General features: G+C 40.8%; 2 protein-coding genes across 11 annotated transcripts; one reads left to right on the top strand and one right to left on the bottom strand.

Moving 5' to 3' along the window:
* The first annotated feature begins 8,767 nt into the window (after nucleotides 1-8,767).
* Nucleotides 8,768-151,979, top strand: BCAR3 (BCAR3 adaptor protein, NSP family member). 6 transcript variants are annotated; one of them, XM_089515717.1, is made up of 13 exons: nucleotides 8,768-8,872; nucleotides 17,197-17,311; nucleotides 53,315-53,645; nucleotides 79,541-79,580; nucleotides 118,248-118,376; nucleotides 124,820-125,262; nucleotides 128,377-128,477; nucleotides 131,568-132,187; nucleotides 141,240-141,355; nucleotides 143,173-143,344; nucleotides 144,397-144,508; nucleotides 149,479-149,691; nucleotides 151,023-151,979. In XM_089515717.1, the coding sequence occupies exons 1-13, from the start codon at nucleotides 8,783-8,785 to the stop codon at nucleotides 151,199-151,201; spliced, it is 2,661 nt and encodes an 886-aa protein (XP_089371843.1). In that variant the 5' UTR covers nucleotides 8,768-8,782; the 3' UTR covers nucleotides 151,202-151,979. The 6 variants fall into 6 exon arrangements, with proteins under 6 accessions (XP_089371843.1, XP_089371848.1, XP_089371844.1 ...); XM_089515718.1 differs by lacking the exons at nucleotides 8,768-8,872; nucleotides 17,197-17,311 and adding an exon at nucleotides 36,815-36,901; XM_089515720.1 differs by lacking the exons at nucleotides 8,768-8,872; nucleotides 17,197-17,311 and adding an exon at nucleotides 37,815-37,836.
* Nucleotides 151,980-155,791: 3,812 nt separating this feature from the next.
* Nucleotides 155,792-238,585, bottom strand: FNBP1L (formin binding protein 1 like). 5 transcript variants are annotated; one of them, XM_089515728.1, is made up of 16 exons: nucleotides 238,439-238,585; nucleotides 206,730-206,845; nucleotides 193,425-193,478; nucleotides 191,123-191,270; nucleotides 189,368-189,430; nucleotides 186,006-186,110; nucleotides 184,708-184,836; nucleotides 182,519-182,665; nucleotides 181,015-181,218; nucleotides 179,084-179,242; nucleotides 169,986-170,000; nucleotides 164,110-164,219; nucleotides 163,257-163,389; nucleotides 161,858-161,952; nucleotides 160,513-160,661; nucleotides 155,792-160,108 (listed from the first exon to the last, which is right to left on the bottom strand). In XM_089515728.1, exons 1-16 carry the CDS (start codon nucleotides 238,460-238,462, stop codon nucleotides 159,930-159,932), a joined length of 1,830 nt encoding a protein of 609 aa, XP_089371854.1. In that variant the 5' UTR covers nucleotides 238,463-238,585; the 3' UTR covers nucleotides 155,792-159,929. The 5 variants fall into 5 exon arrangements, with proteins under 5 accessions (XP_089371854.1, XP_089371851.1, XP_089371849.1 ...); XM_089515725.1 differs by lacking the exons at nucleotides 169,986-170,000; nucleotides 179,084-179,242 and having other exon boundaries at nucleotides 155,792-158,055; nucleotides 159,950-160,108; XM_089515723.1 differs by lacking the exons at nucleotides 169,986-170,000; nucleotides 179,084-179,242.
* Between the last annotated feature and the right edge of the window lie 16,882 nt (nucleotides 238,586-255,467).

Here is a 255,467-nt window from a genome sequence, read left to right on the forward strand (position 1 = left end):
GAAACATTAGAAAGAATTTCCTGATGGTAAGAACAGTTTGACAGTGGAATATGCTGTCTTAGAGAGTGGGGGAGTTTCCATATTTGTAGGTTTTTAAATAGAGGATGGATAGACTGGAGGTTGGACTGGATAGCCCTTGTAGTCTCTTCCAACTCTATGATTCTATTTTAAAAATTAACCTTTCCAAATTATGGGTTCCATACTCTTCAACATTTTGCAGGTGAAAACTAGGATGTATGTGAATGAGCAAGAACAGAATGTAGTCAAAATGTGTATTTTAAAAAAAATTGATACATAGATCTTGTAATTGTGCTGAATCCTGTATTGTTGGTTTGTTTTAGGTTCTTATTTTTTTTGGTTTTCCTTCTATAACTGTATTTAACCTATTTCTGTTTTGTTTTGTTTTGATTTGCTGTTAAATAAATGTAACTTTGTTTAAAATCGATTTAAAAAAATAGTTATACAGTGACCCTAGGGATAATTTCTTGAGAGCAAGATATGTTTGGGTGCTGGCTAATATTATTTTTGAATTGTTGGCTAGTAAATCCATCATAATTAAGGTGACTGTCTTTGCAGTAGCAGCCCAAACGATCCACTCCAAATCTCTAAAGGTAGGCATTGGACTGCAAAAGAAATCAGTGATCTTAATTGCCATTTTCCTCCTTAGCCCTCCCTACATGCCTTACAAACCTGCCAGACCCCTCACCCCTGAATCAGCCAATATTAAAACCAGATGTGAGCAACATGGAGACAAAAAAAATTGCCTGGATTAAAAAACATTTTTAGGAGATTTGTGTGACTGGCCACACTTTGCCCACTTCAGTCTAATACATCCAGTGTATTATACATTGTGATCAATACCATTTATTTATTTTGTCTCGTACAGTGTTTCTGCTATCTCAGTATTTTTCAGTGTTTTGCATGTCAAGATTTGAAATTATCATCCAGAGCAGTTCATTTAGTTACAAAAACAGGGACTTTTTATCCAGAAATTAGCCTTACAGGGAAGTCTGGGTAAAGGAAGAAATATTCCACAAAACATTGAGATTAAACAGTTAAATGTACAGAATGTACTGCTTTGTGAAGCCTGGTGATAAAGCTCTTGTATTAGATTTGCTCATGGGTTTTCTTCAACAAGTTAATAGTAGAGCAAATGCAGCTGGCCCTGGGAGATTAGATAGCTATTGTTTATTATTTTATTGTTCAGGATGCACTCTTTTCTCTGTCGCTCATGCAATTCATTTGGCATTTCTCTTCGTCTTTGAATTAGAAGTGCAGCAAAACTTCATTCAAATTGAAATAGATCTGTACTGAAAAAAGTGTGGCCATGTGTCATATGTTACAGAGGATAGTCCTTGCTTTGAGGGTGTCCTTTGTTTGAAGAGCTGTCCAGTCTAAGTCTGGTTTAATGATAAAGGCCCCCTGAAAACAGTGGTCTTAAAAAGTTGGCTATCAACATTTAGGACTGGTCAACAGATTGAGCCACCTGTGCGTGTGTGGTGTGTATTATGTCAACCTTAAGGCAACCATATCATGAGGTGTTCTTAGCAAGTTTTGTTCAGAGGAGGTTTACCCTTGCCTGCTCCTGAGGCTGAAAGCATGTAACGTGCCCAAGATCACCCAGTGGGTTTCCATGGCCAAGCTTGGAATCAAATCCTGGTCTCCAGAGTCATAGGACATTATCACACTGAGGGTAAGGATGAGAGCAAAGAACATTGCTCCCATCCTTATCCCATCCCATTCACACGATTGGGGCAAAGATTATCACACCCCACGTGCTTCTCCTGTTCTTCTCCCATCACTGAAGTATAATGGACCCATCATTTAATATTAATGGGAGTTTCTGTTAATACCAAATTATGGGTCCATTACACTTCACTGATGGGAGAAGAACAGGAGAAGCGCACAGGATGTGATAATCTTTGCTCCTATTGCGAGAATGAGATGGGATAAGGACAGGAGCAATGCGCTTGCTCCAGTCTTTACCATCAGTGTGATAATCTCCATAGTCCATCACTCAAACCACTGCACCATGCTGGCTCAGATCACCAAGTCTGCTATATACAAGTTATCACATGTACATTCTATGCAAATCTGCATCCTCTTTCTTTCTTGGGGAAGAGCAATACATTTTCTCTTTTTTGATAAAGTGTAAATGACTAATTACAAGCCATTTGGCAAGCATTAATGTGTGCTGCTGTCCACATCAACACTTCCTAGGCTGAATACAGTATGGCGTACATTAGAGTAGGTCTGCAGTCAGGCAACACAAGTAAGCTCTGAAATTGACCCAGGGATGTGACAGACATTTTAAAATGTATTTTATTCACAAATCCTAGAAGTTAACGTTCCTAATCCTAAAATTCAGCAATATTCATGAGTCCAAAAGATCTCTGACATTCAAACATTTATCTAAATGGGAGTGTTCTTTGCGTAAATCTGTACAAAGAACACATAGTGAGAGTCACTAATTTGTTTTTACAGACAGGCATGTCACTTGGGTAGTGTGTATATTAATTGTGTTCAACTGGCAAGTTTCTTTTACAGTTGACATTGTTTATAGTCTATGCGATATAGCAAGTTTGTCAATGCACACAGGCCAGAAACCTAGCTCATGTACAGTCATCCCTCTGTATCTATGGATTCTTCATTCATGGATTCAACCATCCATGGCTTGAAAACATTTATTTAAAAAAAATCCCAAAAAGCAAACTTTGATTTGGCTATTTTATACAAGGAGCACCATTTTACTACCCCATTGGGACTTGAGCATCCATGGATTTTGGTATCCATGGGGGGTTCTGGAACCAGTGGATGCCAAGGACCCAGTGTACTCACACATATCCTGATGAGGCCTGTAACTTTTCTCAGGGTAGTGGTTCCCACTGACTTTGGGGTCTAGATTTAATATTGTGGTCCTCCCATCCCTCTTGTTGCCAGGCCACTTTCACATATTTCAGACTCCTCTTCCCTGGGCACTGGAAACACCAGTAGAAGCTGAAGAACTTTGGGTTCATAGCTCCTGAGAGAGTGTGCCACACTGGGAGGCAGCCTCGGCTCTCAAATTACAAGCACTATAGTTCCCAGTTCTGTTTCTACCTAGAGGTGACCCTACCTGTCCAACTGCTCACTGTTCAGAATGTCACTTCACAATAGGGACGGGCCACTCACAGCCTATGGACTACATATATCTCCAAGGATGTTTCTGTACCACCCTTGCCCCCACCACCCATGCTATTGTTATAACCAGATTTGGTTTTAGATGAGCCTTTGAACCTTTTGACATCATCTTGGAAATATACTTTTGGTCAATGGAAATGGTATGTATATTTTTCAATAGCTGTTGATAATAGGGTGACAGAGTTGTGTGGGAGGACCTGGGAACTCCTAGAGCAGTGATGGTGAACCTTTTAGAAACCGAGTGCCCAAACTGCAACTCAAAACCCACTTATTTGTCACGAAGTGCCAAGTCCCTCTGACGTTCCAGTAACATACTCTGGCAAACTCTGTGCTGGGGTGACGGCACATGTGCCCACAGAGAGGGCTCTGAGTGCCACCTCTGGCAAACGTGCCATAGGTTCGCCACCACTGTCCTAGAGAGGTATTCTCCCAGGTAAAAAAATATGTTTTTTTAATTTGTGATTTTGCCACTTTCACAGGTGCCCTGCGCCCCTAACCCCAGCAAATGTGGAGGGCCCATTGTCCTGAACAAAGAAGCCACAAAACATTGCTTCTTCAGTGGTAGGAGATAAACCTAATCCAAGGAGTCTGCTAAACTCTGGTTTAGGAGATTATCACACACAGGAGGCAAGCATCCTTCTCCTGTTGTTAAATCATCTCATTCACATGATTGGGGGGAAGATGATCACACCCCTGCACAATTATCCCATTCTTTTCCCGTCTTAAACAGTAATGGACCTGCCATTTGGTATTAACAAGAGTTTCCGTTAATACCAAATGACAGGACCATTACTGTTTACCAACATGAGGAAAATGGGATAAGCACATGGGTGTGTGATAATCCTCCCCCCGATCATGCGAATGAGACGGTTTAATGATGGGAGAAGGATGCTTGCCTCCCATATGATAATCTCCTCAGTGTTCAAGGGTTCTAAATTGTATGGGTGTCTTACATGGATAGATGTGTTGGAGGTCAAAGTGGGGGATCAACTCTATCCATGTAAAAATCCCACACAATTAAAAACCCTTGAACACTAAGATGGAATTTAACAGACTCCATGGATTAGATGTATCTCCTACTTCTGAAGATTGCTGGCAGCAGAGGAGGCAGGGTTTGCATGCTCATCCTCACATAGTTCTAAATACATGATGGATAGGAATGGCCAAGTAGGGCATACTTACACCTAGCAATTCCTTAGATGTTAGATTTAAGCATTTTCACCTACTGCTTGCCAAATAACTGAGTCAGCAATACCCCACAAATACTTGATGAACTTCCAGCATGTCTTTTAAGTGTTTTGCTGGATCAAGGCCCAAATCCTTTAATGATTGGGATAGAGATATACTTTGCAACTTGCCTGGAAGGCTTAACTTCCTGAGCTGGGATGAAGCAAAACTATAAGAGAATTGTAAGGCTTGGGGGTAGCAGACTCTCATGATGTAATAATTTAATTTTTAAATTTGTCTTAATTAAGATGCTTAAGGGAAAAAGGGTATCTGAAGGTTGTGATTTTGGCATGCCCATGTTCCTCCGGTGGGAGGGCGCGGAGAGTGAATAGACAACAATTTAAGTGATATTGGAGACAGAATTAAGTTAATATGCCAGGAGTAAAATCTCACTAGTACTTTAGCTGCAACAGGATTTTAAATTTTAGTACTATCTGGGCTGGAATGTTTTGTTATTTGTGTTTGTTGGTTTTATTAATTTTGGCTGTTTTCTTGCAGCATGAGTTTTTACTGTATCACAGTGGTTCTCAACCTTCCTAATGCCGTGACCCTTTAATACAATTCCTCATGTTGTGGTGACCCCCAACCATTAAATTATTCCTAAAACCAGTGGAAATATATGGTTTCCTATGGTTTTAGGCGACCCCTGTGAAAGGGTCATTTGCCCTCCAAAGGGGTCATGACCCACAGGTTGAGAATTGCTGCTGTATCAGATACTGTCATGTAACCCATTTGAGATGTTCCGTTGTCCTTTAAGCAGTACATTTCACCATGCAAGGCAAGTGAAGGTGCATACCCAAATCCAGCCAAGTTATTTTTGGAACATGAGACAGAAAATCCTATAAATGCCTCTCCCTATAGTTAGTAATAAAAACAGAATAATAACAAATTAAAGCCCAATTTGCTACTCTTTCACACATCCAGAATCTACCGCCTGGGATGGTTGCCTCGCCATGACTAACAGTAGGGTCAACCCTACCTTCAAGGGAACCCAGAAAGCTTACAGACAGACACACAGACAGATAGACAGGTCTAGAGATAGGTTTGATAGGGTGGGGCTACACTTGTACCCCAGTCCTTTGTGGTTCAATTTGTTTTAGGAATTTTATACTTGGTGTCAGACTTATGCTAGAAACAGTCTGTTGTGTTCATCCATCTCAAGACTGGCAGTGATTCCTAAACTTTGGTCTTCCAGATGTTTTTAACTTCAACTCCCAGAATTCCTGGCTGTTGGCCAAGATGGCTGGGGCTTCTGGGAGTTGAAATCCAATACAGTTAGACGACCAAAACTTGGGAACCATTGCATAAGGTTAGAGCTGCTGCTTGCTTACTTGATGGCTGGCTGATCCATGAGGAAAGTAACCATGCAGTTGCTTCGCTATCTCTAGAAAAGGGCAGCTTGATTTGGAAGCTTTCTGAAGAATGATTGTGGGATTTGGACCATTTTTCTACTTTTAAGGGCTTTAGGAATAACATTAAAATAAAAATAATAAATAATAATAAAATAATTAAAATAATTAATTAAAAGTCCCATGTAACATGATGGTGGGGGAGAAACCACAAGGGAATGATTAATGGGTTAGGTGTTTAACATAATTTTTCAAGCTCTGAGTATAATATGAATTCGACAAGTGTCTGGTGCTTAATTTCCATAGTTAATCTGTTGACTCACACCTGCATACTGATCATTCACCTTGTGAGTGAACCATCATATTATTTTCAGGAAATGTCAGGAATAAATTCTTCCAGAACACGGCCACATAGCCCGAAAAACCCACCAAAAACTATGGATGCCGGCTCTGAAAGCCTCCAACTTCACAGTGGAAGAAGATAGTTTGGTCAGCCTCCAAACAGCCAAACCTGAAATAAGAGTGATGTGATGTTAGTTCTGGGTTGTCAGTGGTGTGCTGACAAAACAGGGTTGGAAATTCATTCTGGTCCTGGCACAGCTGTCCCATTAAAATGTACCTCTGAAGAGAAGAAAGCACTGGAAAAATAATGTGGACAAGACATGAGCTTCATCCAGTACACAAAACAATATTCTGCGGTCAATATTCTCCCCCCCCCCCCCGGCCCCCAAGTGTATGTCTCAGGTTGCAATAGGAAGATCATGAGGGTTTAGAAAAAACAAAACAAAGGAGGTCATGCAGTTGAAGTCTACTGATTCCTCCTCCAGTATGACTGAGAAACAGAAACCATAGTGTAGCTCCATTAATTTCTTCAGAACACAATGATTAGTCTATAAGTTTTTGGCAAAACTTAAAGCAGAGCTCTGCTTTTAATTCTTGACACGAAGGTCAGACTCAGAACAGACAGAGGGAGAATTTAGCTCCTCCACTTTCACATATGTGAATGAATGGCTACTTTTTACTTCTTGGGGAAAAATAAAGCACTTAACTTAATCACAGTGTTGTGAGATGTTGACAAACATTTCACATCATCCTGGTGGTGGGTTAATGCAGAATTGCTTAACAGTCTACTGTGATCTCTGCAGGATAGAGATTTTTTTCTGCTGCTGTACACACCCCAATCTTTGTACAGTGGACCCTTGTTATATGCTGGGGTTTGGTTCCAAGATCCCCCGTGGATAACAAAATCCATGTATGCTCAAGTCCCATTAAATACAATGGCATAGCAAAATGGTGTCCCTTATATAAAATGAAAAAATCAGGGTTTGATACTTGAAATGTATACTTTTTTTGAACATTTTCAAACCATGGATGCGTGAATCTGTGTATTAAAAATTCGTGTATAAGAAGGGCCGACTGTTTTAATGGATACTTGATTATTTAAAAAAAATATTTTTATTCAGTTGGTCAGATTAGAGATGTAGCTGCATGAACATAATCACTTTGAGACAAAAGTCTTCTGTGTGTGAATGTGTGTGTTGTGTGCCTTCAAGTCCAACTTACGGCGACTCTAAGGTATTTTCTTGGCAAGTTTCTTCAGAGGGGTTTTTGCCAGTGTCATCCTCAGAGGATGAGAGAGTGTGACTTACCCAGGATCACTCAGTGGGTTTCTGTGGCTAAGCCCAAATGTTGAATCGGTTGTTTTTCCTGCTTGAAGGCTTCTTTGGTATTTCCACTAATAAAGCATCCATGCACTTGGAGTAATCTTGAGCCTGAATTATGTCATGCTTTCCTTGAGCTTTCCCCATCAACAAAGATAGTTTAAAATATATAACCTCAGCAGTATGTGCTGCATCCATGTTCAGCAGCTCTCATTCTGACACATTGCTGACCATATGACATCAGCCTGTGGGCAATTGTGTGTGTAAATATTCAGCACATAGGCAGGTCAGAAAAAGCATTTTTATTGCTGAGATGTTAGAATTCCTCTGGCTTTTCTGTACGGCAGGCAAAAATCCTCTCATTTGAACAATATACAGAAGAGCAAAAGTCAGGTTCTTCATGCAAACCACATTTTCTCATGCAGGACATCTCAGCAAGTACAGTCAGCTCTCCACTGGGGTTAGGGGCACATGACTTCCGTGAAAGTGAGAAAACTGCAAATGAAAAAAAAAAAAAATCACTTTTTTCTTTTTACTTAATAGAACACCTCTCTAGGAATCTCTAGATTCTCCAGTATACCTCTGTGGTCAATATCAGCTGGAAACTGACCATAGAATTACACTGAAGAATCTGAAAATGCATAGAGAAGTGTTTTCTCTAGGAATTTCTCCAGTGTGAATTTCTCCAGTGTGATGGTCAACTTCTAGCCTAACCACACTGGAGGACCTACAGATTCCTAGAGAGAACATATCAATTAAATCAATGAATAATCAAATCTGCAAAAGTCGAAGCCGTGAATGTGGAGGGCCAATAAGTACACATTGTCCATGTGTGGATGCTGTAATTATTTGGTTTAGTCACTAGATGGTACTGGATTTATTAACTGAGTAGAATCAAGAGTTTCTTACATTCTTTTCTTGTTGATCAGAGAGAGAATATAGTTTTTGTCTACCTACTTAATCGGAGAGTATTCTTTTTATTCAACGACAGTCCAGAAAACCAGTTCTATATGTAAAAAATGATAGCTGTCTTGTGTACCTTATTCTGCACAATTGTTTTTTCAATCATCACTTGTACATCTCTTTGTGCATACATAGGAATAATCTCCTGTCTTGTGTATATGGCACTATGGTTTGTGATTTCTACATGCAATTCACATGTATTTTAGCAGAACAGAACAATGCAACTTGTTCCTCAGCAACCTTGTGAATTGATCAGTACTTAAAAATGTGTCTGCTTTTGCAGTATCACATCTATCAACTAACTCTTTAGATAACTTTTACAGTAATTTGAAGTTAACATGGTTTTTTTCTTTGCAGAAATAAAAGCATCTTGAGACCTTGCAAAGGCACAGCAAGAAGATTATGAAGCGCATCTCCATTTCTAGTTGGTTGTCTCAGCTGGGTCTCCCAGAGTACTGTACTCTTTTTGATCATCAATATGATGGGGTAGAGGTAAGAAACCAGATCTTCAAGAGAAAAAACCATCAGCCCCAGCAAGGCCTTGTTGTTGTGTGCCTTCAAATCATTTCCAACAATATGGCAGCCCTAAGGTAGACCTTTCATGGGGTTTCCTTAGCATGTTTCTTCAGAGGGGATTTGCCATTGCCATCCTTTGAGACTGAGAGAATGTGACTTGCCCAAGGGCACCAAATAGGGTTCCACAGCCGAGCTGGGATTTGAACTTTGGTGGCTCTCAGGAGGGCCTATATGAGCACGGTTAAGTTGAATATGATCCCAGATATTCAAACATACGTAATCCCTTTGCTATTGTTTATGCCTTCTCTCTTCCACTGTAACACCCAAAGAGATTCCCACCCCACATTATACTGCAGTATTTTCACCTACTGTTGAATGTTTGAAGGGTGGGAGTGTAAATCCATTGAGATCTGTGTTTCATTTAGACGAGAGGATATTTTGTGGTTAAATATCTCATTCCATGCTGTTTCTCTACCTTGATTTTCCCCACTTGTAACTGAATGTTTAAAAAGCCAGCTCTGTAATCACATTTTATACACGAAAACCAGACTCATAGCTAAGCATGAGTTTAGCTGGCAAAACTGGCAAAAGTTACTAATGAGTAGGAACACTTTAGCTGTGAGAGGCTGCAGCAATTTGCTTTTATCTGGGATGACTGGGAAGGGCAAGATTCTGCCTCTTCTTTCCTCATTCCTCTTTTTGTATTTCAAACTGAGTTTGCAGCAACTGAAGTACGCCGAGGATAAAGGGGCAAAATGGAAGGAATAGAGAAAAACTGGGACATTTTACATGCTGCTAAAAAAGTGGGATGACAGAAAATTAATCAGGGTGGTCCCTGCTATATCAGGACAGTTGGAGGGCATCCATGTGTAAGAAACATGTTATCCTCTCAGCTAAGTATTTACTTACTCAATTATGTAGGGTTTGTTGGTTTGTTTGTTTTGTTCCCTCCCAATAAACTAGAAAAAGTAGCCAAAAATAAATGATTGATTCTCTATGTAGTTTGTTGAGAGATAACAAAAGAGAATAGAGAAGATGTCTGATGCCAGACTCTGGTTTCTTTAGCTACATGTTACAGTTGTTATTAGGCTATGGGGGGGGGGGTGTCCCCAAGGATTTCTGCCCCATAAAGATTATTTTATAATTTTTCAGAATGTGGGATTCTTCCAGGCTTACTGGTACTCCCTCTTGCATATGAATGGTATTGGTTTAATTAGAAAGGACTGATACCTCTGAAACAGAGGAAATTATATGAATTCATACATATAAACTGTATGTGCAACTTTCAGGAACACAGACATTAGCAGCAGATACAAACACTTTACCTTATAAACATGTTTGTTGGAGATGAAGGATTTTATCACATGAGGCTAAAGAAGCAAAATTTTAACAGGATAGAAGCATCTTTAGCTGATACCTATCACACGACGTTGTTTCTGTTCTGCTGCTGCTTTGCATTTCATTAGTTACTGTTGTGCACCTTTTCACTGATGGGCAAAACATGTCAATAAGCTCTCACTCTCCCTGCTATTCCATTACTGCCATCCTGTAATAGGTCCCTTTCACTGCAGTTCTACTTCCCAGGCAGTCACATGCTTTGAGTGGGTGTGATTCCGCTCCTCTATCCTCCTCCTCCCCCTTGCAGCAATCATAGTTGCCAACTCCTTTCTGAAGCCAGCTAATGTGTGCATATTCAGATAGTAGCTGGCTTTGGGAAATGATTGGCAGCCATGATTGCTTGAACCCTCCCCCAAAGTATGGGTCTGCTGTATGAATATGCACACAGCAGCCCCACACTTTGGGAGTGTAGAGTAACAGTGATCGTGGCTGCCTATACTTTCTAGAAGCTGGCTTGGGAGATTTGGGAGGTGGTTGGCAGCTGCAATTGCTCATTCTCTCCCTTCCTCCAAGAAGATGGCATGTGTCAGTGTAGAAAACAGATCACATGGCCATGGGTTGCCAAAGCACTATTGTGGTGAAATGTGTGATAAGAAATGATGCCAAATAAATATATTTCCATTCTTAAACCAGTGCAGTTGTGGCAAGACAGCAGACTGGTGTGATAAAGTCCTTACAACAGTGACATTACGTGCACAAATATTTTGTTGTTAATTATCTTCCAAGTTGACTTCGTGTTATGGTGACCATTTGAATGAGAGGCCTCCAAGATCCTTGGTCTTCAGCTGCCCTAATCAGGTCTTGCAAACTCTGGACTGTGGCTTCTTTGACTGAGTCTATTCACCTGTAGTGTGGTTTCCCTCTTTTCCTACTGCCTTCCACTCTACATTCTCATCTTCTCCAAGGAATCATGCCATCTCATGATGGGTACAAAGTATGACAGCTTCACTTCCATCATTTTCTTTGCAACATTATTTCATTTCAAATTAGGCAGTTAGTTTACGGATATTCTGCCCTGTGATGATGATGACAATAGTGGTGGTGATGCCTCGGTGTTTTGATTTGATGGAGCAAATCTTTTCTGGTTTTCTTTTTGCATTTGCTCACTATTTCTGCTTAAACCCTAAGGCCAGACAAGACCATTCAGGATAAAAAGATGAGCTCATCATTAAGTGGCCATTTGAAACTCTTCCCAGAACTGGAGTTTTAGGGTGGAGTGCAGCAGACCCATGAATTCAATGAAAGTTTCATTGTTTGCTTGTGAGATGTGGATTGCCCTATAAGGCTGGAAACAAGTATTCTGTGTAATTTCTTTGAAATACTCGCAGTATATGCTCAAATCTGTTGAAAGACAAAATAATCAGGGCTTTATTTCCCCCAACCTCTCCAATATTATAAGCTAAGGTTATGATACTAGAAGGAGCTGTATGCCTAGAACTCCACTGCCTGTAACAGCATGCACATCTTAGCTGCCAAAGTCTTAGGGGAAAAAAATCTGTTTCAGATGTAAGTTTAAAGTTGCAAGATTAAAGGCAGCCTGGTTCTGCATATGAGATACTATAAACTCTTGCCCCCCACCTCTGTCCCAGTAGGTTTACCTCAGGTAGTGAGCAATCCGGCAATCATAAATTTCATTACATTCCTAACTGTAGATCACAATCCTGTGCATGTTTATTTGGAGGTATTCCCACCCCCTCATATTCAATGGGACTTACTTCCTATGGAGTAAACCAGGAGGGAGACAGTGTGACTTCCTACATTAGGGAATCTTGTTGTGGGATAACATTTGGGAGAGAGTTGCGAAGTTCTTGTTTGACCCATGGCTCTGTGGAAGCTCCAAACCCCCAAATGGATGGTAGAATGGTCTAAAAGTGACTAGAAGTAAGTTCTGATCAACCAAAACATCATTTTCAGTCACTATTGAACACATCAGTGGTGCCCACTGAGAGTTGGTAAGAAGGAAAAAATGATCCTCCAGTCCTTAGCATGTGCCAGTGACCCAATCCCTGCTCTAGATAGTGCTAGACTGAATCTCCCAGCATCCCTCACTATTGCCTTGGGTGGCTACTGATGATGGGAGCTGCTACATGCGACCCTCCTGTGAACATTGTTACACCTATGTGCTGGGTCAAAACTGGAGAGAAGCCAGCACATATTGTGTATCTGTGGTGTAAAAGGTGCCATAAAATGCAGCCTGTTTTTTAAAGTCTAAGATAAAACATCCCTATTAAGATAAATTGTGCAGTTTACTGTTTGCCCTGTTACGTACCTTCTGTGAGCAAGTACAGACTTGGCTTTTGGCAGCAAAGCAGCTAAAATAGATATTTACTAAGTTGAAGGGGGAAATATATCCCCCGCCACTTCCAAGTTTTGTCTTGTTTTAATCAATGGGAGGCATATGTCATATCTCACCCAGCATTTAAATCAAATGCTTGACTCTAATGAAAACATCACTAATTTTTTATTGGAAATGAAATTTTGGGAGGCTGGGGTATGCTATGGAAATTTGTCAGCTTCCAACAGCCCTCTATTCTTGCCTAGGCTTATCTCTGCATATTACAGTGCTTCCTTGTACCCTTATTTTACAGTATTTGCTGTTGCTGGTCACTGTTGCAGAAAGGGATAGGTAAACATTTATCCTAAATGAGGCTTCCTGGTCAATGTGCCCTCCAGGTATGTGGTTATACAACTCTGTTGTCCCTGGTTTGTATCATGTTTGGGGATAATATAACTCAACCCATCTGGGAGGTGCCTAGTCAAGGAAGGCCATTTTAATTATGATGGGAAGAAGGGCAAAGAATTCCAAAATATTTTCAATGTTCAAGGTCTAGTTCTTGTGTTATTAAAAATAATTAGCAGCTGTGTAACTTTTTGTGATCTGAACAATTTGTATACAATAACTAGTCCTTTCTGTGTTTATGAGAAAAAAGAACAAGATGTCTGGTGCTGAATGCAGTAAATTTAATAAAATAGCAAGCCCATTTCAGCGACTGATGTGCCTTCTCCTTGAGCTGAGACTGCACTTACACACAGGCCATTCCTGCTATCTTGAACTCTCTTGAGTTTCTTAAAGTTGGAGATAGTTTAATTACTAAGTAACTAGTAATTAGACTAACTTCAGTGCCAGCTCAGGAAGCAGGAACATCTGTTTCCAAAATACATGAGCTGTTTTGGAGAATTAAATTTATTATACCCAGCACCTGGCATCTTGTCCTTCTTTTCACACATTCTTGCTGCTGTATTTTTCTGTTGTCGGTGTTGCCAGTTATGTTTACACAGATGCTTTGGGCTTATTAGTAGGTTTGCAATTTTAACAGATACCTTTATCTGGATTAGTCAGGTCTTAGCAGACAGTTCTCAGGTTAGTGGTAGTAGTACCACATAATGGCTGAGGACTGGCATCATCCGATGTAGCTATGATGATGGCTTGGTGGCCATAGCTACTTCCACTTATGCTTCCTGCCCCAAACTTACCTCTTAAGCCAGGCAGTGCCCAACCGAAGGGTTTCTGAGGCTCTGCAGATTGGGGCTCTGAGAGATAACAACTGACATGCTCTTCTCATTCTGGGACACATTGAGATGAGCAGCTGGAGAGACCCCCTGGGGTCTTGCCACAGCTGCTTATCTCAGTGTCCTCCACAACTAGGAGAATGCTACAGTCTTCATTTTCCACCCTCACCCTGTCTGTAGTGACTTGGAAACTCTTTGCTGCCTGGTTTAAAGAGAGGTTTTGGGGTTCATGTTCATTAATGGCCATAATCGTGAAGCGCAAAGGTTATGAAATCATAAGCCCCTCTTAAGATCTCGTAAATACTGTGTGTGTATATATATATGCGTGTGTTTGTTTGTAAATTAAATAAACAAATAAATATCCCAGAATTAGGACTCAAGGCAATTTACAAAGTAATCCCAAATTCTGGGATATTTATTTGTTTATTTAATTTATATCTTGCTTTTCTCTCAGCAAAGGCCCTAAAGTGGTCATAAATAATCTGAGGAAGAAGTAGGACTATGGGGAATAATGAATCCCTGCTCGAGCATAAAAACCCACTGGGTGACCTTGGGCAAGTCACACTCTCTTGACCTCAGATGATGGCAATGGTAAAACCCTTCTGAAGAAACTTGCCAAGAAAATTTAGGATTGACACAAATAAAAAATGACTTGGAGGCACACAACAACAAACAACAATGAATAAAATTAGCCATCCTGATTGCTATCTTCAAGACATCAAGGATGAGAAAGGGGTTAGAGAATGGGGAAGGCACATCCAGAGAATCTATAGGACAGATCGGACAAATTTACCTGAAGAAGATAACATTGGGGACCCAGCCACTACATTACAAGGAAAGTTTGCTCTCCCTCTCCCTCCCTCTCTCTCTCTTTCTCTCTTTCTCTCTCTTTCTCTGTGTTGGAGGCCTCTGCTAAGCAATGTCACTAGACTAGGACAGATGTTTGTGGTATATTCAGGAACTTACTCATGGCAGTCTAGTCAATTTGTCCCAATGAATGAAAGCTTTAAAATTAAATAGAAGTGGATCCCTAAGTTAAATGACAACTCATTTGTCAAGTCCACAAATTCTGGAGGACAACAGTGAGGTTTTGCAGACTGTGGCACAATTTCAAAACAGAAATTATTCTCAGGTGGTCTTTGCTATCTACTAACAGTAATTAAATGCTGTCTCCTGTATTTTATGGTCCTGGAAGTGAGATGGCAGTTCTTGTAAAAGATGCCACAATAGATCTCTTATATGAAGAGAGCTTCCCTCAAAGTAAATTCCAAGGAATACTCCTTTGAATGATACTCTGACAATGCACAGAAAAACAAAAGGAAGAAGGAAATAGATAATTGATCTGAACAAGTTTCTCATCATACTTTCAGATTATTGGAAAAGTGAGAAAGCAATACACTAAAACAGTACTTTTTGACATTAATTCTCAACAGTACATACTGTAGTAATTTTAGGTTTGTTAAATATTTTTAACTCAATGATCCTTACAATGCATTTTGTCCAATTCACTATGCTGGCTAGTTGCCATAATAAATGTAATGTAATGTAATATAACTCACTATCCAATTTTCGACATTACTGAAGTAGAGCAGAACCATTTTGTTACTATAGATAGTGTAGGAACTAATTTCCCACAATTAGATTTTGACTGCAATGCCCAGAATCCCCTTGGTGGATTCTGGAAGTCATAGTAAACAATCTTAGATTTTCCATGCTTTCCCATGCTCTGTCATTTGTCATACTACCCAAGGGGAAACAAGTTATTTGGCACCTGAGGAAGAATATCCCACAAACCCACCATTCATAACACACAGAATCAGTGGCCTAATTGTGTTCTGCCCTCAATAGTCCCTAGGATGGGACTGGCTCAGCAGTACATGAACTAATCCCTTCCTACATTTTAGGATCAAAACAGGTTCATACCCTGTCTCATAATTACTAAGAAAGCTGTGTGTTTCACTGAGGATGGATGCTGGTCTGGGTAACTGAATAGCAGAAAATCAACCTTTTCTTTCTTTCATCCCAGCAGTACTAATGACCATCCTGGATGTATCTAGAAGCTATCACTGCAGTTAATACAGGCTACTGGAAATGCTTTTCATCTTAACATTGTGACTAAATGTAGAATCCTTGGCTTACATATCAGCCCCCTCTCCCCTGACAACTGTGCTTTTTTTTTCGTGGGACCCTTCCTACTGTGAACTGCAACTGCTATCAGTCCTAGCCAGCATCATCAATAGTGAGGGATGCTGGTAGCTGTAGTTCATCAATATCTGGAGGACAAGTCGCTTGATCTATTTTGATGCAGCTTTCTGGGTATTTCAAAAGCTTGAAATTTGATCTTTTTATAAGGCTTTCTAAAGATCAGGGCCAAATAAAGTGTCTCTCTGTCCTCTCAGTGGGGAGCCAAACAATGCAGGGCTCGATCCCAGAATCTGGTGTGAACAGTTTGGATGACATTCAGCCCATTCAGCATCAAAACCAGGGCTTTCTCCTGTAATTTGCAGTCTTTTATAACAATGGAAAAACCCGTTATTACCTGGATGGCTGAAAGCGCTTTCAGCTGGTGGCTGAAAGTGCTTTTCAGCCCGCTTTGATGTGAAAGTGATTTGTGCTATCACTTTCACTTGGGTGACAAATAGGATAAGGATTGGGGAGTGATCCTGTCCCGATCCTGTCCCTGTGTGATAATCTCCTCTGTCAGATTTATAGGTGTCTATTATGATTTCCTGATGAGTTAGAGCAGACCTCCTTTTTGCTTCGCTGCCATTTGGAATTTCAACTTTTCAGCTGAAACTATGCACTATAACTTGGATGACAACCAAAAACACTCTCTCAAATTTATAGGCATCTACAGCAATTTCTTGAAGTGTTATGGCTGGTTACTGAAAAGATCCTCATTTGAAATTTTGACTTGAAATGGGACGGTACAGCCTGGATGAAGATTTTGATATATTTAGCACGATATTTTGATGAGTTTGGGATGTTCCTGATTGACAAATATTAATTCTTATCATTTGTTAATTTGTTTATACACTGGCCAAATAACTCAGGTTACTAGAGGATCTAAAAGTGTAACAAATAAGTGCTGACAATATTCTGGATGAACTAATATTATATTTATGTGATTATTATTTGTTATAAAATTCTTCTATTCTATAAAATTCTGCAACCAGACATCTAAAATAAGACGTTAGATACCAATGGAAATATTTTATAACAATGCAGTCATCTGCTTGTGTTCAGTGTGACTTAATCCTGGGAAAGTATGCATAGGATTACAGTGTAAATTTATAATTTCTTTTAGGAACCAAATAATCGGTTGATGGTTGTTTTAGTAGACAAAGTTAAGATTTTCTAAGATAGCTTCATTTTCATTGTGTTTGTAATAGGATTTACTCCACCTGACGGAAGCTGAACTCAAGAAAATGGGAGTTGAGAATCAATTCCACCGTACACACATTATTTCCAACATCTTGCTTCTTCAAGAAGTAGGAAGAAAACAAGGTGAGAAGTCTATTATATGATGTTAACAAAATTAGGACTTGTAATCCAAACTGGAGTGATTGAAGCTATTTTAATGAAAGGAGGAAAGAGAAAGAAGCACATACCAGAACAGGGATGGCAAGCCTCCTCTGTCTACTTCAAGGAGGGTTTCCATTTGTCCCAGAAAAGCTGGAAAATTCTGGATTGAAGGGACTAAAAAATGTCCTGGACAGTTGAAGTAGTAAATCCTTAGTTTCTCCTTTATTGCAGGCTGATGGGTAGGTTGAAATGTGGCAGTGGCAAGAAAGCAGGAAACGGTGCAAGAAGACTGGGACTAGCAGGAGCCTCATCCTGCCCTGCAGACTGTGGTTGTTATTGCACAGGTGTAGCATTGCCACCTTATTCTTCCATTTCCTCCCCCCTTCACTTGACAGTCCCAAAAGGTGAAAAAATAAAGAAGGCAAGCAGAGTTGGTCTTGTGTTGTGTGCTGATTGTGTTGGTGGCTTTAGCCTAAGGCTAGGCAGCACACTGAAACTTTGGGCCAAGACAGATGGGCGGAGAAACACCGCCCCTGTTTGCTGCACAGCGTTACTGCAGCAACCAAACAGAGCAGTACTGCTGCACAGCGCTATGACGGCACTTCCTCTACAAGATGTGTGGGCGCTCAGATGCCCACATGTCATAGACATGCCCCCGTGTGGGTGCTGCTCGCACGTAGCAGGGCTCGGGAGCATGTGGTTGGTGCGCACTCCCGAGCCCTGCTATCGCCACAAAGACGTTGTTTCCTGGCGGTGTGTACCGGATCTTTGTTTCTGAACAGTCTCAAAAGAGTTACTCTCTGGGGCTGGTTGGAAGTCTCCTTCTCTTCATACCATAGTAGGGGGGAAAGAGGAAAAAAGAGCTCTTAGCTTGGTACTGGTACTAAATTTAAAACATAATGGTAGAAAAAGTGTAATGATTAATGTGTTGAATTTGCACAATTAGAATGCAAATTAATAATATAATTATAATAGTTTGCATAATACACAAATAAGATGCTCAGATATGAGGGACTAGAATATGGCAACCCTGACTTCAGTTGCAAAACCAATGCATCTATTCTTCTATCAATTTGTTTTGTAAAATATTGATAGACGATTCGTTTTGCAACTACCTGCCTCACTGATTGCAAGTAACTGCAAAATCAATGAATCTATCTTCTATCTTTTATCTTTTTTTTAAATCATGTACCCATAGGTCACACCACAAGCACAAAGGCAGTGCTGAGGGGGGGGGGGGGGGAATGGTGGTTCTAGCAAAAACTGAGAAGGGATGGTAAACACCCCTCTGCCATTAGTCCCTCCCCTCCAGAGTCATGCAATTCAGATTTGTCATTCCCACTTGAACTTCCAAAGAACTAATGTCAAGAAAGAGCCTTTTTTCCCTCGTTTGCCTTGCTTCATCGTGATTGAAACCGATCGTAGTAGGATCTGAACCGGTTTCAAATGGGAATGACAGTCATATAACCTGATCAGGAATTCACTTGAAATCATAGTGGGAACGCGGCCTAGATATGATAGACAGATGTTAGAATCCAGTTGGTATAGTAAAAATGCAACCAGCAGCTATACTTTTGCCAAGGTTGCACAACAATGGAGAAGGAAGACAGATCAAATCTGACAGCTCTGAGCAGTCTGTATCTCCAGTGTTTTATCTCTTTCACAGCCTTTCCTCTTCTACTGCCATTGCCTATGCTGGTCTTTACCAGCTGTGTCTTGACTGTACACAAATTTGGCTCAAGATTTCCTACTGGTAGTTTCACCTTCTCTTTGCACTACTCTTTGAACCTGTATTTATTATCTACATCTACTGTACTGAAAGGGACAATTTAGATGGGGGGGGGGGGGGGGAGGAGCTAAGACTCATTGTGCAAAAATGTACCAAACAAATGTGAATACTGACATCCTCTGTAACCTCAGTCCTAGCTTAGGATCAACAAACTTGAAAACTCTCCTTAGGAATGTAGAGGAGAACTGAAAAATAAAACATATAATCCAAGTCCTTGGAGATAAGTGAAGTATGAAATATGTGTGCCTTGGCAATTAGAGCCTTATCAAAAGTATTTCTGTATGCTCTGTAGAAAGTATAACATTCTTTTTCATTTATGTTTTATTTAATGCATTTTCCCCCTTGAACATTACACACACACAGCTTCAAATTCACATGCAATCACAATATTGTTTGTTCTTTTTGTCACTGTTACTACTAATAATTTTGCTGTCTGGGATGTCCCAAAAAGAAAACCGGATTTGTGAGGGATATTGTTCACTTATCTTTGAAAGTGCATTGGCTATCTCCACTGCAAATCTTAGCCCTTAGTGGCCATGCGACAGCAGGGTTTCTACCTACTTTGGGAAAAGCAGGATTGAGCCACTTTTTCCTGCTCATTTGCTCCGGTCCTCAAATTTCTGGACTTATACATGAGTATAATACCTACTATATACTAAGTGCTAGCCACTGCAGAAATCCAGAAGCGTTTCAGTTTGCTAGTAAAGCTGGGTGAGTTTAGCTCTTGATGAAAACAATAGAAATCATGTCAGGTTTAGTTTCTGCTCTTCTACTTTTTGAAATGATACAAGTGAATTATAGACTCTAGCTATAAGAACATAACTATTCCTTGTTTTACAGCATTGCTAGTAATGGAATCAAGCCATGATCAAGCCTGGGAATCTTGCTTCTAAATCAGTCTATTTTCTCAGTTACGTGTGACCACAGGCTGTTTTCACAGCAGGGACTAGTAGCTGTTATCTGGTCTCCAGCTCATAATGGCATGTTTTTGTTTTGTGTCTGTGTTGGATAAAGTGCTGTGTCTAGGAGCAAGAGTACATGATCAGTTACTCTGGGAACACTTTCTTTTCAATACTGGTAGCACTAACTTGGATCATCTTATTATTTTCTTGTAGCCTCTCATTTGCCAAAAGTGTGTATTAGTTGCTCACATAAAGTTCTACTGGTAATGCAAAAACAATGATTTAAAATGACTCTGAACTCCCTCTTCCTGCAATGGGAAGTGTATACCATCTACTCTTTTACCTCAGGCAGCAAAACATCTTGGGCCAGCCCTATAAGGTGGAAATGCTGTCTTCAGTGGCAACCTTGATTTGAACATGATGTACTGTTACATTCTTAGAACTCTGAAAACTGCAATATCTCCCTGCACTTTATTATTATTTTCTAATTGCAAATATTCATCTAGAAACAAGGAACAAATTAATAGGAAGTGCAGCTATATGATGAGTGGTAAAAATGATGCATGACTACTTGATTTGAGTAACTGCCATAGTTATAGAACACTCAGTTATTTGTCGGGGATAACTGAGTATTAATTTCCTTTCCCTTACTCATACTGTATCAGTATGAACACCTTAGATATCATATGATACTGATGTGTATATTTGTCATTTGGGTGTTTTGTATGCATTATTCAGTGTGCTCTTCGGATTAGCATATTTTTAGATATTCTTCATATATTACATTGCAGCATCTTCATCACTAGGTCATAATAACAAAACAAAAAAAAAATAAGGATGCTTTCAGGCTAGACATTTGCCTTAAAACAGCCAACATAGGATTGTCTACTCTTGACTACTCCAGAGTGTCATGCAGACGTGTATCCCATCACTGATAGTTTTTTCAAACTGGAGATGTCATGTATTGAATTTGGGCCTTTCTACACATAAAACATATCCACTTCCACTGAACTATAGTCCCTCTCTGTGGATTATCTACTTTCCCTGGGCATTAATTCTCACTGTTTTTTATTGACAGGTTGTCAAGCTAATCTCTAGATTCAAAATAATTTTTTCTCATTAGGCCATTGCTTCTCACTGAAAAGGGCTTTGCTAGGTAATGTTTATGCTTAATTCATGCCTTAAATCCTGAGTATAACTGACATATACAGGCTGCATCTGCACTGCAGAAATAATCCAGTTTGACATCATTTTAACTGCCATGGCTCAATGCTATGGAATTCTGAGAATTGTAGTTTTGTGAGATATTCCACCTTCTCTATCAGAGAACTCTGGTGCCACAACAAACTACAAATCCCAGAATTCAATAACACTGAGCCATGGCAGTTAAAGTGGTGCCAAATTAGATTATTCCTGCAGTGCAGATGCAGCCATAGACTTACATAAATTGCTGAGTTTGCCTGCAAAATCCACATGAGCCCCATCATTTGCAGGTTATAACCAGTGCCTACAAGTCACAATGGTTACAAGCTATCCTATGATGAGAGGCAGCATTTTGTGGGTACCAGTCACAGAGAAATGCCTTCATAGTCTGCTTCTGGGCTTCCATTAGCCATCTGGGTGGTCACTGTAGGAAACAGGATGCTGAATGTGATAGATTTTCATGTAATTTAGCAGACCTCTTCTTAAATTATTGGACTTGATTGTATACTTTTGTTATAGAATCATAGAATCATACTGCTTTATCACACTAGGGGGAAAACAACAGGCAACATCATAATGAGAGTTAAACAGGAAATGCCTGATGTTTAACATACAACATTTCCTGTTTAATTCTTGTTTAACTCTCGTTTAAATCCTGAGCTGAAAGAGACCTCATGGGCCATTGAGTCCAATCTACTGCTCAATGCAGGTTTCCAACTAAAGCATCCCCAGCAGATAGCTGTCCAATTTATTTTTGAGGACATTCAGAGAAGGAGACTCCACCACCTCTCTATGCAATTAATTGCTGAACCTGAAGGTACAGGAGAGTAGATTTCAATTGAACATTAAAAGGAATTTCTTGACAGTAAAAGTACTGTCAAGAAATTCCTTTTAATCTTCAATTGAAATCTACCCTCCTGTACCTTCAGACTATTAGAACTAGTCTCTGGAGCAACAGAGAACAGTCCTGCCCCCTTTTCTCTGTGACAACCATAAATAAAAGAGTTACTTAGAAAGCCATTAAACTAGAAGAAAGTAATAGTGTTTTGGGGAGCTGTGAATGATTACATAATTCAGGGCTTAATGTGTGAACTACTGTATCTTAATCAACTAGTATTTATTCATTATTTTTTGCAACTGTGGCTGTTTCTTATACATTTTGAAAGAGAGTCTGTCTGGTCACACCTGTTACAGTGAATCCTCTGAACAACACATCCACTGGTCCATACAGAAATCACCTTGAGGCTCATCCTGCTCTTGCAATATTAATAGCTACCTAAAGTACAGAACTGAATGGCAAGCTTTCCCCACCACTTTTAATCCCATATCAGGAAAAGTTTCATCTGCTGAAATTTTTGCATGTCAAGCAGACAGTTGTTAGCCATAGGAGTAGAGCTTATATCATTCATGGTGTTATTCAAGTGCAGAAGCACTTGAAAACAGACAGGACATTGAAATCATGCTCACATCACCCTGCTGTTTTTGTGGAAGAAGAGCATGGTGTTTGACGAGAGCTGGCTCTGACACTAAGCAGTGAGATGGTTGTTTCAGGCAGCAAATGCTGGGAGGAGGCAAGAAGATGTTGGAAAAGAGAGAGAGACCTGTGTCCTGCAGGCTAAAGGCTAGTACTCTTGAGTGTAGTGGTTTATAATGTCTTATTGTCGAAATGTTGAAGAAATTCTTGATTTGCAATCCAAAGGGCTCCCATGTGGAATGGGAAGGATACCATCTTCTTATTTTCCTCAGACAGCAAATGCTTTGGGCTGGCTCTCTGTATGATTTTGGCATTTTCGGTTTGCAGTTGTTGAGAAAGGCAAAACATTTACATTGGCTTTGGGTTTCTGTGTGTTGCTGGGATTTGTGTGCATGAGACTTTCTTTTTTAAATGGTATGCATGGTTATAACTTCTGTTATTTCACATAGCTTTGCCCCCAGTGCCTTAATCCCACTGTTAAGTTTCCTTAACAGCTTTTGAAACTGTGTGGTGATTTTTAATGGTTTTGTGTGATTTGGGGTGTATAGAGGGCTTTCACTAGTGTTTTTTTAGCATCCAGCAATGAATGTCCTGGTATGCTGTTGTTGCCTAGGAGACAGGAACCAGAGCCAAAAGCTCAGCTGATCATCAGCCCCAAGGAGTTGGGAGCTCAGCTGGTCATCTGCAATGAGTGGTCTTCAGGGAAACCCCATCTCAGGAATCTGGGAATCCCATTTTGTAAAGATGTGGACAAATGGCATTCATCTTGGGGACTTTCCTATAGGATTAACAGCACTCAGGACTGCCTTATAATTGGATAGATCAGCACACATCTGTTATGAAAAGGACAACAATGGGCTTATAGGTGGAGATTTTTGGTTGTGTTTGGATATCAGGAGCTGGTAAACTAGGCAGCAGGACCAGCCAGACCATAAGCAGTTGCCTCAGGTGGCAAAAGACAGGAGATGATAGGTTAGAAGAAAGTGGTGTATGCTATATGGTATCTCTTGCAACCCCTAAACTATCCTGCCTTCAGATGCAGTAAAAAAAATACTATCTCATTGCCATGGTGGAAGAAAAATTCAACTGCCCATCTAGTTGGCTTTTATACATGGAATGGGAGGGTCCACCATTTTGTTTTTCATTGTAGGCAATGAAATACTGTACCTTGGATTGGCCCTTGGCACCTGTGTGGTTGGAGGCTGTGTTTGAGATAGTAGTTAAATTTTGTTGGCCAAAATCCTACATCAAAGGCATAACGTTTTGATGTTGCGGCTATGCCCTTGACATGGCACACAACCCTTTTATGAATTGTCACAATGCATATTGGGGCATCCTGCATGGTGTCTTGTGCAATGGAGATTCCTGTTGTGCATCAAATCAACACTTGACATCACTATTTGACCTATTGGTCCTTCTTAATTCACTGAATTTTTTCTCTTTACATTCCTACTCGCACCCTCCGCTCTTGTAGTCAAGGTCTCCTGTCACAGTGTAGGACTACCATTGCCCCCTCCCGAATTCGTCCCTTCTCGCTTGCTGCCCCTTACTCCTGGAACCTTCTTCCCCCACATGCACACCTCATCACTTCTCTACCCAGTTTCAAAACTGAGTTTAAGACTATATTGTTTAGAGAAGCATTCCCAGAAGTGAGCCCCTCTCTGACCCAGGAAGCCTCCTTTTAACCATCCATTAAGAAGCCAAGCTCTTCCTCCAGTCGATCTGCCTTGGTCCAGGCCTCGGAGGTGGAGAAGAACTGCTGGACCTGATCCCATTCCCCACCACCACTCCCCTCTCCTTTTGTGTCATGTCTTCTTAGATTGTAAGCCTGAGGGCAGGGAACCGTCTAACTAAAAGATTGTATGTACAGCGCTGTGTAAATTTACAGCGCTTTATAAATAAAGGTTAATAATAATAATAATAATAATAATAATAATAATAATAATATACTTCAAATGAATGGTTTGTTGTTGTTGAAACCTCAGTACCACATTGTAGTGGTATTATGATTTTTTGTCATGGCAATTAGAATTAAACCCATTTGGGGGGGGGGGGGGAGAATGGAACTTTATGTAATCATTACTAATTCAGGTGAACACTTTACTATTCAGAGTCTTTGGATGTCTTATGGGAATATTGTCTTATGGGAATTTGATCCAATTCTGGATAACTTTTGAGGTAACAAAAGATACAGAGACTGGCATCTGTTCATGTCACATGCAGGCATATGCCCACCTTACACCTGTATTTTTGGGTCATTTCTCAGTTTGGTATTTTCTTTCATGCTCTACCACAACCAAAGCCCCTCCACTCCCAAGGCCTATTCACACTAATGAATTATAGTGCTATTATGTCTCAGTAACTGTGTGGTGTAGTCGCTGAGCGTCGGACTGCAACTCTGGAGTACAATTCCCCACTCAAGCATAAAGGGAGGGTTAGGTCAGGGTTTTGTGGATTTTATTGTTTTTATATTGTGTATCATATAAACTCTGTTGTTACCCTCCTTGATCCCCAAACGGAAGAGGCGGGATATAAATATATTATTATTATTATTATTATTATTATTATTATTATTATTGACACATGGGTGACCTTGGGCAACTCTCAGCCTTAGAGGATGGCAATGGCAAACCCTCTCTGAAGAAACATGCCAAGAAAATCCTATGATAGGTTCGCCTTAGGATCACTATAAGTCAAGAATGACTTGGAGGCACCCAACGGCAGCAACATCTGCCATGTTTCCATCTTATGGAATCCTGGGATTTGTAGTTTAGGAGAGGGGAATATAGAATTCTCAGGCAGAGTACTCCAGTGTCTCACCAAACTATATACCCCAGGATGCAGCCATTGCAATTAAAGTGGAATCATAGTGCTATAATTGTGTGGTATGAATGAACCCTTGTCTATATGGATTTACCCCAAGTACCCCAAGGCTCTCTGCATTCTGCTTAATAGGCACAGGGCCAAAACCTCAAACTGGGTCAAGACTGTCTTCACAGTGCCTGCCCTGGATTTGGGGCTTCTTCCCTTTAACTCACATTTAAATATCTCAACATTTGCTGCAAGGTTTCGGTGTGTTTGAAGTGACAACAGCAGCTGCCTTTTCACTTTCACTTGCAGTCCCTGCAAGTTGCCTGGTACCATCACTGAGAGTGTGAGACACTCTGAGATCAGAATGAGGTGCCCAGTGTCGATAGTGTGCCTGGGAACCTCATTTTGACCTCAGCAGTGGTGATGGGCAACAAACAGGGATTGTGCGGGAAGGCAGATGTTGCCTGTTGTTACTGGAGAAGAGAGCTGGAAATCTGCAAGGTAAGGGATGAATTTGACGCCAGAACACTCCAGGGGCAACCTGGAATATTCTAGCAAGTGTAGATGAGCCCTGGTTCCCAAGAGTCATCGTTTTGCTATGATAATCCCCTCTGAACTGGAGGAGAGTGGTGAGGACATGCGATCTCTGTGGATCCTGAAGAATTTAAGAGACAGATGCCATCAGCCTGCATCTTGCTATGCTCGGGGACTATTGCACAAAAACTGTGAGTCCTAAGGGTGGTGAATTTTTCCTTTTATGCAAAGCTGGGCATTATAAGATCTTAGCCAGAGAGACAATGCATATTTTAGATTAAGGTCTGAAGAAGACAAAAGAGTGGCGAGTACTTGACGTCAATTTAATCTACTGACCAGGATTTCACCTGTTTTATTGCCGGAGGAGTGAGTGACTGTATTTATAACAATCATATAGCAAGAGTCAACTGTCAGGGTCTTGCTGGTGTGAAATGATTGCTCTTGCCTCTCTGCTCTTCAATCTTCTGTGACAAGTTGGATGATGAGGCAGAGGCCTGTTAAAGTGAAAACAATCTACTGTTCAGTGACCCTAACTGTCTCAAAGAAAAAGTAGCAGAAGAAGTCTGAAATCAGCAAAAATTGAAGTACAGTATACTACACCAGCTGTGATACTGCTGAGGGAATTACTTACTTGGCTAGGAAATCAAAACCGAGATAAATAATATAAATGGCTTTTATACCAATGACATTGTGCTGTATTTGAGCAGATTTCTTCATTGTTAGTCTTTGCACACACAGCATTTTGAGATGAGACCTTTACTGGTTTTTGCTTTTAAAAATATATTCAGTATTTTCTGTGCAATTGCACTGTCTCATTCACAGAATTTTAGAGGGGTTCAGACATTTCCAGACAATTTGTAGCCTTCCCCTCTTTTCCCAGAGTTTTCCATCTTTTTTTCTTTCCAAGAAAAAAGTTGTTCAGGAAGAAAAGATTGAATAGCTTCATAATACCTTTTGGGTATTTATGATAGTAGCTCTCGGTCAGGAAACATCTTTTGTATTTTTATATTTGTCACTGATTTTTAGCTTGTAAATTTTAATAAGTTAACGTTGTTCTTGTTTTTAAATGTCTTTTTATTTTTGTAAGCTACTTTAAACATTTTCTTCTTTGGAATTATTATCTGTACCCAAGGTGGCAAGGTTATCAATGCTTACCTGGAGGTAAGTTTCACTGAACTCAAATTTATTTACGTCTGAGTAGACATATGTACAGTTGTTCTGTAGAAATTCACAGCATTCTTCTGTCAGATTTTAAAAACAACATTTCAGATTTTAAAAACAACACTGCCTCAAATATATTATGCTGTTTAAAGGCACGTGGTACCTTACTTCAGTCAGCTAGTATGGTATAGTGGTTTGAGTGTTGGACTACATCTCTGAAGACCAGGGTTTGATTCCCAGCTCAGCCATGAAACCCACTGGATGATCCTAGGCAAGTCACACACTCTCAGCCTCAGGGTAAGGCAGTGGCAAACCTTCTCTGAACAAATCTTGCCAAGGAAACCCCATGATAGATTTGCCTTAGGATCACCATAAGTTGGAAACGACTTGAAGGCGCGCGCGCGCGCACACGCACACACACACACACACACACCTCTTTCCTCAGTACCCTATCATGGTGCATAATACCAAAAGACCAACCAAGTTATTATGGTAGCAGAGGCTGAACATGCTATTGGTACCTCTCCTGAGAGGGTAAATTATAATATACAGGTTGAATCTCCCTTATCTAGAATTCTGAAATATTCCAAAATCCAAAACTGTACACATTGGTGGCTGAAACAGTGACACATTTGCTTTCTGATGATTCAGTGTACATAATCTTTGTTTCATGCACAAAATTATTAAGAATATTATGTATAAAATTACCTTCAGGCTATGTTTATAAGGTGTATATGAAACATAAATGAATTTCATGTTTAGACTTGGGTACCATCTCCAAGATATGTCCATAAATATATATATGCAAATATTGTAAAATATGAAAAAAATCCAAAATCCAAAACACTTCTGGTCTCAAGCATTTTGGATAAGAGAGCCTCAACATATAATAATCGTTTGCAGCCCTTTATAGTAGACACATAAGTGACCACAGGCAGCGTCTGCCTAATGGTAGGCTAGTTCTGCTGCTATAGACATAGTAATAATGTAGAGCGAGGAGGGAAAGGGTTGTTCCAGTAGCTTTCTGTAAGAAAAGTAAAAGATCAAAAGGAACATACTTTAGAATTTTTAAAAAAGGGGGAGGATTTTGTTGGGTTGTTATTGTTGTTAATGAAGTCAAAACTACTAACAAAACTCTGGAACTGATATTACTCAGCAAGATGTCATTGGTATTACTCAGAAAGATACTTTGCTGGACAAGGGAGGAATTATTATTAATGTAGACAGAGTAAAGCCCTTGGGCTTGTGGTTATTGACCCAAGACAAAAGGAAGTAATAGAACAATGTTAAGAACAAACTTTGGGGGGATTACAGATGAAAACACAGCTGCACAATAATGTCAACATTCAAGGAAAGAAAAGAACCACTCATAGAGACAACTATCAGTATGCAGAAGTTTAAAGAAAGTGGCAGTGAAAAGGCATTCCCCCCCTAATTAAATGTTTATTGATTTTTCACAATAAAACACATAATGATGAAAACAACAGCAATTAACTACAAGGGCCAAGGGTATGAATCTGATGAATAGGTATTCTGCAGCAGAATCAGAGAATCAGAGAATTAAATTTAATGAAGAAGGAGCAAATCTGGAAATATAAGTGCTGCATATGGATGGCCAAAAATAGAAAAAGGTGTGGAGTTACCCTTGACGTAAAGCTATAAACAAAATAGAAATACTCTGTTGATCAGCTAGTTCATATATTTATACTAGGTCAAAAACATTAATTTCTAGTTGAAGGCTTAAGAGACTGGCCTGCATTCTCTTCACATGAATGTAAGGTACCGTGTAAGCTACGGCTCAATAGTATATATCTTCTATCAAGCTTCATTTGCAGAAACTTCCTCTCCCTTTCAATTGACAAAACCATGAAAGATTAAGGACAGATGCTCGTGGTGATTATTAGGTCCTTGAAAGTGTGTTTCTCAAGAGCTTGGGGAAATTACTTATTTGGCCTACAAATCCTAGAATCCTCAGCCAATGTGATCATTATAGCTTTCGGTCCTGGGAGATATAATTCCAAAAAGTAAATTTCTGGGGAATTAATAGAAGTATCTGCGGATTCCACTACAGAAAATATCCCCAGCCACTTGACTGTGTTTATTAGTCAAGGACATTAAAGACAGAGGGCATAGCCATTTGAAGAGAATATATGGCCCCGTTTTGAGTAAGGACTTGAAAAATCTGGAGTTCAGGGCTAGGCCAGTGGAAGACAGATTTCAAATTGGTCGATTTATTTTGTTTTCTTATTAGAACAGCAGTCATACAGGAGTGGCTCAGGTGTGCATGGCTTCTGTGTACTTACATGGTGTCTTTGACCACATATTCAACCCAATAATTTATTTGCAGTAATATGAGTTAGATTACAACGCTTGCACATCCACTGATACATGCCTGGTTATTCCCACATAAAACCCACATGCTTTGATTATCACAATTGGGGAGCATCTAAGTTATTATTATTGTTGAACCATTAGGAGTGAAGAACTCAATGTGATCTAGTACAAATCACCCTTAATGATCAGGATGTGTTCTGATCACTTCTGGGCAAGATAGTAGGATTACATTTGGCGTCTGTAGTACATCTAATACAGGAGTGTACAAAGCCCACAGTTCCAAAAATACACTCCTAAATCTCTAGAGCCCCCTCCTCACAAAAGCTGATAGACCCTTGGTACTTGAAATAGCTAGCACCGCTTGTTGCGGCAACCAAGATGCTCCCACACCTTTCCACATTCATTCATTCCACCTCCTCACTGCAGTATCTGCTTAACTTAACTTTTTTGCTGCCTCAGTCCCTGGTAGCAATCTTACTGGGCCTTCCAAACTCTCCCATCCCTCATTCAACCCCCTCTTGCTTGAATCCCTGCTTTAAAACCTCTTACCTCAGGCCCCTTCAATAGATCCCTGTTATTTCAAATCTTTGCTCAACTTCCTTCAGAAATTGTATGAGTCCCTTTGAATGTGGCCTCCCAACCCCACTGCAGTTGCCCGCCCTAATATAATGTCTTTAACCTCCTGTGCTTTCTGTGTGCTGTAGCATCCTACCAAGAGTAAAGGAGGTATCTCCAGTAACTTTGACACATATCCTAAGAAAGCCACATGGAATATGCTGTTTATGGTGATTTTAAAGAAATTACTTTCTATGCTTTAACTGAGATTCTATTTTTGTTTCTGTTACTGTTGTTTGAGTGGCTATGGCCACCCTAAAGGACCCAATCACAGGGTTTTCTGAGGTGGAGAGAGAGTGACCTGCCCAAGGCCACCTAGTGAGTTTCCATGGCCAAATGGGGATTCAAACTCTGATCTTCAGAGTTGTAGGACTTTATCGCACCCGTTTTCCCCCCACCGTTACAGGTACAGAAAGAGGACGCTCGTGTGCGTGCGTGACCTGCCAAAAATGGATTGTACCGCACAGCAAAGCATCCCCCAAAAGGCCCTGTTCCGTTCCGTGGCACCAGGCTATCCCCGTTCAGTGCTGACGGGCACCATTTTGCTAGGTCAGAAGACTTCCAACCAGAACAATTTACACGCCACTGCTGTGGACCCTGTGAGAGTGAGAGTCATTGTTGTAGCGATAGGCGAGGAACAAAATGGCAGGTGTAAAGATGCACTGGAAGCCGCAGACCCAACCCTGCATGCAGGCGGTTCAGGACTTTGGTCAAACAAAGACAAAGAAACAAAAGCATACACCAGCCTCCAAAGGTGCAAATAGACTGAAGCTTGCATGCTGGAACATCAGAACCATGCAAGATTCTGCAGATAGTGGACGTCCTGAGTGTCATTCTGCTCTAATAGCCCATGAACTGTCACGACTTAAGATTGACATCGCTGCTCTTAGTAAAGTTCGTCTCCACGAGGAAGGCAGCCTTAAAGAACACGGTGCCGGCTACATACTCTACTGGTCTAGCAAACCGAAAACTGAAAAACATCTTTCAGGTGTAGGCTTTATGATCAAAAACTCCATTGCTTCCAAACTTGAAACCTTGCCAACAGGACACTCTGACCGCATTATCTCCTTATGCCTCCCACATGTTGTTCTTTTCGGTATATATGCCCCAACAATGCAAGCCATCCCTATGGAGAAAGACAAATTCTACTCAGACCTACACCACAAAAAGTCCTTGCAGAAGACAAAATCATTATCCTTGGTGACTTCAGTGTCAGAGTAGGAAAGAACTTCAAAGCCTGGAAAGGTGTTTTAGGCAAGCATGGTGTTGGAAACTGTAATGATAACGGTTGCCTTCTGCTAGTTGATAATCCTGCTACATGAAGGCCAGCACAGTCAAGTCAGATATGGCGATGCTCTTTCAGAGCCCTTTTTAATAACTAACGGACTGAAACAAGGTTGTGTTCTCGCTCCAACTCTATTTACAATCTTCTTCGGCATGATGCTTCAAAGGGCTATGGCAGATCTCGAAGAAGAAGGTGGCATTTATATATGTTACCGTACTGATGGTAGCTTGTTTAACTTAAGCCGTCTGAGGGCTCACACCAAGACTCTAAACTATCTAGTCCGTGAGCTGCTTTTTGCTGACGATGCTGCCCTCGTTGCCCATAAGGAAGCAGCTCTGCAGCGCCTAACATCTTGCGTTGCTACAGCTGCAGAGCTCTTTGAGCTGGAAGTCAGCCTGAAGAAATCAGAAGTTCTCTACCAGCCTGCACCGCAGGAAGAACACTACCATCCCCACATCACTGTAGGCAAATCTGTGCTTAAGTCTGTTCAACAGTTCAGCTACCTGGGAAGCATCATCTCCTCAGACGCCAAGATTGATAAAGAGATCGATCACAGACTAGCAAAGGCATATAGTGCATTTGGAAGGCTTCACAAAAGAGTCTGGAGTAACAAACACTTGAGGCGAAGCACAAAAATCAATGTGTATAATTGTACTGTCTATTCTCCTCTATGGGTCTGAAACATGGGTCACCTATCGCCAACACCTACCAGGCCTCGAATGCTTTCATCAGCACTGTTTACGCACAATTCTAAATATACACTGGACTGACTATGTGACAAATGTTGGTGCCCTTGAGCAAGCTGGGATCACCAGCATTGAGGCCATGCTATTGAGGACGCAGCTGCGCTGGGCAGGACACGTTTCTAGGATGAAGGACCATCGCCTCCCAAAAATAGTATTCTATGGTGAACTTGCCATGGGTCAGCATAAGAGGGGCGCTCCAAAGAAGAGATGCAAGGACTTCCTGAAATAACGCCTCAGGCTTGGCTAAATCGATCACCAACAATGGTCTGCCCTGGCCTCGCATCTGGAGGCATGGAGACGCACTATCCACGATGCTGCAGCCTTTTTTGAGAACTCACGCTGAACGAGTCTCGAAGAGAAACAACAACGCAGAAAGAACCACAACCCAGAAACATCACCCAAGGAGACTTTCCGCTGTGCTTTCTGCAACCGGACTTGTTTATCTCGTATTGGCCTTTTTAGTCATCAGTGCGCTTGTAGAAAGCGTGGGATGAGTCCTTCCTGAATCTTCGTTCACAAAGTAAAGCCAGAGAGAGACATACTCAAATCCACAGTGTAATTATGACCCAGATCCAAATTCAGTTGTTGTTCCACAGGACCACACAGATTAAGGCTGCAGAACTTTTCTTATCTGAAAGGGTTATCTTATATTAGTTTGTGCTACATATTTACAGTACACCTACCATGTAGTATACACTCTATCCTGTGTTAATCCTGTATAAATAGCATACTACCATATTTTCCGGTGTATAAGACGAGGGGGGGATATAAGACGACCCCCAACTTTTAAAAGAAAATTGTAGGCTTTAGCCTATACTCAGAGTATAAGGCTACCCCTCCTCCTGAGAGGCCGGCAGCCCCAAGAGCGCACATGCCAGCTTCTCAGGGGCCTCCGAAGGCCCCTCAAAAGCTGGCGCGGGGCTGCCGGCTTCTCAGGCCTCCGGGGGCTTGAGAGGCCGGCAGCCCCGAGAGCGTGCGCGCCGGCTTCTAAGAGGCCTCCGAAGGCCCCTCAGAAGCCGGCATGAGGCTGCAGGCTTCTCAGGCCTCCGGGGGCTTGAGAGGCTGGCAGCCCCGAGAGTGCACGCGCCGGCTTCTCAGGGGCCTCTGAAGGCCCCTCAGAAGCTGGCGCAGGGCTGCAGGCTTCCCAGGCCTCCAGAGACCTGAGAAGTTGGTGGCCGAGTGCGCTCACCCGGCATATAAGACGGCCCCCGACTTTTGACCCAATTTTCAAGGGTCAAAATGTTGTCTTATACGCCGGAAAATACGGTACTTTATCTGAATACATAGGTGTATGAAAGCTCATATCTTTCTCCAGTCTTAGAAATAAACAAGGCTGCAGCATAATTGCTAAAATTGTTTAAAAGACTATTTTTCTTTTTCCTTGTTAGACTGTCTGTGGCATTTCTTATCTCAAAATTAATGTTTTCTTTGGATGTTATTTTTAAAGTATTGTAAATATGCTGTATAATCACATAATTGTAAAATTTTGGAAGTTCTTATGAAAATGTATTTTGTAGTACATACCACTAACCTATATTTCATTGTCACAGACACAAACTTCAGAATTATATAGTCTTCCACATACCCCACTGCTATGAGATGATCAAAATAATTTTGTTTCCATTTTCAGTTAATTATGGTTTGTTGTTATGGCTGTTCCCACATCTAGTTTTAAACCATGGTTTAACTGTAGGTGCAAGCTGCAGAATTTATGTGTTCTCCATATCCCCATTCTTTCTCTGGATCAGCTTTTAGGTTGTACATTAGCTCCTATTTTCAGTTAATTATAGTTTATTATAATTGTTCATGTAGTGGAACCAGGGAGAGCCAACGCAGCATAGTAGTTTGAGTGTTGGACTGTGAATCTGGAGACTGGATTTTTCCAGACACAGTGTATGAGGATTAAGTGAACTATTCTGGGGTGGAGCATTCTTGATTGGGCAATTAAGAAGGATTGATTGTACAGAAGATCTGTTCTTGGAATTGGCTTGGAGCTGTATGCATTTGTAGACTCCGCTTGGGCAATTGCAGTTCAGATGTTACCACTAAAATACTATTATTTTGCACAAATTGTCATTCATTTTAATTATGGGTTAGGGAAATAGAAAAAGAACTGTAAGACATGAGGTGGAGTGTTGTTCTACAACATTGTTTACATGCACACATGCACACACCCAACAGTTCTGCATGCTTGCAACACCATAAACAACCATTGCTGGTTAAAACCGAAGCAAAAAGTTTCTAAGCTACCGCCTTGCAGTTGAACCGGAAGAGTGGAGAGGGAGAATTCATAAGCCTCTGACATTTTCAGGAATAGCTACATCAAGTTCACCATTGTGCCCAAACCTGAGCAAAATGTGGTTAACACAAAAAAGACTGCTTTAAAATTACTGATCTGGGAAACAAGAAAACTTCCAGATGCAGGCAAAGACCTACTACTACTTGAAACTGGAATAGAAATGCTGCCATATGCATCACCATTGAAGCCCCTTGTTGGTAATGCTAATGGTGAGCAACACAGAGCCAGCTACTTCACAGGTATCTGGCTCTGAGACGTGTTTCCTCACAACCATGCACAGTGGGCCCTTGGTATCCGCTAGGGTTTGGTTCCAGGATCCCCTGTGGATACCAAAATCTGTGGATGCTCAAGTCCCATTAAATATAATGGCATAGTAAAATGATATCCCTTATATAAAAAGGGGACAAAATCAAGGTTTGCTTTTGGGAATTTATATTTTTAAATAATATTTTCAAGCCATAAATAATTGAATCCGTGGATACAGAGGACTGACTATATTTGAAAACCATTGGCTCTCCTGTGGCCCCCCAGAGTGTCACTTCCTAATGCCTAACTTCGCCCTGCCTAATGATAGGGCTGGCCCTACTGCTTCAATTCTGGCATTAATATAGCAGGGGAAGGCAACCAGTCAGATATTGAGGATTGATGGGTGATCTAAATTGCCCTTTCCCTTAATCCCTTTTCCTTAATCCAATGATGGGAAAACACTCAAGTGAGAGCTGCTGTTTGTTTATTGGCTTTGTCACCTGCTGTTTTAATTAAGCAAGCTTATGTGCCCCTTTGGTTGGCAGAGTGGATGCTTTTTGAACATTAAGAGCCCCACACTGTCTCACAAAAGACTGGATGCCAATAAAAGAGAGACTCTCCAGCCTCTGTAAAATTAGCTTTCCTTACATTCTGGTTAGAATCAGTGGCAGAAATTTACACTTATCTTAAATTTGTTTGCAGAGTGAAGTGAAATTATTTTGGGGACTCTAGTGATATGACTCTGGAGACCAGGGTTCAATTCCCTGCTTGGCCATGAAATGCCCTGGATTTCTCCATCACCACATCTCAAATCAATTTATTTTCTTTCTATCAGTTTTCTTCACTGTGCATCTCTCACATCTGTACGTGGTGATAGGAAATACAACAGTTTGGATGGTCCTAACTTTGGTGTTCAGTTTTAATACTTTGCACCTGAAGATCTTGTCTAGTTCTTTCATAGCTGCCATTCCTATTCCTAGGTTTCTTCTGACTTAACTGCAGTCCCAAAGTATGGGAAATCTGAAAGAGAGCCAATGTGAGGTCGTGTTTTGAGTGTTAGTATGACTCTGGAGACCAAGGTTCGATTCCCTGCTTGGCCATGAAATCTACTTGATGACCCTTGGCAAGTACCACTCTCAAGGGCAATCCCCTCTCTGAAAAAACTTGCCAAGAAAAACCCATGATACACATCAAGAACAACAATGCCTTAAATCCCATCTCCCCTGGCCAGGCTGCATATGGGAGTCTTGGAGCAATGGTTCCCCAAATGGCAGAGCATGACAAAGAAGCATGAATTTATATTTATATGAGTGTTTTAGCATTTGTTTTGTCATGTCCTCCATTTTTCTTGTATGTCCTATATTTTGAGTGCCTTGTGATTAGGACATCTGGTCACCCTGGGCAGGGTGTGTGTGTGGTGAATTTAGGCTGGTGTTGTTGTTGTTGTTGTTACTGTATGCCTTCAGGTTGTGTCTGAGGGGATTTAGGCAGATGTCGTTGTTGTTGTGCCTTCAGGTTGTATGTTTGGTCTCAAATTTGTTCCACATTTTGTCCCTGGTAATAGTGAACAATTATGGCAACCCTATATCTGAGGGGATTTAGGCAGTTGTTATTGTGTGCCTTCAAGTTGTGTCTGAGGGGATTTAGGTAGGTGTCGTTGTTGTGTGCCTTCAGGTAGTATCTGAGGGGATTTAGGAAGGTGTTGTCAATGTTGTGTGCCTTCAGGTCTTGTCTGAGGGGATTTAGGGAGCTGTTGTTATGTGCCTTCAGACTGTGTCTGAGGGGATTTAGGCAGGTGCTGTTGTGGTTGTGTGCCTTCAGGACCTGTTTAAGGGGATTTAGGCAGATGTTGTCATTCTTGTGTGCCTTTCCCACTATATGATGTGTGATTGTAGAAGGGACCTCCTCCTCCTCTGAGGCATGGTGGAGGCGTTGTGGCAGCAGCAGCAGCAGCAATAGCGCCTGGTGGTGGCTGCGGCGGGGGCTCGGCCATGAATCAGCCATGGAGGCGGGGTGGGGCTGGACGGGGAGCCCTGCTCAGCCACTGGCCCAGCCTTCGCCTTCGCCTCCAGGGCCAAAAGGGCTGCTGAGGGGAACGAGGGAAGGGAAGGGTTGGGAGACATGGCCGCCCTGCACTCAGCAGCCCCTCTCTCCTGCTGCTGAATCAGAAAAGGTAATAACGGTGCTGGGCTTTTGGGAAAGATGAATTCCTTCAGAGATCGAGGATGAAGCCACACTGGAGCAATAACACGGTTTGGCAGCGCTTTAATTCTTTGTCTGGCTCTTTGCTATGGAATTCTGGGTGTTAGAGTTGGTTGTGGGGAGCGGCCCCACAACAAACTCCAACTCCCAGAATTCCATAGCAAAGAGCCAGACAAAGAATTAAAGCGCTGCCAAAACGGGGTATTACTATAGTTTGGATTCTGGATCTCCTTCCAAGTTGTCTGTGGCGACCCTCATGGAGTTTCCTTGCCAAATTTGTTTATAGAGGTTGCATCTACGTTGTAGAAACAGTGCAGTCTGACACTGCTTTTAAGTTTTCTTGGCTCCATACTATGGCATCCTGGGATTTGTAGTTTATAACAAGGTCATCTTTAGCCTTCTCTGCCCAGGAATGGCTGAGAAAGTGTGACTTGCCTTAAGGTCACTCAGTGGGTTTCCATGGCTGAGCTGGGACTTGAACCCTGGTCTTCAGAGTCCTAGTCCAGTGTTCTAACCATTATCCCACCCTGGTGCCTTGGCAAACTACAAATCCCAGGCTTTGTGTCGGATGGGATTTGTAGTTTCAAAAGGTCTGGTGCCTCACAAAACTACACATCTCCAGATTCTGTAGGATGGAGCCCTGGCAGTGAAAGTGGTGTCAAAGTGCACCCAAATGCATTCTCTGGATGCTGGGAAGACAGAAGGGGGGGATCAGGAGTAAGGTTCAGGATGTGCTGGTGGAGATGTTATGAACTTGTTGGGCTATGTAAACAAATCTGATAGGAGGCAGAGAAAGGGAGGGATGGCTGAGCCTTTCAATGCCCTGCCTGTGTGGTTTCCCCCCCTCCTTCAGCTGTGCCTTTCTTTCCCCAGATCTCCATCTCTGCAATTACAGTGAGTTATTAGGTAGGTGTGGAGTTTAGGACAGCTTCGTCAGGGAGGTATGGCTGTCATTCCCGCATAGGCAAGATTATTTATTGCAGAATATTTACTCTCTGGACATTTTGAACTACTAGGACTCCGGGGAGACCACAGTTCGATTCCCAGCTCAGCTATGAAACCCACTGGGTGACTCTGGGCAAGTCAGACTCTCTCAGCCTCAGGGGAAGAAGGCAGTGGCAAACCTTCTCTGAACAAATCTGGCTAAGAAACCCCCATTCTCTCAGCTTCGGGGAATGGCCATGGCAAAACCCCTCTGAAGAAACTTGGCAAGAAAACCCCTTAGGGTTGCCATAAGTTGGAAATGAGTAGAAGGCACACAGCAACTACAAAAGCCGGGCTCTTGTACAGTGTGGAGTTCACTCCCAGGTAAACGCATGCATATCGGGTTGCACACCACTTCAGCCTTCTCATCTCAGTTGGCTTTGGGCAAAAGTGGATTATTTGTAACTCTTTCAAGGCACTTTGATGGGGTGTAAATATATTTACCACTGCCTTCCAGTGTGGTTTGAGATTTGTACATAGATTGAATATTCTTATTTTCCTCCCAAATTAACATGAACACCAAAATAGGATACTAGGTGACTCACAAAATAGAATCACTTTTAAAGTCCGTGATTATTTTACGGAGATTTGGACCTTGCCAGATATTATAAATTATGTTAGAGTTGGAGATGATCAGTGGTCATCCGATAAAATTTATAGTGAACTGTGCATTTTTTTTGCTCATTATCACGATTGTTGCTGTTGGTCATTTTTTGCCTTGAAGTCATTTCCAACTTAAGGCTGTGCTAAGGCAAACCTATGCTGGGTTTTTCTTTTTGGATTTCTTCAGAGGGACTTTGCCATTGCCATCCTCTGAGGCTGAGAGAATGTGATATGATACCCTGGGCCCTTGTAGTTAATTGTTGTTTTTGTCATTGTTCTACAGACTTTATGTGTTTTATTGTAAAAGCTCAATACAAAATTAATTAGAAAAAAAGAGAATGTGATATGATGAGTTATAAAATATTCCAAATTGAACATTTTTTCTTTCCTTACTTAGTGTTGCTGTGTTTTCATGATCATTCTGACTGGTTGAGTTAATCACTAGGGGTTCAAGTGTTTGCAATTCTTTGCATGGGGGGCAGAGTAGATTGATTTCTATGGCTTATCAATATATTGATCCTATAATTTATTGGCAGAAACGCCTGGTTCCCATTCCATACTGTAACTGATCTTGAGTACATGTAACTGCAACAGACATACTTCATTTCCTTGCCTTGTCTATGGATCCTCGTCTCTTTCATGTACTGACATAATGCTATGGCAAACTAATAATGCTGTAGCAATAACAATAAGACTATTAGCTTGACTATGTTCTTTAGTGACAAGTGCCTTCTACCATTCCTGTCGTGCTTGCCTTTCCAATAATGCACACAACTGGTTGTAATTATTATGCAAGGAACAAACAATTCACTTTTAGACATCTTTAAAGCACCCCCATATGTTGCACATTGTGTTGGTGCTCTTCCTGTCAGTTGTGATTAATTTGGGTAAGGGTGCTTTTCGTTTCAGAAGAGATTAATAATGGGGAGGTTTGCTGACTAAATTGTCAGCCATGGTGTGTGCTGAGTCCTAAGAATGCATTAAAAACAACATCACTACATTACTCTCATGGCTGAGATGTGATGGAATTTCCCCATTAAACATCCCGGCTGATTCTCTCTGTGCAGAGGCAAACTGGCATGGATATCTGAATCAACAAAGCTTTCCTCTGTGAAGTAAGATTTCTTTAAAATGCAGTTTTGAGAAACCTTGAAAGCAGCTGATTTATTCTTGTCCTAAGGCATTGTAAGTCAAATAATATATGTTGCTTCTTGTCCCCAACCCATATTTGTTTACTCTGATGGATCCAGATTACCTTATTGTCAAATGAGCTAGGTAGCCTTGACAGTGTTTTGGATAAGGCTCAGCTTTGGAAGGCAGGGGCTTTGGGAAGGGGACAGGCTTCCCACCTAATCTTCTTGGAAAGTTAGTAAACAGCGAGCGAGTGAGAGAGAAGTGGGTTGCCTTGTAGCTGTGCTGACAACATTGTTCACTTGCTTTGTTTAGCGAAAGAATGAATAGCTGGTTGTGTTTGTCCCTGAGAGGAGGAAGGGAGAGGAGAAGAGACCCACTTCTCTGGACATGACTCACCCCCGATGAACTCTCCATTTGTGAGGAACTGATGTGAATCTAAAGCTGCTAGACAACAGAGGGGGGAAACAGTGGAGCCAGTGGGAGCTGTTGATAATAAAAGAAATCCCTTAGGGCTGGTAGATAGGAGACAAAAATAAGATTAGGTCCAATGTATAATTATTTAATAGCAAAATTGTAAGTTGTATCAAGAACAGAACTCTTTCAGTATTTCTCTGCCTAACCTTCATTGCAGTGTCAATGTGAAGAGGATAAACAGGTTTTTTATTCCATGTGCAACAACTTGGGCAATTTTTGAAGAGGAGCTAGATTAATTAACAGTTAATTAACAACTACAACAACATGTCAGGCCCAATTCAGCCAAAGTTAAGCATATCTTAGTCCAAAGGAAACTAGTGAGCTGCAACTTTTCCATTGAAATTGCTTGGGTAGATAGTATCCTAAGTGCATTTCTGTGTTCTTACTTACATATTTATGCTTTTTTTTTAAATGAATGAATAATGCACACATGGTTCATATACAACAGCAAGCCACTTTGGGATCCACACTTTCTGTCTCTCTTGTTGTTGTTGTTCCTTTTCCCAGTAATTCATTATTTCAAAAGGTATTTAGGTTTCCTGGAAGTTAGTTGGCTGGAAAAGTTCACATGCGTATCCATGACAACTCCCAGAATTCATGGTGACTGAATGATGGGAGAACAATGAATAGACTTGCCATGCAGAAGGAAAGAAGGAAGTCTGTCTAGAGGTGCAGAAGAAGAAAGGGGGCTTTCCTTTGTCATTTTCTTTTCTTATATAACGCTTCCATTAGACACGAATATGGTTTATCCTTAGGATAATTTGGAAGTAAAAACAACTAAATGTGGAGGACTAACACATTGCTTTTGGCACAAAGTTTAATGAATGAGAGTGGCCATCTTTTATGCTCCCAGGCATTTTTATTTTTGGCACCCAGATCCCCTGCTGCTGCTGCTGTTAAATTTTCTGTGACAATGGTGGGAAAAAAGGCTTTCCCTTTAAAACCAAGCACATGCTCCCCATGCGCCTTGTTTAAAAATGGAGTCATGCTCATGCAAATACAACACTGCTTCTAAACATGGCATGCGTTTGCTGTGCAACTTGTTTACAAGTGGAATTTTGTTCTCAGTTTCTACATGTCAACAAGTAGTATGAGGGATACCTATGCACTTTTTTGCTCTCACCATCATGGCATTGATAATATTGACCTTGGTAAGTTTGCAGGCTGCTCATGTAGCCTCTTGAAAGCTGTTTTCTCTTTCAGTGGAGCTTATCTGTTTTGTCTTCTTACTCCAAAGTCAAGGGAAGGTCCTCACATGGCTGAATGTCTCTTCATTTAAAACATCAAATCAAATCTTTCTGCATTAGGCATGAAGCTTCAAGACCAGCCTTCTTTCTGACACGTGTTCCTTGATTCGTGTTTGAACACTGTGTTTGGTGATCCCTATGTAGACTTGTCCTCACTGCACGGTATGTGGTAAATTTCTGCAGCTGTGAGAGGTTCTCCCCTGTCCTTAGCTGAGCGCAGTGTTTGCTGAATTTTCTTGGTCAATCTATCTACAGCTCATTTGGAGGTTGTGGTTCCTCATTAATTTCCCTGTTCTGTCTGTGACTCCTTTGATGTATGGTAAAAATAACTTCCATTTGTGTGGTTTTTTCTTCTTCACTTCTGTGGGTTTTTCTGGGTCTGGCAGCTCTTATGATGTCTGAGCCTGTAGAGCTCAGTTTAGGTGCTCCAGTTCCTCGCCCAGGAAGTGAGGTTCGCAGATCCTTTTTGTGCAATCTACCAGTGTTTTTACTGTGCTTCTTTTTTGTCCTGGTTGATGGTTGGAGTTCTTTTGTAGGTATCTGTTTGTGTGTGTAGGTGTTCTGTATACCGTGTGGCCCAATGTTGGTTCGGTTTGCGGGTGACCAGGATATCCAAGAATGGCAATGTCCCTTCCTTTTCTTCTTCCTTCATGAACGTTGCCTCACCACAAGCTACTTCCAGTGGGACAGTGGATCCTATGGGGCAGCCATAGGAGGTCCCCTGAGCCCCGTGATAGGAAGCTTTTACATGGAACACTTTGAAAAGCAAGCCCAACTCACTATGGAAAAGTGTGTGATGTCACCCACATGTGGCCAGAGTATTTGCTTGTGCAACAGTTTTATTGGCATGGGCAGGAATCCTGTATCCTTATACTTAACTAAGTAGTTAACTAAGTAGTTTTCTTGCTCACCCACTCACAAATCTGATGAAAAGATCATGCATTGATGCTCTTATCATTAGTAGAATGGTTCTCCTTCTCCCTATGCAGTTAATTCTCAGTAAAGTAGGTGTGTGTGTGTGAATTACAGTTGTGGCAATAGTATCAAAAGGAAAATAATCATTGTGAAATCGAAGGCTTTCAAGGCTGGCATCCATCTAAACTATGGATGTTGGCCATGAAACACTTCGATTTCACATTGGAAATCTCCACAGGGAGAAACGGTTCCAAAACACCCGGAGATTGGAAAAACTCTGGACCAGGAAAACACATCAACTCTGCTCACTAACCTTCCTGCTATATATACCCAACTCTCTTCCATGCCAGCATTCTCTGAAGATGCCAGCCACAGATGCAGGTGAAACGTCAGGAATAAATTCTTCCAGAACACAGCCTCATTGCCTGAAAAACCCATGAAAAACAATATATGCTGTGTTTGTCCTCAGTGTTAGCCCTTTTAGCTGGAGACCATTTTATGTATTACTTCAGTAAGCAAGTAGTTCATGTTGAAATAGGCTATAGGGTGCACGCTTAGACCTGCCCCTCTGTGCTTGACTACATTTTTGAAATGGGGCATCTCTTGCAGATGTTACCTTGCCCAGTTTAAAGCCCTGGTTATGCTCTAAAAGTTCTTTAGTGAGTAGGCAGCCTCCACAATTACTTGGTACTTTCCCTTCAGATGTTATGCCAACACTGACAACGTGGGCAGGTGGAGGAGCAGTGTGGCCTTGAGGTTGGACTAAAAGCATAGCTCAACTGCCTTTTTCACCATCATTAGTGACCATGTTGGCGAAGGGACTGTGGGAGCTGCAGTCCAAAAAATCAGGTTTCCATGCTCTGGGAAAAATACATCTTGGCTGGTTCACTCAACCAAGCAAGTGGGCTCACAAAAGCTGCAATAAACTGCTTCGTTTTTAAGGTGTTGTTTTTACTGCAGGAGGAGGTTAACACTGCTACCCTTCTGGAATTTGCATTTGCTTGACTAAAGTGTAGTTACAGGCAGCTGAGTAAGCATGTACTATCTGAATTGGTGTAATTGGCTACTTGTTAAACTGGGACGAACTATAGTATGATCATGCAAAGCCAGCAATATCCAATAAACATTAGAGTCCCTGTATGTTTAGCAGTTGTTGAAGATGGAGGTATTTTGGCAGGCTCTTGCTTTCAAGCTGTTCAGTACTGTGTCATGACCAAGTTACACCTGTCCCAATCCCTTTTTTGTGAGATTAAGGATATTGGGGCCCTAATGATGAAAGGTTGGCCAGTCCTGCTGTTGAAAGAGTCTGACTCATTACTGAATGACATGGTGTTTGAAACTATAGTTCCTTTGCCTCATAGGCAGGCAACTTTTTTCAGAGAGTCATATAATATGATCAAAAGAGCTAAAGCATGCATTGCATTCTTTTCTCAAATTTGCTTATTTGAGCTGTCAGCAAAATATATTAAGCCAGGGATCTATTTTTATGTGCACTGTTGATTTTAAAAAATGATAGTGTTTAGTTAAAAGTGGTAGAATATTGAAATAGTGTTAGGTTACTTTTGACTAAATTAGACAGTCAAACCTTATATTATTTGGAAGTGAATTTTAAATGTACTGTCAAGAGAGATATCATCAGTTATTGTATTTGACACTACTACAGGGACTGCTTTCACAGGGAACAGGTTAGGTGAGAACATGAAGGCCTCGTCAGTGACCTGGGACAGCCTTTGCTAGGTTGATGTCCTTCCTCCAAATGTGCTGGACTACAACATCCCATCATCACTAAAAGGGTCTCATGCTGATGGGATTTCTAGGCCAAACAGACTTTGGGAAGTTGCTTTTAGTCCAACCAAGTCACTCTTTGCTTGTCTGACATGTTGCTTGTCTGAGGACAAGATAATAGACCTCTATTCCATGTGCTCAAGCCAGCTGGACTGACCATAGAGTCTTGTTTCAGTGATAATGAAGAGGTATGGCCATGAAAACCCACTGGGTGACCCTGGCAAAGTCACACTCTCTCAGCCTTAGAGCTATTTGCCGCTTCTTTTTGGGCCAGCAAAAAGGCGGATTGGGGCTGCACTGTGCAATTGCTGTGGCCCCAATCTGGCTTTCTCAGGCTGCCCCATCTGTTTCACTCCAAATGCTTGGTTCTGACAATTGGGATTATTTTTTGATTTCGAGACACAAAACAAATGCTTGGACAGTTAAAACTACCACAAAAATGTGTTCAGTTTTAAACTGAAGGGGGAAATGAATCTTGCCACCTTCCTTTCTACTGATTCAGAACAAAGCTCATGTCAGGAGTTTTCAAAGAAGAAGAATACCTGGTAAAGGCGGTGAGTTGTATAGAGAAAATGAGTCAGCCTTTTTTATTGTAAAAAGGAAGTGTAGTAGGAGAGCAGTCTGCTTCTGAAGGAACTACATGTAAAGGTGCTCTCTCTCTCTCTCTCTCTCTCTCTCAACATTAATGTTTTGACACTTGACAGGGGATAGTCACAAACTTATAAGTGATAGTTGAACAGCCTTTTTGCTGTCAGTGTGTTTTTTCCTCCTGGCTAATCTTTTGTCATTATTGGGTTTAGGCCAGCTGAGAGTTTAGAAGCTACAGCTCACAGAATCCATCACTTAACATGTCCACTAGTCATGTTGGCTATGGGACACTTAAAGCTGTGGTCTGAAAGAGTAACTTTACCAAGTGATAGGCTAGATCAGCTTCCTGGAATAGCTTTTATTGATGGAGATATATTTAGATAGTTTTACACAGACAGCCCCTCCTACACTTTTCAGATGATCTGGGACATTGTTGGCCAAACACCATCAGAGTATGATTAAAAAAAGGTTATTAATGAGGAATAACACAGAGAGTAGGAGAGGCTGTAGCAGTTTGCTTTTTCTGAGCTTACAGGGAAGTGCAAGATTCCACCTTTTCTCTCCCTTCCTTTCCAGTTAACTGACTTAGAGCTCACTTTGCAGCAACTGAAGTAACCTGAAGACAAAAAGGAAAGTGGGAGGGAGGAGAAAGAAATGGGGACATTTTAAAAGCAGCTGAAAAAGTGGAATGACAGTGGGTTAATCAAAGGTTCTTGACAAATCTGAACAGTTGAAGGGCATGAGAAGGCAAGTTGATTTATGGTTGAAAACAAGGATATTTACAAAATGTGGTGAGCAACTATTGCGCAGTTAGTCTACCTCTGAAGGTTATACCATTGAAATAGAAAACACAAAAAGCAAACTAGGGACTAAATACTGTTAGAATGGCCAAGGAAACCCAGAGTCTTTATCTGCAGGGAGCTGAGATTGTAAACATTTTAACTTGAACATTTTGATGAACTCAGTGGGACACTGAAATAAATGTGTTTAGTGGATAAGTATGGAAGGGCATTTGGCTTTACTCTGATAATAGCCTTATTGAAGTAGATTAGATGAGATAGTAGGGCCTATTGATATCTGAGGGTATATGGTGGTCATAGATTGCTAAAACTAAGCAGGTTTTAACTTGGTGACAGCATAGGTGGAAAAGTACCTGTGAGTTACATGTAAGCTGCTATGAGTTTTTTACAGGATGACTGGGCATAAATGTAATAAATACATTGCATCAGTACATTGTGTCAGGAATTTTGAAACTTTACACAGCAGATATATGTGTTTGGCTGCCAAAATGGAAATAATGAGAGTAATGAAGGCTAGTGAAAGAAAAAAAAAAGATCATGGATTTTGGAAACAGCCTTCAGGTGGTTTACAGAAAGTTCAAAATACTTTTGCTTACTTACAAAAGGCTTATCAGGCCTGGTTATTTCATTTTGTGTGTGCATATGGATAGTTTTGAATAAAAAAATCTTCTTTTCTATGGTGTAGGAACCTATCCCCATTCTTTGCCTCTGCTTCAAAATTTTCTGTTAAAGCAATCATGTCTAAGAACACATCTACTTTGTTAAATGGGTTATTCCTTAATGAGATGTGGAGAGGGCAGTGTGATAGTTTGTGCAAACAGAATTTAATTTTGTTTCAAAGCAAGGATGCAAACAGCATTTTTTGCAAGTGGTAGAAGCTGTGCTGGCAGAATGTCATTTTAGGATAGACCTGAAGGATTTCTTTTGAGGAGGAGGTGAACAATCTAATACAGTAATGTGATTTGTACCATCTGCATTCTCTACTAGTCCATTCCCAAGGGATCTACACAATATGCGTGTTTTGAAAGAATGGATTAGCCTACAGATGAATGTGTGATGATAGTCATTTTCAATTCCTTGTCTCTTAGAATCCAGTGTAGCTTTCTACTTGCAGACTCTAATTAATTGTGGGTGGATAAACTTGTTTCTCTGTGCATTTTTGAGGTTTAACATACTCTTCTCACTTTGTAATTTTAATTCAGCACATTAGCTTAAAGATTAATGACCATATCCTAGATTTAATACTACTGTGACATGTTGAAAGAAAAGATACAAGAGAAGCTCCCTAAAATAATAATTTTTGTTGTTTTTGGAATCTGTTTTTGTTATGGTTTAAGCCATCCCTTGCTAATAAGAAAAGATAAACATGTGTCCAAATATGCATTTTAAGTAGCTTCAAATTCTCTTTACATTTCCCAGTGCAAAATCCCACTTTTGTTTGATCTGGATTCCAGTATTATCAAACTCTGTGACCCAGCTACAGTAAAAGACAAGGCTGAAATAATAAAGATTTAGGTCAGAACAACAACAAAACATGTGTACTTAAGAGCTTAATTAAGTCAGGACTATCAAAGCACATCAGCAATTTAACAGATTTGTAGATCAGGCCAAAGTGATATTTTCAGTGCCACTTGTTCCAATACAGATGTGCTTATTCAAGTTCAGATATGTGCACATTGCATTTGTGTGTGTATATATAGCACTCTTTCTTTGAATTTTTTAAAAAGTAGCAACTAAGAGCTGCTTACATGAGGCTTGAAGTCATGATCTTTGCTTTGATCAAGTTAGTTTTGTTTACACTTGCTTAATTTCAACAATACTGCTTCATTTGCAGTCCAATTCATTCCGCTGGCCAACTATATATTTTGTTTATTGATTTTTGTTCCCTCTTTTAGTCTACGTAAACCAGACTAAAAGGAAGCCAGGCAAAGGCAGAGATGCAGAAAAAAGAAGCATATAGAATCATAGAATTCTAGTGCAAGAATCCACCCCTAGAAATAACGTCTTTCATTTGCTAGTTGGCTTCTCAAGTTGTACTTGCCTTCATGTTGCTCGTACAAGCTTTATGTGACCAGATGCAACCAGTAAAGTAATTTGATCTGCCTCGGACAGAGTTAAAAGTTTGTCCACAGCATCACCTTAAAGAAAACATGGAAGCTATCATACTTTGGACCTATCATATGACATGACTCATTAGAAGAAGACAATAATGCCTGGCAGAGTGGGGGGGGGGGGGGGGGGAAGAAGGCAGTAAGAAAAGAAGTAAACTGTATTAAAGGTTTATATTGTTGTCAGGTACCTTTGAGTTGACTTCAATTCATGGTGACCCCATGAATGAGACACCTCAAAGCCTCTCTGTCCTCAACCACTCTGATTAAGTTCTGCAGGCTCAGGGCCATAGCCTCCTTTATTGAGTCTGTCCATCTGGTGTGAAATCAACCTCTCTTTCTACTGCCCTCCACCTTTCCTAGAATTATTGTCGTTTTTTAGTAAGTCCTGTTTTCTCAAGATGGTTCCAAAGTACGACGGCCTTAATTTGGTCTTCTTGGCTTCCAGGGCAAGTTCAGATTTGATCTGTTCTAAGATCTATTTGTTTGTCTTTTTTGGCTGTCCATGGTGGAATCATAAAATCATAGGGTTGGAAGAGCACTCTTCAACATCTCAAATAAATTGATTCTCTTTCTATTGGTTTTTCCCCCCCTGTCCACCTCTCACATCCATACTTGGTGATGAGAAATACAATGGCTTGGATGATCCTAAATTTGGTGTCCAGTTTTAATACTTTGCATTTGGAGATCTTGTCTAGTTTTTTCATAGCTCCCATTCCCATTCCCAGTTTTTTTCTGATTTCTTGACTGCAATCCCAGTTTTGATCAATGTTTGAGTCAAGGTATGGGAAAGCCCATTAGAGCCTGTGTGGCATAGTGGTTTGAGTGTTGGACTATGACTTTGGAGACCAAGGTTTGAATCTGCACTGAACCATGAAACCCACTGGATGACCTTTGGCAACTCATACTCCCTCAGCTTCAGAGAATAGCAGTGATAAACCCCTTCTGAAGCAACCTGCCCAAAAAACGCCTGTGGTAGGGTCACGATCAGTTGGAAATGACTTGAAGGCACACAACAGAAACAATGGGAAATCCTAAACTATTTCAATTCCTTTGTTGTCTAGATCAAATTTGTGTAATTCCTCTGTGATAATTATTTTTGTTTTCTTAATGTTCAACAGTAAGCCTGCCATGGCACTTTCCTCTCTGCTTGTCTTTAGTAATTGTTTCAAGTCTTTGATGGTTTTTGGTGGATGGACTCAATCAAGGAAGTCTCCATGATCTTAATAACACAATGTCTAGCAACCACACTGCAAAAATAACCTAGTTTGACACCACTTTAACTGCCATGCGTCAATGCCATGGAAATCTGCGGAATGTAACTTGTTGTGGCACCAGAGCTCTGACAGAGAAGGCTAAATGTCTCACAAAACTACAATTCCCATAATTTCATAGCAATGAGACATTGCAGTTAAAGTTAAATAATCAAATTGGATTATTTCTACAGTGTGGATGCAGCCTTGGAGGTCTCTTCTTCATGGGGTTGCCAGTTTGTGGCCCCTTGAAGTGGCTGCTCTAGTTCCCCCAAAGTCACCCAACCCTTTAAAAAAATTATGCCAATTTACAGATTGTTTCCCCCCCAAACCTCATGAAATGAGCTCACAACCAGCTGCTCCCCCATCTCTCAGCACCCCATAAACCACTCTGTCCAAAAGATAGCCGAAATGACACCTGGAAGTTAAGAGACATCACTTCCAGCATGGCAAAACCCAACAACGTGGCTTACTGGGGGTGTGGAGCACAAGTGGAAACCTACCCCCTAATCCCTATGCAGTTGTTCACAGGCCTCCTGTACAACATGGAGCCAGAGTGGGAGGCGTGGTGGTGTAATCAAAGTGGGTTCCCCACGCCCACAGCAGTGGATCCACTGGTTTCACCATTGAATCTAACAGCATATGGAGGACCATGTGATTCCTGCCCCTCTGGTATGGCAAATTGGAGTTACTTGTGGAAAACAGAGGCAACTGACAAATTAGCTGTTACAGTGAATAATAACAAGAAACATACCTGTAGAACCATATGTACTTCTTTATAAAGGACAAGTGTTTAAAACAAAGGTACCCCCAGATAAGCATGTGAATCTTCTATAAAGTATGATGGTACTTGCACTTTGTTTTAAGCAACTTTGCCTTGTAGTCTTCTGTAATCAGTGGAATTGCTTATGTCTCCCAGAAGTGCCAAATCAGAGATGATAAGGAGGACAAGACTTCTAGTAATCTCATCTTACTTTGCAAACTCCTAGTGAACTTAGATTGAACTGTAGTACTGGTACAATTTCTAAATCGCATTCAAGGAAGTTTCAAAACACATCACATTCAGTACTTGGATAAGGATATCAATATCTTCCATCCATGTGGGTGTGCTCTGTTCCCTTTGCTTTGATGTCCATCATGAGTCTGCAGTCCACCTACATACTTTGTGAATATATCCACATGTTTTAATAAGGACATGTATCCATTGACAGAATCTATTGATCTATTATTTTTTCCTCTTTACTTTATAATATTCTGAGGCAAACAGGAAAAGCCTTTTTAATTATTTAATTCATGATTTATTTTAATAAAAATATGTGAAAAAAGAAAGAAAATAGAAAAAGCCTATTATTTTTATTGCACCAAAATCTATAAAGACTTATTCTTTTGTGTCTGTCTGTCTCTTTCATGATACGGTTGGTGCTCAAACACAAAATTTGAATCATTCTGGAAAAATAAAATGGTGGTCACCAGGAGACAGCAGCAGAAACCTACTCTGTTGCCACTGGGGAAAACAAATGCCTCACAACCTTGAAAGGCTGATAAATGGGTAGAGAGGGGTCATAAAGTGAAACCCACTTCTATCCATGACTACATTGATGATGATGATGATGATTGATTATCAATTATCATCATCATGACTATCCATGATTACATTGTTTTTCTAAGAAATGTCACTTAAGCCCATCGATTTTTCATTTATGGACAGCCATACTTGGAAGATGGGAACTTGTCAAAAATAGGAAACCTATACACGTTCTGTATTTAGTATGATGTGAAGTAGTGCAAGGTGGTGCTTCCCTCCTCTGTCCTATTCTGAGTAGAAATAAGGGTTGCTTTTCTTTGTAAGTATATGAAGAATATATGGTCATGTCTTCTTAGCAGATATGGATATTTTAGGCAACATCTACACATCATCATGTTGCCAGATAACCAAGAAGCAGGGTTAGGTGAACTCTGCCTGCCTTTCTTTTGTGACTTTTAGTAGCTTGGCATGCAGAAATCAGAAAATAACCTTTTTTTAACAGATCTAACGATTTTTTCTATTTGCTGCTGCTGCTGCCCAAGGCACAGCTATAGGGCCCAGTTCAAAAGCTGGCACTTGTAATGGTCCATAGTATGATTTTTAAAAAAATTTTGGTCATGTAAGGAGCTTACCAATGAGACCTGCACAGAGGAAAGTGACCTTATGCTACATGGTTCCCAGAAGAGCTTGCATCCATATAGTTGATTGTGCTTCAGCAACTATGTAGCTTTCAGAGCGTCTTTTCATTTCTCTCTGTAGTAAAAGCCCTCCAGCAGCTCAAACATCCTTTGAAGTTGTTTGGCTGAACTGGCACTGGCAGGGGAAGGAGGAAAGGATATGTCCTAATAAATGCATTTACCCCCAGCAGTTGTTCTTCTCTGAATTGAATACTACATCCTTTAAGTCATTTCAAGGTCTCACAGCTGTTTAGGAGAGGGTAGCTTCTGTAAGTTCTTGGATTCAGCCAAAAACAAAAACAGTATTTGTAGACTTCTGGTTACTTGTATTAGCAAGCAGGTGCTCAGTGTTGTTGTTTTGGGATGTTGCATTAGGAAATTCCACTGCAAAAAAAAAAAAAAAAAAAAAGCTAATTCCATTTGTATCTCCTACAGTGGTTATATAGGACAAAACTGATGCAGATGTTTATTCTTTTGATGGAATAATATACAGGGTGCCCTTCCCTTACGCAGGGGATCTGTTCCAACCCCCCCATATAAGGGAAATTCCGCGGATGCTCAAGCCCCATTTAAAACAATGGGATTCGTGCCTGCAGTGCGGCATTGCCTTTTATAGAGAGTGACTTTCAGCATAAACTGAAAGCTGCGTAAAGCACGCCCGCGTATGACGCAGACACACTATATAAAGAGTCAAATCCACTGTTAGTACCAACTAAAGTAGAGTCACTGAAAAGAATGGAACTTGGTCACATCTTACAATGAGTGCACCCTCATCAGTGCTATCATTCTATTTAGTCAGGTATCAGCAACTGTCTTTAGGGTGTGTAGTAACTATGGCTGTTAACTTGCAGCATGGTCTTTCATTCATAGAAGACATATCAGTCCAATGGAGATTTCTGCTTGCAGAAGGGGGATATCCAATTTTTACCAATCTCCCATTCCTGAGCAGACCCAATTCCATCAATACAGTGCTCTGGAAGGTCCCACCAGAGCCCTCATCCTTCTTTTGCTGGCTGCATCATCCCATATGGGAATTCAAGCTCTATGTCATAAAGATCTAATCAATAAAGATCTAAGCCATAAATAATGCTACTGTGAATAATGTACTAGCATATCCTTGGCTGAATTTGTATCAACAGGTTTGTTTGTCCTTGAAACAGGTTTTCCAGTTATTTCCTTTCTCTAGAGATTTGTTTGCTTGTAGGCATTTAGAAACATGCAAGCTATGCCCAAACAATTTTAAACCCCTTTCCCCTCTGCAGCAGTGAATATTTTAAAGTATTACCTTTTGATGAGCTTCAACTGGTGATCTTTAAAACTGAGGATTGCTTATGTAATATCAGTCCTATCTGACAATTTAGTTATATTTAATGATTTCTGGTTGATGGATGTCCTGTGCAAGAACATGGGCCTTAAACAACAATTAGAAAGATAAATGCCACTTCTAATTGCAACCTCCCATCCCCAAATCTCTCTAAACATTTTCACGTGTGTCTTTTGAGTCTGCAGACCTGGGTTTCACAACACAGATTGACCTAATCCAACAAGACATTATCCTAGTAAAACAGTCCACAGTGGATGAAGCTACAACCTATACCTGTGGGACAGTACCCATTGAAAGGCTTGCTGGAGCTTTTCAGCTAGTTCTGCAAATTCCAGCAAATTTAATAAATCACCATCAGAGTGGCTATAAAATGTAGTGACCTTCCAGGGGTCATTTCTCCCCCAAACAATTTTTTTACCCCCGCACCCTCCTAGTGGATATTTGAGGGCAAAAATAATTTATTTGGGGGGAGGGTTGACATGGGGGGGTTAACTCAAAGGCTGTACTTTACTCGCTCCTGCTCTAGCGGGTGAGTGTGTCATTTTAGTTCATTTAATATCAGATTTACCAAATTTTGTAAAATATTATAGTGACATACTGTGAAAGCAACAGATGACACCATCCCCTGAGGATGAGTGATAATTTTATCAGAATTTTACCAAAATTTGCGAAGAAAAATTTAAAATGGAGGGAAATGAAACTGACAGATTTGGTGATTTCTAAAGATGGCAGCCAGGAATTTTATTTGTGGTGGCCTTTTTTGGACTTCTCTTGGCCTTCAGTCTGGCAGATATCAAGTCTTAATGTTGGGTTATGTTGCTGCTTCTTTTTGTCTTTTCCTTGCTCTTTCTCTAATGTAGGCTCACAGAGCAATCTAAATGGGATCTATTAATTTCCTCTATCTTGATCATAGAAGGTAATTTATACTGTTTCCTAACTTCTGTCATGTTCAACTTTTGTTTCCTAGAGTTAAGGATGATTGCAGCTGGGAAGTTTGCAAGTCTCCCAAGGAATATGCAGATGAGCCATGAATTCTCCTTGGCCTCTTCTATGGACCTTTTGACCAGCAAACCATCTCTGGTGGCTGATCATCGCTCAGGTATATGTCAAGATATTTCTATCCATGGCACCCTCCCAAGGAAGAAAAGAGGAACTGTTCCTGTTGGATCTTCTGAACCCTTTCACCATATGGGAACTTTGCCATACTGCAAAGCACATCAACCTCAAGGACCTTTAATTCAAGATATCATAGAGGAGTATCCCCAGAAAAGCAAGAAGAAGGACAGCTTCTTTCGCAGGTAAATCCTTTAAAATTTAAACCTGCCTAAGTTTATTTCCAGCAAAGCTCAAGAGAAACTGCACATTTATCTTTAATTGCAAAAACAAAGAAGCAGTCTGATATCCACTTCACTAGTGGATAAAAGAAGTAAGACCCATTCATGTCAATGAAGCTTACATCTGAGTAATTCTACTTAGGTTTATGCTGTTAAATATACCATCATCCCGTCTCTCTTTTTCTGTTCCTTATTTTTACCTCTGTGATATAAATGATATGAAAATTCAGGCATTTTCGTTTGTGTGTGATTTTTTTTTTACGTCTATTCAGATTTCATTTTTTTATCTGAAATTCTAGCTTTTGTCTAGGTGCTCTGTGTTCACTTGTTAACTGCTTCTTTTCTTTTCTTTTCTTTTCTTCTCTTTGTGTGTTTTCACATATGTAGAAATGTCCACCATAAATGGATAAATATGCTTTTGTGTTATAGCATCCTTTTCTAGTTCAGTGTCCTCCCAATGTACTGGACTGTAGCTTTCATCATCCACAACCAGGGGCTGTAAACTAAAATGTGGAGGTCACTAATTAGAGAAAATTGTCTTGCAGGTCTTTAACTTGTTTGCTTTTTTACAATATAGTCGGCCCTTAGTATCTGTGGGGGTTTAGTTCTGGACTTAAAAAACCACGGGGCTGCAAGTCCCATGGCTCTCAATGGCGGTGTGTGCACACATGGCCACTCTGCCTCAGCCGCATACACACATACCTATTAGGGGCAATGTGGCTTGCCCTCCACATATACTTAAATCCATGGATAGCAAGCCTATGATTGCGGCAGGTGGGCTGTACTCACTTTTTCAGTATATATGTTGCCTTTAAAAAAAGAGTACTGGGCTGAGTAGGTAATTGGCACTTAAAGCAAACTTTGCACTTAAATTCCATCACTGCCTTCAAGAAACATGAATGTATGTGCAAGCCCTGTTTGGAACAAAGACAACAGACATGTTTGTCTTTCACAATACAAACAAAAATAGCAATGCATTTTTGTCAATTTTGGCCTTCATTTGGCTCAGCCTTCATGTCTATCTATCTCTATCATCACAATTTGAATCTTGACACATTGAATGTTCTGTCTTATTGCAGACCCTAGGTTGTGCTTGCTTTCTTTTGTGAAAGTGAAGCTATGCTTTGGCATAAAAATAAGGGGAGCAAAACAATTTACTCCAGATAATTTGCATCAACATATTACATGCCATTTTATTTGAATTAACTTTGTACAAAAACTGAGAGGCAAGGGCATGGTCCATGCAACTTTCTCATGGTTTCACTGAGATTGCTCTCTTCCCTCCCACACACCATCACAAGCAAACCCCTGGCATAGCTGGCATGAAGGTGGGGGTGAGGGAAACTGTTGCTATGTGAGAGCTGCCATCCTGCTGTGATTGGTGGGAGAAGCTGCCACTTTTCTTCTGCAGAAGCAAAGATATTCTGGAGTTGGGAATCTTGGCTGGCAGAAGTTCACAGCATGTGACTTGGATGAGCAGTCTCTCCATATCAAAAATTTGCAGAGGACTGAGAAGTCTATGGGTGTCAGCATAGTCCTGCACAGTGGAGTACGGACATGGTAGAGGAAAAGGGATGGAATTTACTGGTGTGTGCCATGTGTATGCTGTAGGTCCTTTATAGAGAAGAAAACAATTAGATTAAATTGTAAATCCTATTTGATGTTGGTTTTTGCAGAATTTATGTGGTATGTCTGTTTTGTTATTTTTTCATTTATTTTCTTTACCATATATTCGCTGTCTTGCCGTTTGTGCCCCTCAGTCTTCCACAGCTGGCAAGCCGGGAGGGACATAATGGTGCATGTGGTTGAGAAGCGCGTGCAGCACTACGTGCGAAAACACACATCCATTGTAATCAATCCAATATTGGTGATTTTCTTATTTCATGGGGGGAGGGTCCAGAATCGATCCCCCATGAATCGTAAGGGACAACTGTATACTCAGCTATAAGTTGACCTCATGTATAAGTCGAGAGCAGGTTTTGGGGTCAAATTAAAGAATTTTGATATGACCTGTGGCTAAGTTGAAGGTAAAACTTAGGGGCATGGAACAAAGGATCTAAAGGATGTAACAAAGGAAAACTATGTCAAAGAACTTAAAAAATTCCAGCAGGCATAACTGTTTGTGCTCATCCTAAAGGTCTGAGCGAATAGAGAGGGGTCAGTGCTTCCAGTGCAGATTACATTCTTGGCTTTCACCAGGGGATGGTTCCTTTTTAAATAAGACTGAAAGTACAGCACTTACATTGACCCATGGTTCAGGTTTTTGGGGTCAATTTTTTAACCTAAATTTCTAGACTTATACATGAATATATACAGTATATCTCATCTTTCCTCAAGGTAAGACTACACAATTGTCCTCCTATCCATTTTCATCCTCACAATGACTGTGGGAGGTACATCAGACTTCATGTGTTTGCATTGAATGAGAGCACATTATTTTGAAATCTAATTCTTACTGAATTTTTTTTGTACCCAGTTTCATTTGCAAGGGGTCTCCATGATTGGAGGAACATTCATATCAAATAATAATAATAATAATAATAATAATAATAAATCCTCATATGTAGAAAGTTGATGGGGAGGACGTTACTTTGTAAAATCTGACTTTCTTTGTGGAGTGATGTTTTGATTGTGGGGCTGGAATTAATCAGTGATACAATTTCCACTGTCAGGAACAGAGGCAAAGATGCAGAGAGCAGAAAATCACTGTAAAAGAAGTTTCTGATTTCATAGGTAATTACATAAGTTCCAACTGATGCATTTTAATTAGAAAATACACATGGAGTTTACCAAACAGGCAATTTAAAATATAGTATTTTCCACTTGGAAAATAAATAACAGTGACTGGGACTTAACTATGCTTCAAACAAGTAAGCCTCATATAATATTCTGAATTATAAAGTGTAATATGCAGTTATTTCTCTCCAAACTTGTGGAGAAACTCTTCCCTTGAAATTACTTCTAATATTTTCAAAAGCCAAGATTACTAAATTTTATTTTCTCGAATGAAGTACTGAATACCTGTATGGTGTCAGTACATGTACCAAAGTTGAAAATTAGATGCACTAAAGATGACCCCTGCTACATATAAACTGCACATGTATAGAAAGGCCTCCTTGTACATTTACAATGTTTTGGTAAATTCATAAAGTGTTACCCTTGGGGATTTGCAGGATTCTGCCATATCCTTTTCTTTTGATGCCTAAAATACTCAACCAGAGTTTTAAGCTACTGTTGTGCTAAAAATTTTGGGACTGAAGAAAAATGTCATGGGAGACAGAATTCATAATGGGTGGGCAATGCCCTCACTTCCCCTCATGCCAACACTACAGGCACATCCATGCCAGCTGCTTAATCCAGGGCTTAGACTGGCCCTGAACCAACCATGGTGATGACCACATACACTAGGCCAAAACTGATGTGATGCTGTTGTGCACATTAGCCATTCGTGCTGACACATCGGCCCCACTGTTGCTGCTACAGCTACTGCTACATGGGGCTCCTGCCTGTTGTGAAGCTGTTTTTGGGGGGTGGGGGGTGGTTTGGAGCCATTGCCACCACTTCTTTGTGGCAGGAGCTCTGTGTAAAGCCAGCCTGGCATGCTGCTGCTTCTGCTGAAGACAGAAACAAGTGCTCAGACTATTTGTTGATTACATGTCTAGGAGTGGCGGTTTCTGTCTTCAGGCTTTACAGTAGTCATTTGGGCTTTACATGGGAGCTCCTGTCCATGAAGAAGCAGTGGCAGCAGTTGTGAAAACAAGCCATCCTCTTTCCCTGCACTTTTCAGTGTGGAGAAGGGATGTGTATGTAGGTCTGGGCATGTGGACAGTGGATCGGGCTGAATTGGACCCAGTTCAGGTGTCCACATACGAAAAGAACCTGAGACAACTCCAGGGCTTTTGAGAAACACTGGGCTTTCTCCCAACTTTACTTAGTTTGGAGCAAAGATGGGTTAAGGGCCAAAAACCATGGTATCTCCCTGAAAGTAGCTGTATGCCATGAGGACTGGCAGCACTGGCTTCAGGTTGAGTTCAACATTTTCCCCTGATGTAGACAAGCCCTACACTGCTACACTACCATTTTGAAGTGGTATAGTCCAGGTACAGATTGAGGACTACCTTGCTGAGAACTAGGCCTTAAACTAAGCATTAGTATAGCATTTAGAACAAGTGGTGATTAAACCCATATTCAGTCAGCTATTGCCTCCCCAGAGGGAGGTGGTAGATCAGGGGTAGGCAACCTTTTTGAGCCGGGGGCCGGGTTGCTGTCCCTCAGACAACTGGGGGGCCGAAGCCAAAAAATAAATAATTTTAAAATTTTTTAAAAATTAAATAAATAAATAAACCAGGACAAATGTAGGACATTTTTCAAATGGTGGACACTTTTTTTAAAAAAAGTGGAGGACACATGAAAAAAATTGCCGATTTTTAAAAAAATGTTAAGATAAATGCATGTTTCTGAGGTGTCTATAGACAATTGCCCCCCTTGCCCCTGCGCGCAAGAGGCCAAAGTCCCCAGCGGCAATCAGCGGCAGGACTGGGCTGGGGCCGGTCCCAAGGCCTCGCCAGGCCACATCCGGCCCGCGGGCCGCAGGTTGCCTACCCCTGTGGTAGATGATATAAACATTCCTGGTTATCAGAAAGTCCCAGAATTCTGATTTTGCAACCCCTGTTTCACTGTTACACTGATTTCGATCAACAACCACTGATTTTGGGGACTAAGTAATTATTTGTTCTCAATCTAAAAATCTTTGATTTGTTCATCTTGGGGATTTAGATTGTTGACAGTATATGTGTGTTCAGCGTGGAATTTAATATCTGACTTTTCCTAAAATCTTGAAACAAACCACTGCTATTTAAGTCATTTTAGCCACAAAGTGTTTTAATGTCAAAAAGAAGAGTAAGCAATGCATTATGTGGTGATATCATTTACTACTGGCCCACAGCTATTGAATCACAAAGGGAGGCAGTGGAATCCTTAGCTCTAGAAACACTTAAAAAGAAGCTGCACATAATCATCTCTCAGGGTGGTTCACGTTAATCCCATTTCCATGCAAGCCACAGATGATTAATGCTGCCTTGGGAAAAGAGAAAGAAGGGTGTGTGGGAAAAGGATGACTTCTTGAGACCCTTCTGAACAATACTTCTGTGAAATTGTTTCGGTGCTTTTCAAAATCCTTTGCACTAAATGAACACTGCAAAGAAGAATGAAAGGGTTGTTATTGTAAATGAGGTGTGCTGTTCCTTCCTAAGTGATAAAATCTGACTTTGGAAAGGGCTGGAACAGTCTTCCTCAACTTGGTGCCCTTCAGCATGTAAGCGACTATAATTCCAGTTGTCTGTAATGAACATAGGCCATGATGGTTTGTGGTGATGGGAGATGCAGTCTGTGGATCCTTGACAAAATTCATAATATTACAGTGGCTGCATAAAACTGGTTACTGTTAACATTTCTGTCTGAATGTTGATAATTTTAGGCACATATGGAAATGTTCCAAAGCTCCAAGATACTCTAGTCACTCTGAATCCTCTGAATCTAGTGTATGTTGATACTTGCCTAAATGTGATTACCAGGATTCAGAGGTCTATGCAGAAAACAGAAGCCAAGAGCAGAGAAAGGAAAGCATATAGTATATAATCTGTTTTTGGACCTTCACAAAATTCATTTTATGTTTTTGGCATTCACATGCAAATGTTGAATATTCAAAGCTTAACTACCTATGACATTTATTATTATTATTATATGAGGGCTGTGCACTAGGGTTGGTGTCACCTGGTACAGTCATTCATGGCGTCACCCCGTAACCCTCCCTCCCATTGATCTCCTCCCATCCCACACATCCTTAGTAATGCCTTTTGTGCTAATGTTACTCATAAATCATAATTCCCATATATGACTGAACATAAAGCAACTAGCAAAATTTAAAGTATACCTTTAAATTACAATATCATACACCTAGCCTAAATGTATTTAGTTGGCATAAACATTTTCAGAGGATTAACAAACAGAAGGGCACCTACTGTACAAACAACACTTTTCCCTCTGTAGGTTAATGGAACATATGGTGGAAGTCAGACTTCAGAACATAGTTTGCATGTCAGCCATAATTCACTAAAAACCTAAAATTTTGGAAAGGTGTGTCTATCCCTGGGAGAAATCAGAGGAAATCAGTGTCTGTACATCTCCTCTGAAGGTAGGGAAATCCAGAGCAAGGCCTCTCTGAAAGGTCTTATTAACCAAGTGGGTTTTTATGGAAACAGGCAGCCTCTCACATCGTTTTAGGGATCTTATCAGAGGGACACTGCTTGTCTGAGCTGGTTTATGAGCCTAAGACCTTGTCTAACTTGGCTTTTTATTTGGTACTGCAAGCAGGCTGAGATACTATCAGAAGAAGAATGCTCTCTTTGCTTTCTCACAGGTCCTACTTTGCCTAAGGAATTTACTGTGGTAGGAATCATGTGGCCCTCCAGATGTTGTTGGACTGCAGCTCTCAATATTTCTTGCTATTTTTTTGGAATTGCATTTGAGCAGCATCTGGAACACCACACAATTCCACCCTTGCTGTTTTGGTATAATTGTGTAAAGAATGAACATGGTGTCCCCAAGAAAACAGAAATATGGGCTGGTAGCTGTACTATTTATGATGGATTCAGAAACTGATATTTCCTGTACCCGCATCTGCTAATAGAAATTGGGAAGAAGACTGACACACAAACTTTTCCCAGGGGCCAAGTGTGTTTAGTTGGCTTGGTACAATCTTTGCAAAACTGAGTTCCTGAGCACACAATTGGGAGAATTACACTTGCCTACTGGGATCTGATTAAGAGGAAGCCAGATCAGAGCAGTGGCTCAAACAGAGACACAGTAGAAAGTCTTCCATCCAAAGTGCTGAACCTCATCCCCTTTATAGTTCAGATAAAAACCCAGAGAAAATGCACTGCCTCATTGACTTGACAAGCTACCACTGTATGTCATACAGTATAATTCACAAGCTCCCATTAGCCCTAAAAGACCAGCCTGCTGTGTGTCTTCTGTATCTCTGTTGGAGTCACTGTCCTGATTTCCTGTTCATCAGGCATCATTAGGTGTCTGTTATAGTTCTTACATGAGTCTGACTTATTAGGCCATTCAGTTGCCTCCTGATGCAACAGAAGAGGGTCCCTGTGGAATCCTTGGGTGCTATAGACTCAGTGCTGGTGGGCTTATGCAAGGTGCCCCCAGTAGATACATCTCTACACCACTGTTGCCGTTGCCCAGTCACTAGCTCTTCTCTCTGTGGCCTGGTCTGATGGCCCAGTCAGAAGGAAAAGGCATAGTGAGGAAGGCTCCTAATATACAGTATTTGGAAAGGGCAACTGAACAAGTAACAAGAGCAAAGAAGTTGTTGTCTAGAATGTGCTGCTCAGCCCATATCCATTGATCCCAGCTCCTGATGCAGATTCTGTTCAGGCTTCCCTCCTTCCAAGAAATACATATGAAGATGTATGTACTATGAAGATGTTTATGCCAACTAAATACATTTAGGCTATGTGTAGTCTTAGCAACTACACATTTCTGTCTTTATTAAATAAATAGATACATAATATTGCAAGGAAGATTCCCTATGAGCTTGTGCATAGTGCTATCCCTTAGCCAATCAGTAAAGTCAAACTGTTCCTAAAAGTTAAGGTACGGAGCATGCATTAGGGCAAATTACATGATTACCTATTACAATAAAAATGTCTTTGAAACTATTTACAACTCATGGTTGTGGTAAATTATATCCTGCTGTCCCAGTTCCATCTCTTTGATGAACAGTTGGGCTGTAACTCCCCTAAACCCTGAAAGCACTGACTGTGTTGCTGGGGTTTATAGGAGTTATAGTCCAAAACATCTGAATGACACCATTCAAAGACATAGCTGTGTTAGTCTGGAAAATCAGTATGCAAAGGGATCTTGCAGTACCTTTGAGACTAACTGAAAGGTAGACATTGGTAGCATGAGCTTTTGAAGACTTGTGTTTACTTCTTCAGATTAATGCCACCAGGTTGCCTAACCATTACATTCTCTTCCTCTTTGCATTCAGCATCTATGCAGGCAAAACAGTCTTGTAACATGTTGTATAAAAACGACACTATGCCTTCCTTGACTAATGGATAGACTGGGCTGATTCTGACTTTCTTTCTGATATGTATACCTGACATATGTACACATAATATAAGTAGTATAGCCATGTATGTATTTTAACAGTTGCTTATATAAGAATATAGCTGAACTGGAGGCAAAAAAACCCTTTCCTGATTGCCACTCTTAATATATTTTAGAGAGAAAACCACTGAAGAGTAAATTTGTATGTCTGATGCATCATTAGTGTATTCATATTCCAGCATCTATCCTTTGATGTAAAATATACAGTCAAACCTCAGGGATGATTTAATGTTGGCAAATCTAATAACATGCAGTCTATATATTGGGTTTTTTTTCAGAAGGTTTGTTGAAGGAGAGTCCTCTGTTTAAGAACTCCACTGGAGAAGGAGGAGGTCCAGTCTAGGTAAAGGGTCATAAGAAACAAGAGCTGCATGGGTCTTTTAAGTTACTATCAGTAGTTAGTACAATAGACAATAGAATGAGCAGGCACACTGTTCATCTGGTTACCGTCTTCTCCACTAGGATTAAATACACTGTTGTTGTCGTGTGCCTTCAAGTAATTTCAGATCATAAGGTGATCCTAGCACAGGGTTTTCTTAACAAGATTTGTTCAGAAAGCATTTACCTGTCTTTCTCTGAGGCTGAGAGAGTGTAACTTGCCCAAGGTCATCCAGCAGGTTTCCATGGCTGAGCAGGAATTTGAACCCTGGTCTCCCAGAGTCCTAGTGCAACAGTCAAGCCACTACACCATGCTGACTCTTGGGGTACATTATATTTCTTTTTTTAATTTAGAAGATTTTTTAAAAACTGACTCTTTAAAGACTTAAATGAACATTTGCAAATGTTATGCAAACCTGTACTCTTTTTTATGGTGGTACATTTGCTCTTTCTTGGTAAATGGCCACTCTATTTTTGAGCTGTAGAAGAGCACTGATGACATTTCAGTTGTGTAGGGTGCTGTATGTTATGTTTTACTTCAGTCTACCTCTGAGTGTGTTGTTGGGGAGATTTGTCCAGTCCTGATTAAATTGCTCTTGTAAAACAGCAACATTCAGTATATACTGGAGGGAGGAAAGATATTTAGTTATGATTTGAAGTAACAGCTCACACACAGTTCTTTCAAAATCAACCTTTAATATTCTGTTTTGTTTACTGAGGTGCTTTTTTAAAAAAACCACTCTGCCTCTTTAGAGTGAAGAGGTGAATGCCAATGCGAAAAACAAAACAAAAAATAAACCAAAATACCCTGATGACAGAGATTAACTAGTATTACAAGAACGTGGAACAGGAGGAGAAGCAGAGTAGAAAAATGCAAGTGGGTTTCTGGAATGCACAATGCCCTGTAGGGAATGTTTTGTGTACTGATTTCAATTTTTTATTTATTTTAAAATTCCTTTCTTATCTCTCAAAGCTTGGTCAGCTCATCATTCATTATCAGCTACTTAAATGAAGGTATTTCAGAAATCAGAGTGCATAGAGAGGAATTGCAGTTGAGACACACATTTATTGAGATAGTGATCTAGAAAGCTCTATTGGTTCTTAATACAAGGGGTATGTGCTTGCACATGTGGAGGAGGGGGCCTAGTTGTAGGTTGAATGCTGTGAATGTAGAAGTGTCACTGAGCAGATGATTTGTTTGTTTAATTATTTAGTTGAAACATTCTTAGACTGCCCTAAAGCCTTTTCTGGTTAATTCCAAAATTAAAAACACAATTCCATATGTCAAGCAAATGAGCACAGTTTATCACAGAGATTTTGTTTAGATATTACCTGAGAGTAAGGTTTGATTTGACTTGTGTAGATGTGACGAGGCTTCGGAGGACATTCTAGAGAGCTTTGTGGTCCCTTTGCAGCAGTCAGATGCTACAGAGCAGAGGAAATGGTCCCCAGTGTCACCTTCAGGGATTTGTCCCTCCTGGAAGGCCTGGAGCCATGGTAATAGTGTGCTCCCTAAAGCCAATCCCTCTATGCAACCCAGAAGGACACCTGTAGTTGATGGTACTGAATGCTGTTGAGAGATCCAGGAGAACCAGTAGGGTCAGGTTCTTCCCCATGGATGACCAGGATAGCTCATCCACTAGAGTTAAATGTAGTGAGAGATGATGGACGTTGCAGCTTCTGGAGGATCACAAATTAACCACTCTTGTGCTATGGTGCAGAAGGGGAAAATGCAGCATGGCCCTAGGCCTATTTTGGTGGCCTCCCACAAAATTTATTAATAACATTGAAATAAAAGTCCGAAAATGAGGTAACTTGCAAGATCACTTAGGTTGGAAACGCCACTGCTCACTTGAAGAACTTGGAATTGGACGTTAGAGACCAGTGATATTTACTGCATCCACAATATCAAGGTTTGTTTTATCCAAAAGAACTTTCACCAGTATAGGGGCAGCAAGGAGTATAACCTCTGAATTCCATCAGGTATCAACAGACAAGAAGGACAAGAGTCTAGAGTCCATGTACTAGTAGGCTGTTTATCCATCTCCCTCCTGATAGTGTTCTATCTCCATCTATCTTCAACTTTTGTCACCCTTATGCATCTACTTTGGCAAGGATGCATGCCATTTTTATCTGAAGAATATAATAGAAATTAGTTGCAGTAGACTAGGTATGGAAATCTACATTAGCATCTCTATGTAGACATGGAAAATCCACAACTATTCATTTTTGCCCCACCTCTTTAAAGCCTCTGGAGTAGACTTTTGAGAGTTGTAGTACCTGTGCCTTGAGGGCCCACACTAAGTAGATACTTTATCATCCCAAATCAACCACCCCAGTTGATTTTATATGAGAGCAATGTAGGACTTCTTTGGGACCATTGCTGTCACCGGATAATCCTTCAGATAGGTTCTTACCTGTTTTAAGTCTGGTTTGTTGTATGTTTTCTGCTACTTGCACTCTAGCCATCATCACTTCAGAATACCCAGGAACTGAGGTGCTGGACAGACGGGGGGAAAGGGGTGGACAGAGGCCGGCCCTATATCCCCCGCATCGTTGCTATGATGACCACACATCATGGCAAAGATGTGCTCAGAAAAAGGAGCCGTGAAACATGGCTCCTTTTTCTGCTGTTGCCAAGGCGCCATTAGCACCCTGGAGGGGTATGGTGGCATCCATTGTCCGCTGCGCTGTTTGGGCGTGGCTCACAATGTACATCAACAGCATGCACGCCATCTGAAGGTGTGCATGTCAAAATGGCGCCAGGAGAGCGCAGTAAGGCTTGGGAGCGTGGGAATGCTCCGTTCTCCCGAACCCTTAAATCGGCCCCAGGCTGGCGCATAGCATCCATCTGTACTGGGCCTGATATAACATAGCTGAAAGCAATTGTATCTGCAGTCTAGATTGTCCCCTTCTGGGTAGCATGACTTCATGGGCGAAATAACATCCTTCCTCGGTCCTCATCACAATCAATCCTGACTACATAGTGCCTAATCCCTGATTCTGTTGTGAACTGTCCTGATGATGTACATAACTTGTGTAAACCGCCCTGATCTGAGGAAGGTGCGGTATATAAATAAAAACTTTATTTATTTATTATTACTGAACCAACATAATGCCACACTTAACACAGATTTGAAAAACTCACCTAATGCTTTGGATCTTCCTAAAAAATCTAGAACCCTCCAGAGCAATGCTGGGTGGCTGTTCATATGCGTTCTGTGCCCACTGCTGCCATCACTTGTGTAAGTCATCCCCTCTGAGGTCACAACGAGGCACTCAGCCATGTGATCCATGCTGGATACCTTCTTTTTGGCCTCTTAGAAAGTGACTCACACCAGCAGTGGCAGCGATGGGCACAGCGGGACGTGCTGTGATTCTGGCCCATGGAAAAATGGCTATAGTCTCTGCCAGGCAGGTTGGTGTCATCGCAATGGATGTTGTAGGCAAGCTGGATTTCTTTTCTTTTTACAAGTTTACTAGTATTTATGATTCGATCTCCAAAGATCTTGGTACAGGTTACACAGGTTTCTGCAACTAGGCCACAAAACCCCTGAGATTTCCCTATTAAACCAATGGTTCTCAAACTTTTTACACTTGTGACCCCCCTTTACATTTTATGTGGATGTTGTGCCCCCTCACTGTAGTGTATGAACGAACATATTTTGTTTGTTTAGTGTGCATATTTTCATTTGAACATTCATGTATATTCATATTTTAACATTTTTAAAGGAAATAACATTGTTCAAATTAGAACAGATTTACACTGAGGTCTCTGTATCCAGGGATTTTTTTTTAATCCATGGATTTAAGCATCCATGATTTGAAAATATTTTTAAATGTATAAATTCCAAAAAGTAGACCTTCATCTTACCATTTTATGTAAGAGATACCCTTTTATTATGCCATTGTATTTAATGGGACTTGAGTATCTATGGATTTTGTTATCCACAAGGGGTCCTGAAACTAACCAAACTCCAGCGGATACCAAGGGCCCACTGTATTTAAATATTTTATTTAATTCAATACATGTGTAAATTTTATATGTAAAAAAGTTTGGAAAGAAGAGGAGGAGAATGGATAAGGTCCCCCCTCCTGGGGGGTCACACCTCGCCATTTGAGAACCACTGTATTAAACCAGTTCACTTTTTACTCCCTGTTGATCAGTTGTGTTCCTCGTCTGCTCCTGTTGTATCTGCCTTTGCTGTCCTAATTCCAACATGGTCTTACATGCACTGACACCAAGGAGGATGTAACCTTTATCCTCCTACACACAGAGACACACACATCTGATCCCTTGCACAATACAGAGCAGTGTGCCAATTAAATTAAAGTTCCCTTATCTCTCCTTCTCAGGCCAATAAGTCTGAACAATAAAACTCAAAGCAGAGTGCTACCTATGTATGTAAAATAATTTAAAGAAATTAAATAAATATATGGGTTAGAAAGCTCAACTTTTTCCTCGTTCCAGAACGGTACATCAGATGTTGAGTCCAGCTGGGGTTATTCTCTCAACAGAGGACGAAGGAGGCTCATCATAACAGGCCCACAAACGCCTGATGGGCTCATACTTCTAGGCTATGTTGCTTGGCTCTGTTCCAGATTCCTCTTGAGCCTTGAGTCTTCTGCCCCTCTGTCCATCATTACAGGTTTAAAATGAGAGAAGGGAGATCATTGGTTAGATGCAATGAATAATTTCCATCTTAGCCTTTTGGTATCTGTGATGACCATTTTCCCCCCTTGCAGTACAGAAAAATGCAGATTATTTTGAGGGTAAACCACAAAATAGTTTCCTTTATGCTTAGTTCAGATTACGACTCTTGCATGGTTGGTATATGGAGTCACCAGCATTCCTGTTAGGTGGCCAAAGAAGATATCCTTTTGACCTCTTTTGGTTTAGTGCTTTAGTTTGATTCCACATCAGTGACACTGCCAGGGTTCAGGGAGTCCTGCCTTTCTCCTTGTTGTCCCACTTAGGGTGTCCCCTCCCCTTCCTCAACACATTGTTTTCCCTGTTTCTCTTCTCTCTATGTGCTTTTCTCTCCACCAGTACACACCTGTCTAATCCTCTTTATTCCCTTCTCCCCATTGCTTTTTCTCCCGTTCGTTCCTCCCTACTGCTTGTCGTCTTTGTCCTTTTCCACAACTCACTGCTCAGCAACCACCTCACTGGATAGCAGAACAGCTCCCTTATCTCTCTTCACCTCAGCCCCCCTTTCTAATTTGTAGAGACTCAGTTGCACTCCAAAGCAGTCGCACCTGGTATTTTTTATTTTGGCTGTGGCCCATCTGGCCACTAAGAGGCCATCTGGATAAATGAGATGCCAGGTGTTACTGGAGGAACAGTAAACAGGAAGAATGTGTGGCAGCGCAGTGGCAAAGCAGAGTAGGGGTGGGGAAGGGGAGAATGAGGGAGGCACCTATGGGAAGGAGGATGATTTCAAGGCCCTGGACCTCCACCTAGTAGGGCTATAGCCCCTATAACACCTCTGATCTTCGTGTATTCTGGTGAGGTTTAGAAGTGCCAAACCTTTCTCCAGCCTGCTGTCCAAATTCCTGTTTGAGAAGGGTGTTGGGGATTGCGTTGCAGCAAAACCTAAACTATCAGTACATGCCACAAGTGGGTAAGGCCCACACTTGAATAATGTGTGCTTTAGTTAATTGTTCTAGAAATACTTAGGCATCAAAGAATACATTCTGATCTCAAGAGAGCTGGACATCGAAGTATTTAAAATAAACACAAATAATTACTTGGCGTTCAGTTGTGAAGTCCCTGGATGATGAGAGAAGGATTGACTGCAGCAATCTAAGGGAAATGGCTTTTTTGTTTTCTGCGCTTCCCCGCTCCTCCTTTCTAAACAGTGCAGTTTTGAGATGCTGTGCTAAAATGTGGGATTAGTAAAGCAAAGTTAAAATCTGAAATAAATATAACAACTAAGTGCGAAATGCAAAGGCCTGCAGGCCACATGCAACCTCAGAGAGCCTAAGTGTGGGTCTCCAGAAGACCCAGATGTTTTTTTTAAATTGGGGCAAATTTTGCCCCAACTATTTTGCCCCAAAACTGCCCAATATGTGTACCCACTCCACAGTGGGTACTTCCCCTAATCCTCAAAGCTCTACAGAATACAAAAGAAATGGGGAAAATACACAAAATGGTGGTGCATCACTCAGGACAGACACACTGAAACATTCCAGTGCAGCTCTCTGAGCAGGTGCAGGGAGTTAAAATGGCCCTGGCTTCCCCTGCAGTTACCTCCCCTGCCCACCCTAGGCAGTCAGCTTGTGAGAAATCTTAACTCGCTAAATCCAGGCTGTTCTTTATACACTTACATGGGAGCAAATCACACTGCCCTCAGTGGGCCTTCCTTTTAGTTGGTAGATGGTGTGATTACACTGTTTAGTCTATTTTTAAAAGAAGTTCCTACATCTGCTATAAGAGCAGTTGTTGTTCTTTCACAGAATGGGTTTTCAAAATTATTTTTATTACATTTTAACAAGACAGAATAACAAACAACTAAAGAACATAATCTGAGTTGTACACTGTTGCAGAGGATAGCTCAGAAAGCCATACAAGCCATTCACAGCACTGATATTCAGCAACTTGCAGACAAAATATTGTACCATAAATTCATGTCTTTCACGTATTATTGGAAACACGTTTTTAAATTAAAAACACAATTGGCTCACAATTAAGCTAATATTTAAGTTTTGCCCCCAAAGTTTTTGTGTTTGTAAATAATTGTGCCTTCAGTAGGCAGAATTTAGTTTAGCTTGGTTTTTGCATTCTGTGTTACTGAGATTTTTTAGTTATTTCATTTTGTAAGCAAGAGGGTACCCCTTTGTTGACTCAGTTCATGTTTAAGAATGTGAGAAATGGATGTTCAGATGACGTAGGACTCTTTGGTTAGGTGTAGATGTTTATGGCAAAGCCTATGTTGCTAACGTAATTGAATCTTCAACATCAAGGCTGAGGCTCATATTATCTGGAAGATGATACACTGACATCTCTCTGCTCAAGCAGTTTAATATAAGCCTAAACACTTTTTTAAATTTAAAATTTATCTGTATGTATGTACACTTGACAAGGAGTACCATATAACTTGTTTCTACTATACAGTTATCCCATTGTGAGTTTGTAAAAATTAATTTTTTTGGATTGGTGATTCTTGCATGCTTTGAGAATCTAGGAGTTGTAGTCCATACTGAGCAAGTGTGGAATCTGAGCCAATGTTATATATTGGTAAACAGTAGTAAACAGTAAGTGCTGGACTAGGACTTTGGGAAGACCAGGTTTTGATTCCCCTCCCATAGAAACCCAGTGCTACCTTTCTCTAAGAAAAATATGACTTGCCACTTTCACCCACTGCAAAGAAAATCTGGTGATAAGTTCACCTTAGAGTCATTATACGTTAGAAATGACTTGAAAGTACACAACAACAACAAAACTGTGAACAAATATTGTTAAGAAAATCCTATGATGAGGTGGTCCCCATAAGAAAGAGTCAACTTTAATGCACATAACAACAACAAAGTTTGAGGGCCTGTGTGTCCTTTTTTCCCCTCATGAGAGCCACAATGTTACATTGATTTGAGTATTGCACTGCGGCCATGGGAGACCAGGCTTTGAATCACTGCTCAGTCATGGGAACCTACTAGGTGACCTTGGACAACTAACACTCTCCCATTCTTAGGTTTGAGTGTTGGACTACAACTCTGGAGACTAGGGTTTGATTCCTCGCTCAGCCATGAAACCCAGTGGGTAACCTTGGGCAAATCACATTCTCTCAGGCTCAGTCAGGGGAAGGCAATGGCAAACCTCCTCTGAACAAATCTTGCCAAGATAACCCTATGATAGGTTCTCCTAACAGTCGATGTAAGCTGGAAATGACTGGAAGGCACACAACAGTAACCAGAATTTGAAACCTCAGTTTTTAAGACTTTGTGTTTGTGTTTATGTGTGTTTATGTGAGATGTGCTAAAATGGGAAAATAAATGTAAATGTCTTGAGAAATTTAGCTCCTAAAGGCAAGAAACATTTACTGTAAGGTTGTTTCCCCTCCACAGTGTTGTGTCTATGATGTCATCTGAATAAGTTTGTAATGCTATTCTTTAGATGGGAAGCTGCTTTTTGTCACAATTGTTCTCTTATCTTCTACAGAAAGAAACAGCCTTTCCTTTCCAATGCTAATGAGTTGCTCTCCACATCAAATGCTCCTTTGTTGACATGGAAATAAGCTTATCTGATCACTGGGAAGCCAAACATACAGTGCAAACTCAGCACTTGTGAATCCCATACAAGTAGAAAATAAAGTCTAAAAAACTCAGATCCTATAAACAAAAAACCGAAACAAAACGTGTGTGCTTCAGAAAGTTAAACATCTTTTAACTAGGGGCTTTATAATGCCAGATGAAAGACAGCTTATTAAGGCCATCAAACAAGCTTTCAACTGCAGTGGATTATGAAAGGACTCATAAGCAGTTGTGTTTGACCACAGTTGTAATCCTGTTGGTTTATTGTTGGTGGCCCTATAAACATGTCTAATTACAACTGGTGATAACAGACTAACACAGGTAGTTTGTTTCTTTGTTTGGTTGTGTGAGGAGCCAGCTGAGGAATAAAGTGAGGCGATGACAATTATGAGAGACATGATTGGAAGACATTTTCTCATCCAGAAGTCAGTCTGTTACCAAAAATCTGAGAGGGAAGTGACAAGATGGGGTAGCTGTTGCAAGTCAGTGTCAAATTTAATATTTCTTTGGAACTGTTTTCAAAAGAAAAAGGAAAAAGCTCAGTGTACTATGCAAACTACAGACAAAACAATTCACTAAATGGGTACTTCTGTAAATCAACAACCAAAGTTGCCGTACCATGGCATCTCTTGTTACTTGTTACTGCTTTGCATGAGAAACAACATTGGCTGGAATTCGCTCTTCAGCACAGCTATTAAGTATAGGAGCCATCTTCCATTTTCAGTCTGGCAATGGCAGTGCTGTGTTTTCTACCACTTAGTTCAAAATGTGGCCTATTGACTTACAGCTCCGATGTGGCATTCTGCTACCCTTTGACTGTGATTTTTTATTCAAGAAATCCAATTGCACTCAATAGGGCATTAGAGAGAGTGTTGTTTGCCATTTAGAAGCTGTATTTTGCTATCTCTCAACCTGTTTCAAGCCTGAAGTAGTCATCAACTTCCTCCTCCTCCTCCTCCTCCTCCTCCTCCTCCTCCAAACCAGAAGTGACCACCTGGTTATTTCCTTTTCTGGTCTAAAACATGACCAGGTTCATTTTGCCCCTTTAAAATCTGTTTTCAGTGTTGGAAAGTCTAGGAGGAATCCACCCACCAAGATCCTGGGCTGGGTCCACAGGTGAAATCTGAAGTCACCACCTTCTCTCTCTTATGAAGAATGGTTCTGTCCATGGTTCCAGATAGCCATTTTTTTTCAGGCAAGGCATTCTACTCCTCTCTTCTCCCCTTTCTTGGGCGAGGGGTTTGGTTCTCTTCTGCAATGTTAAAAAGTTTTATTATACCTCTGCAAATCTTGGGGTTCCTCTAAACTTGCTGGTATTTCCCTCGTTTTTCCCCATTCCCCTGCTGAATGGCACATAAACCCCTTTGAAACTTGCGAACAAGATGGATAGATCAGAATTACCTGGGACACACAGTCCCTTTGTGTGTCCTGGTCCATCAGCTGTCGGAAGCATGCAGGCCAGAGCCTTTCTTTTCCACAGCTGTCCGATCTACTCCTGAGGGACCTTTGGCCTGGTGCCTCTGAGCCTGGGGGTGACAGCATGAGTTACCTCACTGGGACAACAGCAACCCTAGTGATCTACTGTCCTTTGGTGCTTGTCACCTGAGTTTGCTATTAGAATGTGGGATTCCATAGAATGGAAGCAGGCTCGGCTCTGCAGATTTCACATCCCACATGCAATAAAGGTTCGCCTGGTGTCTTAATATGAGACAAGGTTTTCGCTATGAAAGGAGTTATTGCCAGAGCTGCTATATTGCCAGCAGTGCTTATTCATATGTTGCTCTTCAACACTAGCATATAACAGCCTCTGATGTGCCATATTTACTATTAATGGTTCTGCTGCTTGAGTATGTTTTAATTCCCTGCCACAGTAAAGAATACCAACAGTATAGCTATTTTTCACCTATAAACTATGAACTGCAAACTCGTGAGACTGTTTCACTTTTATTTGAATCTTTCCAGACTCTGAAGTTTTAATGTCACCTGTAACATGGGACTCACTTTTTAAAATTATCTACCTTTATATCGCATTACCACTTTCTTTATTGGCCTAGTGAAGTATAAACATTATTAGGGTTAACTGCGTGATTAAGGCTGCATTTGCACTGCAGACCTAATGCGGTTTGACACCACTTTAATTGCTGTGGCTCAGTGCTGCTGAGTCCTGGGATTTGTTGTTTGTTATGGTACCAGAGCTCTCTGACAGAGAAGACTAACAAAACTACAAATTTCAGGATTCCATAGCATTGAACCATGGCAGTTAAAGCAGTATCAAACTGCATTATTTCTGCAGTGCAGATGCAGCCTAAGATTCCAAATTTTTAGTGGCTGGTTTCTCAATGCTGCAACTGGCTCACTAAGACACAGTGTGGAAAAGGGTTTTTTTCTCTTGCAAATCTGGGCCCTGTCCCTAGAGAATAATAAGAGTTAAAAATATTATTATTTGAACAAGTGTTGTCTGTCGCCTCTCTGACCACCATGGCTCCTGAGGGAATGCACAACAGATAAAAAACATTCTTGTAAAATATTCCCAAAAGCCAACCCTGATTTTAAAGACCAAAGACCATATGAAACAATGTTGTGTTAGCTGCCTGCCAGAAACTCATTAGGGAGAAAGATCCAAAATAAAGCTTCTGCTTGAAGATCTCAGAGTCCAAGCCACTTGATAAGGGAGGGCCCAGTCTTATGCATATCCTGTCCCTAAGCTATTTAGAGTTTTGTAAGCCAAAACTAGCACCTTGAATCAAGCTCATAACCAAGTTGGAAGCCAGGGCAGTTGATACAAAAGCAATGGTATGTGATCTCTAAAGTGCCTATCAGACAACAGTCTGATGCCACATTTTGCACTGGCTATAGCTCTGAATGTTTTTCAAGTGCAGCCCCACATAGAGTTAATCACAGGATTAAGGTATGTACCACTCTGGCCAAATCCTCCTTCACTAGGAAGAGGTCCATTTGGTGTGCCAGCCAAAACTAGACAGAGGTCCTCAGGGTCACTGTAGCAACATGATCTTCCAGGACCAAGTGAGTCCAAGTAGCAAAAGTGGTTTTTTTTTAAGGGGAGTGCAACCCTACCCAGAACAGTTTGCAATTTCTGACCAACAGAGTCCCAGTTTTAAATTTCTGACCAACAGAGTCTCAATTTATTCTCCCATATCCAGTCTTTCGCTTCATATAAACAATGATTCAAAACGTCCATAGCCTTCTTTGCTTCACTTGTGGAAGAGAAACATAGCTGGGTAGCATCAGCACAATGGTGAGACCCACCCTCCCCAAGCTCTAAATGGGCCCTTCAAATAGTTGTCAAAAAGTCTTGAAGAACCCTACAAGCTATTGTATATTAGGTTGAACAGCAGCCCACCAACACCACTTTCTGTTCAGCCAAATGTGACCAGTGCTCAGTAACATCTGAGTCCCATATATGTGGGATACTCCTAAGTGTGTGTGGAATACTCCAGGGGACAGTTACAGGCTTGCCTCCTCCTCCTGCTTTGGGGAAGTCCCCCTTATAGCCATGGAATAGGTAGATCTCCCAGAAATATTAGATATATCTAGTACTCCTAGCAATTGTAGTTTCAACTAAACAGGTCAGCACAAGGTGTAAAACTCTGGTGGCTGTTTAATTTTGCATGAAGGCTTTTGTATATGAAACCATTCCAGTCTGTGATAAGATGGATGCTTTCACTACTGTACAATACAGCATAGCTCCTCCCTTCTTTTAAACAAGGCTTTTGCTGATTTTGTTTCTAAAGCAGTTTGTTTTGCTATATATTCATAAACCATGTCCACTATGGACCTTACAAGAGGCACATAAATGATGAATGCAATATTGTACTTCAGATTGCCACTTAGAAGATGAAAGATGCTTGTTCTTTCTGTTTAATAATTATACTCTTCTGTATTCCATTCATTTGAATTAGATGTACTATGAAAACGTTCCTTCTAATTATTTTAAATACATATTTGAACATAAAGAAACCTGTTCACTCAATCCATTTTGGTGAGGAATGACTCTAAAGGGGGAACAGAGTTGGATGTCCATTAGCTTAGGGAAACAAGCCATCTTTTTCTTCTAAATGTGGCAATGTACCATAATTCATTATAATGTTTATGAGTTTTCTTTGGCTCTTATAAGTGTGTTTTGGAGGTATCAATGGAAGAAATATGGCAGTATCCTCATTTCTGCTTGTCAGAATGATATAGACAACTAAGCTGCCTTGTAATGAGGTAGGTAGAAAGCTTACCTCAAGATATTTTAATAAACCATGGTCCTATGCACATGTACAAGCTACTCTTAAATATCTGTCTGCCAAATATTGAGTATTCTTTTGCTCATCACATATACATATAGCTAATTGGGTGGTTTAAAATGCTGGTCATTCCCATGCTATTAATTTCTAGTTCTCAGCGTTCTGGACAAGAAAAGATAGAATTCTTTAGAATTCTAAATTATTTTAAATTATTAAATTTATAGAATTTAAATTATTTTACATTATAAATTCTAATTATTTAGGTAGAATTTAGAAAAGTTACTTCTTTCAACCCAGCATCCTCAGCCATTGTGGTAAACCTTTTGACCATGCTGGCTTGAGGAGTTGTGGGGTTGTACTTCAAAAAGGAATCTTTACCAAGCTGTGCGCAGTCCAGATCTAATTATTTTTGGCAAAGAGCTAATTTACTTTAGTGGAGCAAAATCACTTTGGTTGTTTTTTTAAAAAACGATAGTCTTCAAGGTCAGCAAAAAAAACAAATATAGGAGTCATAATGGTTTTTCAAATGGCATGATGTCTAATCCTACCTCATGGTACAGAGAGTTGACCTAGAGTGTCATATTTGGGGTTCATAATATTTAGAAAGGGCTTCATTTACTTGCTGAACTTGTTTTCATTGTGTGCTGAGCTGCTGACATCTTGATAGTGCAAACTGAATATGTACCCATACTGGCATAATTTGGAGGATTTCGAAATTTAAAGGGCAATTGTTAGATATTTTCAAGGTTTTTGGTGCACTCTGCATATCTACTCAGAAGTAAGCCCTGTTACATTCTAGTGCATGCGATAGGCTAGTTCCAAGGTTATTTCCTCTCTTTATGCCACAGTTATAAATACTATGGAGATTATCACACCAGGGCCAATTCGACAACAATCACGGTAGTGCAAGATAGTGGAATAATAGCACTATAGCGATCTATATTTTCGTGCAGTTGTATTGTAATGACAACATAAAAATGGAAGAATAATGGTATTGCATTCCACATACCGTAGATCCATTAGTGTATTGTTATTACACTGTGATTGAATGCATGCACCATTTTGGCGCTACTACGCATGTCTGAAAATCATGTTTCTATCCTAAACAGAATAAAACAAAGTTTCTATAGTTTACAACATTGCTTTTATCCAGTGCAAACAAAATTGTGCTCTCCACCTCAAAACAAGACTGAAATCCACTACAAAATGAGAACAGATTGCCTGTAGTGGGTTGCTTCACAAATAACGCAAATGAAATGTTATTAACTTATGCACCTTTATGATTGTATCTCATTTACGCTATTCGCAAGCTATTCATGGCACTTCCCCACAAATGAGAAGTTGTGAGAGCATTCCAGTGTGTGCACAGGAGAAGTACTGGATGAGTGCGACACTGTCTGAAAATCTTTGTGCGATTGCATGATTATGTCAGGAGCATTCCTTTTCCTCCCAGTTGTTTCCCCCATTGATAATCTCCTATGTTTTCAATACAGAATGTGTGTGTGTGTAAATAAATGAAGGGACTTGTACCTTTGATATGCCTAGCTAGTCCATTGTTGTTGTGAGCACTCCTGCGTCGACCTAGACACATGGCAACCCTTTATTTGAGCCATCTCCAAGCCTCCCTGTCCTCCACTGCTCTACTTAGGTACTATAAATTCATACTTGTGACCTCCCTAATAGAGTGTGTGGTCTTCCGCTCTTTACCCTTCCCAGCATTATTGTCTTTTCCAATGAGTCATGCCTTTTCATGATGTGGCCAAAGTATGACAGTCTTAATTTAATCATCTTGGTTTCCAGGGAGAGTTCAGGCTTGATCTGTTCAAGGACCCATTTGTTTGGCTGTCCGTGATATTCTTAGCACTCTTCTCCAGTACCACATCTTAAATAAGTTGACTTTCCTTTTATTGACTTTCTTCACTGTCCAGCTCTCACATCCATACATAGTGATGGGGGAGTCAGTGGATTGGATGGTTCTAACATTAGTGCTATATGGCATATCTTTATTTTTTAGATCTTGTCTAGTTCTTTCATCATTCATCTTCTCATTCCTAGTCTTCTTATCTCTTGACTGCAGTGTCCATTCTGATCAGTGTTTGACCAAGGTATGGGAAATATTTAACTACTGTATATACTTATGTATAAGTCTAGAAATTTAGGTAAAAATTGAATGCAAAAAGCTGAGTCGACTTATCCATGGATCAGTGTAGGTACTGGACTTTAACTCTCATTTAAAAAGGGAACCATACCCTGGAAAAGGTAAGAGTGTAATTTGTCCTGGAAGCATTGACCCCCTTCTATTCTCTCATCCATACATCCTTTAGTGTGAGCCCAAACAGTTATGCCTGCTGGAATTTTCTAAGTTCCTTGGTATTGTTTTCCTTTGCTTCGTCCTTCAGATTCTTTGTTACGTGCCTCTAAGTTTTACCCTGAAGTTATCTATGGGTCATATCAAAATCCATAGTTTTGGCTCCCAAACATGCCGTGACTTATACATGAAGTCGACTTACATACGATATTTCAATTTCCTCATTGTCTTGGTTGAATTTATGTGGATCCTCCTTGGTCATCATTTTTGTTTTCTTTAGCAATATGTAATCAAAGGAAGAAACTGGCAAAACCACCCCAAGTATTTCTTGACTAAGAAAACACTATGAAATTAATGGGGTCTTTATATGTCAACAGGTTTGAAGGTACATAAACATACAATAGTAGGTACTTTGAGGCTGGGATCCAACAAGATCTACTTGATTTACTGGTCCATGAGTAATTGCCAGGAGTGGCAATTCCACATGTGCCCCCACATGTGTCCTAGGAGACCCTTTAGGGTAGTATAAACAGCTGCATTGGGAAGGTAAAGAAAGTCCTGTCACACAGGTAGATGTCTGCTAATAAACTGTTAGATTTAAGCCTCTATATATAACTGTTGCATTGGCCATTTTGAATAACTAATCCATTGTTTTGAAGAGATTGGAACACTCTACTCCTCTACAATGATATTCAGATTCTGATTTGCTATACTGCATATACACAATGAGGGTTAATCAGACATAGGGAATCCATGGTTGGATTGTTTGTTTCTTTTTTTAAAAAATGCTACAGTGAGGAGCAGGGCAAGAATTTTTTAAGGATCCCACTGTTGGGGAATGTGGGAGTGGGTGGGTGGGGGAGTTAACTCTTCTTTCTTCATAGATTCTCCTGATGTCAGTCAATTTCCTCCCACTATTGTTTGACTTGTTAGGAAAAACATGAAATAGGTCAAGTACTAGCTTGGGTAGAATGATTTATTTTGAGAAGAATGTTAGAGAAAAAGATCTTTGGGATGGTTGATGTCTCTTGTTACCGGTGGTTCTGGACTGGTACCACCTGGAACAGATGCAGTCTTCTCAGCTACTCAATATCAAAGTAACTTCCACACAGATTTTCACTCAAATGAGGGTTTATTAACTTTGTTGCTATTTACACAATCACAGCATGCTATTATACATCTATTCTCTTTCAGAGTCCATGCTAGAAGCTTGAATGTGACATCAGTCTTTGTTCTCTCAAAAGATCAACCTTCCCACCAAGTGGACACACCTCTTTCCCATGAAGTCACCACACTACATACACAAAAGCATAACAATAATGCATTTTGTTTATATTATGTCTCAGGCAATGTCCTTGAAGACTTGTTCTTCCAGGCCTAGGCTTTCTGGCCTGCAGCAGGAACCATTTTAAACCTTAGTTAACCATTGACACATCTGAACATTTTCAATACAAATTAGAAATATATTTTAACAAAGAAATCTCTCTTTTCCCAGTACTATAGCCCAAAGCAGCCTGCCATTCCTGCCTGCTTGTCACCACCACTCTGAACTGGTTTTGAAAGAAGTTTAATGAGACAAGAGATCCAAACTTCAGGGTCTCTGCTAGGCCAGGTCTGCACTGGCCAGGGTACTTAAGAGGCAGCTCAGAATATTCTGGCTCTGCAACTGCCCCATTTCCCCCTGTTACCTTGGTCTCCATCCCTGTGCTGCAGTGACAGTCTGTGCAGGTATCCTGAGGGGCCGCTGGGTGTGTCTATTCCTGCATTGAGTATCTTGCTTCTGAGGTCAGAACAGGGTGCCCAGTGACAGTCACATGCTGGACATCTCATTCTGACCTCAGAACGAGTTACCTGCAGTGGTGATGGATGTGCAGCAGCCAGCAGGACACCTGTGCAGACAGTTGCTGTGATGTGGGGATGGAGGATTCTGGATCTTCCTGGAAGATCTAGAGCAACAGGTAAAGTTTTTTTTTTTTTTTTACTCTGCTGTAAGTCTGTTATGCCCCGGATTTAGCGTGGGACATACCAGATGTGGTCTGGACTGCGTGCACCAGAACCCAGGTTTGGGCTGTGCACACCAGAATATGGGGGAAATGAGCCCAGGTAGGGCCCAGGTTTGATTTTGAGATTTTTCCATCTTCAGGAAGTGAATATGAATTGAAAATCAGTCCAAAAAGGAGTTGTTTAAATGGGTTCTGACTTTGTTTCAGAATGAAGGCAATGAACTTAACACGTTCATGGATGCCATTATGTTAATGATAGCAATAACAGCTAAATGGAAGTTTCTTAACTTTGCAATAAAAATTTGTTGACACTAAATTCAGAAAGGAGCAGTGCTTGGAAAAATGACTATCCATACTGGCTGAGAGATTCCAGGATTTGTAATCCCCCTCCAAGCTCTAGAGAGGAGCAGTAATAACACATTGCCCCTGTCCCTTGAAATCAGATTAATTCATGATATTTATTCATATGTTTCTTCCTTGCAGAGGTCAGAATGCTGTGGACCCAGCTATGGAGTATGTCAAGGTAAGAAATATCATTTCACTACTTTCAGCCACCCACAAAAAGCTAAAAAACGCTGTCTTATTTCTAAATGCCAGTCGTTCCAAATAATTTATCTGTTCTCTTGTTCATTGTAGCATACAGTTCTATGGTGCTTTGACTATTTAGAAAGAAAAGAGTCACTAATTAGATTTCTTGAATCACGCAAGTAGAAAGTAAGGTCGGTTTGTGACCTTGGTAATTAATCATCACTGTCACTAAAGGCTTTTCCATTTCCCCCTGATTATATTCCTGGATTCAGACAGTTCTATCAGAACTAGAACAAAGCAAATGTGTAATGTGATCTTTTGCCTGTTCCTTCACCACAGACTGCATTGATGTGAATGAAGCTTTGAACACTGATTCCCAAATGCTAACCTGTATTAGAAAAAGAAGTGTTTAGAAGAACTAGTAGAATCTTTGAGGCAGAGCCAGTAAAATATGCTTCCCCCCCCCCCAGGACACTGGGGGTTATTATATGGAAGAATCAGAGCTTGGAAAAGTTAGTTTTGGGACTATAATTCATGAAGTAACTTTAGCAAGTTCTGAAAAGAACACACACACATACACTGTCTTCTAGGTGCAACATTTAGTACTTAGAGAGAGCATTTTTAAAGCTATCAATAGCTGGAATCCTATATGACCGGTTACTTTTTGTGACTTTATATGTACCTAGTTATGTAGCAGAGGCTCTAAAAAACCCTTTCTTAATTGCAAAGATACGTAATAGGACACTGGCGAGATGCCTAAGGTGCATTGGTGCCTGATACTTTTACTTCAGAAAACCTTACATTAATGATGTTTTGATCTTATTAGTGATGATAAATTCAAGTGCAATTGAGACAGTCATTTTGACTATTTAGCGAGCTCATCATGTGGTAGATTTTCTGTATAGCAAGCTCTGATTTTTCAGCATAGGCTAACATGTTGCAATAGTGTTGGAAACTGCTGTAAAGGGATGGCAATACCCCTTATTAAAAAATTTGATGCTGAGTATTTGTTTAAGCAATCACATCTAGCTGTGTTTTCATTTTAAAGCTAAAATATATGTTTCTTCCTTGCACAGAAGTGGTAAGTGCAGCTCTTATCGGATTGTACATGTTTAGGCTGTAAAATTGAGGCCAGTTATAATTAAATTGTTATGGAGGGAAAAAAATGGTAGAGGAGGAAGAAAGTAAGTCTAGAACAGGGTTGGACAAAATGTGATCCATGAGCACATACAGGAGTCAAATTTATTTTGTTCTGAAATGCCCAAAATGATGTCTAGGGGACATAGAAGGTAATTTTCGTTACATTTGGAGCCCTCTGGGGCTGGGCCCTCTCAGGATTAAAACTTTTTTTGTGATTGTTTTCAAAAAGAAAGGATTTTTTGGCCTTAAAATGTCCATGAGGGGCCCAGGAAGCCCCCAAAACATGCTGTTTTTGTGATATTAGATGTAGTTGTAGTGCAGCCCTCCAAGGTCTTCCTGGAAGTCCCCCTAGTCTTCCACAGTTTCCCACTCCAGTTTAGAACCTCTCTCAGTGGCAAATACGGGTTGACCATGAATTTGTGCCATATTAATGTGCGCACAGTATGATCACTTTTGCTTCACTTGCTAGAATAAACAGCTTTCCATTATTGCTTGCTAGAATAAAAACAGATTAGAAGTGGATTGTTTATTGTGTCATCTGAACTGGGGATAGTTGTTGGTTCCTTTCTTTATATTCCAAATTCATAAAACATTGTTTGATCTTGGTTTATTTGCAAGCAACAAATCATGGCCTCAGGTTACAATGAAATAAACAAATCATTTCTGGTTGGTTGGCTTTCTGCACTAGTGGGAGAGGAGTGAATGGGTTTTGTGGACCAGGATGGAAGTCCCTTAGTCAGGGTAAGCCAGAGTTCTGCAGAATCTTGGTTAATCGTTGCATATGAACATTACCATTGTTTCACTCTGCTTTCACAGAACTGTGTCAATCGATTGCTATTCAAAATTAAAAACACACCACTGTTTTATTGAAATTACTCTCTAAATTGTTAACCACAAACAACTGAGCAGTAACCATGCAAATCCATGCATAATGAGATTTGTCGAGCAACCAGTTAAATTTCTGGCTCATCTCCTGTTTTCATTTTAGACTTCTATAACAAATGTATGAAGGCGCAAAGTCTGCTTGTTCTCCTTGAACTCATAGAATTAAACTACACTTGGCAGTATCCCTTAGTGATCTCACCCCTTCAGTTCAGATAATCTTTGACAGGTGTCTGTTTGTTAGACAAGGAAATGATCATGATAAGCAGGAAGCCATAAAAATAACCCTTAAGCTGCAATTCAGTGCATACTTACTTGGAAGTAATCCCCACTGAAATCAATGGCGTTTCCCAAAAATCATAAATAGAGCACGTCATTACATGGTAATCATGCTTACTTGGGTTTATTCCTCTGCAGAGATTGAGATTTGGACATACAACAAAATACCTTTTGTGGATATAGAAGCATGTATCTTTAAATTATTCCAAATGCACTGAGAAGCCTAATGATGTTCAAGAAATGTTTTGTAGAGTTTCCTGTGGCAAGAACCGTATCTGACCTGAATAATGTCTCAGTAAGATATCAGGATATGAGAGGATGTGCGAGGGTTTATAGCTGCATATGTGCAATCAGTGGATTTCACAGACGTCTGGGTAAACTATTTATTTGCTTTAGGCTGTAGGTCAGAAGTTCTCAGACTTTGATCCAGCAAACTAAACCCAAAGGAAACCTGACTATTAAAGGATTGTCAAGTATAAGTAATGGGGTGCTGGTGCCATGGTTTACCCTGATTTTGGCCAATCTGGGGAAGCACCCTTTACACAGTATCTCGCACATCATCCAGGAAAACTCTTCTGATGCCATACCATGGGGTTAATAAGCAAACCACACAAGATCTGCTCTGTGTGGTTGTTGTACCTGCAAGGATGAAAGTGCAGTTATGAGAACTGGAGGCAGTAGCAGCATTCCCAGTATTTCACCTTCATTTTATTTTACTTTTTAAGAGAAGGCTTCTCAGCTCTTACATGAGTTATAGTAATCTTGGAAATCTGCGAGCAATGGCTAGTACACAACTGAGCAGGATTTCCAGTGGCCATAGCTTTGTCTTGCAATTATGAAAAAGTCCTCTTCTGTGTCCTAAATATTAGGGTGGAAGCTTGATTGGTGACGTCAAGTGAAAGGGCCTTTCTATGGCTCCTTGCAGAATTAACAGCCGCCTCCCTAAAAGATCTCCTCTCTTCTCTTGTGATGAAAACTTTTCTGTTTTTACAAGCTTTTCTTTTACTTCATTCATTTCCCCATCTGATGCACTTGTTTTCTGCTAAACTTGTTATTGTCATTCTATTGAATGTCCTTGCATTTTAGAGTTGGTTTTGTTGTTAGAAACTTGAGTGTTGCAGATGCATTACACTGGTGGGATATAAATCCATATATCCATATATCCATATACGTGCATGGATACATGTACAAGTTGTGTCTCCCATATTTGGAATTCCAAAATCCAAAATATTCCAAAATTGTCTACATGAGTGGCTGAGGTGGTGACACCTTTCCTTTCTGATAGTTTAATTACACAAACTTTGTTTCATGCACAAAATTATTAAAAATATTCTGTATAAAATTAGCTTCAGTCTTTATATGTAAGGTTTATATGAAACATAAATGAATTTCATGTTTAGACTTGGTTCCATCCTCAAGATATCTCATTATGTATATGCAGATAAAATCCAAATCACTTCAGGTCTTGAGCATTTCGGATAAAGGAGACTCAGCCTGTATATGTAAATTAATTTTGGATTTGTGTAGGCTACAATAACTCATGTTGTACTTGAGAATCAATTAGTTCAAATATTACATTAACCAGCACTGATTCAAATAACAAATAAAATACATTAGTACTACAGATTCTCTAAGTGCCAGGTAATTTTAATATTATATTAACAAGCTCCAGTTTTTCTGAAATATTTTGTTGGTTGTTTTTATCCCTTCTTCCCAAAGATGCTTGTAGTTCTTCAGTATCTATAGGCATGGGCTGGGAAAGATCCCTGTCTGAAATCCTGGAGAGCTGCCACGAGTCCATGTGGAGACTACACTGAGTTAGATGTACTAGTTGTGTAAATTAGTACAGCAGTTTTACTTGTTCTACATTTCATGTTTCTTAAATTATTTGGATTCCCTTGTTAAAGCAGTGTGGAAGACTGGAAATAAATGTGATATAAAAGGTGGGTCTGATATCCAAAGTAGCAGCCAAAACTAAAATGGCATTTTGAATTCTCTCTCCTCCGTTCAGCAACTAGTAGTAACAGAAACCCATGACAGAACATGGTATGTTATTGGTTTTCCCCAATTTCATTCTACATTGGCTCTGTGTGTGTTTCTATGAGAGGAAATACACAGTGCACAATGTGCTGATGCCATATCTCAAGGTTGTGACAGGAGACTAAAGAGGAACAGAAACTCAGTACAAATTTGCTGTTTTCAGTGTCCTATGTTCTTTACAACTCGCTTCATGTCCCATTGCTGCAACAAGATTTATTAAGCAGATAGTAGTTCTTACTGAGAGCCAACGTGGCATAATGGTTTGAGCGTTGGACTATGACTCTGCAGAGGGTTCAAATCCCTGCTCAGCCATGGAAACCCTCTGCGTGATCTTGGGCAAGTCACACTCTCTAAGTCTCAGAGGATGGCAATGGCAACCCCCCTCTGAGGAAATTTGCCAAGAAGACTCTGCGATTGGTTCACCTTGGGAGCGCCATAAGTCAGCCATGACTTGAAGGCACACAAGACACACACAGAGTCCTTGCTACTGTTAGGATAAAAGGGTCCTGAATGTTTTTACTGGAAGAAGGCTCTCAGACTGACCGAAGTCCCTGGATTCCTGATTGAGCTAACTATAACATCATGCTGCTTTATATCAAGGGAAGACACATGCCAGTTGTGGTTAGGAACAGGCATATGTTAATTCTGCTCTTGCAATGCATATATAGATCTATTGCAGTCTCTTTGTTAGTTCTACACATGGCTTTATCCAGTATTTGGCCCTGCTTGGAAGTGTTAATGTGAGAAACTGAATGTAGGCATCTGCCAGTGATAAATTATTCTGGTTTGGAAGTTACCACTTCGCAAGCTGATTTTGTCCTGTTAAGTGGAAAGAGGAATTTTACCACTACTGCCACCTATGCTTTCCCCTTCACACCTTGCCAAGTAGTTACACACGCCATGCTAATTCACCACTTGGTAAATGGTAATCTATACCCATCCTTAGATTAGAATAAAGGAAATTTGTTGGGTCTTGCCTGATCAATTTATAGATTAAACACATTTTGTGCACACCATGTGGACACACACACAAAAAGAGAGCCTAGTGGTATCAGCCATTTAAACCCTATTCATACTCTGCTTTTGAATAATATATTTGTTGTAGGTTTGATATATTATTTTAACATCCATCTTCTGTACTTGCCTTTCATTTGACGAGCACTTCTGTATGACTCAGAAGCAAATGATTTGTTGCACTTTAGATGTAAATTAAGAGATCTGTCTATAGATGCTACGCTGGAGAATGAAAGCAGAAGGAATGGATTTTACTTCCTATTAATGTTGCTCAGAAACACACGAAAACCAGAGATATTTTTAGCCTGCTCAATTGTAACATAAATTCTTCAGGCGATTCTTTTTTAAAATTGCTCAATAAACAGATAGGGAATAGCTGAATGCAAATGAATGCTTTTTATAACATCTAAAGTATTGATGCATTAGGTCATTTGGCAGATTAAAAAGGAGGCTGCTAATTATACAAAAGCTGGTCTCGTGAACAAGCGAATGTACTGAGAAGTGGCCATATGATTAGAACTCCTCTTTTGTTCTGTTAGCGCTGCTGAAACTCTCTCTGGTCACAGTTAAATAGTTCTTTTAGAATCGGCTTTTATTTCTCGGTGAAAACAGACAAATCCACTTTGGGCTGGCTGTTCACATGGAAGCAATGAAAAGAATTTTGTATTCAGATTTTTATTTTTTTAAATTTGGGGGGAAATTAAGTACTGAAAGAGGGAAAGAGAGATGCTTTTTAATGTGGCAAAACAAATTCAATAGTTGAACAGAGCTTAAGATTTCTTTTTCTTTGCAGTGGGAGGGTTGGAAGCGTGAGACAAAGACAAACCAGACAGATAAATTGGCTGTTGAAGGATTTTTGGTTTGCCCAAGACTCCATGAGTAGCCTAACATGCCAGGTCCCTGTGGGAGAGATGACCAGAACTGCGAGTTGTGAGTGTGAATGAAGATGTCATTAAAGCATTTGCAATAAAATTTGATGACGTGCTCTTTAGCACTCCTTCCCTCCCTTTCTCAACTACAGACAATATTGAAAATGTGTTTTTATATAGAAAAGTGCTGTGTTTCTACTGTGCCTGGCTCTTAAGAAAGGAAGATGGAAAGAAGGGTTGAGTCTCTTCCTTAAAAGGAAGATTGTCTGTGGAATACTGATGGCTGAGCATAATCTTTCCAAAAAGTCAGCAGGGCACTCTCATTGAGCAGAATGAGGCAGCTGCCTCAGGCAGCTGATTTTGGCTGCTATAATGAGACACAGTGGTTAGTCATTTAATTCATTATTGATGAGGTTTTACTCCCAGGGAATGGTGCTTGTAGGATTTTCTATGGCCTTTTACAGACTGCCGGATAAGGGCAGTCTGGCGGCGCCTCCGCTTGCTCTGCATGAGAGCCACAGCTTACATACCGGGCGGCTCCCTGGCGGAGTAAAAAGAAGCCCCAATGACGCCACAATGTGTCAATGGTGCACTCGCAATGTCATTAGCGCTGTGCAACGTGCAGATGCTAGGCATCCGCGACGTCAAAATGGCGGCGCCCGTGTAGAATGGGCGCTGCCACTTTGTACGTCCCCAGGATGTACTAGGGTTAGGAAAGGGCGTCCGTTTACGCCCGTCTGTAACGGGCCCATCTCAGGTATCTGAGACAGAAAGTATCTTTGCCAATGAGAGTCTTAGGTACTAGGCTCCTGGACTAGTTGGGAGAGGTGACAGTTTGTTATTTTACCTCAAGCAGCATTGAAAGTAGTGCCTCAGACAAGGGTTGGGGAAGATCACCTGATAGGCATAATTATAGATTCATGATAGTTTTCTAGAAAGATTACAGCCAGAAGGTGCAGTCCCAGTTTTCCAGGGGTGACCATAGTGATATAACCATCCAGAAACATGAACAGAGTAAATGGAGCTTCACCACATTATAAAAATCCCATGTTTTACTTCTTGCTGGGAATCTTTATTTTCTGCTTCTTTATCTGGTTTACACAGTCATCCTGGAACCTTCATACTGATCACTACCTTTGAGCCTGAGGATGTTATCACAAGAAGACCTATGCCCCCCCATCTGCCCCAAGTGGCTGAGGTTGGGTGGCTGGAAGGCTTTTGCCAGCACTGGGCACTGGGAAGTCTGGAAAGGGCTGGTGATGGTGCCACTGGAGGGAGAGGAGGAAGAAGAGGAGGAGGCTTGGGAGGAACATGGGATCATGGGAATCGAAGGGAATCCATGGCCAATCAAGAAATGCATTCCACACCTACCAAATGTGTATGTACTTTAAATTCTCAATCTAACAGGCTTTTAAAATTCGGTGGTTCAACAAATTTACCCATTTCCAGGATTACTCGCCATTGTGTTTGGATAGGGCCTGAATTCCATTCAATGTCGTATGAAAACCTCATGCGTAATAATATGAAACCCAAAGATTGACTTTGGATTGCATTCGATATGTGTTTGATGATCTCATGCGAATTAATGTTAAACACCATGATTGGATCCTCATTGCCACTGGGGTAACCTTCCAGTTCCTTCCATGTGATAACGTCCTGAGAGAAGGTGCAGGATGTAGGTGGTAGAGTCCACAACACCTGCCCAAGCTTCACTAGGTATAATAGAGATATTCTTATCTACCTGCACTATTAACATTTTCACACCAAGAATCATTGCCTGAGCATGCATGCATACATATTTATATCCTCCTGATTACAAACTGGAGGATATATTGCTCTGTGTTATATTAATTTATTCATTGTTTTAAAATTGCCATAGATAGATAACTCTAAATATGAGTTCCCCACAGTATGCCGCTATGTTTTTGTATCAATCCTAGATGTTTAGTGCTAAAAACTGTCTGGAATGAGCTGCATTGGTATATATTCATCAGTGTCTGTGGTGGCAGCAGAAGGAAAAAGGACAGAAGTGCTTTAGACATGAGGGAAGAAGGTACAGTACTAGAGAGCTAGGTTGTTCAGAGCCAGCATATTTTGTCTGCCTCGCTCATCATTGTGTTATCCTGGAAAAAGTGTGAACACCAGCATAATGTACAATCAGGATTCTGGCCAAAACACCACTTGTGGTTGAACAGCTCACTTTCCACTTAGCATTGCAGTCATCCTTTGCAAATACGGAAAGAAATCCTTTCAAAATGACCCTTGATGTCTAGATTATTGGGAAATGGTAAAGTTTGTTGACTCTTCCTCTCTCACACATGTTCCTTCATGTGACATTGGGATCACCCCAGTGTCATTAAAAATCAAATCTGGGAAATTGTTCAGAATTCACAAGGGTTGTTCCAGCCACAGTGTCCTTAAGTTCAGTAAAAGTGTAGACAAAATCCTTGAAGGATGAGAAATTGAACAGGGGGACATTTCTTATGAGCACCTGAAAACTGGATGTGGTTGATGGAGGACTAAAGATGTGATGGGTAACAAACAGACCTCCTGCATACCCAATCCCAAGGCATTATACATTGTGTCCAACTGCTTTTGAAGAGATCTTTGCCTCCTTCTTAGTCCAAGTGGTAGGAGGATTGAGTTATGCCATATTATCTTGTTATATTACTGCAGGAATAGAAAAGTAGACTCTCCCCCCTGTGTTCCTTCACGTTGAGGCTTCAGACAATGGGTCAAGCCAATGTTGTTGGTTCTTTTTTGAATCTTACATATGGCCTTTTACATAAGTCACTTTTAGAGATTAAAGGGCTGTGAACGCCTAGTGAACCTCCTCAAAAGCACCCCAAACTGACTGTTCAAGAAAGGGCACTGTGTTTGGCACTGTTAAGGCTGGTGTTGTAATTCTTAATTTATTGGGAGTATTCCTTCTCCCCTCCTCCAGATTTGAACTACTGACAGAATTCTTCCACTATGCCCTTCAGCCAGCTATCATAGAATATCTTTCAACTGTGTAACTCAGTTTTAGTCATCCTAATGACAGGAATTTCTGGTGAATGCTTGCCTTAGGTGCCTGGTACAGTAATCTGCTTGTTGTGGCTTGCAAATGGCGAGTCTTAGATTTTAGCACTTTCTGCCAGAATGTGAGTTTCTAATGACTGCATGTGGGAGAGAATCTGTTAATGCTGTACAATCGAGGGTGGATCCAAGATTTGAAACTAATGTCTCCATGTGTAGGAATCCTATAAGAAGTACTAGAGCAAAGCAATATTATTAGAGTAGATCTAACAAGGCAGGGAGATGATCATTGGGATACAGGCAGAAATGTAAAGAGATTCTCCCAGATTATCATTCACCTTTGCATTTCCATTCTTTAGGAATGGTTGACTGTTAAATGTGGGGAAATGTTTAATTTTTAATAGTTAATACATTTATGGAATCCCTTTACGATTTTTATTTTTTGGAATCAACTTCTCATGTTAACTACTGTGAAAAGTCTTGCAAGGAACAACTAAGGCACTAATACATATGTGGCCTATTTTGTCATTATTTAATATGAATCACCAGGGTTCTGTGTCTCCTGTTTGATCCAAATGAGTAATTTCTAGAACCCTTACCTTAGGTTTAATTAGCGTTATCTTATTTGCAAATACATGCCTTGTGGTGATATACTGCCCTCTAGTGTGATAAATAGAAGACTGTTCTTTTGTTTCGTATCCCTGGGAGAATTCCATCTTGGTGTTTAAGTATTAGAATTGATTTAACCATAGCTCCATGTTTCCAGAGTATCATAAGATACAGGATTTCTGAAGTTTGCTTTGGACTTGGAGAAATTCTGGAAAGGAATGAATCCAAATGAGAGCTTTTAAAAAAAGCAGCCCTGAGACAATAGTTCCTATCTAACACTGTCATCCTTTGAATGGTTGTTGTTGTTGTTGCTTATTGTCAAGTCATCTTTGACTTATGGTGACCCTACAAATGGGAGTCCTCCAAGTCACCCTGTTATCAACAGCCCTGTTTAAGTCCTGCAAGCTCAGGATTGTGGCTTCCTTAACTGCAGTCTTCCTCTTTTCCTACTGCATTCCACTTTACCAACCATTCTTGTATTTTCTAAATAGCCCTGTCTTTTCATGATATATCCAAATGTGAATATTTACTCAGAAGCCAATCGTATTACTTTAAATGCAGTTTCCTTCTGAGAAATTATATATAAAGTTATAGTCTGTGTTTGGGAATTTACTGCCTCGGTAGACCTCACTTTTTTTCTTTTGTAGGGTGCATCTGCACAGTAGAAATAATGCAGTTTGACACCACTTAACTGCCAGTGCGCCATCCTATAGAATCCAGGATTTTGTAATTTTGCAAGACATCAGCCCTCATTGGCAGAGAAAGCTAAAGATCTTGTAAAACTGCAACGTTGATTGCAATGTTTTCCTAGGACTTTTTAATGCTTTCCCTCTGATCCTTATCTATGTTTCTTGTTTCTTACATGTAGCGATTCTGTGACTTTCCATGTCAAGCATTTAACAAATTACAATGATAAATAGAAGGTTTTACAGTGTGAAAGTAAAATAACCAGAACTGCCCATATTACACCGGTACTAAAATCTCTCCACTGGCTGCCTATCAGTTTCGGGGCAAGGTACAAGGTGTTGGTTCTAACCTTTAAAGTCCTACATGGCTTGGGTCCTGACTACTTGCAGGAGCACCTGCTTCCATACAATCCTCCCTGCAAACTTCGGTCCTCTGGGAAGAATCGGCTACAGCCTAAGAAGACCAGACTTTCAGCGGTGACCCAGAGGACCTGCTACCAGGCTCTGGAATGATCTGCCGGACAAGATCTGCCATATTGGCACCTTGGAAGCCTTTAAAAAGGCTATTAAGACGGATCTCTTTTGGCAGGCCTTTTCAGACTAGGTTAGATTCATTAGATCCATTGGACTTGCCTCCCCCCTCTATCTGATACTGATATCAAAATTAATTGATACCATCGCCCCCATCCCCCCCCTCCTCTAGAGGAAGACTAATTTCTAGTGCTAATCTGCCCAAAATTTTAGTGTATTCATATTGGACAGTTTTAAATTTTTTGATGTTTAATCTTTTTTAGGGGTTGATCACTGTTTTTATGATTGGGGGGGAGGGGTTGGATTTTGGGGGTTTTAAATTGTAATTTTTGTTTGATGTTTTATTTATACTGTTGGAATCCGCTTTGATTCCTTTGTGAAAAAGCAGGAAACAAATCATCATCATCATCATCATCATCATCATCATCATCATCATCAAACATTTCAGACCTGGACAAAAACTAGCCATATCAAGAAATGTCAAGGATTGAATTTGGGATTTTTCACATCTAAATCATGTGGCATCCCACCAAGATACAACAGTTCCTTAGTCCTATGTAGAAGGGCAAGAGATACGTGAGAGAAAGTTCCATGGGTCTAAAAACGACCCAGAGCAATGTGGGTAGTGATAGCAAGACCCATGGCAAGCATGGCTTTCTGCCCTTAATATTCACAATCATTTCTAGCTGACATGAAGAACCAAAAAAAGATGTAAATCCAGAGCTTTAACTACACTTGTTGTTTTTGTTGTGTGCCTTCAAGTCATTTCCAACTTATGGTAACCTTAAGGCGAAAGTATCATAGAGTTTTCTTGGCAAGTTTCTTCAGAGGGTGTTTGGCATTGCCATCCTCTGAAGCAGAGAGAGTGTGACTTGCCCAAGGTCACTCAGTGGGTTTACACAGCTGAGGTGGGATTTGAACCCAGGGTCACAGTCCAATGCTCAGACCATTACACATGCTGGCTCTCCCTCATTCGTGCAAATATATGTCCCTGTACTGAATATATGCATAATGCATACTATGGGAGCTCCTTCTTTAATTCTTTTTTTACAGAGTAAAAGAGACTATTAAAAGCTACAAAAATTCTGTGGCTGATGATATTTAATAAACACATATAAAAGCCATTTCCAAAACGTGTCATGCTCCCGAAAACGTTCCAGAAGCCAGGATTTGGCTGTGCTGAGACATGGTTAGGTTTCAGATAACCTAGTCTGCTTATTTTCACTCCAAATGTTGGATATTCTCAGTGTTTATGCTTCAGTAATTAGAGCTGTGAATTATACCTGTTTTTATCTTGCAATGACAAGTCACAAAATACAGCATGATAAATGCAAGAGAAGCTAGTGTGGGACAGTGGTTTGAGCATTGGAGTTGAACTCTGGAGACAAGGGTCCGACTCCCTCCTCAGCCATGGAAATCCATTGAGCAACTTTGGGCAACTCAAACACTCAGCCTCAGAAAAAACTATCATAGGTTCGCCTTAGTGTCACCATAAGTCATAAACAACTTGCAGATACACAACATGTGCCTTGAAGGACAATAATGTGCTAAGACAAATGGGGGAGCACCTCTTCTAAAAAGGTTAAAACCCTAAATCCTGACCCTCTGAGACACACTGATTGTTTGAAATTTTGGAAAATGGGGTGTTTTTGGCATCTCACTCAAAAATGTGGTACACAGAAGCCAGAATGGCAGTAGAGACCAAGCCAAGATGTTCAGGAGTTACATAATGGAGTGTGGGAATGCCACTGCTTCAGTTTTGGGCTAAGGGACACTTTTCCATTGTAAAATGCAGACCTTATTTGAGTGTGTGCATGTCTATAATGTATAATTTTAGAGATTTTGTTTTAACTAGTTGTTATTGTGTGCTTCTAAGTAGTTTCTAACTTACAGTGACCCTCAGGTGAACCTATCACAGTGTTTTCTTGGCAAGATTTGATTAGAGGGGGGGTTGTCTTTGTCTTCTTCTTCTGAGGCTGAGAGAGTCTGACTTGCCCAAAGTTGGGATTCCATGGGCAAGCAAGGATTCGAACCTTGGTCTCCCAGTGTTCTAATCCAATACTCAAACCACTACTACACCATGCTGGCTCTCTAACATATATTGTAACTTGATTTAAGTTTCCATTTTGGGAGAAGACCAGGTTATAGATCAAATAAATTAACTGACAAATAATTGCTTTGAATGCTAGTCATTATTGACAGTTATTTTCATATAGAATTCAGTCTTGAAAAGTAAAATGAATATATAACCGTAGTGCAGAGTGTGTGTGTGTTCAAATCTCTTCTCACCGTGTAGTTGCTATCCACATGGGGGAGCCAGAGTATAATTTCTTGCCGTTAAGATTTTAGAAATGATTTATAACAAAGGAAATGCAATGTGTGCCTCCATGCGGCACCTTGTAAAAATGGGCTGTTTATTTAATCAAATTACTCATAAAATAAATTGGTCTTAAAACATTTTGATATATATCACCCAGATTATAATATGTCCATTTGATTTGAAGATAATTGCTTCAGAGAAATGGTGAAATGATTAGCAGAGTTTCCTTCTGACGGTAACTAGGGAGACATTTGGGGGGAAAGAACATTACTTCTTGAGGATTCAAATCCCTGGACAGTGTTGCTAAATAAATACATGTTTGGAATATAAGAAGCTGTTTTATGCATCTTGTTCAATGTTGTCTACTGCACTGGCTCTCCAGAGTCTCATGCACTACCTGCTTCATCACTTGCTACCCAGAGCTAGTACCTTTGTTTTCAAAAGCTAGTTTTTAAATAATAATGTGGGATTCATCACATTTGACTGTGTTATAAAAATGGAAAAAATACCCCTCAATATCCCAAACAACCCCACAAGATAATATTTGGGAAGTAACAAATAAATGTTGCCTATTAAACTTCCCAAACTGATGGTGTTTCCAGTTGTTATGTTATTACACAAATAGGCACACACACACACACAATGTTATTCTGCCATTATCTCAAAAAAGAAATGTGTTGTGGTGTTACTTGTTCCTTCAAAGATCTGTAGCTGCTGATACTTTTCTCTGGAGACAAATGGGGAGGGGGAAACCTGGAGCATTCTGCATGCCAAGCACATTATACCAATGAGCTCTGGTGCTTTTTTTTCTTTCTGGGGCATCACTAAATTTTTAGAAATGACTGTAGCTAAGACAGGTCTAATATTCTTGGCACATTGAAGTTCCAAAGGATCTGGTGGAGTAACAGCAAGAAACAGCATAGCTAGTAGGCATGTGTTTTGCAGGATCAGAAAATGGATGTGAAGTGCTATAAGTCTGCTTCTTAAACTGCTATTAAAAGGACATAGGTTTTAAAACTACCAGTTTGTCTAAATACCTTGAAGGGATCTGCATTTTGCCGCCTGAGGTGAAGCACTAGAAAGCACCACCTCTTCTTTTCCATGTATTAAAGTGAACTCGACAAGCAGTGGGATTTTACTTCAACACTAGTGTCAGGATAGCATCCACCTGTCCCCCAGGGGACACCAGACTAGTTTTGGGAAGAGAGGCTATATGGCTCAACCCTCTCTGTTTTCAGAAGGGAGTGGTTTGGAGGCTTAGAAGAAATGGATGGGAGTCAGCTACCATTGTCTTCCAGCTTCTGCTGCCAGAGACATGCTCTGACAAGGGGCTTCTACAACTACCAGTAACACTTCAGATCAAACATTGACCAGGACGCGACTGCAGTCAAGAAATCAGAAGGCTAGGAATAGGAAGGGACTATGAAAGAACTAGACAAGATCCTAAAGTGCAAATATGACACTGAACACCAAAGTTCAGTGTTAGGATAAAAATTGGGATCATCGAAGCCATTGTATTCCCCATCATTATGTGTGGATGTGAGAGCTGGACAATGATGAAAGTGGGTAGAAAGAATATAAACTTATTTGAGATATGGTGAGGAGAAGAGTACTGAGGATACTGTGAATGGCCCAAAACACAAACAAATGGTTCTTGAACAGATCAGGCCTGAACTCTCCCTGGAAGCCAGGATGACTAAATTGAGGTTGTCTTATGTTGGCCACATCAAGAGAAGACATGATTCACTAGAAAAGGCAGTAATGTTAGGAAAGGCAGAGAAAGACCACATGCCAAATGATTAGACTCAGGAAGGGTGCAATGACCTTTGGTCAAAAGCAATAAAGTTTTGATTGATTGACTCAGGAAGGTCATGGGCCTGAGCCTGCAGGCCTTAAGCAGAGCAGTTGAGGATAGGGGTCTTGGAGGTATCTCATTTACAGGGTTACCATGAGTTGGGGTTGACTTGAAGTTTCTTCTACGTGTTACTGGTATGAGATGCAAATTAGATCCAGTTACAGAAAAACAGAGTTGGAAGATGCCTGAGGAGCCGTCTAGCTCAGCTCTCTGCTATGCGGGAATATATAGCATTCTTGAGAGTTGGCCATCCAACCTCTGTTTAAAGACCTGCAACTAAGGATAGTTGATCGTACACTGAATCAGTTTATTCCATTTTCAAACATCTCTCGCCATCAGGAAGTTCTTCCTAATGTTTAGGTGGAAGCCCTTTTTTGCCATTTGAATCCATTGATTTGTGTCCTAGTCTCTGGAACAAGAGGAAATAAGCTTGCTCTATCTTCTATAATGTTGAGGTTTGTGACCACTGTAGAATTTACATGATATCCCTTCACGTATTTAAAGATGGTGATCATGCGACCATGTCACCTCTCAATCTTCTCTTCTGCAATTTGCACATACCCAGCTCAATAAGACATTCTTCATAGTCACTGATTTCCAGACCTTTTCCCATCTTGGTCACCCTCCTGTAGACATATTAACAACTTGTGAATGTCCTTCTTGAACTATGGTACCCAGAACTGCACTCAGTATTGCTGGTGAGTTCTGATGAAAACAGAATAGAATGGGATCATTAATTCCATAGTGTCTGGACACTATAAACTGGTTGATGCAGCCTAGAATTGCATTAGGTTTTTTTGCTGCTGCATCACAATGTTGATTTGTGATTAGCTCTTGGTCTACTAAGATATCTAGAATGTTTTCAGTCCAAGCTGAGCTATTTTAAGTCTCATTTATTTCAGGAAAACAATTAAATTTGTATATCAATTTGAAAATCAATGGGATTTCAAGCACTTAATTTGTTGAGACTGGTCTCATCCTCTTCCATTTTCTTTCTTACTTGCCCTAAATTCAGCATGGGCTGAATTTAGAATAAAAATAAGTTAGATTTAGCGACAAGGAGCCCTGGTGGCGCAGTGGTTAAATGCCTGTACTGCAGCCATTCACTCGAAACCACAAGGTTGCGAGTTCAAGACCAGCAAAAGGGCCCAAGCTCGACTCAGGCTTGCATCCTTCCGAGGTCGCTAAAATGAGTACCCAGACTGTTGGGGGCTAATTAGCTTACTTGCTAATTAACTTACTTGCTGTTCACCGCTATGATCTTTGGAATAGCGGTATATAAATAAAACAAATTATTATTAACTTAACTGCTGTTAAAATTCAAAATGGCCATAGTAAAATAAGCTGTGTTTTTCTTGATGACTAAAATAGTTTCTGGTATTTACCTGATGTGAGATGGATGCTATGAACACATCTTTTGCTTTTCACTGTTACATCAGTTTTCTGGCAAAGTATATAGAGTGTTGACTGGAGATGTTTCATTGAAATGAGGCTTTGGGTAGGAAGTTGAAAGAGATGGATGCACAGGTTGTTATCTCATCTCTTCTCCCAGTCGAAGGGCATGGGTCCAGGAAGGGAGAGGAAAATAGCAGAGGTGGATAACTGGCTCCACAGATGGTGCCGCCAAGAATGATTTGGATTTTTGGATCATGGTCTGAGGTTCCATGAGGAGGGACTTCTGGCAAGGGATGGGTTGCATCTCACGCCAGTTTGCAAAAACGTTTTTGCCAATAGTCTCAAAAAATTGATCAGGAGGGCTTTAAACTGAGTTATGTGGGGGAGGGATTCTGGAAGGCAAAAGGGCTGGAGAAAATAGTCAAACTATCATAGAGGGAACAAGACAAACAGTGCAAGGACCTAAAAGTGGGAGTCAAAAAAACTTGCACAGGCAGCAAGTCAAAGGGACACATGGTCTTCGATGTCTCTACACTAATGCACAGAGCATGGGAAATAAGCAAGATGAACTTGAACTCCTAGCACAGCAAAGCAAATATGATATAATAGGCATCACTGAAACCTGGTGGGATGAGTCTCATGATTGGAATGTAGAAATAGAGGAGTATGTATAACCTTTTCAAGAGAAACAGGCCAAACAGGAAAGGAGGAGGAATAGCCTTATACAGTATGTCAGGGACATTTACACCAGTGAAGAGATCCAGGACATCAATCGTGGAAGCCAGGTGGAGAGCATCTGGATAAAAATTAAAGGGGAGGGAAACAACAGGGATGTTATTGTGGGAGTCTACTACAGACTCCCAAGTCAGACTGAGGAATTGGATTATGCCTTTCTAGAACAGATGACGACACATTCAGAAAGGAGAGATGTAGTAGTGATGGGTGACTTCAACTATCCTGATATTTGCTGGAAGTCAAACTCAGCCAAATCTTCAAGGTCTAGCAAGGTCTTGGAGACAACTTCATTGTCCAAAAGGTGGAAGAGGCAACAAGGGGATCAGCTATTTTGGATCTGATCCTAACTAATAGGGATGACCTAGTTAATGGAATGCAAGTGGTGGGATCCTTAGGTGGGAGTGATCATGTTCTCCTGGAGTTTGTTATACAATTGAAAGGAGAAGCTAGGCATAGCCAGACACGCATTCTACACTTTAGGAAAGCTGGTTTTAGTAAATTTAGGGATATACTGGGGGTGAGCCCATGGTCAGGAATACTAAAAGAGAAGGGAGTTCAATATGGATAGGAGTTTCTCAAGAGGGAGATACTGAAGACACAATTTCAAACAGAATTGGGGGTATACTTATCAAATTTGCAGATGACACCAAATTAGGAGGAGTAGCTGAGGACAGGCTCAAACTTCAGAATGACCTTAATAGATTAGAAAGCTGGACCAAAGCTAACAAAATGAATTTCAACATGGAGAAATGTAAGGTCCTGCACTTAGGGCGGAAAAATGAAATGAACAGATATAGGATGGGTAACACCTGGCTAAGCGAGACTACATGTGAAAGGGATCTGGGAGTCCAAGTAGTCCACAAATTGAACATGAGTCAATAGTGTGATGCGGCAGCTAACAAGGCCAATGCGATTTTAGGCTGCATCAATAAAAGTATAGTGTCTAGATCAAGGGAAGTAATAGTGCCACTCTATTCTGCTCTGGTCAGGCCCCACCTGGAATATTGTGTCCAGTTCCGGGCCCCACAATGTAAGAAGGACATTGAGAAACTGGAGCATGTCCAAAGGAGGGTGACCAAAATGGTGAAGGGTCTGGAAACCATGCCCTATGAGGAACGACTTAGGGAGCTGGGGATGTTTAGCCTGGAGAAGAAAAGGTTAAGAAGTGATACGATAGCCCTGTTTAAATACTTAAAGGGATGCCATATTGAGGAGGGAGCAAGCTTGTTTTCTGCTGCTCCAGAGACTAGGACCCGGAACAATGGATGCAAGCTCCCGAAAAAGAGATTCCACCTCAACATTAGGCGGAACTTCCTAACAGTAAGGGCTGTTCGACAGTGGAACACACTCCCTCGGCGTGTAGTGGAGTCTCCTTCCTTGGGGGTCTTTAAACAGAGGCTGGATGGCCATCTGTCGGGGATGCTGTGATTGAGATTTCCTGCATGGCAGGGGGTTGGACTGGATGGCCTTTGTGGTCTCTTCCAACTCTATGATTCTATGATTGTACTTGAATGCCAAACATTTTCAGTTTATTTTTTGTGAAGAGGCAACAACCCACCTACACCAATCATTTACCAGACAAATCTCAGTATCTAATATGTTTTTTTTTTCAATTGTGGGAGTATTGGTGTATATATTTTCTTGGGAGTAATATGTTGGGATACATATGGTCAGTGATTGATGGGATCTTAGCCAAAAATAAGCAGAGCTGTGTGTATAAATGATCTCTCCCTTCCAGGGCATATCACTCTTGGCAGAGGTCTGAATCAGAGTTCAGGAGTAAATCTTGTTGCTCATAACTCAGTCATTTTGGTGTGAGGATTTATGTGGTAGAAATGTAAGAATAAATAAGTGAACTTGAACCATATTTCTGCAATACTTGCAAACTATCATTACTGCAAACATCAGCAAAATTTTCTTTATGCTACTAGTGAAGTCAGAATATCAGTTTCTTAAATATGCCTATATTTCGGTTTACTGCAGGTTTGAGTAATTTGTTCCATTTGTAGTCCACTTTTCCACTAAAAGTATCCAGGAAAGCTAACAACAGTAAATTCAAAAATAAACAATAAAGTTGTTATAAATTACACTGCAACTGGAGTGCTTTATTTAGGGTGCACTTTTTCTCAGTTTTGATTAGTTAATCCATAATAACTCTTTGGTCTATACCAAAGTATTGCTCTCTCTCAGAAAAACAGGGATAGCTATGTACAATGTTGCTTGCTGAAACTATAGGATGAAGCTGTTGGAAGGAACCTATTCATGCAAAACATCTGCTGGCTAGCTGCCTCCTAGACAAATTGTCAATTCATTTATTTCACAACGGATGTCTGATTCAATCTAAAATTGAATCCCTAAAATTAAACATTGGAAGTTGTTCTCATAACTATAAATGGCTGACCACATTCTTGAAGCTGTTTAAATGATTGTCTCATAATAAACATCTTGTGGTGGACAAAGTTCAGTTAACTATTTATAATCTTGAATTTTAAAAAGTAGTTGTTTTTTAAATTCAAGATTATAAATAGTTAACTGAACTTTGTTTAAATTGCTTGGGTTTTTGCATTTTCATGTTCAAGAATATTAGATGCTGCAACTGTTTACTCTCCTGTACCATTTTGGACTGTTCCTAGGGAACTGCATGTAGAATGTTTCCCCACATTAAAAACAACAGCCCAACAATATCTAGGCTTAAGCATAGAAAACTGGAACTGATGTGGAATGCTATGTTAGAACCCATTTTCATGACATACTAGCTTTCTTTGAGAAAATGTTTATGACACAAGAGAGTATTGAAATATGCAATATCGTGAGTTAATGGGTAATTGTAGAGTCTAAGAGTGCTACCCCATGAGACCTTTAGTCTGTAATAATTCTTCCCCTTATATAACATTTTATGGAGAGAAGTACTAATTCTGTGTTTTCCCATGTTTTCTCCAATCTTTTTCTTACAATAACAGTCTAAGAAGGAAAAGATTCGCTGTACAGTGCCTTTTGGTTTGGTAGCACTAGGAGCTGTCCATCTGGAAGCAGTCCAGAAAGAGTTGAACCACAGTGCTTTCTTGACAATGTGTGGATAGCTCAGAGATACCTTTAATGCTCCTTTTTCCTACCTACTGTTTCTCAGCAACTTGCCACAGACAGAAGAAGGATGTTAAGTGGTGTGGAACTACACCAAACAAATTATCTTTGCCATGAGTCTTGTTACTTCCAAATGTATGATTCTTAGGACTATTACTCAAGGTATTTCCTATGAGATCCAGGATGTCTCAGTCCTTTGTGGGGCCGCAAACCCCTTTATTAGGTAGAGAGCCCTGAATCTTTTTAAAAGCCTCCATACTTTTGCATTGGGTAATTTTTAGGTGCTATTAGATAAAACAGACCAATTGCAGTTTAAATTTTAAAAAATGTATTATCTTCATTGAGAGGTAGAAATCTCAAATAGTAAAGTCCCAGTCCATTGTCTCCCTCTAATCCTGGCTGCCATAGGAAGTACCTGTTTGGTTTGCCAATGCCATTTATATTTCCTGCCTTTTGGTTGGTCCAATAAAGATATCACTGTTTTGTGGATTTTGGATGTTATTGTACATGTTTTTGAAAGAAACTCTCCCGCCTCCCTTTCAGATTTTGTAACCCATCCTCTATTGAAATGAATAAAGAAAAAATCCTATGGATTTTCAGAGGAGTTGACTGAAGTTACCCAAAGTTTGTGAAGCGAGCATTATCAAGTGTCTCTTTCAAAAGCTTGCAATAGTTGTCTGGGACTACCAGCACTGGGCCTGGAAATTCACTAGCTGATCCTTTAATTAAAAAGCATAAGGCATGTGTTTACTACTATGATGCTAAGAGCAGCCAGGGGGATGTTACTGGCTTCTCTGTGTTGTGCATGGCAGGTTGCCAGTGGCTTCCTAATTCAAAACAAACATCATCTTGACGTTGCTATCCTTGGTTACCTGTGCGTTAGAAGATAACGTCATCCTTGATTATGCAGAGTAACATGGACACGCAACCTGGTGTTGGGCAATTGTTTCTTCCGTTTCTCCCCACTCTGCTCCTCCACCACCCTCCTCTCTTTATCAGTTATGTATTTAGCAGTATTTCTGATGTAAGCATGGGTATAATTCATATTCTGTGGCTAAAGAGGAACAGCTGAACTGAGGAGATTTTTCTGGGGGCAATGACTCTGCTACTGCATGGTGCTGTTAAGAAAAAGGTGATGCTTTTAGTCAGACCGGGGAGTGTATGTGTGATTGCATGTGTTTGTATGTTTGTTTTATCTGGGGGATTCCCAAATAGAAAAGAAACTCTCTCTGAGGGTTAGGATTTCATTGGCAGGCTAAATGCAATCCCATGAGGATACTGATCCCTGCTAGATGGAAGCAAGCAGAAGATGTCCAGATGACAGGATCAACTTTCACTGAGGAAACAGCCTGGGATTAAAAGTATGAGGTTGGGGGGGGGGGGGGGAGTATAGAAGCCACAGCGGGCAGCAGCTAAACTAAAAACAAGAGCTCAGTGGGAGCTTTTGGAAGTAGCCGGGAGGGACCATTTGTCTTGGTTTCTGGGGCAGGTTGTTGGTCTCTGGGACAAATATTCTGAAAATGCCTAAGAACCGTAATGCTCTTCAAACCCTCATAGCCTCTCTCTGCTGTTTTTATCATCGCAAGTCCATTATTGGTGTGAAGGTAGGTGGTTTGTAATGTAAACAAAGCAAAGTTTTAGTGATCGAGAAGTAACTTGCATTTTAGGCTACATGTGTTTTACGTAGAAATCATTAATCATCTTATTGGGCTATTATGTCATATTATCTGTGGCTAGTGTGTTGTAATGGGTAAAGTGTCAAACTTGGGCCAGGCAAGCCTGCATTCAAAGTCAAAACCAGCCTCAAAAATTACTGGCTGGTTCCTGGATAAGTTTCTATTGGAAAACCTAGATTGACCTACCTCACAAGGTTGTTGCATAGATAAAATGTGAGGAAACCCCATGTATGCCAATCTGAACTCCACTGAAAATGAACATGCCTGACCATTTAATGGGTGAATTAGGCTATATTTGCAGCTGTGTCACTTTTGTTTATGTTTGTAAGTGGATCCTGTCTAATTTCTGGTTTAAGTGCAATTTTATTTAAAATATGAGTGAAATCACACATTCACATGAATGTTTCAATCCCTATTTCCTTTCGAAATGTGCATATTGTTGGCAGCATCAGAACATTTGGGAAATGTGAAAACTGGAAAATAACGATTTTCACTCATTGGAGGAGGAGATGTGCACCAGGTGAATGTAGAAGAAAATTCACAAAAAGATTGGATTTCCTGTGCATCCCAGCTTAAAATTTAGATTGGCGACTGGTGGGAGGTTGCATGGAGGATGAAAGTTGCACCATGCACTGAAAGAAAAAATATAGCCAAGAGATGCAAGAAAATGTGTTTACGTTTTGATTATCAGGTTACCCAAAGTGTTTTCAAGCATCTCTTCTTCAGGGAAAACTGAAAGTGATATGCAGTGGTTAAAAATATTCTTCTGACCTTTTCATATAAAAACTAAAACACAGTATATTCTCTATTGAATGTCAAAGAAGTTTAGCAAAATATAGAAGCAATTCCGAAACAGGTATTTCTTGGATCAAAGCAGAACCTCTGATTTTCTAACATAGGCATATTTGGGAAGTATTTTGCTAACAAAAATATAAAACTTTCTGTCAAAATGTGCAAGACCTAAATGTCCCTGTCTTGGTGTAACCTTGGTTAGGAGATGAAGCATGCTTTTGCACAGTCCATCCTCCACTCTTCCTTACGAATTCTCTTTCCAGTCTCTCGTTGCTTTAATCATGATACAGTGTTATATCTACAGCAGTCTTAACCACGTTCTCTCAAAAACACAGTTTGAATAAACATCTTCAAATCTTGATTTCAAATTATGGTTCTGAGAGCAATCCTTATTAGCTACAATTAGGAATCCTATTCCAGTTAATACTTGGTTAGTAAATTATAATATACATAGTATAGTGCAGTATAGGATAGATTACATTACAGTGTATTTGACTGTTGCCAAGTTTTAAAGACAGCTGAAGGCTGAAGGACCATTGAAATTAATGACACAGTGGGTTGGCAGTCAGAAAATATCTATTTATTATTATTATTATTAACTTTTATTTATAAAGCGCTGTAAATTTACACAGCGCTGTACATACAATCTTTTAGTTAGACGGTTCCCTGCCCTCAGGCTTACAATCTAAGAAGACACGACACAAAAGGAGAGGGGAGTGGTGGTGGGGAATGGGATCAGGTCCAGCAGTTCTTCTCCACCTCCGAGGCCTGGACCAAGGCAGATCGACTGGAGGAAGAGCTTGGCTTCTTAATGGATGGTTAAAAGGAGGCTTCCTGGGTCAGAGAGGGGCTCACTTCTGGGAATGCTTCTCTAAACAATATAGTTTTTAACTCAGTTTTGAAACTGGGTAGAGAAGTGATGAGGTGTGCATGTGGGGGAAGAAGGTTCCAGGAGTAAGGGGCAGCAAGCGAGAAGGGACAAAGTCGGGAGGGGGCAGTGGTAGTCCTACACTGTGACAGGAGACCTTGACTACAAGAGCAGAGGGTGCGAGTAGGAATGTAAGGAGAAAGAAGGTCAGATAAGTAAGTAGGGGCCAATCCATGGAGGGCTTTGAAAGTCAATAATAAAAGCTTGTACCGGATGCGGAAGGGGAAGGGGAGCCAATGAAGGGAGGATAAAAGAGGTGAAACATGGTCAAAGCGGCGAGCGGATGTGAGAATATGGGCAGCTGAATACTGGACAGAGATTAAAGGATGGAGGTGTGAAAGAGGAAGTCCTGTCAGAAGGAGGTTACAATAATCTAGTCGCGAAACCACTAGGGCATGGACTAGAGTCTTGGCAGTAGAGGCTGAGAGGAATGGACGGATCTTGGCAATGTTGTAGAGAAAGAATCTACAGGCCTTGGCGGTGGCCTGGATCTGGGGAATAAATGACAAAGAGTAAAAAATGAAGCCAAGACTGCGGGCTTGATGAACCAGTTGAACAGAAGTGTCATCAACAGAAACAGAAAAGGAATAGTGAAGGATGGGTTTAGGTGGAAAGACAAGAAGCTCAGTCTTAGACATGTTGAGCTTCAAGCGCCGAAGCCGCATCCACTGAGAGATGGCAGTCGGACAAGAAGAAACTTGCTGTTCAAGCCTTGGAGAAAGGTCAGGGGACTATTAACTATTAAATCTATTAACAACTTTGTGTTCTGCCTCAGTACCAACTGAAAATACAGTTTGAGTCTACCTTATTTAGAATTCTCAAATTGGAAATATTGTAAAAGCCTAAGCTTTTTTCATGGGTGGCTGAGATAATGGTTCAGTGTACACAAACTTTGTTTCATGCTCAAAGTTATTTTAAAATATTGTATAAAATCGCCTTCAGGCTATGTATATGAAACATAAATGAATTTTGTGTTTAAACTTGGGTCCCAACTCTAAGATACATTACTGTATTATGTAAGTATATGCAAATACAGATATCCCAAAATCCAAAAAATCCAAAATCCAAAACAGTCCTGGTCCCAAGCGTTTTGAATAAGGGAGACTCAACCTGTATTGATTTCAATTAATTTAGCCATATGTGTAGCTTGCCTCTAAAATAACATACTATCCACATTCATAAATTACATGATGAACACGTTTTCTGTCTTTATAAAAAACCCTGCCCCAAATATAGAACTTTTTGGTATCTTGTTCAGAATAAATATAAAAATAAAAACTTTCCAATCTTCAAATAGGGAACAATGTTTATAACAAGGGACAGCTGCCAGTCATATAAAGGACAGACTTTCTTTTCCTCAAATAAGGGGCAATCCTTATTATAAAGGACATTTAGAAGCCCTAGTATATATAATACTGTTAGTACAATATAGACTTATCAGAGGCCCTTATCGCACGTGAAACTGGAACTCCAATCCAGAGCCAATCCGAAGTGAAGAGGAAGCAGAGTCAATTCGAATCCAAGGCAATTCACATGATGTATTACGTAATACAGTAATGTATCTTAGAGTTCGGACCCAAGTCTAAACACAAAATTCGTTTATGTTTCATATACACAGCCTGAAGGTGATTTTATACAATATTTTAAAATAACACATGAAGAATGAAATTGTGGTCATTCCTGAGTCAAAGCGGAGCAAGTGCACATTAAATTACCACACCAGTACATACCATGCGGATTCACCAATGCAAATTGGGGCCCTTGCGCATGCTCAGTGGGGGTCTGAATGCATCGTGAACCTTTGCACTTCCAAGGTGAAGAAGGGGGCCAGTTCCTGTTTCTAGTTTCACGTGAATGCTAGCCTCACGTGAATGATAGGGAATGTCACCTATCCCTACATGCCCTCTGCTTCATCCAAATGTATCACTGGCAGGTAGAGAGGAACTGCTGGACCTCTTACCCTTTCCCTCCACCTCTCCCTTCTCCTTCTGTGTCATGTCTTTTTAGATTGTAAGCCCGAGGGCAGGGAACCGTCTAACTAAAGAGATTGCATGTACAGCGCTGTGTAAATTTACAGCGCTTCATAAATAAAGGTTAATAATAATATTGTTATTATTATTATTATTATTTTGCAGTGAAAGAATTTTTTATTAAGAATAATTATATTTCCATAATAATAATAATAATAATAATAATAATAATAATATTTCACTGCAAAATAATCAGTATAGAAGCTGCAGGTTTACTTGGAAGTAAATCCTTTGGATCTGAAGGAGACCCATTTTGAAGGAGTGCAGAAATTATCCGGTTTCCCTTATTCTCCATGTTCCCTAAAGTACCACCTCCCTGAATCCAGTCCACTCTCCTTCCCTTTGTAACAGTTGCCTTCTCTCAGGTTGTATCCGCACTGGGGAAATTATCCAATTTGACTCCACTTTAACTGTCCTGGCTCAGTGCTATGGAATTCTGGGAACTGTAGTGTCATGAGACACTGAGCCTTCTCTGCCAGAGAGCTCTGGTGCCTCAGCAAACTAATAACTTATTGTTATTGTTGTTGTTGTTGTTGTTATTATTAAAGAAATATTATGCAGCCTCCGTTCTTGAAGGAGTACCGGAAGCAAATGGAGCAAACTTGCAGTGAAGCATCATGGGAAATGTGAGACCTTGGAGGTTTTTTTTGGGGGGGGTGTACCAGGACGGAAGCAAAGTTGCATTCCACACCAGACCAATTCGCTTGTTACCTAATTCACAAAAATCAGGAGTCACTTTGGAATGACTGTGGATCTGCCTCAAAACAACCCCCCCATAAAAAGCAGTCACGTGAGATAATACATCACATTTTAACATGAATTCACATGGTTGAACCCTCAGTGGCTTCGGATCAGAGCTGCAAAACCCTCCGTGTGATAAGGGCCAGAGTCTTAGTATAAAAGTGGGATGTCTAGGAGGGTAATTGAGTGTGCAGCACACTCCTGGTTTCTTGATCTTAGTTTAGAAAGTGAAATGAATATCGGATGCAATCCACTGCATTGTGTCCATGTTGAGGTAAGCTACAACAGAACTTGGAAAGTTACAATTTAAAAGACAGTCACTTATAGTTTGAAGACGTCCCCCTAGTAATTACTGTTATAATTATAGTTTTTAAAGAGATTACTCTTTGCTTGCTCACTTATCAAAAGTAAATAAGAAAGCTACATTCAGAAAGAAAACACAAGGATCCTACAAGCTGCTGGTCTGTGGTACAAAACACACTCTCCTCCAGTGCTCCTATTTGTTGTCTCAATACACACAACACAAGGCAGTGACATGAAACACATCATAGCTAGAATTTGAGCTAGGTGTTATCCTTCCTGGACTGCTTAGTAATGCCACACCCTCAACTATAAGAGTAACTTGAAAGGCACTGTTGTGTTGCAAAAGGAATAAAGTTATCCTTGTTGGGTAACAGATATAATGTAATTTGTCTACATGTTTAGAATACTCCTCATTCCAGTCAAATAGAATGTGATCCGGCCATATGAGATTTGCAGGAGTTTGCCCCCCCCCCCCCCCCCAGTCTCTTTAAACTGTGAGGAAAGCCTTCGTGGTTTTTACCAGAACATCTCCCAAAATATGCATATTTGCACGTATGGCCATCCATGATGCAAATAGATGTGAATGTGTGCAGGAAAGTAAAGACAATTAACCATTCATGGGAATGTGCAAAAGTGCACAGCAGTTTGAGTACACTTATTTGTAGTCTAGCTCCTAGTTATATATTAGTTACTGTGGAAAATTAATTGTAGATAACTTAGCATTTGTAATGAGTTGCTTTCAAACTCTGAGGTACAGATGTTCATTTTATCCTGGGCATGCAGCAGTTAAGGCTGGAAACCTCTTAAAGTAGCATCCTAACTAGTCATAACAGGCATTTTACTCACAGAATTCCTAAACTGGTCTATGTGGAATACACTGGAAATCCTCAAATAGCACCCTGGGAAGATACAAGGGGGAATGCAGAAATAAATGAAGGGAGGGCTCACAGGCACAGTTTATGGATTGTGGTTAAGGTTGTTTTCATGGTTTATTAAGGTTGCAAAAGCCATTATTTTAATTTGGCATACGGATGCATGTGTGAATTTTAAGGCATGGTGTTCACTATCAAAGCAGAATCTGAGCTATACTTCTTGGCTATGATTTTTATCTTGGCATGAGTCCCTAATCCCTACAAGCAAGCTATATGTTGTCATGGTAACTTCCCAGTAGTCCAATCCACATGCCTTCAGAGAAATCCAGAGGGGAGGATACCATTGTATATAGAAATATAGCTGGCCCTGTTCAGAAACAAGATTCTGTATAGGAGGTTTCCAGCTCTTTAAAATGGACTTGATAAACATAAGGTAGAAGTTTGAGGCACTGTGTCATGTTTAATTATTCTATTTTGCAGCATAGGAGGCCAGAGATAGTTGTCCAGGTTACTGTGGATGTAAAAGGAAAATGAGTGCAAAATGACAAGATTGTTGGTACACGTCTTGGCTTGGATCAGGGCTAGTCCATTCGTGTCTATAGAAATACACTGGTGAAGCATGGTGGATGATATGGGGTTGACTTTTCTTACGAGGGACAGTCCTACCACTATACAAAAAGTGCATGTTCACTGTAGAAATAATGACGTTTGTCATCACTTGCTGTAACTCTATCCTAGGGGATCCTGGGATTTGTAGTTTTACTAGATCTTCAGCCCTCGCTGCCCAGAAGTGCTGGTACCTCACAGAATTCTGTAGGATGGAGCCACAGCAGTTAAAGTGGTGTCAAACTGCATTATTTCTACAATGTAGATGCACCCAGAGTGAGGCAACTATTTGAGGCAGCAGCAAAGGCAGTCCCTTGACTTTTCCCTTGCTTATGATCTATGAAGCCCTATATGGCTCAGGGCCCGGATATCTGAAGAACCATATTGCTCATATTAACGTTTTGGAGCTCTGAGATCTTCAGGGGAGACACTTCTTGGGTCCCACCACTCTTAGAGATACATTTGGTGAGAACCTGAGACAAGGCCTTCTTGGTGGCTGCTCCCAGGTGGTTGACTGACTCCCTCTTCGCTTTCCTTCCATTGGCAGGTTAAAGTCTTTTTATCTGAACAGGTTTTGGGGAACTGACAAGTTTTCAAGGAAAATGCTTGTACTGGTGTGCTGTGCTATTTTTATGCTTTTGAAAGAAATAGATGTGCTTCTATAGATGGTTTAATTGAATTAAAAATATAACCCTTTGTAGTTGTTTATATGTGTTTTACTTGTAATTCTCTTAATTTTGTAAACTGTCATAAGCCTCAGCTCTGGGGAAATTACACAGGGTATAAATAAAGAAATACAATATGATACACGGCCTGTCCTGTTTCCCTAAACTGGACTCAGGTATGGTGTAGGTTGTTATAGTTATTCTGCTGCCAGTCCAGTCCAGTCCAGTCAGCTGCTGTATGTGGAAGGGATGAGACTCACCATCTTGTCCTTGACCACAGGCAGCAAAACATCTTGTCCCTGCTGCTTTTTATAGGGCAAGTCATGAGACCATGTGCAGGGCATGCAATATTGCCAGCAGCATCTTGATAAGGAAGGAGAAACGGTCCAGTTGATGATTGCCCTTCATAATGGTGAATTGCCCCACCCATCTTTTCAGAGATGAGCATCAATCCACATTCCCTCTTCCATGAGATGCTGTATCAGTCTGAAAATACATATGCTATAAAGAGTGGTTCTTAATTATAGCTCTTTGCATCACAAAGTAATTAGTCTGGCGGCTTGTGAATCTAATGAGACCGCCCATGGGGTGCATTTATAGTTTTGCTTCAAACAGTAATAAACTATTTGGATTCATGATCTCCAGTGAGTGCAGTGGTATTTACATATGCGCTAGTAGCGCTTCAGTTAAATGTTCAGTCACTAAAAAAATTATTTGTGTACTATTACTACCGCTGTCACTACTACTAATACCACCTTACATATTTATTTATATATATGCACCCTGCCTTTTCCCCAAAACCAGGACATAAGACATTATGAGGCCATGAAGAAATAACTGAGGAGCTTTAGATTGGACAAGCTGTCATTGTCCAGAGACCATTCCAGATGACATGCGTCATTCCCAAAATAGAAGGGACTAGGAGCTTGTTCCTGGGTTAATGGACTGCAGTTATTATATCTCAAGCAATAAAAAATACATATTTTCAGTTTCAGCTCAAAGGAAAGAGAGAGGATATTTTCACAATGTATTCTAAAACAAAGGGCAAACAGTTCCCAGGAAGCACTGCTACTGATCTTGGAGGATCTCTTAGGAGCCGAATCAGGTTAATTGGTGCCTGGTGCGTCTTTTCCCCTCTCCAAATAATCAAGCCATATTGCCTGAATGTATTTCTTGATGGCAGGGGACTTGAAAGCATTTGGAAATAGTTATATACCTTCTAGATTAACATAAGATTTACAGTGGGCACTGACCAGGCAATATCTCTAATGCTGTGGAGCCCTACCTTTTCAGCCTGTGAAACTTTGTTCCAGGGTCTTGCCAAGATACAAGATTACACATGCACAGCCCTTTCAAAAACTAAAATGGCTGCCAAATGCATATTAATATTTCTGTGATGTCATTTTCTTGCCCATGAAGAGACGGTGCAGCAGCAGTGGTTTTAAAAAAAGTTAAGAACATGCACTAGGCTGTTTGTGTTCTCCCTGGCCCATTTCAACCTGTTGTTGTCCCCACTCAACCCTATATGCTAGATATATTGTGTTGAGCCTTGATGCTGCTATTTGAAAATAATAAATCCCTTGATACTATAATTCTACCCTGCATGCCTCACTAATTTTGTTGCTCTCATTTTGCTGTTCCATAGGTAGTCTGTGGAATCAAGTGTTTTGGCAAACTGCACACTTTCTGTAGATTGAGATAATAATCTTTAAAGTCTTAAATATTCTGGATGTTGACATTGCTCACCAGCAACACTTGTGTGCTAAGCAGGAGGTTTTTGACTGGCAGCTCCTGGAGTAATTTGAATGTTATCTTGGCAAGCTTCTGTGTGTAGCAGCAGGAAGTGCCTGAAATCATACAGGGAAGACAGCAGATGAAATTGCATAGTCTACTCAAAATCTCATCAGGGTTTTACATCTCTCTATTAAATTAAAGAAAGCAAACAGCTACACTGATGTTCCTTAGGTATGTGTGTATGTGCCTTCAAGTTTCTTGACAACTTACTGGCAATTTCCTGAATTTCATAGGGTTTTCTTGGGCAAGGCATACTCAGAGATTGCTTCACCAGTCTCTTCCCCTGAAATATAGCCTGCAATACCTGGTATTTATTGGTGGTCTCCCATCTAAGTACTAATCAGGACAGACTATACTTTTTTTCCAAGATCAGATAGGATCTGGTGTCTTTAGGGTATTATCATCCTACAAATGCAGCTGTAACTCAGTGACAGAGCATATTGAGTTAGAAGGCATGTGTATGGGGCTGTACACACAGCCCCTAAGGGATGGCATGATGCCCCCCTTTCTTAGATGGATTGGGGCTGCGGCAAATGCTCACCGCAGCCCCGATCACACCGGAGTCCTGATCTGGCCTTTCCAGTGTGCAAAAAGGAGCCACAAAATGCAGCTCCTTTTTGTGCCCTGGAAAAGGCAGAATAGCCACAGTGCTGTGGCTATATGGCAGTCCTTCAGCACTGCATCATGCTGACACAGCGCCGGAGGAACACCATGATGCTTTGCACCATGTGGAGTGTCATACGGTGTCACAACGTCCTGGAGGGCAGAGTCTGGGCATGCATCATGTGGACACAGTGCCCTGACTCCACCCCCAGACCAGCCTTAATGGCCAGTCTGAAGAGCCCCTAAATGTGTTTGTGCCTTCAAATCACCTATTGACTTGAAACCCCATGGATTTCATTGTGTTTTCTTAGGCAAGGAATCCTCAAAGATGGTTTTGTCAGTTCCTTCCTCTGAAATATAGCCTGCAGCATCTGGCATTTGTTGGTGATCTCCCTTCTAAGTACTAACCAGGGCTGACCCTGCTTAGTGTCCACAATCAGATGGGATCTAGTGCCTTTAGGGCATGGAAGAGAGAATATGGCCACATCATTTTGTGTACACATTAAAGGTTGTGTAGGCCTTTACAAGCCTCTTAGTTCATTGAGGTTTCACAGTACCATCACTTTATGAGCTACTCTGGGTTTTCAACAGTGTGCAGTGTTTAATCTCAGTCAAAAGTCAAGTATGCCTTTAAACCGTCATTGGAGTCATAGGCACTGGACTAGAAGCCCTTCACACTTTACACAGTCTCAGAGGCACTTCTTCAGACGTTCCAGGGCTGAGCCTTGGCATTTAAAGAAGGCTCTGGTGCCAAGCCTTAGCATAAATTAATTGGAAGCAGTTTGAGTACACAGAATGGATCTATACACTCAGTGGCGTCACTGGGCAGGTGCAAGGGGTATGGACCGCACTAGATGACAGGAGTGTGATTTTGCTCAAGTTTCAAAATGTAGAAGAGGAGAAAGACTGTGCAAACTGAGCATACCTGTTTATGGGTCTTTGTGCAGAGCACAGATCATTAAGTGTGTTAGAAAATTATATATATACTGGAAGATCATAAATCAGGTATGATGTGAATCGATCCATAGTGTTGTGTCTTGCTGAGGTCAGTAGGAAAACTGTGTAATGAGGTGTGAAGTATGGTGTGTGAATTATAGCAGTCTCAAAGTTAATATGAATTTGAAACAGCCATTACAATATTTTGATGTCAGGCCTGTAGTACATCATAAAACCCACAACCACTTAACAGTTAATTTAAAAAACAAAACATATTGGCATAGCTTGAGCAGAGTCTCTTAACATTTAATTCATCTGGGCTTCTGTTGTGACTGACCATCCACACGGTGGTTGTCAATCTAAAAATGTTTGCTAGCATAAAAATAAATCATACACTGGATTGAAACATGTCTGCTAAAGTTAATGGCAACATCTAATCCCAGACTAATCCCACATTAAATGACATTTGGATAGAAATCATTTATGACATGCCGATAAGCAGAAGTTTCATTTAAAAAAGTAAAAAAGGAAAGAAAAAGGGAAATAGTAACTACTGTAGTTGGAGAAGCTTGGGCCTGCCTATATATATTATGTGATTACCAGGAAATTGGCTATTATAAAGATCCAGTTATATAAATAGGCTACTGATCTTATCACTCAAGTATATAAGTATATAAAGTAGATCTTAGTAACATTATATTTTTTAAAAACAGTTCCCAGAATGTTCAAGGCAGCATGGGGAATGCCATGGGGGATTCTGGGAATTGCTAACACACACACCCTGGAACATTTCTTAACTCTCATATATAAATCCCCGCCCTTCCTAAACCTCTCAGAAAGTAAAAAGGAGAAAGAAAACTAACCCTGGGACCAGCCTGGGCTGCTCAGCATGTTTGAACGGTCATTGCTAAAAACAGCCTTTCTTCTTGGCATGGTTCCATTAGGAACAATGCTGTCTTAACAGTATGGCTAAATTAATGTATTAGACTGGCTACACAAAGGACTATTGAAGGGCATCTATAACAAATGCCATGCCTTCGTACTGTATATACTATAAAGATGAGCTCTTGAAGGAGACACTTCCAAGACTGTAGCATTCATAGAAAGTCCCAGATTGGGGGATAAGAACTTGTGCCGTCCAGTCATCTCTTCTTTTTTTGTTGTTGTTCTTTCCCAGTCACTGTACAGAGGCATTCACTTCACTGTAGGGGCCTGGGAGTTCATCCAAGTTCCTAAGAGGAAACACGGAGCCATGGGAAAAAATGTTTCTGTGGTTATTGTTGCATGGTAACATGCGGCCTATAATCATGGTGTTTCCATATCTGTGTCACTTTATTTTTGTTTCTTCCTTAGAAGTCTCAAAGAAGGGTTTATTTAGCAACCAGCACACTGCCACAAATACCCCCAGAATCTATTCATATTCTGTTGGGCTTTCTGATGGACATTTTTTTTTCAGGAGAGTACTGAACTGTAGCAACTTCTGTTTGTTATTCTGTTCTTCTTTAGAAGTTTCAATGTCCAAGATACTTTTTTGTGAGGCCAGATTAATCAACATGCTTCACACACACACTTCACCCCCCACACCTCCACATTGCTTTTTGTTGTCTTGTCACTCCAGCCTTCTTGTAGACTGGGCAACAACCTTTGAGGGGTGTTGTATGGTATTGAACAAAGCAGGAAGGACTTTATCACACAAGACTATAAAAGCAGAATTTTAACAGGATGAGTGTCTTTGGCCAATACTTATCACACAATGTCATGTCCATCCTGCTGTTGCCTTGTATTCCATTCGTTACTATTGTGCTCCTTTTCATTGATGAATGAAACCTGTCAATAGGCTTTCAGTCTTGCTGCTATTGTATCACTGCTTTCATGCGATAAATTCCTTCCATTGCTGTTCCAATTCTCAGGCAGTCACATGGAGTGAGTGGGCATGATTCTGCTTCTCTCCCCTCTCTCACCACAACTGCAGCCTGCAACACCTTCCTGAAGCTAGCTGCTCTGTGCACATTCACACAACAGCTGGCTTTAGGAGGTGGTTGGTAGCTGTGATTTCTTATTCCTCCCCTTTCTCCTGAAGCATGGGGCTGCTATGTGAATGTGTACTTCCTCAAAGGGTGGTGGAGTCTCCTTTTTGGGAGGTTTTTAAACAGGCTGGATGGCCAACTATTGGGAGTGTTTTGATTATGTATTCCTACATGGCAGGGGTTGGACTGGATGGCGCTTGTCTCTTCCAACTCTATGATTCTATGATCTCTCTTTTGACAATGCTCATATTCTATTTGAACAGAATCTAAGGGAATGTCAGAGGCACACAGAAATGTGTATGTATGGCCTAGGAAGCAATTCCTATTCCATACATTCCCTTTTAAAAAATAGTTTGGACAGAATGGACCCAGAACAGTTGCAATATGAGATACAAAAATGTTAGATGTCTTTTAATTTATAGATTTTTTAATGCAAATTTGGTTGATGTGGGCCTTGAACATGCAAATAGTTCTAGAGATTAGTGCATTGTTCTGAAGATGCTTGGGTATGACCCTGGTAGACACTTGTGTAGAAGAGTCCTTTATGGTGTGCATGTGTGCATGCCACGCTTTATTGTTCTTATTATTCTTACTGTTATGTTTGAAATCCTTTTACACTGTCATAAATTGTAATGTTTAAATACAATAGCTTATTTAAGTGTAAACCTTTTTCATCAAATTTTTAGTTGTACTTTCTGAATGTGTGATGAATGTTGCCTTGGGAGCCATCTTGGAAGAAAGATGGGATTTAAATAAAATGAATGAATGAACGAATGAATAGACTATGAAAGAAGACATTGATTTCTCGTTTAAGTCACTGATTTGGAAGCATTCTATTGCTTCTCTTTAAGATTCTGTTGAAGGACCAGTTGCAACGTGAAAATAACCCAAAAAGAAAAAAAGCCAATCTGTTTGAGTAAGAGTAAAATGTCATTGTATTTGATGCTTGCCTTTTTGAAATAAAATCTGCAGTAGCAGCACGAGAGCCAGCTGGGCTTTATTAAAATGCCGTTTGAACCCTTATGAGTTCTGTGTTTGAACGAAGGAGATAAAGGTAGACTAGAGGGGGAAGAGCAAAAATGTGGGGAGGATTAGCTTAGATCTTCATACATCTTTTAATTTAACCCTGCCTCTCCTAATTCAATGTTCTTTAAAAACAAAGCAGTTGATCTGTAATCAAGGCTCCCAGGATGAGAGTCATTCATTTAACAGACTGCTGACATGATGCCAAGAAGGATTGTAGAAATATGTCAACAAGGTCCCATCACTCAGGGATGTTGGAATAAGAGAGGGCCACTTGGAGCGCTGCAGAAATAATCCAGTTTGACACCACTTTAACTACCATGTCTCCATTCTATGGAATTCTGGGAACTGCAGTTTTGTGAAACATTTAGCCTTCTCTGTCAAGGAGTTCTGGTGCTACAACAAACTACAGATCCCTGAATTCCGTAGCATTGAGCCATGAAAGTTAAAGTGTTGTCAAACTGGATTATTTTTGCAGTGTGGATACAGCCTTAGAATGATGAGATGAGAGTATAGAATTAAAATTGTCTTGCCTGTGTTCTTTGATTGTGCCACTAAAAGCACAACTCTTGCTTAGCAACAGCAAAATTGGCAGTAGTGTAGAAGGTTTCTGGCAAAGGTGGGTTTTCCCCATCACTTGCTACTTGAGCCCAAGACATTTTACTGTATGCGGACAAGATGTTGCCTCCTCCCTGGTCCATATCTGGAAGCTCTGTCTCAGTGATGCAGATTCGAGTCAGTTGACTCGGGCTCAAGTCGCTTCACTGACTTGACTTGGACTCAACTCGGCAGTAACTTATGCATTTACCCGACTTGACTGTGACTTGCTAATATCATTCACTTCAAGCAGTAGGCAAGACCCACCAGAGTGAGGGGTGCTTTTCTGAAGGCAACAGTAAATGTGTTAGACAATGGGCTTGAGGGGGAAGGATCCTTTTAAAGCTTTGTAAAAGCTTTAGAAAGCTCCTCCAATGTGCAGTGGGGACAGGCTGCTGAGTATACCTCAACTCCCATTTCAAGCCCATTCTCTAATTGCTGTTCCCCTCTGAGAAATGCAGACTTTTTTTTCTTTTTGTTAAAGTTGGCCTCCAGACTTGAGACTCAATTTGAGATTTGATGTGAAAGTATCTTGCAAAGACTTGAGACTTGACTTAAGATGTAGAGTAAAAGACTTGAATACATCACTGCTTTGACTGTACTGGCAGTTGAATTTTATTTCACTGAAGAAGTTAACTGAAGGAGGTTTGTACAAAAATGATAAAATGTGATTTTGCAGGTTTTTAAGAATATAACTTTTTTTTAATGGTTCACAACTGTGTTCAGGCATAACTCCTAACTGGTGCGAGGTATGTGGAATTTGGGGGTAGTGGTTTGGGAAACAAACCTTATATCATGGGATTTCAAAGTGGCATACAGTTGGCCCTCTGTATCCATATATTCTTTATTCACAATTCAAGCATCCACAGTTTGAAAATATACAAAACAATATAAATTTTAAAATGCAAAACTTGATTTTGCCATTTGATATAAGGTACATCATTTTATTACAATACTATATTTAATGGGATTTAACCACCCACGTATCTTGGTATCCACCGGTACTGGTGGTTCTGGAACCAAACCTCACTGGATACCAAGGGCTCACTGTATTTATCCTAGGACTGCTTTGATACAACTACCTAGGAGTACGAGTAAAACCTCTTTGAGAGTTTTAAAATATAAACCAATCGAAAATAATTTGAACAGACTAAAAGGATATTAAACAATTTAACACATTAATACAGATTTTAAAAGCTTTTTAAAAGTTTAAAACCATGGCTAAAGTCCTGCATCAAGAGATGGAGCGTAAAGGCCCACCCAGATAGAACTACACCCCATCTTTCCTCTCACTTCCCTGCAAGTCTTACCTTCTTACTGTGCTCCTCTCCCCGTCTAACATGGCTATGTAGTGGCTGGGGGAGACCCAGGGTGCAGTGGCATCATTAGCATGGGGGGGTGCAGATTGCACTGGGTGACGCCGCAGAAGAGGGTGACAACTGATCGGGATGCCTCCTGCACCCCTCGCTGCTGCCATGAGTAAGACAGCACTGAGGAAGAGGGCTACCACCACACCTTGCTGCCACTGTGTCACCCTATTGATTGATAGGATGATGGGGAAAAGCCCTGTCCCCCTGAGAGTTCAGCCCTTGCACTGGGTAACACCTGGAGCAGGGATGCCACTCCCAGGGCGGTAGAGGATCTACCAGCTATCTCCCTGTAGGTTAATGCACAATGATAATATCATCCCTTAGGACCTCCAGAGGACTCCAAGAAGGTCTTGGAGGATGATGTTGTCATTGTGCGGCGACGCAGCAAACTACTCTTCTGCCACTGCCCCAGCTCTCTCTAGCCACTAAATAGACATGTTGGGGGCACCCCCATAGGGGAAAGTGAGGGGTTGGATGTTGTATCACTGAAGTAGTGAATTCCTTCAACCATAATAACCCCCCAACGACAAACCAGTGTTACATTAGCATATGTCACTAACAGGATCTCAGCTCATCTCTGTGTACACTTTTTAAGAAATTAGTTGCATGTAAGGCAATTGAGTGTAAGGTGTAACAGCAGAGAAGGTTCACTCCTATGTACTCTTCAGCTTCCTCCAACCTGGTGCCCTTCAGATGTTTTGGACTACTACTCTAGATAATTGGCTATGCTGGCCAGAGCTGATGGGGATTAAAGCCTGAAACATCTGGCGGGTGCTGAGTTAGACTTGGTTTACAGTGACCGGGAGTGGTTTCCCAAGCTTTTGGTCTTTCCCACCCCTTATCTGGAAATGCCAGGGTGTGAACCTAGGATTTTTTACTTGTAAAACATATGCCTCAAAACTGAGCTACTATTTCCCTTTTCCCAACTAGAGTCTTTTTCTTTCTTTGTATGTAATACATTTTTACGGGAGAAAGTCCATAAATGATTCAGCAGGCAGGCACACCAGTTATTATCGCAGGCAACCAGGTGGGACCTTTATGATGTACCTCACAACATGTAATCATTACCTAGCTTCTCACCTGGCACTAGCCTTCACAAGTACTGCTTAGGGATGATCAAAGGATTTGAGAAAGGCAGGGCACAAGTTCCATTGGCTGTTGTGGACCTCCTGACACATAGCGGGGAAGGAAAGATAAGGAATTTCTTGCCAAATCTGGAATAATCAACCTCTTTCTTTCTTTCAGTTTTCAAAGGAGAGGCAGGTGATGGACAGTTCCCCAGAAAAATTGAAGAAAGAGTTGGAAGAGGAGCTGCAGATGAGCAGCGAAGATTTGCGCAGCCATGCCTGGTATCATGGACGTATTCCACGTCAGGTGCGTCCCTTCTTGGTCTCCCATTCAGACAACTCTGCCAGCTCGTTCCTCTCCCTTTGTATTTGCTTGCTAAATCCACCTACTTTACAGTCCCACCTGGCATTTCAAGGGTGAATGGAGGTGGGAATAATGGTGTTGCAGCTTCTTTCCCCTGCCTCCTCCTCTTCTTCCTCCTGCTCCTACTTCATTTTGGGAAACTAAATCCAACTGAGCAGAAATATCTGTATACTGTATGTGTGATAGGGATATGGGCGATCGTGGAAATCTATCGTTTACTAAAAAAAAAGTGAGAAAACCTGAACAAGTCATTTGGCTGGGAGAGGTAATTGTATACATATAGGAAAATGAATCAGAAAGCTGTCTCTTCTGGCATAAGTATCAGGCTGAATCAGAGCTTGGAAAAGTTACTTTTTTGGAGTAAATCCCCCAATAAGCATCATTACTGTCCATGTAAGTTGAGGGACTATGCAATCTGTGATCCAAAAATATAGCTTTGTTGTATCTGTTGCCCATTTGGAGCAGTAGTGAATGATTCAGAGGAAGTATAGAAGATCCCAGTATTGCGTTCTTTGCCTTTAATTATCCTTCAGCCTGTTGTTGAATATAGAGAAACGTGATCTTACAGAGACATGCTGAAATCCCTTAGTTAGTAACATGCTCTGATCCTTTCTAACTCTCCTATGAAGTTGTATACTTAGTTTCTGAATCCAGTTATACCACCGGCATTTGAGAGCTAAAATAATCTCCTGTACCATGTCTTAAATGTCTGTAGTTGGGAATATAACCATGTCTTCAGACTGTTAATGGGCTGGCAAGATAATCACAGAAGCTGTTACCTGTCACAAAATTTAGCATTCTGATCTGTCCTGAAAATGCCAGCTTTCAGTTTTAAATACAACAGACAAGATATTATAGTTTTTATATTTGCCCTTTTTCAGTTGTTCTTTGCTAACTTTTCCCTGGAGAAGAGGGCTCCTCATTATTTGAACATCTGAATAAGTACTTATTGAATAAAAACTATTTTAAAATAACTCAGATATATCCAATTTTGCATAATGCATTTTGATTGCAGGATTTATGGTAGCGAGATTTTTAAAAACACATAGTAAACATTACTTTGGCTAAAAAAATGCCCTCATTTTGACAGGAAATGCTAGTGTCCTGATTTTAAATCTGAGTAAACATTAATGATGATATTTTCAGGAATCTATATTTGGAAAACTTAAAATGTCAAGCAACACTTCTTCATTTTTCTTCCCTTGGCTTTTCTCATAATTTTTACATGCACCCCAACATCCTCCTGAAAGCAGACATTATTATTTTAATCAAATGCAACTGAAACAGCATGAGCTGGTAATCAGAATGCAGATCTTCTGAGTTATGAGCATCCCTGTGGATACCAGTCCTGGAAACTATTCAGGGACTGCGGAAACCAATGGCCATGAGATTTACATGTTTATTAACTAAAGCTTCTTTGGTGATAAAAGAGAGTTCATTAACAATACTATTCCAAGGTTATGAATAATTAGACTAAAGAAAACCAGTATATTAAAACCACTGAGGGAATTTGATGACTGACAATGTCACTTCAGAGCCAATAAAATGAAAAGTTGTACTTCTTTGGCAGTCCAGACCAGTCGCATTTTTTGAGCATGTGAAAGGTATTCTATGACCTTCAGTATAATCTGGGTAATTTTCTTGATATTCTACCAAAATGACTGGAGTTCAGGTATCTCATAGGACTTTATCACCTGCTCCTTTTAAACTGCCATTAAAGTTACATAATAGCACCTTTGATGATATTTATCACACAAAGCCATCTCCATCTCATTGTGCCTTGCCCTCAAAGCGCTATTAGAGCACCTCTTGTCACTGATGGGGAAAACCATTCAAATGCATTGTATCATTAGTCCTCAGGTGCAATAAGCAGTTCCAGTACTGGACACTCACCTAGTATCAGTGTCTCCTCTTCTCCCCCCTTCCTTCCTTCCCACTTATTCCAGAACAGCTGTTGTTGGTTTTTTTATTTTCTACCATTTTCTTCCTGCCTCCCTGGCCTTCCAAAGAAGAAATTACAGTCTCCTCCTCAGAAGGAGAGACTTTCATGTCTTCTTTGATGCCAGTGGGGCACAGCTGGCTTCTCCCTGCCCACTCACCAGTGAAAGAAGAAATGACAGTCTCCTCCTCAGGAGGAGAGACTCTTGATTTCTTTTTCTTTTTTGGTGGCCAGAAGGGAGCATCTGGCTTCTCCTTGCCCCCTCGCCCCTCACCAGCCAAGGAAGAAATAACAGTCTCCTCCTCACAAGGACAGATCTCATTCTTTTTTTGGTGGGTGCACGGGGTATGCAACAAAAAACATCATTATGGCAGAGGTGTGGAAAGCAGACTATGCAGCTGTGGATCACCAAAGCAGCACTATAGTGCTAATGCAAAGAATGTGTGATAAAAGTTGATACAAAACTGGTATGCTTCTGTTATTAAACTAGTGCAATTGTGGCAGGACAGCAGGCATGTGTGATATAATGTGTAGAAATTCTGCCTTCCTGGTTGAACCCCTCTGTAGCAACATATTCAGATAGTTTGTAGTAGGTATATCTAACTGTGCTTCTCTGAGAAACTTTTCACCCTATGGTAAGTCTTTTTACCCTGTGAGAAATTACTCTAAATAGTGTGTGCACTCACATTTTGTTTTTCTGAGTATTGTGTTGGAGGGGCTCAACAGACCACCCCGAAAGGGCGGTTTGGAGGCGCCCATTTTTGATGCTGAGGGATGCCGCAGAAGCCAAACCGCGTGGCCTCTCTGCAGCAAAAAGAACCCACTAAAAGCAGGTTCTTTTTGCTGCGTGCGGTGGATGCCATGACTCACTGTTGCATGTCAATGATGCAAGCACGGTGCTGCGATGTGTGGACGCTGCGCCGCACTTGTGTCATCATGGCAACCCCATGCGGATGTGGCTGCGCCATGATCATGCCACCGCCACGCGCTTGGGCTCAGAAGCGTGCAGATACTCCGCACTCTCAAGCCCTAATTTTGGCCCCAGGCCACCACAAACTGGCAGTCTATACCAGACGGCCTCCCTTTCCCTCTCTTCAGATTCTTTCCCTCATCCACCTGCAAACCTGAAAGTTTGTCATCATGGAAAACCTGGATGCTAATTTCCAGTTTTCCTACTTCTTTTTTCTTTGCTTCTTCCAAAAAAATAACTGGTTTGGACAATTGGAAAAGGTAAATGTGGGGCTGTACAAACAGCTCTGAAGAGGCGGCCTCCAGCCGCCCCTTCTTAAGCCAGATTGGGCTGCAGCCCCGATCCGGCCTTTCGAGAGTGCAAAAAGGAGCCACAAAAAGTGTCTCCTTTTTGCACCCTTGAAAGGGTGCCATAGCCGCAGCGGCATGGCTGTATGGTGCTACATCATTTGGATGCAACACCAGAGGCACGCCATGACACTGCACGCCGTCTGGAGCGGCACACAGCGTCAGGCTTCCCTGGGGGGGGGGGGGCAGAGTCAGGCGTGTGTCATCGGGACACTGTCAGGCTGGCCTTTCAGGCCAGTCTGAACATGGTCTGTGTTAAGATTAACTGAGCAGGGAGAAGGAAATTATTTGGGAATGAATATTACTGTGACATGGAATCTCCATATCTAGTCTAGATGTGGCCTATGGGAGTCTCCATCCAGCCCACCAGGTTCTCCTGCTCTCCTCGGGCCCTATTCCCTAATATTGCCACACCTGAAAACCTCTTAACTCCATCAGTCGCCAATCAAATATAACTTTCCTTCTTGAAAATCTCTTTATCTCTGAATGGTGAACAGAAATGAGATATATTGTCTGCTTTTCTCCACTTCATCCTTAGTCCCCAAAACCTTTGATATCAATCATTGTAAGGGCTGAGGTGTACCATAGGACACTTTGAAAAGGAAGTAGCCCTTGGTTTACCACTTTTTCTGTCTCATAACATTATGCCTAGTCTTCAGGGTAAAGTGGGCATGACATTTATTCCATATTTAACATATGTAAACAGTGGCAGGAAGGAACAAAAATGGGATCAGAGGTTATAATACTCAAGAGTTCACATTTTCTCATCACACTCTTAGCCCTAATGACAACTGTTCTCCTCAAATGACTTCCCTCTCGCTGAAATAGCAATTTGGAAAGTAAAATAATTTTCACTTGGACCTCTAATGGGAGGGAAAAGTTAAACTCACCCTTGCTATTTCTTGTGGCTCTGCTGCTGCTCCCCCCCCCCCCCATGGCTGTTACTTGTAGCTATAAAAACAGTGCACATTATCTGCATTCATGCATCTAATGCCCCATTGAGTTTGTGTCTGCATGGGCCAGAATGCTCCAGGAACAGCCTGGGGTATTCTGGCCTAGAAGCTGCCTTGACGTCTCCCCATTTACCTGGGCACTCTGGAGTGTACATCAGGAATGTACCACTGTGCCACTCTCTGCCACTGCTGTGGGTTGCTCCTTCTGAGGCCAAAAATGAGGTACTCGGCATCAATTGCATGGCTGGGTGCCTTGTTATGACCTTAGAGGGATCAACTCACAGTGACAGTGGTGGGTAGCATAGAGGGACACTGTGTAAACAGTTGCCCAGCATATTCCAGAAGGTTCTGGATTTTTTGGGAAAGATCTGGAACAAAAGGAGAGTTTTTTAAAACTGTATTAAGGGTGGTAGAACATGGGTTTGGTGCTAAACTGCCCATATGTCATCAGTGCAGTTGCATAAGAACCAGAAATTGGGCCCTGTGTCATCTGGACTAAACACTATAATAGGAGTTTATCACACTCCTTACCTTCCGCCATGCTCCCATTGCCCCAGTGTCACCAGTCTGTGACAGGAGCCTCCTGGTGGGGTCGTGGATGGTGCTTTTAAAGGGGAACACTTCCGTTTTCGTCATGGGAGCATTCTCGTAATTGTTAGGAAAAGGCCCCTTTTCCTAACAATTACAAGAATGCTCCCATGACGAAAACTGAAGCGTTCCCTTTTAAAAGCACCATCTGCGATCCTACCAGGAGGCTCCCATCGCAAATTGGTGACGCTGGGGCAACGGGAGCATGGCGGAAGATAAGGAGTGTGAAAACTATGAAGACGGGGGAGGACATGTTATTCGGTCTGTTTGGACATGGTCCTGGTTAGGTCCTGACATGTGGCATAGGAGTTTTGCCAGAGAACAAGTACCATGATACAGTATAAACTTTATTGTTCCATAGCATTCCATGATCCATCAAAGCTTTGCATATTTCTAACACTAGTGTGCTCAAATCTCTTTGGATTCTGATTGCTTTCTTTGCCTTCACAAATTAGAGTGTGTTGTACCTTGAAAAACCCAAAAGAATTTGCTGCTTGTTCTGTAGCAGCAAATGAAACCTAAGATTTCAGTGAAGAGCCCTGCAGATTAAATGGTTGGTGTGAGCTCTTGCAGGCAACAGCCTCCATCATTAGTTGTGTTGTGATTGAAAACACAGCAGGTGTCCATATCTGAGTTGAAATAAAGTGAATCTGCTACATTTTGAAGGTTAAAGGGACTTTCGTTTTCTGATTATTGAAGCTCATCAGAGTTGAGCACAATACCTGACCAAATGACAAGCAACTGTTTGGAGTATGAGAGCAAACTATAATTCTGATTGAGTATAAACAGCAACATACCTGAGGTCACAGCTCCCCCTTCAGAGTCTTATGTGCTCTGAAATCCCCCCCTTAATTAAAGTGCATGAGGAGCCCTTTGCTGATGGGGACTGTCAGGTGTGCATCTTTATTTGTTTCTTTATTTGTGACATTTATATCCTGGCTTTTCTTCAGTGAGAAGAAAAGCATCCATGCCTATCCTTCCCAATTTTAATCCCTCAGGAGCCCTGTGGGGTAGATCAGTCTGAGAAATAATGGCTGGTTCAAGATGGTATGATCTCTTCATATTTTAGAGTACCCCTTGGATTCTATCTCTGTTTTTATGTCAGTCAGAATTTGGGCTGAAAAGTCACCTTAATCTTTTTACAAGAGCCAAACGCTGCAGCTAAAATTGCCTGTGTCAGGCACTGGAAACTGGACAATGCCAGAAGACAGAGAACATTGTTGAGTAAAACCTGGCAGGTTGCTAACATGAAAAAGCAGAATTATTGGATATGACAAGCTCTGGAAGGGGGAAAGGAATATGGTTTAACTGACTTTGATGAATATGGATAAAATATTATAACATATACTGAAATAAGAATTAAGTGGGAAACTGTTTTTAATATTTTGGTGTCTCCTGTGCACCCTGTTTTTGGAAGATAAAAATGCTTGAGGAATTGGGGGCTTTCATTTTAGCCAAAAATTAAAAAACAATTTACCGTAGGCCAAGAGCTTCAGTAAAATAAAGTAACTGGTATCAGTATCCAATAATTGGCTCAGTTTCTTTCTTTCTTCCCTTCTTTCTTTGTTTCGTTTTTTCTTTCTTTTAAGATTGCTGAAAGCCTCATTCAGCGAGATGGAGATTTCTTGATTCGGGACTCTCTCTCTAGCCCTGGGAATTTTGTCCTTACCTGTCAGTGGAAAAACATCTCTCAGCATTTCAAGATCAATAAAACCATATTGAGGCTCAATGAAGCTTACTGCCGTGTTCAGTACTGCTTTGAAGACGAAAGTTTTGATAGCATCCCCGGCCTGATTCGGTGCTATGTAGGAAACCGCCGGCCAATATCAAAGCAGAGCGGAGTAATTATATTTCAGCCCATCAACAGGACTGTTCCATTGCGGTGTCTGGAGGAGAAATATGGCGTTACCCCGGGCCTGCAAAGAGAAGGCAGCATTCCTGAAGGACAAGTAGAAACTCCAAAAAGGCTCAGTCTCAATATGTGCAACCGTCAGGCAAGGGAGCAGAATTCAATTCGAGGAAACCTTTTAAGGTACTGCAACTTTCTCCCATAAGAGAGCTCAAGACACAATTGTACCTCAAAACAACTGTATCTCCAGTGAGATTTTCATTATCTTTGCTCAAGGGTGTATGGGTGTGTGTGTGTGTGTTATTTCATAAAAGTTGCAAATGAGAAGATTAAATACCTTCCTGCCAATACTGTCTCAGCACCCCTACACTTGATAGACTGCTTTAAAACGTTTTAAAAGGTGCTTGGATTGCCTGCTTCGTGCTGCAGTTCAGTAGTGTCACTTGGATTAGCATCACCGGTGTGGTAATTCATGGTGTCACGCTCCCATTGATCTCCTGCCATACCACATCATACAGAATCCTTAATTATTATTTTTCACTAATGTTACTCATAAATCATAATTGCTGTATATCACTGAATCGAATGGTAATAGTGGTGACATAAACAACTAGCAAAATTAAAATTATACCTTTAAATTACAATATCATATGCACAGCCTAAATGTGTTTACATATTGTGTGTTTAAAGGTAAAATTTGGTAAGATGTGATGTTTTTAAAGAAAATTTTAAAGGAATATTTTTTTTAAAAAATTATATTAAAATTTCATCTTTTGAAAATCTGGGGCCTCTTCTTTCTACTCCAGCTAAGCCTTGCCCCATTCACATTCAGCATTTTAAAGGGACTTAGGTGATTGCCACAGCCTGTTTCTGCCAAAAGGCAGATTTTTGGGATGCAGTGGTGTCACACCCTTTAGGGTGCCACCTGGTGTGGTCCACACACCATGCATTCCCCTATGATGACCCTGCTACAATCTGCCTTCTAGGGACAAACAGGGATAGGGACTCCTGGGATTTGACAAGAGTGCCACAACCTCTCCATTATGCCAACCTTTGGTTTTAGTTCCTTAGGTTTTGTACAGAACTAAAAGGCCTCACCTGCGGCCTAGTTATGCGGCAGTAAGAGGTTTTGGCTGCATGTTGGTATTTTTGGTGACATCTTTTCCTTTTGACTTTATCTGCCCCTGGATTGTGGCTCCCTAGAACATCTCTGAAATTGAATTCTACCCTTGGGCTGAAAGAGGTTCCCCACCTTTGTCATAACAGTTTTCCTGTTTTTGTGAATATAGTCATCTAAGAAAGAATACTTGTCATGGATCAGGGCTTTTTCATAGCTTAGGTTTACTTCTTTTCTATAGTTATATAGTTCACTTTTGCATTTGAATGTGTAAGAGTGGGAATGACTTCTTCTCAGAGGAGTCCAGTTTGCCCCAACCATGTTCCTGTCTGAGAGATCTCTGTGTGCCACTGAGGGCGGGTTAGTCACTTTGCTTCCTTGCCCTATGAATGAAATGAATGATCTGTCTTACCCAACACAGGACCAGCCCATTGCTTTGAAAGTGGAAAGGCTCAAGCAAGGATTCTTTCTTCCTCTTCTGTGGTTTGGTGCTTTGAGCTCATACATCAGAGGGGGATGGCTTTTGGTGACCTAGACTGGCAGGGAAGGAGGGTTGGCCTACCTGAAGGCAGTTCATGCTGTGCTTGAGCTTAGGAGACAATCTTCTTGGACCTTTATGTTATCTTATTCCTGCTGAGCTGGTGGCTGCAATATCTCACCCTCACCCATCGGCCAACATTGCAGTACAGCAGAGAGCTCCTCTGGCCAGTTACTACCAATGAGCCCAGTGCATATGGTATCTATGTCTTGACAAACAAAACTGAAAATATAAAATGAGCAAAACATTTTAGTTTCCATTTCAGCAACTGATGGTGAAAGTTTTCCAGTTCTATTTATTAATTACACACTCTTTCTTTCTTTCTTTCTTTCTTTCTTTCTTTCTTTCTTCCTTCCCTGGCTTGTTACAGCATGGGAAAGAAAATTTGGACCTGACTCAGCCAAAGCTATCTATCCACAAGGAAAAAAGAATGAGGCAGTGAATTAAGATGACAAATGCTGGCAATGTGTTGAGACAACTGGGATGTGTTGTTGAATGCCAGAGCTGTGGGTGGTGTGTAGCCTGTCCTGCACACTCTATGCAAGTTTGAGATCCTCAGGTCTGGTAGAGGGTAGTATCCAATCTCTTTTATTTCAGTGTGCAGCCAGACTGATTACAAAGACCAGAAAGTCCCAGATTTTGTTCCTGTTCTTTCTTATTTTATTTTGGAGACTCTGTCAGCGCAACTGCTGGGGTCCAACAACCACTGTCAGCAACTCAAACGAGTCCTGGGGTTAAATCAGACCCTTGGAGCAGAGCTGGCAAATTTCCAGAAGCCGAAGCGTGGCTCCAAAGTCCAATTGGGATGACAGCAACTGGATGTCTTCCAGGAACTGCAGCAATGCAGGAACCTCCAGGAACACATAGCAAACCGATGCTGTAGCTTCTTCTGATAAACCACTAGAGAAACAAAAGTCCCCAAAGTGCTCTTTATTCACAGTGCTATTATACAAAACTAGATCTCTAAAACTCCAAACCATACCAATCCAACTCCTACTTCAAATCCACAAACTATCCCTTGCAACCCCTGGGTTTATATAGTCTCCAGACCATGTGGTCTCCCAAACCCAGTGAGTTCAGGTGTGTAACCATGTCATGTGTCTCCTGTGCAATCCAGACACATGGTTTCATCATCCATGGCTATGTGCACTTGGACACTGGAGTGTCCTTGAGCCAATGAGCTTCAGCTGTGCTGATCAGCCTTGCCACTCTGCTGAATGCTCATGGCCAAACACACACACATCAAGCATTTCCCTGTGTGCTGTGTTTTAACCCTTCAAATCCCTGACAGACTCATACACATTTTGTTTATTGACAAAAAAAATCTGTCCACTCCCGGTACAATCAGAAACTTTTTATACTAGCTCCCCAGGCTGGTTGGTTTTAACCCAGTATGAAATCTGGGACTTTTCAATCAGTCTGGACACACAATTATTCAACAAAATATTCTGGGTTGATACTACAAGAGGTACTTTTTCCCCTCCTGCAGGAAAGCTCCCTCTTTCTTGTCCCCTACAACAACACTATGTAGACCTTATTAGTTGTAACACAGCTGATGGAGGAGACAGGGAAGTATTTGGAAACATAAACCTGATTTCTGGAAAGGAATATTATTGTGCCATTTTTCTTTTTCTCCTTTCAGAAACAAAGAAAAAAGTGGGAGTCATCCAGCATGCTTGGACCATGTGCAGGAGAAAAGATTTCCTCTGAAGACTCACCAGTCAGAAAGCTACCTGCCAATAGGTATGTTTAGCCTGAGTCTTGGCAAGTGTGGAGTGGAAATGAATGGAACTGGATTGGCTGACTACCCTACACTTGAAGATGTCTTTGGCAACTTAAATACAGTGAACACTCCACATTCACTGGGATAAAGGACACAGGGTCCTCATGAAAGGGGAAAAATTGAATAAAAACTCCACTATATTTTTAATCTGAGATAACTAGGAATTCCTGTCTAGGAATCTCTAAGTCATCCAGCGCAACTCTGTGGTTAACTTACTCCAGAAGTTGACCATAAAATTGTGCTGGATGCTCAGAGAGTGTTCTCTCTAGGGATCTCTAGGTCCCCCTGTGCACCTTCTGGCAAATGTTGGCCAAAGAGTCATGTTGGTGGACCTAAAGATTCTTAGAGATAACATATTAAATTTGTGAATAATCAAAGCTGCAAAAATCAAAGCTGCATATGTGGAGAACCGACTGTGTTTGTCTTTGTGTGATGGATCTGCAATCTTGGACATTTTTCCTTCTCTTAATTTTGTGACAATTGATTTTGTTGGTCATTTGTTCTTTGTATTTCTAGAAATGTGAACATAGGTAGAATTTATAAATATGATCACAGGTAATATTATGTGACTGATGCTGTTACAATAGCTATAGAGATTTAAAAATAAAAAGGACTAACAGTTTGAGGTTTGACAAATGTAGGCAGTAAAGGTCTCAGCCCTTACATAAAGTAATGTGCAGATGTATTCAGATGTCCCTTTTGACTTTTTTTAAAAAATCTATATTTTGTTGTGTTACAACCTGGAACTGAAAAATATTTAATTGATGTTGTTACCATTTGATGTACACAAGATACTCAGCACTGGGGAGGTGAAAAATATTTTTGTAGTGTCACAAACATTAAGTTAAGAAAAATAAACTGGCACTGTATGTGATATGCCTGATGGCCCTGCCAGGGCTTATGTTTGTGAAGCGAAACAGTAACAATTGCAGAATAAATTGTCCCGTCCCAGGTAATATGAGAAGGGTCTATTGTTGTAATGTCCTACTTATGGGTTTCCTAGGGACATCTGTTTGAGTAGAGTGGTAACAAGATGCTGGGTTAGATGGGACTTTGCTTTGGTCGAGCATGGCCCTTGTTATGTTCTTTTCATTTTGAGGAACCAAAAAAGAGGCAGAAGAGAGTTTGCTGGACTTGGCAGGAGAGAGATGATGAGCTTTGTCCCCTCCTCCTCCCCGATTAAAGTTTCCCATCAAGAAGATCTATCACATCCGGGAGAGCTTTGCTCCTTCAGCTATTGGGCCTTAAATGCCTTTTAGTTATTTTCCTGTCTTCTGGAAGCAATTAACATTCTGACTGATGACGAGTGAGCCATGCAGCTCCTGGAGTTCATGCTTGTCATAACTCCTTGTGTACTCAACATCCCCTTTTCAGGAAATGTTCTTTCCATACAAAATGTGGGACTCTTCCTATGAGTCACAATCTCTTGTTCCTGCTTCTAACTGTCAGCTTCTGTTACATACTGGCTCCTGTTCAAAGCCCTGGAGATTTTCCACCTCTGACTGTAGAGCCTATAATATAGTCACAGTTGCCACAAACTGCTTTACATAGCAGAAAGGGAAATATTTGGGTGGAGTTTCTCAGTGAGTCAGGGTGGGCTTCCAGATGATGTGGGAATGCAACTCTCAGCATTCCTCACCATTGGATTTTCTGGCTGGAGCTGCTGGGACTTGCAGTCCAGCAATATCTTCAAAGCCAGATGATTCCCAACCCTTCTGTGAGTGATATATTTTAGGTACGTACCACTGGGAGTAATCTGAAAGATTTCACCTCAAGAAAGAGTAGCAGTCCCAGGCTGCACTTATATTGCAGAAATAAAGCAGTTTGATACCACATTAACTGCATTGGCTTAATGCTGTGGAATTCTGGGATTTGTAGTTCTGTGAAATATTTGCACTTGTCTGTCAGAGAGCTCTGATGCTACAACAAACTACAAATCCTAGGATTCCATAAGATGGAGCCATGACCATTAAAGTGGTTTCAAATTGCATTAATTCTACAGTGTGGCACCAGACCCAGAAAATGTGCAGGGAGTGTGGATTCATGGGTTTGTACTCTCACAGTGTTCAGATTACTATGCTCCTTAGAATGCCTTTTTTAAACTGTTTTAAATTAATGTTTTGATTGTCTTCTTTGCTGAATGGTTTTTATATTGGTATTTTATATTCCTTTTGCTATTTTTTAAAACGTGTGTTTGAAAGTGTTCCTTATTCAGAGAAAGGCAGGATATAAATTATAGAAATAATTGAGTTATAGAAATAGAGAAAGACAGACCGTATTACTGTACTACACTCTTAAAAGTGCTGCTATTCCACTTTTACTGCTCTGGCTGCCTCCTGTTGCATTCTGAGGTTTGTAGTTCAGTGAGGCCTAAGAGCTCTCTAAATGCCCCTCCATAAACTACAAATCCTAGAATGCAACAGGAGGCAGCCAGAGCAGTTAAAGTGGAATAGTATTGCTATAAAAGTATAGTGTGGTAATCTAGAGAGTTTGGAAAAGCTACTCTTTGGATTACAAAGTGGCCAATGGCCATGCAGGCTGGGGATGCTGGGAACTAGAACCCAACATAAATGGAAAGATTAGGAAAGGCTGATTTAGACTCTGTTGCTTTGACTGCATTTTGCTTGCACGTGCACACACAGAAACATGGAAAACCTGAAAATCTGCCAGTTAAGGGTGTGAGTTCTTTCATAAGATTACTTCAGTTTTCTCTAGAAAACTGAAATAGTGAAATTACTTCCTGATAATTTTTGTGTAAGAGGTATGAGGTGAGCAATCCCTGTGGGCTCCCAGAATTTTATCCTCTGCTTGTGGAACTGTTGGGATGAGACAGAAGGTCTGCCACAGTTTGTGGCTAATTGTTACCAAACCATGTGGCTCCAGGCTGGTTGGTGTGTCCTCTCAACAATGGCGGATTTGGGAAACCCTCCTTCTTTCCTGACTCTCTCTGTCTGTTTTAGTTGCCTTTGATATTTGGCCAACATTAAATGGTAATTTGCCATTTGATATCTGTTAACACTGTCACATTTCTTTCCCACATTGACCTCCAGGTTCAAGGCATCTGTCTCAGGGAACTGAAGTGGAAACGAGCCCTTGCCCAAAGTCTCCAGCCTTCAGGACAGGCAGCGAACCAGCTCTGAGCCCCCTGATGTTTCGGAGATTTGCTTCTGAGTTGCAAATCAACGATGTTCTCAGGGGTTCTGACAGCCAGCTCTACCCGAGACCTCCACCTAAACCCAGCAAAGTGCCCTTTGTGAGGCCATCCCACGGTTCGGAAGTGCTCTATTGTGAACTGAATGCAGCTCTTCCCACAGACTGTAAGGTTTCAAAGCAAACTTTATGTCAGAAGAACAGCTTTGTAGACTATCTGACTATTAAGGAGAATGGGACCCATTCTGAAACAAACTACTTAATCCTGGACAACAGAGATTCTTTCCTGAGCTCTGTGGATCCACTAACAGCCCAGACAGAAATAAGCAAAGAGAGTAGTGTCTTTGTCGCACCGGTTCTTGAGATGGTCTCCAGTTTCCAGCCGAATGATTTTGAGTCAAAACTTCTTGCCCTGGAAAACAAACCCTTGGAGACAGCAATGTTAAAAAGAGTGAAGGAGTTTTTCACTAACAACAGTGCAAAGGTCATCGCTCTACATATACTTAGGGTGGACTGCAAGGTAAAGTTTTCTGTTTCTTTGTCTTGTGTATGAATGAGCCTAATGAGAACTGTTATTTGAAAAGAGATGTCCATGTGGCATCACATCAGTGGTTCCTATAACCTTATGTTTTGTCTCATGCAGCAGTGAAAATCAGACATATCTGTCTAAGCATGTTTGCCACAGGCCTTGGATATATTTAATTCAACTTACACTATCCAAGATCTTCCATCAAACATGTAACCATGATATTGTGGCTACATATTATCTCCTTCTCCAACCCTTGAAACCTACCTTAAAAGCCAGAAATGTCTGGAGCAATGGAAGTTTGCACTGCAGAGAGCTGCAAGATAACATGCATGAAAGACACTGTGAAGAGCAAATTCACTGTGTCACTCACTGGTGAGCAGAGTCTAGTTACGTCAACCTTCAGTGTCAGGCTCACCAGTAGCCCAGACTTCCATCACTCTGAATGGCTGACTGACTTTTAATGTGGGTTTCAGGATAATTTGTGGTAATGACAGTAGAGCCATGATCACAAATAAGAATATGAAGCAGTTACAATGTCCTACCTTACAACGTAGTAACTGACAAACAGGGTGCCAGGATTAGCACAACTTTTCTCAGACTTAGAATCATAGAATCATAGAGTTGGAAGAGACCACAAGGGCCATCCAGTCCAACCCCCCTGCCATGCAGGAAATCCAAATCAGAGCATCCCCAACAGATGGCCATCCAGCCTCTGCTTAAAGACCTCCAAGGAAGGAGATTCCACTACACTCCGAGGGAGTGTGTTCCACTGTCGAACAGCCCTTACTGTCAGGAAGTTCCTCCTAATGCTGAGGTGGAATCTCTTTTCCTGTAGCTTGCATCCATTGTTCTGGGTCCTTTTCTCTGGAGCAGCAGAAAACAAGCTTAAAAACACACACACAAAATATAGATAGTGTGTGTGGTGTCTGTATTACTTATAAACTTCAAACAACATTCAAAAACAGAAGCAAAACCAGCAGAAAATTAGCAGTGTTTGGGGAGAATACAATTCATTTTTACCTTTCATCGGCAGCCATATCTAGGAAGGGCATTCCAGAGAGAGGCTACCACTTTAGAGAAGGTTCTGTCTCCAGTTGGCAATGGTTTAACTGATAGGGTTTCCAGGGTCAGACCTCTGATGATTTAAGTGAACAGACAGGTTGATATAGCAGGAAATGGGTCTTCGGGTATCTTGGTTCCTCATTCTTTCAAGACCAAAATTAGCACCTTGAGTTGCACCTGGGAATTTACCAGAAGCCAGTGAAATATGTTCACCATGGCAAGGTGTTGTTAATAATCTTACTGCTATATTTTGGAAGTTTTCTAATGCTGTTCAACAGCAGCCCACGTATTAAAGCATCTTGACAATAAACTGGAATAGATACTACAAAAGTTCCAAGCACCCAGTCTCGTAATATTATAGCCCGCCCAATCACAAAGAATCCGGGTGGGTTACAACAATAAAATACATCAATTACAATAGAGTTAAAAATCAAACCCTAGACCTACTGCCCCCCCATACCCAGTACTAAAATAGAATTAAACAATAAAAAACATTAAAAGCATTTTAAAAGGCAGAAACATTAAAGCATAACATTACTTGGCTGACACAGTACACTGGGAAATTCAGGGAAGATAAAAGGAAAAATCAAGGAACTCCTGGATCCTACAATATACAAAAAGCTGAAACAAGACCCCACCAGCAAAATCACCAGAAAAAAGAACACCCTGATCAAAAACTCCTCAATTCAGCCAACCACAAGACAAAGTTTGTGCAAATCTGAGGCTCTCCCACCAAGACTATATGGACTTCCCAAGATCAACAAGGATTCCATTCCACTCTGACCCATAGGCGGGGTACAAACCGCCGCTTTGCCGCCGCTGCCGGTAGATCCTTCAGACGGCGCGGCTCCCGTGCGGACCGAAAAAGAAGCTCCAAAATGGAGCTTCTTTTTCAGTCGCGTTTGTGACGTAGCGAGGCGCCAGGGGCGCACTCGCTACGTCATAAAGGCTGCGACACGTACGGACGCTCAGCGTCCGATACGTAAAGATGGCGGCGCCCATGTGGAAGGGGCGCCGCCATCTTGTACGTATAGGATACGTACTAGGGTTAGGGGGGTGCGGAAGCACCGCCCCTTCCTAACCCTAGTACGTATCCTATACGTACTAAATGGCGGTATGTATCCCGCCATAGTGAGTGTTATTGGATCCCCCACATATGACTTGGCCAAGCTTCTGGCCACACAATTACAAAATCATATAGGGCAGACCCCCCCACTACATCAAGGACTCAGCTCACTTCATAGGAAAAATCAATAATCTTGAACTAAAACCTGGAGACATATTAATCACCTTTGATGTGGTCTCCCTTTCACCAAAGTCCCCATAATGGACACCATGACACTCATCCAACAGATTTTTCCAGAAGACATCACAGCCCTGTTTGAACATTGCCTCACCACAAGCCATTTCCAGTGGGACAATGGATTCTACGAACAGAGAGACGGCGTAGCAATGGGAAGCCCTCTAAGCCCTGTGATAGCAAACGTTTACATGGAACACTTTGAAAAGCAAGTCCTGGAAACAGCACCGAAAAAAACCACAACTTGGTTCCGATATGTGGATGACACTTTCACCATTTGGAGCCATGGAGAAGAAGATCTGGTTGTGTTCCTGAACCATCTGAACAACATCCAGTTCACTATGGAAAAAGAAAAGGAAGGAACACTGCCATTTTTGGATGTCCTAGTCATCCGCAAACCGAACAAACATTTGGCTCACACAGTATGCAGAAAACCTACACATACAGACAGATACCTGCACAAGAACTCCAACCATTACCCAGGACAAAAAAGAAGCACAATCAAAACACTGGTAAACCAGGCCAAACGCATCTGCGAACCCCACTTCTTGGAAGATGAACTGAAGCACCTGGACTGGGCTGTACAGGCTGATGGTTATTCCAGCTCAGACATCAGAAGGGCTGCCAGGTCCAGAAAAAACCCAGAGGAGTAAAGACAAGCAGCTACCCAAAGGGAAGGTATTTTTACCATACATCAAAGGAGTCACAGACAGAATAGGCAAAGTGGTGAGGAAGCACAACCTGCAAATGGTTTACAACCCAATGAAGAAAATCCAGCAAATTCTTCGCTCAGCCAAGGACCAGAGAGACCCTCTCACAGCCCCAGGAGTTTACCGCATACCATGCAGCTGCGGACAAGTCTACATAGGGACCACCAAACGCAGTGTGCAAACAAGAATCAAGGAACACGAGAGGCACTGCAGACTGGGCCATCCAGAAAAATCAGTAGTAACAGAACATGCCACAAACCATCCTGGGCATAAAATACTGTTTGAAAACACTGAAATTCTGGACCATTCCAACCACTACCATGTCTGGATGCACAGGGAAGCCATTGAAATCCACAAACACCTGGACAATTTCAACAGGAAAGAAGAAACCCTTAAAGTAAACAAGGTTTAGCTACCAGTCCTGAAAGATAGCAAAATAAAGACTCAACAAATGCAAATCTTGCAGGGTCAGGGGTTTCCCAGCCAACAATGAGCACTAATCAAGCAGACTCTAATCCTTTTTTGCATACCCTCCCACCCTGAGGCCTGCCATTAGCAACAGAACAATATACATGCAAATCACTCCTGCCTTCCCAGGTCACACAGTATATATACCCAACTCCTTTCCAGGAAAGCATTCTCTGAAGATGCCAGCCACAGATGCTGGCGAAATGCCAGGAAGAAACTCTTCTAAAGCATGGCCACATAGCCCAAAAAACCCACAAAAAACTATGGATGCTGTCCATGAAAGCCTTTGACTTCACATAAAAGGAAGTACTTCTTCATGTGCACATACAGTAGTTAAAATGTAGAACTAACTCTTCCAAGATGTAGCAGTGGTTGCCAACTTGGGCAGCTTTAAAAGGAGATAGCTAAATTCATGGAGGCTGGGGCTATTAAGAACTGCTAGTCATGGTATTTGTTTATCACCTTCAGTGTCAGAGGAAGAGTGCCCCTGTATATCAGTTGCTGAGGAATGCAATAGGGATTGGAGCACTTCTCATAAGCCGTTCTGGGAATCATGCAGCCCTCTAGATGTTATTGGCCTGAAACTCCTAGCATTCTTCACTGTGCTGACTAGGACTGATGGGACTTACAGGCCAACCATACCTGGAAGGCCACATCATTCCCCTAACCCTAACTGGTGGACCATGGTGTGAATGAACTAGATAGACTTTGGATCTGTAGCTGTAGCATGATCATGCTTATGGGTACTGGTGTGCTAGCTAGTCTTGTGTTTTTGCACGCTCAGTGAAGCGCCATATTTGTATACAGGTGCTGCATGTTTGGCTCCTGGTCCACTAGAGCTTCCAGAACTCTACCATCTTGGTCAGATGATCAGATGGTTATTGAGCACAATGTTCAGTGGACCTCTTGGAAACAATTCAGACATTGTAGTGGCAGCAGTGGCTGTTAAGCGGTATGTGACAGTAGCATTTGTTTTGTGTTGGAAGATTAATCTCTCTCTTTAGTAATCTTGGTATAAGCTAACAAGGTCACTAATAAGGATGCAGGCTCCAAGGCAGTCCTTAGTCTGGGACTCTTGGATTGCTCATTCTGCCCTCTAGTGGAGTGGCCTTTGCAATACGAAATCTGGAGTGACTGTTGTAGACCAAAATGGTTATTTTTCCCAAGATGCCATTTTGGGGGTGTTGTCTGTGGGTAAGCTCTCACTGTGTCCTTTTAAGTAGTGCTCTTTCACAGGGGACAGTATTCTTTCTTCTAGACATCACTGGAAGTGTCACAAGGAAGTTAAAAGTACCTCATTTTAAATGAGATACGGATTTTTCATCTCAGCTAAAGGAGGGGTGGAAATCATTTGGCCCTCCATATGTTTTTGGACTGCAACTCCCAGCAGTCCAAGTCAGGATAGCCAGGGGTGAGGGATGCTGGGAGATGCAGTCCATCAGCATCTAGAAGGCCCCAATTCCTTCACCTAAACTGAAACCCAAGTGGAAAATCAGCTATTCTTGATACATCCTGAAATACAACCCGGGTATAACTGCCAGTGTGGATATCCTGTAAGGATATTTCAAATGTGCTGGACACCACAAGCCAGCCATCAGCCATGCTGATAAGTCTAAATGTGGACTTGCTAGTAGTAGGATCAGTTCAAAGATTTTATAGACTTAAGTCTACTTCCTCAGATGCATTTGGATCAGTGTATGTGCGTGTATCTTGCAGCTGCTGCACAAACTTTTAGTAAATTGTCGTAACAAGTGCCTCTATTAACGTTTATTTCATATTTTTTTTATGGTGCCTGGTGCTGGTGAAGCTTGTACCTGGAAGCACCTACAGTTATCTGGCTAAGATACAGGGGCATCTTCCCACCCTGACATCTTGCATAAAAAGCAAGTTTTTCCTGATGCAGCACCTCTCCTACATGCCTTTTCTATGAAACTGACCTATTAGAGTGTCTTTCTGATTACCTCCCCAAGTGTCAAATGCCATTTGCTCGACCTGGCTTCTCAATGATCACTCCCTGTTGCTGTCACCAATTGAATGACACCCCTTGGAATGCCTCCCTCTAAATTATTAGAGGTTTGTTAGCATCATCAGCCCTCCCAGAGGATGGTGTAAATCCAGCAGGCATCAGCTGTGGCCCATTGTACCAGGAGGGAAAAGATCATTCAAACACTCCTCCTCCTCCTCACTGGAGCACTCTGCGAGCTTAATCTATACTTATGTCCATTGTAAACTAGACCCTAAGGAAATGTCTGCTTCCTGGCATCACATGTCACACAGTCACAGGAGGGTCTCCATATGAGATCGGCTAAGCACAATAAGTCCTAAGTACGATAAAAGGCACCAGCTCCCATCTGATTTTGGAAACTAGACAGGGTCAGCCCTGGTTAGTACTTGGATGAGAGACTGCCAACAAATACCAAGTACTTTAGACTATATTTCAGAGAAACAAACTAGCTAACCCATCTCTGAGTATCCCTTGACTAAGAATACCCTATGAAGTTCCTGGGTTTGCCACAAATCATCTTGTGGAGCATGCAAACACACACAAGCCCAATAGCCCACTGGGCCCATTATTAATGACAGGTGGGGGTAGAATAGAGATAGGGTAGAGATGCCAGATAGGATAGAGATGTTTAAAAAGGCTGGTGCCAGGGACTTACTTGGCTAGTGCTCATAATTTCACTGTCATTATGATGCTTAGGACTTTACAGGCAGAGGGTATAAAACTTGCCAGCTGTCTCTCTTACCTTTTTCTTGACCCCACAAAAGGTCTAATACCCTGGCAGGCCCATAAAGATTGAATAGTTCCCAGGACTGTCAGCCATCTTGAATAGCTGAGATGGTACCTGCTGCTCCAATCTGCTCCAAAGAGTCAGAAGACTGTCCAGAACATCATGAGAAGCTGTGCATCAGGAAGGAGGAACTGGCTAATATGGCTGTCCTTCCTTCCACCTTCTTCCAGTAGCAGCTTCCACTGGATCCTTGTCCTCTTCCTCTACGTACAGGATCCTTTCTCTCTTCAGTTTGGATCCAATTCATGCATTACTGTCAGCAACCCCCCCTCATTTTTCCAGTTAGTTTCAATTAACATGTGGGAAGATGGAGAATGAGTTGGAGCCTATTAAGAGTGTGTCTGCATTGCACAGCTATAGCCATTTGAAAGCATGTTAGCTATCATGGCTCCATCTTACAGAATCCTGAGATTTGTAGTTTTGAGAGGTACTTCAAATTCTGTGGAAGATATCCCTAGTGCTAGAGCCTTCTAACACAGAATTCTTATTTATTTTCCCAAATCCCAGAAAAATCGAGGGCAGCTTGTTAGTGTTACCTGCAAAGGTGTGCTTGACAGTTTCTTAATACTGCCTTTCAATTCAGTCAGTTCTTCTTTTCCCCTCATAGCTAACCATTTCATCATGATTTCTAGCTAAACCCAAATCTCTGCTCTTTAAGGAATGGAAATGGTTTACTTTGTCGTGAAGAAATGCTGGTAGACTCATTTGTAAATTTAGTTGTGTTGTTTTCTGCTATAAGATGTAAAACCAACCCTATAAAATGGATAGGTTTTGTTTTCTTCAGTAATTAACCTTTCTATTTGAACTTTGGAAGCCCATGGGATGATTTCTAATCATTCTGATATCTCCTCTGCCTCCCTCTCCCCCATTTTGTAATTAAATTAGGTAAACATTAGGTAACCATTTTAGTTATTTACATTCTACTTTCAGTGATGAAACTAATAATATTTTCTAGTGATCTTCCATTTGGGCACTAATCAAATCCAGATCTGCTTAGCTATAGTAGCTCTGTTACATTATATGCCTTTGTGAAAATACTATTTTTAACAGTGTGGGTTCCCTTTGAAGTATGAACCTTCTCTCCACACTTTTAGTTACCGTATTTTATCTAATCCATTTCCTACTCACCTGTCTTCCTGAGACAGCTTAAATTATAACATATTAAAATTCAGTATTACATTATAAAATCACTTTCAATGTTAAAGTAAACCAGTTAAAATAAAATAATAGTTGCAAATTTGTTGTTGTGTGCCTTCATGTCATTTTCTGACTTATGGCAATCCTAAGGGAAACCTTATCATGGGGTTTTCTTGGCCAGATTTGTTCAGAGAAGATCTGCCATTGCCTTCCCCTGAGGCTGAGAGAGTGTGACTTGCCCGAGATCACCCAATGGGTTTCATGGCCAAGCTGAGAATTGAACCCTGATCTCCCGAGTCATAGTCCAACAATCAAACCAGTACATCACACTGGCTAACACAATTGTGCATACCTATGCTTAGTTTTCAAAATGTTAAAATTTGTTTGTAAAAGATTGTTTTATTAAAATAGGAAGGGAATCACAAGGTAAATGTTCAACTCTAGAGAGCTTTATGAAAGAAAACCTGAGCTATCCCTAAGAAAACAAGGAGAAGGAATAGCAGGAAAGATGAGGAGGTGGGAATACCAACCAAGGGCCCTTTCACATTACACAATTATAGCACTCTGTTCCACTGTCATGGTGAAACTTGGGATTTGGAGTTTAGAGGAGGGCCATTTAGAATTCTCATCCAGAGAGCTTTAGTGCCTCACCAAACTACAAAACCCAGGATTGCACAGGATGCTGCCATGGCAACTAAAGTGGAATCACATCACTATGGTTGTGTAGGGCCTCAGATGAAAAGCTTTCTGACCCACTCTTGCTTCTTTCAAAGGAATATTACGATTTAATAATGCAGGCCTGGTGGAAACCTGTGACTCTCCAGATGTTGTTGGGCTACAGTTCCCACTGGCTTTGATAGACCAGGCAATAGTCACGTGGGCTAATGGTTTTAATCCATTTATTAGACCTAATTAGAGTAGACTCATTTAATCAGTGGGAACCTGGTAACAGTTCCACTGGTTTTGACCAGCCTGGCCAATAGTCACGTGGGTAATGACCTTAATCCATTTATTAGTCCCAATTAGAGTAGATTCATTTAATCACTGGAAATTCGATTAGATTAATTTAATCAGGGGGAATCCAACCTTTGTGTAACTTCCATTGGTCTACTATATTTGGGAGTTTAGCACTTGGATTTAGGTCAAAAGACATAGAACTACTCAGGCTGAAAAGTTGGTAACTACTGTGAATAACACTGGAGGCCTGTGAAATTTTGGAATGGCATAGTTATAAATCTTTTCTTGCATCCTATTATTATGCAACTTGCTACACCAAATTGACAGTTTTGAATGCCAGATAGCAGCTGCGCTGGTATTTTTTCAGTTGTTTGAATGTTTTAAAACTATTTTAAGGTGGTTTTATTGAGTGTACCCCTTCCTGAGATCTGCTGAATACAGGGCATGTTATAAATACTTGTTACATTTCTGCATGCATACGCACCTATATAATAGAAAGCAAGCAGTGGGAGCATTTAGGGATTACTGCGTGCTGATTTTAACATAAATCTTAGTTAATGTTCAGGCTGTCTCATTTTCATCCTGACCCATTCTGTTTGCACTCTTGCACTTAACAGGTTGCTAGGATACTAGAGGTCTCTGAAGAGATGACAAGGATCATGGGAGTAAAATCAGGCCTGCAACTTATTACACTGCCGTACGGACACCAACTGCGCCTTGATATAATTGAAAGGTAAATGTTGTTGTAGTGATTGAACCTTTTTCCTCTCTTTGCACACTTAAGTTAAAATATCAAGCTCCCAGGAAGAATCACTGAGATTTCTTTCAGTTCTCCATGCAAAATTATTTCCATCAAATCATTCCTTTCATTCACTATTTCTGTCTGTATCTGTTAAGAGATTACCTATTACTAGATTGCCCCATAATAGATTAATAAACCTATTATAAGATTAAGGATAAATAAGAAGTAATTGTCTAGCACAGTGTAATGATTTGAGTGTTGGAATAGGACTTCATGAGACCAAGGCTCAAATACCCACTCACATTTCAAAACCCACTAGGTCACCTTGGGCAAGCCATATTCTCTCAGGTAGGGTGGCCATAAATCAGAGTCAACTAGAAGGCACATAACAACAAGTAGTAATATTATTGGAGAGCCAGCATGAGGCTCACAGCCTCTCAGCCTCAGTAAAGAGGGGAGAAAAATCAGCCATTAAAAAAACAACTACTATCTAAGCTTCCATAGATAATTTCAGAAAAGTAAGACAAAAGTGTCCTTTCAAAAGAACCAGTGTGGTGTAACAGTTGAGTGTTGAGCTAGCTCCATTGAGCCATGAAACATACAGGTGATCTCGGGCCAGTTACTCTCAGACTGGCCTACCACATAGAGTTGGTGTGGCAATAAAATGGGGAGAAGGGAAAATATGCCTACCACCATGAACTTACTGGAGGAAAGTTGGGGTAAATGATGGATCTGTGCCCTGTTAAGGACACCAAAACCCCTTTTTTGCCATTTACAGAAAAATACTGGCCTTCACTGAAACCCACAGGACTCTCCCCTTCCCCCTGCTAACCTCCACCCATGAGTTGCACAGAGCAGTTCAGAGCTTTTGGCCAACTGTGTGGTTGTCATAGTTTCCTCAAAGCATTGGAGGAAAACCTGGTCCTTCTCTTGCCAGGAGCAATGACCCACTCCTGCCCTGGACTAACGTGACAGCCATCTTCAAACTACTTTGCCAGTCTTGGCAACTTTACTGCCAGCATGAAGGCTGCCCATTTCTTTCCTCTCAGGCTCCTTCCAAATGAACGAAAATTCTTTTGTTGGCTTGTCAGGCCTGGATTCACGTGTTGCGCTTTCTCCTTCTTTCTCCACAGAGTGGGCAGCAGTGATGGGGGCATTGCCAAAATTATTGTCTGGCATCCAAAGTATTCCTCATTCAGTGTTTTTCAACTGCTTGCTTAGATAGCTGTTCCTTCCCCAGGTTGGGATGTCAGGCTTATTTCTGTATATTGAAATTAAGAAATAATATTTATGTGTTGAGAGCCAGTGTGGTGCAGTGATTTGAGCGTCGGACAACCACTCTGGAGGACAGAGTTCAAGTTCCTGCTTGGGCACAGAAACCCACTGGGTGACCTTGGGCAAGTCACACACTCTCAGTCCCTGAGGAAGGCAAAGACAACCAACCCCCCTCTGAACAAATCTTGCCAAGAAAACCCTGTGATAGGTTCACTTTGGAGCTGCCATAAGTTGGGAACAACTTGAAGGCACACAACAACAACAACAAAAGTTATCTGTTACCTCATTGTGAGCCCTCTGAACATGAAGAATTTGCCTTACGTGTAAAAGGTTGTTTCACATATCACTCTGCAGGGTGTTCAGGATTTTTTCCCTTGGACAGAGGCTTAAAAAAGGTAAGAAGAGTGTGATAGAATCTACCCAGTGACATCACTTTAGTTCTGCAAAAATATTTTTGTTCTTTTTATCACTTAACCCCCATGGCTTGTCTTGATAACTTGTCCTGAATGTCTCTGATTTACTTCCCTCCTTAGACATAATACTATGGCAATTGGAATAGCGGTGGATATTCTTGGCTGTACGGGAAACTTAGAAGAGCGTGTTGCAACATTAAACAGGATTATCCAGGTTGCTGTGGAACTAAAGGAATCTGTGGGGGATCTCTACGCATTCTCAGCTGTAATGAAAGCTCTGGAAATGCCTCAGGTAAAAGGAAATGCCCTATCCTGGGATGCGAATGAATAAATAATAATATTCAGTATGATTTCTAAAAGGGCTGAATGGTGTCCAAATGAACAAAATATTAAAATGGAACAAATAGTTCTGTATTTAATTTCTACAAAAATTATTTTAAAAACTTTTCTATTTAGGTGAAAATTCTAGTTTGGTTTATATGAAGCCTTTAAAACATACAAATTAAGAACGTAAAAATAAAATGTATTTAGTGCCACAGAGTGAAATAAAGCCTTGTTGCTATCGCAATACAACAGCTTGAGTTGGTGGGTAAATCAAAAGGTCTTTACTTGGAGCAAAAGGGATTTCACACTGAATGTGTGTCCCTGAAAAAAACATTTTGTACATGGAGGAGAATGAGCGGGAAAAAGCTTCCCTTGGTCATAGGATGACAGTGAATGACAATGAATGTAAGTAAAGTGGCTTCCACTGGTCCTGAATAGTAAGAGTGGAACAGCTAACATGCAGAAATCTGCAGGGCTGGCTTAAGTACACAACAAGCCTCACCTAGCTAGCTTAATTGAGGCGGGTTACAAACCGCCACTTGGGACGTCCTCAGGACGTCCCAGTTTAAAAAAGGGACATCTCTTACAGACGCCCCTATTCCTGTTACGGACTCTGTCCATAACAAATGGCGGCGGCCGTTCCACATGGCCGCCGCCATCTTGACGTAATGGATGCTGTGTGTCTGCACGTCGCGCGGCGCTAATGACGTCGTGAGTGTGCCATTGGCGCCTCGTGGCGTCATTTTGGAGCTTCTTTTTTGCTCCGCAGCAGTTTGGCTGCGGCGGCTCCCTCACGGAGCAAACAGCAGTGCCGGGAGACCGCCGCAGAGCGGCAGTTTGTAACGCCTCAGAGTGAACAATGTGGAAAAAAAGCAGAGCAATAGCCACTGAAGATACCTAGTGGGGAAAACTCTTGTCCTCCAGTGAAGTCATTGGACCCTGAGTGCTACATGTTCAGCAAAGTTATTTTGTAGCTGTAAGCTGGTAGAGCTGCTTGACATTTTAGTTCTTCCTCTGTAGGTCATAAGATTGGAGCAAACATGGACCATGTTGAGGCACTGCTACACTCAGACAGCCATTATGTATGAGAAGCAGCTGAAACCATTCTGCAAAGCCCTGCATGAAGGAAGAGGTGAGTGCACATTCAAAGGCAGTCCGTTCTGTCTTATTTTTCATCTTCATCAAGGGAGTCTAACCAAGCCCTCAAGTCCCATCTATCAATTCATTAATGGAAAGTACAGAAGCAACTGGAGGCCTGTCAGTGGTAGACGAGGGCAGGATCCATTAGCCCCGATAACCACATCCTGTTTTGCTCATGGCTCATTTTTGATATGTGGGAAAAAGGCAGAAGAGAGTTATATTCCCTACTTCCCTTCCATGGGGCACTTGAAACCATTTGCTTTGAGGAGTATGCACAATTAATACATGTGCAGTTGCTGAAATATACAGATTTGCTGCAAAATGACAGAGGCGAGGAGCCTTTTTGGGAATTAAGTGACTCGTTCTCATTGAATGACCATCCTCATTTCTCTGTTCTCTAATGAGAACAGGACAGAGTAGTTAATTTCCCTTAGATTTGACTGAAAGAAATCTATGGCAAACTCATTTTTTCTCCACTAGCCAAAAGGAGAGGTCAGGTGTGTGTGTGTTGAAAGGGGGAGTCCTTTGATCCTCCAGAAATGTCTTTACCAATGACAGCTGGGTGTGGCTGATGGGAATTGTTGGCGAAAAGTTCCCCACCCAGTGTAAAATGTGCTTATGAAGAGTCACAACCAGTACAGACAGGTTGCTCACCTGTAATGGTATTTCCTCGAGTTGTCATCTGCGAATACATACAAATGGGTTGTACTGCGCCTGCACAGTGTTGCTTGGAAATCGGCTTCTGGAAATCAGCTTCTGGAATCACTGGACAAAGTTAACTTTGCAACTTTTTGGCGGTAGCTCCGCCCATCCTTTATAAGTCCCTTGCCTTCCCACTCTTTCCCCAGTTCCAAAATTTACACCGCGTAAGCGACATGAGAATCAGCCAATGTAGAGCAGGGCACTGAGGGGAGGACAGGCGGGATTTGTATATATTCGCAGATGACCACTCGAAGAAATACCGTTACAGGTGAGCAACCTGTCCTCCTTCTTCATGGTCTCTGCGAATCATACAAATGGGTTAGACTGACAAGCTTAGGTCAGTGGTGGAGGGAGTGTCATGACACCAAAGTTAGGTTCAAATAAAACTGTGTCTATTAAACCAGACTATAAAGAACTTTGAACCAAAACTGTGTTTGATGTGATCAGTACTTGAATAAGTAGTACTTTAACATGTTCAAGTAATAAGGCACTTTTGCAATACATTAGGTCATGAAGGACCTATGTAAACCATGTCAAACTTTGTAAACCATGTCAATCCTGGTAATAAAGACATTCATTATCGAGCTTGTAAACAAATGTAAACGCAGTGCAAAATCAATGTAAACCTGAAACCAACACTGCCCTTCCAAAAGCTGTGTCCCATTTGGCCCTGGTGTCTAGCCCATAGTGTTTGATGAAAGTCAAGGGCTGGGACCAAACAGCAACATTACAGACATCCTCCAAGGGGACCCCAGGTAAAAAAGCAAAGGATGTCACTACTGCCCTAGTTGCATGGCAGTTCATAGCAGAGGAGGTTAGTACCAGCCACCCATTTGGAAAGCCTCTGCGCAGTCACAGGCAGTCACTTTTTCAGTTCCGAATAGCACTGGAACAGTCTCTCGGAATGGCTCGAACCCGCAGTTCTGTCCAAATAGAAGGCCAAAGCCCTCTGAACTTCCAAGGTGTGGAAACGGCGTTCGGTGTTGGTGGTTGAGTTCAACGCCAGGGTCGGTAAAACAATGTCCTGACACATGTGAAAGGAAGACACCACCTTAGGCAGGAAGGTAATGTCAGTACAAAGGACAACCTTATCTTTATGAAACCTAAGAAAATGCTGATCCCTCTGCAAGGCACAGAGTTTGTCCACACGGCGAGCAGAGGTGACGGCCACAAGAAAGGCTGTCTTCCAAGTCAACAGCCTCAAATCAGATGTGGCTATGGGTTCAAAGGGCTTGGATTGCAAACAAGACAGCACAGCATCCAAACTCCAAGCAGGTGTTGGTACCGAGACTGGAGGATGGAGGTTGTTGCAACCCTTCAGGAAACTCTTCACCAGAGGGTCCCTGAAAAAAGAAGGTTTGCCATCAAACTGGAAATGAGAACAGATGGCAGAAAGATAACACCTGATGGAGGTAAGGCACAGCCCCAAATCCAAAAGTGTCATCAGGAACTCCAACACCACTAGGTGTCGACACTCGGGATGGAGAAAGGTCTCTCACAGAGAGAAATTCAACCAATTTCTTCCATTTGGAAGTGTAGGATTTCTTGGTGGCCAGCTTCTGGGCAGCCAAGATCACCGTCCGTACCGAGGGAGGTAGCGAATCTAGGGATGGAGCCTCCACGCCACCATCGGTAGATTCTCGATGTCCGGATGTCGGACCCAGCCGTCCTGGAGAGTGAGGAGATTTGGACAGAACTTGAGACAGAGAAAGTCTTTCCGGGAGAGGTGGAGCAGGAATGGAAACAATGGTTGTCTCGGCCACCAAGGCATGATCAGGATGGCATCCAAGAGGTCTTGCATCATCTTGGACACCACCCTGGTGATCAGTGGAAATGGAGGGAAGGCATATAGCATCTCTCCTGACCAAGCGAAGATGAACGTGTCTCCGAGAGAGTTGTCGTTGCGTGCTCAGGAACAGAACTGGGGACAGTGGCTGTTGAAAGTGGTCGCAAAGAGGTCGATTTGTGGGGTTCCCCACCAACTGAAGAAGTCGTTGACCATCTCGGGATGGAGCCTCCACTCGTGGCAAATGGTGGAAGACCTGCAGAGCTGGTCGGCCAAGTCATTCTCTTCTGGCAAGTGGATTGTCTGGAGCAGAATCTCTCTCAGGATGCACCATTCCCAAATGTGGAGGGTGATGTTGAGCAAGGTCTGTGACCTGGTGCCTCCTTGTTTGTTGTTGTGGTATTGTCTGTCAGAAGGAGTACTACCTTGTTGGAAAGGTTCATCTCAAAAGCTCTCAAGGCCTTTTCCACTGCAAGCATCTCAAGGGCATTGATGTGGAGAGCTTGTTCATCCAGAGACCACTTGTCCTTGATGAAGAGCCCTGACATGTGGGCACCGCAACCTTCCATGGAAGCATCGGTGGTCAGGGTGACCTGAGGCTGAGGCGAAAAAGGCATGCTGGCGCAAACGCTCTGGGAGTCAAGCCACAAGTGGAGCGACTAGCAAACTGGCCTCGAGACCATGATCCACTTGGACGGAGGATCTGTCACTGCATTGAAGGCGGACAGGAACTATGACTGGTGGGGCCAAAACCGCAGCCTTGCCTATGGAGTCGTGGAGGCCATGTGCTCCAGAGCTATCTGGACATCGCTGGCCCTCACTTACCTGTGAGCAAGACAAGTCCTGACTGCAGTGCAAAGAGCTTGGAAATGGTCCTGAGGGAGATAGGTGACGCAGTCTTTGGAGTCGAGGACGGTGCCGATGAACCTGAGCTGTTTGATAGGGGTGAGATGTGACTTCTGCAAGTTCACCATGAGCCCGAGGGACGAGAGGAGCGACAAGGCAAAGTCGACATCTCTCCTTAGTTCGTCCTCGGAGGGGGCCGCAAGGAGCCAATCGTCCAGGTACGGGAAGACTCTGGAACCTTGTTGATGAAGATAAGCCACCACTGGAACCATGCACTTGGTGAAGACTCTTGGAGCTGTGGAGAGGCTGAAGGGAAGGACATAATATTGATACATGTCGGGACTGACAGCAAAGGAGAGGAACCTCCAGTGACTCTCTCAAATCCCCATGTGGAAGTACGTGTCCTTCAGGTCGAGCGTCGCGAACCACAGGCCCTGGTGTAACAAGGGCAAAATAGAGGCAAGAGTTACCATGCGGAATCGACGATAGGCCAAATAAGCGTTGAGAAGTCACAGATCTAAAATGGGCCTAAGGCCGCCATTGGTCTTGGGGACTGTGAAATATCTGGAGAAAAAACATCTGGAGGCTTGTGAAGGGTCCACAGGTGAAATTTCACTTTGTCAAAAGAGTGCGTACTTCGTCGAGAAGGGTGTTGGTGGGTGTGTGTGTGGAAACAACAGCTTCAGTTGGAGGGAGCTCTAGTGTCAAGGACCCAAGAGTCGGAAATCACAGTGGCCCAGGTGCTTAGTCTTGTCCTTTTTGGAGGACTTGGACTTCGCCTAGCATGCGCCTTCAGACCCAATATCCCTTTCCGGGACAGACATGACGGTGGCTCTTGGCTCAGTGGAGGAGCTCTGGGCCACAGAAATAGCAGCCATTGGTACCAACTCCAAGGCAGCAGGTGCAGAAGCAGAGCAGGAGGCTGATGGAGGTAAGAGAGCTGTTGATATAAGGCAGCCTTCAGGCGAGCTGCGATTTTTCCTTGCCTGGGGAGTCAGAGACTTGCAGAGGGCACAAGTCTTGGGTTGTGAACCACACTGAGGCAGAAAAGGCAAGACGAGTGGGGATCCTGTCCGGGGGATCTTACCACCGCAAACTTCACACTTCTTGAACGGAGCCAGAGACATCGTAAGCCAAATCAAATTCCAAATCAAAGTTGTAAGAACATATGGATTGGTCAACAATCCAGGGTCAGATCAAGAATGGTGAAGCAAGTCGAGGTCGAGATTTTTGAGAGACAAACAAGCGGATTCCAACAGCGAAGTTCCTAAGCAGCTAACGCGATGGAAAAAAGGAACTGAGGAAAGAGTGGGAAGGCAGGGGACTTATAAGGGACGGGCGGAGCTACCGCCAAAAAGTTGCCAAGTTAACTTTGCCCAGAGATTCCAGAAGTTTTAGAGCAACACTGTGCAGGCGCAGTACAAACCATTTGTATGATTCACAGAGACCACAAAGAAGAAAGGTAGTTTCTCCATGCCAAGTGGTGGTAGTATTATAGCTTTGCTTTCCAAGCAAAACATCCTTGGGATCCTGCTTTTATGAGGCCTGGGGAGGTTCACTCCACTAGAACAGTTTAGCTCACAAAAGTGCAGAAGGGGCTAATGGGTTTTCATTTCTCTTCTTTCCAGAGGTCACTTGTGTCCCCCAAAATGTTGTCACTGTTCCCCTGCTGATGCCACTGGTCACTTTGCTGGAACGCCAGGCAGTTGTATTTGATGGGATGGACGTGTGGGAGAACACTGACCAAAGCTGTGAAATTATGCTGAAGCACCTGGCAACGGCTCGCTTGATAGCGCAGAATGCCAGCCTTTATAGCGCAAATGCGGAAAGGATACTCACAGGTAGGAAGAAAATGACCAGTTGAGCATCAGTGCTACTGCAAAGACTTTTGTGTATTTAATTCCACAAATAAAGGAGTTAGTTGGGAATTACGTCTAGGGGTGTTGAAACTTAGCCCTCGAAAACAAGAGACAGCTTCTCTTTTGTTTCTGAAGTCTTGGTTTTCGTGATTGTGTTGAAGGATGGATGTTCATGAAACGTACATCTGCAGAGCAGCTTTGGCTGTGCTTTTGTCTTTTCGACCTGACTGCATTGTAAGCAGGAATTAGACAAGTCTTGAAAATCAGTCAAGCTTTTATCTCCAAGATTGAGTAAGTATTATGCATTGAACCTACATTTAATATAGGTTTCTAGTGTCTATAAAAATAAAAACATATTAAATGGTAGGTTCAACGCATAATACTTGCTCAATCTTGGAGATAAGTCTTCAAGATGGCAAAAATAGTCTGCGATTTTCTTGCTTCCCTCCTGTGGTTTGTGGGTCATGACCTCATTTGTTCATTCATATGGCCCCTTGAGGGTGGGGAGGCTCTCCATTCCAGACTCCATTATCAAAGTGGCTAATTTCCAATATGAGAAGCATCCCTGGAGATGCAAATGGATCATTGTCTGAGTCACTGTGGCCCCTGCTGCAGCCATGCTCACCCCTGGGGCCATTTTGACATGAATGTGGAAGGAAAACAGCTGCTGCAGTCTAGGAATGGCCCGAGTGAAACATTACATGTCAGGGAGCTCAGCTTCTATAGGCAATTTGTACGGAGAGAAATGACCATATTTCTGGTCTTCTATTGCAACCGCAGAGCTGAGTGTTTCTTTAGAGATGCTTGTCTCAAAAGGCTGTATGGGGAAGAGGCTGTCTTATATAGTAACACCACAGAGGTAACCTAGGAGGGTGTAGTCTATACCAGGTGACACCCTAATGGGGTGTGTGTGTGACACCACTGCTCCCAAAACATCTGCCTTTTGGCAGAAATTGGCTGTAGTGTTTATAGAATCATAGAATCGTAGAGTTGGAAAAGACCACAAGGGCCATCTAGTGCAACCCCCTGCCATACAGAAAATCTCAATCAAAACATCCCCAACAGATGTCCATCCAGCCTCTGTTTAAAGACCTCTAAGGAAGGAGACTCCACTACACTCCGAGGGAGTTTGTTCCACTGTCGAACAGCCCTTACTGTCAGGAAGTTCCTCCTAATGTTGAGGTGGAATTTCCTTAGGACTGGAGCATGGCTTTGGTACAGCATCCAGGAGGTGACATTATGAGTTACTGCACTGGATAATGCCAATCCTAGTGATACCATTAATATTTATATTTTTCCCATTTCCTCCTCAGATTTTCAGCCGGATGATGAGATGAATGAGATCTTCAAAACAGAATTTCAGATGAGATTGCTCTGGGGCAGCAAAGGAGCACAGGTTAACCAAAGTGAAAGATACGAGAAATTCAACCAGATTTTAACTGCACTCTCCCGAAAATTAGAACCCCCTCTAACAAAGCAGAATGAGTCATGAAATGTCTGGTGGACTCTCCAATATAGATAATTCAATCTAATTGTTGAAGGGACAACACATTGTAAATAAGGTTATGCAAATATCTGCAAAAAACCTACTTTTTCAAGACAGGAAGAGGCAGTTTTGACTCACCTTCTGAGCAAAATATGTTTTCCAGGACTGGTTTGGTACCTGTTCTTTTATTCACCTGCTGTTACATTTGGTGTGCTAATTTTTACAAACTTGGAAATAGCAATGCAAGGACTTAGCACAACCAGGTCCAAACAAGGGCAGAGCTTTGTAGCTTATGATTGTTTTCAATCTGAATATGCAGACATTTTCCTGTCCTTTCAAAGCAAGGTTTGAAAGGGGAGCATATTAACACTGCCAAAAGTTTTTCGAAAACCCCCACAATCCCTCCCAGGAGGTTTGTTTTAAAAAAAATCATAGCCATACTATAAATTTCTGACATCCACAGAGCTTTCAGATACTTTTATTTATAAGTTGCCTATTAAGAATAACTACTGATTTTAAAAGGATTCATTATTTATTTTCTATTGACGCTGCCTTTCATGATTTTGGGGTCCCTGAAGAAGCTGATCACTATGACAAGTATTCAAGCCTGTGGTTATGTTAGGGTGTTTTTAGTCTTCCATCTGATAATCGTATTAATACACTGTAATGTAAATATGAGTAAACCTTAAAGTATCAGCTGAGCAGAAGGTATCAGTTGTATGATAGCCCTTAAATTGATACAGAAACTGTATATATTCTTTGTGAATTAAAGCATTTCTTTGAAGTATTTTATTTCATTGTGATTCGGTGAAACAAAAAAGGATAAAATGATTTTGAGACCCAAGATGTTCATGACTGTATTGCTCATCTCTGTTCCTTTTTTCTCTCCACCAATATCCCTATCTGTGCTGTGGATCAGATGTGAACCTTTGGCTTTATGCCTTCAATACATCTGTCTAGTTTGCTCGGTGTGGTGCCTATTGATAAAAGCTATTGCTTTCCATTTTGTTGTTGTTGTTAACTGCCCTTGACTCAATTTCCACCCATGGCAACTGTGGATGAGACATCTCCAAGACTCTTTCCTCCACTGCTCTGCTTAGTTCCTGTACCTTCATATTCGTGATCTCCTTAATAGAGCCCATCCATCTAGCATGTGGTCTTCCCTTCTTTCCACTTCCTTCCACCTTTCCTAGCAATATTGTTTTTTCCAGTGAGCCGTGCTTTCTTGTAATGTGTCTGAAGTGCAACCGCTCAGTTTTGTCATCTTGGCTTCCAGGGACATTTCTGGCTTGATCTGCTATAGGACCATTTCTTTGTCTTTTTGGCTGTCCACAGGATCCTCAGCATTCTTCTCCATCAACATATCTCACATGGATTTATTCTCTTCCTGCCTTCTTCCTTAACTGTCCAGCTGTCACATCCATACATAGTAATAGGGAAAACAACGGCTTGTATGATTGTAACATTTGTGTTCAGTGGTATTTCTTTGCATATCTATATCTCTATCTATATATTTTTGATTTATATATAAGAATCTTTGCTTTCCATTGCCTCTTCTAAAATTCTTAGGTTCTGCTCATCCCCTGCCTTGACTGCCACTTCTCTGAAGCCTTTCCTAGGTCACAACTCTGTTGCTATAACTCCATGATGCTATAACAACACTAGAGCTGTGCTGGATCAGAATAGTCCCACAATAGCCAAACAGATGCCATGGGGTAGCTCAGAAGTAGGGCATAAGCACAATAATGCCCTACAGTTGTTAAAAGTAATTCTGTTCAACTTGTGGAACATGCCTGTTTCTTACAACATGCCTGTTTAGTCTGCTTAACATGTCTCCTCAAGTCCCCTAATCACTTTATGTCTTGTCTGCAATTGATAAAGTGACATGGGTTTGTGATTAAATACAGTGGATTATGTTGTTATAGGAAGCTTATGTTGGTTTAGTGGCCATGATCCAGATTTCTTCTTGGAATGCAACAGGATGCAAGTTTTAGCTTTTGTTCCTCTTAAGCGGTTATAGCCATAATAATTAATTGGTTATTTTAAAGTAAGAGGAAAGTTTGATATTAACACGTAACATGTAGAATTCTATAACTGAAAACACTTTAAAAGTTCCCTCCCTCTACACCAATCCTTCCTTCTGCTACAGTTCCCACAAATATGCTGCAGCTCTGAAAGATAAGCCGTGCTCACTTCACAGCAGGCAAACTGCTGCTCCAAGAAGTAAATGGTCAAATGAAATAGAGCTGGCACAAGCACTAGCAGGCTAGGTGTCTTATAACCTGCATGCTAATACCCAACACCCTCTGTCACATTAAAAAGAAACAAGAAATAGCGCTGCAGTGTCATAGCATCTATTGCCTTTTGACTGCTGACATAAGTGTTTATTATTGCATTTTGGCAGAGATCTATGTAACCCACTGGTTTGGGATTGAACTGGGTAATACATAAGTCTCCACCAGCATAATTACACTGATCATAGAGCTGGAAGAAGACTGCTCGCTCCTTCTTCTCTATCCCGCCTCTACATGTACAATGGTGGCTATGGGAAGGGCATCCTGGGAAGAAGGAGCAGCCTCTGACTACAATGTAAGACTCTTCCGTATTCTCCATGAGCTCAAAGGCAAACCTATCAGTGGCTTTGGGGACAGAGCTGCACTTAAAAGCCCCCTTGGTTGTACCCAGGGTAAAGGCACAGCCACTGGATACCTTCTTACACACATGCTGGCATAAATAGGAACTGCAGTAACATATCCCATCTATACCCATCTATAGAATTGCAGAGTATTTATTACTGAGTGATGTGGCATTGTTTGGATTTATTGACTCATGCCAAAAGGTCTTAGGCCACCTCTGTCTCCCTGCAACAGACCTTGCTGGTCCAGAATGTGTGGAAGAGATGGATGGATCCCTCACAAATAGAGTATTAGTTGTATGCCTTCCCACTGTGCCTTCCCATCCAATTATCTAACAATGACCAGTATGCTCTGTCAGTGACTGGGAAAAAGGAACGCATCTGTCTTCCTTCTTGCATGCTGGGAATCACAGTGGTGAGCATGACATGAATCCCAAGACAGACCAAACAAGCAAACCTAATAAAAGGCACTTAAATCAAACAAGGGTGACTGCTCACAGTGTTTGACCTGAGCAGTCAGTTGGAAAATGTGAAGCTTCTCTTTTAATCAGGTAACAGACCAAAACAATGGTGGGGGTTTAAAAAACACTTTCACATCCAATACCCACCAATCAAGAAAAAAAACCAGTTACAAATCCATGCCTTTCAGTTTACGTAGGTGTCATAATCTACTACTTTAAAAAAATGTTACTAAGCTCTGGCTCCACTCCTTAATGTATGTGCAGACAGCAGAAGTTGAAGCACATTATTAAAGAACTTATTTGCTAGAATCTCTCGGCCTGATTTCTGCACGTGCTGCTTAGTTCTTTCATTACTTCAGCTGTGTAAGTAAGTAGTGTCACAGTTTGATACCTGCAAACTTACTTCACCAGGTATCAGCTGTGCAAACAGAAAGGGGTCCATTGTGTTGGGTGATTGGGCCATGAGTGGATGATATCTGCATCCTGCTCCTGCCAGCCATGGAGGCTGCAATGAGTAAGTTCAAAAGCGGTCATGCTTGTGAACATCACAATCTTCCTGACTGACAGGAACAGGGGTGGAGTATTGTCCATTTGCACCCTGACTGGCACACTTGATGCCAGGTAAAGCAGCTCTGAGGGGCAGTTTTGCTTGTGCCAATAGTGCCATGATTGTGACTACCTGAGGACCATGAATGCAGCTCCATTAAGGATGTGTACCTCCCAATTAGGCATCTGGAAACCTATTCCTCAATTTAGGCCCCTGTCTGCATCTGGACAGCAGTTCCACATGCTGCACAAAAGCTGTCACCTTGGCCTGTTACAGACTGCCAAAATAAAGCTGTTTTGGGTCTCTTTGGAGGCATACTGTTTAAAAGATGCATGCATCCTAAGAATCCGAAAGCTGCACCAAAGCTGCACTCCAGTGCTTAGGAATGGAGTGTGGCTTTGGCGCGACCTCCGGACTCTTAGGACCCATGCAATTTAAATAGCATACCTCCAAAGAGACCCGAAGCAGCTTTATTTTGGCCTGTCTGTAGCAGGCCAAAGAGTTCTAAGATGTTCCATCTGTTTCCCTGTGCTAGCTTTTCCAGTCATTTGTATCTTCCAAAGAATTCTACACTCCACCCACCTCTACATACCAGATATAACAATGCTGCTTTTTTGTTACAGCATCTCTAACCCTGGCATTCCAAAACAACTGTTGTTACTAAATGCTCTAAGCCCCTCAATTTGTTTCCCTCTCTACCTCCTACACCATGCCAAGAAAGCCAAAGTGGAACTGAATTAAAAGCAAAATGACTGTAAACAACTAACTATAAAATGATCATGTAAACAAACTGTTTAACTCGGGGGATTAAAACTGGCACCGCAGATTAAATCTGTCTGCATTGGCAGCACAAAAAATATCACTGTTGTCTTTCATACACAAACTGAATTCATTTATGCTTTTTCCAAACCCTCCTATTCCTTTGCCTGCAACAGAAGACAACAAGGAAATGATCAGGGCCATGAAAAGGTTATTTAATTTCAGGAAAATATTCTCAAGAGAACCACTATTTTTTAACAAAGTATTGAAACATTTAAAAATCAGCACGTGCACAAAAGATTAAAAATTACTGGAAAGTTGTAAGACTCAAGACAATTCATCATGTTCAAAATTTCAGAATAATGATTTTAGCTAACTGTGCAAGTACAAAGATCCCCCCCTCCTATTTAATAACCCTCATAAAGGTTGTATTATACCACAGAGGAAAAAAAAGGCTCTGAGGAACCATATCCTGTTCCTAGAAAAACAGTAGCATGAAAGAACTGTTAGTCCTTTATGAGAAATGTTGTAAGAAGCCCACAAGGTTATTAGGCAAAATCCACAGGGCTCTTGGCTGAAAAGAAATACTGAGAACATATCATCATAATAATTAAAAAAAAGTTAAATTGATCTTTAAAAAAAACCTTGCTGCATGTAGTTTTGTCAGTAACGAGTTAAGGTCACATTATATAAATAACCCTGTTTACAATATCCAAAAATTCTAAACCTTTAGTGTTTAAACACCCCCCATGTAAATACACTAGGTCATCTGTGTAATAGTGGCACATTTAATAATCAACGGAAGAAGACTTCCACACAATAATCACACAGATTTAGTTTTACTGGTAGTACAATTGCTAATAACACTGAAAAAAAGAATCCTAAAAGAATCCAGCACTCCTGTGTCCAAATATTGCTTCGACCCTCATCCCTACAAAAGATTTCTTATATATTACCACAAACAGCAAAAAGCTGGCTTAGGAAACTTGACTTACTGGTTTCTCCTCCCCCCCCCCCCCCATCCCTTCTCCACTTCCCCTATTCTAAGCTTATCCTATTTAGTTTACAGGTTGGATGATTTTCATTAACAGAATTCACAAATGTCAGACAAAACAACATGAGCAACATGGGGTGCCGCAGACAACTATATTTACATGTATAAACATTTCCAAATCTCAAGGTTTACAAGTAAAAGTGCACATAGATCATTACAAGGTTATCACTCCAATTTTCAACCGGTCCTTACAATGAAGCATCACTTGGAAACAGACTAGCACTGCAGTTAATCAGAAACTGGAGTCCTTCCCCAACACACAGACACACACACACACAAAATAAAGGGACAATCAAGAGAGAGAGAAAAATGGTCCATAAAAATCCTATTAAAAACATTCATTAGACGTAAAATGAAACTGATACATGGAGTTCATTTTCAATGCATAACGTTTACAATGCACCATGTATCATGTCATGGTAGAGCTCTAGAAAACATCTACCGTTGGCTACCAGCAGCTGCAGCACTGTAGAAGGATAGATTCAGGAGGTCAGACGGAGTTGAGACTCAAAGCCCTTCATGGGATACTGAAGCGGTAGTATTGGCAATCAGCAGATTTAGGCACTCGAGAGTTTAAGGCAGCATCTGAATGGCAAGCACTTGTCTTCTGAAAACAGTCGTTTGTCTTGTAGTGGAAAAAAATCTGTGCTGTTATCCGAGGTTTTCAGTGCTTGTGAGAAACTACTGAGGTGCTGAAGGTGGGCTGCGGTCGCCTAGTGCTGAGATGTGCTTGTTTCCCCAAAACAAAATGAATGTTAAGTTCAAATAAGTTATAATGCCAAAGAACTGGAATGTAACGATGGTCATAATGAAAGGCAAAAAAACACCATGTTATAGCAGCATACATAGGTACTGAAATAAAAACTTGAGTGCTGGAGACATATGTAAAGTGGATTGGCTACAAGTGCAAAAGAGGAGAAAGAGCTATGGAAATACAAAACATTAGAATACAAAACATTAGGCAGGCATGCCCGACACATATCTAGACATGCAGGAGAAGGTTAGGGCGAGCATGGAGGTGGCACAGGCAGAGACTGTCAATGACATGGTTTGGATTCAATACCAGTTGAAAGTGGGCATGGAAAATGAGACAGCTGAAAACAGCCAATGTATGATGCAACTGGTGAAGAGTGAGTAGGTTTTTTTGAGGCCATGAAAAGCATGTCTTTTCAGGATGGATGGTGGTTTGGTTCTGTTGGAATGGAGCTTTAGTTTACCACAACTATTTTGAACACACACAGAAACACCAGCCTTGTTAGTGAGAAATGTATGCCTGCATGCCATCATGCAACTGGCTTCCCCCACCCACCCAATCTCGATGGGCCTAGCACCCTCCCCCCAAATGCAGCTGCATGTAACCTCCTTCAACATCTCGCCCATTTTCTCAGACCCCGCTTCAGGAACCTGCAGTCCAAGAGGAAAAAACAGAGAAGAACAGAATTACCAGAGGCCTTTGAAAAGAGAGAAGTGCACTCATTTTTTGAAAAAGAAAAAGTCCATCTCAAATGGCTAGAGAATAAATCCCTTTAGGCAAAAGTGATGGCATAGAGTTTTTTTGACCTTTCTCCAATTCCTACTTTTCAGACAGCAGTTCATTTAGCTGTGAATTAGTGTAACTTGGATTCCCAGTCCATCCTCCCAAAGATGTAGGTTCTAGCAAAAGGAACCACATTTCAAACATTTTGCATATAGTCGCACCCATCCCTTAGACTAAGAGTCATGTGTTCCTGACCCAGTAATCTGTTCCAGGCAGCGTGTCCATAGGAAACACTCAGTTTGCAATAGCATCCCATTCTTTATAATAAAAGGAAGTTAATCTGCATCTACATAAGTTTTGTGCATGTACATTGTCTCCTCCTATTAGAAGGAATGGGACCATTCACACCAATTAAAGGCCTGCGTGCACATGGCATTGGGATGCACAATTTTCTGCACATCAAGCAGAAGCATTTTCAAGGATGGATTCATCAGCTACATTTTAGGAACTGAGCAACCTTGATAATGGATCCAAACAGAAATAAATCAGGTTGAGTACACATAAAGAGCCAGAATTTCTAACAAGAAGAAAGAGACCAAAAACAGGTACGCTGCCATGCTGTGCCACGTTCCCTATGACCACTTTTCCTGAGTACCTTCTGCATTTCATCATTTTTACAAGTGCAGATAAGTTTCCCTAAATAAAACTTACAAAAACGTTGATGGAACAAAGATGCTTGCAAACATGAGCTGCAATTCCCACCCCATAATCCCATTATGTGCAGAAAATGGGCTTGAACACTTGCAGCAGAAGGTTCTCCTTTGTCTTCTGAACTAGAGTTGATGGTAATAGATTGTGTACTGCTTTCATGAAATACATGTGATGCAGCAACAGGCAGAGGAATAAAAAGGAGGCGGCTGCCTTTCAGAAAATAAGAAGTAAGAGTTGATCTGCTTGTTCACTTTAATATAAATTGAGTTTAAAAGGACACTGGAACAGATTATTGTCTGGTGAAGAGGGCAAGGTCATCTAGAGACTGTACAGTTGCCCCTTCATATTTGCTAGGGTGAGGGGCACAAGACCCTCATGAATATGGAAAAACCGCAAATAACAAAAATACCATGTTTTTACCTGAGAAGACACCTCTCTAGGAATCTCTAGGTCCTCCAGCACAACTCTGTCGTCAACATCAGACAGACAGTGACCATAGAACTGCACTGCAGGAGCTACAAATGCCAAGTGGAGTATTCTCTCTAGGAATCTCTAACTCTTTCAGTGCAAAGTTTAGCTAAAGTTGACCATAGAGTTGCACTGGAGGTCCTAGATATTCCTAAAGCAAACATATTAATCAAATCCGTGAATAATCAAATCTGCAAATCTCAAAGTTGCAAATATGGAGGGATGAGTGTATATACTAATGTGACAAAACAATGCATTCTTTAAAAAATTAACATCCATTTAAAATGTTAAAATGAATAGCAAACTTTACAAAATTTAAAATTAAAGAAACCAAGAAAATGCAGTAACCTGGTCATTGATTGCAAGAGAATACTTGAAATCTCATAAGCAGACAAAAACAGGTAGAGAAATAAGTCAGGCATGGCACTGGCCATTAAGGTGTAGAAGAAATGAAGCAAAATACAGATGCGTTCTTCCAGTTTCAGTATTGATGTCTCAGCTTGGGCTCACATAGTGAACAACAGACTGAAAGCACTCCTAAATGCTCTAACACTTCTCATCCAACTGTATGTGCTTCAGTATTCATTAAGGACCGTTCACTGGTAAGCTGACGGACTGAAGGTTAGATATAGGTTACTGCACCTTTACTGTTTTTCTCTAGTGTTACATCTATGTAGGAGGTTGGCACGTATCCTTCTTCTCCATTTTGCCTCCGAGCTCTCGTCCATCCATCCCCTTTATCTTCCTCGATAATGTACAGAACTTCTCCTTCTTTCATTGCTAGGGTACCTTCATTGTGTCCTGGGGGGACAGGGGAGAAAAAAAAATCTCACATCTCTGAAAGGATGGAAAGCAAGCTTTCTGTTGCAGCACTCAGTTTCTATACACAGGAGGCAACATCAACTCTGTGCTATGGAACATATGTTCCAAATGTAGGCCAGGAGACAAAAATCAGGTCTTTTGCTGTAAAGCTGCCAATGGCTGTTCCTCTATAACAACATATTTATTTTGTTACAATGCAGAAATACTATTCTACCTTTAAACAAAGATGATCATCATTTCTTAGAAACTAAACTGGATGCTGGAAAAGTTTAAGTGCAGATAATTAGATTTAGATAAGACAAAAAGCAGTTTATCTTTCACACAGCACCTTTCATGCACATATACAAATGCACACCCAACAGTCGGCCTTAATTTAACCTTACCATCAAATGGGTAGATTGCTTTACAGTGTCCTATAGCTGGCAAAGGGTCATCATCTTCAAACTCATCGTCAAATTCATTATGAGGGCCATGCTGCTGTGGTGGGCTTCGGACTTCTTGATTGGCATCGTCTGTATAACTCCCCTCAGGGCTATAAAGAAATTGTTAACACAAAAGACCTTTAATAGAGCCAGTGTATAGTGGTCTAAGTGTTGGATTATGACTCTAGAGACCAGCTCTTGATTCCCCACTCATCCATGAAACTCCCTGGGTGACCTTGGAGCAAGTCTGCTGGGGAACATGGAACACAAAGAGCGCGTACCATGTTTCCAAGCAGTATTATATTCCCAGAAGTCTGCTTGGAAGTATGCTTTTGCTGGAAAATAAGAACACATGTTCCTTGCACCCCATGTTTATGAGTAGGATTGCTGGGAGTTACGATAGCAATGGCTGCAGGAGGAGGGTGCAGTTCCCAGTGGATTCAGTGCAACCCTGCTTCACCCCAGGAAGCTGCTCACTTGTACCCTAGAAGCATCTGAAACTCGCTGAAAGCATTTATGATGAAATACTGAGGGGATGTGAATTGACACAACCTTGGCATCCTTGTAATTTCTTGAAAAATAAACATAATTTGAAATATATTTAGCATCTTCCTGATAGCTCAGGATGCTTATTTTTATTGATAGTGTTCTTAAAATGGTACATCAGAGAAAGAACAAAAAAATCAATCAACAGAGAAATAAAATGCTGTTTTAGCTTGCTACTCTATAATGTGTCACGAGACTTTTTATTGTTTTTGCTACAACAGTTTAACACATCTTCCCATCAGACACTGGAAATGTCAAGAAAATGAAAGAGTAGAACAAAACTGGAGCCATTTAATGAAAAAGTCCTATAATGAACTCTTGAAAGGATATTTTCCTATGGCATGGGGATTTTGCCTGCAAATCTGAGTTAAGATGACTAGGGAGAGCAGAGGGTTCATGAAAAGAGATGGCCATTATTTTAATGTGTTGACACATCAGGGAGCAGGTATATGAGAGAAGACTGCAGACAAGATTTGAAGTCTTCCTTACTTAGCTACAATGTGATATGCTATTTTCAACTCTAACAGCCACAGTGTTTTTTCTATAGTAAAGTAATTTCAACTACAGTGGCAACATCACTATGAGATAAATTATAAACCATTAGAACAGGAAAAGAGTAAGGAAGGAAGCCAAATGGAACAAGGTTCTTAAGAGATTCTTTGCCAAAAGGCAGACTTTTGATAGACTACCAATGGGAATGCTGAGCATTTTTGAAAAAGAAAACTACAGACACTACTGTAAAAAGGTTTAATATAGTCACCTTTCTCTTCCTTGGGTTACAAGATGGTTGATATCACTACTGTGTCTTCTATCTCCTCTTGCTGCTACTTTACCTTCAACTTCAGAAAGCCAGGCCTTGAAAGAGAAAAAGAGAGAGGGAAAACAGACAAAGAGAGAAGTTATCACTTGGCATAATACAAAAGTAAAGAGTTTAGACTAAATTCAATCCTAAATTTAGCTATCATCAGAACAATGGTATGCAGAAGGTGGATCAGGAAAATTTCTGACTCCCAACTCTTTGATAATAACAGAAAAAATAAAATAAAAGTAATAACCAAATGACCCCACAGTACTGCTCCTGCTCATTATATAGCTAAAATTTAAAGAGCTTATGGTGGCAGGTGTTCTCAATGAGCTCAGTTCAGTTCTGTCATCGAAAGACTTTCAGTTCAGAATTCTCCAATTCTACATTAATTCTTTTGCCTCAGTCTCTAGTTTGTGGGCTTCAAGAAACTAGTAAAAACATAATAATTTCCAAAAGTGTGATGCTAACCCACCCTGGCACTAGACAGCCACAGGAACCCAGAACTCCTGAATTTTTAAGATGTCAAAACCCATATCTTGACTGTTTTTGAATCATGGCATGTTCAAATTATTATTGGGAGATTCCTATCAGATTCACTGAAAGACGAAGGCTTTCATGGCCGGCATCCATTCTCTGAAGATGCCAGCCACAGATGCTGGCGATTATGTCAGGAAGAAACTCTTCTAGAACATGGCCACATAGTCCGAAAAACCCACAAAAATCCAGTAGATAAAGACTTTTTCAGTTTCTTTCAACTTGTTCATTTACCTGTTCTGAAAGTCTCCAAATTAATTTTACTGTCAAGATAATCCAATATATTCCCAGAAGTACACCAGTTATCATTTGGGGTATTCTACCATAATGATATTACAAAATTGAGTCCAGCAAAACATTTTTATATTGTTCCAATGTTCTTCCAGCTGTTCTGTAGAGAATAGCTATGTGCATGCCTGGCTTCAGTGTGGGCACTGACCACCTTTGGCATCCTACAAGCAAAAGTCAATCATGTGATTTTCATCATCTGCTCCTTTTAAACTGGACTGAGAAACAGGACCAACAGGGTAAAAACTGGAGACTATTGCAAATGGGATGAACTGTAGTAGCAAATTTAAAATAGGGGTAGGAATTGTGATGTTGCTGAACTTCAGCTCCAGATGTTGTTGGATTGCAACTCCTAGCAGCCCTAGCCAACACAGCCAATTGTGAAGATGGCTGGAGCTGTAGTCCTAAAACATCTGGAGGATGACATGATTCCCACCCCTTGAAATACCCCTTTGGAATATCAGAGAATGCCTTGTTCTGAAAATCTTGACTACTCCTCTTAATGTAATACCGTACAATGAACATTTTTAACCTCATTCTTGTGAATTTCCATTCGGAGACGATCCATGTTGCTCATGGTCTCAGCCAATTTTGGCTGGAGACTGCTTGGATCACCCATCTGTGGATTTTTTTCATACACATCTTTCATTTTGATCAGTGCATCTCTATAGGAAAAATGAATAATGAATTATTACATACACAGGGCTTAGAAATAGTTAAATGTTTCAAGGGGGAAGAAACAAGAAGAATCTTCTACCCTACTAGTTATTAATTTTTGAGGGAATGGTGGTGAAGGGGAGAAAGAGAGACCATGATCCATGTTGCTAACACGGGAGATATTGTCAGTTACAAAAGTCTGGAAGTCTGATTATCAATGACTGAGATTTGGCACTGTTGTAAAGTTCCACCAGACAAAACCCCAGTCAGTCTCTTTATCTCTTTACCTTCCTCCTGCATGAGCACCTAACATGACTAAAGGTTCGGGGAGGATGGTGTGTGATCAAGAAGCACATGGAAATATTTCTCCAGATGGATAAACAATGACAAAGGCACCCTCCACTACCTCCTGGGAATCCTCCAGAGATATTGGAGAATGATGTCAATGTTGCAGGGTACAGCCAGGCACTCCTTGCTTGGCTCCCTGCCCTTTCTAGGCCACTAAATGATCACAGAGGTGATCATTACACAGAAGAGATAGTGCATAACTTCTCTTACCACAACTACAAAATTGAAAATTAAGAAGAACTGCATGTGTATGCTACCAACAGGATGCTAGCTAACACTTTAAAAAAATTAAAGCTTTGTGAAGAATTCGTAAATTAGTGATGTACAAGAGGAGAGAAGTAAGGGAAAAGGAAGTGACAAAAACAGAAGAGCAAAAATACTTTTGATCTGTCTCTTTTTGTAATTCTCTATTAAGTTCATCAATCCGCTGCTGGAGTTTCTTCCGCCTTTGTTCTGGTGGCAGGTGGCTGAAATCTTCTTGTGCAGGACCCTGAAACCAAGTGAAATACAACTCTTAGAAGATGAAGCTACACACAGGACATTTCTACAGCAGCTCTCATACTACCAACAGCATTTCTTCACTGAAGAATATTATGGGACTCCCCTGCCCTCCACCCTTCAACACATACAGCAATCCTGGAAATCATGGCTCCAGAAAAATACATTATCTCATATTGAATTGTGGTCTTGATAGCCTGTTAATTCACAATCTTCTGCCCCCATCCATTTCTGCAGCCCACATTTGACAATGTGGCACCAGTATAAGCCCTATACTTTCAACAGAAAAAACACAGCACAATAAACTACAATTCCCAAGATTCCCTAGCACTGAGCCAGAGCAGTTAAAGCCATCTCAAACCGAGTTATTTCTGCTGTGTGTTTTGGACCCAAGAGATACAGCCAAAGCTTCCAAAATCCTAAGATAGAGAGATCATGTGAGCCTAAGGCTTACTATAGGTTATACAAGTCACACAAAACATACAGGGATTTAGTGAGGTATGTGAATATGGACATATAGTTTAGGATGGACTGTAGAAATAATGGTCATATTCACCTTATGTAACAAATAAAACCAATGCTAGCAAAGTGGGTTCCTACATAACAAAACCATGTGTCACAATATATTTGTTAGCCTATAAAGGGGTACAAACTTTTTGTTAGTTTGGGGTTTTTTGACTGGCATGATACAAAGATTGGAATTTTTAACACTAGATAATTCTCATTACCCCCTATACAAGACCAAGTGCCACATATCCTGGTTTGATTGACTCCTACTGCCAAACCGAGGTGCAAACCAAAGTAGTTTGAATAACGCAGAAGTAGTCAAAGTTTAGAACTACAAAGCACTCACTCCAGCACACTGATCAGAGCACCCAAAAGGAATGCTAAGGACTACAATGTTCTGCCACAACGTGCCTTGAATAAGACAGCAGAGAGAGTGCTTTTACATGGGAGGGAAGGGAAATCTGATCTCTGGATTGAGATAGAACAGCTAGACTGAACCCAATAAGAAATCTGGGAACTGTCAGAATTGTTGAAGTCTTTGAAGAGAAGAAAGATGTGCTAAAAAAAAATCCTCATCACAATATTAAATATTACCATAATGTTTTTCTTGGTATTGAGAACATAAAAAATATTACAGTAATTAGTATAGAGAAAAAGGTTAAAGCAAATCATATTAAAAGAATCTTAATTTATTAAAAGGATCTTAATGTGAGGCATGAGGAATTCCTGTCTCCAGGCAAAATACTGGACTAGATTATCCACAGATGCATTCAAATTTTGCATATTCTTCGGGAGAGAAACAATTCTCGGAAGTGGGGTGGATTTTTAAAACCATTTGGCTCTCTCCAACTAGCAGCTTGGGACCCACCTCGCAGATAAGTAGCACCTTTCCAGAAAGGAAGGAAGAAAAAGTTTACCTTCCTTGCATAGGCAATTAATGTGTATCAAAATTAATTATAGTTAAATTAGCTAGGCATCCTTTAACTCAGGATTTTAAAATTAAATTCAAAACGGGTACATAACTTGTGACAAGGAGGATCCTAGTTAAGCTTAATCATAGTTATCATCCTTGCTCAGAAACTGACTAACAGTGATGATGGGGAAAGGGATGTTTTGCTTCATACAAGGACCAAGCATTCCTGAGAGTGGCTCTCATTTTTGTAGTTAGCTAATTATCTACTATAGTAAAACAAAGCGCACAATTTAAGCACATTTTAAAATATATATATAACAAGGAAGGAGAAAGAGGTACAACATCTTTTAATACAATACTTCTACAGCAATGAATTAATAGCTAAAAGGCTATCCCTTTGCATACTTGTGGAAGGACAGCAGAGAGGGGCCAGTCTAGCCTCCCATGTAAGTGAATCACAGAGTTTGGGAGCAGCTACAGAGAAGGCCTTCTGTCATGTTCTCACTCAACATAGAGGAGTTTGCATTGTTAGCAATTTGGCAACAGCAGCAGATGTGGACTAGCTTTGCCAAGAACAAAATCTGGTGCTTTGCCACTCAAGGGGCTTCTATTACGTATACCTTCTTCAGCCTTCGATTAGCCAATCAGATGGAAAATTTACACTCCTCCCCTACTCTCTCAGTGTCACTACTATTCTACATGTTTCAGCCAGTCTAGACATTGAACTTTATTTTCTCTCCCAACCTACTGGTGTTTCCTTTTCATGGTGTACAGGTGCAAAGGTGTTTTGCTGGCATTAGGCCAGTAAACTTATAATGTCGGGATTGTTATTATATAAGCCAGTTATTATCTTCATCTTATCTTCTTTTATATTTAGGCTGCTTCCCGTCCTGGAGCTACCATGCATTTATTTTCACAATATGGTACTCTACAAGATTTAACAAATTAATGTATCTTAAGAATTGTGGATATTTCCTTATAGATTAGAAATAAGACTATTGGAAATAAATTTAAAAGGACCAAATAAGGTGAGATACAATAAAGTAATTTACGAAGCAGAAGTCAAAGTATACACTGTAGATTTATTACTACCCTGCACATGAGCCACCTTTACGTCTTCACAAACCCACTCACATTCAAGGCCCACATTCAACGCAATGTGAGAAGACTCCCCTTCTAAAGGATTTCTCAAGTCACAGCTGAGCTCTGAAGTAAGCGAAAGCAACACTGCAGGCCTTGAAGCTCAATGAAATATGAGAGCAGTTCCCATTCTGCTCAGGAAGGGGATTTCCCATCATGCTAGGTCTACAACCAACATCCTGGCCCAAGGCTCAGACTGATATAACACACACAGACACCACAAGTTGTCTTGCAAAGGAAAGAGGACAATGGTTACTACAATATACAGCAGCCCAATAAGCCAAGACAGAATTTGTAGGAACCAGTACTGTGAATTTACACACATTTTATTCACCCTTCTTGTTCCATTCCCAAACATGGAGGAAAGTGTCAGAAGTAGTAGACTACATATGGTGAATTTACTTTCATCACAAGGACATCTTTGCTGCTGCTGTGCTCTAATTCAATTCAATTCATATCCAGAAAGCTGAACTGAGCTCCATTATATTAAATCGCTTTCACCTAAAAAAAGGCAGATTCTGTTACATAAAGAAACCAGAAATTAACAGTCTGTGGTTCAAATTGCAACACTGATTTATTTTAATTTGGCTTAGACTGTAAGTATCCATGGATTCTTTAACTATCCACAGCTTGAAAATGTAAAATAAATAAATAAATCTCAAAGCAAACCTTGATTTTGCCATTTTTATATAAGGGACACCATTTTACTACATCACTGTATTTAAAAGCATTTGAGAGTCCACAGACTTTGTTATCTATGGGGAGGTCCTGGAAACAAACCCAAACAGATACCAAGGGCCCACAGTATGATCATGAACTATCTTCAGTCATTAAGACTAACCCAGCTTGTCTCGTTTTTTAAATATGTGTGTGTGTGTGTGTGTGTAAACAACTATGTACAAGACATATCACAACAAAGCAAAATAAAATAATTCATCTCACAACGCAGCTTGTCTCTTGTAAGCAACTACACTGAGATTTATTCACCCCTTTTGCCACATAATACATCCGAAGGAACAAGAAAGAAAAATAAAGTTAGATCACACATCCCTTGCCATTCAGTTGGATATAAATCTGTAAACCACTGACAATATTAACTAGAAACCAATTTTCTAAATTTCTTTAGCATTCTCTGGCTAAAACTTGCCAAATACCTATGCACGTCTAAGAGAAATATTTAGAAGGTGCAGTTTACTTTGCCTGTTCCAAAACCCCTGGTGTGACTTCTACTGAAGTGAATAAAATCAGCTTTTACTTCATTCATTATTTGTTGGTTTGGATCTTAATTAATAGCTTTAGAGCTATAAACAGACTGCTTTAAAGAAAAGATTCACAGATACACCTACTTAGGCACATGTGATTAACAATTTAATAAGTTAACTATAGCACCCATCGGTAATTACAAGTTAAACAGGAATTCCAAAGTCTGTGCGTTTACGGTTTGCCATCTGCTTAGAGAAGCTGTTTCGAAGGACTGTAAAACAAGGCCTGTCAAGTTCATCTTTCTCCAGAAGCTCAAGACTAATTGTCTTTTCAGACCAGTAGGGATGCCACAAGGATTCCCTAAATACAAAATGGTTCAGTTTGCTGAACTAGAGCTAGGATATCATTATATAAATATTTGGGCAGGGGGGACAAGGGTGTGTGTAAAATTATGAAGTTATTTTGTGCCATGTTATTTAATTCAGGAACTATAGAGACACAATAGGGATGCCAGAATTTATGTCATACAAGAGATACAGAAATTTGTAAAAAAAATAAATTAAATAAATAATGGCGTATAATAACTGTAGTATCATTTTTTTCTGAACATGAGCTATGATATAGGCATGTGCATTAATCGTTATCCTTTTTTATATGTAAAACCTCAAGATTAATTCAAGCATCTTCTTTCTGAATGTTTCACTCCATCCTTGTCAAATATAATGGAAACAGGAAACATCTTCCACATCCACATCTTCCTCTTTCAGGCACCTTTTAAAGAGACATGCACATCATACAACATTGTAGAAACCAGGCTGTCTCCTTCTAAAATATTCCTGCTTCATATAGGAGGCTAAAAGGTTTTGGAACAATATGACCACTAAGTAATTTGGTGCTCTGGGGCCGCTGGCCTCTCAGGCCTCCGGAGGCCTAGGAAGCCGGCAGCCTTGCGCCAGCTTCTAAGGGGACTTCGGAGGCCCCTCAGAAGCCAGCGCGCATGCTCTGGGGCCGCTGGCCTCTCAGGCCTCTGGAGACCTGAGAAGCCTGCAGCCCCGCGCCAGCGCGGAGGAGAGGTAGCCTTATAAGGCAAGTATAGGCTAAAGCCTATAATTTTATTTCAAAAGTTGGGGGTCGTCTTATATGCCCGGTCGTCTTATACATCAGAAAATACAGTACTTCCAGTTTGCCTCCAGGAGATGTAAAATCAATGCCTACCGCCATTTTTTGCCTGTTGGGCACTGGGGAAGGGCCACACAAAATGTTCAGAGGCCCATGGTTTTCTTTGCCATGTGAAAGACTGGAAAAATCATTTCTGTATTTGCATATTTTAAAAATTAGCATTTTGAGTTGCCTTCAGACCCAATTCTGGGAGAAAGACATGATATAAATCAAAGGAGAAGAAAAAATAATTGTAGGATATTCCAAACCAGTGAACCAATTACTACTCTTATCAGGAATTAACAAAAGAGATCATTTAAAAATATTAGAGCTGCTGTGTTCTTTAGGGAAACTTTGGGAATGTAACAATATAAGAATGACTGTTTTACAGACTTGGGTCCCAAATACAATGCAAAAATAATCCAGTTTGAGACTACTTTAACTGCCCTGGCTCAGTGCTATGGAATCCTGGGAATTGTAGTTTATTGTGGCACCAGAGCTCTCTGACAGAGAAGGCTAAATATCTCCCAAAAAGTGCAGTTCCCAGAATTCCCTAGCATTGAGTGAGGACAGTTAAAGCAGTTTCAAACTGGATTATTTCTGCAGTGTGTTTTGGACTTTAGTTAATGTACACTTCATAGGTGAAAAGGAACTTTAGACTGAGGCACTGTCCTGTGCAAAATATAATGACACTTACGTTCACACCAAGTACAAATGGTTTATGAGACAAAGAAATATATAGAGTGATCCAAATACCAAAACTCATTCAAAGCAACTATGAGATGGGGAAGCTATTTTCATGCTATTACAAAGTGCTGATTAGAACATAGATCTTACCGGTTTCATCGACCACTGATCAGTTTGTTGAAAACAGGGGGGGAAACAGGAAATTACTTGCATGCCTCCAACCAGGAAGATTTCTAAAGATTACATATCTATTCCTTGTACAGCCTAGTCCTATGTACATCTACTTGGAAGTAATCACCATTGAGTTCAGTGGCGTTTACTACAAAGGAGATGTGGTGCTAAACATTTTAATCATCATGTAAAATACTGTAGAAGGTAAGGCTGGGACATGTACAGTACTGTTCTAGATTTCAGGCAACCATAACTCTGTGCAAAGGACAACAGTGCAATGTAATGTTCCCAATTTAAACACTTCTAGGCTTTAAAAAAAGCAAAAACAGGCACACAGGGGCAACATAGAAAGCAGATGCAATGGTCTTGTTTGCTAGTAACAAGGTCTACAGTAATCTCCCATTTAGTTTTCATGAAGTTCCTAAACCTTGCATTTCTTGTACTTGATCCAGTCCCCATAACAATTGTTCCATGTTTAGGAAAGAGGCTGAGATTTCTTTGTTCTGGCCAGAGTGAAGTAACTGTAGTGGACATGAGTGAAGTTATAGAATATTATGAGCAAATAAATCTATCCTCTTATGCAATCAAAGGACTCTCATAATTCTTGTTAACACTTCTAATGTTAGCCAAACAACAAGTGACAAGAAACTCAAGTCCAAAAACATTTGGATGGCTACAGTTGCCCAACTGTCTAAACTGAAGTATTGCAAGAGTGTGAGAATCTTACAGAAGTTCATAAATTCACAAAGGGAGGGAAATATAAGTGCACTGAATGATCCAGTATCCAAGGATACTGATCTAGTGTTTTGTTTTGTTTTTTTGTATTAAAAATAACAAACCACAACCATTAATTTGGAATGATAAAGGGGGAGGGAAGGAAGCACACAGACACAAACAAGCTCTCTTTCCTGCGACATAATTTCTTCTTTTTTAAAAGATACAGATGGCTTCTTCAAAACTTATTTTCTCAGAAACCACTTTTAAAAGCTAGGAAAACTGTTAAAATTCAATTTGTTGTATACAGTAGACCCTTGTTATCTGCTGGGGTTTCATTTCAGGACCCCCTGTGGATAACAAAATCTGTGGATGCTCAAGTCCCACTCAATACAAAATGGCACAGTAAAATGGTGTTCCTTATATAAAATTGCAAAATCAAGGTTTGCTATTTGAAATTTACATGTTTTAAAAATATTTTCAAGCCATGGATGCTTGAATCCATGGATAAAAAAATCCATGGATAAGGAGGGCCAACTGTAGTTTGAATTAGCTCTCCTCTCTTTGAACGGAAAAAACCCCCAAGAAACTCCGTTTATTAATTTTCAGAATAAGTTTTCAGACTAACAGCAAATGTCAGAACATTAGACATACTAAGAGAAAAAAAATTCTAGGCAAAGATTCAAAAATCTATTACAAATTCAAGCATGGTGTGGCAAGGAACATTTAAATATTAGGGGATTTCAAAGGCAGCTTGTGATGCCTTTGAAATGCATCAATTCACAATGCAAAGAACCAGGCTTACCAAATTTATATATCATTTGTCTGTTTTTCCTCTCCCAGCCTTAAAAAAGACCGGATAGAAGGCCAGTCAAAACTCATTACCCTATTTATATGTAACTTGAATCATTCATGTGCTTGGGAGTTCACGTTCACACCAATGTAACAGGGTTGCCAATGGCCCAACATCCAAACTGAAACATAAAAAAATAATTGCCTCTTCAGAGTACTGAACAATCACTAAAAGCTCCAAGAATAAACACTGAGTTTTTTAAAAGTAGATAAGCATCTGTCTAAAATATCTAGCTCTATCATGCTGTTATTTCTATGAAATGACATCTGCTATATTTTTCCTATACTCTTTTATTAAGTAAGAGAAGACAGCTGTATTTGTATTTATTATTACATTTGGATAGGTATGGGGTAGGCAACCTTTTTGAGCCGGGGGCTGGGTTGCTGTCCCTCAGGCGACTGGGGGGCTGAAGCCGGGGGTGGAGTTTCAACCCTCCGGGGCGGGGCCACCTGCCGGGGGTGAAGCTTCCAACCTCCGGGGCGGGGCCGTGTGCCATGGGTGGAGCTTCCACCCTCCGGGGCGGGGCCATGTGCCGGGGGTGGAGCTTCCACCCTCCAGGGGCGGGGCCGCATGCCGGGGGCGGAGCTTCCACCCTCCGGGGGCGAGGCCTCCCCATCTTTGCTGGCCCCTGACGGGGCCCCAGGCCCCATCAGAGACCGGCAAAAAAGCTGGTGGGGGGGCCGCTAGCGCTGGAGGGCCCCCTGGAGGGCCCCAGCGACGGCACCAGGCCTCCCAGAGGCCCCCTGCCGCCCTCGGAGCCCTCCTGGAGGGCCCCGGCGACGGCAACGGGCCTCCCAGAGGCCCCCTGCCGCCCTCGGAGCCCTCCTGGAAGGCCCCGGCGACGGCAACGGGCCCCCCAGAGGCCCCCTGTTGCCCTCGGAGCCCTCCTGGAGGGCCCCGGTGACGGCAAAGGGCCCCCCAGAGGCCCGCTGCCGCCCTTGGAGCCCTCCTGGAGGGCCCCGGAGACGGCAGCGGGGCCCCCAGAGGCCCCCTGCCACCCTCAGAGCCCTCCTGGAGGGCCCCGGAGACAGCAGCAGGCCCCCCAGAGGCCCCCTGCCGCCCTCGGAGCCCTCCTGGAGGGCCCCGGCGATGGCAGCGGGCCCCCCAGAGGCCCCCTGCCGCCCTCGGAGCCTTCCAGGAGGGCTCCGGAAACGGCGGCGGGCCTCCTAGAGGCCCGCCGCCGCTGCCGCGGTGGCCGCCCATCGTGGCTTTTCGCCGCTCTGGGCGCCTCCATTTTGGGCGGCAAAATGGCGGCGAGGTCGCGCGAGACTTCGCCGCCATTTTGGGCGAAAAAATGGTGGCGCCCATAGCGGCCTCTGGGGCTATGGGCGCTGCCATTTTGCCACCCAAAATGGCGGCGCCCAGAGCAGCGAAAAGTCATGACGGGCGGCCGCGGCGGCGGCGGTGGCAGCAACAGCAGCCAGGGGCCGGTCGCCAGGCCTCCGCGGGCCACATCCGGCCCACGGGCCGGAGGTTGCCGACCCCTGGGATAGGTTATGTCAACAACATACTAAACGCCTTTGAAAATTTCACCACTTTTCATTTGTTTTCAGTACGTTGAACTGCTGCTGGATGGACTCCTAATGCCTGAAGCAGCGAGCAGTTTCAGGGTTTTATTGTGTCCTCCAAATGTCAAGATTGGTTTTCATGCAGGACCCCACACCCATCCCACACCCAAAATACTCTATTTGAGATCAACTAAGCCATTCCTCTACTTCAACTTTTTAAAAAGAGCTAATCAAAAAGCTGATCATACTTTGTGTATGTGTATGTTTTCATATATCCTGTCAACCTATGAACTTCATACAGCTTTCTTAGGCAAGGACTACTCAAAGGTGGTTTTGCTAGTTCCTTCCTCTGAAATATAGCCTAAAGCACCTGATTTTCATTGGCGGTCTATCATCCAAGTACAAACTAAGGCTGATCCTGCTTGACTTCAAAGGTCAGACCAAATCTGGTGCCTTTGCGACATTTAGGCAAACAGTGGTCATACTAGAAAGTGCCAAATTCTGAAAATGTTACATCCCCTTCTTCTGCCTAATGAGAGCTGTAATACAAGACTGCAGATTAACATTTTTAGATGGTTAAAAGTGTACATACATGGCAAGTGTACATAATGTTTTGGCCATACAGTCTGAATCTAACATTTCTGGCCCCACAGGCCACATGCAGTGTTGGCTGGGAGTCCACATACCCAGAACAAATACACTTGCCTCCATTCACCCACCAACACACATACTGTTGACCAAATCACTGAGCATAATCAAAAGCACCTCTTGGCTGTTTCTTTCACTGAACCCCTAGGTTCCAGGGACTACAGATTTATCGTTGTGTGAGCACCGGACAATGACTCTGGAGATCAGGGTTTAATTCTCTGCTCAGCCAATTAAACCCACTGGGGGACCTTAGGTGAGTTACACACAAACTCCTGTGATAAGTGATATGTCAGAAATAACTTGAAGGCACACAACAACAACAACAACAACCTAAAACACCAGTTGCTGTCATATTGGTGTCCTGTCCCCCCGGCACACACTTGAAGAAAGTTTTACTTTCAGAAGCATCCACACCAAAATCTATAGCTGAGAATTCTGTGAGGGAACCTAATGAGATGCTGCCAAATAACATTTCTGTACTCCACACACATACACCTCTGGACTGAATGTGCCTTCTGAATGGAACAAAGGCAGCACGTTCGCCTCTTTTGGGGATGCAAGATAATGTTGGAACGGGGAAACTGACAGCAATTTCATTGTATTTAATGTGTGAGGAATGAACTTCCAAGTAAGTGTAATTTCAATCAGCTCTTAAAATATTAATATAAAGAAATATCAGCCATCTTTTTTCTAATATGAAACTAATTTCTTCTAAATATATCAAGAAGAATCAATAGTTAAGAGAAAAGAGAAACTGCAATCTGTATGTCTTTAGCCAACCCCAAGCCAGCTTATTTTGTTACTATATAGTTCTAACAAATTACTAGTTTAGAAATTGGAAGTTGTGTATGTATCCTCTTAACGTCATAATCAGGACATGGGAAGTATGTACGAGTATGTCGATAATTGTAATATCTAGTATCAGTTCTGACTAGACGAATGCAAAGATATCATCTCTCAAATATCTTTTGGGCAAAAACCCTGATTGGTTTTCATGTATGACAGTCTGTAAAAAAAAATTGCAATTTTTTCACTAAAATAGATGATGACAAGATCTTAGTCATTTTTAGTAAAGATGGCCTGTAATTTTTAGGTTCTTTCAAGTCACAGTCTTCTTTGGGAATTAGATGTGTCTTGCATATTTTTTAGTATTATGAGAGGCATAATGAAAAACAGATAGCTTTTTATTTTCTTAGATGCTGAAAAAAACATTTTAATTTTTGTTTGCAGTGCTGGAAAAGAAGCGATTTGGGAGAAATTTTATAGATTGGATTAAGCAGATATAGGTTAACCAGGAAGCACAAATACTGAATAAATGGAGAATTAAGTCCTGCAGAATCTAAAAAGGGACTGGACAGGGATGTCCTGTTCCTGCAGTTTTTGCTGGTGATTGCGGTTTTTAAAAGAGTTTTAAGGGCAGATAGGGACTAAAAGGAGTGAGCATTTAAAAAAATCAGAATGTTAAATTAAAAGCTTCTGCAGATGATTTGGTGATTTTCCTGGAAGACTGTCTGAAAAATACTGATGACTGTAATCAAATTTTAAAAGAATATGGATACCTGCCTGATTTTAGGATTAATCAATATAAAACTAAGAATACAACAAAGATGGAAAAGTGTCCTTGGCCTGTTACAGACTGCCAAAATAAAGCTGCTTCGGGTCTCTTTGGAGGTATGCTGTTTAAATGATGCATGCACCCTAAGAATCCGGAAGCTGCACCAAAGCTGCACTCCAGTGCTTAGGAATGGAGTGTGGCTTTGGCGCGACCTCTGGACTCTTAGGACTCATGCATCATTTAAACATCATACCTCCAAAGAGACCCGAAGCAGCTTTATTTTGGCAGTCTGTAACAGGCCCTTGTCTGACAAATCAGGCTTCTAGACTGTGAAAGAAACATTTGAGTTTACATTTCAGAAAAAAATTGAATTTATTTAAAGATAAATTTGTGGATTATGTGGAATAAAATAAAAAATGATTTGCAGAAATAGCAAAGTTAAATTTGTCATCGTGTAAGATATTGACAATTAGGATGAATGTTTTGCCTAAAATGCTGTTTTCGTTTCAATCTGCTCTGATTATATTAAATAATGTACCAATTAACCAGTGGCAGAATGATGACCAAGAATGAGATTTGAGATATTACAAGATGAAAAGAGAGGGGGGGGGAGGAGATGGTTTAGGTCTGCCAGATTTAAAAACATATTATTTTGTATGTTGTTTGGTTTGGTTGAAAGACTGGCTAATTCTAACAAATGAAAACTTGTTACAGTTAAGAGAGCTGAGGTTTGATTTTTGGTTTCGTGGTTATCTCTAGTATGAAAAGGTAAAATTTGATTCAAGTTTCAATAATCATTTTGTGAGACAATCACTTTTGCAAAGATACAAAACAAGATTTTATTTGAGGTTACTTATTTGGTGTTATGCATCTTTTACAAGAGAAATATATACTAAAGTTACACAGTTAATGTAGAACGATTTGTTGTTAATAAAAAATAGTCAATATTGATTGAAATCAAAAGAAGAATTAGATCTGAAGGACATATTATAAACTGTTCTTGTTATAGACCATTAACTGAAAGATTTAAAATGGATTATAAAAAATTAAGGGTTTGAAACCTCTAAATCAGAATTTGAAATCCAACTATGTACTGATGATGACAACTTTATTGCTAAAATGTATAAACTATTATTGAAATTTGAATCAGAAGGGGAACAGGTAAAAGATTGTGTGGTGAAATGGGTTCAAAATACTGGCTTTCCAATTGAAATGGAGCAATGGGAAAATGTGAACAGTTTGAGTTATGATTGGAGAGAGGATTTCTATAAATGATGTACAGATAGTATTCAACACAAGAAAGGTTATTGAAGATGTTTTTAAATGGCTCAAATAAATGTTGAAAATGTAAACAGAAGACTGAGACCTTCTATCACATATGGACTTGTGATAAGGCATAGAAATATTGGACTCAAATACACTTAATGTTAGAGGACATTTTTAAAGTGAAAATACAGCTACAACAACACTCTTCTTTTGAGAATGTTAAATGAACAAATTGAGAAAAATATGGAAGGACATTACAATATATTATGATATCCAGGCTCCACAGAAAGAAGATGGGATAGATGCCAAATGCCTTTTTTGGAATCACAGGAGTCATGTAGTCCAGCAGCTTGAAGCAGCCTCCGCAATGGACCACTACCAAGGAGTGCTTTTTTGCACTCCTTTTGCAGCAGTTTTTGGGTTACCTTGAATGGCCGCAGCGCAACTTCTGCCTAATCCAGGGGTGTGTGTCATCTGTACATCAAACCCCTGGATCGGCCTGAAGGCAGCACTTTTGGCCTGTCTGTTTCAGGCCACAGTGTCATCTGCCTAGATGCACACATAGAAGCAATGAACTCTGATTTTCATTAGAGTTCAACATCTTTGGCAAGGCAGAGCATATTGTTATACAGAGTATGATGGCAACATTTTCCTTTGGCACCATAGTGTGGTGCCATAACCAAAGACAAGCAGATTAAACGGATTGCAGAATGCAAAAGAAAAAGTAACCCCAAACAATGAGAACTTCTCTAATCATTAACTGGCTTTGCTTTATGATAACTTTGGACTCTGATCTGCCTCTTTCTAGACCAGCTTATCCAGCTATGACTGCAGTATAGTGTCAGGCCACATTAAGTTTTATTTTTAATTTTATAAAATGACATATATAGATATGGAAATGATTTTTGACAAATACACTCAGCTTCAACTGATAACTAACACCCCAACATTTTAATCTCACATATGAGCAAATGTACTTCAGAGACATCAGGACATAAAGTAGCTCTCTCATCATGACTTAATCAGCATTGCTAAGCAATCACTTGATCCCTAGAACAAATTCCATTTGCAGAATATGCCATTATAAATTAGCAACCATACTTCCTTGATGTCTCTCGCAAAATGGCATTAAGGAGTAATTTATAAATGATGAAATGCAGTTTAAACAACAACAAAAATGCCGCCCAGGAAGCAACATTAAATGAACCATTAGAGTAAAAAACCACTGCATTTAAAATTAATCATGCATTTAAATATAGTTAATAATGTGTTAGCTTTATATAAATATCCTTGTAACAGTTAAGCTGCAAGCAGGCATGGTTTCTTTTCCACAAATTCTGCAAAACTAAAAGCTTGCTAATGCTTATAGACATTAGCTTAATATACAAGTTAAATGAAACATCTTAACAATTTCTTTAGAAATGTGTACTCTGATAATAAATGGATCCTAGAGCAAGTCAAGTTTGAACTCTCCCTGGAAGCCAAGATGCCTAAACTGAGACTGTTGTACAGCCCTGAATCTACAAGAGCTGAACAGGGCTGTTGATGACAAGGTGCTTTGGAGGTCTCTCATTCATGGAGCCACCATAAATCAAAGTCAATTTGATGGCAATTAACAACAATGGGTCAGTGTGAGCGCATGTGCAGCCTGGGAAATTCTGGCATCAAATGACCACTAGGAGGCAGTTCTATAGCGAGACAGAAATGGAGGTGTGGATGAAATAGCCCTGTGATTGTGACTTATGCCTGAGCTCCGATTCACACCGTAATAAAGTGGTGAATAACAAAGAAGGTAAATCACATCATGGAGATGGTGCAGCAATGCTTCTTTCACTTGGGTCCATGCACTGTGATGTTCCAAGTGAGATATCTGATCTTCACACATTAAGACAGCAAGTGTTCTACAATGGTTAGAGCACTGGACTTAAACCAGAAAGACGGGTGTTCAATTCCCTGACCAAAGATTATCAAGCAATTCTTGGGGCAAAAAGTCTCTGCTGCCTAACCAGCCTCACAAGATTATTGTGAAGATAGGGCAGGGAGGAAGTAAGGCATCTCACATGCCATCTAGAAAAATTTGGAGGAAGGGTGGGACAAAAATAGACCTGCTTTTTCTAACAATAATTAAGCATTCATGTAAAGAACTATGTAGGTGGCTGTCAGCCTACATATAAAAGTGACTGAGGAAATCTACATACACTTTCAAGGAGTCAGCAAACCAGGGTTCTTATCAGTCCCATACGATATATTATGTACAAAATACATTCACAGCTGTGAACCAAAAGGCTGAAAAAAGGTACTCAGCACCCTCTTTATAACTCCATCTTTTTGAAGCTTGTTATTTTTAATGCTAACCCCACACATTGATCTCAGCACAGATATTACCCAGCAAGACATAAAGCCTGATGACCTCTGATACAATCACTGTTAGCATAAAGCCTTATAATGAGTGTGGAGCGCACCAAAAAAAGCCACACCACAAGCACACTGTTCATAGCACTATCATGCATCTACAGCCCATTACAAAACTTACCACTCTTTTATGACTTCTGAAAGAAGGAATTCTGGGCCTCCCTGATTTTATTTCACTCATGCAATAATGCACTTGTTCAATGGAGAATATGGGATACTGGGCACCATTAGAAGTATCAGACGTGTATAAACTAGTAGGGGTAAGGGGTGGGGACTGTGGCTGATGCAGAAATAAAGAAAGGAACAGATAAAGCAAACATTCAAAAAGATGTAAAAAATCTATTTTATCCCTCTTTCAATTCAGAATAAGTTCATGGGTTGGACACAGATTTACTTGGAGCAGAACTCAGCAAACTGGATGCTTGCATGGGTGGAATGGGGTGTTTGTCACTAATTTCCCTTCGCTTCTACAACCCATTGTAGAAAATCTGCACCAGAAAATCTGCTCTAGAAGGTTGGAGGGCCTTCCAGAACAGTGAGGGTGCTGTGGGCTACAGGGGAAAGATCCTGTAATTCTCCCCTTCCACCCATGAGAGTGTTCAGTGTGAGGAGCTGATTCATTTCAACAAATGAAAGGAGTCTGTCCATTTTCCAAACACTGGGTCTGAACCATGACATTTTTTAACACCACAGTCATCACCACCAGAATTTATCATGATCAGAAAACATAGGTCATAATAATTTTTTTAATCGTTACAGTACCACAAAACTCTTTGTTGTTTTACCGTCAGATTGAGAAATAACAGCAACAGTTTAAGAAGACAAAGAAAAGAGAAAAACAGATTCTTTAGTCCTAAATGCTACTTAATTAAAAACATATTTTTGCATAGGCGTTTCAAAAACAACAATGGAGAACCGCTCTCCTAAAGCTATACCACTGAAAAACAGACATGAAAGTCAACATAGCAGACTTTGGTTTTGTTTTGGTTTTCCCCCCCTTCTATCATCTATTTGTTTTGTTTTCCACTATTCATAAAAGTTGTTTCAAAGCCCAATAGTGACTCTTCTGTTTTAATGTTGGAAATCTGCATGCCCTCAATGCTGCATTTTTTCAAAGCGTGATTTTTGAAAGGATTGAAGAAACAACTTTGATAAAGTATCACATGTATGCATGTTACAAAAAGGTTAGTTAATTTCTCTATCAGGGATATATTCTCCATAAATTTCACACACATTCCATTAAACGTTAATGGGAGGGGAAAAACCAAATCTATTACTTGTGTTCTTTGTTGGAAAGATGCACTCAGTTCCATTTTTCACACATCTGAGGAAATTAAGCATTTGCTCCCCTTTAAATTTGAGACCTATTTGTACATCTTTAGAGTGATATCATTTCTAATGTTGTACATTATAGACAGGGAGCGGCATAAATGCAAGTTCTGCTAACAAATAAAAGAACTGATGAACAAACTGATAAATTTGTAATATTAAAAGTTCAGAAACCTATTAAGACCCACTATTCAACTTCTTTTAAACTCTCTCCAAGTTTCAACACAGCAGCCATACCCATAGAAATACAGGCATGACTACATGATAGAGTGTGATCTAGCCATACCAGTTGCAGTTAGCCATGTCCTAGGGTCAAATGGGGGTGGGGATACTGCTAGACCAACTACTGGGGAGATCATTCCAAGCAGATAAAGCGGCTCTGGCAGATGTCTTTGATTTTTGGGACTAGATACATCTTAGACCTACTGGGAGTTGGCTGCTGGACTAGCAAAATGAGCTAGTGACAGGAATATATAAAAGCAAAGTAAGGCAATAGACCATACTGAATGTCCAAAACAGACAGGTGAATTAGTGAAAATTATGTCTAGATGCCTTTGCATACTGATACTCCAGACTAACACAGCTATGTCTCTGAATTTTATGTCTAGATGAACACTTTCAAAATGGAATCAGAACTGTGTTTCTAAAGGTGATTCAAAGGACGCTATTTGATCCTTGAACCACAAATCCTGAGTGTTTTCATTTGCAAATGATTTTTCTTACCTTTGGTTTCTTTCCAAAAAGCCACAGTTTGCCCTTAGCTTTGCCCACAGTGGTTTTTGCATCGATTTTCATCCCTTCCTGCTTTGGTGTACTGATTGTTCCGTCGGAAACAGTCCTGTAAATATGCTGACTGTAATCTTCAAATGGAAAGTCTCCAGGAGGTTCAAAACCAGACTTGAAAGAGTCTATTACTATTTGAGAGTCCTTGATGGGAAAGATATGATGGTTATAATATGATTACACAAAGAACTAATGGTTTAATTGAAGTTATATTTAAAAATATAACTTTTAAACATCTTAAAAGAGACCATCAGAAATTTCTGATGTTCCAGAAAAAAATAATTCACTTGGAAGCATTATTTTCCATGGTCTTTGTTCTGAACAACTATCTAGATTGAATTTTAATATAATGATGTTGCAGACAGAACAGAAAGTTTAAGCACCTGGTATTTTCTGTTCTTTCACTTCTTCCAAACTGGAAAACACATACCTCCATAAAAGAAATGTGTAAGCTTTCAGGGTAAAGACAGTTTTGAACATGACTCAGGTACTGAATGAGCAAAAACTACTTTGGATACGACGTACATAAAGCAGAAGTATTAAATGCTTCCACTTCTTGTCTCTTCCGCAATAAGATCACACCTGATTGTACCCCTAGGTTTAGATAAAAGTACAGAACAAATTATCAGGGATCCCAAATGTCTCAGTGTGGAAAACAACTCTCCACCAGAGAATAATACTGCATCAATCTCAGGGCCTCTTACTTTGCTACTGTTCAGTATGTGCCTACTCTATCCTTTAAAAACATTGACATGTCAAATCAATGTTAAATGTTTAAGAATATAAGCATTTGTTCCATAATCTACTTCATGAGGCTGAAGACTAATCTATTCCAAGCACTGTAGTAATATGAATTTTATACCTCTTTATTTACGCTCCCTGATGGAAAAAAGGACAGATCAAAAATGAACAAATGGAAGATATTTAAAACCTCAGAGTGTTGAGAAATGCTGAGGACAGTAAAACTAACACAAATATTTGAAGATATATCAAATGAACTCTGAGGACGCAATCTATAAGAATTGAACCTTACAGTTAGTGGCACTCTGATTTAGCATTCCCTTTGGGAAAAATGTAAAAAACAAACAAACCCTGAGTCATCTATGATAAAATCACTACTTACACTATGAACTCATCACAAAGATTGAGACATAAAATACGTAAAACAGGTAAAATAACTAACTGTAGTTCCACTAGCAGGCATGGGTCACCCAAGCCTTGCTAAGCCTTGTATTTTTGCTGCTTGGTTGGAGAGGGAGGTACTATCAAACTCTTGAAGAGGAACAATATGTGGCTGATTGGCTATATAGAAATGGAATGAGTGGCCTTAGCTGTTGTAACTCCTTATCTGGTTATATGAGGTTGGACCCGTCCAAAATTAATACTTTAAAGGCAAAATGTTCAGTATTAAAATGCTACTAGCATCCAAATAAAATCAACTTACCCTGCGTTCATCTACTGATTTTGCTGCAGCAATCATTCCTTCTAAACATTTTGAGATTATTGGAATAACTTTGCGCTCAGAATCAGCAAACCCTTTATAACATTCGCTAAGTTTGATGGTTCTTCGTTCATCCATTTCCTGGAGATGCTACAGTAATAAAGAGAAGCCTGAATCTCTTTCTCTTAATAGTATGCAGATACAGTTGGCCCTTCTTATACACGGATTTTTTATACACGGATTCAAGCATCCACGGTTTGAAAATGTTTTTAAAAAGTATAAATTTCAAATATCAAACCTTGATTTTCCATTTTTTTATAAGGGACACCATTTTGTTATGCCGTTATATTTAATGGGACATGAGCATCCACAGATTTTGTTATCCACGGGGGATCTTGGAACCAAACCCCAGCGTATAACAAGGGTCCACTGTACTTCATATATTTTGGGCTACTGGTCCACTCAGTTTCTACTAAAAACATTATTAACTGTATGGTTTTTATCCAGCATCATATTATGAAAGAAAACTTGTGGAGGATATGCACAAACTTCTAAAACTGACTGGCAAAATATCAGTAACTAATCTAGATTTGAAAATTAAAATTAAATATTATGGTAAATAGCCATCATCCACAGAAAACTAAATGAGGAAGAGGGCAACAGTGATTTATTTTACTTCAGTACTGAGACCATACATTTAAGAGTTTCTAAATTATCCTGAAACAAGGTTCAAAATATACTTGTTTTGGAAGTTCAAGGTTAATAGGATATAAGGAACACAATCTGTTCTAGATGAGAAAAATATATCCCCCCAAAGTATTCATTTGTAACTGCTAGAAAATCTTATGCAGCTATTTTGTACATTTGCATGGCCTTGTCAGTATCTTCTTTTTTCCAGTAATAAAACAGATTTAATAACCAAGATACTGATCAAAAGAGGAACAAAAATTACCAAGGCATCCTTGGGGGGCTTGGTTAAAAGCCACAGAAAGTACCCTGAGGCTATGAACAGTTTTCTTCCACTAAAGTCAGGAACATTACTTCAAGAAACATGAATAGGATTGTGCTGTCAATGTCAGAACATACTGTGCAATGCTTTGACATAGTTTAGAAATAAGAAATATCTGGGATTCCAAAAAAAGTAAGGCACTCAAAATACTAATTTCATCCTTTTAAGAAGAAATGCTGATGTAACTAGAATAATTTACTGGGTCTTCATTCAACAACTATAGCTATATTTTAACTTCTATAGCCCCCTTCAACGAACTCTCTTGTACACTCCCGAAACTCAAAATGCAGGGCCTTGCACTTATACAGGTTTGCCAGACAGCAGAAACAATCCCACATAACAAACAATAGTAGATAGATTATTTTTTCCCCTTCTGAATAGGCCACTGTAAATATGCAAAATATATCTAGATGAGTGCTTTTTTCCTAGTTCTGATTTGCTGCTTCACAGCATCTGATAGGGATTGGTACACCTGTCATACTACAATAATAATAATAATAATAATAATAATAATAATAATAATAATAATGGTAACACAGACAACAAGTTTACAAAAAGGAATGCTGCATCTGTGTACAGAAGCAAGGCACATCCCCACAGCTTCCTAATCTTCTTTCTTTTCAGGGGCTTTTTTCTGCACTTATTTAGTAACAATCTAGTAGCAATCAAAATGTCCCTGGATCAGAACAGGCAGAGAACCATGTACTGTGTGGAGCCAGATTTCTTATTCTATGGTCCAGATACCTTTGGGTACATAGACATGACCCCTGAAATTACCAGATTTTCTGGATGAACTACCAGATGGAGTTTTCCCACCTAATCCTAATGTAATAATAACAATAACAACAACAACAATAAATTAATTTATACATGCTCCAATGAGATTGAGGTGGCTTACAACAATATTAAAAACATTAAATACAATAAAATACAATGCCCCATAAACCCAATGAAAAGTTCAATGTGCCAAAACTCTGCATGTTTAGCTAACCAATCAATTAAATCTAGAGGAGAGGGGTGATTGCCAGGGGATGAGCGTTTGTGTGTGTGCAAATGTGTGTGTGTGTGGGGGGGTGATTTTAAGAGAACAAAAATAATCTAACTTTTTAGTTAATAACAAAACAAAACATAGGACGCTATTTCTAGTCTTCAGTAAATAAAAAAATGTCAATGAAAGATTTACCTTGTAAATTTGAGGAATAACAATATAGAAATGTTTGTGCTGTTCACCATTAAAATTCTGTAGTTGTGCAGCATACTCATTTTTGTTTTCATCAGCCATGTGTGTACGCAGGTTTAATTGCTGTTTTGCCTAAGAAGACAGCAAAAGATCAACCCAAAAAGTGTTTTACGTTTCTTGTTTAAACATAAACTTTGTAACATGCTCAGCTTTCGTGTCACAAGCTTCCTTTAGTTCTGGTGATGTTTCAGTATGCCATCTAAGTTTCATTAGCGTTTCCAGATTAATATCAAGTAACTATTTCTGTTTATAAATACAACCATTCTCAACAGCCTTCAAAAAACTTGCACTGATGAAGAGCACCTTTCCTCCTGGTCCTCTATCTGGCTAAATGTTTTTAGTATCATCAGCACTGAGAGGATGACAAAGAAGACTTTCTGTGTCAGGTTGCTGCAGTAACCTGTGTCTACAGTAACCAATGCAATAAAGCTTGAACTGAGAAAGAATTAGATTTTTCTCCAGCCAGTCTTATTTTAGCGGTTTGCTCCTGCTTTAAACAGTCAAGGTGAAAAGTATGTGCCTCACTTACTGCCCAGGAATAAACCTTCTTCATTAACTGAGATATATCTGCATAAGAAAAAATATTTTGTCTTTAAATTATATTAAAGTAAATTTCTGCTGAATAGAAAGGAGTTGGTGTTTTCTGCAATTAAAAGGTAACATATTTCAAACTTTCCTAAACAACTTACAGTAATGTAAATATTGGGATATAGAAACCTGTCTATAGGAGGCAAATGCTTGTTGTTAACATCTGAATTTGAAAGGACACCTCCAGGAAATCCTCAAAAACAAGATTACAAATCAAGATCAAACTGCAGCTTGTTATCTCAGGCTGTGTAAACACTGCAGAAACAATCCAGTGTGACACTACTTTAACTGCTATGGCTCAATGCTACTGAATCATGGGAACTGTAGTTTTGTAAGACATTTAGCATTCCCTGTCAAAGACCTCTGGTGCCAAAGAAACTACAATTCCCAGAACTCCATAGCACTGAGCCATGGCAATTAAATTAATGTTGAACTGGATTATTTCTACAGTGCAGATGCAGCTTTTGTATGAAGGGTTTCCCCAAACCAGTTTGGAGAATAGGCAAGTATGATATCTGAATGCCAGTGATTTCTTGACCCCTTGATAAGACCATTAGGTTTTTAAAAGATAACCTAATTTCCACAAAATATTATAGTGTTCAAGTTTTACTACAGAAACAAAAATAGTGTTAGCCATTCTCATGCTTTCTTACTTTCTCAACATCCGCTTTAGTGGCACTGGTATCATTATCCAGTCTTTCATAACACTGCTGTGCTTTTTCTGCTTCTCTGCACTCTCTCTCAAATTTCTTTTTGCTCTAAAATATGAAGATATGAAGACAGCATGTCACATTTACAAATCAATACGAAGTGCCATTTAAAAAAAAATTAGACCCAATTATGGCTACCATTAAATTCTGCAGTATTTTATTTTTCCGTATAGGTTCTTACATTAAAGTAGAACAAGGGTAGGCAAAGTACAGCCTTGTGGCTACATGTGACCTCCTGAACCTTTTTGTAGTCTTTGACTTGTGTGAATCAAAGACAACAAAACCTTGGATCGTCCCATCTTCTGGCCAAAAAAAGGTGAAATGCTTCTCCTAGAACCATGTAGGCGTAGCAATTCACAATATAAACGGGCCATAGGGTCTCCTCCCAACATCGAAATACACCCACTGTTCAAAACCAGACAAAGACAATTCCTGGGCAGGGGGCATTTTTCACAGTACATGCAACCCCCTTAATGGCAGAAAATTGGCCCTTGGACCCACTGTATTTGCCCACCTATAAAACAGAGACTTTGCTGTTGCTGCTAATTGCCATGAAGTTGACTTTGACTTATGGTGACCTTATGAATGGGACGATCTCTAAATCATTCAGTTATCAACAGCCCTGCTGAGGTGTTGAAAACTCAGGGCTGTAGCTTTGTTGACTGAGTCTTAATTGAAGCAAAGGCTAGAAACCAGCTTGACCCTTTAGGCATTTGAAGGAAGCCTTTTCTTTCCCACTTCCTTTAGGACTAGAACCTCCCTTGCCCTCAATATTTGCAAACGAATCTGAGGTCTAAAAGGAATGACTGAGGGGTGGGGAGTGCAGGAAAAAATGCACTACTTGCATTCAGGAAGTTGTAAAGTGTACAGAGTAATACATGAACAACTGTTACTCATTCTCCTCACGGTACTGATATGTCTTCCTTCCAGTCAGTCATTCTGTCACTACAGCACTAACTTTTCCAGCAACTGAAGCACAATATTGTATTCCTGAGGAAATGGTACACTTTCTCTGAAGAGTATCTACTGATAACTGAAGGAGATAGGAAGAGGAGGAACACGAGCCTGACTCATGCAATCCAGTTTGCATGATGGAGACCTTTCTTGACCACGATGTTCTTAATAATGAAGCAGGAACTCTAGCCAGAGACCTGCATGTATAATGATGGGGTTTTCTTGTATTAAAAAGAGGAAGGAGGGGATTGTGAGATTCAAATCCATCTCATGTACATGCCTCTATAGAGAATGCCTGATTACATGTGGTATTATGTACATAGTGAAGAAGATGTATCATGACACACCTCACCACACCTCATCTGAGGAAGTAGAATGAAGCCTCTGAAAGCTCATGCTGCCAATTTCTTTCTTTCAGTTAGTATCAAAGGTGCTACAAGATCTATCTACGTACTGATTCTACAGACTAACATGGCTATATCTTTAACTCTCATCACACAAGTTAGGAAACTGGCCTGTTATATAAGGAAGGTTATTACTGTGTAGTTCTCATGTAACACAAATGGGATTTAGAGTTGGACAAGGAGCATGTGCGCCACACACCTAAGTTCACTATGGCAAATTCAGTGAGAGGACGAGGACCACAGTCAGAGGCCACAAAACAGTTGAAGGGAAATAATGTCACCTGCTTTGGAACAATATGACAATTGAGAAGAATGAGGATTAGAAGGTGGAACTAAAACAGGTGGGTTTGACAACTTTTAAATAAAACTGAGATCCATCAAAAATTCATTACTTAAAATTTTTAAGAAAGATTAAAGCCACTGATTTTAACCAACCTAAATAGTATCGTTTATGTAGAGCTTCCATTCTATGGAACTGAAAGTTGTTTCCAGCACCATGTCAAGAGCCACAGGGCAAGGTATTTTCAACAATTCGAATACAGTTGAAGGTGAGTCTATGAATACTTCAAAGGCCACATTACTGTAGATAATAGCCTGGTTATTGATAAATCAGCAGTATAATTATATCCACAACCACAGTAATTTGTATTTGTTGTTGTTAACTGCATTCAAGTCAACTTCAACCCATGGTGACCCTGTGGATGAGACATCTCCAAGACCTACTGTCCTCAACCTCTCTACTCAGGTCCCACATGCCCAGGACTGTGTTCTCCCTCATTGAATCTAATCATCTGATACGTGGTCTTCCTCTCTTTCTGCTGCCTTCCAACTTTCCTAGTATCATTGTCTTTTCTAATGATTCATTTTCCTTCATGATGTGACCAAAGTACAACAGCCTCAATTTAGTCAGCTTGGCTTCCAGGGATAGTCCAGGCTTGATCTGTCCTAGAAACCATCTGTTTGTGTTCTTGGCTATCCACAGTATTCTCAGTACCTTTCTCCAGCATCACATCTCAAATGAGTTGATTTTCTTCCTATAGGCTGTCCAAATCACACATCCGCAAATGGTGATGGGGAATTCAGTGGTTTAAATGATTCTCACTTTAGAGTTCAGAGTTATGTCTTTACACTTTATGATCTTTTCCATTTCTTTCACGGCTGCTCTTTCCAATCCTAGTCTTCTTCTGATTTCTTTTTTGCAGTCTCTGTTCTGATCAATATTTTAACCAAGGTATGCATATTCTTTGACTATTTCAATCCTTTTGTTGTCTGGGGTGAATTCTTGTAGAACTTTTGTGGTCGTTATTTTTGTTTTTTAATGTTCAGCATTAATTCAACCTTGACACTTTCCTACCTGACCTTCCCCTGTAACTGCTCCAGGTCTTTGTTTCTGCTAGTAGTACTGTGTCATCTGCGTATCTTAGGCTATTTATGTTCCTTCCTCCTATCTTCACTCCTCCTGCCTCTGAGTCTAAGCCTGCTCTACGTACAATATTTTCTGCATACAGGTTAAATGAATAGGGCCCCATACAGACATCCCAAAATAAAGCTGCTTCGGGTCACTTTGGAGGTATGCGCTTTCAAAGATGCATGCGTCCTAAGAGTCCAGAAGCTGAGCCAAAGCTACGTTCTAGTTCTTAGGACTCTTGGCTTTGGTACAGCTTCCGGTCTCTTAATACGCATGCATCATTGAAACAGCATACCTCCAAAGTGACCTGAAGCAGTTTTATTTTGGCCTGTCTGTACGGGGCCTAGGTGACAGTAGGTAGACTTTCCTGATCCCTTTGCCGATTGGGATTTATGTAGTTATCTATGTAATATATTCAAAAATTAAAATAGTGCAACAGTTCAGTGTTAACTTAATCCACAGTGTCTTCTCTTTAACACCAATTGCCCACCATACTCTACTACTACAAGGTAAAGAAAAAAAGTTGGGAAGAAACTCACATTATCCATCTGCTTCCAACACATGTCAAGATACTGTTGAGCTTTTCGGCCTTCTTGAAGGTGCTGGGAAAGTTATAAAACAGAAATGTTAACAAACAAGCAAAATGAAAAAAATCTCTGTCTCACTATTAACTCTCTTATTAACAAGATATTTGTGCTTTCTGCTATCTGTTTCACTGAGGGAATTACAATAGCAATTAAAAAAACTCACACTAATGAGAATTAAAATGCCAGCATTAACAGTTAACAGCTGTTTGTAAAAAAGAAGAAGCAGAAAGTAATTTATTTAGTGCACGTGTGTCCCAATTCTCCACAAACTATGAGGAAACTTACAATAAATATATATATAATCAACACTGCAATCTGCAACTCAACCTATTAATAAATAAGCCTCCCTGAACACAATGGGGCTGATTTTCAAACAAACATGCAAATCTTAATATAAACAGAGTATCTTTTGATGGTTTAAACAGTGATCCCCAAAGTGGGCAAACCGAGAAGCCTCTCACCTGTGCTGGCCTCTACTGCATGAGTGAGAGGCTTCTTCGTTGCTGCTCAGGCAGATGCTCACCTGCTGCTCCCAGGGTGACTGAGTACAAAGGGAGAAGCGAGTGAGCAACTGTTTGAGCAGTGACTGAGAACCTCTCCCTTGTGCCAGATGTTGGCATAGGTGAGAGGCTTCTTGGTCAATGTTTGACTGACTCCTTGGTTGCTGCTCGACTACCCTGAGAGCAGCAACCAAGCTGTCAGCCAGCTGGTCTTCCATTTGCTGTAAGGCTGGTGGAGGCAAAACAGAGTAGCAAGTCTGGGTTGCGGCTGCTGCTGTTGCTTTATTTGCACAGAAGAGGCTGAGGCAGAAGAGGAGAAGGTGGAGAGTTGGATGCCTCTCACTTGTGCTGGCCTTTACTGCATGGGTGAGAGGCACTGCTGGCCAAGTTGCTGCTCCACAAACAGTAGACCTAATATGAAGAAATAGATGTTGGGGAAGTGCTAGGGCTGTCACCCAAGAGGAAAGGAGGCAGTAGCCCAAAAAGGTCTGGGGACCACTGTAGAAAGAGCATCAGATGCCATTTGATCCTGGATGCTAAACAGGATCAGCTCTGGTTAGTACTTGGATGGGAGAACGCCAATGAATGCAAGGTGCTACGGGCTGTATTTCAGAAGAAGGAACTGGCAAAACCACCTCTAAACATTCCTCACCAAAGAAAACCCTATGGAATAATTCATAGGATCGCCATAAATTAACAGGTGACCTGAAGATGCACATCTGCAAAGTTGTGAGAGAGATTATTCTTTTGTCAGAGGAGTGTGCAAAATTCTGCTGGTGGGCAGGCAATGATCCCTAACCCCCACTTATGAAACCCCCCAAGCCCCCTGGCTGTCCCCAGAGTCCTTCAAAGCACTGTAATCTATTTTCCCCCTGATTTTCAGGCCTTTTGAGGGGAGGAAGGGGGCTATTATGCAAGAAAAATCACTTGTTAACATGACAGCTTAGCTTTTCTCAGATCTGTTCCATAGCCCTTATTCAGTTAAAAATGGCAACCAAAAGGGACATACTGCCACCTGTAGTGCAACACAATATGCCAGAGTGGACTGCCCCCCAGCAGTTGCTCAGCCCTGCCACAGAAAGATCTTTTACACAGAAAAGAGGTTAGTTCAACCAACTTCTTTCTAAATTTGTCCTCACTATGATAACAAGCCAAACAAATATAAAACTAAATAATGAATTCTAACCAAAGAAAAACAATTCTTTACCAGTTTTCTTTCTGTTTTGAGATCGTGGGAATATCTCATCAGTTCTCCATATACCCTGTGGCCCAATTCTTCTGCTACTACTTCTCGCTGTCCTGCGTAGTCATTTAACTCATTAAGGATATTATAAAAGGCTATACATGAGGTAAACCTGACAGTGGAAGGAAACACAGATGTCACATTGACTTATTTTTTTCTTCCACAAAGGGAACAGGAAACATATCACGATCTAGCATGGCACAGACCTTAAGAAAATGAACTGCAGAAAAAGATGCACACTGGAAAACGTCCAAAATACACATGTCTTCACACACACTTTTTTTCTAATGGAAACAGATTTCAAGAGGTGGAAAAGAATAAAGAATACTACCTGAAAGGCCCTGCAGTAAAGTGGTATCTCTTAAGATGCGAAATGGAAGGACTGAGCTTAGGAATGGACTTAAGTTCCTAGGCTTGGGAAGCTGAACTTGTTGCAGAGATGATTTGCTTGATCTTGAGGAACATGCCAATCATACCACTCATATGAACCCCGATGGATGATCTACTGCACAAGTTTGCTACCAGCTCTGAAGACAGCTGCCTGTTTGCCTGCTCACCTCTTGGGTTGGAGGGAAAGGTGCCACATTATTGCTGGCACTAAAAGGGGGGGGAGCGGAAGGGGAGAGGGGGAAACAATAAGGGTAGAAAATGTATATGGAGGGGGAGAAACAAACAAACATGTCACTGCATTTTAAAAAAAAGTAGACCTCTCTTATAAACCTGTGGAATGTTTGCCATTTCTTTTAGGTGTCAGATCTTGAATGCCATATCAGCATCTGGAAGCCTTGTTATCTAGATTTCTTTTAAGATGTTAAAAGTAAAGTGGAGGACTTCATAATGATCTTCCACAAAAAGTGTTTGGTTTATAAACTAAAATCCCAGCAGTGACTAGATACTGGGACAAAGCTGATAATAAACCAGTTCTATTGCAACACTGTGGTTATCATTTTCCTTTAAGAATACACTTCTTTTTGATATGTTACTGTACTGTTTTAAAATCAGACATGAACCATCTCTGATCAGAAAAAGAAGAACAGGTGCTCTCTGGAAAAACCTCAGATTTACTGTGTCTATCTTAAGGGTAGCCAAGCAGTCCAATTCAAGTGCACTAAGACAATGGTACCACTCCAGTGATGGGGGAAAGGAGTCTTTGAATTTTTCTCTCCTTATACTATGCTGAAATTGTGATGATTAAATAAAAATTAATAACAGTACATGATTGTTGTCTAATATACGAACAGATTTCAAAGCAGAACATAATTTTTAAACACTGTATTAAGGGCTGGATGTTACAACAGGAAACGAAGATAAAAACCTGGCTCTGAGCTTTACTCACATCATCTGCAAATGTGGAATTGCATGGTTGGTGATTCTCCTGAAAAAACATAACTTTACAAAGAAAACTAGATGATGTGGCAGAAAGGTCCTAGGCCACCTTTCTCCTAAACAGATATACGTAATGTAAGGAATAATTTTGTAGCAAGAACTACTCAACCATATTATTCCGTATCAGGAGGAAGCAGTATAGCCCAGAAACAGATTAACCTCATCTGTTCTGAGAATTAAGCCTTAGAGTAGGAATGGGGAACCTCTGGCTCTCCAGATGTTTTTAGGCTGCCATGCCATCATCTGTCACCATTGACTATGATTGCTGAAATGATTTGTGAGTCTTACAACAGATGGGGGGCCCAGGTTTCCCTCTCTTGCCTTCTGTTCATAGCAAAACCAAATTATATGGCATAATATTAAGAGGAGCCCCAAGAATGATTTTTTAAAAACCTGGATGTATAAAAAACATCCTTTTAAATTGGTGCAGAAAATTATACTGTTCTTTTTCCAGTTTCTGAATATGTAGGTTTATAACCATATTATATTAGCAGAAAATGTACAAGAGGTCACATGGTTTTATTAATGTTTGTGTAATGATTAGTGAAAAAAATCTGCACAACTAGATAAAGCAGCACTTAACCCAAAGAAATTTTGAGGAAATGCACAGTTAGCTCAATGGCTAGCACATCCACAGTCAAAATACTGAGTCTGACAGCAGAGTGGAGATGAAAATGGGATTTCCAAAAGTAATAGAAACATTTTACTAGTGCATTACCACGAAAAGATACAACCCATCAAAACATCAGGGTAACAGAAATTCCCAATTCTAATGCAATCCCATATAAAATGGTCAAGAAGGCAAAAAGTATTTAGGATTGGGACCTCATTCAAACTGTTTGCAGACAAAGACATCCATTAAAACCAACATTCATTTTACCTGGGCTCATCATCTTTGGATGAACGTTTAGGGCAGTACTTCTTCACCAGATTTCTGTTAAGAGAAGAAAATATAGATATATATTCAAAAGCAAGTCAGGATTTGTCCACATATTTGTCTAAGGGATGGACTTGTGAGCCACATGGGTTTTATACCACATAGTCCCACATAGAGATCCCCTTAGAAGAATTTCTTTCACCATAAAAATATTTTTCTTCTTTGGTCTTTAGCCCCACCAAAGTGATTCAGCCTTGTCTTAGACTTTCAGGATCATTCTCAACCACAGAGAACATGGAGTCTGCTACTTGTCTCCAGTCTGTTTTTAGTGCTGCGCACTGACACACTTCTATCAATGTTTAGATGAAAAATCTGTCATGCAATTGTTTTTCCATGTAATTGTTTTGCCTCACTTAGAACACACCTTGATTCATCATGCTTTACAATGTTTTTATCAACAACAAACACCCAGACAACCCTAAATTGGTGGTTTAGGATACTGATGCAGCCAGAGTTTGTTTCTCTCACAGAAGCAATCAACTGAAAGAAATTTATTTTCCTATATTCAAGACTACAGATGTATACAGAGGTACTGGGATTTTCATTTCTCCCAAGTGCTAATGCAGCAGGAGGGATTTTTTTTTTACTACCGCTGAACCACTGTGGGAACAAAGTCAGCCTATTGTGTTTCTCTCTTTCTACTCAAGATAAGAATAGTTAAAACAAAGGTAGAGGCACAAAAAAGAGTGTTTGTCTCCTATGGATACACTGACACATTACTTTGTAATTGACAATAACAACCTTTTTAGCGGTCTGCTTCCATAGCAGTAAAAATATATATACCAATAAGAACAGACTGTTCTCCTAAATGAAGCTGAAGCGGCAAGAGCAGAATGAGTAGCTGGGAACTTTTTAAAGAGTTCAGCAGGAATTCCAAAGATTCCAGTGGCGTCAAATTACTTCATTGCCCACAAATATTCCCACAAAGAAATAATGTATATATTTAGTGTTCTTCAGCAGGAAATCTTTTCTCTTTCCCCAAGTGATGCATTAAGGAAATGGAACGAAACATCTGTACAATCTGCCCTAGGGCTACTGGAGGCTTATTGCTGGATCTTAAAATCAAACTCTCTTGCTTTCTTCCTTGGTTATGTGCGGTCTAAACACTATGGCCTGTTACAGACTGCCAAAATAAAGCTGCTTCGGGTCACTTTGGAGGTATGCTGTTTAAATGATGCATGCATCCTAAGAATCCGGAAGCTGCACCAAAGCTGCACTCCAGTGCTTAGGAATGGAGTGTGGCTTTGGCGCAACCTCCGGACTCTTAGGGCCCATGTATCATTTAAATAGCATACCTCCAAAGAGACCCGAAGCAGCATTATTTTGGCAGTCTGTAACAGGCCTATAACATTAACATTTGATTTGCAGTACCACTATACTTCAATTAAGAGTTACTCAGTTCCTGGGTATTACTTCTGTAACTGAAAATTTGGTACCAGAGATAGAAATGGAAAGAATAGAGATTGATTCCTGCATCACAAAAAGAAAGCAGTTCAATATGTTTCTGCAAACTTTTTATCCAAAACTGACAATATGAAACAAATCAGATAAGAATTGCCCAAGCAAGAAAAACATTTTGAATCTTCTAGATACTACTTGAAGTCTTATTTCAAATCCATTCAGGGATCCCCCCCCCCCTTTTCACTATCCTCCACTTTTATTATGAATTTCATTGTAGTTGCTAAACTTATAGATTGTAACATACGGGATAACTGATGAAGAAGAATTATCTGGTATCCCCTTTTTGTCTCTGTTTTGCTGTTCTCACATCTCAATAATGTAATATGGAGACAGCTGCTGTTTACCTTGCCTGTTGTAGGCAGCCACACAGCTAAAGTAGTCAGCCAGAGTAGAATCTCATTCTTTCCCAGCTCAAGCTTTACTAAGGCCCTATACAGACAGCCAAAATAAAGCTGCTTCGGGTCACTTTGGAGGTATGGTGTTTCAATTATGCCCCAAAGCTGCACTCCAGTCCTTAGGACTGCATCGTTGCTTTGGTGTGGCTTCTGGACTCTTAGGACACATGTATCATTGAAACACCATACGTACCTCCAAAGTGACTCAAAGCAGCTTTATTTTGGCTGTCTGTATCAGGCCTAAGTTGTTTACTCTAGACATACTGCTGCAACCCAACACTGAAAATCTATATTTCTCCAACCCAGCTTTACCTTCTTTCCAATATCAATGCTGCTAAAAATACTTCCAGTAAAACAGAAGACAAAGAAGGAAGAGGAGGACTGAGAGAGCATCAAAAATCTTTGTAAAAAGGAGCATCATTGTTAGTGGTTAGTTAAATGAGATTTGCCTGTACAGTCATAGAAGCTATCAGTGAAGAACAAGTATTCAAAACTAGGAAAAGCTGGACAGTGAGAGACTTTCCCTTCAAAGTAATTTCAAAGGAGTAACTGTGTTACGTCTTGTGCAGCAAAACTGACAAAGGGTCCTATACCACCTTAAAGACTAACAATTATTACAATATGAGCTTTCATGGACTACAGCTCACTTTATCAGAAACATAAACTGCTATCCAGAATTTCAAACATATGAACAGCACACATGGTTGGGGATGGGGTTGTAGGATAGTGAAGTCTAGGGGAAAGTATATGCACAAAATACTGATCGTGTTAATTTCATTACTTACACTGGCCAATCATAAAATGTGCCAATAAACAGAAACCTGCTGGTGCTATGTAAGTCAATTAGCACATGTAGTGTGATAAAAACCTGTTATCCTGATTCAAACCTCTGACAGATGGGAACTTTCTAACCAACTGCAACTCTGAAGGCTCTCATTCTAATCTTTCTTTGAAGTTTCTTTGCTCCAAAATAGCTACTTCAATAGTATTTTATGGTTTTTTCAGGCTATGGTGGCCCTGTTCTAGAAGAGTTTCTTCCTGATGTTTCGCCAGCATCTGTGGCTGGCATCTTCAGCGATGCTGGTGAAACATCAGGAAGAAACCCTTCTAGAACATGGCTGCATAGCCTGAAAAACCCACAAAAAACTATGGATGCCGGCCATGAAAACCTTCGACTTCACAGCTACTTCAATGTTGGTAAGGCAGTGACAATTCATCAACATGAGTTAATTGTAAGTAAAGTCGAGTAATTAGCACTTTTTTAAAGCGGCAAGGGGTTGTTTTAACACTATCATTAAAATTCATTAGCCTTCACCCATTAAGATGGGACATTTCAGTACCCAAGGTGCAGAAGTACCTAAGAGAGTGCAGAGTATTTCTGCCATATATATTGTCAGTGATATCTGCACAGTTGTAAACTATTGTCTCAAAATTTCAATCCTTTCCCATATATATATATATATATATATATCCCATATGCCCCCCCTTAAACAAGTCTTGGGGCACAATTAAAGCAATATCCATGTTAGCGGAAAAAGCAAAGCAATGCGCAATAGGCTACATGCACCAGCATGCAGAGAAAACAGGATTTGTCAGAACCTCGTTACCCTCATGTGTGAATGTGGCTTGTGATCTGAGTGGCTGTATTTCTATCCTTATACATTGTTAGAGATCAAACTCTCAAATTCCTGTAATAAACAACAGAGAAGCTACCTTACACAAAAACAGCAAGCCATAAAAATCTACATTTTGTCGCTCTAAATCTGGATTTTAAAAGCAAGCAATCTAGATAATACCCCCTTCAATGTTCTAAAAAGGGCTGCAAGTTTTAATCAGGTTAATCAGTTATTAAATCAACTGAAACGATAGACGAATAATCAGAAGACCTAAATATAGGGACACAATTTATATTTTAAGACCATTTTGGTTCTAGTAAGCTATTATAAAACAGAAGTATGGAAGATGTGCTCCCCTCCCCAGATATTTGGAACGTCAGCTTTCAGAAGCCCTAATAATTATAGTGTGGCCAATGGTAAAGGACTGTAGAAGCTGCTGTTCAAAATCTTAGGTCAAATATCCTTACCTCATTGCAAAAGGAACCCCAAACCATTTGGTAGCATTAAAAAGAAATTTCAAAGGTCTTTCCTGGTTACAAGGAGTAATTTGTTAATTTAGAGCTTAGGCTTTTAAGATGTATTAAGTCTATTAGTATTACTAACGCACATACCTAAGTATCTCAAAAGGCACCTTTACTGAGGTTTGTTCATGCAAACAGGCCATGCTATGAAAACACATGGAGTATATTCACTCCTTAGCAGAAGTGTTCCTGTGAAGTGATACTATGTGTTCTGTTTCCTATGGTTTTAAAAGAAATATTGTCTATGCTTCAAGGTTCCTCTGAACATAAATATGCTTCGTCCTATCAGCACTCACCATGTTAAACAGAAAATCCAACAAAATCCAACATCCGCAAAAGAACACTTTTATTGGCCAACAAAAATACAGAAAACAAATCATTCAATGTTTCACAGCTTCATTGGTTCCTTTATCAGGCAAAGATATTAAAAATTATACAGAAGGAAAAAAGTGACAATGTCAGGGTCACATGTCTACATTTTGCCTCAGATGTTATTTCTTGTACCAGTTAAGATGGTCTAGAGCAGTGGTTCTCAACTTTCCTAATGCCATGGCCCTTTAATACAGTTCCTCAGGTTGTGGTGACTCCCAACCATAAAATTATTTTCATCTCAGTTCCTAAGACCATCGTGTTTTCCGATGGTCTTAGGTGACCCCTGTGAAAGAGTTGTTCGACTCCCAAAGGGGTCGCAACCCACAGGTTGAGAACCGCTGGTCTACACCATTCTAAGACTAAGAGCCCTCCTTCTGACCACCATCTTGAGGGAGAGAGAGGCCTGTTATGTTTTATTTTGACTTTGTATTGTACTTCCTGTTGTACACCACTTTGATCTAATTTGGAAAAGCGGTATATAAATAAACATCATCATCATCATCATCATCATCATTATTATTATTATTATTATTATTCCCCTTCTTCGCCATGTGGGAATGGAAAAAAGGCACTAAAAGGCTGGTAATAAATTTCAACACCATTAGCAGCAGGGTGGAAAAAACTTCCCTTTGATCCAAGTTGCCCCTGGTCTGTACAAAGCAAACTGTCCCTTTCTCAGGCAGAGATTATTGAATTTCTCAAGAAGTCCCTGTGCTGTTACATCTGGAAAAATGTTTAGGTGTTCTATAGGTAACACTTGCTACTTGAAGTCCAAATGAAAGACTTTGCTGGTGGTAGCTCAGAAGTGCTTGCTATCAGCTTCAGTTGATACGCCAGCTGCGACCCTACCTGGGCCAAAGAGACCTTGAAACTGTGGTACATGCTCTGGTAACCTCTGGCTTAGATTTCTGTAATGCGCTCTACATGAGGCTACGCTTGTACAAAGCCCGGAAGCTTCAGTTAGTACAAAACATGGCAGCCAGATTGGTCACCGGTGCATCCAGGTTTGACCATATAACACCTATTTTAAAAGATCTCCACTGGCTGCCCATTCGCTTCCGGGTGCAATACACCTATAAAGCCCTACATGGCTTGGGTCTGAGTTACTTGAGGCACCGCATCTCCCCATATAATCCACCCCGCACACTCAGAACAACCGGGAAGAACCTGTTGGAAATACCATCTTCCAGGTATGTCTCCACATCCCAGAGGGCTTTTTCTGTAGTAGCCCTGCAGATCTGGAATAGTCTTCCTGAGGAGTTCCGTCTTATGACCCCCCCTGGAATAATTTAAAAAGAGACTTAAAACCTTTCTCTTTTGCCAAGCCTTCCCCTCTGTAGAATGAATAGTATTTTCGATGCGATTGATTCCCTGCCTTACCCTGCTGTATGTTGTCCATAGAGTTTGTAGAATTTTATATTGCAGTTTATTTATCCTGTTTTTATGAGATTGTGTAATGGTTTTTAATTAGTCTGTAACCCCGCTTCGATCCTATGGGAGAGGCGGGGAAACACAAATAAAATTTATTATTATTATTATTATTATTATTATTAACTATAAAGAATTAAGCCCCAGTCCATTAGCTCCCTCTTGTTAAAAATGTCTCCTCAGTTGCAGCAAAATTCAGTATCTTCAAATCCAGAAAAAAATATTCAGAGGTAGCTGTGTTGACCATGTAGCAAAATACAACAAAATCCAAAACATGCAAAAATTGTGCTATCTTAGTTGACCAATCAAAATGTGTAAAATGAACATGCAAGCTTTCAAAGTGTCACTGTTTGTTCATCAGGCATATATGTTAAAAATCATGCATGATAGGAAAAGTGATGATTTTAGAGTCACAGGCCTACGGTTTTGTCTCAGGTGGTATTGCAGAACTTCAATGCAGGCAGAGGTCACTCCTTGACCAAAAAAAGGAGTGGCCTCTGCTAGTACTGAAATCTCTCAACAGCACCTTACTGATAACAGAGCAACGTCTGAGAAAGAATGTAAGCTTGTAATTCAAGCACCTTCACCTAATTTCTTCTGTAAGGTTTTAAACACTTTTGCCTGATGAAGCAGTCAATGAAGCTTCAAAAGCCTGTATGAAGCATCTTCTGCATTTTGGTAGGCCAATGAAGGTATTACTCTTTTGTGGATTTTGTTGTATTTTGCTGCATGATCAACACAGCTACCCCTCAATGTTTCCCTCTGAGAGAGAATTAGGCACATTTATGGCATAGTCTTATACTTTACTTCCTGATAAGATTGCATGGGCTTGCAGCTTAATCATAAAATGCAAGAATTAGGAAAAACAAAAACATACTATTAATTACTCATAATTGTTGGTTGTAGTCACAATTAAAATGCATTACTATGAAAAGCCAATTCAGTTGGTATGATGTACTCCATAAAAATATAAATTTAAAAAAAAAGCCAATTCAGGATAGGGAGGCTTTTGTAACTCTCAGCCATTTGTGCAATAATATAAAAGTATGTCTCTAGAAAATTGAGTATATTTTTCTGGACCAGTTTCTCCAGTTCATATGAGCAACTATCACCCCATGTTTCTCTTGGTATATCTGAAAATGCTAATTTTGAGATTTTGGTAGTAAATATTACTAAATATAAACAGTATTAAAATTATTGCAAACTATTTGTTATGCATTACTCACTACTTTTGTTTAACTATGATGTTTTGATTTATTAGCTAGTTAAATACTGACATTACTGATAGCTAATATAATGTCTTATCTTTATGCTTCTACAAGATCTACACAGCGCATGCTGTTTGGTGAACAGAAGAACTCCTTCTGTATATGAAAGAGAGTCAATTTTCACCCTTTTCTTCTCCCCTTTGCAACACTCTGCACAGCCCTTCACACTATTCCAGAAGGCTTCTCTGAAACCTTCTGGGAGAAGTTTTCAGGAAGTACAAGTGACTTCAGAGAGATGATGGAACTCTCATCACTATATAACATAACTTGGACACTCTTATTGATAATAATATTAATTAAAATCCAAGGCACGTGAGGGGAAAATATTACATACTGCATTTTTGTTTTGTTTTGTTTTATGCAAGACATATTCAAGTATAAGGGCAGAAATACCAGTACTTCTTGATCTGTTCATCTCAATCGGTTCATTTCAAATCTGCTCATCTCAAAAACAACAAAAGGTGGCAAAACCTCAGTCTTCAATTAGCTTACCTTTGTACATTAATTATCTATCTGTAGACTACACATTTGCTCAGACTGTCAAGCAAAATAGGAAATGTTTAAAATCTAACTCATTATTTTTCAGAAGGAAAAACAATGCTTCAACCAAGAAACCATGCAAAAGCCACCTTCTGAATCAATTTTCTGGTGTGCCGCAGGTGAGAATGGAAAACTGCTTACATGAAAAGCATGCCACATACATAGTGCTCTGACACTTTTGGCTAATAATGAGGGTGAGTTAAAACTGCAGATCAGTAATTACTTGCAATAAGCTTATATCTGACTAAACCTCTGAAAAGACTGGAACTCCTAAAGATAAAACTCTATACATATGCCAGATAGACAGTGTGGTGTAGTGGTCTGAGTGTTGGACTACAACTCTGGAGACCAGGATCTGAATCCCTTCTCAGCCATGGAAACCTACTGGATGATCTTGGGTAAGTCAAGGTCTCTTAAGGTCAGAGAAAGGCAAAGGCAAACCCCCTCTAAACAAATCTTGCCAAGAAAATCCTATATTTAGCATTTAAAATTAAAATATACAAAACCTGGGAAATAGAATGACTATATATGACATAGGACAGGTTCAAATGTACAAAGCCAATGGTCTGTAGAATTTTGTCACACACTATGAAGAATTTTATCAGTTCCTCGTCTTACTACATTTCTAATCAGAAAAGGAAAACAGAAAAAACAGTAACAAACATGTCCACCCAAGATAAATGCTACAGAACCAAAGGATCTCCACAGCACTGCATTCATGGCATGTAAGTTCAACAAGTATGTGCTGTGCAAAATCCATACTGTAATATCCACATTTTATAAACAGCAAAGAATAGTAAACATTAGAAAAAATGGATTTATACTAACATTTAATATTGGACACTCTAAAATGTGAATAATCTGAGTTAATCAAAAGCTAGCAAATTCAAAGTTGTACAGCTGGAGATGGGGGGGCACATACAGAATTTTCTGTCTGTGCTGCTTTTTAGGACAACTGTATCAGTACCTGAGTCTTTTTTGTTCAGAGAACAACACTTCAGCCAAAAACAGTGCATGAGACAGCTCTGTACTACTCTGAATCTAAAAACTGTATCTTCTTTCAGGGGCTGCACTTGTGGTTAGGCAGAATGCACACAATTTTGTGGTTACCATTTTCAGCTTGTTGAATAGCAAATGGGATCTCTTTTCTTTAATTGGGATGCTGGTAGAGAAGAGTAAGTAAGTTAATGCCTGCGTTTTGTTTAAAAACAAACTGACTGCTCTAGTTTCTTTGGCTGGATAGGTAGGGTTATGATGATGTGAGTTCCAGTTGTATAAGGATCTACTCCACAAACAAAAGGAAAAGCAAAACTTTATTTCATGCTGAAGACGTATCATCCCATTGAAGGTTGGTGATTGTGAATCAAAGTTATTAAGCGGTGGTGCCCTATCTCAGGAAAGCCTCAACAGCATTTGGCACCATTTCTGTTATTTTTCAGGCACTCAATATAATCCTATTCTTCTGGAACCCTTGAAGGATGATAGTCTTTGGCAGAAATAATTTTAATAAGACTACCAACTTTGACAGTAGATATTTACCTGTTTGCTTTGAAATTGTGTCATTAAAATGAGCAGGGTCTCAAAGTGTTTAACTGGATGGATTTGTGCCCTACATGTTTAGTATAAAAGGAAAAACAATCTAAATCCAGCAAAAGCTTTTCTAGATGAGTAATGGGGGATCAGAATTTGCAGCAGGGAATCTGCCTGCTAAGTTCATCTGCTCAGTTGCTCAAGGAAAAGTCTGCCACATCTACATTTGGATAATAATCAACGTCCTATGTTTTCAATTTCAATTAAGGAAAAACAGACTTGAAAAAGAAGGGCCCACATGGAGACCATTTGTTTCCAATTTAGAATTCATAGTAGTAGAATACCCAAATAGTGTGCCAAGTTTCTAAATATAGTAATTTAGGTAACTGAATCTTCATTTGGCTGTGCACAATTATATAGTTTCCAAGTACAAAAGATAAACAATTTAAATAGCTTTCTTCAAGTTTCCAAATCAAATAATTCCCTCTGGAGACCCTGCTATATCATATTACAACAGAAATGTGCTCAACTGGAAGTCTGTACTATGAATACTAAATTCCTCATTTCCTTTGGGGGGGAAATCTAATCATATCCATAGATCTTTGTCTTATACTTATGCTTCAGTGGTCTAGATGAGGACATAGGCCACACAGCTTAAGAGAGTGGCACCTAGAATCTAAGAACTAATGTGGAAAAACCCACTTGCTTATAATAAGAACAAAGAAAAAGTAACCTTTGGAACAGTTAGTGGCAGACAGAGAGGAAGTAAACAGAACAAACTGCTTCCTCTTTTACATGAACACTGACTACTTTGGGATAAACAACAGCTGATAATTGAAGCACTCCATCAATATCTAGGATTAGTTTGGCTAGTCACACCAAAAACAATGGATAGGACTCTGTTGATAGCTAAGAGCATGTAGAGCAAATGCAGCTACCTGACATAAAGCAATTGATATTCAGCATCTTTGGGTTTTCTTCATTAGCTCTTAATAAAAAATGGAAGTGAAAACATAGCATAATAAGACACAACCCAAATGACAGCAATTTTCAGAACTATGGCTGGAGTACAAAGAGATTGTTCTGTTGATTTTTCTGCTTCTGTCAGTGATATGGAGGTGGGGGGGGAGAGAGATAATGCCCCCACTCTCCGGAAGGCTCAAAAACCCTGTGGGAACAATTTAAGGGTGGCATTGAGGGTTGTCGGCAGGACATAAAGGGATTAAAATTATCTTGTCTTATCAGTCAAGCACTAACATGATGATGGTTTTAGACCTATATGTCTGTATTAGTTAAATATACATGTTTATAGTTGCATTTTTAAAATAGAGCAATATTTTAAGATCAAGGCATGCACACATTTAAAAACAGATTTCAACATCCTGTCAGTTTTCCAAACATAAAGCCTACTATATTTTGAATAGCTGGAACCCCATGTGTAAATTATACATGTATACGTTCCCCTGCGGAAATGATTAGACATTTTTGTCTGATGAGAAACATTTACATACAGTCCAGGTTTGTGGAAATGGAACTCTGCATGTGTTGCCATTGTGCATACAGATGCATATGTGCTTGCATTTAATTGGACAGTTAGGTGTCCTTTCAGGTGCACAATGTTAACATCAACACAAATTTGACAATGTACACTCGTCCCTCCACATTTTCAGCTTTGACTTTTGTGGATTTGATTGTTCACGGATTTTATTAATGTGTTCTCTCTAGGAATATCTAGATCCTCCAGCTCAACTCTATGGTCAACTTTAACCAACAGTTGCACTAAAGGACCTAGATATTCCTAGAGACAACACTCTTCTAGAATTTGTAGCTCCTCCAGCGCAATTCTATGGTCAATGTCTGGCAGATGTTGGCCACAGAGTTAAAGTGGACAGCCTAGAAATTCCTAGAGAGGTGTTCTCTCAGGTAAAAATATAGTGTTTTTGTTATTTGCAGTTTTTCCACATTCACAGGGGACCTGTGCCCCTAACCCCAGCGAATGTGGAAGGACAAGTGTATAATCCCTATACTGTGCCACCCCTAGGTAGAATCTCAGCCATTTCTTTTACTGTATTCACTAAGTGTATCCATTTGCATGCTGCCAGTTCCTTGAACAAGGACATTTCTCTAAAATGAAGGAATTGCAGCACATTTTACATTCTTTACAGATATGCTTTTACACTGCTTGTTCCTGTCGTTTTAGTGATCGCCGAGATATGAATTATGCTACAGTCAGATCAAAAAACATTCTTGAATCTTCGTTTGCTAACTGTGGCGGGTTATAGACCACTGAAAAGCGGCGGTCTGGCTCTGCCGCCGCTTGCAGCGGCCGGGAGCTGCAGCTTTTAAACAGCGCGGCTCCCGGACGCTGCAGAGAAGGAGTGCGGAAATCGCGCTCCTTCTCAGACCCCGGAAGAGGCGCCGCAAGTGCCAAAGGGCGCACTTGCGGCGTCACGTCCGGTGCACCACGTGCAGACGCAGAGCATCTGTTACGTCAAAATGGCAGCACCCGTATGAACAGGGCGCCACCATTTTGTACGGACTGAGCCTGTGATAGGGCAAGGGGCGTCTAGAAGAGACGCCCCTTTTCCAAACTGGGACATCCTCGGGACGTCCCTAATGGCGGTTTGTAACCCGCCATAGTTACTTAAAGTGTGTTGGGGGTCATAACAAACAGCAAGAAATCCAGAATAGAATTAACTACTTGTTATATTTTCTTAAAAAACTGGAGGAACAGCTTGCTCTCTAGATGAGAATCTATGACTTGTGACAAAGAGTTTAGTCCTAAGCTTTCCTATAAAGGTTTAACCATTAGTATAAGGCCTGTCCATTTGCTATAACTGATATTCAACTTGACAGGAAGCTGTCCCACACAATTTTCACAAAAATCAGTCAAATTACTTTCATTCAATTGTAACTTCCAGGGTTTCACTAGCATTTTCAAACACCTGGGGCAGGCTTCCAGAAAATCTACTGCTCCTACAAGTGTTAAGGTGTGGTAGTTCTCCTTATTTATTTTTCCCCAATTGGTATAGTGGTTAAAGGGCTAGAAGAAGCTTGTTGGCAATAAAAAATGGTTGTAGCCACATGTGCCCTGCTATCGGCTCCTACCTTTTCATGTAAGTGGCAACAGTCATCATTGTTTTAACATAGATGGATATAGTGCTATATCGTATCTGAATGCTACACATGGGGGTCTCTTAGTCTGGGCTTTATCTGGAGATTTTATAGGTCATTTTAAAACCCCATAAAACAGGTCTACAGTTCTGAACACATAGACAAGTCTTGCACTGAATACAAAACTATAGCAAAAGTTTTGCTCTTTAACTGTGGCCAGGAAAGTACCACCAATGGACCCACAAAACCCAAATACAAACATAGAGGGAAGTGCTGATGAGCTGGAGATTTCTTTGATGTCACATGAACAAGTGGCATGAAAAACAGCTTGCCTCTTCAGCAACACAAACAACTGCAATTGCTAGTGTTTCACAGTATATGGCTCTTTCCTTTGTGTGCATGACAGATTTGCAATTACAGAGAGGAAAACAGAGCTGTTGAATTTTAATTCAGATGCTTTTCAACCATCCTTTTGGATTCACAGGCAGCCAAGAAACTGTTAGGTGCTAGGAAAAACAAGTGAACCACAACAGCAATCCTCAGTACAACATTGAAGGCCCACTCTACAGTATTATTTTTTTATCTATTACATTTTATCCCACCTCCCTACTAAAAAATATTGTGTTCAAAGCAGTAAGCAAGCATGATTAAGGTGAATACTGACCAAGAAAATTTGGTTCTGCCTTGCATGTTTGCACAATATGTCATGCTTCTTGGGGTGGCGAAAGCCTCTATTTGCAAATTCTAAGCCAAGAATATGCCTTTGCTTCTACCAACAGCTAAAGGAGGGGGATAAAATTAAGTTGACACTATCATGGCAACTAACATTAACTGAGACAAAGGAAAATAAACTGGCCTTTACTAAATAAATCAAATTTGTTTACCCTTCCAAGACTGTCATCTTCACATGCTCTGACCACAACAATCCATCAGAATTAATTTTTATTAAGTAATTAGAATTGAACTGTATGAGTAAAAGTAACAGAATTTTAAAATAACTTACCTCAGCTGCTTTGCATAATTCTGTTCAATCTCTATCCTTTCTTTAACAAACTTTGCATATTTTTCCAGGAAGTCAATGCCCCACTGTGTATGCTTGTCTAAATTATCAAACTGATCCTGCAGAAACAAAGGAGGAAACCTATATTATACAATGAAAACATTTTCAAATCCAAAAAGATGGCTCTCACAATTATGTTTACTGGCTGTTTTCAAGAAATCTACTTCTCTGTATTTAGTGAACTGAAAATATGCAAAATACATTGAAAACAAAGACATACACACAAGGAATACTTGCCGCAGAATGTTTCTTTTTAAAAAATATAGTCATAAAATCAGGCCTACTGAATCAGGCCATGTTCTCACAATGTACAGCTATGTTCTCCGTAATTTAGCCAATGCTACTTGAAAATTACCATCAATATCCTATTTCACCTCCTTAATTATGAATGTTTGACATCTCTTGGCTTGACCCCCTAAATGCATCTTAACAGCCAGCAGCCACAGCAATTGACAGAGGTCTGTTCAGTGGGCAACTGGGGCATAAGAGGATGACATTTTCAGTCCCTTTCCACTAGTGAGCAAGGATGTGATGAGGAATTGGTACAGGGGCCTGTTCCTAATTATGATAGCCCCACTTGCTGGTGGGATGGGAGTTGAAATGTCATTTCCTCTTTTCTTCTTTTTCCTTCCTTCCTTCCTTCCTTCCTCCCCCCCCCTTTTTTTTTTGCAATGGTCTGTTATTTGGTGCCTAATAATAACACTGAAATAGGTTTTTTACAGACATACCTAGAAATAGGAGGGACGTGAGGTTTTGTTATTGTTGCTTGAATTTTGGTTTCCAAATGTTCCCACCTATCATACCTCACCTATAGACTCCATATTGAAAGCTATCCCATTTTATATTTTAGCTGGGTTGTATGTTTGGTTTGGTATTGGTATGTGTGCTGTTGTTCAGATGGTTATCTTAAGTGGTATTCAGCACAACCCACCTCGTTGTATCTGCACTCTGAGTTGCTCACAAGGCTGGCCAGTGTGTCCTGACAACAATCTTGTTCAGGAGAGGTAGGAAGTTTGTGATTGACAACAGAGTTGGGCAGTTGTTGTGGTGGTAATCCAGATCTTGTTCAAAATGCACTTGTCCATCCACATTCACTGGGGTTAGGGGCACAGGACCCCCATGAATGTGGAAAAACCTCACTGCAAATAACAAAAACACTGTGTTTTTACCTGAGAGAACACCACTCTAGGAATCTCTAGGTCCTCCAGTGGAACTTCTGCGGACAACATCTGCCAGACACTAACCATAGAATTGTGCTGGAGGAGCTACAAATGTCTAGTGGAGTGTTCTCTCTAGGTCCTTCAATGCGACTACTGGTTAAAGTTGACCATAGAGTTGTGCTTATTACCTTAAACCAGTGTTTCTTAAGCTAGCTGATGTGGTGAAGTGGCATCAGTGCATCAGGACTGAAACTAATAGTGCACACAAGGTATAACTTGTTCCTTTTTTTATGAAAATTTGCCACAGACAAGGAGAAAATGGCTTGTGGACCACCACTGGTTCACAGACTACCACCTTCAGTAGCACCATTCTACATTAGCAGCATACAGGGATGATGGCCTTATTTTTTTTACGGTTTGGGAGCTAATTTGGGGGCAAGAAAATCTCTCTATGAACTGATAAACATAAACAAAGTGGAATGTGGTATATCTGTTATACACAACACAGGCAAAAGCTTAGCTTGAAATTTGGTCACATTTTTGCTGCTGCACAATCAATTCTTGGAGTACAGTATACAGTTCTGCCACATCATGCATGGAATTTAAATTACCAGCCTAACTATGAAGTAGAGAATAAGGCAGGTACAGATTATAAGTGCCTGTGCACATGGACTGAAGTTAGGGTTAGGTGGGAAACAGATTTCATATTACACATACTGATTCATTACAGATCTCCTCCATTTTGTTCTGCTTTTTTCCAGTGCTTTGACAATATAATACTCCTGCATCCAATGAAAACTCAATAAGGTGCTCTGGAACTGAACCATGACTGAAAGACACTAGAAAAGGCTTCCTGCAATGAGTATAAGAATAATGCCTTCACTGTGCTAGTGTGGATATCTTACTCCACTGACACGACACGCTGCCAAGGCTATACTAGTATTCAGGAACATCAGTCAAGTACCATTTTAAAATACAAACAACAGATTTCCTATGACTTGAAATCACACAACAACAACAACAACAAATTCATATAACTAAATTTGAGGGAGGTGTTTAAACAATTTACTTGTAAGAAATTGATTTATGAAGGATTACTGACTCACGAAGGCAAATATAGATAACAGTGATATTGCAACGTGTTGTCATTTTCAGCTCAAAAAGACTGAGAAACAACATTGTGAAAGGAGTATTGCGCTCATGTTTTGCTTGAGGGCTTCAAACAGGAGATAATGGACTAGATAGGCCTGTGGTCTGATCAACCACATTCCTCTTATATTCTTAGGCTTTAGGCTATTAAATGCTGGCAAATGACACACTCAAGCCACTAGGCTTGCTCAACAACAAAAAAGAAAGAAGTGTACCTTAAACTACTCCTCAGACTATGGCTTGTTACAGACTGCCAAAATAAAGCTGCTTCGGGTCTCTTTGGAGGTATGCTATTTAAATGATGCATGGGTCCTAAGAGTCCGGAGGTAACGCCAAAGCCACACTCCATTCCTAAGAACTGGAGTGCAGCTTTGGTGCAGCTTCCGGATTCTTAGGATGCATACATCATTTAAACAACATACCTCCAAAGAGACCCGAAGCAGCTTTATTTTGGCAGTCTGTAACAGGCCTATGATTCAAATAGTATCATTATCAAATGAAATTAATTTAAGGCATCCTATTTGTTTGGGTTAAGTCTTTACTCTTTGAATTATTAGTTTTTTCTCCAGAACAGACTTGATATTACCCTGAGATCAGACATTAGACTGATGCATATCACTGTGTGACTCTCTGTGTTTGCATATGGAACTGAATACTGTAGAAACAGATAATGTTTTAGAATTCCTGTAGCCAAACATGATATAATATCTGTCAAGCAGTAGGTGGTTATCACAGTAACGTTTTCCAAAGTGTAAGAAATTAATACAGCAGTCATTCATTTCATTACTGGTGTCACCACCAAAAGCAAAAATAGCAAATAAAAAGCAAAGCCATCTGGCATATTTTGCCACTGAAAATGGAGAGCAATGTGTTTATACATGGAAGATTGTTCCTGAGAAGGCTCAAGACAAGAATAGACCACAGGTTCTGAAACTATTTAAAAGTGAACCACTGTGTCATCCTCTATGAAAATTCAATTTCAGAGCTTCTCCGTGTTTTTAAAAGAACCATGGCAAAATATAATGCACATTAAGATGGAGGTATGATTGATAGGTGGACATGCTTGACCAGGATGTAGGAGTTCAACTTGCACTGGATAAGCTTATATTCCTGCTTTAGGAGCACCCTGATGCTTTTTTTTTTAAAACGGTCTTTGTCTAAGTGTTCAACTGCTGGTAACCCAAGCTACAAGCCATTTTTACTTTCCTTATGCCTCAATCCATGGAGAGAGGTGGATACGAAATTTTAAAAAATGTTGTTGTTGTTGTTTTCTGGTAACACTAAGGGAAGATGAACTGACTGTGTCACATATAGGGCTATCTCTGGGGCCATTCATACTACCTTTTAACCTGGTTTTGAAATCAATTCTTCCATGTGAAGTTCATATTGGGCCCGATTCTGTCACAATCCATGTCGAGGCTTGCACAAGGAAATGCCCCTTAGCCCGGGCTATCGAGATTCGGGCTAAAATCCGTCTTTTCTGAAAAGCCTCAGGTTCCGCGAAATATGAACTTGCCCTCGATCATGATCGGGGCAAATTCAGGAAGGGATTACGGTCAGAGGGGGGGCAGAGGTCAGAGCATTCCCTCCCTTCATCGGAGGGGAGGAGGAGGAGGAGGAAGAGGAAAGAGCCGAAGGAAAAGGGGGAATCTGGAGGAAAGGGTGACAGGAGGCAAAAAGGGGAAATCAGGGTGACTGACGGGGGCTGCAAAGGGCTATCAGAGGGAGGGTGTAGTGGAGAAAGTGATGGAGATGGAGGAGGAGGAGGAGGAGGAAGGAGCCATGGGAAGAAGGGAGCCATGGAGGGCATGGAGCAGGAGGAGGAGGATGAAGGAGCCAGGGCAGCTCCCAGAGGGAGGGGAGAGTTGGAAGGAAAGAGGAGGAGGAGGATTGCCAAGGCAAATTGGGCTGCGGGGCCAAGCTGGAGGAGGGATGTAGGGAAATCAGGCTGTAAAATCAGGCTTTTATTTTTGACAATTTATGTGCATGATTTTTTGGGTGGCATGTCTGTGTGCTTGCTTGTGCTTTATTTCCTCTTGCTCCTGGATTATTATTATTATTATTATTATTATTAGTGTTAGATGAGGATGCTACAGTGAGAATGCCTGCGCTGCATTTCCCTTTTATTCCCAATTGATTCCATGGGTCAGTTGGAACTGACAGGTCACTCTCTCTCAGCCTCAGTGGAAGGCAATGGCAAAGCTCCTCTGAAGAGAATGTAGCAGGAGGAAAGGGTCAGGTCAGGTCAGGTCAAAGGCAGGACACAAACGGAGCTCGCATCAGGCACCTTCCCCCCCTTTTTTATTTTTTAAAATTATTTTTAACAAAATATGCGCATTTTTTTTGTTTTGTTTTTGTTTTGCTTGAGGCAGATATATAGATAGATAGGATGTGGGTAGCTGCTGCTGGTTCCCTTTCCCTTTCATTTGCTCGCTCCTGGCAAAGGGGAAATGTTACAATGGGCAAGACTTGCGAATGGAATGCTACAATTCAAATGTTACATTTGTTGCTCTTGACAATTTGGCCAATTGGCAAAATGATACATCTTTTTGCTACTGTCTCTAAGGAACTCAGGGGTAGCCCTGAATTGCTTTTAAGAGCCAAAAAAATGCATGGCAATTGCATCCTTTTCTGGCATTTCTGAGGTGAGGAATTTATTATTATTATTATTATTATTATTATTATTATTATTATTACATGTGTAAGAGGCATTCTGGGGTGGCAAGGAGGGGGGATACAGGATGCATTAGCTTGCATTTTGGGTTTGAAAAGGCCCACAACACACACACACACACACAAAAGAGGTTTTTAAATTTGACAAAATGTGTGCATTTTGGTTTATTTTGTGCCTGGCTCTTTAAAAAAAGGAGAGGGGAAAGCACACTTCTGATGCCCCAATGAGTGCTGCAAATGTCACCTATGACGATCGCTTGATTGACAACAGGCGCCTTCATGGTAAACCCCGATTTCTGAAGAAGACATTCGGGTTAAAATGCCCCTCATTTTGTAGTGGGCACTTACTAATGGAGAGATTTGGGAGCCCCCCCCCCCCCCCAAATCTTCCCAGTTCCTTCAGGAGCAAACCCACCAGTGGGAATGGGGCCCAAATTCTCAAATTTTGGTTTATACCAAATATGGCAGCAAAATAATAAACACAGACCAGCTACATAGATCATACTGTATTACACTGATATTGAAAGATTTACATTTGTAACCTGTTTGTTCCATTCTGTTTGTCTATTAAAACATTTCTACCTTTCCCTATAGCAAAAGATATCAGGGTGGCGTACAGGCAAAATCAATGCTGAGGGATTAAAACAATGTAAAACAGTAAAAATAAATAAATAAAATACATTAAATTAAAACAGGCTTAAAATATCAGTTTTAAAACACTGTGTACAGCATTTGAAGTGCAGTGGACCCTTTCCATCCATGGAGGTATGATTTGGGGTCCCCATGAATGAGGAAAAAAAACAAAGATGTAACACCTCATATTGTTCAATGGGAAGCAGCATATGTGCATTCACATCTATGTGTTGCGTTCATACACCACCACCTTATAATATGAGGAGTGGCAATCCACTAGTGATAGAATCTGTGGATTGCTAACCCACAGATGCAGGGGGCCCAGTGTCATTCAGTGAAGTCCAAAGACTTTAATAAATAGCCATGTTTTTATTTTGACCTCACTGGTGGGATGCAAAGGAGTCCCCCACAGCAGACCTCAGTTTTCAGGAAAGCATTTATAGGGAGAGGTGCTCCTTCAGGTATCAAGGTCCCAAGTCATTTAGGGATTCAAAAATCATCACAAGCACTTTGAATTCAGACTGGAAGCATACTGGCAACTAGTGCAATTTTTTAGGACTGGCATATGATGCTTATATGGTATTCCAATTGATATTCCAAGATGGTATTCATGGAGAGGGCAACTCCATCCAGGACAGGACAGGCAGTCATGCACAGCCTATGAAGGCTACAAAAGAGCCTTGAGAAAATTCAAGGTTTAAGTCTAAGCTGAGATAGGCTCTTTGACTAAATATTGTAGAAACTTGGATTTTTCATCCCCAAATTTCCACATTGGGTTCATTTACTTACTAGAGGTGCTACCACTATGCAGAATTAATGCACTTTGACACCACTTTAACTGTCATGGCTCCATCCTATGGAATCCTGGTATCTGTAATCTGCTGTGGCACCAAATATCTTTGTCAGAGGCTAAATATCTCACAAAACTACAAATCCAGAATTCCATAGCACTGAGCCATGAGAGTTAAAGTGATACCAAACTGCATTAATTTTGCAGCCTAGGACTGAACCTTTTAATCCTTTACTTTACCTGCTCAAGTTACCATGGGGAAAAAGAAACATTTCTAGAATGTTGCTTTGATTGTGTATTCCTGCATGGCAGGGGGTTGGACTAGGTGGCTCTTGAGGTCTCTTCCAACTCTATGATTCTATGATTCTAGGAAAGGACTACAATTGCAGGTAGACAGAGATGAAAGATGCCTATGATTCTGGAATATTCTAACGGTGGTTTTTGAGGGCCCTTTTTATTAAAAGGCTAGACTGCTGTGATTATGAGATGGCTATATGATGCTGAAATTACAATTTTTAAAATAAAATGTATGCAGCCATGGTATCTTCATTCTAATCGTTTGAGTAAATTCAACCAGCAGTTAACAATGTAATGTGACACAAACAATCGACCAATATATCTATTTTTCTACTCATGTAAATGTGTGAGGATATTTTATATTTTATTTGAATTTATCCTAAGCAAAAGGTACAAAACAGAAAAACAATGTAGTTGGACAAACCACTGTTGCCACTGTTTTTCTCAAAACCTCAAACTGGGATTGATCTCAGATAGCTCTTTGGGGTGTTTAAATGCTTTATTAATGTTTCACATCAAGACAGCCAAACCAGGAGCTGTATATACAGTTTGCCCTCTGTATCCATCAACTTTTTTTAATCCATGGATTCAACCATCGATGATTTTAAATTATTCAAAAATTAAATAAATTTCAAAAGCAAACCTTTTATATATGGACGCCATTTCACTATGTCATTGTATTAGCATCCATGGATTTTGGTATCCACAGGAGGTCCTGGGACCAAGCCCCAGTGGATACTAAGGGCCCAATGTACTGTAGTAACAATCTGTAAATATAAAGACAAACTTTGGTCTCTGCCTTCATCCTTTACCTTGAGTTTATTAAAACTAGTTTCCCTTCACTTCCAGAAACATATATCAGATTGGAAAAAGTTACTAACAGCTGGTTAGTCAACTGTTAGCCACATGTTTGGTTACAAAGCTATAATGTACAGAAATTAACTCTAACACAGCCTTTCCTTTGCCAAGGTAACTGGGGCAGAAGGGAGAGGAACAGCTGGAAAAAGACTGTTCTAACACAATCTTCTCTGGAGTCAAGATTCATATCTAATTGTATATCCATCTCTTCTCAGAGTACAGCTCTCTTAGCCGCACAGTAGGGAGTCCTATCTATACCATCTCAGCATTCATCACTCCATTCTACTTTCTAGACATAAAGTAGAAGAGCTGAAACCATAACAGGCAATTTCTCCATCTCTCTTCACACCAAACAGCTGAAAACATCCAGAAGTTCCTTGTATAAACAGCAACATTATTCAGCCTTTTCAAAGCTCAGGTAGTTATACAAAATCATCTGTTCAGGCCAATTCCCTCTGGCTCTGCCTGATTAAACTTGTACCCTGTCAACATCCAAATATATATCATGTCAAGCACTCATGTACAACTTTTTTATTATTCAAAGCCAGCTGTACTCACATTTGGCTTTCTTCCAGACTCTGCAGACTGACCTCATGGCATTACTTCTATTCACAGAAAATCTGAACCGCAGCTTTGCCTGCATTAGTCACTGTTACTGGGAAACAACTGTAGGACTGGAAACCAGGTCTACTATGCCCAAGACTAGTTCAAATGTTTTGTGAGGGAAATACATTCTTTTCCATAGACTTTTCAGTGGGCGCATACGTGAGATGAGTTATGTTTGTTTGTATAGAAACAACATTCTGTTCAGGTGAATCCTATAAGGTACATAAACTCTGATCTTGTCATTGGAAATAAATCTTAAATGTATATTTCTGAAGGATTAAAAATTTTGGAGTTAGAACACCTCTCTACCATGTTGAACAGTAACACAACCTGAGGAATTGTGTGTGTGTGTGTGTGCGCACACACCTTCAAGTAACCTGTCAGTGTACGGCAACTCGATGCATTTCATGGGGTTTTCTTAGGCAAGGAATATTCAGGCATAGTTCTGCCAATTTATTCCTCTGAAATATAGCCTACAGCACCTGGTACAGTCAGTCCTCCATATCCATGGATGTTTTAATTCACAGATCCAACCATCCACAGCTTGAAACTATTCCAACTAATATATAAATTCCAAAAAGCAAGCCTTGATTTTTCCATTTTATGTAAGAGACACCATTTTAATATGCCACTGTATTTAATGGGACTTGAGCATTCACAGATTTTGGTATGCAGAGGGATGCTGGAACCAAGCCCCAGTGGTTACCAAGGGCATAGTGGCATCATACACCAGAGTGTCACCCAGTAGGGAGGGCTTAGGGGTGGAGCCAAAAGGGCCCGATGCCAACTCCTTTCCCTGTGCAGCTTTACCTCAGAGTAAAGCCACGCAGGGCAGGGATGAGGGGGCACTGGGCCGTCTCTCTCACTGTCCTGCATGGTTTTACTCTGAAGTAAATCATAGAAAAGGGCTGATAATATTAAAATTACCAGGGTAGAAACTTGTTAAATGATCCGTATCAATACTACTGATTCACAATTTACAAAACATTGTTTATTTTGAGCCATAACTGGTGGTGCCTCAAGTTTAGTCTCTAAGGGTATTTATTTTTAAGGGTTTGGTTGGGGGGAAGGTGAGAAATGCCCCCTTCTTCTTTGGGTATTCCCTCCATGGTAGGGAATGGAGAGTGGAGATTATCGCATTAGCTTTGCTGCCGGGATAGACCCAGGATGTAACTTTCTTAAGGCAGACCTTATTGCATTGACCCATTGACGGACAGTATGCAGCTCGTATGCAACCCCGGCTTCTCTCGCAGCTTTTCAAGAACGGGATTTTCCACCAACTGCTTTAGTTCTTCCTAAATTTAAGAGGGATCTCTTTTCCTTTAGCTTGAATCCACTACTCCATAACTTAGGGCCTGAACAGACAGGCCAAAATAAAGCTGTCTCAGGTCACTTTGGAGGTATGCTGTTTAAATGCTGCAAGCATCCTAAGAGGCCGGAAGCTGTGCCAAAGCTACGCTCCAGTCCTAAGGGCTGGAGAACAGCTTTGGCACAGCTTCTGGCCTCTTAAGATGCATGTGTCATTTAAACAGCATACCTTCAAAGTGACCCGACACAGCTTTATTTTGGCCTGTCTATTTGGGCCCTTAAATCTCTGAAGCAGCAGAAAATATGCATGCTCCAACCGCAATATGACATACTTTCAAATATTTAAATATGGCTATTATGTTATCACTTAATCTTCTCTTCTCCAGGATAAATATACCTAGCTCCCTAAACTTCTCCTAATAGGGCATGATTTCCAGACCTTTCACCATTTTGGTTGCCCCCCTCTGGACTCCAGCTTGTCAGCATTCTTCTGGAACTGTGGTAACCAGAACTCAGCACAATATCCCAGGTGAGATCTGACCAAAAGAGAATAGAGTGGCACTATTACTTCCCTCAATCTAGACACTAGATTCCTATTGATGCACCACTTGTCACACTTGCCCTACTAATTATTCTTCAAGCATGAGTTTGTCTATGCTCTGTAAGACAGAGATGAAGCATAGGAAGGGTTACAGTCTTTCCCACATCCACACATCCCTCCATCTCATCCATGACATTTCAGAGTCCTTTTAACTAGTATTCTTGTAATTAGCAATCTCCTTTCCACCAACGCATGTTTTAATGAACACTCTCTGTCCTTGCTCCCCTTCCTAGAATTGCCAAGGGTATTTCTAGCATTTCTTAAATTGCACTTTCAAAATATCTTGCAGACTTCCTTGTCTGCAGCAAAAGTTTTGGGATGTCAGCCAGAAGTATAAAAATACAACACCTGCACAAGTTTAGCAACAGAACAAGGACACTGTGCAGTTCTTTTTATTATCTTACAAACTCTAACTTTCCACATGAAGAAAGCCCAACACAAAAAATTATTATAAGGGTAGAAAGCCAGCAGGGGTGAGTTGGTTTTTCCAGTATCTTTCCCAGAGTAGCAAATATATGACCATCTGCCTGCTGCACATAAGTCATGGGTGTGTGACTGATGCACAGACACTCAGGAATCAAGTTTGTTCCCTTGCGGTCAAGAAAGCTGACTTACAGAAGCTGACAGAGGCAAAGAGGTTTGTGAACAAGAACTTCAAAAATGTCTAATGTCTCACACTCCCATTCTCACAGTTCCTCTGCTGTCATGGAGAAGAAAGCTCTTGGGAACGGAGGATGTAATTCTGAGGAAGATAGAAATGATTCCTCAGAAGGGACACATTCCTTAGGAAACAAAGTGATTTATTTTCACACCAAAAATATGCCTCTGAGGTCCGAGTGTCTTCCTAGTAATGAACACATTTTTAATTAGAAACACAGAGATATGCTGACTTGGTAACAGTTGTTACTTCATCTAGCCAGGGTGAAAGATACTCCTGGGGAGGAAGCAGCAGTTGAAGTGCACGTCAACAACAATGTAGGAATTGCAGTCTTATGATCCTGGAAGCAAAATTTATATCATTAGATAGAAAGCTGTAATAGTGTGTATGATTCCATTTGTCACGATTAAAAAAAAAGTTATAGAGCTGGAAAAAATATAATGGTCTGGACCAAACCTTCTATAAAGAAAATTTATATTTGGAACTTTCAAGTTCAGCACTGGGAAAGGCTAAGGGGGAACCATGGAAGGATATAAATTATGCGTGGTGTGGAAAAGGTAGACAGAGGGAAGATTTCCTCTTTCTTTGACAATACTGGGTCATCTAAATGGGGAGTAATTTGGGACAGAAGAAAGGAAATGCTTGTTCAGATAATGCACATTCCACACTTATGAATTTTGCTATCAAAAGATGTAGTGATGGTGATGGCAACCTCTACTGCAGTGGCTTTAAATGAAGATCAGATAAGCACACTGAAGTCAAGACTGTTCATAGATAAGATTCTTGAGGACTATTTGCCACAAACAGAGGAAGCATGCTCTGAATACCAGCTGCTGGAGAGCAAGAGTAGAAGTGAACTATTGTCCTTATGTACTGGCTGTGGGTTTCCCAGACACAAGCGCTGTGCAAATCTACAGCACTATATAAAAAAGCATAATAATAACAATAACAATAACAACAACAACTACAGGTTGAGTGTCCTTTATCTAGAATTCCATAATCCAAAATATTCCAAATTCCAAAACTTTCAACACGAGTGGCTGAGAGTGACACCTTTGTTTTCTGATGGTTCAGTGTACACAAAATTTGTGTAATGCAGAACATTATTAAAAATAATATTTGTAAAAGTGCCTTCAGACTATGTTTATAAGGTGTACTTGAAACATAAATGAATTTCATGTTTAGACTTGGGTCCCATCTCCAAGATATTTCATAATGTATATGCAAATATTTCAAAATCTACCAATAAAAATATCCAAAATCCAAGACACTTCTGATCCCAAACACTTCAGATAAGGGACGCTCTGTCTGTCATTTTTGCCACTGTAGAAAAAAGTACACTAAACAGACCTTCACTGTAAACCTGCAGGACTCTTTTATGCTCATTTTTAAAAAAAAGAAATTGATATAGCTGATAGTAGCATTTCCTAATTAGAACACAACCACAAGTTCCGATTCTTCTTAGCCAGATGTCATTTACAAAAACATTAAAAATACCTGTAACTAACTAACTAACTAACTAACTATATATATATATATATATATATATATGCATGCTACTGTGAATGTTAGTTAACAATGCAAGAGGAATTATGTGCTGCCTGTTTGGTTAGCAGTTGCATGAACTGAAAATAATACAGCCCTGTTAAGCAAAGCAATTTCTTTAATGATTAACAAAAAGAAAAGTAAATTACACCTTGAACTGCATGAAGTAATACTTCAGCAATTCCACACAACTCAGAAGCAGACTTCTGGAAGCAATACAGCATTGTGCAGTATGTTAGGCAGTAAGTTCCATGGTTTAGTATATAGTGGAAAGTCTGGTCCATTGGAGCAGCTGACGAATTATTAAGTTTTTAAATCAAAATTATCCTGGATTCAAACATGAAACTACAATATGTTACTGGAGATTGTTGTCCTGTGCCTTCAAATCATTTCCAATTTATGGTGACCCTATGGTGACTCTACCACAGAGTTTTCTTGGCGAGATTTGTTCAGAGGGGATTTGCTTTTACCTTCCTCCAAGACTGAGAATTTGACTTGCCCAAGGTCACCCAGTGGGCTTCCATGGTTGAGTGGAAAACTTCAGTCACAGCCCAATGATCAAACCACTACACAACACTAGCTCCCCCTATTTATTGTCTATATCCCCCATTTGTCCCTTTGATGTTTTAGTTCACAAAACTTATGGCTTAGGTTTCAAAAACTACAGAATGCAAGTCACGCAGACAGATGCACACCATAATCCAGCAAACTACTAGTTGTCTATTATCTTAAAAACCTTATATAGTCTATGACTCCACTCCCCAAGATGCTCCAAGATGGATGTTAAACTTAAAACATACACATAGCACCTATCTACTTAGATCCTCCTTCTGAGTTTACCTCCACATAAGTGTACTTAATGGGGTGAGGAACGTAAGCCAGAGTTGTTTGTGTCACATTGTTCAACCATCCTATTACAAGGAAAAGGTAAATGAACTATAGACCCTTGATAGCTTATTTAATTGGTGTATAAACCAGGATCACTAGTTTGCTGCTGCCCCGATAAGTCAGAAGTACAAGCCAAGTACAAATCAGAGTTTGGGGCCAGAATCCTGATGTTACACAAGTATGTCTGTTTCTGCTTGTAAAGAAAGCACCAGGCACATCCTTCATACAATGGTCCCATAGGCACTGTCCCCTTGACTGTTTACTGGACACTTTCGGGTGGAGGACAGAGGCAGGCAGGCAGTATTGGCTGTACTTCTGTAGTCAGAGCTCCAAAGGGTACACCCAATTCACAAGAAGGTCTCGGAGAATGCTGCCTTTTTGGTGCAGCCAGAAGATGCCTATCTGCCCCTGCCTTTCATAAGTCGCTAAATTAATGTAGAGGGGTGCCCCAGCAACAGAAAGATACTGTAATTTCCATACGTGAAAAGAGGGGGGAAAGAGGTTTGCTTGATAATCCTTTACTTCTTGCTAGTAAAATGCTGACTCTCAGCCTCCGGTTCACATGGCACACTAGTGTCCAGTTGTGGGCACAACAATTCAAAAATCGTGTTGAGAAGCTGGAGCATGTCCAGAGGAGGGTGACCAAAATGGTGAAGGGTTTGGGAACCATGTCTTATGAGGAGCAACTTAGGGAGATGGGTATGTTTAGCCTGGTTAAAAGGTGATATGATAGCCCTGTTTAAAATATTTGAAAGGATGTCATACTGAGGATGGAGCAAGTTCATTTTCTGCAGCTCCAGAGAACAGGACATGGAGCAATGGATTCAAGCTACAGGAAAAGAGATTCCACTTCAATATTAGGAGGAACTTCCTAACAGTAAAAGCTGTTTGACAGAGGAACACACTCTCTCGGAGAGTGGTGGAGTCTCCTTACAAGATTTTTAAACAGAGGCTGGATGGTCATCTGTCAGGAGTACTTTGTGTATTCCTACATGTCAGGGGGTTGGACTTGATGGCCCTTATGGTCTCTTCCAACTCTGTATGACTCTAAGTCACAAAGACCATTGGGTTTTGGGTTTGTTTGAATTGTTTTAGAATTCTGGCTTACTGTGATGTCCAAATGTTCCACTGCCTTTACTTCTCTGCTATCCGCTATTTAAGTGCTGAATATAATAAATAAATAAATAAATAAATAAATAAATAAATAAATAAATAAATAAATAAATATCACACATACAAAAAAATGATGTTTATGTTTACAGTAGGTTCCTTTACAATCAAACATCACACTTTATGCCAATGAGTTCAAAAGCCTTTTGAACTCTACACTGGCCATTCTCAGTTACCAGTATCTTTCCAACAGCCAATCTTAGCATTGTTTTGAAAAGCGTCTACAACTTTGAGAGGCACTAGCTTTGGTAAGTGGCATTTTAATCCATATTGCACAGATGTGTATTGATCATGTATTTCGAACAGTAGGTCTGTTTCTTACTGTGGAACTGAGTCAGCATACATAATACTGGAACCAGAAGTTCTATTTAATATTTAATCAACTGCTGCGATATCAACTATGCTTCCACCAATTATTCCTAACAACTACTACAGCCTGAATTGCTTACATTTAATGTATCTCTACAATTGATTAAAATAAATGTAGCTTGTCAGTACAAGGACTCAAACAGTGTTGTAGTCAAGGATTTATTAAGCAGCATGATACAAAGCTCTTTAGGGGCTCAGACACAAACAAAACTACACACAGACAGGTGCTTCACATTCACATTTGTCTAGGAAGTATTCTGTACAAATGCACAGACTGTCCCATTGCATTCACAAAGCATTTGTCTCATTCGCGAAAGAGGTGATGTTTGTGCTCAGTTAAGGCCAGGAGTCCATACTGGAACCAGTGAACTATGAGCTGAATGTACACAACAGGAAAAAGCATCCAAATACACTTTTTCTCCTTTTTTGCAGACTTGGAGTCCATGGTCTCGCTCTTCCCAAGAGGGAAAAGTGGGGAGGGATTAAATGGTGGTGCACGTCTTGGGTGCATGCACCATTATTTTCAATGGGATTTGAATATCTGCAAGTTGTCATTTTCTTGGGGGGGGGGGGGGTCCAGAATGGATCCCTTGTGAATTGGAAGGGGCTACTGTACATGAAAAGAAAAAAATAACTTTGTATACTTCAGTGAAAGCAGTCAGCTAAATGCACAATGATGGTCCTGTTTGAATACTTGATACAACAAATGCAGTCAACATGGTATATCTATCTCTCAAATTCATACAGTGCAAAGGATTATATCATTTATCATAATATCATAACCCACTGTGATGAACTACTAGGCTGAGAAACTGTAACTAGAAAAAGGTCATACAATGAACTTTGTTGGAGTTTATCACACAGAGATTTTTAGAACTTTTGCAGCTCAGTTCTGACGTGAGTGCAGGTCCAACAATTCGGATTCACGTCACAACGTGAATGTGTTTTCAGACGCGATTCCTTTCTATGGGAGCTCCTTCCGTGGAGCTTCCGCAGCGATTCCAGAGTGACCCCTCATTTTGGTGAAATTGGGAAAAAAGGGAATTCACAGAATTCGCTTTGAAATTCACTTTGATGTCACTTCGAATTGGTCTGGTGTGCAAAATCACTCCGATGTCGCCCCCCCCCCCCTTGGCCCCCTGCATCCTGCTCCTTCATCGTCCTCCTCCTCCTGCATCCCCATCTCGCCCCCTCTGCCACACTGCCACCTATCCCATCATCCCCTGCTGCTCCTGCATCCCCATTTCGCCCCCTCTGCCAACCTGCCACCCATCCCATCATCCCCTGCTGCTCCTGCATCCCCATCTCGCCTCCTCTGCCACCCATCCTATCATCCCCTGCTGCTCCTGCAATCCCATTTCGCCCCCTCTGCCACCCTGCCACCCATCCCATCATCCCCTGACTGCTTCTCCATCTCAATGAAGGTTAACAGCTAAGGAGGGGGCAGGGAAGGATAACAGTGTCCAGAGCCCCACTGAGCATGCACAAGGGTGACGATTCAAATCATTGAACCCTCAAAGTATGTTCCAGTGTGGTAATACAATGTGCACTCACCCTGCTTTGCTTGAGTCCGCCTCATGTGACTTGCTAGGAATCAAACTGACTCCGCTTCCCCCTCAATTCGAAAGGGCTATGGAAAGGCAATCAGGTGTGGTAAAACATCACATTTTAATGTAAATTCACATTGCTAGACAGGAGTGACTCTGGATCTGGTGTGAAAAAACATCACTTTTTGCATTGCTAGAACAGGAGTGACTGCGGATCTGAGCTGCAAACCCCCCACGTGTGATAAGGCTCATTGCTGAGTATATTTGCACCAAGCATTCTCCAGTTTCAGGTCAATATTCTGCTATCCCAGAGTGGTGCTCCTGTGCAAGATAAAGCAAACCACCAGCTGAACGAACAGTTAATGCTAAAAGAACAATGTAATTTGTAATTCGAATTTAAGGTGGAGAAAAGAATGAAATAATATTACCAGAGTACTTTTCTTGTTATGATTTAAACTTTAGTCAAGCCTAATCTTGAATACTGTGTCCAGTTCTGGGCATTACTATTCAAAAAGGATGTTGACAAGTTGGATGGGTTCAGAGGAGGGCAACCAAAACGGTGAAGGGTCTGGAAACCATACCTTATGAGGAAAGACTTAGGGAGCTGAGTATGTTTAGCCTGCAGAAGAGACGGTTAAGAGGTGATATGATATCCCTGTTTAAGTATTTGAAGTGGTGTCACACTGAGGATGGAGCAAGCTTGTTTTCTGCTGCTCCAGAGAATAGGACCCAGAACAATGGATGCAAGCTACAGGAAAAGAGAGTCTACCTCAACATTAGGAGGAACTTCTTGACAGTGAGAGCTGTTCAACAGTGGAACACACTCCCTCAGAGTATGGTGGTCTTTAAACAGAGGCTGGATGGCCATCTGTCAGGAATGCTTTGATTGTGATTTCTTCATGGGAGGGGGTTGGATTAGATGGCTCTTGTGGTTTCTTCCAACTCTACGATTCTATGATTTAAAAATAAAACTTGAGAGTTTAATATTAATTTAAGTTTCATAATGGAATCGGATGAGGTGGTGGTATAAATCCTTCCCAGTAAAGAAAGCTGTGCAGAACACAGGCAGCTTAGCATGTTGAGAAAAGCCAATGGGAGTGAAGCTAGAAAAGGTGGGGGATGCTCCCAGGAGTGGTTATAAATAGAGAGGCAGAGCCATGTGTTAGGGAAGTGTCCCACTGTACCCTGAAGGATAGCAACTGAGGAGGCTGAGGGAGACTGCAGTGAGCTGCAGTTAGACGGGATTTAATTATCCAAGCTAGGGACTTGGTGAGTCTGGAGTTAAAGTGTATGAATTAATATCCTGTGGGATATATATTGCCAGGAGGTAGTGGAGATTATTAAAGTCATCTGAGGAACAGATGAAATAAAAATTTAGGAAACTGAAGAAGTTCAGTTACTGTGGTTGTTGGTGTAACAGATAACTAGAAGACTTAAGCGATACAGAGGCTAGATCCTGTGGGAACTAAGGCAGTGAGGCAGTGATGGCAAACCTTTTAGCGACTGAGTGCCCAACTCAATGGCGTTCCCATGCTGGGTGTCACCTGGTACCGGGGGGAGGACTTCTGGGGGTGAGACTTCCCCAGAGACAGAGACTTCCCAGAGCGGGACTTTCCTGGAGACAGTTAAAGGCACGGGAGGGCCTTTGTAACTACTGAAGCAATTTATACACCGTATCAAGCTTGACTATAGAAAAATACTGTATTTAAACTTGCTTGTAAATAAAATTTGTTGCTTTGTTTCAACAAGTAGTTGCCTGAAGTGTGCTTACAGATAACCTCACCCACACTACCATACATAAGTAAACCACTGCCAAAGAGAAAGATCTTTTATAATTTATGACACTTCAGATAGTGGTGGCAGGGTGAGGTAGTTGCCAAGCGGTTACATAAAGGAAGGAATCACCATAAGGTCCTGGTCCTGAGTGAGAGTCTTGCCTCCACATTGGTGCCAAGTGGTGCGATTTAAAAGACCCATTGTGCTGGCATCTGAGAAAGTGAGGCAGGGTTTGCCTCGTCACAGGATGCTTTAGATATAGACTTGGCTGTGTTTAGAAAACATCTGATGAAAATCAATGGGAGCCAAGTCATTGGTTCCCAAGTTTAGACCAAGATTCTGCATTCCAGACACAAGAGCACCTTCCATCGATGAAATGATGAGCAGTTCCACCTAAGAAATAACAAAGAAGTCAATCCTTGCGAACTCCTTCCACCCCCTACAGACCCTTTGAAACAATGAGATTAGTGGCATAGGAAATGTTGAGGGGTGAGGTAGAAGACAATGAAAATTGCTTCCCTATCTGCCATAGCATCCTAAGTGGAACTCTGCTCAGGGAGTGCTCCCACTAGCAGTGGGTAACCATGGGTCAAATCTACTTATTTCAATGAATCTTCTTCAATTATGATTAGATATAAATCTCACTCACTGCAGTTAAGAAGAAGTAGTTCTCAAATTGGAAAAGTCAGTTTTAAAAGCTATTTACATTTCTGATTTGTAGCAACAGTACTGAAACAAGTCAATTTAGGTTCAAAAAAGCCCAGGGAGAGCAGGTGATATTTTAGTATGCATTCACCTGCACATATACCTGTTCATCACTCAATGACTGGCACAAATCCAAATAGCTGATGCCATTCAACTAAGCTGGAAGCTCAGGCAAATTAAAAAGCTTGTTCTGCCGCTTTACATCAACAGGAAATCAGTGCATAGATCATGGCTAACCAAGGAGCACATATTAAAACAGGTTTCCTCAGTAAGGACCACACAGCTGCCATTTGAATCTTGACCTACATCTTGCTTTCTCAAAATCAGGGATGGGAATCAGTCATCCAGATGCTGTTGGATGGTAACTCCCAGCATATCCCACCATTGGATATATTGACTAAGACTGCTGGCAGTTGCAGTCCAACACCTGGAGGGCTGCATCATTTCCACCCCTATTCTAAAGGAAGCTAAAAGCAGGAAGACAGCATATCACAGATTTGTTTCCCATGCGGACTAAAGAACCTATCATGGTTCTTCGTCCTGCCTGCTCCTGTTTAGAAAAGGACTTTTTTGTGGAACAGGCAGCCTGGCTGCTGAACCTTCCAAAATTACTGGTGTCAAGAATTTGCTTTGCAGGGCCACATTCTGGAGCAGCACTTGGACCCTCATCTTATTACTCACTGACCAGCTCAAAGCACTGTCTGGTGTGTGGGAATATCTGTTCTTCTGTCTGTGAAAGCCCCATCTTTCTTTCCTACAGAATACCAGCTTCCTAATCAGAAACAGCAATATAGAAATATATATGGTGGTAAGCAATGTATCTGTGTGAAAGCTTAGCTCCCACAGTGAGACACAAATTTCATCTTAAGGGACACCTCAGGGTTCTTCATGAAGACTGTATCCCATTGCACCATGGAGTGTGTAAAGGGATGACACAGCCGTCTCCTTCACTAGGATACTGAAATCATCTAACCAGTCATACACTGATTTGTGCCTTCTATGTATGATAACAGTATCATCCATGTGCACCACTTTAAATGGAGGAGGAGAATGTTTCCACCACTGAGATAGAAGGGTGTTGTTTGTGGAGTTTCCAGAGACACAGAGAGGATAACCATCTATACTGCTACAACAATTAACGTTTTTCAAGCTATTGCTATAGTGCTAACTCTGTTGCTGGTTCATTACTACCTGGTGTTAACATTAAAACTGGGGTAGAGAAAAAAATCAGCACAGCCAAATGGTAAAAGTTGTCCTGTAAATTCTTTTTCTGTTTACATAATTTGTTGTTGTTCTGTGCCTTCAAGTCATGCCTGATGTATGGCAACTCTAAGGCAAACCTATCATGGGGTTTTCTTGGCAAGATTTATTCAGAAGAAGTTTGCCATTGCCTTCCCCTGAGTCTGAGACCATGTAACTTACCCGCGGGGTTTCATGGCCAAGCATGGACTCAAACTGTAGTATAAACGTATTTCAGTTTCTATAATCTAGAATTAGCTATCAATAATACTTTCAGTTATAAAATGGTAGTTTGCCACCACTCTCATGGCATGCTAATCTATTACAGTCAGAATTAAGCATTATTTGTTGGGTACCAGTCCAAGCTACATAGATTCAAACAGTGCCTCCCTGCTCAGCAAATATTTGATAAGTAGAACTGCTAAGGAGCAAATACTGTTTATGAAAAAGTAAACCAGTTTATTGAAATGGGCAGACTTTTCAATGGACTGGGTTTTGACACTTATTATAAAGAGTTGCCTCTCCTTTAACATAGTAGGATAAATGTTTAATTAACAGAGCCATAATATACACCATGGTTTCTCTCTGTGTGTGTGCCTGCACACTGTCTGTTGACTTACAGTGACCCCATGAATTTCACAGGGTTTTTCTAGGCAAGGAATATTCAGAGGTTGTCTCTGATCCTGCTTAGCTTCCACGATCAGACAGGATCTGGCACCTTTAGGGTATTTAGGATAGTTTCTTTGTACACAAAAATAAAATTGCCTTTTGTGTACAAGGGGGTGCTGAAAAGTTATCAGACCTAGAGCCATGAAACTTACATACTGTTCCACATATTCAAACCAAAGTTCAATGCACTTAGCACATCATTTCTCAAATGTCTCTAACCCCTCCAAAAAAAACATTATGATGTCTGGTCAACGAAATATTGCTCTGTCGCTGCTATCACCTCTAATTCATTAAAAAAAATCCTTCTTTTCTATTTTTAAAGTTTGGAAAAAGGAAATAGTCAAACGACTTTTACCATATACAGAGGGGAAAATGTTAGATGTGCAAGCTGGGTTCAGAAAAGGAAAAGGCACTAAGGATTATATTGCAAACATATGTTGGATAATGAAGCATACTAATGAATTTCAAAAGAAAATCAGCTGGTGGTTTAAGGACTATAGTAAAGCAAAGCTGTTGATAGTACAGATCATTAAAACCTATGGCTTATTCTTGAATGAATGGGTGTGCCACAACATTTGATTGTCTTGATGTGTAACCTGTACTTAGGATAAGAAGCTGCTGTTAGGATAGAATATGGAGAAACTGAATAGTTTCCAATTGGCAAGGAGGTCAGGCAAAGCTGCATTTTATCACCCTATCTGTTTAACTTGTATGCTGAACATATACGAAAAGCAGGATTAGACTTTGAGGAAGGAGGCATGAAAATTGGAGAAAAGAATGTCAGCAATTTAAGACATACAGATACTGCTAGCAGAAAATAGCAGACTTGGAATTGTTAGTTCCAGGAAAGCAAACATGTCAATCCAAAGATGGCTAGCTGACCGATATGGTGGGCTTATTTATAGTATTTATACCCTACTCTTCAGCCAAAAGGCTATCAGAGCGGCTTACTTATTTTTTTAAATTAGACATTTCCTTGCCCTCGGGCTTACAATCTGAACAACTGACAGCACTACAAATATTGTTAGCTTGCACAGACAATAATACATTCCTCCAGCAATCCTACTACAGTTTTCCACCCATATCTGCAGGGAATATATTTCCAGACTTATCACAGACGTTGTGATTTTCAACGTAATAGCGAACCCTTTATTTCTGGTGGAAGTTGACCACAGAATTGCACTGGAGGACCTCCAAATGCCTAGAGAGAGACCTTCTTTTTTTGGATGTGGATAAATGAAATCATGGGTACCAGTCATGTGGATATAGGGATAATACTGTACCTTATATCAGTGCTTTCCACTCTATCTGATGTGGAAAACCAGCAATTTCCCCTCAGCCCCAATGTGTCAGAGACTGAAACCATATTTGTGCCCATTAGAAACAGCTGTTTCTTTCTTTCCTGTAAACTCACCAGGATCCTGCATCTGATGATTCATAGACCAGCACCAGTCAAGGGACCACCACTTTGTATTGCTCTAGATAGACTGGCTGGGAAAGTTTACATTTTGGAAGAAGATCCCTAATCTGATCCCTCTTTCAGTAATATCATTTTTTTGCATTCATTCTCCTCTGCCAGTAAATGCATTTAATGGCAGGGACTGGGGAAATCCTGATGCAAATGTTTACAGAATTTCTGTATGTAATTCATCTGAATTGCTGGTTGTCTCTTATAGTTTCAGCAATTTTCTAATGCCACTCCAGCTGGTGCTCTGCCTTTCTGAGTAGAAGAGCCTGTGACAATAACAGGGGGAGGGTTCAAAAACATCAGTGCAGAAGCTGAAGAGGCTCAGCTTCATTGAGTTTAATTTCTATTACATCTCAATCTATGTACATATAAAGCAAACCTTGATTTTGCCATTTTATATAAGGAACAATATTTTACTGTGTCACTGTATATAATGGAACTTGAGAATCCAAGAATTTTGGTATTCATGGTGAGTCCTTGAACCAAACACCAGCTGATACCAAGAGTCCACTGGATATTCACTACTGTTCCAGGATTTTAACCTCTTCACCCTTTCACCACCAAAATGTCACAATATTTTGACAAATTTTTATAGAAATCTATGATTCTTCGAAAAATCTCTTCTTCTCCCTTCCCCTCACTTTGCAAATACAAAATTCAATGTCCTGCAGCACTGTCACTTAACCTGGGGAATTATTATGCCAGCAGGATTTGTGAAAAATATTGTGATGTGTCCAAGAGCAAATCAAGCCTGAACTCTTCCTAGAAATTAAAATGACTAAACTGAAGCCATCGAATTTTGGGCATATGATGATACAACATAATGCACCAGAAAAGGTGACAGTAAAGCTTGAGACAGTGGGAAAACAGGAAGACTGCACTACAGGTAGATCTGACTCAATCAAAGAAGCCATGGCACTGAGGTTGCAAGACCTAAGCAGAGCTGTTAACCTGGAGAGCTCTCATTCATAGACACTGTAAATTGAAGATGACGTATCAACATTGGATTGGACTAGTTAGACTTTCCCACCCAACAGCACATAACAAGAATAACACATACACTTCAGCAGATCAGTTTAAACAATTTAGCTAAAATTAGTGGAATATCACTGCCAAACTACAAGATTTAAATAAAGGGAGGGAAATATCAAGACCAGTGATTCACTAACTCTGGAGACAGAACCAGAAAGGTCATATGTCCATTAACTTAGATAACTACTGGAAATATACTGACTAATGATGGTAAGCAAAACTAACATCAGTGGGAGCAACAACTGGTCTACTAAGGGGTTTTATTTTTAAAATTTTCAATCTTATTTTCATGCCTGAACCAACTTCACAACTCTAGAATAAGGTAGCTTTACAGTTAACTATTTGTCGGTTCATTTGAAGGGAGTAACAATTCCTCTAAGGCAAATAACCTGCCAAACCTGTCACTCAAGTTGCCCTACAATTCATTCTGCAGGACGCCTGGTAATATTTTTGTGGACTTTTTGAATGCATCTGCAACAGTGAAGTGTAGTAGACATTTCCATTATGGAAACTGAAGAGAATACTTTTATCTGAGAACTGACTAGAGTGTCAACCATCCATGTCAAGTAAATAGATAAGAAGCCCCTCTATAAATAGGAGTGACTCTCACTCAAGAGCCCTAAAACAAGCCTGCTTCAAAACTAGAGTCATAACATTTTGCAATATGTGGCTGAGAAAACTGCCACAACCACATTCCATTACAGCTTCCTATTATGAATGGAAGAGAACATTCCTTAAAGAATTAATAGATAGAGCTACAGTTCCTACATTTTTCTTTTCCAAACACATTGCAAAAAAAAAAACTAATAAACTAATAAACTGAAATGTGAAATATACAAAAAATGGTAGGTTGCTTAGTCTCTTCTGGGACATTTTAGATGGCCCATGGAAACAATTTTTGAGCCCCAAGAGTGAATGCAAGGAAGGAGATTTCATCTTGAGCAGCCAACTATATTGTGGAGATACAGGTAGGTAATCTGTTTACAGCTTTGCAGCTTTGACTTTTGTGGATTTGATTATTCACCAATTTGATTAATATGTTCTCTCTAGGAATCTCTACATCCTCTAGCATGATTTTATGATCAACCTTTACCAGAAGTCACACTGGAAGACCGAGAGATTCCTAGAGAAAAAACTTCTCTAGGCATTTATAGGTCCTCCAGCACAATTCTATGGGTAACATCCAGCAGATGTTGACCACAGAGTTGCAATGGAGGAGTTGGAGATTCCCAGAGAGGTGTTATCTCAGGTAAAAAATAGTGGGTTTTTATTTGTGGTTTTCCTCTTTTATGGGGGTTCTGCACCCCTAACCCCAGAAAATGTGAAGTCCACTTTATGCCTCTGCCTTCAGGTTGCCTGTCAACTTATGGTGACACCATGAATTCCTGCAGGAAAACAGTCATCCCTCCCTGTTCACAGGGGAATCCATTTTGGACCCCCCCCCCCCCCGGCAAATGAGAGAAAACACGGATAGTCAAGCCCTATTGATTATAATGGCATGTTCCCATGTGTGCCTTTTTGTCCTGGCTTGCTGTCCGTGAAAACTCAAAACCGCAAAAGGGAAGTCCGCGAACGGGGAGGGACGAGTGTACTCAATTGGAATTGACAGTTCCTGCCTCTGCAATATAGTCTACAGCAGTTGGAATTCATTGGGAGTCTCCCATCCAAATACTAACCAGGGTTGATCATGCTTAATTCTCAAGATCAGATGGGATCTGGTGCCTTTAGAGATTTTAGGCCACGCAGATAGAATAGTTTTAACAAAACTATTTGCTGTTTCATACAACTAGCTTACCACTGGATGCAGCTGCTCCACAGCAAAATTATGACCATTACCAAGTACTTCAAAATCACATGAAACGGCTTCATCAAACATTTTGGCTGCTATACAAAGTCAGTCAATAAATCCTTATAAATTGAGACAACTCCACTTGTAGGCTCTTAACATATGTAATGGGTTTATTATGTGGACAAGTAACTCTTCTGAAGAAATTAGTACCAGCATGGAGGATCACTATGAAATGTAGCCAATATACACAACAAGCAGTTTTTGCTAAAGGCTGCTGTATATGCAGTTCTTGATACTAGACAGAAAGCCACATAACTGTTGTCTGATTATCTGTTTATTCCTACCTCCCTTCCATTTCCAAGAGGTAGAGAAGGGAAAAAATGAATTCAAGGGCCAAGACATACAACAGTATGCTATTTGCATGCATAAATCAATGGACCGGGATAAAAACAATAATAAATATTACCAATTATCATACTTGGAAATTATGAAATATTACAATTTTCTAAATTTTCATTTGTGATTACAATTACATAATGCTGGAACAAACAACATAGCAGAGCATGCTGAAAAGCTACTTTATAGGGAACAATGTGACTGTACACAGACTCATTGTAGTAAGAATACTAACCTGAAGAAGACTTTTTGTTCAAAATGCTCTAGAACTTCTCCATAAATATTATTTGAGGGAGGTATCCCTTTTTGTATGGGTCCTTTTAGTACTATCCTCCTACATCAGAATTAGTTCTACTGAAGTTTTAGAAATGTTAAAAATCTATCAGTAATTTCAAGGTTCTTAGAAAAGCAAGACTTTTTAAAGCACAAATAACAAAAAGAAGTACAAACATTAAAAACATAAAATAAAGCAAGATGACTTTACTTTCATGAAACGTATCTTAATCAGATATGTAACAAACATTTGCTGAAGTACAGACACTGAATAAATCTGGTCATGAGCTGTACTTCCAATCCATAACCCTTGCTTTTGGTTATAAAGCAAAGATTTAAGTCCAAGTAAAATAATGAATATATCATCTGCTTTGGTTAAAAATTAAAGTTTAGAAAGAGTCCCCAGGTAGAAAGTAAACAAGAACATACTTGTGAGAATAAGATTTGTTAGGAACTCCCTAAAGTGCCACACCAGGCTCTAAAAACAACAACAACCTGAGACACACACCAAGGGAGACCTTAAGATTCTTTCTTTCTCTCCTAACAAAACAACAGAAAAATGCTTACTGTTCCAGATTTGGAATGTCCAAATGTATAATATGCAAAATTTATTATTATTACCTTTATTTTTTATCAGAATGCTACCTTACATTTTAAAAATCTTTAGCCATTACAAGCAAATTAAATTAAATTATGAGCTTTAAAGGTTATCAGTTCCATTGATTTACCAGGCAATGACATCACACTTGCTTACAATCTCCCTGCTTTATTTTAAAGAGGGACTGTTCTGGATACACATCCATGAACCCAATACAGCATCTCTGTGTGTACATATTTATTAGACCAATGGTTAAAGTGAATTATGTGTTTCACTAGAACCTGCACTGTTTCACTAGTACCATAGGTTCAGTGGCTACTATGGGTGAATGTTTGATTAAAATAACTTATTTGTCCATACCTATCTGCTTTTGCAACCAGTTACTGCAGGACCTAACAGAGCATACTTGGTATCCAAAGAAAGGGCAGGTAGGCCTATGCCAAAACAAAGATAAGAGAGTCAGCAGCAACAGAAGGCATGTATAGAGACTACATTACTTGCTGAACTCACCAGATTGATTTAGTAATTTTATAGATGCTTCACTGAATGTATGTTTCAACAGCATCATTAAAAACAGAAGCAAGCTCTGTTGAACTTACAGAAATGTTTTTTTCAAATTCTGATTACACTTTATATTATCCAATATTAATTTAGCAGCAATATGGTAATGTGAGGCAAAGAGACAAAGATTGCAAGCTGTTTCCAGAAGCTCTTAAGGGTCTGAGAGAAATGCAAGAGAGGAACATGGTTTGTAAAGGAATACATTAGCACACCATCTACACAGGTCAAGAGAGTCTGACAGAGCCTGAGACAGATGGTGCCAAGTCAGCAGGAGGATGATTAAGCATTATGTTCACACCACTTTAAAATAATATCACTTTGGATGTATTTTACACAGAAATTCATGACATAAAATTTAACACCAATAAGCTTCTTAGAACTAAATATCTGGTTATTAAAACCAAAGTCTTTCTTCAATCATACCTCCAAAATTCCCTTTTTTAATATTTGTCGTTATATTCGGATAGGATTTTTCCAGGTTGGCTTTAAATCCACAAAAGAAAATGGAGAAAATCTGCCTTCTGATACTAAAATAGCAAGCCTAAGTGACCTGAACTTACATGCTCTACCACCTTCCCTCTCCTCCAGAGTAACCATGAGAAAATCAGCTGAGTCTACATTTCAGATCAACTCCAGTTTAGTGTGACATCCAAGTTCTAAACTATAATAGCTATTGATGGAAACAAGCTAGTTTTATGAATTCTGGCTTGATACTGGTTTGTTTCCACTACGCATAATTATAATTAACTCCAATATGCAGAAGTTCAAATGAAAAGGCAAGTTGTGCTTAATCTAAAATGGCAGCAAAAAGCTCCCAGCTTCACTACAGTCCTCCCTCCATTCTCGCGGTCTTCAAACTCACGTCCCTCACTTATTTGCAAGGGACGTGGGGCATGTGCCTGCAGCATGCACCTGTGCGCGCCCACGCCCCATGCCTATATTCAAGCCAATGGGACTTGAATATATGCAAAACTCCATTTTCACAAGGGGGTCTGGAACGGATCCCCCACAAAAAAGGAGGGCCACTGGTATATGCATCTGAGGAAGTAGACTGAAGTCTAGGAAAGCTCATGCTGCCAACTTCATTATTTCAGTTACTCTCAAAAATGCTAAAGATCTCTCTACATACTGATTCTACAGACTAACATAGCTATATCTTTGAGTGTGAAGTCGAAGGCTTTCATAGCCGGCATTCCTAGTTTTTTGTGGGTTTTTCGGGCTATGTGGCCATGTTCTAGAAGAGTTTCTTCCTGACGTTTCGCCAGCATCTATGACTGGCATCTTCAGAGAATGCTTGCCTGGAAAAAGTTGGGTTTTTCCAGGCAAGCATTCTCTGAAGATGCCAGCCACAGATGCTGGCGAAACGTCAGGAAGAAACTCTTCTAGAACATGGCCACATAGCCCAAAAAACCCACAAAAACTCTATCTTTGAGGTTCCATTTTAGTATCTATGCGTACTTTAGGCCCTAAAACATGGGTGTTGCAATCCAACAGTGCTTCTGGGCACTGTTGGATTGCAACTCCCATTAGCCTCAGGCAACACAGCCAATAGTGAGGGATGAAATCTGGCAGCATCTGAAGGACCAAATGTCTTGCAATCCTGATCTACAGTTTAGATCCGAAATGGACAATTGCGAATCTCCTGAAGTTTTGGGACTGCAGCTTTCACTTTCCCTCACTATTGACTGAGCTTGCTAGGGTTGATGGGAGTTGTAGGCCAGTGATATCCAGAGGATCAAAACTGTCCTGGTTTAAAAGTATGTTGTTTTCCATCTTTTAAATTAATAGTCTAATTTCCTTACATCCTTCTCCAAAGATGGTTTAATGAATGAATATGAAAGTATAAGCCTCAAAGACACACACACACACACACACACATTTAAACTACACATTTTATTTTCAAACTGACCAGAATACATTATCATAATCTTATCAGAGGGCTACAGAAACACAAAAAATCCCTATTATCATAACGTTTTAAGAAGCTCTCTCCCAAAATGTGAACACTTTTTGTATTTTCTGTTGTCCTCTGCAAACATTTTTGTTCATGTTTTCAATTTTCTAGTAAGTCTTTCAAAGCTAATGTGAAACCTGGGGTGGGCTGGGGAAAATGTAGCTATTGAAAGCAATGCCAAAGCAACATAGAATAATAGAATCATAGAGTTGGAAGAGACCACAAATGCCATCCAGTCCAACCCCCTTCTGCCATGCAGGAACTCTCAGTTAAAGAATCCCTGACAGATGGCCATTCAGCCTCTGCTTAAAGACCTCCAAGGAGGGAGACTCCATCACCTTCCAAGGAAGTGTGTTCCACTGTCTAACAGCCCTTACTGTCAGGAAGTTCCTCCTAATGTTGAAGTGGAATCTCTTTTCCTGGAGCTCTCATCCATTGTTCTGGGTCCTGTTCTCTAGCGCAGCAGAAAACAAGCTTGCTCCCTCCTCAATATGACATCCCTTCAAGTATTTAAACAGGGCTATCATATCACCTCTTAACCTTCTCTTCTCCAGGTTAAACATCCCCAGCTCCCTAAGTCGTTCCTCATAGGGCTTCATGGTTTCCAGACCCTTCACTATTTTAGTTGCCCTCCTTTGGACACATGGCTCCAGTTTCTCCACATCCTTTTTAAACTGTGGTGCCTGGAACTGGACACAATATTCCAGGTGGAGCCTGACCAAAGCAGAATAGAGTGGCACTGTTACTTCCCTTGATCTTGACACTATACACCAATGAAAACACAGTTTACATAAGGAAAGATAGATACTAAATGACAAGACTTCCTGATCGGTCAGATGAACAACTGTTTTACAAACACTCTCTATCATTTCCATCTTTCCACAAACACTATCATGCACCAGCTCCTACAGTTCACAACTGAGTCTCAAGATTACTTCCCCTTGCCTTTCATTTCCCATTCTCCATCCATTTATCTAACAGATAAAGAGAATAATCATCTGTAAAGCCTACTAGTGGTGGCTGGTGCCTTAGGCACCATGTCATATTGTTGCTGGCACCAGGGAGCTCCGTGTATATTGGCTTGCCCACCAATATTGCTATCAGTAAGCTCTAGTAATGGGTTTTTCCATAAGAGGGTATTGTGCGAACGTGGGCTTCTAAGATGAACTAGCTACCTAGATAGAGAGAACTGTAATAGGGAACAGAAACCTGGCAGCATCAAGGCATGGCCTTTTTGAATGGTATCGTATGAGTTTCCCTGGGTGATTCAGATCCACCTTGCAAACCTGAGTCAACAGCAGGGTTGCCATCATCAACAGTTCCGCTCATTTGAGCCCTTGGAGCTCAATTAAACTGAAACGAAGGCTTGGCTACAAATTAACTAGCAGTCTTCATCTGCTGAGCTGCAGTCCCCTAAATCCAGACTGAGCTTCACACAGAGAGACACCTCCTTTTCTTCTTGACTGGTAGCCATTCCCTATAGTAAAGCAAGCATTGTCTGAGGCTTCTATTAGTACCAGATCCAAGGATCCAGATGAGTCACGCTGTCGCCACAAGGAACCAGCAAACCTGAGAGACCTTTTCACCTTTTGTTTTCTTCCTGAGCAAGAAACAGGGACACCACACAGAGTGCATACAGTCGCCCACGTCTCTCGCCACCAGACACACGCATTGATAGACCCTGGTTACAGGGAGCCCAGGCAGAGTTTCTTTGTTTAAGAAAGCAGGGATGGGGAATGGAAATGGGTGGGAGGCTCACTCTACAACCCAGATCAAATCCCCGGTACCTTCAAGGAGGGGTAGCATTGATGCTGGGAGGGAGATTCGCCTTCTCTGAAGCTTCCCCCCAAAATCAGAATGTATTTGTGCCTTTGGGTTGCTCAGGATCAAGGTAGCACTGCTTTGTGGATTTGGGAGGTTACTGCGCTTTGCTGTATGGCCATCATTTGGAGGTTGTTGTATTTTGCTATATGGTCGTCCTTCGGAGGTTACTGTGCTTAGCTATCTGGACATCATTTAGAGGTTACTGTACTTTGCTTTGGACCAACAGGGCTACTCCTCAGGGATATGTTGCCCCAAAATGTGGGCCATCCTTTATGTTCAGTAACAAGGATAGAAAGACATGAAGGAGAAAGGAGGAGGAGGAGGAGGAGGAGGAATTAAACCAAAAAACACAACCCAGAAACCAAGAGAAGCCCACCTTCCTTCCCAGGCTGACCATGCATGTCCTCCTTTTCCAGGGCAGGTCCTCCATTTCTGCCTTCAGTCCAGAAGGGATTCCTAAATGAACTCCATTTTGAGCCTGGCTAAGAAGCAGGGATTTACATATCTAGATGAGTGTTCGCAGCTTTTGTTCCCTTTTTCTGGGATGTCCTCCATGTTGCGGTGCCTGGTCCTCCTTTGGGCTGAGGGCACTGGTCCCCCTGCCCCATAGGGCCACCAGGGTCCCCCTTTTGCCCCCAACCCACCCAAAACCATCTCTCCCCTCCTCAGTATCCATTTCCCCCTCAGCCCTCCTTCCCTCCACAAAGCCCCTCTGGAGGCTCCAACCCCAAAGGAGGACCAGGCGCCGCAAAATGGAGGACATCCCAAGGGGAGGAGGGGGGGAAAGAGGTAGGGTCGTGACCAAAATGAAAGAACTAAAAACACCACTCCTGTAGATACAATGAATGGACCCAGGCTTCTTGGTCCTGCTCAAAATGGAGGACAGGCTGGAAGAGGGCAGAAAAGGCTGGCAGGGGAAGCTGGAAGCAGAGAAACATGCATCCATGGTTCTCAATCGTATTCAAAATGTAGGACCTTTTGGAACCCCTGCTGGGCAGGAAGGCTGGCATGGAGGACGGGGTCCGGGAAAAGGAGGAGGAGGAGGTTGTGGAGGGCAGTGCCTTCCTCCTCCTGGGACACAACCAGGAGCAAGGGGCGAGGAGGAGGGGGACTCACCCACAGCTCCGTCCCCCAGCTCATGGCGACTCCGCGGCCGGCAGCCCAGATCCTCCTTTGTGGCCCTCAGCTCCAGACACACAGCCCACCAGACCCTCCTTCTCTCGGGCGCCTCAGAGACCGAGACCGAGCCCAGCTCCGCCTGGTTTCAGGAGAAGGAGAAGGAGGAGAAGGAGGGTGGGAGGCCGCAATGGAGGCTGGGACTAGGCGGGATGGGCCTAGCCCTACTCCTCCTCTTTCCCTTCAGGAGCAGGAGGAGGAGGAGGAGGTTAGGATAAACTGGGCCTAGTAGTAGGCGCCTTCTTCGGGCCTCTTTCTTTGGCTGCAACCAGACTGGAGGAATAAACCGGTTTGGCAGCGCTTTAACTCTTTGTTTGGCTGTTTGCTATGGAATTCTGGCCTCTGGCCCCACAACAAACTCCAACTCCCAGAATTCCATAGCAAACAGCCAAACAAAGAGTTAAATGTTTGCAGCTTTGCTTATTCAGATTTGCTTCTTTCCTTCTCTACAGCCACAGATACAGAGAGTTAATTAGACTGACACTTAGTTAATTATCTTCAGGGAGGCGTTCCCAGACATTACAGGATTGTTATCCAATGTTATTTTAATCTTCTCGTCTGCTACATTCTATTGTTTGAATGTTAAAAGATGTATTAATATGTATTACGTTTAGTCATTTTTGTAGACTGTACACCATAGGAAGGTTTATTTGATCAGTTTTAATTGCTTGTACGTAGGACGCCGTGTAAGTTTACATAAAGCTTAATAATAATATTAATGATTAGACATTTTCCTGCCCTCAGGTTTACAGTCTAAAAAAGACATGCCAGACAAGGAGAAAGGAATGGCAATGGGAAAAGGAAATAGGTCCAGTGGTTCTTCTCTCCCTCTGACCAAGGCAGATGGACTGGAGACATGTCTTGTCTTCTTACTTTAGGCCAGGCTCCATGGAGCTGGGCCTACTTCTCTCTCCCTCTGAGGCAGACCTGCACAACTTGGCAGTAGGAAGGGGCCAAGATTAAAGGGTAAATTTCTTCAGTCATAGATGTTGAGCCCTGGAGGAGCCTAGCCCATCATCCTTCTCCTCTTCCATCCAGAGTCCCCTTGGGAGAAGGCCAAACAACAGAGGAGATATGTGGGGTGAGCATTTGCCCTTCTTCTTCCACCACTGGCCTCAGGAGAAAGGTAGAGGAGCAGCTTTACTCTTCCTCCTCCATCTGGTCTTCTCTCAGGAGAAAGCCAAGCAACAGAGGAGCTTTGTAGGGTGAGCATTCACCCTCCCATCTTGAGGAGGGAACAAGCTTGTTTTCTGCTGCTCCAGAGACAATGGACCTTTCCACACAGGGATTTTTTGAGCGCAGAAGTAGGGTCAGTTTGCATTGGCCGATGCGTTTTCGCGTTATATCGCATTGGTGTTCCACACCTGTGAGCTCTGAATACACATTGAACAATGCAGTATAACGTGAATACGCTTTGGCCAATGCATATTCACGGCTGGGTTCCGAACTGAAGGCAGCCAGCTCCTCCGTTTTGCGAGTCCACAAAATTAGGGGATTCACGGGAACCGTATTGATGGCCAGCACGAAACCTCTGCTGCTTTGGCTGGTGTGTACATCCAGTCCGCTGGTTCTCCTGAAGACCAACAGGTTACAAATTTCCCGTGATGCTGCACTGGAATTTCCCCCTTCTCCTTCCGGTGGCCCTTTCCCCTTTCAGGACAACCGCCGGGGCTGGGAGCGTTATTTCCACTGAACGAGATAAAGCAGAAACCTTTTGTGTCCGGGGAGGGGGGAATGTATATGTATATGTGTGTACAGCCGGCCCTTCTTATACACGGATTTTTTATACACGGATTCAAGCATACACGGTTTGAAAATGTTCCAAAAAAGTATAAATTTACCTTGATGTTCCATTTTTTATTAGGGACACCATTTTGCTATGTCATTATACTTAATGGAACTTGAACATACACGGATTTTGTTATACACGGGGGATCTTGGAACCAAACCCCAGCGTATAACAAGGGCCCACTGTATATATGTATATGTATATATGTGTATATATACATGCAGCATTACACTTTTGGCTGCTCCACAGTTTGTGTGTGTGTGTGTATGCGTGTGTGTGTATATGTATGTACATATATATATATACACACACACACATCTGTGTGTGTACACATAAATACGGCTACACACTTTTGGCAGTACCACTATATGTGTGTATATCTGTGTGTGTGTGTGTATAGATACACACACACACACACATATATATATATAAACACTCAAGCAGACAGATGTGTGTGTACACATATAAATAAGGCATCACACTTTTGGCTGTGGCACAGTGTGTTTTTGTATATATGTGTGTTTGTGTGTGTGTGTGTGTGTGTGTGTATATAAACACTCATACAGACAAATGTGTGTGTACACATAAAAAAAGGCATCTCACTTTTGGCTGTACCACTATGTGTATATATATAAGTATGTATGTATGTATGTATTTATGTGTGTGCATACACACACACACACACACACACATACAGATGGTGCATACCCCTTTTGTAAGTTGCTAAAGGCAGCAATTCCCGCGATATTACGTGCTAAACAGTGACCAATGGATGCAAGCTCCAGGAAAAGAGATTCCACCTCTACATTAGGAGGAACTTCCTGACAGTAAGGGCTGTTCGACAGTGGAACAAACTCCCTTGGCGTGTAGAGGAGTCTCCTTCCTTAGAGGTCTTTAAACAGAGGCTGGATGGCCATCTGTCGGGGATGCTTTGATTGAGAGTTCCTGCATGGCAGGAAGTTGGACTGGATGGCCCTTGTGGTCTCTTCCAACTCTATGATTCTATGATTCTTCATCCTCCTCCACATGGCCCTCTCCTTGGGAGAAGACTGAGCAGCAGAGGAGCCTTGAAGTTGTTCCACATCTACATGGCCTCCCAAAATTCTTTGGTGGGCCACATGTGCCCCCCGGGCCATATGTTGTGTGGACCTGGACCATAGCAGATGGACTGGAGGAAGGGCTCTCCTTCTTAGTCTAGGTCAGGCCTGATGGAGCTGGGACTGCCACTCTCTCCCTCTGAGGCCGGATGGTATGATTATTCACAGATTTGATTAATGTGTTCTCTAGGAATCAATGGGGAAGGCAGCTATGAGAGAACTAGAAAGATCCTAAAATGTTAAGATGTACAACTGAGCATGAAAGTTATATTCGTACAAGCCATTGTATTCCCTATTACCATGTATGGATGTGACAGCTGGACAGTTAAGAAACAAGATAGGAAGAAAATCAATTCATTTTATATGTGGTGCTGGAGAAGAGTGCTGAGGATCCAATGGACAGCCAAAAAGACAAACAAATGGGTCTCGGAACAGATCAAGACAGAAATCTCCCTGGAAGCCAAGAAGACTAAATTGAGGCTGGCATACTTCGGACACATCATGAGAAGGCACGACTCACTGGGAAAAAACAATAATGTTAGGAAAGGTGGAGGAAGTAGAAAAAGAGGAAGGGCACATGCCAGATGGAGGTACTAAAGGAGGTCGCGAGTATGAATTTGCAGGATTTAGGCAGAGCAGTGGAGGATAGGGAGTCATCATGAGTCGGGATCAAGTCAAAGGTAGTTAATATCAACAACAACTAAGCCGACCTATCACAGGGTTTTCTTGGTAAGTTTCTTCAGCAGGGGCTTGGAACTGCCATCCTCTCACAGGCTGAGGAAGTGTGACTCACCCAAGGTCACCCAGTGGGATTCCATAGCCAAGGCAGGATTTGAACCCTGATCTTCCTGTGTTCAAGTCTAATGGGGAGTAAAAGGAATGGGATTGCTTCAGGCTGCAGGCGAAGTGAGAAGGAAGCACATTTTCAGCACTCCCCCATGTTAAAAACCAGAGTAAATCAGACACAACCAACAGCAACAACATATATGTGTACAATAACATCCCAAATCCACAAAAAAATTGGCCAACCTAAATGCATGAAATACACGCTTGGCCAATAAAGGTGCCACTGTTCTGTGGATTTTGGGTGTTGCTTTGCTATATGGCTAGCATGTTTACCCCTGGATATATTTTAACATAAATTAGTGCATGTGCTAGTACTTGGCTGGGAGACCGCGAACAAATACCAGGTGCTGCAGGCGATGCAGTCAGCCTCTGTATCCACTGATTCTGTATCTGAAAACTTGAAAACATCCCCCCCAAAAAACACACCCTTGATTTTGCCATTTAATATAAGGGTTATAATTTTAATATGCCAATGTATATAATGAGACTTGATCATCCATGGATTTTGGTATCCACATGGGGTCCTAGAACCAAACCCCAGTGGATGCCAAGGGGCCACAGTATTTCAGAGAAAGCCAGACCTCTGGAGAAAGCCAAATCCACCTCTTGAGTATTCTTTTCCTCAGAAAACCCTATGGAATTCTTTCCGCACTGTACTATTGTCCCAGTTTCAGGGACTGCTCTGAGATAGGTGAGTATGTGTACATATGTGTGTCTGTGTGCCTTCAAGTCATCTAATTGGATAGGGTTTTGTTAGACAAGGAATGCTCAGAAGTGGCTTTGCCATTGCTTCCTCTCAAATATAGCCTACAACACCTGCTATTATTTTGGCTCTCTCCCATCCAAGTACTAACACACACACACACAAAGAGAGAGAGAGAGAGATACATATGTTGTTGTTGTGTAAAGTCATTTCTGACTTATGGTGACCCTAAGGTGAACCTATGATGGGGTTTCTGGGGCTGAGAGTGTGTAACTCACCCAAAGTCACCCAGTGAGTTTCCATGGCTGAACAGGGAATCGAACCCTGGTCTCCAAAGTCTTAGTCCAAAGCTCAAACCACTGTACCATGCCCACTATATATACACAGACACACAGGGAGAAGGGCATTAGAAAAGCTGGTTTCTGTACCTGAAATCTTTGGTGAATTTTATTCTCACCCAACAAACAGTGCTGAAGATTCAGCCATTTTGTGTTTTTATTACAGAAACCATGGGAGGTTTCCTCAAGGGAGAAGGGACTATGTAACCAGATTTTCATCTTAGGCAACACTTCAAAACTGCAAGTACAGGTTCTGTGCAAAACTTTGCATATGCTTGGAAGCACTAAATTCCAATTTGCAGGAAAAAGGAAGATCCTCCTGGAATTCTTCATAGCTACTGGAGCAAAAAGAGGAAACAAACAATTGGCTGCTAAATGATGCTTGGGATGTGAAAATCGTATCCTTGCCTTGTAAACCACCCACCCTTGTCTAAAAGTGTGCTGAGTGTTTTATGTAAGATAAATAACTCCTTGTCCAAACTGGTTTATTATCTAATCTAATAATTTTATAAAGCTTGGATTCTCAGTCCCATTCTATGCCTCTTACTCTGTATCACAAATGACAATGATTTGCTTTTATGTTCATGCTGTATTCTAGTGTTACGTATTCCAGTTAGATTTATTCAGGAGAAAGTAATCCCTCACGTCTTATACTGTTTGCAGCTATCCTTCTGAATGATTTTAGGAAATCAATGTGGCATAGTGGTTTCAGCATTGGACTACAACTCTGCAGACCAAAGTTTGATTCCCAGCTTGGCCATGAAACCTACAGGGTAACCTTTGGCATGTCACATGCTCTTGGCCTCAGGGGAAATCCAGTGGCAAAATCCTGCCAAGAAAACCCCATGATAGGGTCTTAGGATCACCATAAGTAGGAAACAACTTGAAGGCACACAACAGAGATGTTCACTTCGTGGTGTTAATTTTCTTTTGCTCATGTGAGTGTTTTACATGTGAGTGTAGTTATGTTTTAAAAAGTTGAACATAAAGTTGCCTGAAACTAAAGTCTGTGTGGGAAGTAGTTAATTTGCAATGTTTTCACAAATATGCCCCATTTTAGCCATGTGAAATGCAGCTCTTCCATGTTTTGTCCAGAGGATCTCTCAAGCAGTTGGACAAGGTGACCTTTGGAGTTCTTGGCAATTCTTATGATTCTGCTATTTTTATCTCACCATTTCTCCAGGAAACCCCGAGTGACACAAATACTCTCTCATTGTTCTCACAACTATCCTGTGAGATAGATTAGACTGAAAGATAATAATTGTCCAAGGCTGCATTTACACTGCAAAAATAATCCAGTTTAACACCACTTTAACTGCCGTGGCTAAATGCTATGGAATTCTGGGATTTGTAGCTTGTTGATGCCCCAGAGCTCTTTGATAGACAAGTCTAAATACAGTATCTTACAAAACTACAAAGCCCAGAATTCCATAGCATTGAGCCATGTCAATTACAGCTCTGTCAAACTAGATTATTTCTGCATTGAGGATGCAGTCCAAGGTTCCCAGTAAGCTTCTTTGCTAAATGAATCCAGCTCTCCACAGTGTTAGACACTGTTATGAAGAGCATTACATTAGTTATTGTCATTTGTGGCATAAATTTTAAGTTTGTACGTGGTTATTTATTGGGATATTGGCAACGTTAACTATTCCACAAATGCCTACAAACTCATATATCCTGTCACAAACAAGTATTTAATTTATCTAAGAATGTATATAAATGAGAAAATTGTAGCATCTTATGCAAAGTCAATAAAATTAAATTAAAATTGTACTGGCTACATAGGCACAGTTTGCATTCCTAAATTTATTGTTCTTGACCATTGGAAACTTTAAGCAAGGAGGGGGAAAATGGAATGTTTTAAGTGTCAGTGGATGTTTTTCATGTTTTTCGTCTATAGACAAAAATTACAAATGCACGAAACAGAACAGAGTAGATTTCTCATATAGGTGCATTAATAAGTTCTGTTATATTCCAAACAATTTAACTTGCCAAATAGAAGTGGAACAATAAGCTATACAAGAGGGAAGGCTCTGGAACACAAGAATCTTTACCAAACAAGAGCATAATAAACATGTCTCAAACAGAGGGTAGAAATAGTATATAATATTTCAAAGAATGTGAATTGGACATTGTGGAACAATTAAGTGGATCATTGTCAGTTTCTGGGAATTAAAAATACCAGAAGACATTATTGGTTGATTACATGTCACAAACAAAAGTGTAAGTCTCAAATATTTGCCTACAAATGACTGTTAGTCTAGTAAAAGGATGCCCAGCTCACTGGCTTGGCCATTGAAAAATGGGACAAACTACAGAACAGCATTTTTTTAAAAGGATAGATAAATTAAGTCTAAACAGAAACTTTTGAAATACTCAAGTATGAGTATACTTCATGAAGTAATGATGAGTCACTAGTTGAATATTTAGCAAAGTTTCTGTATTACTGGTTTAAATTTTAACAGAAGCATATCAGGATATCACTGGATATGGTTAATGCCAGTCATCTTTCTTGAGTTCTCCTTCATTTTTAAGTACTGCTCAAATTATTTGTCACAAGGCATTGATAAAATAAACCTATGTGGTGTACTGGTTTCAGCATTGAGAGACCAGGGTTCGAATCCCAGCTTAACCATGGAAACCCACTGGGTGGCCTTGGGCAAGTCACACTCTCTTAGCCCCAGAGGATGGGGTTTTCTTGGCATGTTTCCCCCCTTTGATGAAACATGCCAAGAAAACCCCATGATAGGGGCACCTTAGGGTCACCATAAATCAAAACAATTTGAAGGCGCACAACAACACTAAAAAAATAGCTCACTATAATTTTCAATCCTAAGTAAAGCTGAAAGTAATAGAAAAGAGGAACATTACTTCACAGGTAGAGTGACATAGTCAAGGAAACCACATTCCTGAATTAACAGAATCTGAGCAGGTTTGTTGATAACAGGATGTCTTGGAAGTCTCTCATTCATAGGGTCTCCATTGATTGATGGAAATTAACAACAAATTTTCAACAATAGCGTGTGGCATAATGTGGCCTTGACAAAGAATAGGACCTTTGGAGACTGCAAGTTGCCTTTTGAAGGAGTTTTGTGCAGTATTTAGTTCCCCCCACCCAGATAGCTGACAGTTTTTGGTAACTGTATCAAGTCAACTTCAACATTTGTCAACCCTATGAATGTGAGATCACCAAAACACACTATCATCAAAAGGACTTGCAGATTCAAGGCCATGACTTCCTTGATTAAGTCTTTCTATCTATAATGTGGTTTTTCCTACAACCTTCTACCTTCCCAAACATTGTTGTTTTTTGCTAGAGAATCATGTCTTCTCCAAGTACAACAGATTAGTCATGGCTTTTAGGAAAAGTTCAGGCTTGATTTGCTCTAGGACTCATTTGTTTGTCTTTTTAGCAGACCATGGTATCTATAGAACTCTTCTCCAGCACCTTCAGACATTGTCATCCAAAACATCCAAGGCTCTCCAGTCCCGATTGTCTGATCAACTTCATCATCATGTTCCTTTTGTCCCAGTAGGAATAGTGTGGATGCTCTGGTCCTTAATAAGAGTTAAGAGGCTCATTCCTGAATGCATTCTGCTTCCAATACAAACCAGTATTGTGGGTGGTTGCCACATTCTGCTTAATGAAAGTCTAGCCTTTCACTTCTTCCATATCACTCTCTCTAGCCCCCCCCCCCCCAATATCTTGAGTGCATTTACACTGTAAAAATAATGCAGTTTGATACTTTAAGTACTGTAGTTCCAGCCTATGGATTCCTGGGATTTGTAGTTTTATAAGGTCTTTAGCCTTCTCTGCCAAAGAGTGCTGGTGCCTCATCAAACTACATATCCTAGGATTCGGTAAGGTGGAGCCAGGGCAGTTAGAAAGTAGTGTCAGATTGCATTATTTCTGTAGTGTAGATGCACACTTTGTCTAATAGAAAATCCAAAGACCTCGACAACTTGTTGAGGTTGGTTTGTCTCAATGAAAGTACTGTGTGACCATGGAATATTAGGACAAATAAAGAAATAGGAAGAAAGAACAATAATGTAATGGTGAAACATAATATTATGAGTCGTGTGTGGCATTTTCCCCTTTTAAAAGAATTTACTTTTCAGTACAGCTGCTGCTTGGAGGTCTGGATCAAATCTCATAAACTATGGAATGTGAAGCAAGGACATTACCAACTTGGGAGGAAGACCTCTAAGAAAAACAACACATTGTTCTGACTAATTAAAGGAAATATGCACTGGGAATGCCAATTCCTTCAATGTCCATAGTGTGTGTGTACTGCATCTGACAGGCTCAAGTGCAGCCTTCAATGGAAGAAGATAAATGGGCTTTTCAGAAAGAATAAGTTGGTTTTATGACCAAAGCACTACCACTTCGACAGCAGAACATATCTGAGTCTTTGGGTGACATCATTTAAATGCTATTTTACAAAGGGGGGCTGTGTTAGTTCTGTCCTTTCTAAAGATCTGCTGTCTTGTCTTTGCTCTTCAAAGCATTCTTAAAGGAGGGAGTGTTTGCTCACGCAACCTTTCTCATGCTACTAGACAAGGGAGAACACAGCTATTGTTTTCTAGCTGCTTGCTGCTATAGTAGTGTGTTGGAGGTGGCTGCTGTGCTCAGTCCTAATTCCTTCTGAGTCTGCTGCCTTTCCCATTGCTTCCCTCACCTTTCTGCTTGAGCAGTTTCCTTTTGAGGCCTGAACAACTTGGCCGTTCCAACCTCTCACAAAGCGAAGCTGGAAAGGTTCTGGAACATTGGATGTTGGCAGTCTTTCAAGGGTTAGTTATCACCAGGATACACACTGATTATTCCCTTTGTAAGGCGGACATTATCTGGCATCCTTGTGTTATACAATGGAATGTTGTTCGTTTGTGACGTGATGTTGGTGGCTTTGCTTGCCATATAAAGCAGAGGAGAGGAAGCAGTTCCAAGAACTCAGCTATCCACTCCGTTCTCCCTAAGTTAGGTGCAAAAAGAAGGAAATCACACTTTTATCCTTTTACAGGTCATAAAGTGACATAAAATCATGAAAGCAGCATCCAGTAGTAAGGTATCGTTTTAATTTGGGATAGGAGACACAAAAGGCATCAGAATCCACTGATGGATCATAACAATAGAATCTTAAATTCCTGGTGATGCAATTTGAGTATGCTTCCTGCTGATAAGAGAGAATTCTCGGAGATTAAAAAAACTGGAAGCATATTTTTTATTGCCTTGATGTTCTTATCCTTATTAAAATATGTCTCTGTTACCTTTTACATTAGACCTTCCTTGCAGAATGATCTACATCATTTTTGTTTTGGGTGAATACAAACTGTATTTCAGCTGCAGCTAACACTGAAGGTGGGAAAATGCATAGCTGCTTCCTCCTTTTCTTATATCCAGATTTTGAAGCTTCAAAAAAGAAGAGCTACAGATACACAATATTCGCTTTGAAATGCACGATCCTTTCTTAAACAGTTCTTTTAAGATCAGCTGCACATATGGAGTTTGGCATCAGCTGTCATGCTTTATAATTGCTGTGTTTGATGAAGGTGTGTGGATAAGGCATTCGAGGGCAAGATGTCAATCGCAACATTGGATTAGCATAATCAGTGTACATTTTTTTGCTATAATTTGTCTATAGCTTTGCATCGGAAAGCAGGGATTTTTCATGGGGTATGGATATAAGAAATAACCCAACTGTGATGATGGAAATCCCCAGGTGCTGAATGAAGGTTCAGGAAAATGCATTAATGAGAAGCATGCAATTATAGATCAGCATGTATCTGAGTCTTTGTGGGTTTGTTAGCTAAGGACTTCCAACCTAAGCTGTAAATTGTGCTTATTTTTATGCAGGTCTACCCAGAAAACACAATAAGTTATACTAAGCATGTATCTGATTCACTGCTGAGAGGAAAAACATGATTTGAGTATGAAAATATATCTTAAAATATATAGGTCAGGATCAAAAAGTCCTATGCCCCCAAACTGTTAGATGTAGCAGGAGACAGCTAATTTTCCCTTTCAGATGCATACATTTAATGCCATGAAAGAATCAGGATGGGAAAATCACTTGGTGTTTGGTCTGCATTACTGTTTTTTGATCTGACAACAGTACAACCCCTGCATTCATGGAGGATATGTTGCCAGACTTACTGTGGAAATGTGAAACTTTAGTTAATAGCAAACACTATTTAAATGAATGACTGCCAGTGGAAGTTGACCACAGAGTTGTGCGGTCAGACCTCTCTAGGCACTTCTAGGTCCTCCAGCACAACTCCACCATCAACTTCCACCAGAAGCATGCCACAGAATCATGCTAGAAGACCTAGAAAATGTCTATTTATTAAAACATGGGTATGTGAAACCACAGATCTAGTAGATATGGGGGTCATATTGTATTATTATTATCTTGCACAATCTATCAGTGTCTCTAAAACTTACTAGAGTTTTGAGCCATCAGTGGTTCAAACTATATCCAAGAATGTTCTTTGCAGACATCCCACACAAGCATAGAAAGGTTATTTCAAACAGTTTTAAAAAAAATTTCTCCAAAAATTCAACATTGCTAAATAATTTTATCTCCAAATCTACCATTATAAACATATTTTATCCCAAAATGTATGTGTTAATGTTTCTTTTTCACAAAATACCACATTTTAATGCTAACAGCTTGAGATCAGAGCCCCGTGTTGTAATCATTCAAAGACTCCAAGATCCAATGGATGATGGGCCAAGAAATCTGATATTTACCTTGGCCATGGTCCAGACATGCCATAGGGGTGGGAAATAAGCAAGAAGAAACTATGACAATAGCAAGGAGGGGGATCTTTCAACAGAACCCCTGGAAATACCTGCACAACCCTCCAGTTCGGGACTCTGCTTACAATTTTATCCATGCCTGAGCCAATGAGCTCATGGCAATCCAGGCATACCACCAGCACTCCCCTTTATGCCACTAAGATCAGAGTGCCTCCACTCCAGTGGTTCATTCTAGCATAGTGGTTCTCAATGTGGGAAAGGGGTATCAGATCTTGCTGGGCTTCAACAATCACAAGTCCTAGCCAGTTGGCAAAGGTGCAGGATTCAAGGAGCTAAAGTCTCAGACTATGTAAACCTCCCGACTTAAGAACAATGCCACAGAGCATGGGTTTGGCAAGCCAGATATGGGACAGCAACAACAATGCCTTGTCAGTAGAAAAAGAGAGCAAGCTCATTTGAACCCCAACCTAAGAGAAAGGCTCCTTTTGGCACATTTCTCCCTCTGGCTCCTCATGTGACCTTCACCTAATAAACCAGGTAAGGATCCTGTCAAGGTTTATTCCCAGCCTCCCCTCATCCCCATTACATAGTACAGTGGTTCTCAAACTTTGGTCCTCCAGATGTTTTACACTTCATCTCCCAGAATTCCTGACTGTTGGCCAAACCGGATAGGGCTTCTGGGTACTGAAGTCTAAAACACTTGGAGAACCAAAGACTGGGAGCCACTCATAGCATCTCCTCCTCTATTCCACTAATCACTTCATGCACTGTGGCTGCAGCACCCACCTCCACATCTTGAGACCTTATAGTTTAGATAACCTGAGGGGATAGAGAAGGGAGATGTCATTGCCCCTGAAACCATCAAGCTCTTCCACTTCTCTTTCAGTGCCATCCTGAGGCCAGCTGAAATTAGATCACAGCTGGGGCTGGGACTAAGATCCTTATACTGTATGTCAATCCATAGTAACCGAAAGAGACAGGAGCAGGTGGCATCATCAAAGCCTTTATCACTTTATGAGCAGCATCCAATATGGAATGGGTTGGAAAGGGACCTGTGAAGAACTGCAAACTAGCCAACCCCACAATGTTAGTGTTTTTCAAAGTGGAGATTTACTAGACTCATTAGCCAGCAGAATTTGTATCTCCAGACTGTTTCTGATTGAACGCTTCATTGAAACATATTAAAACACATCCAGAGATGTATGTTTTGAGAGAAAAGATATTTAGAAATGAGCACTGTCTCCTTCCCTTCTTGGGCTGAGTAGGGATGGGATGTATGGCTACCACTCCACTTACCTTTACAATTGGTGTAAATCGGGAACCCACCATAAAATACAGGATTGCTTCATTACTTCATCAGAATACTTACTGAGGTTAATACATGCAGCATTTCTAATAATCTTTAAAGAATAATTACTCTCCATTTAAATATTGTAGTTTTTCAGTTAATGGTCAAAACCTTTATCAAACTGAGAAGTTTCCTTAAAACAAATTAATACAGTTTACTATGGATCTTGTTGCTAAAGGAGTTGCAAAGGCAATACATTGTTGTGTTAAACATGGCCGCCATCTAGTGGTAAGCATTGAGGAACATTTTGAAAAGCTGATGCATTAAATGCCTCTCTCCTGTTTAAATAAAAAAATCCAATTGTAAAAAATAAAATAAAATCTGATTTGAAGCCAGCCATTATTTTTAATTCTGTTTTCTCTGGCATGAGTAGAGAACGGTTTCAGGAATGTCAATGGCTATGACATTAAAGTACCTGGTGTGATATGGCCATGTTCTCTTTGTAAGGATTAACCCTCTGCTATCTTTTTGCTGCTGCTGTTCCTGTTATTTCTCTTCTTTCCCCACAGCAAACAAAGAAGCCATGTGATCAGCTATATGACTCCTCTGTGCAGCTGCTGATTCCTCTCTTGAAACCAAATACAATGCAAGTTGAAATTCTGGATTTGACTTAAAATCATGGACCACTGAGAAGAAGTACAAAGAATTCATAGTCTCACATCGGGAAAACATAAGTAAATCAACACGTGTTTCTAAATATGTTCTGCCTGGCATTACTTTAGAATAATCTGTGTATGTACTGGAGACAGAGACTGTATTTTTGCAATTAAGACTTTCACACGATGTTGCGATTAAACGGCCATTATCCCTGGAATGTCCCATGAATATTGCACAATTGCGATAAAGCTTTTCACACGACGTCATGTTGAAAAACAAAGTGCCATTAACCCATGAATAACCAGGCATTAAACAGCAACAAAACATTCACAGGAAAATCCCGAAATTGCTTTCTTGCTGTTTATTCCCTGTTTATTCCCAGATAATGCCTTTTTTATTGTGCTATTTGAAAATCTTAATTGTGATTTAATAGTAATTGTGTGATTTTCACGGGATAAACCTCATTTAAACTTCTAATTTTCCTCCGTGTGATAAAGTCCTAGGAGACCGAGTGGTACTGGTATTACATGTACTCCCAAGGCTGGATGAGTTTTTTGCTTTTTCTAATTAATTTTCAAGTCTTTTGATCAAATCCCAAGATTTGTGCCAACACATGTATGCCTAAAAATTTGCATACAAAACGAAACACAGTAATTCCTGAGACCCATCCTATGTTCTCATGCAGTAACAGGAATATTACACTCTTCTGGCTGCTGATTAAAATAAAACAACAGCTAATATTTCATACTGCTTAAATAGCAGGGGTAACAAATGATCCTTTGGAAAACTAATTTCCCCCCTTGATCACACATGTCTAGGGCACTCCTTCCCCACTGCCCCATGCCACCTTTGGCAGAGTCTCATCTAATACAACAATCTGGGGTATTTGATCTTGTTACCCCTGCTAGTAGTAGTAGGGATAGGAACCAGGGTTCAATTTTTTGTCTGTAAAGGTCACTGGATTGCCTTGAACCAGCCACACTCTCTCATCCTAACCTATTTCAGAGGACTGTTGGGAAGATGCCAACTTGAGTTTCTTGGAGGAAAGAGAGAATCGCTGTGTGTCTTCAAGTCATTTCCAGCTTATAGGACTCCTAAGGCAAACCTATCACAGTGTTTATTTGGTAAGATTTGTTAACAGGTGTTTTGGCATTGTCTGAGGTTGAGAGTGGCTTTTCCAAGAGCCACCAGTGGGTTTCCATGGCTGAGGAGGGATTCAAACCCTGGTCTCCAGAGTCTTGGGCTGACAGTCAAACTGCTATGTTCTTCTAATGTAAACCAGTTGCGTTTTATTTATGTCAAGCTTCTGCACAGTAACAAAAAGTTCACCAAAAAACAACCCATCATCCACTATACATGGCTGTTTCATGGGATATGGGAAATATGCATAAGAATCCTGAAGGTGCTAGTGGCTGCACTTTTCCCAAAGTCAAACAGTGGCAGTAAAGGAACGTGGGCAAAATTTTATAGCTCTAAGTAGCCTCTATCTTTGTTTTGTCCCAAGAGCGATGCTATGGACTTTGGGTGTAGTAAGGCCTCTGGCTCTCGGGATCACAGCCAGAACAAAAGACTTGTCCACACATTTCTTAAGTTTTCAAAGGTTTTACTGGTTACAAACACAAATAACATGAAACTGATCTCTTCTCTCTCAATAGTCCTTCCTAAATACCTTGCTCTCTTCTTGGTGGATTCTCTCTTCTTCTGAGGACTATCTTTCTTCCTTTGTGGACTTATCTTTTTGTCAAAGGAAAATACTCTCTCCAGGTCTGACTTGGCTGAAATCTCACTACACACTGAAACTAACTAGAGGGAGACAGCATAAGACCCTGGGATTTCCCACAACCCTTGTCTTTCTTAAAGCTGTAGACCTGTATTTCCCCTCTTAAACTAATACATAGAAAACCTAATATAATCTTAACTAAATATATGTCTCAAGAACATCAAAGATGCTCTGGAGGCATGACAATCTTCAATGCACTCCTTCCTTCACAGCTATGCCACCCATACCCTTTTTGTTCCTGGCCATCCTTACCAATGCATGGATGCATTAGATTCTGGCCATGGACTTCCATAGATGGAAGTGCCTTAACCTTGCATCAGCAACTCCACCAATCTTTTCGACTGTTTCTACTATTAGAAAACAGTTTTTACTGAAGGTTTTTGTTCTGCTGTCTATTGCATTTATCTATACAAGGGGTGAAGGGGCCCCTATACAACACGCCCGCACCACATGTGGGCTTGCCATATGCGGACTCAAGGTCACATGGGCGGCAAGCCCCGGCCATCTTAATGGCATGCACTCTCAAGGTGCACGCCACCATTAAAATCAATGGGACTTGAGGTCCTGTGGTATTTCCCTTATGCTGTAGGGGTGTGTGGCTGGACCAGATCCCCCATGTAAAACAAGGGCCTACTGTATATGCAGTTGCTCCAAGATCCCAGATATCTTAACCTTGCCTTGTTCACAATGCCAGTATTTGGTCACTTCCTAGCTTTTGCATCCCCCCCCCCCCCGCCCAAGTCATTCTGAAAGGTTCAAAAGCCTCTCTTCTAGCTTAATTACTGACAATAATTGATTAAAGCTAAAACATTTGATCTTTGTCATTCTTTTTGCTGTTAGCCTAGCCCATTATTGGAATGTGGCCCTATTCAAGGCTCTTAATGTACCGTCTGCCCAGGCTGAAGGCTTAGGCTAGAAATGAAAGTGATTTCTTTATTGCTGTGGGCCTTCAAGCTGTTTCCCACTCATGGCAACCCTACGGTGAACGTGTCTTGGCAGGATTTATTCAAATGTTTGCCACTGCTTTACCCTGAGGCTGAGAGCATGTGGTTTTTCATGGACAAATGGGGAATTGAACCCTGGTCTCCAGAGCAGTAGGCTAACACTGAAACCACTATGCTACACTGGCTCTCAAGAAACTTCTTTAAAGTCAATTAAATCTTTGCATAAGGTGATACCATTGGCAGCATCCTCTCAATACTGCATTGTCATGTTTCCACTGACACCACCTCAGGAAAGATATCATGCAAAACCAATAGCTGCTTGCTGACTGAAGACAGTGCTGTAAATGCTGAATATTTACTCAAATGCAATCCATCAATAACTTAATCAGTAAACAAGATTACCAAAGAAAACATTTTCCTGTAAGTAGGTAAATTAGAGTAAGCTTTAGGCTAGGATCCAAAGAGCAACAAACACACCCAAGGTTTGGCACATTCACAGGGATTATTTTTTTCATTTTTGTGTTTGAACAACAGCCCATCCCCCTCACACATATTATAAAACAAACATTTCTGAAAGGAAGGCGTTGTAGAGCAGGAATCGGTGCATGACTGAAAACTTGTGTTTGAGAAACTCAGGTCAAGTCCAAAGGCCCCCTTGAGTGTGCAGAAATAGGTGTGTGTGTGTCTCTGAACCCCTGCCAATGTCTTGCTCCTTTCTATACTGCATTGCCACGTTTCCACTTGATGTACCTCAGGTGTTCACTTCAAAG

Source organism: Sceloporus occidentalis, unplaced genomic scaffold, assembly GCF_023333645.1.
Source record: "Sceloporus occidentalis isolate IW3139 unplaced genomic scaffold, rSceOcc1.0.p SCAF_3, whole genome shotgun sequence".
Lineage (NCBI taxonomy): Eukaryota > Metazoa > Chordata > Lepidosauria > Squamata > Phrynosomatidae > Sceloporus > Sceloporus occidentalis.

Bases quoted from the DNA above. Each gene is read 5' to 3' on its own strand.
- BCAR3 (XM_089515717.1), top strand. From the start codon at position 8,783: ATGAAGCGCATCTCCATTTCTAGTTGGTTGTCTCAGCTGGGTCTCCCA. The intron at 53,646-79,540 runs GTAAATCCTTTA...TCTTCCTTGCAG, and splicing joins AAGGACAGCTTCTTTCGCAG to AGGTCAGAATGCTGTGGACC. The intron at 132,188-141,239 runs GTAAAGTTTTCT...TGCACTTAACAG, and splicing joins TACTTAGGGTGGACTGCAAG to GTTGCTAGGATACTAGAGGT.
- FNBP1L (XM_089515728.1), bottom strand. From the start codon at position 238,462: ATGAGCTGGGGGACGGAGCTGTGG. The intron at 182,666-184,707 runs GTAAATCTTTCA...TTATTACTGTAG, and splicing joins TTATTCCTCAAATTTACAAG to CATCTCCAGGAAATGGATGA. The intron at 163,390-164,109 runs GTATTTTTGCTC...TTTTTCCTATAG, and splicing joins CAAAAAGAGACAGATCAAAA to AGATGCACTGATCAAAATGA.